This window comes from Mercenaria mercenaria, chromosome 12 (assembly GCF_021730395.1).
Source record: "Mercenaria mercenaria strain notata chromosome 12, MADL_Memer_1, whole genome shotgun sequence".
Taxonomy (NCBI): Eukaryota; Metazoa; Mollusca; class Bivalvia; order Venerida; family Veneridae; genus Mercenaria; species Mercenaria mercenaria.
The window spans coordinates 21,996,018-22,284,375 of NC_069372.1; the positions used below are offsets into that span (position 1 = coordinate 21,996,018).

Genomic DNA, 288,358 nt, shown 5'->3' on the forward strand with positions numbered 1-288,358 from the left:
CTTTTGAATATGTTTCCAGACATTTGGTAAAATACGTCCTGGTGGAAAATTGAGGAAGTACATACTTATATCTTGAAACTTTTAAACCTGTTGAACATAGAGTACCGCCTATTTTAAGAGAGCATTGTATTATTGTCATTATCTACATACAACATACCAACAAATTATCGTTAATGATTGTTTTATTGATAAAGGCTATTGTTCTGCTTCCGCCGAAGTAAATCAATTCCGCACTACTTCCGTTCGTAGATAATATATTATAAAACAAAAACGCTCCTTTGAAGGAGGTAGTCTTTTGTCATTTATTCTTCATTAAAACACCGAGATTTTTGACAAGGTCTTAAAAATTGATACTGTTTATATATGCAGCTTTTGACATTAAAATCATCACAACCATTTTACTAATCTTTTCTAATTGCTACTCATTGGCTCTTACCTGAATATCTCTTATCAAATTAGTTTGGAGGTTGTTTTGGTCATTGAGTGTACATATTTCTTTGATCTAAAATTGAAATAGGTATGCCACGTCACGCGATTGTGCACTCGTCCAAACTTTACTAGATTATTAATCTGACTTTTACAGGGAAGATTCAGCAGGACATCTAGAAATTGCATTTTTTTAAGAACATTGGTGTACTGATGATAACATTTGTATGTTTTATTTACAAGCGGGTATTTTGTCACAATGTCAGATCTTATCACAGCGCGGAATTATTTTATATACTCTTACTCGTCTTACAAAATAGGGAAATGTGTGTCCAAAATGCGTTTAAACCACAAGTTTATTTCAAAAGTCGATGGCCAAAAATAAAATGTCGTAAATGAAAGAATACTTTTGAGATTTTTTTTTAAAAATAAGCAAATATATTTTTTTACAGATTTTCTCACCGAATTGATCCTATCCGTATTGAAACCCTATTGCTAGATCTTTTAAATATTGACAGTACCGATTGTCACAAAGTAATATTTATTGAGCTGAAGTTTATTTTAAGAAATTGTATGTATCGTCTGTAATGAATTGTCGTATCTGCTACCTACGACCTATTTTCTGTATCATTGCTTATCCAACGTCACATAACATGCAATCTTATAAGGTTGCAACTGGCTGATAGCTTTTTTTCTTCAATATATATCAATAAAACTGCCCAAACAAGAGCCGTAAGTAACCGATACAACCTGTAGTTATTAACGAAATGTGTTGTTGTTGTTGTTGTTGTTGTTGTTGTTGTTAACCGGGCTGCACAAGTATGATGTTATGTTCAGAGTATGGCCCTTCCAAGTGTATAGGTCATAATAGGTCGTAAGTAGCAGTTACAACCTTATACTTCCGGAACGTCGAAATGTTACTGACCAGGGTCTCTGTGGCCGAGTGGTTAAGGTCGCCGATTTCAAATCACTTGCTGTGGTTCAATGCAAGTACCCGCGCGTTTGTTTTGAAATAATGCACGGAGGGGCACCTGGTAGTCTTCCTCCACTATTAAAGCTGGAAAGTCGGCATATGACCTTCAACTGTGTCGGTGAGACGTTAACCACCCCACTCCCTACCCCGCACACACACACCATAAAAGTGTTACAGACCGTTCCAAGGCGGTGTTTCTATTTACAATTCGGATTGTGTATGTATCGTTTTAATTGTTATACAACTCGTATTTTAATGATGTTACTTACCCCCTCCCCTTCTTACGCCTCCATCCGCTTTTACATACCAACCCTTGTTCCTACCTACACCTCATTTATTCATAAAACATTCATATAATTCAAATGTATCTTGCTGGTGGGCATCTGAAGAACTCCGTATGCTATATATTTCCACTTCAGTTTCTGTGGGTGGCGGCGTGTGGCTCTTGCTGTGTGCTCCCAGGCCTAGATTCGACACTTGCTTTTTTCATGTTTTCCACACTTTTATCTCAGAGAATGGTGACGATGACTTGAGAAAGGCAATGTATAGTATGAATGCAATTATTTTAAACACCGACTCTTAATTTTGCAGGTATCCCCGTTTTTTCACGAAGGATAAAAAATTAACAAAAATCATATTTGCTTCCATTTGTACGTCTATTCAGGTCGGCTATGTTTAAATGGAGTTTTGATCATTTGATCAGTGTGATTCAAAACACACAACATGCATCTACTTTGTTCATTCTACAGGAAGTATTTCTGGGACCTAAATAGTATCAGCACAGGATTTAGGGTCGGGCCAAAAATTTAGGGTAGGTCGGGATACCGGAAACAAACAATTTTTTACGCCTAAGTTATTAACCAGTCAAAAGCTACATGGAACACAATTTTGAAATTAACATTAGGTAAATGACAACATCATTGACTATAACATTTTGATTAAACACCTCAAAATTGATGATTTATTGGCCAGATATATGAAAATCACATGCAGACCTTAGCAAAAAGAAACCCGATCGTTAATCACACAAATACAACAGTTATTCTCCCCATAGTACGTTTATACAAATATAATACGTTATCACAACCATATTTCCCGAGAACCTGTATGTTGTGGGCTCACAACGGGTGTTTTCCATTTCGCCGGTGCAAGCTCGATTTCTGCAAATTACATTTCGCTTGAATTACAGTTCCCGGTCGCCTGTTGGTGACACTGATAGCGCCAGGGCCAGTTGATATGATAAGAGTGTCGGTTACTTTGCAGTCTGGCGACTCTCCCGGAATCTGCAGCAGTGGGGATCTTTTGGAATATGGTGGTACTAGCCATATCAAATGACTCTGAAAGAAGACTTCTAAGTTCTGACGACATTGATTCTTGGCAGTAGTCTTGACTTCAATATTGGACGAGCAATTCTGATACTAAGTAAACGTGGAACTGTGAGCATAGAAAATATTTCGTTTGATGCATGTTCCTGGATTTTAGTTAATATATTTCTTTCGGCTAAATCTGAAATATATAGTGTATAAAGATAACCTGATATCAGTTTTAAATGAGTGAGTTGGGTTTTACGGCGAATCGACACAAAATGATCATATATCGCCGAGGATATCAGTTTTAAGTGGAATATATTCTATCATATATTGAAAATAAAACAGTTTCATTTCTTTACAAGATAACAATATTCCCCAATGTAAAGAAGAAATATCTATAGATATAAAATATTTTTAAAATCTTACTTTCTAAACGAATGGTCTCTGAAAACTTTAATTAAGTCTATGTCTGTCATCCACATATGTAGATTACGGAAACATTTAAGTTTTGCACCAAAAGTAAATATATAAAGCACAGCTATGCAGAAATCAACACGGAAACAGTTCATGAAAAGTGATTTTCCTGGTATAACTGAGGTATGCAAAAGCGAGTAGATAGGATATTTATCATCTCTTACAATGAAATGCCAATACTGAAGTCGAATATCAGTTCAGCTTTTTCTGTTAATGTTTTTGTGCACATTAGAGATTTGGAAGACAAAAACAAATAATACTATTTCAATCAAAGTGATATAATAAATTATTTGACTAACTGTTTATAATACATGAAAACAATAATAAGGCGTAAAAAATGTTTTCCGATAACATGCTCAAAACAAGTAGGGTAGCTAGGTAGGTATTTTCTTTTTATTATTAGGTAGGACTTTCGGAAATTATTTTTGTGTCAAAAAATGAATAAAAACAAGGGGGTAATGCCTTTAGAGGAGCAGTAATTTGATTTCTAACATCTAAGAGCTGCTGTTAAGACGCTATACTTTTATTCCTAAACAATGGCTCCTAATAACATGATTGCAATTAACTTAAGATACTGTCAATCAATTATTTGACCTGCGGAAGAGTATCTGAATCATTTCCTTCAGTTCCTTAAACAACTAATCAAAAACATAATTTCATTTTGTATTTTAACATTTCCCTTTGATTGATAAAACAATACAAAACTTTACGACAGACGTTGTCATCTAATTGGAATTTACAAATACCCAATCTCTATAACCGATAACAATTGCAGCTGTGGTCTTAGAAATATTTCATTTTTAAGTCATTATATCCTTTGGTAAATAACAATAACAAAATTTATTCCGATTTCGTTGCATATCTATCGAATATCATGACAGCGTCATGATATCATAGGAAAATGATAGAGAATGATATCTGAACACGTGTGTAAATATAACGTAAACGTAAATTTCAAACCATATAGACGGATTTACAACGCTATTGGTTGCCCTGATGTTTTACCGGATGTTTTGATTTTAATGCACATGCGCTCTTTACGTGCGGCAAAATCAACAATAAGTGATCCTATATAAAACCATCATTATATTACGAATGGTTTTGCCACAAGGAAGAAGATTTTGATCACTAAATTTATTGTACAGAAGGCCTTGATTAAAAATAGATATGTTAATAATCATATCTTACCTTAGAAGAAAAAAAAAACAAGCATTCCAAAGTTTAGATCCACTCACAAAACAAGTATAAAACTTGTTCCTTACATTTGAAAATATCATGTTTTCTATCATTTTATCTGTGAAAGAAGTTTCTTTCTTCAAATACCCGTTGTATATATTTTTCTCCGAATTGAATGACATCTATTATAAATTCTTAGGGGACGCAGCTCTTTGTTACTGAAGTTGCTGTTTTAAGTCATTTACGGGAAATTATTATGTAACTGTTATGCAACGGGCATGATAAAACATAGGTCATCTTGGTCAAGGCTATCACATTTAACTTGTTTGTAATTTTGAGGATGCCACCTAACTAGACTGGATCATGCCTTAATTAGTATGCACTCGGATTAATACATCACGTGGCGGAGCTGTTTTGTAAATAAAAAAATAAATATAAAACACGATATCTAAAATTTTAAATAAAATCTGTAAGAATATCCTTTGGTACTTTGACGGAAATTTCCTTTCAAAACAATGTTCATATAGAAATAAAAATCTAAATTCGTACGATCTGGATCAAGTAATGGACTTAAATTACAATTGGAATTTATTTACCTAAGGAATATTTTTCCTGCCATTTCTCCACCCCACCACTTTGATAAAGTTAAATAAAAACATTGAAATTTAAAGCATCAATACAAATAAAAAAAAATTCAAGATGATAATTATCTATTTGAATACGGAATGAATTGATCCCCATTTGGATATAATTGGATACAAAATCAAAGGCGAGATTGTGTCCGTCTTTGTTAAATCTAACATGGCGGACTTTGGAGGTCTTTATAGGTGTATGTGTGTGTGGGTTGGTGGGGGGGGGGAGAGGGAGGAGTACATCATTTGGAATAAATCTGTAACCTTCTCGAAAATCTTTTGTTTTGAATTTTCAAAACCCATACTTCAACTACTCTTAATTAAACTTTTAATTTTTTAAGTTCGACTTTTACTGATATCATTGTGTAAGCTAGCTAACTGCGACATGTTGTAAGTTTTGTCAGATCATTTTAAGAAATGTCCATACAAACATAAGCGTTTTAAATTGATGGATAATATCAATTTCTAATTAAGAAATGATTTATTTTCGGTGTTCATGCTAGTGCTATTCATGAATATGCCGATCCTATTCTGTCGTTCACTTCGCATGATATCATATTTCCTTTCCATCTGTAAACAAGTTTAAATTATAAATTGCATATATTAGCACAATCTATCATCCAATATGTAAATGTGATGAAAGAAACGATTGTGTCATTGACTATATCGGTGAAACGGAGCGTAATTTGAAAACCAGATTCCTGCAACACAGGAGATATAGGTATCAGCGCACATTCGTAAAGACAATGCTAACCATTCCGTCTAGCTTGACTCAAAGAAACTTTTGGATACCTAGCCCCCATTGGATGTCAACGGTGCAATATACACCAGACCCATAAATCGAAGCTATACAGGGAAGGGGTCGTTACAAAACTCCACACTGTGAAAGAGCCTCGAGCGATATTACTTGTAGTATACCAGTCTGTAAGTGTATAAAAGCCTCAGGGCCGGTATTCATAAATGTTAAAAGTCTTAAAATCAAACCTTGACTTTAAATTGATGAATGTTCTTTTTGCTCTGGCTTTGTCAAATACGCATGAATTGCAGGGACACTTTTCAGAAATCTTTATTGTGCAGCTAACAATGGCTCAGTTTAATATCATCAGTATGGCCATGCTATAGACAAAGTTACTGTAACTTGAATATTTGCTGTTTTTAATTCTAAATTGTGGAGGTAAGCTGGGTATATCTTCAAATTTCAGCAAAACAAATTCAGAAATAAATATATAAAAAGCACTATTCCGGGTAGGTTTGAACACCCCTCATAATCTTTAACTGTCGTAGCTGCTTGCAAGTCATTCGTAACGGTTTAAAATGATACATGTCGTTCTCTTTTACCACAATTCACCATCATGGTCAAAAGACAGAAACCGTCTGCTTATATTCAATACTGGGATCTAACTCTATGTAAAGGACCTTTTTGCTCTTTACCAATGAAATATACGAGAAGTGAAAAAATCATTAAATATTGTTTAAATGTGATTGACCACCATTAAGTAAGTGAGGAACTTAATTTTTCATTCGCTCAATAAGTACCTTTACTGAAATATTAGAATTTTATACGCAGTATAAAGAAAAAGACATCAAAAGCATGTTGACATCAAAGTATTCAAAATGTGTTTAATATGACCATTAGGAATAACGACACAGACGTATTTTCTGAAGAGATATCATTATATATAATTTTGAGACACACATAACGGCAATGGATGGACATAAACAACAGCACAACAAAACTCTCAGTACGTAATTTCTATTTTACTTTGAAATGACTGCCTTCAACATAATTTCAAAATCAACATAAATTCATTACCAGAAATTACATGTATATATGTAGATCTATAAGAAATAAAATGCATAGAATACAACTGAACAAATGTATATTGAATGTATGACAAAGAGCTTTACTATAAATTGAGATAAATAACTTCTAAAGGGTGACTAGGTTAACATTAAAACCGGTTGCATTGATATCACAGGTAGACAAAAGTTCCCACAAAATCCTTGAAAATTTATTGACCCAACACACAAGTGCAACCTAAAGTTATTCTTTCCATAGTCTTTTGATAAAGAAACGTTCCATTTTCGCATCCATATTTTCTAAGTACCCGTATGTTGTATTTCACGGGATGACAACGACTACTTTCCATTCCGTTGATGCAAGGGCGGTTTCTGCAATTACATTTCGCCTCGATGATGCGTTCTGGTTTTCTGTTTGGGTCATTGTTCATAACATAATGCCATGGACAGCTTGATGCCGTGTTGATGTGCGAAGAATAACGTGTTCGTCTGCATTCTCTCGGACCGGATATGGCGGTGATCCTGGCGTTTTTGAAATAATTTATGTCATTTGGAACTCGAAAATGCTCGTATCTTGACATATCAAACGATTCATGTGTGTCGTCTGCGAGAAGACTTCTTAGTTCTGATGGCGTGGGTTCTCGGCAATCATCATGAGCAGGATTAGAAATGCCTGTCCCTATGAGCAGTACAGTTATGAATAGAATTTTCCTGAACACTTTAAACATTTCTCTGCCTTTGTATATATCTTTTCTTCGCTGAAATCTGAAATAAATAGATTGGTTGAAATATGATTTTAAGAACTTATCTAAGGTCACTGAATTACAGATTATTATCATAGGCCGTATTGTCCTGGCGTTGTAAGCCTAACATACAAACTCAGTGTAACTTATTTTTGGCACAGCAATATTTTGGAATCGTAAAGTCGTTTTAGCTTTTGAATCGGTCTGAGTAAAATTATTTAAATATTCAGAAAATATATGAACAAAACATATTGTAACCATTTATTAAGACTTGGAGTGGCATTTCATCTTTGAAAGAAAATAAAACAAAAAATCAACTGCACTTTGGAAAAGTTTGTTCTAATTGTTATCTTATACATACAAGATTTCAGAGTGCTTACCTTTTCTTTGTAACGGAATTGTGCCTGAACACATTAAATTCTGGTTTGCTATAAAAAGTTTCTGTTATCGGCATATATATAGGGCTTCACAGGAAACATGGAAATTGTGCATGAAAAGTGACATTTTCCCCCCAAAAACACATCCGCGGCGAATGACACAACGAACTTTACATCTTGCTGTAAAGTAGCCTAGACAAATATGTGTTCTTTTGTTAAAGGGCGTTATACTGTCAGGTCTAAACAATAGCTTTTAATTATACGATTGTGATGAATTTTAAGATACTGTCAATCAAACAGATGACCTGTAGAAAGGTGCTTTTTCTTTCCCTCCTGTTCCGTGAACAACTGATCAGAGATTAGGAGGTCACGTTTCATTTTCTTTTATAAAATAATAAAAACGTTTACAATGTTGCAAATGACAGCTAATTACAATTGCTAACAAGACATTTTCATTATTCGTCATTGGGAAATGATGAGATACTAATGTCAGTTCCTTGGTTTATCAAATCAAATTTATGAGCAAAAGTTTTTTTTAAAACAACAGTTTGTTGGCTTTAAAAACGGTAAATTCCACTTGGCTTTTCCTTCTAGATATTTATCGTTGTTTTTTTTTAAGTCCATACCTTAAAAGTTAATTCTTCTGTAAAATATTTCGTACTGTCAGTAAGTTCAAGCATTTTAGTTCGAAACAACTTAACATGTTTATTGTAAGAGAATATATACCAAAAATACGTCGATGATGTCGAAAATCGTTAGAGAATCCTGACGTAGGCGATTGCGTTCTAATTAAATGATGTCTTAATTGGCTTGGTTAAACATTTGGTTAAATATCGCAAAGAAACTTTCATACAGCTGATCATAAGCAGATTTAAGTCTATATGATTAGCAGTTAATAAATGTTTTAACAGATTGAATTTTATTGTTCACCCTTTCTAAAAGACTTTTAGTGAATTAGTTTAATTTGATTTGATTTAAACATATTTTATTGCTCCTTTCTTAAGCATGTACAATAATATATACGCATATACATTTAATGATGTTAAAAGTAGCAAAAGGGTTGAACCACGAGTTCTAACAATATCAGTAAACGGTTCTCGGATCCCCAACAGTATTTCACAATAGATGTATAGCAGACCAAAAACGAAAAAGAAGATACTAATAATCAGAGCAATTAACAATTTAAAAAAAGAAAAGAATTTAAGAGAAGGAAAAAAAAGTATTTTTGTTGTTTTGTTTTTGAGAGTTCAGTATCCCACGGTCATCTGGAGTGGGTATGAGAAATATAGGTAGTCATATAATTGACAGACAATGGGGTTTGATTACAATATATATAAGTTAATATACACATAATACATACAATTGATCTACTTTCAAAACGCTGAGAGTACTTTATGTTTTTCTGAATTTTTCTGAAGACTTTTCTTCATCAGAAAGTGTTTCTTTTCCAAAAAGGAGAGTATTTAGACTTAATGAATGAAACGTACGTGTTGCGCGAAAAAGTTGTATTCTTTGGTAATAATATAAAGGACACTTAAAATGTTTCCACAGTTACAGGATGAGTTAATCCGCAAATTATTTCTACAAAGATCTGCATTAAGATTACTACAACTATTTCTGATGCGTGCATGATAAACTGCCAAACTTCTTGATCCATTTAGAAAATACTTAGGAACAATATGTGGTTTAAATATGTTTTTAAGACGGGATTTAAAAATATTTAAGTTATCAGCATTTCTTACAGAGTCTTCTATATTATTCCAAAGGTCTATTGAAGATGGAAAAAAGGAATTCGAGAAAGTATGTGTTCGACGTGCAATCGTCACATAATTGTTGTCGTTTCGAAGAGTGTATGGTAGAATTTGCGACACTATTTGGAAAAAGATCTGCAACATAGCTTGGCACAGTGCCACGGTGAACTTTATAAACTGTAACTAATTTCTGATTTTTTTTTCTATCTGACAATGAAACCCAACCTATTTCGTTAAGAAGTCTTTCGATTGAAACGGATCTCGTAAGACCAGTCACTGCACGGGCAGCTTCGTACTGTAATTTTTCAAGCGATGCCTTATCATTTTCTGTGCAGCCGACCGTATTCGAGAATCGGTCGCATATAGGAAATGTAGATTTGATTAAGGGTTGCCCTTTTAAGTTTAAATTTCAGAGCTCTCATGGAGCCAAGAACTTTAGAGGCAAATGACATAATATTACATATATGTTCATGCCATTTGCCGTCCTCACTAAGTGTAATGCCAAGATGTTTCTCATGTTCGACAAAATTCAGCTGCGAGAAAAACATTACTTCAGTTTTATTCGGATTAAAGTTAACCAACCATTGGTGGGACCATCCTTGTAGTATACTTAGATCTCAATTTAAAGTGTTTTCAATAAAGTTTAAGTTGCCGGAGGAGACCGCAAGAACTATCATCCGCAAAAAGACGAGTTATACTTAAGAGGTTTTCTGCAATGTCATTTACGTATACTAAAAAGAATAAGGGGCCAAGGACCGATCCTTGGGGAACTCCAGCTGTGGTATTTTTTGCGTTTGAATATGTTGATTTTACAAAAACTTTTTGACTCCGATTAGAGAGGTAGTTGTTTATCCATTGCAAAAGTTTGCCATTAATCCCATATTGACGTAATTTATAAATTAGGCCATCATGCCAAACCCTGTCAAAAGCTTTTCATTGATGTTATTCTACAAACATGCACGACGTGGCCTCTTCATACGAGGTAAAATCAGAGCAGCATGTTAGTTGAAAAAAACTCCTGTGCCTTTATACTTTCATTGTGTTGAAGTCCATATACTTTATCTGTGAATGCAGCAATCTGAGTGCAATTCTTTTTTTTTCTCGGGTATCAAACTAATTCTGAAAACTCATTTCTAAACACCGTTTGGATATCAAAAAGATTATGGTGACTCGTTTTTGTCATGTCGTGCCATGGTGTTGGTGCCCTCCCCACCTCCCAAACGATAAATGACAGCACGATATATCAGTTTTGTTGAGTTGGCGTTTACATGATATAACGATTTGACACGACATATTTTTTCTATCGCTTTGGTGTATTATTATTATTTCGTGTCCTCGTGTTGGCGAGCGCGACACGCTCCAACACGAGGACACGACAAAATATCTTTTTATCGTTCTATTGCGCTGAAGAGGTTGCCACGCACCAATACGAGGACAAGAGCGGGCGCGCCACGCACCAACACGAGGACACAACAAAGTATCTTTTTATCGTTCTATTGCGCTGAAGAGGGTGCCACGCACCAAAACGAGGACAAGAGCAGGCGCGAGCGGGCGCGCCACGCGCCAACACGTGGACACGACAAAGTATCGTTTTATCGTTCTACTGCGCTGAAGAGGGTGCCACGCACCAATACGAGGACACAACAAAGTTGTATTTTGTCGTTCTGTCGCGACAACGAGAGCAGTAGGCGCCAGTACAAGAACAATCTGTGGTTTAGTTGTTCTTTTGTCCAGGTGGGGTGCAATGCGACAACACAAGGAAACCTGTTGTTTCGTTCTCCGGTTGCCATGCGCAGTTGAATTACATGCATGCAATTTCCAGCAATGGAAGTAAATAGAAGTAAGTACATGTCGCTTAGTACCCGATTGGGTCAAGTTCATTTCTTTTTGTTTTATTTGATGCTGAAGACAAACAAAAATGTTTTTATTGTTATCAGGGTGTAATAAAGGTCTGTCTGTCAACCTGAAAGTGAAACAATGACAAAACAATTAGGTTTTCTTAGCGTGTTCGCATACCATAACTACCAACCAACACGACAGTATAACAATAAGACAGAGTTATACTGCGTTGTGTCTTCTTGTAGTTGCAAAGCCGTCGGTACCAAGACAAGACAAAATATGGCGCCAACACGACAGACAAAAAATGTCGTTTCGTCGCCCTTCTTTCGTCATGTCGTTTTGCTGGCGGGGCGCCAACATAAGAAAAATAATTTATAGTGCTCTTTTGTTATCGTTCTAGTAGAGCGCTCAACATGATAGAACGACATGGTAGAAATGGGCAACCACAATAAGAGACACATATATTTATGAAAAGAATTAAGCCCCAAAAATTAAAATGTTGTTTGAAAATACAATAAAGATGAATACAGAGCCATGGTGTTTCGTCGTGATATACATTTTTTCAAAACAGATTTATTTTCAAAGCTAGGAATGCCTTTCTTATGAGCCTTTTTGCTGTGGTGGTAACAAAAAAAAGAGAGTGTGGTCAGTCTATGTAGCTGTTTTCACTTTAAATATCATACGATAAGTGTTTTACCTATGCGCCTTTTTTCGACATTTTCTATGAAACTGTAAAATATATGAGCCGCGCCATGAGAAAACCAACATAGTAGCTTTGCGACCAGCATGGATCCAGACCAGCCCGCGCATCCGCGCAGTCTGGTCAGGATCCATGCTGTTCGTTTTTAAAGCCTACTGGAATTGGAGAAACTGTTAGCGGACAGCATGGATCCTTACCAGACTGCGCGGATGCGCAGGCTGGTCTTGATCCATGCTGGTCGCAAATCCATTATGTTGGTTTTCTCATGGCGTGGCTCATATACATTATGGATTTTTCTGTGCATTTTTCTGTGCTTTATGAACGTTTAACCTAATGTTTGAAGGTTGACCAGTTTTAAAACTATTCGAAATGGTGCTTCTCGAACGATGTAAAACAAACAGAAAAAAATCAACACACAGCAAAGTGTATTCAAATAACAGTTAGGGTCTTTATTCGTTCATTCTTTATTCTTACTGCACGAAAATACGTTATTTTCCGGTGAATAAGGCAGTAAACTATAAGTCTGCTGTCTGGGTAGACGTCAAGCCTTCGACCAGGTGTGGCATGATGGCCTCCTCTGTACACTTTTGGAAGCTGATGTTGAAGTCGTATCATTTTGTCTTCTTCAGAAATTTGCACAGCAACATTTCTAACTACTTGTGGAGATCGTTTATTCCTGCCAGATCATACCCTGCCCTTCAAGCTACCAAACAAGGCAGTAGAATTTCACATACCCTACATCTCACCAAACATGAATATAAGAAATATCATAAATGGTCTTATTAATGAACTTACAGAGAGTAGTAGTCATTTCTTTGTTTGTACAATATGTTCTCTTACTGTCACTGATGACATGATAGTGGTACCTTTTCAAAGACTGGATAAGACAACATGTTTTCAATACACGACAATTACTCGTAACGCTGTCGGTTTGAGATGGAATACATGTACTGCAAAACCGAATGAGCATTGTTAGAAAACAACAGAAAGATGCCATAAATTACTTTTTCTGGTTTAAACCAATATGAATGAATTATTCAACACTACTTCGGCCAACGGAATATGTTCATTGAGCGTAGCAAAGACTTCACACCTTAGTGGAGACTAAATCCTATTGAAGAAGTGCATGACTAGACACATCTTGGTGTTATCTGCAATGTACTATTGTCTACAAAGAAGTCAATACATGATGAATGTATAAGATAGGGGAATACACATAAACATAATCAACGGCAGACTGTGTCCGAACGAACTTAACCTGCTTACATTGAATGCTATATACACCTTTGTGGTCATCCTGAAAGAGCTATTTTATTAGCTAGTCGTGGTATACACGTTTACAAAACTATATAAATAATAAATAATAAGTAAAACGGAGATTGCTCATCTGTTTTGAATGAAAAGAATACAGTCACTGAAAGTGATATGAAGTCAGCGACCTTAACCACTCGGCCACGGAGGCCCCAACAATGCTACTACAAGCCAGTATACTGACAATATATATGCTGGGTAGTTAGGCCTATCATCTACTTGGTTGACTGTATCAATTTGGTATAATACTGTATGAACATATGCTGAAAATATGAAAAAGTGAATTCACTTTTTACAAATGTAGATTATTTCAATTGTAAAGAACTTTACTAATGCTCACGTGATTTGTAAACAATTTATTATATGTTGTATTTTGTGTACTCATTATACTGAGTTTCCGGTTACTACGGCATCATTTCATAATTTTTATGATACGCTAAAGGTGTTTGTTGAATACTATATCAAGGTGTAATTTTACCCTTCATACATACACAAAGGTAATAAAACATTTATCTATTACCATATTATAGCAAAAATGAGTGTGCTTATTTGATCTTTGAGGTTTTAACTTTAATAAACAAGTTTCTGGACATTTGCACCTTTATGATATGCTACACGTGAACTTGTTTGGTGGTGGTGGTGGGTGTGGGAGTGAGGGGGCGTTGGGTTGGGGTAGGTTAACATCACATTTGTAGGTCATGTGGCGACTTTCCAGTATTTTTTATGGTTTAGGAAGACCCTGAATACCCTTCGTTGCATTATTTCATCGCGGGCGGGCACCTGGGTGGAACTATCAACCTTCCTTAAGCCAGCAGGATGCATGGCTTCCCCATGTAAAGAATTCAACGTTGAAGGGTAAGTGATTCAAAGCCAGCGACCTTAGTCACTCCGCCTCGGAGGTCCACCATTTCTATTGTACTTAGAATTTGGACTATAATACAATGTGTCCATATAATTACCTTATTTCCGTCTTGTATTTCGTTTTCGGCAAGTCTTTTAATATCATCGTAATGTAACTGTGAATGGCAATTATGGAGTAAGAAATCCATATATGGCCCAATTGTCTTTGTCAGTTTATAACGAATATAATCGTATTTCTCTAATATTCCATGAAAATCATGTATAATTACCATCATAGAAACACAACAGAATGCCGATATCCTGTGGTGGGTCTTGAGGACTCTAAAAATGTTTCTTATTGAGGAGCCAGTAAATTTTCATGAAAGTAAAATACGACCACTGTGAAAACATTATTGTTAAGAACGCCGGATGCAGAGTGTTAAAGTGTTAGTAGTTAAGTGACAGTTGTATCCATAACAACAAAACATTGTGAGTATTGCTTTCACAGTCGTATTTCTTCTTTGCTACACCAAATTGTACTTTTATTAAATTAATGCAGGTTTCACGCTCGTATAAATGAAAATAGGTATACACAAGCAGTTTTAAAGATATTTTGGGATAATCCTAGAGTGAAGACCATCGTGGAATTTAATGAATTCGTATTGTTCCTATAGGACCACCATTCGTATTGTTCTACTATACATGAACATATTTGCCGTAGAAGTTGATTATGTTTATTATGTACAGCACTGAAAAGCTTTATATATGTCAAAACAAAACAATCAGTAATTCATTATAACATTTAAAAAACGATGTATCGCATATGATATCAAGGTCATAGACAACGATATTAGTTAACGTACTTGGAGATAACAAGGAAAATCATACCAGGGACCCTTCGTCTTTTTGGTGTTTATGTACTTCTTTTGCGTAATTTTGAAAACCGGAAACGCATATTTGCGCATAATTGCGCGGGAAATTTGTGTTTACAAACTTGTGGTAAATTATGCCACCGGTTTCTATAAAATATGTCGTGTCATTTTCCTCCCAGGTATAGGCAAAATATTCTAATAAGTGTTCAAATTACAAGTTTTTACTTTCGGACTGCCTCAATAAATTTTAATGGAGGTACAGTGGGGAAGCCTTGTAACTATAAATGGAAACAAGTTTTGTATGATTATTGAGTGATAAACAGGTCGGAGACTTCCCCTGGATTGAGAGACAGTCTCAAGATCTAAACACTGTCTCTCGCTTGAAAGACAAAATGTCTTTCGATCGAAAGACTGTATTTAGCTTAAGTGTTGAAAAAACATGAAATCATTATTAAAACAATCATTTCATTAAAACTTTAATATATGTAGAAGACGAGTTCCAGGACTCGAGAAGATTCTACAAGACCAATACCAATTACAGTCGCATTATATATTCATTGAAACAACTTGTTATTTCAAGTAAACTTTACAAGAAACACATTGCCATAGAAGTTTGCTTAAAAGCGTTATAATGCTTAAAATTCCCAAAATAATTTTGATTTTGAAAATTTTATAAAAGAAAGATAATTTTCTATATTTGAAATAAATTTGCGCATTCTAAAAAGAGAGTTTTAATTACTCTTTCAGTGATTATCATTGCTTAAGCTAATTTGAGTCTTTCGATCCGAAGACGTTTTGTCTTTCGAACGAGAGACAGTGTTTAGATCGAGAGAATGTCTCTCAATCCAGGGGATGTCTCAGACCTGATAAATACTTCTGAGCAATAGAATGAAGTTCGTTCTTCACTCTGGCAAACTAAATGCTCAATGCCAGGTTCGCGTCTTTCTTCACTTCGGCAAACTAAATTTTTTTATGCTCAATGCCAGGTTCGCGTCTTTCTTCACTCCGGCAAACTAAATGCTCAATGCCAGGTTCGCGTCTTTCTTCACTCTGGCAAACTAAATGCTCAATGCCAGGTTCGCATTGTAAATGTCCAATGACAGTTCTCAGATCAAAGTTAATAATACTGGTGTTGCCATAAAGCCTGAACTCCGAGCAGGCCAATGGGCCGCTCTTCGAGCTCTATATAGATTTGAGTGTAAGAAACTGCTGAAAATACATTTGACATCAAAATCACAACATAAAATTAATTGGTTTATAAATGCTTAAAAAACAATCGTTTGTGAGTTTCATTAAGTTCTGACTTCTGTTTTTCTAAAAAAAGAAAAGAAAATGCTAAAGATTTACTAAAAATATAACCCTTGTCACACCTTATACGGCTGTGAGCAAAGGGCAGTAATACTGTCATGATGGCCTTCAACCAACTGTGCCATAATTAGCAATAGTACAGTGTTTTCCCAGTTTTAAAGCTGGATTTCCCAATATTAAAATGGAAGTGATTAATAAAAGATACAACATTTTTAACAACTGAGAATTCTCAGTTGGACGTTTTGCAACACATTTCCTCCTAATTGTAAAGGCCTGGCCCAATTGCTAAATTGGGGTGACGGGAAACAAAGCAGTTGCTGTACCATTCAGTACCTTTGAACAGTTTAAGATAAGTTTGTAATACTTTTAAAGATTTAATATATTTACAGGATGACAGGCATCCAGTGTCAAATTTAATTAAAGGTGATGGATTCAGAAAATGGTTGAGCCATCCGCAGGAGAAGACAGGCCAGATAGAGGCAGTGTTTCAGATGGAGCAGCCTTGTGTCATATCCTACATTGATATAGGTAAACACATGTTTTTACATAACTTCATTAAGATAAAAATGAAAGGAGGTAGTGGCTGTTAACTAGTCAAGTCTTAGTTCAGAGCCCTCGGGAGTAACAACTGGTACCCATTTGGAGTCTGGAATGCTACAACTTCTCGGTCGAGGCATATTTTAACAACAGTGAGTATTCTGTAAACGTTATTAAGGATAAAATTTGCACTTTGTCAATTATTAAGCATCTGGGAAGCCAGATCGGGGATTTTTTTCTTCTATGGTTGGGGTCTAACTCTTGTTTAGACCTCTTCCCAACAATTTTTCTTTAACCAAGCAGTATTCCTTTTAAGTTGTTTTTTTTCCCCGTGTCCAAATACCAAACTATTTTTTTTCTAAATAACTTGCGAAAAAGTCCCCTTGCCTTCTTAGAAACAAGTCAGAGAATGTTAGAACATAAGAAAAAAACATTTTTCTCAAATTTAGTATTTTAGATTTGACTGCTTTCTGCTTTTTATCTGTTCAGGTAGCATCTGGTGTGCCACACTGGAAATCAAAGTTGGGTGCTCTGACTGGCCAGCGGGTCGCGACTTTGAAACTCTAGCTTACACAGTGAACCTGATGACCCCAGCAGATTGCATAATAGGCAAGAATCCAAACAAGACTCAGATGTTCTCTCCAGGTGAATTTTTTGAAAGTGCAATTTTTGAAAACAAGTGACATTTCTCAAGTTGTGTATGCAAAAGGTTAGGCTTAAAATGTTTGTTCTGGCTAGCTCGAAGCCTCTTGTTTATTTCTTCCAGTTCTGTTGTGATTTGTTCTACCGCCTTTAGATCAACTGTTACAAAATCTGGTATTATAATTATGATCACTCATGGATTGTTTTCTATAAATCATAATATTACTAATACTTAGAACTTATTAGTTTCTTAGCAAAGTAACTTTCACATGTCATGGGGCCTATCCAGTCTGTTTAGAAAAGAAAAACATTTTTTGAGTTGTTACCCAATACCCATAACAGATATTTTCTGAAAGGCATAAAATCTTGTGATTTAGCTGTTTTACTCCATATTTATGTCTTTTGAGATATGTTCTGTATGGTGGTCGGGTAATCTGACCTACCGGTAGCATAAGTTATTCTACACAGGAGTCAGAAATGGAAGACAGTGTACTCAGATCTGGAGACGTCACAAAGATCATTCACCATGTCCATCAGTATGGAAGTTTAAATTCCTACTGAGCTTACTTTCTGTTTTCAAACAAGCAAAATCTTGAGCCGTTTTCGTATAACAGAAACAGTTATGTATATTCATTGTGGATGTCAGTTATTGTGTCAGAAGTCATGTACCATAAACACTCTTAATATATTACGTCAGGGTGTATATTATGCACCCCCGATCTAGTATCAAAATCTTGGGAAAAAACATACGTAGGAACAAAAATACACAGACCAAATATTAGTCTGAGAATTTTGTTTACAATACCACATACATTATACCAGTAATTTATTTTTATTGTGCAGATCTGTTTTGCCCAGACATTGCCAAAAAGGAATGGGATAGGATAAAAGTTATCTGTCGCCAGCCTTACAAGAAACTTGTGCAGTTTGGCCTGTCATTCCTGAGAGTGAAAACATCATTGTCGACAATAGGTTCACCAAATGTGGAGAAGAAAGAGAACATTCCTGTGTCTACAACAGTTAAAGATATACAGAAACATTTCCTTGGAAAACTAGATAATGGGTAAACTATTTAGAATATGTCTACAGTAATCAGGAGTTGAGTAGTCTTAAATTTTGCCTAGCAGGCTGGTTCACAACAGTTGCAAACCCACTCATAAAATGTTCTTGCTTTACTGCTGGTAGCTTGATGTAAAATAAAACACAAAGCAGATATTGGTTAATAAAACAAACTATGAAATACAAAATTAATATTGAAAAAAATGTGTTACACTTGGAACAAAAGAATCCTATATTTATATAAAAATAGCTGTATCAACAAAAGCTTCTTGTCAGTGTTGAACAGTATATTAGTACAAAAGAAAAAATAAGGTTTAATTACATATTGCACAATTTCACGAAACATTTTTATTTTCAGAATTTAATTGCATGTCTGAATACATTATGTTTATTTCTATAGATTGAACAAATCGAATGGTCAGCTGAAATCAAGGCTGTTGAAGATAGCTGCAAGCTCTGAGAATGGAGTGGAACATGATGAGTCTTTATCCCGCACAGCCAAACTGGTACTGGCCGCATCGGGGAACAAACCCAAGTCCTACACTGCCCAGAGTCCCGTACCAAACTCTGAGAAATCTGGCATGTATTCCAGCAGAGTGGAACAAATATATGGTCCACAGGTTTGTCCTTTATATACCTTTAAAGTTTATCTACTGTGAAATTATTATATCTCCCACCACCTATTGGTGTGGGTGATATATTGAATCACTGCTGTCTGTATGTCCGTGTGTGTGTGTCTGTTACAAATCTTGTCCGCTCTCTAAGTTGAACAGTTCTCGTCCGACCTTCAAACTTTAACAAAATGTGTTTACCAATAAGTCCTCGGCCGAGTTCGATAACGAGCCAAATCGCCCTAGGCACTTCAGAGTTATGGCCCTTGAATTACCAAAAATCACTCTGTACACTGATGCCAGTGATCCATGTATTGGTGCATGGTTGACTCAGATACATAACTACTCATATGATTAGGCAGTTGTGGGAGACATGCGCTTTTCTCAAAAGCAGCTCTAATCATTGAGAACTAATTTATTGATTTCATGGTTTTGCGTGTCCACTATTACCCCCATGTTTACATGTTTAAACGAGTCTATATGGTGTTTGACTGGTAAACATTTTCAAACTTTCTACCCGCTTAAACAAAGTGGTCACTCTTCCACCAACAAATTCTTTCTCTTTCAAAAAACTGAAAGAGATAGGCCTAAGTGTTTTCTTGCCTTGTAATGATATTAGATGCCTCTTCCGGTAAATACTAAGCCGCAGTTCTTTTGGCACTTGTATGGTAAGGGATAAATTCTGTTATATTGGGATGGACTTACACTGACAGTGTAAGAAGGCTATATACAGTCAGTGCTAAATTTTTATTCATTGAAAGTCAGTTGCTTAACATGAAATGATTTCTAATTTGGTATTTTTCATTTAATTGCAGTTTGAGGAAGAAGTGGATGATTTCTTAAAACATTTGGTGATAGATCCAAACGAGTTGGACAGTATAACAATGGCAGGTACAGGGTTTCTTATAATAGACAACTTTCTTTCGAAACAAAGAAACGTTTGAACAAATGGTCATCTGTAAAGAAAATTAATGCAGTGAATATGATAATACTGACTAAAATGAAATAATAGAGGTTCTTAAATAGAAGGGTTATTGTGAAAATCCTGAGGATAAAGTTTTTTAAAATCAAAGCAAATGAGTCCTAAAGACCAGAAAATTTCCCTGGAGAAATTTTTCGAGCATAATTCCTGCTGAGTGACAATAGACTGAGTTTGTAGGAGCTCCAACCTTATACTTATTTAAAATAGTTGAATGTCAGATACTAGGATGAATATGTTCAGTTACACTGCATTACAATATGCTGTGAAATATATTCATTTCAAGGCAAATTAAAAATGAAGAGAAAAATGACTTATTGCGTGTAGTAAAACATTTTTATGCCCCCACTTTGGGGGGGACATATAGATTTGCTCTTGTCCGTCCGTCTGTCCGTCTGTCCTTCCGAAAATGTTGTGTCGCGCGTAGCTCTGAAAGTATTTGACATAGAGTCACAAAACTTTACAGGAATGTTGGTCAGCATGTGTAGTTGTGCACCTGGGGTTTCGCGTCCGGATTCATTCAGTCATGTAGAAGTTATGGCCCCTGACTTTGTAAAAATTGGTCATTTTAATGTTGTGTCGTGCCTAGCTCCAAAAATATATGACCTAGAGTCACAAAACTTTACAGGCATGTTGGTCAGCATGTGTAGTTGTGCACCTGGGGTTTCGCGTCCGGATTAATCCAGACATGTAGGAGTTATGGCCCCTGACTTAGTAAAAAATTGGTCATTTTAATGTTGTGTCGCGCATAGCTCCAAAAGTATTTGACCTAGAATCACCAAAGTTTACAGGAATGTTGGTCAGCATGTGTAGTTGTGCACCTGGGGTTTCGCATCCGGATTCATTCAGTCATGTAGCAGTTATGGCCCCTGACTTTGTAAAAATTGGTCATTTTAATGTTGTGTCGTGCCTAGCTCCAAAAGTATATGACCTAGAGTCACAAAACTTTACAGGCATGTTGGTCAGCATGTGTAGTTGTGCACCTGGGGTTTCGCGTCCAGAGTCATCCAGTCATGTAGGAGTTATGGCCCCTGACTTAGTAAAAAATTGGTCATTTTAATGTTGTGTCGCGCATAGCCCCAAAAGTATTTGACCTAGAATCACCAAAGTTTACAGGAATGTTGGTCAGCATGTGTAGTTGTGCACCTGGGGTTTCGCATCCGGATTCATTCAGTATTGTAGGAGTTCTGGCCCCTGACTAATGTCATGTAGTGGGGGCATCTGACTGTCTGATATTAAATGTGGAGGCATTGATCAAGTTTAATTTTGTATTTCTTATGTCAGTTTAAAGGTACACTATGCTCATCTTTCACAAAAATAATTATAAGATATAAATTATTTCTGGAAAATCCTCATTAAATGTATATACAACTGTTACTTGGCTATATACTGTGAAATCATAAATATTCGTTGGGGACTAATTTTCGTGGTTGAGTTAATCCACAAAATTTAATCCTAACGAACAAGTAAAATTCCCATTCATTTTATGTTCAAAAGTTGATATCCACAAATTCATATCCCCACGAAATTGCCGTTTTTGACTAAAACCACGAAATTTCATGCCCACGAAATTTAATGATTTAACAATATATCAACTAATAGTGTATGTAGAGCTGTAAACACAATTTAAATAAATGTTATCTTACAATAGGCATTTGTTTAAAAGTTTACAGTTTTTAGTGGTAGTACAGATCCATACAGTGTTTACTTATATATTTATTAGTGTGTAGTATTTTATACCTAACACACAGTATTACGTATACTCACAAAACTTGATTATTTTATGTTGGTTGAATTCTTCATGTGAGGAAGCAATCCAGCTAGCTTATGGAAGGTCTGTGGTTCTACCCAGGTGCCCACTTGTGATGAAATAATGCTCAAAAGGGGCACCTGGGGTCTTCGTCCACCATCAAAAGGCTTGAAAGTTGCTATATTACCGATAATTGTGTTGATGTGAGGTTAAAGCAAACAAAAAACAAATATCATGTTGACAAAGAGACTGCGAAGAAACTGTTCATACTTTCAAATGTGAAATTTGAGCCTAATCTGTCTTTGAATATTTTCAGATGTTAGACATAGATTTGAGAGAAAGAAGAGACGTAAACTTACCAAAGATGAGAAGAAGATTTTTATACAGAAGGCAACAAAGTATTTAACATCAGCATTTAAAGATAAAACAAATCAGGGTGTTGAGAAAAAGAACATGAACTCAAACTGCAAGCCCCCGTCTTTACCTAAAACTGATGTAACCAGCAACAAAATTGAAAAAGTACCTGTATCGAAAAATAAGGAAAATTGTGTGCAGAAGCCAGTACCAGGAGATGATAAAAGAGCTAGTGTTAAACGAAAATTGGATGCCGATACAGCCACCCCACCAAGTAAAAAAGTTGTCATAGAGAAAAGCAGTCCAGTCACACTTATGCAGAAATTAAAATCTAGTGAGAACCAGTCTGCAGTAGAAAGGAAGGATCTAATTGGTCAACTGAAGAAGTCCAAACAAACTGGACCAATAGCTAACTGTGTTACATCTCCCAGTACTCCTTTCCACTATAAAGGTCTTAGAGGCAGAGAATCTGATTTGGACTCCCAGTTGCCTGATCCAGTTTCACCTGTGGCAACATTCAGTGTAAATCTAGACATTACTAGTACAGAGAAGAGTCTCTCATCTCTAAACCCCAGTAAATGTTCTAATTCTCCTTCCGTGGACAAATCCTCACCTGTAATGATTGCAAATTTTGGATCAGAAAGTTCAGATGATGACATGCTCTTTACAGAGATAGAAGTTACAAAGGGACGTAGAGGTCGTGGCCGTGGTAGAGGAGGAAATAGAGGTCGGGGCAGAGGAATGGGTAAGATAAAGATAGGAAAATCTTTTCTGGTTATAAATGTAAAGGTTTATGCTACAAATATTTGCTTTTTGTACCCCCCGACAACAAAGTTGTAAGGGGGGGGGTATACTGGTTTCAGGTTGTCTGTCTGTCCGTAGACAATCTTGTGCGCACCTTCTCTCCTCATCCCCTTGACACAGTTTAATGAAACTTCACACAAGTGATCAGTAAAAACAGTAGTTGTGCATGGGGCATGTTAGGTTCTTTCAACAACAAAAATTGCAGAGTTATGGGACTTTGTTTCTTGTTAACATACTATGTACATACAGTCTGCATATGCAATCTTGTGCGCGCCTAATCTTCGGAACCCTTGCACACAATTTAATGAACTTCACACAAGTGATCAGTACCAACCCTAGTTGTGCATGGTGCATGTTAATTCTTTTAGATAAATATTCTGCATAGTTATGGGACTTTGTTTTTTGTTACTTTACTGTATACATACAGTCTATATACATACATTCCACATAATTATGCAATCTTTTGTGCGTCAAATTGCAATGTACTGTGTCAGTGCATGCGGGGGTTACATTCATCACCTTTAGTGATAGCTCTAGTTAAAAGTACTTTTGAAAATCATTTTTTTCGTGTACACTATTGATCTGTGAGAAACTACTTATCTGTGAGATTTAAAAATAGTTTTCATGTTCTAACCAAAAATGGAGGTGGGCAAGGGGGGCGCATACAGTGTTAGTCCTGTGCATCCATGCATATGTTGAAAAAATTGTGTTCGGCCAGTAACTTGGTTGTGCGTTTTCGAATTTTGAAATAATGGCACAAATAAACCACAATAACAAGATGACATGTTGTTTGCCAAATTAAGGTCGCTAACTCGTAGGTCAAGGTCAAAAAGGTTTAAGGTCATTTTTCTGGCCCTATTTTTTTATGCATGCAGTATCATTTTTGGTGTCTTGTTTATAACTTGACTGAATGTTTACATATTCAGTTACCTTGGCACAAACATTCGCCGTAACTATACAATGTTTTTGTGTGCAAGACATAGACTTTTAGCTAAAAGGTCAAGATCACCCTAGGGAGTCAAAGATTTTACATTGATGGCTTTTATATGAATGGATGACTATTCATATTACCAGTGGATATTCAAAGAACATTGTACAAATTTTCCCCATAACCGGAGGATGTAACATTTATTCATATTTAGCTTGTCTGATTTGTGAAAAAAATCATATCAGATATTGTCATCACTTGAACGTCAGCGTTTCTTAAAATTTTCATTTAGGTCCACCTTTTCTCAAAAACTAAAACAATTATAGCTTTGAAACTTTGCACACTTGTTTGTCATCATAATTATGACTACGTAGGCCAAGAAACATAACTCTGGTAAGCATTTTGACAGTGTCCTAACATCACATAGCACATTGCTAGTTTAGCAACCCGTCTTTCTGATGTAGGTACTTTAATGGCAATGCCTCTGAGACAGTTTCTTTAAGAACATCTTTTTTATCGGGAGTTAAAACATTAGATCCTTTAAACTAAACACTATATTATTCATGTCTTCAAAGGAGAATTTCCTGTTACATAGACTACAATCAGTTATAATCGTGTAAACAACTTACTTTCAGGTCGTGGTAAAGCTAATCAGTCGAGCACACCAGTCAGTAGCTGTATCAGTGACCTTGACATTTCCTCTGATGTTTGTAGTCCTAATGCAGGACGTCGAGGTCGAGGGAGAGGGAGAGGTCGTGGAAAGCAGCCAAGTACACCAGTAAGCAGTGACCTTGACCTTATGTCTGATGTTTGTAGTCCAAGCACAGGACGGCGAGGAAGAGGGAGAGGTCGTGGGAAAAAGAGGGGGAGAGGAGCAGTGAGGTATGTATTAGGTTTTGGTACTTATATTTTCTGTAGAATATTAACTGCTTTGTTTAAGGGGCAGGTAACTTGTACCTGCCTGTCTGATAATCTTAGTAGGAAAAGCACGTGACAACCAGTTTAGATGTCTTAAGTTTCGTTGTAGTGCCAGTATGTTCGGTAAGTTCTGTTGCAGTGCCAGGTGAGTGCTCAAGCAATTCTGAGGTCATCCTCCACTGCTTTTGAGAACTTGAAAGTTACTTGTGGAGAACATGTCAGAACTGATACAGGATAGATCTAAGAACACTTTGTTTCTTATTACTATTAAAGCTGTATCGGATAAACAAAAATAATTGATACTAAGGTTTTTTGTCGGTATTTGTTACATTAATGTTTCGAAGTGTCAGTAGGTGCAAGGTCAAGGTCAGATTGACCTCTTAAACAGAAAATGGTTCCTGATCAGTATCTGGATAAGGTTTGGGTCTATAATGGTCAAATTTGATATGGTGACTACATGCGGTCATTGTTTTGGTATTGGTAGGTCAAAGATCATGGTCACTCTGACAGTCAAGTTTCTGTTGAATAAATGGAGAAAACTGGGCCTACAGTCCCTTTTCTTAATGGGTTAGTAGGACAAGGTGAAGGTCATTATGACCATTAGATTGAAAACAAAGTGATGTATGCTAAACCTACAGCCATCAGATTTTATCATATTTGCCTGTGGTCTACTAGTAGAGGGACCTATTATTATTGGTTGATAGGTCAAGAAATCGAAATCAGTCTGATGAAATAGTGGTGACCTTGAAGTGAAAACAGTTTGTAATTAGGTGAAAAGGTTTATTGATGTTAAACTTGATAGAATTATTACCATATTGTTTTGGGGTCATTATGTCAATTCTTGTGGTCAGTAAATGACCCTTTTCATTTTGGTTGTCAGAAGACTTAAAGTTACAGTGATATTGAGACTGAAAAGTTTTTGCTCAGTTAGACAGAGCTTGTGCCTACTTAGGTCAAACTTAATGGGATGATTGTCTTATGATCAATAGATAACCCCTGTCATTTATGGGGTCCTTTAATCAAAGTTTAAGGTCACAGCATACTTGAGACAGAAAATTACACTCCCAGTTACTGTGAAAGACCATCATGGGGGCATTTATGTTTTATGAACAGCCCATGTTATATACATGTACCTTTGATGTAATTTCCGGTTCATGGCATGCCAGTATCCAGTTATTGAGTGTGCTTAGAACTGCTTACTGGCATGGGTTACAGGACTTTGTCCTGGACAGTTTTGTTACTAATTATAGTTAGATATACAGAAATGCAAACGATCTAAATATTTACAGCATCAGGAGAAAAATCTATTGTTTTAATACATGATATGACTATAGAATTAGAAGGAATTATCAAGGAAGTCTTGGTATGGTACATGGATGGGTAAATACCATGATTATACTTGTTTTGTTTAAGCACACCGGTACGACATGAAGATGTCAACATTACTCATGAGGAGATGCCAACACCAAGAGGGTTTACCAAATGTTCTGGATGTGGAGGTAACATTAGAATGACTTGAGAGTTAATAAAATATACCGTTTTAGCTCACCTGAGCACTTCGTTGCTCATTCTGAGCTATTGTGATCGCGCTGTGTCCGTCGTCAACAATTTCTTGAAACAACATCTCCAAATCCACTGAAATTTGACTTGGATGGTCTTGTACCAAACTTTTTTGGTTCCGATTGCTTGCACTTAGGGGATCCTAAACCGCTAGTCCAGTTTTGAAATGATTTCACACAAATGGTCCAAGATTGTTCAAATTATTTCATTTCATAAAAAAACATGGCCACCAGAGTGCGTGGTCACTTTTTCCTATATGTATATAGTGGAAACTTTAAAAATGATCTATGTCAAACTGCTGGCCTGATTTTAAAATAATTTTACACAAATAGTCCTTGTGTGATTCTCTACCAAGATTGTTCAAATTATTCCAATTCATTTAAAAACATGGCTGCCAGAGGGCATGGTCACTTTCCCTATATCTATATAGTGTAAACTTTAAAAATCTTCAGACTGCTGGCCTGATTAAAAACAATTTCACACAAATGGTCCTTGTTTGACCTACCAAGATTGTTCAAATTATTTTGATTTGTCAAAAACATCATCATCAGAGGGCGTGGTCACTTTTCCCTATATGTAAATAGTAGAAACTTAAAAAATCTTTTTGTATGAAGCTGCTAGTCTGATTTTAAAATAATTTCACAAAAATGGTCTTTGTGTAACCCTCTACCAAGATTGTTAAAATTATTCTGATTCATTTAAAAACATGGCTGCCAGATCCCTATATGTATATAGTTGAAACTTCAAAAATCTTCTTGTGTGAAACTGTTGGCTTGATTTTAAAATTATTTCACACAAATGGTCCTTGCTTGACCTTCTGCCAAGACTGATCAAATTATTTTGATTCGTCAAAAGCATGGCCGCCAAAGGGCGTGGTCACTTTTCCCTTTACATGTATATATATTGGAAACTTTAAAAATATGCTTGTCAGAAAAAGCAGGCCCAATTCTAAAACAATTTTACACAAATGTTTCTTGGAAATTTGGTGTGTGATATCAGGGTTTGACTGTCTACCTAATTGATCAAATCATTGCACTAGGTTCAAAAATGGCCATGCCCATGTGTGTGAAACTCTGTACTTGTACCTTTACATTATACAAACACACATGAAGCCTTTTACACAGGTGAGCCCTTTAAGGTTAATGACCCTCTTGTTTGGTACAACTTGTTGTCTGTTACATTTGTATTTATATGCTAAAGTGCCATGGCAGTGCCTACATTATATACAGGAACTTAATTATGCCATACAGTTGTAATTGGAGGATTTGGTATAGAGACTAAATAGTGCGTTACAGTGTAAATATCATGTTATGGTGTTTGTGTGTATGTATATGTATAATGTGTAACCATGCATATACTGTGTATTAGCTATCCCAGTTTCCCCCCCAAAATCTATGACATATGCAGAATGAAGGTACTGTTCAAAAGAAGTAGGTTGATTCAGTTGTAAAATGATGGTCTTTTAATGTCAAAACAATGTGATACTCCAGGGTTAGCAAATAAATGGAAAGGTACTTGAAATTTGTAATAAAATGCTTAAATCCTTGAAAAATGTTATTAAAGCAACTTGCCATGTGGAAAGAATAAATTAAAAAAAAAAAAATAGAAATAGAAAAAAATGGAGATAATTTGAAAGTCACTTTCGTATTGATTCTGGTATACATGACAGCATTTTATTATGACTTTCTACTCTAACATTGTTTTTTGTTATATTTCTGATTAAATACAGCTGCAAGTTTTTTCATTGATTTGCTATGTCTTTTAATGACTAAGAGAAAAAAAATGGTATGGAAAAACAGGCATGCCAACAAAAACAGATAGGTATCCTGGTCATCTTACAGAATTATGATAATTATCAATTTGGGAAAGTGTGCTGAGAAGCCATACAGAAGTCCTCAACACAGATTTTGGTTGTGTTGTTCTTTTTATCCATTTTTAGCTCATCTGATTTTTTGAAAAAAAATGATGAGTTATTGTCATCACTTGAGCGGTTGTCGGCGTCGGCGTCGGCGTCGGCGTCTGCGTCGGCGTTGCCTGGTTAAGTTTTATGTTTAGGTCAGCTTTTCTCCTAAACTATCAAAGCTATTGCTTTGAAACTTGGAATACTTGTTCACCATCATAAGCTGACCTGTATAGCAAGAAACATAACTCCATCTTGCTTTTTGCAAGATTTATGGCCCCTTTTGTACTTAGAAAATATCAGATTTCTTGGTTAAGTTTTATGTTTAGGTCAACTTTTCTCCTAAACTATCAAAGCTATTGCTTTGAAACTTGGAATACTTGTTCACCATCATAAGCTGACCCTGTACATCAAGAAACATAACTCCATCTTGCTTTTTGCAGGATTTATTGCCCCTTTTGGACTTAGAAAATCAGTTTTCTTGGTTAAGTTTTATGTTTAGGTCAGCTTTTATCCTAAACTATCAAAGCTACTGCTTTAAAACTTGCAACACTTGTTCACCATCATAAGTTGACCCTGAACAGCAAGAAACATAACTCCGTCCTGCTTTTTGCAAGATTTATGGCCCCTTTTGGACTTAGAAAATATCAGATTTCTTGGTTAAGTTTTATGTTTAGGTCAACTTTTTCTCTTAAACTATCAAAGCTATTGCTTTGAAACTTGCAACACTTGTTCACCATCATAAGCTGACCCTGTACAGCAAGCAACATAACTCCATCCTGCTTTTTGCAATAATTATTGCCCCTTTTGGACTTAGAAAATCATTTTCTTGGTTGAGTATTATGTTTAAGTCAACTTTTCTCATAAACTATCAAAGCTATTGCTTTAAAACTTGCAACAGTTTTTCACCATCATAAGTGGACACTGTACATCAAGAAACATAACTCTATCCTGCTTTTTGCAAGAATGATGGCCCTTTTTAGACTTAGAAAATCATGGGTAGGACAATATTTCTATTACACAAAAAAAAATCAGATGAGCGTCAGCACCCGCAAGGCGGTGCTCTTGTTAGCTCATCTGATTTTGGGGGGAGGGGGGAGGGAATGATGAGTTATTGTCATCATTTGATCGGCGTCGGCGTTGTCTGGTTAAGTTTTATGTTTAGGCCAGCTTTTCTCCTAAACTATCAAAGGTATTGCTTTAAACTTGCAACACTTGTTCACCCTCAATAGCTGACCCTGTACAGCAAGAAACATAACTCCATCCTGCTTTTTGCAAGAATTATGGCCCCTTTTGGACTTGGAAAATATCAGATTTCTTGGTTAAGTTTTATGTTTAGGTCAACTTTTCTCCTAAACTATCAAAACTATTGCTTTGAAACTTGCAACAGTTGTTCACCATCATAAGCTGACCCTGTACATTAAGAAACATAACTCTGTCCTGCTTTTTGCAAGAATTATTGCCCCTTTTGGATTCATTGGTTAAGTTTTATGTTTAGGTCAGCTTTTCTCCTAAACTATCAAAGCTATTGCTTTGAAACTTGCAGCTGTTGTTCACCATCATAAGCTGACTCTGTACATCAAGAAACATAACTCTATCCTGCTTTTTGCAAGAATTATGGCCCTTTTTGGACTTAGAAAATCATGGGTAGGACAATTTTTCTATTATACAAAAAAATCAGAAGAGTGTCAGCACCCGCTCTTGTTAAATATTTTGATTTATATACATTTTACAATAAAATTAAGAAACAAATTCAGAAGAATTTAATAAAAGTTGTTCGGACTAAGATTTCAAGACATTATTTCCTGAAAAAAGTACTTGAATTTTGTCTTGGATGTTTTTTATGAACTGTGCATTATTTCTTTTTTAATGACATTTCAGATTATTTTGGAGATGCATTATTAAGTGCTCATGAACAACGTTGTGCAGCTTTTAAATCTAAGATTGGGAGAAGTAGTGGAGCGCCGTCTGTTAGCAGTGGAGAGCTATCATCAATAAACACACCTCCAATACAGGCAAAGAGCAGGTATCATTCACAAACTTAAAGATTTTATTATTTGCAGTAGGTACTGCACAGGCATTATAGAGATTTTCTGTAAAGTTAACAAATCTTGTTGTTACAAGACATTCTTGTCTTGTACTGTTCCCTTGATGAAATACGTACAGATCTTTTACTTGCAAATGGAATTCTTCAAGCCAGACAACTAAAATTACAAATCCATATAAGCATTTTTGACAAGAATTTAACTACTGGTATTGTTACAGGACTAACCAAATATCTTGGTGGAGATTTATTTTTGAAATACTGTGAAATCATTCTGGGGGTGGGGGGGGGGGGGGGGATTATTTTCGTGGTTCAGTCCTAACGAACAAATTGTGCCATGATAATGTAAATTGTACGCAATGTCGCCAAAAACACCATAGCCGTCCCATCTGATCCGTAGTTGTGTACATGCGGCAGTACTAACCTGCAGCTTTCGTGTAGTTTATGGAGGCTCCATCAACAATAAACATAGGTATGCGTCGGAACAAAACCGACTTTCATTCAGACATTTACCCGTGGTTTGTTTACAACATGCTCGTCAAAGTAAAAGTAGATACTAAAAAAAAAGAAGTTTGATGTAACATCACGTGCCAATCGCACTATTCTGCGGCTGTTATTAGGTTTTTTTTCAGCCCCGCTCTGCAATGTTTATACACTAGCCTTTATTTTTACTGACGCGTAGTAAACTACTATTACTTTGGGATTAAATATTATAAATTAATTGCTAGATTTGCGCCCGATACATTATTACCCAATTTACATTACACGTTTCACAGCAGGAAATAACACATGCACAAGTTCAACAGTTTGTAATTTTAGATGCAGACGCGCATTCATTTTGCAAAGAAAACATTAGGATGAAAGTCTAGTTTTGACACTTCTTAATTGGCGCCGGCTTTTCTTATTGAATATTTCACAGTTTCATTAAGTTTTGCAAATTAGGGGTCGTATAATTATAGATAACGCGGTCGTTAATTGGCACATGATTACTCGCTAAGCTCCCGCACTGGAAATTCAGTAACCATGGTAGCGCAGTTTGACACGTGTAGGTTTCACATGTAAGAACAAAATTATATACTAGATCTATTCCTTTGGAAGTTATGAACAGATTTTTATGCCCCTGGCATCTACTGATGGTAGAGGCATAGTGATTGTCCTGTCCGTTCGTCCGTCCGTACGAGGTTAACCAAATGGGACCGTTTCGTCTAGCATCAATACCCCTTACTAGAATGACTTGATACTAATGCAGATGTAACCTGTGACCATTCCTCATCTTCAGACATCACCTGACCTCAGTTTGACCTTGACCTCATTTTAGACTTAGGTTGCTTTATATGGGCCATCTCTTGGTTAACCAAATGGGACCGTTTCGTCTAGCATCAATACCCCTTACTAGAATGACTTGATACTAATGCAGATGTAACCTGTGACCATTCCTCATCTTCAGACATCACTTGACCTCAGTTTGACCTGGAACTTGACCTCGTTTTGGACTTAGGTTGCTTTGTATCGACAAAAATGCCACCGGGGGCATCAAGCGTTTATTGAACGCAGCTTCTTGTTGTTTTTTTTTTTTCAAAAATTGAAAATCCACGAATTAACGTCCCTATTAAACGGCCGTTTTGGTCAAAATCACGAAATTTCGTGCCGACGAAATTAAATGATTTCACAGTATTTCAGTTGATTAAGTAATATCTTAGATATCTGAATAATGCCTACCACCTTGAGCTGTTGGTCTGAACTGTTGCACTATTTCTACAAAAACTTTTATACTTTTTATGCGAACTATGTGTAAAGTTTATTCTCCTGTGCTGAAAGTTTATTCTCCATTCTCCTGTGCTGAAAGTTTATTCTCAATTCTCATTCTCCTGTGCTGAAAGTTTATTCTCCATTCTCATTCTGTGCTGAAAGTTTATTCACAGGACATTCTCCTATGCTGAAAGTTTATTCTCCATTCTCATTCTCCTATGCTGAAAGTTTATTCTCTTGTGCTGAAAGTTTATTCTCCATTCTCCTGTGCTGAAAGTTTATTCTCAATTCTCATTCTCCTGTGCTGAAAGTTTATTCTCCATTCTCATTCTGTGCTGAAAGTTTATTCACAGGACATTCTCCTATGCTGAAAGTTTATTCTCCTGTGCTGAAAGTTTATTCTCCATTCTCCTGTGCTGAAAGTTTATTCTCAATTCTCATTCTCCTGTGCTGAAAGTTTATTCTCCATTCTCATTCTGTGCTGAAAGTTTATTCACAGGACATTCTCCTGTGCTGAAAGTTTATTCTCAATTCTCATTCTCCTATGCTGAAAGTTTATTCTCAATTCTCATTCAGTGCTGAAAGTTTATTCTCAATTCTCATTCTTCTGTGCTGAAAGTTTATTCTCAATTCTCATTCTTCTGTGCTGAAAGTTTATTCTCAATTCTCATTCTTCTGTGCTGAAAGTTTATTCTCTTGTGCTGATGGTGAAACTATTAGGAAATCTCAAAATTAATTTAGATTAATCAAGTCAGGAAAAGATGTTTACCAGTGGATTGCATAGTAGTATCTACAAAATGCTGTATAATTGAATACTGCAGCATACTGAAACTGTAATAGAATGTAGTGTGTACTGTTCAATGTTTCAAATATTTCAGTAATGCTATATTATGTATTACAGGCCAAGCACAGCCAGTCTGGAAATTCGACCCACCAGTTTTATCAAGTGTGATGGTTGTAATGGTAAATATAGCTCTCTGTATTTATAGAACACCAGTTATATGTTCAGTTCAGTGATATAGCTATAATCCATATGGGGGCTTCAGTGGCCAAGTGGTTACGGTCTCTGACTTCAAATCACTTGTCCCTCACCAATGTGGGTTCGAGCCACGCTAGGGACATTGAATTCTTTATGGGAAGAAGCTATTGAACTGGCTTACAGAAAGATTGGCGGTTCTACTCTGGTGCCCACCCATGGGGTCTTTCTCCACCATCAGAGGCTGGAAAGTCACCATATAATTGTGTCAATGTGATGTTAAGCCCAACGAAAACAAAACAAAAAAACTATAATTCATATGGAGAAGTTTATCTTCAGTCTGCTACAAGAAGGCCTCAGAAGTAGAAAAACATCTTGAGAAACATGGATGGTTCTGACACTAGAACCTTTCGGAAATATTTGAAGCATCTTTTCATTTTGTTTGTAATTCTCAATCAGATGTAAAATTCATCACATGAAGAATTTTAAGCTTTGAATATTACATGAATTAGCTGTTTTATCAAAACAGGTATTTCACGGGGATATGAATTTGTAGATTCATTTTGATTTAATTTCATAGATGGATGCAGTCGAAAAATCTGACAAAATTTGTTCCCCACAAATGTTAATGATTTTACAGTGTTAAGACCATGAGCTGGTGGTGTTAAATATACATTCCTAAGTTGAACCAATTAAATATAGGTAATCAGATTCATATTTTTTTTTAATTAATTAAAAAAATTAACTGGTTTAAGAGGTACATGAAGATTAACATAAGTACTATCCAAAAAAAATTTTGTATACCAGTATAACTTAATTTGTTGTTAATTAAAATGTATCACTTGGTGTTTGAATATGCAAGACAAAATAGAAGTATTTAGGGTGATAAAACATTCTTACTTTCTAGCCTTTAAATCTGTGTTGACTTTTATCGGTACTATTATGACTTTATTATGTATTTACAGATCACTTTGGAGATACTCTGCTGTCTATCCATCAACAAAAATGTCTTCCATGGAAGAACCTCCACAAAAATAACATGTCGACGAGTTCTTGCAATTCACCATGGTTATCTACTAGAACTTCAAGCAGTTCTACTGGACAGTCAGTCTCAAGTGCAACGAGTCACAATGCTAGTAGCAATTCAGGTCAAAGGTCAGGAACCAACACTAGCACTAGTCATGAAGGTCAGAGGTCAAGTGGTGAGCAGATGAGATCTCCCCCTTGGCTTCTGGCAGCAGAAAGACGTCTACAGCAGCAGAGAAATTCTACAAATAGCGAACAGTCATTTTCAAACTCGCTATCAAATAGCTGTAATAGTTCTATAAATTCACCATCGGGTGAACATAATTATTCCCTGAACGGTAGCAGTTCGTCATCTAGTCTTCCAAGCCCAGTGATAGATTCTCAACAATGGATGTTAGAGAAGTACGAGAGACAGATAAACTTTGACGACTCGCAGGGTAGTCAGAGCCAGTCGCTCCTGCAAGAAACTGTTCCGGACCGGAGAAACATTGGTCGGAATCTTCCAGTACATACGTCCTCGGGGACAGCATCGAGTGTGGCTGTTAGTAATGGATTTGTAGGCATAAGTAGAAGACAGAGTAGTGGTGTAACACAGAGCAGGTTTAGTGCAATAGAACTCTCAGACGACAGTGATGATAGTTACGATGACAGTGGGAGGGGTAATGTTCCTTCTCAAAATACACTAGGAGTTGTACAAGTAGAATGTCCGTTATGTGGTGACTATTATCCATCATACTTAATAGAAATGCATGCATCAAGTTGTTATTTGTAACCTAGGATATAACAGAATATTTTGAAAATGGTATTACTAGTGTTTAATAATAAGATTTTATAACTGAAATAAGTTTAACGTTTGCTTTTGTGTCTTTTTTAACCCTTACTCCATAGATACTCCTTTTAACGCATCTATGCATTACCCATAGATACTCTTTAACGCTCATGCATTACTCATAGATACTCCTTTATCGCTTTCTACTACACTGATAGTTTAAATGCAAAATACCAATAAAATAATTGGCAATGAAGCCACAAAAGCATATTTGTGAAGTTAAACTGTTAATAAAAGATCCGTTCAGAAAATTTGTGGTTATAATTGTAATTTATTGATAATTATCACTTTTAATTCAGTGGCATTTTCTGAAAATCACATTGACTTATATATATAGGACAGCTATTGATGGATGGAAAGTACATAGTGTGACCCAAAAACAAGTATTAATTTGCATTCTATCATTCAACTATGGAAATTAATGTAAAGTGAGACATAACATTGGTGTAATAAAAGGTGTGGTTACCATAACAACCATTAAAATCCATAGATCACTTGTCAACATTATGGAATTTATGCTAATTGACCTGGACCCCTTGGAAGTGTGTTTATTGTGCACAGCTATCAAAACAAGGCAATTAGGGTGTTGTTTGCATCATTATTTATGATGTGGATCAACAAATTTTATAGAAAGTGTCTTTGATCAGTGCTTCTTATCAAAACATTATGTAATTAATTAATTTTATGATCTATGAAGTTCTGTAAGTTTGGTAGGGGTGTAGATTTTAATGATTAATTAAATGGGTTTGTTTATTTTTAAAATCACTTAATATAGACCTTTCTAGTCTTTCATTTACCTTCAATTAATAAAATTGTGCATTTGTAACAGTAAAAATATTTCTTTTCTGTTGTATCACATGCATAAAACAGCTAAATTATAATAATATTCTAAGGTCTTAGGTTTGTAGCTTTCTATTGTGAAAAATATTTATTACAAAATTATGAAAAATATACCATCAGAAAGGAAATTTAATTCTAAAAAAAATTATGTTGGACACTAAATGGTTAAAACAAGTATTCATAGACTAATTTTGATCTGAGTAACACAGGTATAAATTTTGCATTTTTCTCCAATAACCTGTATGGAGATAGTGTACAGATAATGCTACTGAGTGTATTGGGTATCAATAATCAATACTATTGTATCTGTATGGAGTAAAGGGTTAAATATAAATATTTTTTTAATCCCCCACCACGAGGAAAAGCTTGTTAACACTAGAGGCCACATTTGTAACCACATCTTAATGAAACTTGGTCAGAATGTTCTTGATGATCTTTAGGTCAAGTTCAAATCTGGGTCAGGTGGGGTAAAAAACTAGGTTACTAGGTCAAACGAAAGGAAAAGCTAGTTAACACTGTAGAGGCCACATTTATAACCATATCGTAATGAAACTTGGTTGAAATGTTAATCTTGATGATCTTTAGGTAAAGTTCAAATCTGGGTCAGAAACTAGGTCACCAGGTCAAATCAAAAGAAAAACTTAGCACTCTGAGGCCACATTTATGACTGTATCTTCATGAAACTTGGTCAGAATGTTAACCTTGATGATCTTTAGGTCAAGTGAATCTGGGTCATGTGGAATGTGACCTACTGACCTACTTTTTGTGCCCCCGAAGGGAGGCATATTAGTTTTCAACTGTCCGTTCGTTTGTCACGTTAACTTTTTGCATGAAGGCACTTTACTCGCGAACCACTGCACCCAGGACCTTCGAACTTCACATGCTGATAGTACTTATTGAGTACACGACCCCTACTGACTTTGGGGTCAAAGGTCAAGGCGCTGCCGGGGGGGGGAGGGGGGCATTTGTCACCATTGTTTGTTTTTTAAGATACAGCCTTGAAATTTGGAAGACGTGTACAGTTTTGCACACCAATCTTAAAACTGACCAGTGACCTACTTGCCTACTTTCTTGTTTTTCAACATGCAGCCCTGAAATTTGGATGACATGTACAGTTTTGCAGACTGATCTTAAAACTGAACTTCTGTGATCATGAATTTGACCTACTGACCTACTTTCTTGTGTTTTAAGATAGTCTTGAAATTTGGATGACGTGTAGTTTTGCACACTGATCTTAAAACTGACTTGAGTGACGATAAATGTGACCTACTGACCTACTTTCTTGATATTTTAGCATCAGTTTGACATCTGAAACATACAGCCCATATTACTTAGATGAGCAATCCATTTTAAGCTCAATTTGTGACCTTGACCTACAGACCCAGTTCATGTGTTCTGCACATCATCTCATGACCACCTACCTACATCCCAAGTTTGAAGTCTACCTTGCATAGTTATTTAGTTATGCTCCGGACACAAAATAAAATGGACAGTTTTACCTATTAGGTCAATTTGTGACTGATCTACAGAGCCGGTTCAAGTACTGTGCACATCATCCCACTGCCATCTACCTTTACAAGTTTACTGTCAATACCATTAATGCTTATAAAGTTATGCTCCAGAAATGAATTATGACAGGCCGGCGTACAGACAGACACGAGCACGCACCAACACAGAATACCTCCATTTTCTTCAAAGCAGGGGGGAATCCTGTAAGTTATGCTCCGGACACGAAATATGATGGACACTTGATTTACAGAGCCAGTTCAAGTGCTCTGCACCTTCTCTCATCGCCATCTACGTATACGCCAACTTTTATGGTTATGCTCCGGAACAAATTACGACAGAAGACGCATGCGCAATCATGTCTGTTTTTTCAAAACGGGCGTATAACAAGAGCTTGTAGAACACGAAATGCCCCCTTGATGCATTCAGAAATTGCACAAGGAACAGAAATTTGGTCACTACACAAAAGTTCTGGGTCAATGTGACTGACCTATTGGCCTAAAAATCAATAGGGGTCATCTGCTGGTCATGATCAACCTCCCTATCAATTTTCATGATCCTAGGCCAGTGTTCTCAAGTTATCGTCCGGAAACCATTTAACTATTTCGGGTGTGACCTTGACCTTTGACCTACTGATCTCAAAATCAATAGGGGTCATCTGCTGGTTATGACCAACCACACTATCAACTTTCATGATCCTAGGCCCAAGCGTTCTCGAGTTGTCATCTGCAAACCATTTAACTATTCTGGGTCACTGTGAATGTGACCTTTGACCTACTGACCTCAAAATCAATAGGAGTCATCTGCTACTCATGACCAACCTCCCTATCAACTTTCATGATCCTAGGCCCAAGCATTCTGGAGTTAACATCCTGGTCACTGTGACGACCTTTGACCTACTGATCTCAAAATCAATACGGGTCATCTGCTGGTCCTGACCAACCTCCCTATCAACTTTCATGATCCTAGGCCAAAGCATTCTTTAGTTATCATCCACAAATTGATAGGTCTACAAAACAATATACACCACCTTCAAAGTGGGTGTGGAGGGGGAGGGGGGGTGCATAAAAATAGTCCTCCACCAAAATTAATCGTTTTACAGTAGTTTCTATGAATTTTGAATGAAATTGATTCAAATCACTATTTACATACAAGACAATAAACCCAATCTATTGTCAACACTGGAGCAGGTTGGAACTACAGTGCAAGCAAAGCATCAGCCATTCTCGGTTGCAACTGGTGTCAAGACTCGTGTTCAGTATTGTGCAACATTTAAACTGGGATGTTTCCTGCCGCAGAATCGGCCTATACTGAACTGGATTCTGAGGTGCTACAGACGACACCTGCTACGATCTTGACTGGAATTCTTCCCTCCATTACAGGTGGCATCTTTCCTTCACTACCCACATTCAATATTATTATAAATTCTAGTAATAGATCGGGGAAAAGAGTAAATTACTCACATTATTAAAGAACGTGGGAGATGCAACTTCTATTGCAGTTTCTGGCCCCATAAACTCTGCACCGTTCTCCAGGAATATATATTTCTTATAAAGTCGGGCGCTCGCAATCGAGCATGAAGATTTTTCGGCCTTGTCCAGCCATTTATATTCTGACGGAGTTTTTGGCCTTTATGAGTATGATTCAAATTTACATAATTTAAAATAGATTATTCAAGTCTACACAATTTTTTGAGTAAAATTTCAATTATTATTATAAAGACCGTTACCTCCATCAATACATAAAGGCTGACAAAGGCCAAAAATTCTTAATTCCCGATCCCAAGCTCCTGTGTTAAGAACAATACAACAAATTCAATTTCATAAGTTACTTTACTTCTTTTATCACATTTTTTTTCATTTTTAATTAAAAAATACATTTAAAACAGTACATTAAGAATACAACAGTTTTAAAATAATAAACTAATACAATTATTTACAGAGAGTACAAAGCTACATTAAAACAAAATAGTACACATGATCATGAAAACATTTAATTTTACAAAAATACATTAATTCATATCAGATATAGCACTGATACTTCAATTTCATTATCTCTCCTCGTATCATAATAGCAAGTTGGCTAAAAATATATATTCTAAAACAAATTATGTTATTCCCTTAATTCAAAGATACAACAAAATCAATGTGTTCAGACCCTATTAATTGCCTTGCCATGCTAAATTTCTATAACGAACCTGTCCATCTTTGAATTTGGACAGTACCATTAACTGTTAAAAGGGGTGCTTACCAAAAAGATACTAGCTGAATAGTGAACAGTGCAGAACTTGATCAGACTGCATGGATGGGCAGGCTGATCGAGTTCTACACTGGTCACAAAAGCAGAATCAATTGTGTCCAGCATGATGAGGGTTAAGATCATGCAAGTTTAAGTGAGTGGTTTTCTTTCTTTTCACACATAAGTTGTCCCAGAACTACAAGGGATACAGCTACTAACAAATAATGGACTTAAAAAATTTGGGAAAAAACTAAAACCCAGAGGCTTGTACCTTTAATTTTTGTCATGAATAGATTAGTACATGAACCAGACTTATATTATGTCACTGTACTTTAATACATGCAGTGATTTTTTTTACATAATCTCTTTAACACTTACAGTTAAGCCTGCCTTAACAGACACCTGTATTAAGTAGCTACTTGCCTTTAAGCACCCAGCCAGTTAACTAACAAATTAACATTTTGTTCTGATTTCAACTTGTCTTAAACAGCCACCTGCCTTAACTTGTCAGATTTGGATGGCTGTATAAAATGAGGTTTGACTGTAATTTAAAATATAAGACAATAAGCTTTTAAAATTTCTTTTTGCGAGTGTAATGTATTTATGAAAAATACAACTTTTATATTGGTGCGATTTCCCCCTTTAGTTGTTACAATGTGAATTTCCCCTCCCATCTAGCCTTGCACCCGTTTCCCAAAATAGAAAATACAAACAAACTGAAATGTCCAAATAAATTATGACTACCTGTCATCCTACATTTTACTACATTATGCTCGATATATTTTCTTTATTTGGCAAATAAACATAGTTTATATAATATTAAATGCAATACATACAAAATAGCAGTGCTCATTTTTAAGAACGTACTTTGTTACAATACTGTGGTGGTGTCTGTTATATGATATGTCTATAACAGAATGTGTTTATGACTGTTCCTAGTAGCAACAAGATGATGAGCAAAACGATTAGTTCACACTGATGCTTACCAGTGAAGTCGTGGATTTAACTTGAGAAAGATAATAGATAATACATACTTAACAAACCCTGTTTACAAATCAATCTTGCAAACATAAAATGCATCTTAAAACATACTGAGGTATAGGAAATCATTCACAAACAAACATAAATTTAATCAAATGCTTATATATATATCACCTATAGATGTCTGTCTCCTACAATCTTACAGAAAACCATTTTTATCAACAAGATTTATCAACTTTAAATATGTTATGCTATATATACGATTTAATCCACATTAATTACAAAAAATGGCGCCCTTGTCATTTTACGGTTGCTCTTAAGGTAGTGGACCTGTTTAGTTAGTTGGCAATTTCAGTCTGAATACGTATTCTCTGTAGAAATAGTATAAAACGATTACGTAATCGCACGGAAATTGCCAAGCACCATTTCGGGTCCACTACCTTAACACTACACACTTCAAATTTACACTGATTTCATTCAATACAGAAACAATTTTGCCATTCAATCCATCTTTTACAAAACTGTCTAAATATATATAAGACAAAATTAAATATAATCTAAAATTCCATCCATCCATCCATCTAAACCATAATTGAGTTCAACTTGGGGGAAAATGCATGTCATATCATGTTGTTAAAAAAAAAAAATCTACAAAATCCCATAAGATTACTTGGTAATCGAGGATGTCTGGCTTAATACTACGCTAGTAAAAATTGTGTAAAAGCTATAATAAATTAATATTTAGCTGTAAGCATAAATTTCTTTTTGGACCTGTTTTAATTCTGCATTATATGACTATTTTAAGTTTAAAAAGGTATGTTAAAGGGAATTCCGATAGTTTTTTATGCGCATCTTTCTGCGCAGCCGACACTTTCTATAGAAAACTGAACTGAAGTCAACATTTGTTGAAACATGTTACAGACAGTCTTAAATATGAGGAATGTTGAATGAAATAACATTTTTGATAAGTTTTATCAGTAATCAAATGTTGATACTGGTTTATGTTGTATTGACAAGTATTAAGCCTGACACGTATCTTGCTATTTTTGTGGTTGTGTTTTCAAATCGCATTCTGGTACAAAGACAGTGTTGTTCATATAATGTAAGATAATTGACTTAGTACTGATAAGACAATATCACCTTTCAGATTATTTAGTATTCAATTATAGAAAGAATTAAGAATTTTTAAAACTTATTTTTAACTTCTAGCAGACATACATGTAATCAATTTGGCCAGGTTCGCGCCATTTTCCATCCGAACAGGTGTTGTATTCTAGCGGTCTTAACATAAAATTTAGCCTGGTGACCCATACATTTTTAGCCATTTTTATGCTCACAATACAATTATCTATACACAAGAAAAATAGGAAAAAATTCTATGAAAGAATTTTTTCAAAATTTAAAAAAATATTCTTCACTATGGGTATTTTTCACTGAAAAAAGTTCACAAAAGTAAATATGAAACAACATTTTTTTTTCATTTGTACCCATTATTGTAAGGATAGAGTATTACAAATATGACTATGATATCAAATAAGTATATGATAAAATCTGTAAAAAGAAAAAACTTTATTGTGCTGTCTTGATGTATATTTTGGTTGTTATTTATAAAAAAAGCAGAAAATTATGAAAATGTTGAAAAATCGCTAGCAGTTTCAGTAACAGTGGGTGTGTTCAAAACAATTTTTCACAAAAACAAGCCTGGTGACCTATTGTTTTTATTTGTTCATTGTTTTCAGCACAAATTTTCCTATCATATATGTGAATTTAAAAAAATTCTATGAAAGAAAAAAATCTATAGGAATTCTCTTTAATAGTAAGACTTAGTGCAATCCTTGTTTACAAGTGTTAAAATAATCCTTGGAAATGATATATCAGCAGTTTAATGCTAGAATACACAATAAAACATCCTATAAGCTTGGTTAAAATAGACACTTCACATGGACAAGGTTTCTGTTGTTCTTGAATACATGGCCTTTAAGTGCAGGGGGTCTTGCTTTACATACAATGACAAACAAATCTGTATGTATATCACCAACAAAACCTTTCAAAACAATTACAACTTGCACTAGAATATTATAAATTAAGCATCAAATCCTTGTTCTTGGTAACTTTATGCCAATAATATATGGAATGATGAAAATAGTTTTAACAGATTGAACAAGAAATCATAAAAGTGCAATTTCAAAAAAAAAAATCATAAGTAAAATTTGTACAAGTAAAAGAATTTAACTAAATAAATATCTTCCATATCTTGTTAAAAGTGTCAATATTTTACATCTTACAGTGACTAAAAAGACTTGCTTTAATCTTAACCCTGCTAAATTTCTAAAATGGACTGATCTATCATTCAATTTGGGCAGTATCATTTATTCGAAGGGGCGTTCACTGAAAATTTACTGACTGAACAGCGAACAGTGCAGACCATGATCAGCCTGCATGGATGTACAGGCTGATCTTGGTCTGTTCTGGTCGCAAAGGCAGAATCACTTGCTGGCAGCAGGTTAAAGGTTAACCTAATAATTATTTGGGCGAGCCAAAATGACTAAAACTTGATGATGACATGTTTAAAATGATCTGAACCACAATGTAGCCTTTCACACCTAACCCCAGACAGTAAAGAAGGTAGAAGTTTTTGGAAGAAAACACACATGACTCTAGTTAGGAGTGAATGTAATAGAGTAAATTGCACCAGTGAATGGACCAAATATAGGGGAAAGTGTAATGTATGGTGGAAAAGCCAAATTCTTGAAATGTTAGTTCCTACATGACTTGTGTTATCGCTGTCTGAAGTAATAGATGCATCTTGACCTATTCATATGAACAATTACATGAAGGTTTTATCTACACTATAGAGACATTTGTACCTAAAGACTTCTCAGATGGGCAAAGCATGTGCAATATTTGTCTACTTCTCGCAATCAGACCTAGTTCAAGTGCCAATAATCAAGAATGAAAACTACAGTGAAATACCACAGGTTCAAGGTTTGTTAACCCGAGCTCCATAGCTGAGTTGAGCCGTTTATGAGGTCACAAGCACTTTAATTTCTTAATATTTTCTATATTTGGGTCACTTTAAACCCCATATAACACCAGCATTTTGCTTAAAACCTTGTGACTGAGTGATCATCGGTGTTACACCACAGTTTGCAGTGTAAATATTCTTCCCCTACCTTCAGATGCAAAAATATCACCATACGGGTACAAGTGAATTTACAACACATCTTAAATCATTATAGTTCAATTTTAAAGAATTACGTCCTAGGAAGAAGTATGGTCGAGAACTTGAAGTACCATCATGGCACCCACATCAAACTTAAGGCCACTACTGATGAAAGAAAGCAGGAAATAATGTGACTAAGTGTGAGGAAATTGACTTGAAAAAGGGTGAAGAAAATAAGGTGACTTGTAGTGTACTGGTGAAGGAGATAATTGTGTCTTAAGAGTGTAAGGGTAACAGAAGTCATGTGACTTGGGAGTCTAGTGCGATACATAATTAAGTGTGAAATACATAATTAAGTGATTTACATGTTTAATTTAACTTAAACTTAATACAAAATAATAATAGTTCACTAAAAATGAAACAGTTAAAACCATGGTATAACAAAAATTGCGCATAGAATTAGAATCAATACAAAATCTCATAAATTTAGTGCTAGTTACCAAATGAAAATACAGAATTTTTTTGGCACCTTGTGTTTGATGTCTTAATCAAATTGTACCAACAAGTAAGTATACTAGGGTTATAATAACAATAGCTTGATCTGGGATGTGGTATACAGCTTGCCTGGCCTGGATCACATGCAGTGCACAAGTTTCGTGTGTGATTCCCCTTGAAAAACACACAAGAGCTGAATACATCCCAGATAAAGATACTGTTGTAACAAGAGATGTGTGTAAAACACACATGCCCCCTATGATGGCCTGTTGGAGGCAACTGGGTATGAAATTTTGTATGCTGTTAACTTGATATTTAACCAAATGACTTTGAAAACAACAAAGGTCATCTATTGACTGCAGACAGCCATCTTACAAAAATTGACAGTCAACGTAATCTTTGATAATTCAGCAGAAATTGTGACTTTGACCTATCTACTCCTAAAAAAATACAGGTCCTCTACAGACTGCAGGCAATTATCATACACAGTTTTGAAGACTGCAGGCCAAAGGGGTACATCATATAAAGGTTATGGGTGGTTTGGTGTATAGTTACCCCTTTCTGTAAGTTTACCCTACACCACCCAAAACCTTTATGTAATATACCCCTTTTGCTGTAGGTTAAGGGTTTTGAAGTTATTCATCTTAAACCATTTATCAGTTTCAAGGTCACTGTGACCTTGACCTTTGACTTACCAAACTCAAAACCAATAATCAATCTTCCTATGATGTTTACCAACTGTCGCCCAAAGCGATTTTTCAGTTTTAAAGCAGTAACCTTTTACAGTCACAAGATTACTATAACCTTGGGCTTGACCTTTGGCTTGCTGATCCCCAAAACAACAGGGGCTATCTACTGACCAAAGGCATCATCCTATGAAGTTTGACCAATGTGAAACCAAGCATTCTCTTGTTATTGACTGAAAACCAAATGGTCCACTGATTAGACAGACTGGCAATGAGCAAAACAATATATCCCCTCTTCTTTAAAGGTGGGTGGTGCGTTATAACCCTTTATTATATACATACACACACAGAAACAGATTTCAACCAAGTGCAATACAAACTTTAATAATTTTGTATTTTTATTGACTAAAATTTTAGCAGCATCCTAAATATATATTCAATGTTTATATCATTTTAGACAAAAGGATGGCCTGCAGTGTCCTATACACATACAGCAACATCTAAGGAAAAACGCGAATTAATTTCTTTTATCACAAAACAATGCTGAATGAAGTGAGATCTAAGCAAAATCTGTGAAGCTTTCTTACATGCAACTCTTATAAATATGAAATATGAAACAAATGCTCTTTAAATTTATGCGTGGAAATGTATGAACTGGAAATCTCTCGCATTTTGTTCGATTCAATCAAAATCTCTGAAAAAATAACTTTTAATAAATACGGGTACATTCGGAATGCTCATTTGCTTTAACCCTTACCATGCTAAATTTCTATAATGAACTTGTCCATCTTCCGATCTGGACAGTAACATTAACTGTTAAAAGGGGTGCTTACCAAAAAAATACTGACTGAATAGTGAACAGTGCAAATCATGATCAGACTGCACGGATGTGCAGGCTGACCATTATCTACACTGGTTGCAAAGGCAGAATCTATCGTGTCCAGCATGGTAAGCTTTAAACCATAATAATCACCCTATGTGTTGCCTATGAGTTTTGAATATATTTTCATTCAGCAGACTTGAATATGTATAATTTAAGGCAACTGTTTTCCAATATACATGCTTAGTAAAACTGATGCATTGCAAATCATTTAAAATAACAAATGGTTCAAGATAACCCTTTTCAGTCAATCACCCTTATAAGTTTTACCACTGTAGGACCAATCGTTCTCTAGTTATTGACAGAAAACCAAATGGTCTACCAACCAACCAGCAAACTGATCGACCAATGTGAGAAAAGTCATTTACACCCTTTCAGACGAACTAACATGGATTTCATAGACAAAGGTAAAGATTATGAGCACAAATTAACATCTGACAGTCATTGCATATAATTATATCTTTCCATTTAATAACATTCTGACATAATTATTATTGTGCGAAAAGTTATTCCAAAGCTAAAATCATATTCTAACAATATCCTGTGAGTAAAAAATTTATAGTGACAAGTAAAATGCAAGCTCAATTCTCCATATCAAAACTTGCATTTATACAATATTCTTTCACAATCAACTACACACACATATCTTTCATGTTTTAACTATCTAAAACGAAAATAATTGCTTCTTGAATAAAGTTCTCTGTTGTTGAATTTTAAGCAGACAAGTGGCAGTGCTTTGCTGAGAAAATTTATATGACATGAAATGTCTAAAACAGTCGATAAGTCTAACACAGCTATGTTGCTAGGGAAGTGTCACATGATACGTCTGAAACAGTTCAGTTGCTAGGAAAATGCCACATGACAAGTCCGAAACAGTTGTGTGGCTAAGAAAATGTCACAAGATAAGTCTAAAACAGTTCAGTTGCTAGGAAAATGCCACATGGCATGTCCGAAACAGTTGTGTGGCTAAGAAAATGTCACAAGATAAGTCTAAAACAGTTCAGTTGCTAGGAAAATGCCACATGACAAGTCCGAAACAGTTGTGTGGCTAAGAAAATGTCACAAGATAAGTCTAAAACAGTTCAGTTGCTAGGAAAATGCCACATGACAAGTCTGAAACAGTTGTGTGGCTAAGAAAATGTCACAAGATAAGTCTAAAACAGTTCAGTTGCTAGGAAAATATCATATGACAAATCCAAAACAGTTGAGCTGCTAGGAAAGTGTCACATTATAAGTCTAAAACGGATGAGTTGCTAGGAAAGTGTCACATGATAAATCTAAAACAGTACAGTTGCTAGCAGCATGTCGCATAATAAGTCTAAAACAGTTAAGTTGCTTGGAAAATGTCAAATGTCAAGTCTAAAACAGTTAAATTGCTAGGAAAATGTCACATGACAAGTAGCTGACTTGCTAGGAAAATCTCAAATGGTTGAATTGCTAGGAAAATGTCAGATAATACATCAAAAACAGATGCATTGCTAGGAAAATGTCACATGGTAAGCTTGAGAATTATGCAACTTTAAGAAGAAATGCTGGTTGTAGTAAACCTGCCTACTATGTATTTTTTACACATAGAAGTTTTTTTATATACAAAGGTAAAAACTGTCTGGGAACCTGAAGAGTTTAAAGTCAGTCTGAATGCCATATCAGTAAATGAGCCGCGCCATGAGAAAACCAACATAGTGGGTTTGCGACCAGCATGGATCCAAACCAGCCTGCGCATCCGCGCAGTCTGGCCAGGATCCATGCTGTTCGCTTTTAAAGCCTACTGCAATTAGAGAAACTGTTAGCGAACAGCATGGATCCTGACCAGACTGCGCGGAGGCGCAGGCTGATCTGGATCCATGCTGGTCGCAAAGCCACTATGTTGATTTTCCCATGGCACGGCTCAAATATTAACAATATTAAATCTTCTTAATTTATAACATTGAAATAGAATATTCATTTTCTCCAACAAATCTTAAAAAAAAACTACAGTATAACATTACACTTTCTGTATTCATGACACTAGGTTATGGACATTATCAGGTAAATAAACTCACTTCAAAGAATTCCTAAAACTTGTCAATTGGTGTTTATTTTTTTTAATTGTTAGACGGTCATATGTGCCATAAAATACTAAGCTCTCCAAATTAAGGTTATTACTGTCATGATTTGTTCATTATGTTCCAAACTACAGAATTATGAATTTGAAATTACCTGAAACATTCAATATAAATAATTGTTCAATAGAAAAATTTTACTATAAAAACATACGAACTTTCAAAAACTCAAAATCACAGAAAATTTAACGGTTAATCTGACAGTCCAATTCATGACGACCAATACCAATATTATACTTATGTACTGCAACGGAGACCTATAAAGCAGTCAAATTTGCAAAATATAATCCAAGAATTTTAGTTTAAAGAGCCAGGCATAATTCTATTTTCGTAACAGAGAGTACTGTTCGCACAATGTGTACTGAGCCAAAATATTAAAAGTGGAATGGAAATGTTAAAAATTGCCAGGTCATATTATGGGCTTATTAACTAAATTAACAAATAAATCAACAGAATGATAAAATGGGGATAATTCCTAGAATTGTAAGAAAAAATCAAAATTATGACATATTTAAATAACTTAAAAAGATTTAAAATGGCATAAAGAATCCCTGAAAGAAATAAACTACAGCTATACACAGAAATTCTGACAATCAACTGACATGTACATGGGCTGTCAATCACCCATTTAAAGGGATTTTGGCCACATTCTCCCTTAAAAGCTAAGTAAAGTTGAAACTAGCCATCTCAAATTCCAAGGGATCGAGTGGTTTACTTCAAGTAACCGCAATTCAACTTAAAAAGATATTTTGTGCACGTGTTTTCTGGACTGGATTTGAAAATGTCTTCGAGACAGCAGGAATTCTGAGATAAGAGAGTTCGAGATATTGAGTTTCAACTGTATTTTCCCCATAAACCAGTGCTTAAATCCCCACAACCTCCCCTCAAGTCCAAAGTAACAATTTTCTTTTTCTAAATTCACACAAGACCAATACTGACCAAATTTCAAATGTACAACATTACAGGCATGTTCCCCCCTCCCACCCCAAACCACCAACCCTGCCTCAATTTCAAAGAAAAATATCCAGTTTTAAGTAACGATAAGGTGTGAACTGTCCTACAAATTTGCACAGTAAACACTTGAACACTTGGAAAAAATTGCAAAATACAACAGTGAAAGAAATATTGTCAGTATCATGTCCAAAATTGTATGTTATTTCAACAGACAAATATCTGGATACCCAAATTAAGAAACAGGAAGTGTAAAACTGTAGTTAGGTAAATGTCTTTGTTTAAATCTGTTAGGTACAGATATGCAGTATACATTCACTTGAAAAATACCTAACATTACTATCTGGTGTAAAGATGAGTTTCTATTTGGCTCAGTATTAAGGAAGACTTTGCAAAATTAGAAAGTACATGCTGAATACATGTACAACAGAAGACACTATAAGGTACTCTATACTGTAATATTATCTTTTTTATTTTACCAGTTTGGTTCAGCAGTACCCTTTTCAAGTAAACAACTTTATTTCCCCCATGTAAGATCATGGATCCAATTCTCGCAAATGGAGTTGACAGCCCTATGTACAGGAAAATTCTGACAATCCACTGACATATATAGAAAGATTCTTACAATCAGCTGACATGTACAGGAAAATTCTAACAATCAGCTGATATGTAAAGGAAAATTCTGACAATCAGCTGACATGTACAGGAAAATTCTAACAATCACCTGACACAAAGAAAAATTCTGCCAATCAACTGACATGTACAGGAAAATTCTGACAATCAGCTGACATGCAGAGAAAAATTCTGACAATCAGCTGACATGTACAGGAAAAATTCTAACAATCGGCTGACACAGAGAACAATTCTGACAATCAACTGACATGGAATGCTAATCAACTCTACCCCTACAATCTCTCCCACCTACCATGCAAGCAATAAAGCATCTATGCGGGTTGGTTTTTTTTGTTTTGTCTTTTTGTAAGACATGAAAGCCTATGAAACAGAATGTAAAATTCATTTAACTAACTTATTTGGTTGTAATCAAATTCAAATGTCCAAAACTATTTAGTTTTTTATTTGTTTGGTGTGGCATAAACATCATTTTTCTACAGCAGTTTTTCTGTTCTCTGCAACTTTACAACTTTCCCACAGGTGAAGAACTGATTTTAAGATGTACTGTCTTTTGTCAATCCTCGGGACTGACTTACTGAACTCAGACTGGTAGTCTCCCAAAACAGCAAATCTTGCTGATTAACCATTGCACTTGCAGGAAAAACACTGCACTGTTTTACATAAAAATCTTTACTGCGAAGTGAAAGAATCCAATACATGTTTTTTTTCTCTAGCCCAAAAGGCTCCTGTTGTTGCTAAATACAACTCAAATATCTAATTTAAAACAAATTAACTGTGATTACAAAGTACTTTTAAAATTTACTAGAATAGAAAATCTTGCTTTTAAAATCAAAGACCTAAACACTTAGAAAGAGAGAGAAAAAAACCAGTTTTTACATTTATAATCAAGTTTCCAAAAATTACATGTGCAAATGCTTACATATAAAACTATAAGTTTATATATTTACAACATCTATAGAAACACTAAGGTTTTATCTCCAAAGAGAATTTTACACAGAAATTTCATATGCTGAATCATAAACACTTTTCTTTTTCTCTTCCCGACGTTGGCGATCTTTTTGATCTTTATCACGTGTCTGCATGATTTCACTCATTTCAAGAGCTTTCACAAATGACATTGGTCTTTTATAATCAGCATCATTTGGATCACCTCCACCATCATGTGAATACCTATTCTGATTGGTTGAAACATTATTCCCATATCTATTCTGATTGGGTAACGTTCTACTGGTTCCCTGCTGAGGATAATTCTGGGCACCACCTCTCTGATCTAAAAATTCATTAGACCTACGTGTTCTTTCATCAGGATATCTGTTATATCTAGTACGTAAATTAATATTTGTATCAACTGGCTTTCTATCTGAATCCCTGAATCTTTCCTCACTAGAACTTTTAATTGGATAACCATTCACTTTCTGTGACCTTTGACCATGACCTCTAGGTAGGTCATATGACGGTCGTGTTTGCCCAGTTCTGGGCTTTACTATACCTACATTAGAACGATCAGCCCCGGGACTGTTTATATTTGGTCTACCTTTAGGAGGTTTTGTACTATCAGTGGGTGAAAAATCTTCTGCCACTGCTAAAGGTGGTTTAGCTGACCTATTTAGCGATGGGTGTGAAACTTGTTTAGGTCTTGGAGAGTGATCGTAACGTATATCTCGCCGTCCTGTGCCCCGCGGACTACTACTGCTCGCTCTTGTTTGTTGATACGTGGCACCAACTGGCGTTGTCTGCGAAGGGTCAAAAAGATTTGTGTAAGAGGCAGAATGTTTCTCTTTAGATGAAGCAATATCAAAGCTAACACTGTCCTGGGACTGAGTTGATGTGAAGTCACCATCGTCGTAATCGTCGACAAGTGACAGACGCATTCCGTCGCGGTCCTGCCGTGCAAAGAAGGATGGGTATTGATTAGAGGACAAGGCAGAGCGATATGTGAGCACACACACCAAACTAAACCACTAGTGCAGCAAAATTAGAGCAAAATTCAACTAACTCGCTAATAACGTGCATTTCTTAAAAAAAACAACCACAAATATATTCCCAACACCATTTGGTTATATGTGGATTTTGACAAAAGACACACAATATTTTTGGGTGGGGGGTGTGATCATCTTCAAACTGGTGTCATGACTCCCTGTGAAAGAAAACATGTCAATTAGTAATACACCATCACCATAAAACTGTTACCGTCAACATCTGAACATTCATTTAAACTCAAAACTGAAGTTTTTGTCCTAAATCTTTGTAATTTTTAATCTTTTGAAATCATTTTGAACACTTCTAATTGAATTGAATTAGCTCTTAAAATGTCAGTTTGAGCAGAAACATTAAATCTTCTTATACGATCTCTGTATTAATCAAAATCAATACAATTTCATTCAGTTAAACAAAATGTTCAGTAAACGAAAGGCCTTCAGATTGGTAACAATTGTCTACATACTGGGAAATGCTGACAGTTACAGTTCATACAGAAAGCTGTACATGAAGTACAAAGCATGTATTCAGCAAAAATCCACAGTCAGAAGTTAGGACTTACACTTTGTCTTGCTTTTGTTATAGATCTGCTTAGATAATTAACCTTTAGCCTGCTGGTGGCAACTGGTTTTGCCTTTTGACTCCGTGCAGGCTGATCATGGTCAGCACTGTTCGCTATTCAGTCAGTAAATTTTCAGTAAACACCTCTTTGAATAATAAATGGTATTGCCCAAATTGAATAATGGACCAGTCCATTTTAGAAATTTAGCAGGCTAAAGGTTAAATTTACTCTGAAACTTTGCTTTAAAGCTGATCATGCAGTGATTCGACAGAATGTGGTTTTAGAGAGATTTTTCTATTTCAATTTCTCAATGAGTCTACCTGACCTTGAGGTCAAGGTCATCATAGCTGGTGTCATCCTAGCAGAAATAGTGCATGGTGTGAACTTCTAACTCAGAATGATGATGAATACAGGCCTAAGGCTTATAGCATGAAGCAGACGCTTACATAATAACACTCACAAACTGTGATTACTTGAGAATGGCTAAAGACTGCGTTTGATAAAAGCATAATTATTATGGCTACCCATAGCACTTCATTTGGAATGAAAGTGGTAATGAACTTGCAATATTTGGCCCAGGACATAAAGACATTGTGTTGGGAGATAAGACAAGTTGCAAAGTTAACCAATACAATGCTTGAGATACAAATTTACATTTTGAGAAAACAGAAAAATAAATCTCCAAAATGAATCAGGATATGAAAAGAATTACTCAACAACAGGTGAAACTGGACTGAACTTGGTACTGTACCTTAAAACCAAGTTTGGTTGAAATCTCACAAATAGTTTGAGAGAAGAAGTCTACACACTACACACAACATGTCAGGAAGGCAAATAACTCTACCAAAATTCATTTAAATGTAAATTAGTAATATATGCACAAGTAGGCTTGGTACCAATTCATTCAAATCCAATTAACAGAATGAATGTAGTTCGGACAATCAACCTGAAAAGGCCAATACTATGTAAGAGTAGCATTGGTAAAAAATCTTAAATTTGATCTCTTTACATTCGATACATTTACTATGTATGAGTACCAAAATTACATAATGTAAATAATTTAACAGAATGTACTTTTCACTTATTTTTTTTGGTCTCAACTTAAAGCTCTGACTTGTATCTAGTAAGTTGTATGAATATGTGTTATAGCTGTGGGGCTGGAGAGATTAATAAAGTTAATCATTAGACACACTTGATGAAATTCAATTAAAAGACAAACAACTCATGGTTTCAAAGGAGATGTTGTTCAAAGAAAATGTTAGCCAACTGAAAACAGATATATGACTGATGGTGAGTGATCAAAATAGCTCACCTTGTGCATGTTCTGATCTGGTGAGCTAATAAGCCTTATTCAACAGACATCTTTAAAAGCATCAGGGACAGATATTTCTAACTCTTAAATTGCGGGTCCTAAGTCTTGCCCTAAGGAGTAAATCGATGGCTTAGCGCAATACTGGTCCAACTCAATTTTCTAAAATTATTCAGGAGAGACAAAAAACTGATCCTATAAAAAGCTATTTGGAATGGAAAAATATAAATTTACATGTTGGCATAAAATGCCTTAAGAAATTATTGTTTAAATTTAGTTTTTGGCAAAAAGCAGTTAAAATAGTGTATTTGAGAGTTGGACCGATATTGCATTCAGTTTTACAGTGCAATAAAAGACCAACTTGAATTAGACCATTATCACATTGTATTTTTGCTGTTTCAGAGCTAATTAAACTGCAGTTGGACTTCTATTACACTGAAAAGAAAACATTTTTTGTAATTACCGGTATACCCAAAATAATTATGTTTTTGAGAGAGGAGATGAAGATAAAAATTATTTTGTCTTGCCCATCCAAAACATTTTAGGCAAAACTAATCGGTTTTCAACTGGCCATTCCTATTGCAGCTATGTTTCTAGTGGCAAATTTGTGATATACCTTCAGATATTAAAGCCATAAAAAAGTAATTGTATTAATCCAGAAAAAAACAGAGAGCAGGTTAGCAGATCACCTCAGTACAACTGCAATAGGGAAAACGGCACCTCTGACTCAGTACAAATGAAATAGACAAAATAGGCACCTTAGTAGAACTGGAAACATCAGTACAACTAAAACAGGGAAATAGGCACCTAGGTACAACTGATATAGGGTTAAAATGCACCTCAGTACAACTGGAATAGGTTAAAATGCACCTCAGTACAACTGGAATTGGGTAAAATGCACCTCAGTACAACTGGAATAGGGAATTTAGGCATCTCGGTACAACCAAAATAGGGTAAAAATGCACTGCTGGAATAGGGAAATTTGGCACCTCAGTACAGCTGGAATAGGGAAAATAGGTACTTCAGTAAAATTAAAATAGGGGAAATGGGTGTTGCACATTAAACATACAGACAAGGATCCAAGTACTATTACTGTATTTCAGAGAAAGCAACAGAATCTTCCAATTTGTATGAAAACACAACCTAATAACATATCCTACAATTACCGGTAGTGCATTTTCAACCCTTAAATGTGGAATTCAACAACAGTAATTAAACTTAATATATAAAACTAAATTTGCAAATCAAAAAAAAATATTCATAACTACTTATTCATTAGGGAAATGGAGCTATCATCATTTCTGTGGTGAAGCTATGGAAAGATGTTAATTATGTGAGAAAAATATGCAACCAGACTGAAGCTTAAACTTGTGGCCTTGGAATACTGTTCCTATGCTCTATAGACTGAACAACCAGGCTGTTTACAAATTTTCTTCCAGATTTACATTACATTTTTCTCAGCTATATTGAAATTCAGCCTCAATTTCAGTCATTATGTATTTATTAGGGAATCGATCCAACCGATTTTCGCTGCGAAGGGACGAAAATCTGGATCGATCCCTCTGTGGTAACATGCGATAAACTGGATATCGAATTAAAAAAAATGTGTCCTTCCAGCATGTGCACAGAGTGCCTGACTTTGGATTTTTTTGAAAATACGTTTTTTCCTTGTGCCTTATACGTGTCCATGTAATTTGTCCCAACCACAACACTTGGTTTTGTAACCAAGTCAAAGTGGTATGTTTGATACCATATGCTACAGGGTCGGATAAATGTGCAGAAGGACTTTTACTCAGACCCAGGGTTTTTGCTGACCAAATTACTTGGCCTCCTGCACATTTTCTTGCTAAGAATGAGTTGTTAAAACATGCAAAATATGGTAAAAATGAATTGTGAAAACATGCTGTTTTGAAATTTTGTAAAAAAGTACTAATTTCTAAGAAAATTCGGCATAATGCAAGAAATTGTTTAATTAATGTCACTTAAGTGAGCATACTACCTATTTTTGAAAAAAAAAAAAAAAGAGTCTTAGCAGAAATTATTTAGGAAAATTGGTAGATTGTAACTTGTAACTGGTAATTCTGACAAAATGCATATCAAACTTATGGTTCTTGACCTACATAGCCATCTAAAGATGATAAATATGTGTGCCAAGATTAAAGCATTTACAGATTTTGAGACAAGGTGGACCTAAACAAACATTTTAACCAAATTTTCTTACAAAAAGGACCACAATTTTGACAAAATGCTTATCAGGGTTATAGTTTTGGCCTACATGACAAACAAGTAAGCAAAGTTTTAAAACTGTAGCTCTTATGGTTTTTGAGAAAAGGTGGACCTAAACGAAAATTTTAACCAACATCAACACAAATCGTCAAGTGATGACAATCAAAAATCAGATTAGCTAAAAATGACACTTAAATTTAGTCATAGCAATAGTGCTTGATAATGCTATGCCTCATGTTTCATTATGTTTTGCATAAATCTTTGTGTAGCTAAATGTTTATGCATCACAATCTTAATCTGATGTAATAAATCAAATCTATTAGAAGATACTTTGATAGCAAATAATGCAACCAATCAAAATAGTTTTGATTAAATTGAGACAGTCAAATGTCCATGCCAGGAAAAATATTCTTAGCATCATTATTTGTTTCAACAATGGAACAAAAATATTTTAAATCCATTTACTGAAAATATATAGGTTAAAAAGTAAATGATACCCAGGTATTTACTACAAACTCAAGTTTTGCTATAGCACCAAAAAAATGTTGCTTTTAATGTTTAATTAGAATAACAAAAGTATAACAAGGGAAAACAGTGTGAGTTTGAATTTCCAACTTTGGTAGGGTAAAAATATAATTACACAAGTAAACGTATAGGCTCTTTTTCTCGTATCATATTTGTCTTGGCCACTTTCAGGCGTCAGGGAATCGATAACTTGGCAGTGGACTAACTTCAGCTTCTGTACAATTTTATAAGAGAGTTAAAAAGAAATTTTAGGTGGACTTGCCAGACCATTTGCCTGCTCCAAGTATTAAAAATTTGGCTGTAATTCTTGATCAAAATGATCAAGCACTTCTTGCTCTTATTACATTACTTACCTATGCAGTACTTAATTTGAAAGAAATCACAACATTTTTGTTCATTGATAGGTTTAACTAAAGCATATTGGTAAAATCAAACAATTTTATCTGTGCAATATAAGACCAACTCAAATTAAACTTGTCATAAAACAAAATGTTCAATGCAATATAAGTCCAACTCAAGTTAGACTTTTATTGCAGTGATAAAAACCAACATTCTGAGATAGACCTGTATGTTTCTGGAGGGTAAAAGTGGGTAAAAAAGGGTAAATTACCCTAATTTTTTCACAGACTGTGTATTTGACCTTAGTTTATAAAAATATGAAAAAAAGTGATTTTGTGAAAAAATGTCACTTGGACCAGTATTGCGCTAAGCCATCGAAATGTTTTTTTAAAAAGAGGAAAGATTTGTAACAATTACAGATAAATACACTAATTTTGTAATTTCATTCATTCACTTTTTAGAGAAGTCAAGCCTAATCAATCATACGTAGTTAACTCAAATTTATTTTGGTACCATTTGTATGCTAAAAGTGATAAAAAAACAACACCCAAGCAACTGGCAGAGGCGTAGCTGAATTGAAATGAAGAATATGCACCATCACAAGGGGGTCCATGGTGCATGGTCCCCCAGGAATTTTTTTGAAGCCGGAGATGTTTTATGCATTTTTTTTCAGTATTGCCACTCAATCAATGGCTCATTCTACATAACATTTTATTCACAAAAAGATACATGTAGTATTAGTACTGATTTTTTCATTTCTAAAAATAAAACATAACGCATGTGTGTCAGTGCATATGCCTAGCTACGTGCCTGACTACCAATGGAAAGGCATACATATCACAAAGTTACCTTTAACTTTTAAAATAACCATTGACTTGTTTAATGATATTGATTTATTGATTTTTGAAGAAAGAAAAAGTATGTTTCAGCATGTTAAATTATGTAACACAAGTGACAAGGCAAAAAAACTTGCACTGAGGGATTGTTGATGAATTGTATTATATTGCCAAGTAACGACATTAAACAGTTGTAACAGCAGAACTAACCAACTTTTATTTGCATGCAAACTGTATCTAGAACATGCTTACACAAATATGTTCTAAAGTCAGATAGCAGAGTTTATGGTTATTTTGTTTACTTCAAACTATATCTTGTTGTCGCATTTCTTTTGTGTATTGATAAAAAATATTACATTGTACATAGAAAAACACTTTTTTAAGATCTGTTTCTTAACAAAACAACCACAAATTCTGCTATCTGAGGAAGTTTGAAAGCAGACTGACAAAACACACACAGATAAATTTTGAAATTTCAAATTATATCTTAATAATTTCACAAATTTTTAACCTGAAAAATCTTAAAATTTGTCCTACATTCCACTAACTTTCCTTTCTACTGCATTTAACAATAACGTCTTTGTCTATGGCTTTCGTCATTCAACTTGTTTTAACAATAATAATCTTACAATCCAAGTATTCACACAGGCACTGAATATCCATTAAACTTAGTTAACACCATTTCTCTGATTAGTACAGAAATCTAAAGTAATTCAAATGAAACAAAAACTAATGAACGAGTGTGTGCATACTAAAACACTATGTTCCCACTGCCAGAAAACTACTTGGATAAGATCGCACAACACTGAGTAATAATTCAAAAATGTATTTTAAAATCTGCTATATTAAATTAAAACTCTGTAATATTTTCATGGATTCATAATGTCATTCTGCTTAGAACTTCTACTTAAATAAGATGTAAATCTAACAATAAATTCATCAGTAGAAACCATACATAAACAAATAGAATTCCATAACCGTTACCCCGCTAAATATCTATAATGAACTTGTCCATCTTTCAATCTGGACAGTAGCATTAACTGTCAAAAGGGGTGTTTACCAAAAAGATACTGACTGAATGGCAAACAGTGCAGATCATGATCAGACTGCACAGATGTGCAGGCTGATCATGATCTACACTGGTCGCAAAGGCAGAATCAATTGTGTCCAGCATGGTAAGGGTTAAAATTTCTATGTCCTGAAGACTATGCTTACTTCAACCAGACTCATTTTTTATTACTAACTGTATATTATAGCAGTAAAAATTTCAATATTATGTTACACTTCAATAAATTTATACTTCAATAGATAAAAAACAATGTATGTTCTCTACTGAATTAACTAAAATGTTCAACTAGACAAAAACACAAATAATCCCTTTAGTAGGACAATGCTCATGTAACCTGCAACTGTCATTTGTACAGGCCTTTTCTTTCATTATTTTATACACCCGTACAAAAGATTTCGAGGCATTTTCCAGTCAGTAAAATACAATGGACCTTTAAAAACTGTGCTATCTTTTACATAGGAGGTCTTTAAAAATCTGCAAAAAGCTGTGTTTATAAAAAATGAAAATGTGTTGTGAAGTTAACTGAGGATTGTCCAACTAAAGGTTTCACACATAAAGCAAAAGCATCATACATAGGAGATATATGGGAGGGACATTTCGGCAACAAAAACGTCTACAAATACCATCTCTGAAACTAAACAAAACATGCTACAACCATTAGACAGCATTTTCGTAAATAAATCAAGCGTTCTGTAACTATAAATGTTACAATAAACCGAATTTCATATCAGATCTAACAGGCTTTATCAAGTATTCTACTCTCTATACCATTGATCAACTCCATTACTAAAATTTTCCCTCTAGACTGTAGGAATTCCAGATTTATATAAAGGCACTTTCAGTTAAAAAAAAACAAAAAATCAACAGTATTTATCACAATCAACTTTATCATAATAGTAGTGTTGATTAAAGTTGTATGCTATTTAAAAATTTATCTCCACAAGATCAACTTTCTTATATTCACAAGTACCAGTATTTTTATTAATGTTGTAAGCAACTTCAGAATTATAGGATATTTGAGCCGTGCCATGGGAGAACCAACATAGTGGGTTTGCGACCAGCATGGATCCAGACCAGACTGCGCATCCGCGCAGTTTGGTCAGGATCCATGCTGTTCGCTTTCAAAGACTATTATTATTAGAGAAACCATTAGCGAACCATGCTGGTCGCAAACCCACTATGTTGGTTTTCCCATGGCACGGCTCATATTTTTCGCGTTCCTTAATCGAGACTTTATCCTCACCATTGTCTATCTCCACTATTTTATTTAGTATCAAGCATACCAATTTTTATTTACAACGCAAATCTACAAATTTCCGATTTTCCTCCTATGATATACTGCTTTTAAGAAGTATAAATTCAACTTATTTGTATTTTTTTCTGTCTTGTTGGTAGTTTTTTTTTTGTGAGTTTCCCCAACTCCTTTTTATCCCAGCAAAAAAACAACTAAGCGAGCAATAATTTCACTAATTTGTCTGACAGGTTCTGGAAAGAGGAATAATTTGCATCAATTAATACCGCAATTAACAAAAAACAAACAAAGCAACAAAATCAGTAGAAATAAAACTGATGCAGGAGTGTTTTACGTGTTATGTAAATGAACTGGGAAGCACTGACTTGACTAATCCATTTCTTTATAAAAGAGATGACAAACCTAGGAACCTACTCATTTAAATATAGCCAGAATATTCTATATACCGTTGATTATTAATGTTGATTCTACGGAAGCCTGAATGGGCCATCAGACGCTAATACATTTTATGTACTGGCCGCTGCTCAAACGTCTATATTATTAAACAGTTTTAACGTTAATTTCTCAAATCTAAATAATTGAACAGGTACTAATCCAAAGCTTAATTCTTAAAGCTACCACCCGATCTAGTGACAGCGCATGACTAATACTCGACAGGAAATAAACATGTTTTTGACCCTTTTAGAAAATTTTAGAAAATGGTAAAAATTTAAACCTCAGTTTAGCCGTACTTCTCTGTTACCCATCTTGATTTCTGGAATGTCCTTTAACACTATACATATTTAAACCAGGATATTCAAACAAGCAATCATTTATTCTGTAATAAATACCTATATACACCTAAATGTAAATACATTTCATTTTACAAATAAAATTCATTCATCCATTCAAAACCTTGGTATTGTACCTTTTAAAGCATTATGAGGAAATAATTTACTTAACAAATGCAATCACTATACAAATTCGAACATACACTTTCAATCAATACCTTGACAAAGCCCTGACTTACATATTGTTTTTATAAAACAACTATCAAGTAAGGTCTTCACAAACTTCAAGCAAAACTTGAGCAGTATACTATAACACAACATTCAATCAAGAAGGGAGAAAAAATATAAACTACAATGAAACAGGCTTCAGTCTTACATTTTTCATATTTCTTTTTACGCCGTTACTACTGGTGTCAGCATATACTTTCACCTCTTTATCGGCTGCTATATAAGTGACCTTGGCAGAATCTATCTGTATCGTTCTCGTCTTACGTACATAAGACTTTAATCTGAAACACAGAAAATTGTATCAACTTGTATTTTGATTTAGTTTTAGTTGGGTTTAACATCACACTGACACAAATATTGGTCACTTTCCAGCTTTTGATGATGGAGTAAGACCATAGGTGCCTCTCCGTGCATTATTTCATCAAGGGCGGACACCTGGGTAGAACAACAGACCTTCTGCAAGCCAGCTGGATGGCTTCCTCTCATGAAGAATTCAAAGCCCCGAGCAGGGCTCAAACCCGCATCAGTGAAGGGCAAGTGATTTGAAGTCTGCAACATTAACCACTGCGCCCCTCACAACTTGTATTATATACCTACTAATTGTACCTACAAATACAAAACTATGTATTCAATACAAAACGTTCATGGAAAAATAACCTATGGTGGGACTACATACCAGTACTTTAATCACAACATAAGAAATGATGTATTTAAAGGTTTAAATGTATGGTCTAACACAGAATCTTGTAAGCTTTTCCAAATTCTGAATTATTAATCAAATTAATGCAAACTACTTACTTTGGCCATGTGGGTCCAAATAAAACATAAGAACAGTTTTTAGAACAACCTTTAGTAAATGGGTTATGTCCGCCTTTAAATTTTCCAGTGACCTGAAATAACAAGTACCATGTTATAAATAATGGTTTTGCAGCAAGAAAAAAAATAAGAGCAACTCCAGGAGCTGGAGGGGGTTTTCTTGTTTGTGTTTCGAAAATTTTTTTAAAAGGAATACAATGTTGATAAACAGCGCAAAATTAGAACTTAAAACCATTTCCTCTTCAATTCTTTGATCTCTTCATGTAACTGAAGCACTGGCTGTAACAGCATGACCCACAGGACTAGTCTGCCTCTACCAGTAAAATGCTGTTAGGTAATTTACTACCAATCAGTCACCAGTAAAGCTCCATTAGGTAATTAACTACCAATCAGTCACCAGTAAAGCACCATTTTACTACCAATCAGTCACCAGTAAAGCACCATTAGGTAATTTACTACCAATCAGTCACATATAGGTCCAAATGTTACAATAAAACAGTTACAGTCATTTCATTAAGTATTAGTTATCTTGAATATGAGTTCTTTTCAAAATGATATATTCAGTTACAAATTTATGGTCAAATCTCTATCAGCGTTAACTTCCCTGCATGAACTGGCAGCCGGACATTCTCTGTTTGGAGAGAGATCTGCCTTTAAGACAATTTATTTTGTTAGGTTTAACGTCGCACTGACACAATTATAGGTCATATGGCGACTTTCCTCTTTGATGGTGGAGGAAGACCCCAGGTGCCCCTCCGTGCATTATTTCATCACGAGCGAGCACCTGGGTAGAACCACCGACCTTCCGTAAGCCAGCTGGATGGCTTCCTCACATGAAGAATTCACCGCACTGAGTGAGACTCGAACCAACATCGATGAGGGGCAAGACAGTGATGCATGGCAAAACAACATACAAATTCATGACAACCCAACAATATAAATTTTCATCATGCAAGATGGTATCTGTACTTAATATATTGGTAATCTTGAAAGCAAACACAAGGAATTTTACGTCAGTAAATACAAACTTTATGTACCAATATCATACCTGTTCATTTGTAGTACGTCCTCTGGAAACAAGAACTATATGGAACCCTGTTAGACCTCCGACAGGAATAATTAAAAGTCCTATTACACACATTACAACTATACTGAAATAGAAAAGAGAAATTACAAAGATATCAAATGACAGTGTGTTCGACTATTTGAAACTCTTCCCTATAATACTTATACACAAAACTGGCTTTACCAAACTTTTTGAGTTGAAAAAAGGGGCATAATTTTGTAAACACTCAGTCTGTCAAGTGAAACTTGGCTCAGAATTATTACTTCATGATGCCAAAGATATATGAAGAGTATGAAAGCATTCAGCACAATTCTGAAGAAACCTGCTTACAAGCAAAACTGTTACAAAAATTTCCAAGTGAAGAAGGGGCATAATTCCGCCAAACTGTAATCAAGAGTTATGAAACCTGCCACCTGAGATCATCCCATGATGCAGAAGACTTGTGTACAATTTGAAAACATTTGGTAAAATAGTTTCTGTGAAACATTCTTAAAAGGAAAACTTGCACAAAATTTATAATTTTAAAAAGGGGCATAATTCGGACAAAAAATGCTATTAGACTTATGTAACTTGTCCTGTGAGGTCATCTCATGATGTCCAAGACATTGTGTGAACTTTGAAAGCCTTTGTCCAAGTAGCTTTTGAGAAACTTTCTTCCATTCAAATGTTTGTGAAACTGGTGGAAAGGTAATGACAAAAGCTACATGTATATAATTACCAATTGAAAATCAAATCAAAATCAAATAGTCATGCTAAAACTATGTCAATATTTTACTACTGTTGAGATGAAGGATTTGACCTGTGAAACACATGATCCCTTAATTTGAACTTCTGAACACTGCAAGCCTACTCGTGAATAACTCCACCAACGGCAAAGATAACAATAACAAAGTCATTTCAACCTGCCCGCTTAGCTCAGTAGGTAGAGCGTCGATCTACCGATCGCGGGGTCGTGAGTTCGATCCTCGGGCTGGGCATATGTTCTCCGTGACTATTTGATAAACGACATTGTGTCTGAAATCATTAGTCCTCCACCTCTGATTCATGTGGGGAAGTTGGCAGTTACTTGTGGAGAACAGGTTTGTACATGGTACAGAATCCAGGAACACTGGTTAGGTTAACTGCCCGCCGTTACATGACTGAAATACTGTTGAAAAATGGCGTTAAACCCAAAACAAACAAACAAAGCCATTTCACTGGTTCACAAGGTTTGCTGCAGTCAGTTTTTCATCTCTACTTTGGAACATTTTTAGGAATATTTTACAGTTACATCACGTTCTTAAGGGATATTCAATCAAAACCAAGCAAAGTGTAGGAAGACTTTACAACGTCCTAGATGCAATACAAACATTTCACCATAGAATCTATAGCATAAATCTACGATACATTTTTAACTTACCTTTCTTAAGTATGAATTTCAGTAGCTGTTTCTAAGCAACACAGTCAACAAAGTAAGGTTTTCATTAATGTATAATGAAAACAAAAAATTACTGACTGCAACATTTCAATCCAATCTTAAGTGTACCCTTATCGACTATGATGAATTTTTAATGGCCTCCAACAAAACAAACAACTGCATCTCATTGATGTTATTTTAGACTACAAATATAACACTGAGCAGTATTAAGATGATAAAGTTACAGAGGCATGAAGGATTTAATGTTACTTTTTGATTTCCCACAAGGAAAATCATTCTGTGACATTATGCCATTTCTACAGATTGAAATTCCGGGAATGAATTCTACAGAATCCATTCAACACTTGCAGAACGGAAAACAAAATAAATAAAAACCTTTTTTCTTCTAAAAAGAAATTCTGAAATCGACTAATTCTATGTCGGAAATTTATTTCAATGAAAGCTGACTTGAGAACGCTTCTTTTACTTCCAGACATATAGCAAACTAAATTACCTCTTTTATTCTTTATTATAATGTTAATTAAAACAAGAAAGCCATGGTTCACCCTATACCGCTCACCTGATTGTCACAGTTCAAACAGGTATAACTAGAAACATTTCTTCCAAATAAACTGGCCTACAGATTCAGGAGATTTTTCAAAGGTTTCCATGTAACCATTTAATTAATGGAAACTTGGACCTTCACCTGTGGGTCATGTTTGTTTGTCTTTGAAAAATCAACTGGCTTCTAGCAATTTTAGCACAGGGTCACAGAATGTACATTTCTGTAAAATAATTTTAAAATCTGTCCAGGAATTAGATATTGTTTGAAGATTTTTCAATTTTTAGCTGAGGCAGCCATTTTGTTTTGACGAATCAGAATAATTTAAACAATCTTGATAGTCACCCAAGGATCACTTGTGTGAAATTATTTACAATGGGGCCAGCAATTTCTAACAAGAACATTTTCAAAAAGTTTCCACCATATACATACATATAGGAAGAAGGGACCATGCACTGTATTGGTAAAGTTTTCTGACAAATCAAAATAATCAGAACAATCTTAGTGCAGAGCCACAGACAAATAATTTGTGTGATGTTTTTTTTTAAATTTGGGCCAGCAGTTTCTGAAGAGATTATTTTTAAAATTTCAACTATATTTTCTATATATGAAAAGGTGACCATGCCCTCTGGCAGCCAAGCTTTTTGACAAATCATAATAATTCAACGACCAATACAGGCCGAAGGTCACTCAAGGAACATTTCTATAAAATCACTTCAAAATCAGAGGAGTGGTTTAGGATTGCCTCTATTTTTAGCTCTAGAGGCCCCTATGTGTATTAAACCAAGCAGAACCATTTGTTCATGAACAAAGTTGGAAGAAAACCATCCAAGTAGTTTCCAGGTATATCTTCTAAATTTCACCAAATGGTTTCTGAGATGTCATTTGAAAAAACAAAATACTTCCTGAAGACGGACATTGAGCAACCATGAGGATGTTATGCTTCGGTGAGCTAAAAAGCAAGAGATAATTAAACACTTACCAAACAATATTTCCTATAGAAGCCATATTGTCTTTATGATTTAGCACATGTAGAAGACTTAAGGTAAACAAGGAAACCATTAAGATGCTTAGTGACAACAGGAAAAGGAAAAAAAATCTGTAGTTTCTTCGTCCTATACAATTGTTCACCCATGGACAGTGATGATCAAATGTCTGGAAAACAAAAACAATCATTGTTAAAATTTTCATTTAAGCATGAAATAAACCATTCCATATCAAATACTGTTGAATAATGTATGAATATTTCTAAAAGAAACATTCCGAACTGTACATCATAACCTTGAAACAAAATCTGAATAAAATTTTTTTTTGGTGGGTTTAACGTCCCACCGACACAATTATAGGTCATATGGCGACTTTCCAGCTTTTGATGGTGGAGGAAGACCCCAGGTGCCCCTCCGTGCATTATTTCATCACGAGTAGGCACCTGGGTAGAACCACCGACCTTCCGTAAGCCAGCTGGTTGGCTTCCTCAGATGAAGAATTTGACGCCCCGAGTGATTTGAAGTCAGCGACCTTAACCATTCGGCCATGGAGGCCCCTAATAAATGAACTAGACCTACTTGTGTGTTTGGTATCATTTAATGTTATTTTTCTACTTTTCACCACTATTTAGATTATGTAATGATGGTCAGTTAATGTAACCAGTGTTCATGGATTCTGTACCAGTAATAACTTATCCTTGTTAGTTATTATGTTTGTAAAAAACAAATATGCCCCCAAAGAAAACCTTTCAGAGGCAAGCAGATATGTAATTTTGTATGCTTTGAGCTTGACCTTGTGATTATACGACTCAAAAACAACTGGAATCATCTATTGACTTATATGATTTGACTACAGGCAAACACCCAAAGGAAGATTGTATTTCTAACATGACAACCAAAGCAAGGCGTGAACCTGAAAACATGAGTGTCAAATGATTCAGTTAGCAACCATCAGTATCGGGCCATTGCAGCACGCACCTCCCCCCCATTAGACCTCTGATTTCTGTCAGCAGAATGCATGCTTTAAATAATTTCATCACAAGCGGGCACCTGGGTAGAACAACCAAACTTCCGTAAGCCAGCCGGATAGCTTCCTCACATGAAGAATTCAACGTCCCAAGCGAGACTCGAGTGTGTGTGTGTTCGGGTTTAATGTCTTTCTCAAAAAATTTTCAGTCATATGAACGATGGTGTCTACTTGTAGCAGTGAGCACAATGCCCAACTTTATAGTGCTGCCTCACTGGTATATCACGCCGTAGACACATGACATGATACCCCACCCAATCACATTATACTGACACCGGGCTGACCAGTCCTAGTACTATCCTCTTAATGCTGAGTGCCAAGTGAGGAAGCTACTTGTACCATTTTTTACGTCTTTGGTATGACGCGGCCAGGGATCGAACCCACGACCTCCCGCACTCGAAGCGGACACTCTACCACTAGGCTATCGAGCAAGGCTTGAACCAACATTGGTGAGGGGCAAGTGATTCTAAGTCAGCAGCCTAACCCACCAGCCACGGAGGCCCCCACTTAATTGAAATAATTATAAATCAAGGACAAATAGTGCACAAAGTTTGCTTTTAGATATTAAATATTTGCATTTTCTATTACATTTCTTTTTCAGAGCAATGTTTTTGTTGTCTTTATATCCAGAGATCAATAGAAAGCTTAGTTATCCAGATGCAATATAAATCTTTCAAACTAGCAAAACAAAATATCTACTACTTCCTTGCCATCATGCTAATAAAATATTTGGACTGAAATATTTAACGTTTACCCTGCTAAATTTCTAAAATGGACTGGTCTATCATTCAATTTGGGCAGTACCATTTATTATTTGAAGAGGTATTCATTGAAAATGTACTGAGTGAATAGTGAAAAGTGCAGACCATGATCAGCCTGCATGGACGTGCAGGCTGATCTTGGTCTGCACTGGTCGCAAAGGCATAATCACTTGCTGGCAGCAGGCTAAAGGTTAAGATTGACCAAGGAATTAAACATATAGCAACTGGGCAGCAGGGCCTAGTAATGATGAATCAAATGGCAAATAAACATACTCTAGATAGCAAACTAAACAGTTAGATGCTATATTAAAGTGAAATTTGTCTTCCTAAAATCCACCAGGCCAGATAACTGTATTCAGTGAAGCTACATAGCACTCACGTCTATCTAAGTCTTGGTCCATTTATAAATATTGATCATCTGACTTACTTCTGCAAGACATATGAAAATTCCTAATTTTTGTTGGCAAATAAACCAATAATGTATGCTTACATAAAAATATGAAGTCTTTTAAGGTCATCTTTGTTTATTCTATATATATCTTTGATCAGATTACTTATGTTTTCACTTGATCCACTTTGAAAATATTTTCAGTTTTAGTTAAAGAACTCACTGTAAAACATCCTTACAACAGTTTTTCTGGATGATGACTGCACATCACTTGTATCATGTATTCAGTTTACTCCATCATATTTAGAGTTGTCGTTTAGAACATAATTTCATCATTTGATAGTGAACATGCATGCATGAATGTTTTCAGATATCACTGAGTCTGATGATGGTTGACCTATGTAACTAAAACTAAAAGTCCATTTCTCAACAGTGAACTATGTTATATATATATATATATATATATAGTAGAGAGAATTTATACGAACTAAATCACCACCACAATATACCAGACCAATTACGGCAAAGCGCCTAGCAATACAAACGAACTCGTATATGCCACAGCAAGTCAACTAACACAATAAGATTAGTTTCGATGCTGCTTTATATACGAGCCCGAATTGTACTACACATTCGTACTGGTTCAACATTTGCATATATATACTCAAATCTCTGTTTTCATGTCTCGTAAATCAGTAGTGACATTTTAGTCTTTTTAACTGATTGGGACCAGAGAAGCTTTATTTTCTCTCTCTGAAAGTAAACTGGATCTCGTGGATACATTGAATATATACAGAGATAATTTGCATTACGGGATATATAACTATATTCAGAACAGTTGACTTTCCCATACGTGAGTATATATATATATATATGTGCTAAGTACTTGTACAGTATGTTTCTCATGTAGGTGTTCATTTAAATATCAATTATCACTCATATAATTGATGTTTTTGTCACAATAAACAGCATTTTCTTTTGAATTTGGAGTCATTTTATTTCCCACTATTTCCCAGAATTTCCTACTTTTTGCAATTTTAGTATTTTCCAGGACGGCAATTCCCAGTAAATACCAGTGGAAAATCCCACCCCTGGGATATGGCTGTGGAAATGCTTAACACTAAAATACATGTTGGTTTATCTTTATTTCCTTCCCTTTCACATATATTCCTACTACTGTACACAACAGTGACCTAAGAATAGCCTAACAACTCTTTACACAGCTTGACAACTGTATTTATATCAATTATTGTTTCAAACAGAAATACACTGGAAAAATAAAAGAGTCATGCTGTCTTCTGGTTTATTTTGCTGCTTTACCATGATGTTCACACTTAACAACATGTTTAATTAAGAATTATTGATCTGTTTTATATTTCTATATTTAAACCTGTATTCACGTGCTTTTATGCAAGAACAACATGAAATTTGATCTCAAATGAAGCCTTATGATCTTCACACCTTGCAATGCAAGCATCACAGAAGCCTGTAATGATTTTTACACCTGGTATCAACCAGAAACTTCAATAATCATATATCACCTGCTAAACAAGAGTTGTCTGATGGCAGCACGCTAGACTATTTGAAGCCTGTCCTTCTATTACTAGCTTAACCCTTAGCCTGCTAAATTTCTAAAATGAACCGGTCCATCATTCAATTTGGGCAGTACCACTTATTATTCGAAGGGGTGTTCACTGAATATTTAACGAATAGCGAACAATGCAGACCATGATCAGCCTGCACTGAGGCTGATCTTCGTCTGCACTGGTCGCAAAGGCAGAATCAATTGCTGGTAGCAGACTAAAGCTTAAATACAAAAACTTTAGAAAAAATTTCTAAGTTAAACAAAAGGTCTGCAAAGCGGGGCAATATACACAGGTCTGAAGTTCTAGCTCAGTGGAGAAAGTAAAATTCAAAGAATTTTTGGGGGGCGTGCATGTCACAAGCGGAATGTAATGTGCCTTGGGTGGGGTTTTAGGAGGTTTTGTACGTGGTGGTGATGGAATACTAAGTCGCTAAAACTGATTTGGGGTTGATAGGGAATATGACAGACAGACGAACAGGCAGGTGTCATCACAAAATTTGTTGTATTTTTTTTTCGAAATCAGCGCATGAAACAGTGCATGACTTTGCTAAAATGTAAGCCAAAGTTATGAAACTTGCCATGTGAAATCAGCCTATGATGCAAAAGACATTGGAGGAATCTGAAAACATTTGGTCAAGTAATTCCTGAGAAACATGCTTACATGCAAAACTTTCATAAAATTTCTGTTAAATTTTAAAAAGAGCATAATTTTGACAATACAAGGAAATGGTATTCTCCATTATGTGATGCTATGACAAAAAAGTGCGAGTCCTGCAAGGGCAACAGAAAAAGACGTTTGTATGAAAAGCGGGAGGTGGGTTACTAAGAGTAAGAGTCTTCTTTTGAAACTTCAATAAATATTAATCAACATAACAATGATCAGACTCTTGAACAAAAATGCATTTGGGAGCCTGACTAAATTTTATGTTTTCAGGAATACTGGTTTTCATGGGAATAATTTATATAATCAAATGTTCTGGCTACTACAAATCTAATTGTTACCTCTATACATGTGTTACAAACACTACAGTGTGAGCATCTAGGTGGTCTATAAAACTGGCATGTTGTGCACCATTTCATTCTAACTGTAATCCCTTTTATTTCAACATTCTTGTACAGTGGCGCCCGGAAATCATCGTCTTTAATTTCATCTTCATGTGCTGTAAATTGATAAAAAATCAGGTGACTAGTTCTATCCAAGTAAAAGACAGACACTGTTTAAGCCATGTTATACATAATCTAGACATCAGTCAAGTAAACAAGGGTAACCCTTAACACTCTTTCTGTTTACAAAGAGTTTGTTTAATACGTATCAACTCTGGGAGTTACATGTAGGATCCATTTAAACAATCCTTTCTAACTGTAAATCTACATTTAGTCATATATATATAACAGTAATACACATATCTTGGAATGTTTGATGCAAGGTTATCTGAACAGACAGACATTTAGGAATTCTATCTATAAGTATAACTATATATCCTGCACCTACACCAAAGGCCCATCCACACGGTGACACCCTCATACACACACACACACTCTCCTCAACACCCACTCGACAATAAAGCCTCAATTTTATCAGACTGAGTTTAGACTCGTTTATATTCAAAATTAACAGAGACAACATGGAAATGATATCACTTATATATATATATATATATAGGTATTAAAGTATTCATGCAGGTCAGTCTACACTTATTTGAAATCAATACAAGAAAATTCAAAAGATAAAAAAAATTATGTAACCTACCTTTTGGATATATTCCAGGGTCCATGAAAGTGGCAAGTCCGAAGTTTGCGATCACAAAAAGAGTGAGAAGGCCAACATAGATGGGTAGTCCAATGCTGATTGACAGCAGGTAGGGAAACCTGTTGAATTATAAAACAGAATAAACAAGACCAGACTTCACAAAATATGCCTGTCTAATATTCAGTTATGTATCATGAGATATTATGCCCACAAACATCGTCACCAAGTTTGGTGAAGACTGGATGAAAACTGTTTGACTTAGAGGGCAGACAAGGCTAAATTTGCAGATTTCAAGTAATTCAAGGGCCATAATCCAAGAGTGCCTGGAGCAATTTGGGTGGTTATCTAACTTGGCCAAGATATCATGCCCACAAACATTGTCAGCAAGTTTGGTGAAGATCAGATGAAAACTGCTCCACTTAGAGAGCGCACATGCTTTTGGACGCCGACCGCCAACGGGTGTTCACATACAATACGCACTACTCTTTTAGAGATGGACGTATAAAAACTGCGCTGTGTTAAAGTTTTAACAAACTGCGAAACTTATACTGTGAAATAGATATCCATGGGGGACTAATCATTGATTTCGGGATTAGGACAATGTGCAAAATTAAACCTCAAAGAACAAATAAATGTCATATTCATTTAACCTTCAAAGATTGAAATCCACAAAATATCAATTTTAGCCAAAACCAGAAAATTTCATGCCCATGATATTAAATGATTTGACAGAAGTTCCTTTATCTTTACCTAATGACAAAGAAGTCAGGAGTTGGGTAAGAATGAGTTTACTAAACAAGAGCTGTCAGTGAACAGCACGCTCGACTATTCTCAGTGCTTGATAGCATAATATAAGCTATTCATAAGTAAGACTTTAACATTACAATAAGCATATTCTAAGTCGAAAAGGGGCCATAATTCAGTCAAAATGCTTGATAGAGTTGCCTCCTCCTTTTTACAGACTGGGGTCATGATGGTAAACAAGAACAGTGAACTTGCCTATTCCGAACCAGTCTGTAAATTGACTCATTTCCAAGTTTTTAAGCAGCCGTCGCACATACGTCAAGAAAAAATGTAAGCTATGTTTTGGTTTTATATCTAATACATTAAACTAATAATTAATTGCTGGTAAATGTTCAAGTTATTCTTACATAATACATATTTACAACATTGTCCAAATGCTATATTTTTTCTTATGTGGAAATTTGACGAATGTTAATAAAAATGTCAGATTCAAAGAGCGCTTGTGTTCTAGTTTTTTAATGAAATGAAACGGAAGGGAGATTAAAAAGAAGGAAATTTTATGCTCTTTCCACTCATGTATCCCACATTAAAAACAATTTGTCCATTGAAATGCCTAAAGAGGAAATATAGATGGCTTACATTGTGCCTATTACAAATCACACATTTTCAGTTCTGTTCTGCTGCATGTTGTTTAAAGATTGCAGAAAAAATATCGATTCAGTGTGTCCAAAATATTAATTTATGTTATTGTTTTTACCCATGGCCAGATGTTAAAGAAAAAGGCGGAGGTATTATTATACAATGTGGCTATTTAATTCACATAAAGGACAAGACCGCCCACATGTCTGTTTTAAAACAGAATATTTCAATAATGCCAAAGAAGGATGTCATGCCTATCGTTTTAGTCATTTAATTGGCCTTAAATGCGACTATTTCTATTCCTGACATAAAATAATTTCAGTTTTCGATTCAAGATGGTAGTTTTATGTTGTTGTGGATAGTAGTAAGAAAACCATTTCAGGTCATTTGTGGTGATTCGGAAAAGGCGAGTAGGACCCGGTTTACGCACAGAACCAGTCTGATCAATTACAGAAATCTGTTACAAACAATGTTTTGTTTCGAATTTCTTTTCACATTATTTTAATCGTGACTAATTTGTCCAGCATTTAAAATGAAATTTATATCTAAAATATAAACTTGACGAAGTAAAACGATAAAAAATTAAAAACTGGTTCGGAATGGGCAAGTTCGCTGTATGCAAAATTTGAAAGCAATATCTCAATGGACTTTGAAAATATTTGGGGTGGTACGCAAACTTTAACTTTGTGTGATGCTGACACTCACGCCGGGGCGAGTAGGATAGCTCCCCTATTCTTCGAATAGTCGAGCTAAAAAAATAACATCCGAAAGTGACAACAGGAGAAACTAGAGCTATCACTACAAGTGATTCATACCCACACAAAACTGCATTGATAGAGAAAATAGGAACATTTGTGATTTCTTGTTAATATTATCAGTAAAGAACTATGTTAAACTCTAGGTGAGTTATGGTTACCTTAGATACCCGTGTATAATGCACACCAAAGTTCATGTATAATGCGCACCAAAATCCTGGGAAAAAACTCTGTGGTCAATTTCAAGGTAAACTGAACACGAAAGTATTTTACATTGGTGTCCGTAATCAATTTTACCTCAGTAACCAAAGCTAGAGTAAATAACCATGTAGTAATCAAAGGTATATAGTGGGTAACAAATGAACACACTTGTGCAGGGGTGCACATTTTTGGCCATACTAGTATTACCACTGTATATTTCATTTCATCTAGGTACAAAGTTAACGGACTTAACAATGTTTGATAAATCAAATATATGCTACAATGCATCGAAAAAAGACGTCAAAAAAAGCTTCGATAATGTAAATGTAAAATGTCAGAACACTGAACGTTGAATGTCAAATGACAACTTTTTTCATGCCTGGGAGGAGAGCACAAAGACAGTGCTAAAATAGTCCAAATAATTTAACGTCGGAACCGATTCGGAGATATTTTCGTGATGGAAGTGTCTAGTTGTCCGGTAACCGGACGCCTAGCCTGCGTTCTAGTCGTCCGGTAACCAGAACTAGCATTTCCCCTGGCGATTTTCTAGTTGTCCGGTAATCGATTTCTCAGTGAATAAGCAGTGTTCTGGTTTAATTTTACCTGTTATTTATTTAGATATCAATACCTATCTGCAAACAGAAATTTGTTTGTATACACCTGTTACTAACAAAAAATGTTATATATGACATAGAATTAGCACTTTCATTTTCAAATTAAACTTATATTTTGTTATTTCAAAATACTGTAGTATTTTTTGAAAAGTGTAAAAATCCAAATGAAAAAAGGCCAATTTTCAGCCATAAAATGGCTTTCAATTTTTTTGGGGGGTTGATTATGTGATTATTTCTTTTTACTGCAGCATTTGAATAAATAAATGCAGTTACATGTTGTTGTTTTTTTTAAATTTACCGTGCAGCAGGCACTTTGTAAGTTTATGCTGTTCCCGTCAAGATCCATTAAATGGACCATTGATTTCATAACATACATTGAAAAATATAACGCACATTCCTTGAACATAGGAAAAATTTGTGCTAGTAAAGGTCATTTCAAACATCCTGTATTGTTTCTTTGAACACATGATAAGCAAAGAAGTAGCACTTTTCCTATCTTTTATTCTTCCTTCAATCGTCTTTGTAAGTCTTTGTAATTTTATGCTGTTCCCGTCACGATCGATTAAATGGACCATTGATTTCATAACATACATTGAAAAATACAACACACATTCCTTGACCATATGGAAATTTGTGCTAGTAAAGGTCATTTCAAACAACCCTGTATTGTTTCTTAGAACACATGATAATGATAAAAATTTCACAACGTTGCTTATTCATACAACATTTGTATACATTTTAAACATGTTAAGGGAAAAAATCTTTTTCATTTCTCCATCAATTGGTGTTTTTCTTTGTACATTGCATGGCTACGAACGTATGATTCACTAGTAAATTCTTTACATATTTTCGTATGATATGGACCTCCTTTTCGCTGTACATTGTAGCAGATTCTTTAAATGACATGACTTATTTGTAAAATCTACGAAATTATTTGATCATGGTATATCAGTTTTTCTGATACACATTTAAACTCTTTCTGTATGTTCCCATATTTATTGTTATACAAATCATCATACTACCACACCCTACACATCATTACTGATTCATTCACTGTTGCTAACAAACTGTTCAGTGACTATAATGGTAATATCTTGTATTTTTGGACCGATTTTATTCAATGCAATTTTCCATTAATTATTTTTATCAAATCAATGTCCATGTTCCAAATCGATACCGATTCCACATAACAAAGTTTTTCATTGTTGCCGATTCCACATAACAAAGTTTTTCATTGTTGTTCCTATTTTTATCAAGAGTTCACAAATTACTAAAGAAGAACATAAAGAAAAAACATGATAATCATTTTATCTGTTTTATAGGTACATGTAAATAATCAGGAAAACAATTGTGAAAAACAAGATTTTTACCTATAATAAACTTTCTCCTAGTTTAAAATTAAAGCGTTATGCCTATTCCAAAACAGTATGTACACTTTCGTCATTATTGATTTTTGCAAACTTCTGTTTTATCGGCTGAAAAGGCAGTAAATGTCTCGATAAAATTAAAAATACACTTTGGTATGTATTCGAACAAATTTCTGTTTGCAGATAGGTATTGATATCTTAATTAAATAACAGGTAAAATTAAACCTGAACACTGCTTATTCACTGAGAAATCGATTACCGGACGACTAAAAAATCGCCAGGGGAAAATTATGCTAGTCGTCCGTTTACCGGACTACTAGAACGCAGGCTAAGCGTCCGGTCACCGGACGACTAGACACTTCCTCTCGTGATAGGGCAGACTTCCTCTAATGACATTCAAATAAGAATAATGGACTAAACTAAGTTGACTCCTACAAAATCATATACAGATTTACAGGCACATACACACGTCTGAAAAAAAAAATCTCTAAAAATTACCTCCAAGTTCCCCACCCACCTGTGAAAATAAAGTTTTTGCTTACACAAATGCTATAAAAGCTCCACTGGTCCCTAATAAGATCGACCAGGCGCATACTGCTGGAATAATACGTGTTGAGCATTCGCAATTTGACATAATTTTTGGGATAAGGTTGGCTGTTAAACGGGGGAAATGTGATCAATTATCATGTTTCGGCGAATTTGGATTTTTTTTTCATCCATTGACCGTATAACACAAACTTAAATATCAAACTGAGAAAATAGTCCACTCATCACAAGATTCGGTTACAAGGAATAAATCAATAACACAAATAATGCTTGAGTCTATATTTTCTTTTTCATGCAAATGAAATATCTTTACCGAACCACAAAGTAAAAAAGACAAAGAAAACTTTGTTATTATTTTACGCGCAGGAATATTTCATTATATGTAAATACAGACATGCGCATACCCTCTACTAAACTGGTTCCCAGCCTCGCCTCATTCTCATTACAAGTTCATAGAAACCAGTCTTAAAACTGTTTAAAACCTTTTCATGCCGTTGCGGGAAAATTTTGGGACAAGCATAAATTATAGTTGGTAACAAAAAAAGTTTATATCAAAAAGACATTTTAAAAAGCAGTTGCGTTTTGGTCAAAGTTACATGCTTCTATAAAGAAAAAGAGAGTAATACTACGACCAGCTCCTTTTGTGAACAAAACAATAAAAATGCGGTTTACAAAAAGAGGATGTTATTAAATAAATATAATTGATCAGGTCGGATATCCGGGCACTTCAGCGTATCGCGTTGCGTAGCAACAAGCGGAGGTGACAGCAAACGCTAAATTGTAATTGAAAAGCGTTTAATGTTTCCTTTGTGCTGGTTATTTTTCTTTATTTAAAGTAAAATTTTGGGCAATATTAAGAAGTCAGTGAATTTATAATGTAGCATGATGTTCGAGAAATCACTCCCGAGAAAGAAATCTTTCTTTTTTAGGTTTCAGACATGATATTCATCATTAATCCATGTAAGCTACAAGGTCTCATATTTGTGACGGACTGAATGAAAATTATAATTTAAAAAATCGGAGGTCTTTACAAATAAATAAAACAGAAAATCTAGCTCATCTAATTAGGTTTCTCCATTCGTTTCACTTTTCTCGTTCTATTTTGTAGCCTACCATTAAAACAGTTCTGAAAGCCAGATAGCTTATACTGTGGTGTCAAAAGTGATTCAGTAACGCCAAATTTAATTAAATCAACACCTCTTACCTAAATTCTGATTGGTATGAGATTTAATAAAAGGTGTCATAATTTAAAGCATAATAGTACATAATGCGTAAATACTGGATAAGGGATTTTTAGCTCGACTATTCGAAGAATAAGTAGAGCTATCCTACTCACCACGGCGTCGGCGTCGGCGTCGGCGTCACACCCTGGTTAAGTTTTTCGTACCAGTCCACATTTTGACAAAGTCTTTTGAGATAAAGCTTTGAAACTTTCAACACTTGTTTACCATCACCATGTCCAGTTATAGGCAAGAGTACATAACTCTGTCAAGCATTTTGACTGAATTATGGCCCCTTTTGACTTAGAAATCTTGGTTAAGTTTTTCGTACCAGTTCATATTTTGACAAAGTCTTTTGAGATAAAGCTTTGAAACTTTCAACACTTGTTTACCATCACCATGTCCAGTTATAGGCAAGAGTACATAACTCTGTCAAGCATTTTGACTGAATTATGGCCCCTTTTGACTTAGAAATCTTGGTTAAGTTTTTCGTACCAGTTCATATTTTGACAAAGTCTTTTGAGATAAAGCTTTGAAACTTTCAACACTTGTTTACCATCACCATGTCCAGTTGTAGGCAAGAGTACATAACTCCATCAAGCATTTTGACTGAATTATGGCCCCTTTTTGACTTAGAAATCTTGGTTAAGTTTTTCGTACCAGTCCACATTTTGACAAAGTCTTTTGAGATAAAGCTTTGAAACTTTCAACACTTGTTTACCATCACAATATCCAGTTATAGGCAAGAGTACATAACTCTGTCAAGCATTTTGACTGAATTATGGCCCCTTTTGACTTAGAAATCTTGGTTAAGTTTTTCGTACCAGTTCATATTTTGACAAAGTCTTTTGAGATAAAGCTTTGAAACTTTCAACACTTGTTTACCATCACCATGTCCAGTTGTAGGCAAGAGTACATAACTCCATCAAGCATTTTGACTGAATTATGGCCCCTTTTTGACTTAGAAATCTTGGTTAAGTTTTTCGTACCAGTCCACATTTTGACAAAGTCTTTTGAGATAAAGCTTTGAAACTTTCAACACTTGTTTACCATCACAATATCCAGTTGTAGGCAAGAGAACATAACTCCATCAAGCATTTTGACTGAATTATGGCCCCTTTTGACTTAGAAATCTTGGTTAAGTTTTTCGTACCAGTTTATATTTTGTGTAAAGTGTTTGACATATGGCTTTGAAACTTTTATATCTTGTTCAGTATAATAGTCTCTATCAATAGGCAAGAGTACGTAACTCTCTCCTCTTTTTTGGCTGAATTATGGCCCTTTTTGAACTTGGAAACTGGTTCTGTTTTGTATATGTCCATGTTTTGTCAAGACTATTTGACATATGTCTTTTAAACTTTAAACACTTGTTTATCATTATGATTTCCATCTCTAGGCAAGAGTACATAACTCTGACAACTATATTGACTGAATTATGGCCCTTTTTGGACTTTCAAATTTGTTCAGTTTTTCTTACAAGTCAGCGTTTTGTCAAAACTATTTGAACTGTGGCTTTGAAACTTTTAACACTAGTTTATCAACATGATTTCCATCTGTAGGCAAGAGTACATAACTCTGTCAACTATTTTGACTGAATTATGGCCCCTTTTGGACTTGGAGATAAGTTAAATTTTTCATATAAGTCCATGTTTTGCCTAACATATAACTTAACATATTTGCCATCATGGTCACACATTGCCATTTAGTGCAAGACTAATCGAAATCCACAAATACAGGAACATTTTTTGTTTAATCCATTTTTTTGTTTAGTCTGAAAATCTATGGAAATATTTTGACCCCATTCTTCAATCAGTTCTTCGAATAGTCGAGCGCGCTGTCATCCGACAGCTCTTGTTTCTCCCTCGAAGCGTATCAGGATCAAAATAGAAGATCTTTAACTGCATTTATAACACAAAGGTTTTTTATATATAAACAATTGTTTTAAATGTAATATGACAGCTAGAGCTACTGTGTTACACGTGGAGATAAAATGATAATTATAATACAATGTAATAACTGCATGCTAGTTTCTTTTCTACGAAAAGCCAGGACGTATCAATAAACTGATGACTTCCTTAAATACGAAAATACTGAAAAATGCTGATCTCTGTTTTGTATTAAATTGTCAATTATTTAAAACTGTGAATGATAATTTGCACGCTTTGTCTAAAATAATTTTAGCCATACCTCGTAGTTTTCAAAATCCATATTTTTTTGTTAATTGTTAGACTGTCACAATTGACTGCTTCCACATATAATAAAATTAAAGCATTCATTCAAGTCATAAGTTATAGATCACTATGGAAACCAATCAGTATGTGGTATATTAATGATAATCAGTTTTGACCAGTTCTTAATGACTATCACTAATTAATAGATTGATTTCCTGTTTGTTTCATCCCTCTCATGTACCCCTTCGGGGCCTTATGGTAATTTCCTGTTTTATCCGTTTGATGTATGCCTTCAGGGTCTTATGATATTTGGAAGATGTACATTATTGTTATTTGAATGTTAACTGACTAAGGGATTAATAGAGCTCCTACATAGAAAAAATACACATATAGTTCATTTGAAATTTTAAAATCAATTCACCAAACTAATTTTTGGCTGGAAGGACATTTCTTCAAAAAAAAGAATAAATAAATAAATATAAAATAAAAAAATGCCTGCAATAAGATTACATATATAATAAGTTTTTAACTTTATTTAAATGACTTTCATACTTAATTATAGCATTTTACATAAACTAAATGAAATATATCGCACAAAGTATATTTCAGGAAATGGCAACAATATAAAATATTTTATTTCAGAGCATTAAAACATTTAGAAAATCAGCTTATTTTAAAAAGACATAAAAAATCAGAAAATTGATTTACTTATTTATTTTATCTGTTCTTTCTTGAGAAAACAAACAAACAAAAACTCTTTTTCAAGACACTTGAAAGATTCTCTGAAAGATGAAATAAACAACTGCTACGATTTTAAGCAAAGAAGTTGAATAAAAAAAAATGTTATGTTCTCAGATATTTAGTTTAATTTAATATGTAATATAATGCAAACAGAGAAAATGTTGAATAAGCTAGTCATAACTGATCCGTAGCGCCAAAGAGCTGACAATACATAATCTGTCACTTTTTCCAGACCGTTTTAAAATGCCACAAAATCAATTATCACAAAAAATACCTACTTTTTTTTTTGAAAAATATATAGATTGTACCATTGGGTAAGCATATAATAAAAAAGATGACTCTTGATTTGTTTTATTTGAAAATAAAAACATTACAACCCACACCGCTAGTTAATTCGCTACGAATTGCGAGGTCCTGCTTTCACCTCCAAGGTAATTTGCATAATCGACTGCTCCGGATGTGACGTCATGTCGACCTGATCTATAAAAACAAAACATCTAAAAACTCGGAAAATTTTAGAAAGCAGAGAAATTTGGATACTAGTATCAGGAGAAAATCCATGAATAAATATTTGATTGACCGTTATGTTGGGGTTGTAAATCTTCTAACTTTTGGCCTACTGTAAAACCTTTTTTAACAAATAAGGGAAACGCAACTCAAAAATATACTATTTTAAGTGTGGAAGGAAACATAATTACAGATCAACAAGAAGTATGTAATATTTTAATCAGTTCTTTGTAAATGTCGCCCAAGATATTGGAAATAACACAATACCTGTAAATGAAAATCACCTTAGTATAACATCAATAAAATAAAATAATAATGTTTAATCAGAACTTTGCTTTAACCCAGTTGAATCTTCTTTTACAGATAAACAAATAGATAAATTAAGTATAAAAAAGCCACTGGCATTGATGGTATCTCCCAAAGTTACTTAAATTATCAAAGCAAACTGTCTCAAGCCATATTATATATATACCTCTATGGTGAATAAGTCTTTTGAAACATCAATATTCCAGAAAATTTGAAAATAGCGCAAGTAACGCCTTTACATAAGAAAAAAGGCAGTCTGAAAGAGAGCTAAATCCCTCGCCACTGTTATGGATAGTGAAAGGGTAAACCTTTGACGTTGAGCTGTGACCTTGACATTGAACTGACATGACTGACTCATGAATTCTGCACATCATCTTGATGAGGTGATCATTTTACCAAAGTTTCATGAAAGCCCTTCAAGGGGTTTAGGAGAGATAGAGCTCAAACCTTTGTCCTTGAGTTGTGACCTTGACCTTGAGTTGACATAGCTGAATCATGAGTTCTTGATGTGGTAACCATTTGACCCAAGTTTAATGAAAATCCTTCAAGGGGTTTAGGAGAGTGGACACAAAATGGAAGGCTCAAACCTTTGTGATCTTGATCTTGAGCCGACATGGCTAGCTCATGGGTTCTGCACATCGTCTTGATGAGGTGATCATTTGACCCAGGTTTCATGAAAATCCTTCAAGGTGTTAAGGAGATACAGAACGGACACAAAATGGAAGGCTCACACCTTTGATCCCGAGTTGTGACCTTGACCTTGAGCCAACATGGCTGACTTATGAGTTCTGCGCATCGTCTTGATGAGGTGATCATTTGACTCAAGTTTCACGATTATCCTTAAAGGGATTTAGGAGATATAGAGCGGTCACGAAATGGAAGGTTCAAACAGTTGACCTTGAGTTGTGACCTTGACCTTGAGCCAACATGGCTGACTCATGGGTTCTGCACATCATCTTGATGGGGTGATTATTTGACCTAAATTTCATGATTATCCTTCAAGGGGTTTAGGAGATACAGAGAATACACGAAACGGAAGGCTCAAACCTTTGACCTCGAGTTGTGACCTTGACCTTGAGTTGATGTGGCTGACTCATAGTTCTGCATATTGTCTTTAGCTATTTGATTGCTTTTTTCAATTTCAGGTTCATACCACAGGTACTCTTTGGCTTGATATTAATCCCCCATCTTTCTCAGTACGAATTATTTTGTAAGAATGTAATTTTGTAAGTGGTGTAATTTGAAAAAAAGTGAAATTTTATCATTATCAATAATACAAGAGGAATACAGGGAATATAGGGGGAGTGAGAGATGGAATGGTGTTAGTCCCCGTTATTTTGGCATTAAAGATTGATTTATAGGAATGTATTTTTGTAAGTTATAAAATTTGAAAAAGATGAAATAACATTTATCTTTACCTTTACTTTTGCACAAACTGATACTGTAAGTAATTCTTTTTACAATATGTGGTTTCCTGGCAAACTGGACAGATAATGGAACATATACGCCAATTATAATTAAGAGCATTTCAATCGAAAGTTGTTGAATGTAAAGTGATATAAAGGTCAGTAAAGGTAAAGATAAAGGTAAATTTTATTTACCATCGCTTTATGAAACAATGGACATAAGCTCTAAAGGTAAAGGTAAATTTTATTTAACATAAGTTCTGTAGACCTTTTGGAGGCAGTAAACAGTTTTCTGAGCTCCTCAGCCTAGAGTCGCCTACCTAACTTTCAAAACCTCACACAAAAGTCTGTAACCACACACCTAAAATAAAGACATTGCAACATTAACATCACTGTATGTCTATCGTTACAAACCATCTACAATACATCTCTAATATCTAGTTTTCTGTTTACAAGACCTGAATTTTGTGCTCTCCCGGTCGCGGAAACTGATGACGAAGAAAGCTAAATTTGCCAATTTTTAAATCGCTGCAGAAAATTTCCTGAAAATTATAGCCCCAACTGCTACACTGTTCCATACTCCAGTAACACTGTAAAATCTGAAAATAAGCTCAAATATATGTGCCATCCGTACCGTTTCTTCACTGTTCCAGTTTTCCTGAGGTCCCTGCTAAAATGACAACCCCACTTTAAGCTAGCTCAGAGGAAGCATGTATACGCTCCTGCAAGTCATTACGTCATACTATCAAGATCAAGGCTACTCAACTGATTTTTTTTAAATAAGTGAAACTCAATTCTAGCCGCTGAAACTTCAATTCTAGCAATTATTATAATTTAGAAGTTCAAATATGCACTTCATCCCATAAATTGCCTCTTATTTGTAAATTTCACCCCGGCCAATTCGACACTAACGGCTCAAAACTGTTTACTGCCTCCTTTGAGCGACCCTAATTCAAGAACAGTTAAAAACAATTATACCTTACCACCAGCAATTTGCTGGTACCCATTTGCAGCTGGGTCGACTGAGGTAATCGTGATAAAGTGCCTTGCCCAAAGACACACCGCAATGAGAGTAGCCAGGATTCGAACCAGGGGCCTTAACCTTCGTAGGAAAGCGTCTTAGCCCTCTCGACCACTGTGTCCACTGCTCTCTGTAGAGCTTTTGAGCGACCCTATGTTAAGAACAGTTAAAACCAATTATACCTTATCCCAGCAATTTGCTGGTACCAATTTACAGCTGAGTCTACTGAGGCAATCGTGATAAAGTGCCTTGCCCAAAGACACACCGCAATGAGAGTAGCAAGGAATCGAACCCGGGGCCTTCACCTCCGTAGGAAAGCGTCTTAGCACTCTGGGCCAATTATCGAACTTAGCGGACGGATTGGCCGAGAGGGCTATGACGATATATATGTTAAGAATTCCAAAAACGATAAATATTAGTCAAATCACGGAAATCCAGACTATCCCAGATCCGGGTCCCGATCGCGGGTTTTTAGTCATCTTTATCGAACTTCCGGTAGTAACATGACAAACAACAACAACAACAAAAATAAATTTTAAACACAAAAATGGGGCAACATCATTCGCACAGCTCAAGTTCGAGTCCTGAAAATGTTCCAGATATATCTACACGAAGAAGGTCATCCACAAAAATCCCTTCGACAGCGTATGTCCCAGCTCTCGAGAAACTTTTTCAGGTAGTGAACCACAGCACTTGAGTAGTCCTCGACCGAACCTAGAAAAATTTAAAAATCACAGAGATGCCCACATTTTTCAAGAAAAACAAGCTTCATTAAGAAAAAGAAAGAAAAATAAGTTTATTCAGAGGTCCATTATTCATTATAACAACAAGATGGTCTCATAAAATCAGTAACTGTTGGACTTTGTCAAATTTATAAGTGTCTGCGGGTACGGATCTGGCAATGCCTCCAGGGCTTTTTTCTGCTATAATTCTACCTCCTGTAAAAGGAGGTAATCCCAATGCAAAAAAGTATGTTTTTTTCCCAAAGTTGAATTTAAAATTCCCAAATGATTATATCTTTTAGGGTTTTTGCTGTTTTAAGATAGTTTTGCTGATTTGTATGTATATTTAGGGTAGGGATAGAGTGCGAAATGGACTCCATTTCGCAAAATGGACTTTACGTCTACGAAATGGACTTTTATTTTCTTAATTGTGACTTTAATGAAAAAGTTATATGTATTTTCTTCCATAGATATGATTGATAATAGGTAAAGCTAAATATTGATCACCTTTGAAAAATCATTTTTTTAATTTATAACCAAAATATTGCAATTTATTAAGACCGCGTCCTCCGAAATGGACATTTTCGTGCAAAAATTCTACAAAATGGACTTTTATTTTCGTAATTATAGGTTTAATTTTCATGAAATATGCATTTTTATAAAACGGTATGATAGATAGAGGTAATACTAAATGTTGGACACTTATGATAATATATTTTTCTAATTTTTAACCAAAATATTACAATTTATTAAGACCACGTCGTCCGAAATGGACATTTTCGTGCCAAAATTAAACGAAATGGACTTTTATTTTCTTAATTATGGGTTTAATTTTGATGATTTTTGTATTTTCATAAGAAGATATGATAGGTTAAAGGTAATACTAAATATTGGTCACCTTTTATACATTATTTTTGTAACTTATAACCAAATTATTACAAGTTAGTAAGGCCGCGTCCTCCGAAATGGACATTTTCGCGCCAAACTTCTACGAAATGGACTTTTATTCTCTTAACTGCGGGTTTAATTTTGGTGAAATTTGTATTTTCATAAGAAGATATGATAGGTTAAAGTATGGGTCACTTTTGATATTTTTTTTTTCCAATTTATAACTAAAATATTACAATTTATTAAGACCGCCTCGATCCTACGAAATGGACTTTTATTTTCTTAAATGGAACTTCAATGAAAAAGTTATATGTATTTTCGTAAATAGATATTATAGGTAAGATGTAAAATAAATATTTGTCACCTTGGATAAATTATTTTTCCAAGTTATAATCAAAATATTACAATTTATTCAGACCGCGTCCGCTGAAACGGACTTTTTTCGCGCCAAAGTTACACAAAATAGTCTTGTATTTTCTTAATTGCGGGTCTAAATTTGTTGAAGTTTGTATTTTCATAAATAGATATGATATATTAGAAGTAATACTAAATGTTTGTCACTTTTGATAATATTTGTTTCTAATCTATAACCAAAATATTTCAATGTATTATAACAGCGCTCTCCGAAATGGACATTTTCGTGCCAACCTTCTACGAAATGGACTTTTATTTTCTTAAGTGTGGCGTAAATGTCTATGATGTTTGTGTTTTCATGAAAAGATATTACTGGTAGACGGTAATACTAAATATTGGTCACATTTGATAAATTATTTTTTAATTTTTAGCTCGACTATTCGAAGAATAGTCTAGCTATTCTACTCACCCTGGCGTCGGCGTCGGCGTCGGCGTCGGCGTCGGCGTCGGCGTCACACCTTGGTTAAGTTTTTGCATGCAAGTACATACAGCTATCATTTAAAGGCATATAGCTTTGAAACTTATTTATTCTTTTTCTAGGTCAATTACCAACCTCTCTGGGTCAAGTCCCATAACTCTGACATGTATTTTGAGCAAATTATGCCCCCTTTTGGACTTAGAAAATTTTGGTTAAAGTTTTACATGCAAGTTACTATCTCCAAAACTAATGCAGATATTGAATTGAAACTTCACATGTGTCTTCGGGGTTATAAAACTAGTTGATAGCACCAAGTCCCATAACTCTGACCTTCATTTTGGCCAAATTATGCCCCCTTTTGGACTTAGAAAATTCTGGTTAAAGTTTTGCGTGCAAGTACATACAGCTATTACTAAAAGGCATATAGATTTGAAACTTATTTTTTCTTTTTCTAGATCAATTACCTACCTCACTGGGTCAAGTCCCTTAACTCTGACATGTATTTTGAGCAAATTATGCCCCCTTTTGGACTTAGAAAATTCTGGTTAAAGTTTTACATGCAAGTTACTATCTCCAAAACTAATGCAGATATTGAATTGAAACTTCACATGTGTCTTCGGGGTTATAAAACTAGTTGATAGCACCAAGTCTCATAACTCTGATCTTCATTTTGGCCAAATTATGCCCCCTTTTGGACTTAGAAAATTCTGGTTAAAGTTTTGCGTGCAAGTACATACAGCTATTACTAAAAGGCATATAGATTTGAAACTTATTTTTTCTTTTTCTAGATCAATTACCTACCTCACTGGGTCAAGCCCCATAACTCTGACATGTATTTTGGCCAAATTATGCCCCCTTTTGGACTTAGAAAATTCTGGTTAAAGTTTTGCGTGCAAGTACATACAGCTATTACTAAAAGGCATATAGATTTGAAACTTATTTTTTCTTTTTCTAGGTCAATTACCTACCTCACTGGGTCAAGTTCCATAACTCTGACACGTATTTGGGGCAAATTATACCCCCTTTTGGACTTAGAAAGTTCTGGTTAAAGTTTTACATGCAAGTAACTATCTCCAAAACTACTACAGATATTAAATTGAAACTTCACATGTGTCTTCGGGGTTATAAAACTAGTTGATAGCACCAAGTCCCATAACTCTGACATGTATTTTGGGCAAATTATGCCCCCTTTTGGACTTAGAAAATCCTGGTTAAAGTTTTGCGTGCAAGTACATACAGCTATTACCAAAAGGCATATAGCTTTGAAACTTACTTATTCTTTTTCAAGGTCAATTACCAACCTCACTGGATCAAGTTCCATAACTCTTAACATGTATTTTGAGCAAATTATGCCCCCTTTTGGACTTAGAAAATTCTGGTTAAAGTTTAACATGCAAGTTACTATCGCCAAAACTAATGCAGATATTGAATTGAAACTTAACATGTTTCTTCGGGGTTATAAAACTAGTTGATAACATCAAGTCCCATAACTCTGATATGTATTTTGGTCAAATTATGTCCCCTTTCGAACTTAAAACTCTTTTGATATTTAACATTTTGGGTAATAATTTCCTGCTTCTGTGACAATATTTCGAATAGTCGAGCTTGGCTGTCTTACGGACAGCTCTTGTTAAACATAATATTGCAATTTATTGAGACCGCGTCCTCCGAAAATGACATTTTCGCGCCAAACTTCTACGAAATGGATTTTTATTTTTCTAAGTGTGGGTTTAATTTTGATGAAATATGTATTTTCATAAATAGATATGATAGATTAAAGGTAAAACTAAATGTTGGACACTTTTGGTAGTTTTTTTTTTCTAATATATAACCGAACTATTACAATTTATTAAAACCGCGCCCTCTGAAATGGACATATTCGCGCTAAAGTTCTACGAAATGGACAATTATTTTCTTAATTGTGGCGTCAATTTCGATGATATTTGTAATTTCCTAAATATATATGATACATTAGATGTATAACTAAATCTTGGTAGCTTTAGATAAAATATTTCACTAAATAATAACCAGAACGTTACAATTTAGTAAGACCGCATCCTCTGAAATGGACATTTTCGTGCAAAACCCATACGAAATGGACTTTAATTTTCTTAAATGCGGCTATAATTTCGAAAGTAACTGTAGTGTCTAGATACCGTATATCCCCGGCCATACGTCGAGAATTTTTGGTCAGAATATATGTTCTGAATTCAAGGGTCGACTTATGGCTGCATAACTAAACGCAGTCATTATCCTCTTTCAAATTTTGGGACCGAACGCAGTGCGTACGATATTTTCGCCATTTTGGTGAAGGGAAACTACTCTCCGTGCTTATTGTTTAGGCTAAAAACTACAATTGCCGTTACGCTCCGTAGTTACCCTAGTTAAACAAAACTAATTTTGTATAAATTTAATAGTATTTTTATAGTATTTTGAAGAAAGAAATATGAAAAATCGTAAATCTTATTGAAATAATGAAGGATTGTTATTTTTTACCGAGATGGAATTGTGAACAATAAAACTTACACAAGGCGTATCGCTAATTGCTGATAATTAATGGCCATTTGATCTGTAAAGTTAAAAAGATCATAACAAAGGCGATTATTGGTTTGAATTGAGATATTATTATTGTGTGTTAATCGATTGATACATACCAGGGGTATACATAATGCTACCACCTATTGTCACAATCGGCAACAATTAATAACCGTTTACTCAAACTGATCCGATAGCAAACTTCAATCTCGCTATTCAAAGCTAATTCAAGTCAATTAATTGTAACCGTTTATAGCTTTCAAATGTATAACTCCCCTTTGCTTTGAAAATCCGCCGCTTCGAAAGACTGTCATTATCTTGACAAGTTGTAAACAACATTCCAGGTGTTGTTTTGATGTGTGCCGAGATAAATACCACTGAAAACAAATGGCCCTTTATCGATTTATGGTTGGCTAAGGGCAGTTTGATTGACAGCGGAGGGCGGGGCAAAGACAACATAATGCGATACAATGCATTGATCTTTTATCAAAGTTGTTGACAGTTTTATTGCGCACACACTTATCAGTTTTATTATCATATTGGATTGTTGATTTATGCTTAATCAGATTACGTGATCAAGGACTTAAAATGCCTAAGAGAAAACGTGCTGCATATGACACTGCTTTTAAGCTTCGCGTTGTAGAATTTGCAGAAAATTCAAATAATTGTGCTGCACAGCGTGAATTTGATGTAAGTGAAAAGTTAGTGAGGGACTGGCGTAAATCAAAAGATCAGTTACTGTGCCAGCCAAAGACACAAAAACGTCGCGTTATCAGGATTAGTCCTTACGATGAATTGGAAAAAGACATTGTTCAGTGGGTGTCAGAACTGCGTCAAAGTGGAATTGGTGTTAGCCGCAATGCTATTAGATTGAAAGCTAAACAACTGGCAAAAGACTCAAAGTATGGTGTAGATGCTAATGTGTTCAAAGCTTCGAGTGGTTGGTGTACTAGATTCATGAACAGAAATGGACTTGCAATTCGCCAAAGAACACACATCGCGCAAAAACTGCCTGCTGATTTGGATGATAAACTTACCTCATTCCAGTCATTCGTAATAAAAGAGAGACGCGCACATGGGTTCGAACTCGGACAGATCGGCAATATGGACGAAACGCCAATGTTTTTCGATATGCCTTCAAATTCCACAGTGCACTTCAAAGGAGATAAAACAGTGTCAATTAAAACTACCGGACATGAAAAGACTCATTTCACTGTCATTCTTGCATGTATGGCTGATGGGACTAAGTTGAAACCGGCGGTGGTGTTAAAAAGGAAAACTGTTCCTAAGGAAAAGTTTCCCCCAGGAATTCTAGTGTTTGCGCAACAAAACGGATGGGTCGATGAAAAGGTGTTACGCGAGTGGTTAGATAAAGTGTGGTTTTCGCGTCCAGGTGGATTAAGTAAAAAATCATTACTGGTGTGGGATCAGTTCAGAGTGCATTTGTTAGAGTCTGTAAAAAAGGATTTAAGTGAGAAAAAAACGCGCACCGCAGTGATTCCTGCTGGAACAACGTCAGTTTTACAGCCGCTTGATGTGTCACTAAATAAGCCATTCAAAGTAAATATGCGTCACCAATGGAATCAGTGGATGGTAGATGGACCGCATGAGTTCACTAAGCATGGAAACAGAAAGCGGCCGGACTTAGTGACTGTGTGCACGTGGATTTTAAATGCATGGGACGGTATAAGTGATGAAATGGTGATCAGATCATTTCTCAAGTGTGGTATATCCAATTCGTTGGACGGAAGTCAAGATGATGCTTTGTTTGATGAGTTTATTAGTGGTGAAAGTGCTAACTTTCATAATGATGTTCAGATTTCCGAAGGAGATGACAATGAGGGTCTTGATCCCTATGACCCCCAGATTTCACAGGCCGATCTACTTTCATTATTGGCAGATGACAGTGATTCCGATAGTGAGTTCGAAGGATTTTAATGACTGAGCAAAACGTACGTAGAATACCAGTAACTGTTTGAAAACAAATCTTGTGTGATTATATCCGTAATTATTATTGATGAAATTACATGACTGTATTTTTTCGTGCTTATTCAATGTACGCTAATGTACGCTAATTAACAAAATATTTGTCTATTTTATATTATAAAACACATTTTTTGGTGACTTAATAATGGTTGAAATAAAAGAAAATCATGATCGTTTATTAAGACTGAGTTATTTTTCACGCTTATTAATGTACGCTAATTAACAGATGTTTGTCTATTTTATCTGTTATAAACACTTTTATGGTCACTTAATAGTGGTTTGAAAAAAAAATCATGATCGATTATTATGTCATGTAATAAAGAAATAAGTCTTTTATTTTTGTTTTTTATTTTTGTTTGTTTATGTATGCCTTGACTCTCAAACTAACAATACATTTTAACACTATTACGGCACAAATAATTTATCGCGGAAACGTCACAAAGATGGTGCGCGGAAATATAACAGAAAACAAAAAAGATAATTTGCTGGAACCAATGTTTTTTTACATTATTTTGTGCCATAGTAGTCGTTAAGAGGCATTGTTGTTCCTCCCTAACTTTCCAAAAATTGTCCATTAACGATGGTGAGAAGAAGAAAACAACTTTGCCCAACGTTGACAAACTGCAAAATAAAAAATCGCTTGCATAATTTTGCTACCAAATCCAAATGTTTCCAGCATTACACTTGACAATTTCAGCATTTATGATGCCAGGTGATCTAGATCGATCTAACCCTCGACTTATGGTCGGGGCAACTCGAAAATCTTAAGATTTTTATCCAAAGTAGACCCTCGACTTATGGCCGAAGTAGACTTATGGCCGAGAATATACGGTATGATAGATATGAGGTACTAGTAAATGATGGTCATTTTTGATAGTATATTTTTATAACCATTTAAATAATTATTTAAGAAATCGAACCAACACAAGCATGAATAATCTTTTTCAGATTTATTATTCAATTCAACATGTTTTCGAATAAAGATCTTTGGCTACGTATACAAAAATATTATACATACATATATACATATCATATGAAACACATTATAGCAAAAGGTAACATTAAAGAAATGACGTAAAATAATCAACAATGCGTTCAAATTCACATCTTCTCTACCGATACAAATATGTAATACATATATACACATTTGCTAAAACTTCGTTTGATATATGGAATCATATTACCTAGACAAATAACATTGCGATTTCATTTCCAATTCAAAGTAATATTTGCCGGCGCGCATCACGCCAGGGCCGGTCTGTTAAGCAGACCGTCCTATACCGGCTTTATCATATGAACCACGTCATGGCAAAAGGTAACGTTACAGAATTGACGTTAAATGATCAACAATGCATTCAAATACACATCTTCTCTACCGATTCAAAAATATATTACATATATGCTAAAAATATAATACATGTACATATCATATGAACCACATCATGGCAAAAGGTAACATTAAAGAAATGACGTTAAACAATTAACAATGCATTCAAATACACATCTTCACTACCGATACAAAAATATATTACATATATACATATATGCTAAAAATATAATACATGTACATATCATATGAACCACAACATGGCAAAAGGTAATACTAAAGAAATTACGGTATGTTAAATAATTAACAATACATTCAAATACACATCTTCACTACCGATAGACAAAAATGTAATCGATTGATATCATATTACCTAGAAAAGTAACATTGTGATATTATGCCCAATTCAAAGTAATATTTGCCGGCGCGCATCACGCCAGGGCCGGTCTGTTAGGCAGACCGTCCTATACCGGCTTTATCATATGAACCACGTCATGGCAAAAGGTAACGTTACAGAAATGACGTCAAATAATCACCATGTATTCATGCCTTACCGGCTTTAGCACACAAGTTTACGTTTAGCGGGAGTTCTTGACCGTTCTGCGCGTTTTCTCTTCACCTGGTTAGGTTTTTTGCCTGCTGAAGGAGTTTTTAACACTGTTCTACGTCCGTCGGTAGATATTACAATATTTGGATTTGATTTCCCAGTATCCTTCAAGAACTTATGTACCCGTCTGTCTTGTTGCTCTGATGTCATACGGGTCCAGTGATCGATATCAACTGCATGATGCATGTATGTTGAGTGTAATTGGTAGTTTCCTTTGTTACGCATTGCCCTTATACGCTCAATTTGTTCACCCTTTACAATATCATACAATGTTTCAATGAATTTTGGCAACTCTTGCGCTTTCCATTTTATTGCTGACTTCAAAATGTGATTGGCACTTTCAGAATTATTGTTGGTCCAGTTGGTTGGAATTTTTTTGTTTTCAGCGGGTTTGATTACATGATCATTGATTAAACTTAAAACTTTGTCAAAATAAGGTCTAAATTGTTTTCCACAAGAATGCATTTCATATTCTTCAATTTTCGTATGACTGTTTTCAACACGTTTATTGTATGTGTCTATATCTCTGCTTTCCACTAATCCGTTTGTTCCGAATACTTCGTCAATGATTTGCTGTCTCTCTTTTTGTGGAAAGCCTACCTGGTCCTCCATATATTTGTTCATATTTTGTTTCAGATGGCGCGTGCATAAAATGTGTGTACAGCCTGGAAAACATCGTTTAATGGCTGATTTGAAGGCATATTCCTCATCACTACCAATTACTAGCGAAGCTATCTCCGTCTCACTCAAGTTGTCAGCAATTTTGTGCATGAAGGAAGAGTACGTTTTTGTGGACGAATTCGTATGAATGAAAGTAGGACCAAAACATATCGGGTGGTCATTTGTTTTTCTTCTTATCACTGAAATGTCTTTATAGCATGTGGGTGTTACATGGAAATCTCCAAGATTGAACGTCTTATCTATGCTTAGCACACAACCACCATCTCTACAACAGAAACGTTTGATATCTTCTATCTGTTGGTCCGTATACAGTGTTACTACAGGATGATGAATTCCACTAATATGTTTAACACTTTTAACAAATTCATGAGTTTTGGTCATCTCTTCTACACATATTATTTGATCTGCTGAATTGTGCGTGTGATAATTCTCACGAGATTCCCTGTTTAAACCCGCTTTAATGTTTTTCAATTGATTTTCATTCCTTTGTTTTTCATTGTCATCATTTGTCTTTCTATTCATTGTGCGCTCAACATTTTTCACACTGTCCTTACTTAATTTGTTTCTTAACTCATCTTTTATCACCTGTTTAGTTCTTATATACGGAATATTATTTTCAAAGTCTTTTGTGCGACCATGATGTTGCCGCGGCGGGAATGTTCCTATGTATTCCACGATAGCCACAGTTGTTGGTGCTGAAGGCCAAAAGTCTGGGTTGCTCCCTAACCAAGTACATCTTCTTTTAAATTGATTCTTCCCGCTTGGAGAGGCGGAAAGTGTCTGATATAGTCTGTGCACAATCAAAATAGAGTCCTCACTTGGTTGTGGTTCTAGTGGTATGTATTCGCGCTTCTTATTTACCTGTCTTTCAACACAGTATTGACCTTGTCCCTTCACAATTGCAGTAAGTTTGTTATTGATAAGTATGAATAATGATGTTGGTGTAGACGCATTTTTCCATGCACCACAATCGTCCCATATTTCAGATTTTTTACCTATTTTACGGTTTTCAATGTTAATGGTGTTGTCTACAACAAAATACATCCCGTCCTTCCTGCCACATGGAATTTCTTCCAGTATCACATAGGGTCCTTTGAAGACATTGACAGTGTTATGAAGGTCCATAAATTTGTTCCCAAGAGGCCCGCACGAGAATTCTTCAGGTTCATTGTCCGGAACTGTCGTGTTTTCATTCATTTCAGCAGATTTCAGTGATTCGAAGGAGGTGTTTGTTTCAACGCTATCTTCTGACAGTTGGATTTTCTCATTTTCAGGTTCTTCATTTATGGTCGATAAATCATTCAGTACATACTTTTCCAATGGCGGTGACGGTGGGAGTTCCTCATCAATGTCATAATGATTGTAAGTTTCCCTGACCTTTTCACATGTGTGTGGTTCACAAGTATCTACTTTCTCGTAACTGTTTGATAGTTCATTGTGTTTTGAGCACGTTTCGTCATCTGTTTCAGGCATGTGGACATCTTCAGTTACTAACGCTTCAAATCTGTTTGGAGATCGGAACAGAGAATGTGTGCTTGATGCTGAAGAATGATTGGTAGCTGGTGTTATACTTTCTTCTTGTCGAGCAGACTGTCTAGGAACATCAACGAGAGGTACAAAATGATTTGGCGTCCACTCTTTTCTCTGACGTTTGGAGACGTTTTCCCCGAAAGCATTTCTGTCTGGTACCGACGTGTGTGTCCACATAATGGTTATTCGCCCTTTTTCTGGATCTGCGAACGGCGGTCTGAATGAAGTGTTCAGAGACTGAAAGGCAATATGTTTGCTACCATTTACATTTGGATACACTGAATCTATTGGTATGTTGAGTAGAAATGACACGGCAATCATTCGCCAAACTGAGGAATATGAACCAGGTTTAGTACAATCTACACAATCCTTGTCATAATCAGGGGAAATTAACACTAGTCTTGGATACAATTTATGTCGTAGAATTTTGTTTCTGTTATTGATCATCTCGACACAACACCTAAACCTTAACTCGACACTCATGGATTCATCGCCGACAAGACAGGTTGATATTGCATTAAAAAGGCAGTCGCCGTCCCCTGTACTATGTAGTGCTGCCTTTGTATTGGCGTGGTAGTGATTCAAGAAGATGTTAGCTACATGATCCTGTTTGTGGCTGCTGAAGTCAGAATGTAGTGTGTTTTCAACAGGCTGTGATTTCAGGAAGAGTGTTTCTCTGTTCACGGCGATTTTCAGCTTCTTCAGCCCCTGTTTAGCTGCCTGTTAATAAAGAGTAAGCAATTACGTAGTGCCATCTTGTAAACATGCGGAAGAAATTAAAAGTTAAAAACGACAATAACGTTAGTTACGGTAATATACGCCAACAGTGCGCATAACATCACGTGTGAAAATATTTTGTTTAACATATCTGTAATGGGCCTTTTGTTTCTGAAATAAATCTTCATCAGAATAAATGAAATAAAGCAAGGGCGTTGCAATCATTATCTGAAATGGAAGCATGCGCTTACGTAACTTGGAGAGGCAGAAGATGTACATTGTAGTCAATACGAAGTTATCTAACATATGAAGTCATAACATCTAACAAACGGACATTAGTCCCACGTACTGTGAAGTGCCGCCTCCGTATTAAAATGCACTTCTTATAGTCTCGCCTTTATATCGTCAAGACGATATCTACCTTTAGAAGTTATAACATCTAACAAACAGACAGTAGTCCCAGGTACTGTGAAGTGCCGCCTCCGTACTGAAATGCTCCTTCAAAAATGTATATTTTGTGCCAACTTAAACGTTATACTAATGCATTTACCTTTTTCAGCCTTTCAGTTCCCATAAGGAAGTCAAATGAGCCGTCGTCGCAGCTTCGGCAAACAATACAGATATAACCAAGCGGTGTGCCTGTCCAGTCTTTGCTCTCTGCTTTGTCGATATTCTGACAACTGTAGTGCAGCCATGACTGACAAATCTGTAATATTAATTATATATTCAAGAAATAATTCACATTAAAACGGTGCTTTAACCTTATCTATACACGATTGGCGGTTATACGAGGGCGCAGCCCAGAAATAGTAGTACGACTTGCAGAGGATTATTCTGCAAAGTGAATAACCAACTTAAAGATGTTTTTTCATAATTATTTCTAGCGGACAGAATTTTCTATAACTTTGCATACTTATAGATTGATGTATGACAAGTTAATATATAAAAAATAAAAATGATAGGTACCCATGCTTTTTCTTTACAATATTCAAAGTTTATTAAGAACACAAAATGGGTATTTTTCCGGAAGAAACAATACATACATGTCATAATAAAACTACTGCGAACAACTATTTACTTAAATTTTCACTCTGATGTTACTGTTTATGCATTACAATTAATGAAACGATATTTTTGCGCTAGTGCGCTGCACATCCGACAATTATGTACTTTCAGCGGCGAATCCTGAACTTTAAATAATAAAAGTCCATTTCGTAGACGTAAAGTCCATTTCGCGAAATGGAGTCCATTTCGCACTCTATCCCTACCGGTATATTTAGGTAAATTATCATACTGTTGAACAATTACTGAAATGCAATTCATCAATATTTCACACAAAAACACATTTATGTAGATTTTGGTAATTTGCAAATTGTCCCAATTAAGACAATTTCTGAGAGCATTTTCCCAATTCCACCGGTGTCAGTGGCATTCCCAAATTGATGAAAAAAAGGCCTGGCCTCCTTGCAGAAATTTGCTGGACATATCATTTTTATGCTCAGTATCTTGTTGCAAACCAAAGTTTTTAGTCTTTATATATATATTTTTGTACCCACTGAATTTGTTAATTCATGCATACTCTATGAAATACATAGCCTTACTCATTTGGCTTATCGGGATGACTTATTTTATGATCTGATATTTTATAGTTGTCTTATACCGTTCATCTGTAATGTCACGGTACTTAACATTTGACGTAACGACATTAAACAAGAAACAACACAACAGTGTATGTCTTGTCTTTACCACAATATTTCATGTCATATGCATCAATAACTGTGTGAAAATGAATAAGATATCATTCATGAAACATCCATGTGTACTTCGAACAACAAAAGTCAGCCATTGTTATCATGTGACATCACATCACTAATGTCGCGGTATAGGTCAACAATTGTCAATCAAACTATCATAGGTTAAAAAACACTAAATATAATTCAAACATTTAAAAGCTATCTAAGTCAAACTAAGAGGAACACTCAAAAGTCATTAAACGTCAATTTAAACGTTTTATATTATCTGTTCACATTGGCACTATCGAAAATATTCTCCTCTGGGCAGCGGACACACCAGATATTTTGCAAGTAAATCACAAGGTCGCGGGCGTGGTCATAATGTAGCGGAGCCTAAGAACCGTACTATTACTTAATATTTTCTATTTGATAGTTATCTAACATGTTCAGATTCACTGCTCAGTATAATGGGTGTATTTTGAGGAGATGGTCAGGGGGCCCCCATCCCTTCCTCCCCCTTAAAATCCGTCGAGTTACGACGTTTTTATGTTTCAACTGATACTGATATTTCATTCATTTTTGTGTAGCTGGGGGATGTTACGTAAAACTTGATGTCCTCTTACCTATAGGCGGGACTTAATTTGCATAATTTATGAGGACAAATGCCAATCAGCTGGTAGATGAACTTATAAACATTGCAAATATTTGCTTAATTCATGGATTTTTGCAATAGATATGTGAAAAATACGATTTTAATAAATATTGACAAATATTTAGCAATGTAACTGCAGGTAGGAACATTTTTCGCCAGCATGAGTAAAATAGGTCACGAACTTCACCGGTAAACACCACGTAGGTGGCGCAACTCAAATACCGCGAAATTAGTGATGACGCGAGATTAGTGATGTTGAGTATACCTCTAAAATGTCTAAGTCTTACCTGTATCTGCATCTGATATTTTATAGTTGTCATCCCTCTGAGTCTTACCTGTATTCTGCATTTTATTGTTAGGAAAAACAAAGACATGAAAAAATCCAAAAAAGTCATAATATACTGGTCATACTTACTTGTTTTAATAGATTAAACATTAATATTCATAATGGGTTGAATTTAATTCATAATTTTAAATAAGAGACTTCAATCTTCGAAAATATGATGTGACAGGTGCCAGGAGATATCTGAGGTACAGACAGGCGTGTTACTAAAAATTGTAACAGGTTGGTTTTTCTAACCATTTTTATGAGTTCTTTAGCAAACAAAACTAACTATGCAAGAATTTTCTTTGAATAACCAAAAATTAATTTCAATTGGGATTTTAAAAAAATTTTCTTTGAATTTTTTGCTCCAAATTGGGAAAAAGGAGCCTTTTTTGATTTGGGAATGGGGCTTATATTTGGCCCCATGGAGCCCTGAATGTGATATGCAGTTGTATTCTATCTCAAGTTGTTATGTCTCCCACACCACTGTGTGGTGGGAGACATATTGATTTACTCCTGTCTGTCTGTGTGTGTGTCTGTCTGTCTGTCTGTCAGTCTGTCACAAATCTTGTCCGCGCTCTAAGTCAGCATTTCTCATCCGATCTTCACCAAACTTAAACAAAATGTGTTTGCCAATAAGTTCTCGGCCAAGTTCGATAACTAGCCAAATCGGCCCAGGCACCTAGGAATTATAGCCCTTGAATTACCGAAAATACTGATGCCAGTGATACAGCTCTTGGTGCATGGTTGACTCAGATACATAATGGAGAAGAAATGCCAATCTAGATGATTAGGCAGTTCAGAGTTGTGGGAGACATGCGCTTTTCTCAAAAGCAGCTCTAGTTCATTTTTATTCCCCACCATGAAGGTGGAAGTGGGAATAGTAATACAGTCTGTCCCTCTCACACACTTTTTTTGTCCGGTTGTGATTTTAAACCCTCAAGAGAAATTATGTGATAAAACTAAAAGTCTTGATGTAATGATAGATCTATGGCAATGAGGAAGTTAAGAGTGAAAGAACCATAAATGTATCTTGAACAGATATCAGATTATCTCCCTTTTTTGTACTTAATTGTTTTTTGTCATAACAGTATGCTGAACATGCTGAAGGGATTTTTTTTGTCTAAACATTATGCTGAAGGGAACAGTTACCTGACTCTGGCCAATACTGCAGACATTGTTGATAGATAATCTATTATTTAATGACATAGATATATCATTTTTGAAATTGGCAGCCTTTATCATGTTTATAGAGAAAACTGGTACCCTCTTAGTCTTTGAAAAATACTGAAATTTTGCATATGTATAATGATCCATCAGCAACCATCTTAAATGCATTCAAGTTTTAGTGTGATATGAGCCGTGCCATGGGAAAACCAACATAGTGGGTTTGCGACCAGCATGGATCCAGACCAGCCTGCGCATCCACGCAGTCTGGTCAGGATCCATGCTGTTTGCTAAGAGTTTCTCCAATTCCAATAGGCTTTAAAAGCGAACAGCATGGAGCCTGACCAGACTGCGCAGATGCGCAGGCTGGTTTGGATCCATGCCGGTCGCAAACCCACTATGTTGGTTTTCTCATGGCATGGCTCATATTTGCAGAACAAATTTATTTGAACAAAGACAATTTATTGAAAATTTTAGTGACAAAAATTTCTCATATAGTCATTTTGTAATAACGAATGTCATTGTTTATATATTTGCAGAAGCTTGAGTTGACAGCAGAGAGTGATAATGGACATCCAGGGGAATTGACTAGAACTACTTTTGAAGTAAATAGCTTACAATTTCTTCAAGAAAGATATAGCTTTAGTACTTGTTGCAGCCATTTGAACATATTTTGTTTATTTTTTCCACCTGAAAGATTTATATATTTACCTGAGAGATGATATAGTGGCACATTAGTGCTGATATGGCTAAATGAAGAATTACAAAAAGTACCACTTTAGACTAAGCTGTTATATACGTAAATCCATTAATGCATATGGAGTAGGTGTGGTCAGCATGTAGTTATGTGTATTGGTTGGTGTGGCACTATTAAAAACGTGTCTTTGCCCAGTATCCATGAGTCATGTAACATCAAGTTGTAATAATGAAATGAAAGAACTGGCACGCAGAAAAGTGCCATTCTAATATCCCAGTTTAAATGCAAACACATTTCACCGTGTCCAACCGCTAATAAGGAGTTTGGATAATTTTAATTTTTATTATACGAAAGTAAAACAATATATGATAATCACTCTCAATCATCATGCATCAACACAACTTGACAACATGTGCACCAACGGTCTGAAGGGTTCCTCGGTCATATCACCAGATAAATTCCCTTGCGAAGAATTAATGGTCTACATACATGTATAGTAGGATCAGTCTATAAGTATAAGTCTGTCCTTAACGTAGTCTCTTACATATAGGTTAATACACAAGCCATTTTATAAAGCTGTTGGTTGTCATTTTTCAGTTATTGAAACAATTTGAACAAAATAATTAATTCAGTAAAATTCATTGAATATTTAATGTCATTTATAGATTTAAAAAAAAAGAGAATGGGAAAAAGCTTAGAAACAAAGAACAAAAATTCTTTGGCAATACATTTGATGTTAAACTATGTACAAATGACTGTATCTGGAAAAAAATAATAATTTAAAAAAAATGTGAATGGGCAATTGTAAGACTGATTTCAAATGAAATCAATGTTTATGTCGTCTATATCTTGATTTGCAAGCATTCAAAAGACATATTTTACTTTCTCTTTTATTTACAGAATGTCTTCCACGGTCCATTACAACTGTTTGGGAAATTGCTGTACAGACAGATGGTAACCGTTGGACACCATAGTAGTGATAAGATCAAGGAGCGTATCACATGTGAACAGTTTGTGAAAGCTGGGCGAGAAATATTGAAAATGTTTGACGAAACAGACCAACATAAGTACTACTTCAAATTGTTTGCGGAAGGGAAGGATCACTTAACACAAGATGGTAATTGTACAAGTTGATGCAATGTACAATATTAGTTTAAATGAAAACAAAGGTGGTCATGCTTATTTAATGTGGATTTTGGCATCAGAATTCTAGCTTGAACAACTTTTATTGGTTTTAATTGTTTTCAAAAAGAATACAAAAGTTATTCAATTTAAGAACAATTAATGGTGCTATAAATAATGGCAGGTGTCATTTTCTGAACTGAATTATCATGCTTAACCCTTATCCTGCTAAATTTCTGTAATGAACTAGTCCATCTTTCAGTTTGGACAGTACCATTAACTGTTAAAAGGGGTGCATACCAAAAGGATACTGACTGAATGGTGAACACTGCAGGTCATGATCAGACTGCACAGATGTGTAGGCTGATCATGATCTGCACTGGTCGCAAAGGCAGAATCAGTCGTGTCCAGCATGATAAGGGTTAATGTTCAGGGTACTTATTTTTAGCAGTAAATAATTTTATAAATGTACTGTATTTTTTGTTGTATTTGTAGAGACTCTAAAGATGATAAATATAGCATATGCCCTGACACTGTCATCATCCATGATTCCGTATGTGAAGGGTCCAAAAGATGAGAAAGTGTTTGAGTCAGTTGTACAGAGTATGGTGAGTTCCCATTGGCCTTGTTCAGTCTCCTACTATTATAGGTAGTTTAACTATGGTGGCATAAAACTGCCTCTAGTTAACAGATCTGATGTATAAGTTTTAACTATAGTTGAACTAGCAGGTAACATGGTTCCTGAAGTTTGGAAATGGTGGAGGAAAGTTAGAAAATTTTGAGAGGGCTGCAGCATTTTTAGTGTTTTAATTGAATTTATTGTTCTTATTTGCTGTGAAAAGATAGCTTGATCACACTGACACTTTAATAGTGTGTCTGAATGGTGTCTGAATGGTCATGTGACCTGATTGACAGCTAAAAATATTTTAGAAAAGTGTTAGAGAAGTTTCCTTACTGTCATATTTTATATACTACTTCTTTACCTCCAGCAATGAAGAGCTCTTCTATAGTAGCAACTAAAGTGTGTTCAGTCACGCACATGTGCAGATTCACTTCCCGTTTGTTGCTGTACTGTACAATACTAGGTGATCATACTAGACCAAAATTTTTCATACAAAGTACTTCTTTTCTTTCAAAAACATGTTTTGACATGCAGACCAGACAGTGTTATAAGATCAATTATTACTTGTGCTCCTGTGGATTATTGAAATATGACTGAAATATATCTGATATTTTCATAATAAAAATGACAGACATATTTTCACTTGTGTGGAATTACATGTGAATGCAAAAAAAAATATACTGTGAAATCATTAATATTCGTGGGGGACTAATTTTTGTGGATTTCATGGTTGAGTCAATCCACGAAATTTAATCCCAACGAACAAGTAAAATTCCTATTCGTTTAATTTTCAAAAGTTGAAATCCACGAATTCATATCCCCACGAAACTGCCGTTTTGGTCCAAACCACGAAATTTCATGCCAACGAAATTAAATGATTTTACAGTAGGAATTAAAAATTCATTTGTATATATAATCAGGAATAATTATTGGGCCTCCGTGGCCAAGTAGTTATGGTCAACTGCTGACTTTGAATCAGTTGCCCCTGAATTCTTCATGTGAGGAAGCCATCAAGCTGGCTTACGGACGGTCGGTGGTTCTACTCATGTGCCTGCCCATGATGAAATAATGCACAGAGGCACCTAGGGTCTTCTTCCACCATCAAAGCTGGAAAGTCACCATATGATCTATAATTGTCTCAGTGCCACATTTACCCAACAGAAAAAGGAATTATTATAAAACAGAATCACTAAATGAACAAGATTAATTCTTTCGCATTTGAACTTCAAACAATTATTTTATTCAGCAACAAATAACTAAAAGAGCAATATGATAACTCAGAAATATAACTTACATTTTCAGTTTGGTATGAAGACAGAGATAAAATATCATGAGATGGAGAAATGGATGGAGAATCATTGTCCACATATGTTCTGTGGTGTCCACAACTGGGTCTACACTATATTGACTGGCTCAAAGATGCCCACAGAACTGGTATAGTATACTATATTATAGGGATCTTCTTTCATCATTTTTAGCTCGACTATTCGAAGAATAAGTAGAGCTATCCTACTCAGCATGGCGTCGGCGTCACACCCTGGTTAAGTTTTTCGTACCAGTCCACATTTTGACAAAGTCTTTTGAGATAAAGCTTTGAAACTTTCAACACTTGTTTACCATCACCATGTCCAGTTATAGGCAAGAGTACATAACTCTGTCAAGCATTTTGACTGAATTATAGCCCGTTTTGACTTAAAAATCTTGGTTAAGTTTTTCGTACCAGGTCATATTTTGACAGTCTTTTGAGATAAAGCTTTGAAACTTTCAACACTTGTTTACCATCACCATGTCCAGTTGTAGGCAAGAGTTTATAACTCCATCAAGCATTTTGGTTGAATTATTGCCCCTTTTTGACTTAAAAATCTTGGTTAAGATTTTCGTACCAGTCTACATTTTGACAAAGTCTTTTAAGATAATGCTTTGAAACTTTCATCACTTGTTTACCATCACCATGTGCAGTTGTAGGCAAGAGTACATAACTGCATCAAGCATTTTGGCTGAATTATGGCCCCTTCTGACTTAGAAATCTTGGTTAAGTTTTTCGTACCAGTTTATATTTTGTGTAAAGTGTTTGACATATGGCTTTGAAACTTTTATATCTTGGTCAGTATTACAGTCTCTATCAATAGGCAAGAGTACATAACTCTGTCATCTTTTTTTGGCTGAATTATGGCCCTTTTTGAACTTGGAAATTGGTTCTGTTTTCGTATATGTCCATGTTTTGTCAAGACTATTTGGCATATGACTTTTAAACTTTAAACACTTGTTTATCATTATGATTTCCATCTGTAGGCAAGAGTATGTAACTCTGACAACTATTTTGGCTGAATTATGGCCCTTTTTGGACTTGGCAATTAGTTAAATTTTTTATACAAGTCCATATTTTGCCTAACATATAACTTAACATATTTGCCATCATGGTCACACATTGCCATTTAGTGCAAGACTAATCAAAATCCACAAATACAGGAACATAATTTGTTTAATCCATTTTTTTCTTTTGTCTGAAAATCTATGGAAATATTTTGACCCCATTCTTCAATCAGTTCTTTGAATAGTCGAGCGCGCTGTCATCCGACAGCTCTTGTTATTTTTATATGCCTGATTTAAAAAAATGGATGTATTATATGATGGAGTGTAGGGCTGTCATTGATTGGGTCTTAGGCATATCGACGATACTGATATATCGGAAGACAAATATCGACGATACATCGATATATTGATAACAAAGTTAGATTAACAACCAGTTTGTTCATGTGCATGCTATATACCTTCTTGTTATAAGTTAATGTTATTTTTTTTTTTATTGCCTACTTTTCATATTACTGTTGGATTGTGTTGTATTTGTATTTATGAAATAAATAAAAATTAATAAAGACTGCTACAGTACAAGTTTAGACATGACCTTTTAAGACAACTTCTGTTACTTAGGCCACATATTTGCAGACAGAAAAGTTATTTTTATAGGGATAACGCATGTTTTTTCGTGTTATATATATATAACATCTGCAGAATCCCGAGGGATTGGTTGGTGCCCGAGCCCGTTAGGGCAAGGGTACCAACGTATCCCGAGGGATTCTGCAGATAGTTATAACACGAAATGAACATGCGCTAACGCTATTCTAGCATAAAACGCGTAAAAAACTGATAAATGAATACATTGTCACTCAACTTCATTAAATTTCCATGAAATGCGCGGGAATGTCTGAGTTGTTTATTTACGTTGACGTCATTTCGTTTTGAATTATCCGTTTTGGGGCCGAATGGCGTTTACACTTTGCCACGGAATGCACATATATAAAAAGGTGTTATAACTGCACGCGAGCGCGAGAATCTCCTTGTTAACACACGTTTTCTGTCCTGTTAACACACCCCCGAAAAGTGACAATAACAGCAGTTTTATGCTAGAAAGAGTGTTTATCTGGACAGATTTTTTTTCCTGTAAAATATCGATTTTTAAAAATGAGAATCGATAATCGATCGACCAAAAAATATCGTTGATATATCGATATCATTTCTATCAATGACAGCCCTAATGGAGTGTCCGTCAGTCGTAATTCTTGTCCGAAGCATAATTTTATAACCATTAAAAATGTTGACTGTAAACTTGACATATAATGAGATGGCATTGAGACGATGTGCAGAGTGCTTGAACCAGCTCTGTAGGTCAAAGGTCAAGGTCACGAATTGAGCTTAAAGGTCAAATTTGTCCATCATATTTCGTGTCCAGAACATAACTTATTAATCATTCAAGGTATTGACTTCAACTTGGCATATAGGTAGTGGCAATGAGTCAATGTACAGAGCACATGAACCAGGTCTGTAGGTCAAAGGTCAAGGTCACAAATTGAGCTCAAAGGTCAAATTTGTCAGTTATATAAAGTATCAAGAGCATTACTTATTAGCCATTCATTGACAAGATATTGACTTCAAACTTGGCATGTAGGTAGAAATTACTTAAAAATCCTATTTTAATATGCCTAATTAGTGAATGAAATAGTAAATTCTTCATTCCAGCAGTTTCCATAGTTTACCAAGTTTTTTTTGGCACACTCAAATATTTTTTTTTAAACTTTCCAAAGACTTAATAAAAAAAAATGTTGGAAAAACTTGTCCCAAGAATTAGGGATATAGATTTTACATACATAGGATGGTTAGAAAGGATAATGAAAATAGTTCAGAATACCAGAAGTCTTCGATAAGATTTCAAAGCCATTGCAACTGTATCAGAAATTGCTTTTTCTTGAAGGAAGCAGCACCAGTGCCGATGTTAGATAAGTTCACAGAAGGAAAACACTGTATGACTATGGGTATGCTATGGATGTTAACAGCAACATTACCGTACAAGTACACACACACAGAGCAAGAACCTGATGCTGGTCATCGGGTGTCAACCACTAAAAATCCTTTGTTGACTTCATATCAGTTTCTCATGAAACTTGTAAGTACCAGGGATGGTGTAATCGTAATCAGTGATCGTAATTGATTGTGATCAAATACATCTTGCTAAGTAATAGTAATCAGTAAGCAGTCATTTTTGATCACTTGTAATTGTAATGTAATCAATTACAGACATAAAACTTAATGTAATTGATTACATTTTCAATTATTTCGATTACATTGACATTTACAAAATTACTTGTAAGTTCTAAGTACATGCATTTTGGTCTTTGCATTTCACAGTGAAGGTTTGAAGTAAAAATAAGGTATTGAAATAAGCGGAAAAAACTGTCACCTTTATAAATTACAGTCTACTTACCCCCATTTAGTTACTCTTCCTCCTTCAGTCCTTCCTTATAAGTTGTTTAGGTAGGCATTTAATAATCAATCTGTCCATTTGTATGTTAATTTGTCTGTCACTACAGAACTTTTTGTGTCTTGACTGTATTTTTTTTATTTCAACAATTTGAAGGATTTGAATGAAACTTTCCTTAAGCATGGAGAAGCGTGTTGAGTGCAAGAGTCAGGTATTTACCTCAAAGGTCAAGGTTACTGGCAAAGGGCACTCCATTTTACTAGCGAAATATCTTGTTTTATTTAAGGCTGACACAATGAAAATGTAAAAAAAAAATACAATTTTAAGTACTTTCAGTTTTTGTACAAACATGGACTGTTATTTTGATAATTTTTACTGAAATATTTTGGACTTAATTTACATGTGCATTGATTCTCAAAATGATGAAGAGACTGTTTTAGAAATTTAGCACAATATTATGCTTGTTTACAAACATGAAGTACACAGCATGTGTTCAGTAAGAATGTATTTTTAGCTTGACTTTTCGAAGAAAAAGTAGAGCTTTTGCACTCGCCCCGGCGTCGCCAGTGGTTAAGGTTTTTAAAGTCAAATTTCTCTGTTACTATCAAAGCTTTTGACTTGAAACTTAAAACAGTTATTTACTATCAAAGTCTACACCAGGAGAAACAATCCCCATAACTCTGATTGAATTTTGACAGAGTTATGCCTTTTCTTTTGGTTAAAGTTTTATAAAGCTTTTACTTGCAAAGCTCTAATTCAGAGTCAAGCACTGAGAAAAGTCGAGCATGCTGTCTTACGGATAGGTCGTTTAATTTTGAGCTTTATGATATTCATAATATTTTATGAAAAAAACAACTTGCCTTGTCTTTTGAGTGCTCCTTTTAATATTAATTGATGATTGATTCTCAGAAGATGCTATGTGTCATACAAAATTTAACTTTCAATGGGTAAAGCTGTTGGTTAAGTAATTGAAATACAATTTTGTATATTTACTAGGCAAGATTAAGTAGATGTCAAAGTTGGACAACCTTGTATGATAGTGATGACCATGGTTTATCAATGAACAGGTAATTTTATGACTAAATAAATTATAAAGGAATAGGCAGTTATGTTTTGAACTGGTATGATACAGGCTTTCAACAGTTTATTGACTTCATTGTTCTTAGATCCCATTCTAACTTGTTCTCTGCAAGTTACTTAAATTGGAAGTGGAGGACGAATAACTAAAGATTGACTCTGTGAAATCACTACAAAGAGCATTGTCTGGTCTGGTAATAACACTCACAACCCCTTTGTAGTCTTGTGCTGTGCCAACTGAGGAAGATGACATGCATTTCTTTATTTGTTTGAAAGCCCGCCTTAGCTCAATAGGGATAGTGCAGATCTACGGATTGCAGGGTCGCGAGTTCGATCCTCGGGTGAGGTGTATGTTCTCTGTGACAATTTGACAAAAGACATTGTGTCTGAAATCATGCGTTCTCCACCTCTGATTCATGTGGGGAAGTTGGCGGAGAACAGATTTGTACTTGTACAGAATCCAGGAACACTGGTTAGGTTAACTGCCCGCCTTACATTTTAATTTACATGTTAATTATTTACACATACTCAGAATATGATTTCAAACTTGATGTCCAAAATAGAAATTTATTAGCTTGACTATTCGAAGAATAGTCTAGCTATTCTTCTCACCCTGGCGTCGGCGTTGGCGTCACACCTTGGTTAAAGTTTTGCATGCAAGTACATACAGCTATCATTTAAAGGCATATAGCTTTGAAATTTCTTTTTTCTTTTTCTAGGTCAATTACCAACCTCACTGGGTCAAGTTCCATAACTCTGACATGTATTTTTGGGCAAATTATGCCCCCTTTTGGACTTAGAAAATCCTGGTTAAAGTTTTACATGCAAGTTACTATCTCCAAAACTAACGCAGATATTGAATTGAAACTTCACATGTGTCTTCAGGTTTATAAAAGTAGTTGATAGCATCAAGTCCCATAACTCTGACCTGCATTTTGGCCAAATTATGCCCCCGTTGGACTTAGAAAATCCTGGTGAAAGTTTTGCATGCAAGCACATACAGCTATTACTTAAAGGCATATAGATTTGAAACTTATTTTTTATTTTTCTAGATGAATAACCAACCTTACTGGATCAAGTCCCATAACACTGACATGTATTTTTGGGCAAATTATGCCCCCTTTTGGACTTAGAAAATCCTGGTTAAAGTTTTACATGCAAGTTACTATCTCCAAAACTAACGCAGATATTGAATTGAAACTTCACATGTGTCTTCAGGGTTATAAAACTAGCTGATAGCATCAAGTCTCATAACTCTGACCTTCATTTTGGCCAAATTATGCCCCCTTTTGGACTTAGAAAATCCTGGTTAAAGTTTTGCGTGCAAGTACGTACAGCTATTATTTGAAGCTTATTTTTCTAGATCAATTACCAACCTCACTGGGTCAAGTCCCATAACTCTGACATGTATTATGCCCCCTTTTAGACTTAGAAAATTCTGGTTAAAGTTTTACATGCAAGTTACTATCTGCAGAACAAATGCAGATATTAAATTGAAACTTCACCAGTCCTGTGCCTTCGGGGTTATAAAACTAGTTGATTGCATCAAGTCCCATAACTCTGACATACATTTAATTTTGGTCAAATTATGTCCCCTTTTGAACATAAAACTTCTGGTTAGACTTTTGCATGCAAGTTACTATCTCCAAAGCTAATGCAGATACTGGATTGAAACTCTGTAGATATTTTAACATTTAGGGTAACATTTTCCTGCTTCTGGGACAATAATTGGAATAGTTGAACATTGGTTGTCATACGGACAGCTCTTAATTTACTGTTTAACTGACTATGAGTTTCGATGAAAAACTTTTTAAAACACAAATATTATGATAAACAGACACATGTATATTATTTCTGAAGGAACTGTGTGATTATTAGGAAGATCATCATGTCGGTCTTGTCTGTGGTTGGTCATCCTAAAATGTTCACTCTCCCAGTATGTTAGGGATGTAGCTTTTATCACAAAAAAGTTTCAAAAGTTTCTTGTTAAGCCTTGTAGTATCCTCTGTGGCCAATTGGTTAAGGTCGCTGTCTTCAGATCACTTGCTTCTCACCGAGGTGGGTTTGAGCCTCACTTAGGGCATTGAATTCTTCATGTGAGGAAGCCATCCAGCAGGCTAACGGAAGGTTGGTGGTTCTATCCAGGTGCCGCCCGTGAATAAATAATGCACTTGGGTGTCTTCCTCCACCATTAAAGCAGGAAAGTCGCCATATGACCTGTAATGTTGGTGCAATCTTAAACCTAACAAAACAAACAAATGTTAAGCCTTGTGCATAATTGTTGCCTAGTAAACAGGAAATAACAATGTGATTTGAAAATCAAGATGGTTGATGTAGATGAATCTAGGCCCACCATTCTATGATATTAGTAAGAACATAAAGTGTACATCAAAATTCTTTTGTTTTAATCTTTAGCCTGCTGGCGGCAAGTGCTTTTGCCTTTGCGACCAGTGCAGACCAAGATCAGCCTGCACATCCGTTCAGGCTGATCATGCTCTGAACTGTTCACTATTCAGTCAGTAAATTTTCAGTGAACACCACTTTGAGTAAGAAGTGGTTTTGGCCAAATTCACTGATGGACCAGTCCACTTTAGAAATTTAGCAGGGTAAAGGTTAAGTATACATTTGTGGGATGAGCCTTTCAGTTTCTTTCGTATAATTACAGATTTACACATCATATAACCTCCTATAAAGATCCAACAGTGACGTTGATATCATTTGAGGGTAGAAATATATATTGTGTAGCCCAGGATGCGCCTTGGAGGTAAGTAATGTTTATTAGTTGGTACTTAGTGCTACATTTCTGTTTGTAGAGCATGTTTATACTAAGTATTATGGGTAAGAGTGACCAGATGATTTGTCTTCAGAACACAGGGAGCTGTAGCAATACTAATAGTGGTGTTAAAATAGATTTATTGTCATCATTGCAACTTCTACTGTGTGTGGAATTTTTCTGGGGTCTCAGCCATTCAATATGTATGTTTAAGAATCTAGTGGATCTGTTAAAAAAAACTCCTAGGGGGCCTCTGTGGCTTAGTGGTTAAGGCCCCCAACATCAAATAATTTGTGCCTCACCGATGTGGGTTCAAGCATCACTCAAGGCGTAGAATTCTACATGTAAGGAAGCCATTCAACTGGCTTACGGAAGGTTGGTGGTTGTACCCAGTTGCCTGCCTGTGATGAAATAATGTCCGGAGGGGCATTCTTCCTCCACTATGAAAGCTGGAAACTTACTATATGCCCTGTAATTTTGTCAGTGTAATGTTAAACCCGACAAAATCAAAACTAAAATAATCCAGTGGATTTAAGCTTATCCAGTGATCTACAATTTTACAGAGGATGATTTGACCTTATTTTGGATGTTCTATCTGATTCTGATATGATCATTTTCTTATCACAGTCATGCTGTAAAAGCATATATTTTTGCTGGGTCAAAATTTCGCGAATTTGAAATTTTGAGTATGTTTGCGAGGTTAAATATTCGCAGATATGTAAAAATGGTATCATACTTGAATTTGAATTATACTAATGGTGAATACTTAAGCAAGGATTAATTTTCGCGAGATGTAGGGCCTCGCGAAAGTTAAACCCTTGCAAAAATTTCTGCTTGTACAGTAAAGTGAGTAAATTACATGATGCTTGTAGCACATTCCAAGGCAGACATTGTGTTTGTGTTAAACAAATGGTAAATCTGTTTCAGAGAAGGGTCACAAAAACTAGGTGGTGATGATGCACAGCTCATACAGATCACACCTGTATACAGGGTCGTTAAAGGTTTGTAAATTTCAGTCTTATAGTCAGCCTGCTGTCTAGTGGAAGATTTAAAAAAAATGAAAAATATATACAAGATCTATTGAAAAGTGTTGAATTTGATGAATTCTTGCATTTTGCCTTTAGCTTGTTTAATATACCTGTGCCAGATGAAATATATAAATAAGAATGCAGACATGCCTATGTAAAAGAACAGTACATAGAAATTTATCTGATTGTACATAGAAATTTGTCTGATTGTTTTGTGAAACATGTCTTCAAACATCGAAAAACATGTATAGATACACATTACGTTGCAAATATGTTGTATTTACAGCTAAAGGTCCAATGGTTTTATGGAACATGTCAGATAGAAACTTACCTCAGGGGATCTATATTGGTCACACAGGGAAGAGTAATGTGGTAGGAATACCTGCAGACTTCAGTACATTACAGCATTATGGTGTTGACTGTGAACTGCATAGAGTAGAGGTCAGTATGTCACAAAGCCTAGTCAATAAATAACTCATATGCTTTAAAATTTCAGCTGCTTCAGCTAGCTAATTAGGGAAATATTTAAAGTATTTATCTGGTGATTGTAAGTTCTGTCCATCTTATTGGAAACTGTTCCTCATGAGAAACTAGATTTGAAAATTCCTATAAATGTTGAAAAGAGCAAAGAACAACTTGATCTGTATGTACTGTTTCCACACTTAGATGATATAATTGTAAAACAGTTTCACTTTGTCCAAATAAAAGTTGAGTTGAGGTAAACTATTAGTAAATCATCAATAATGTGAAAGATTATTATGTATCCAAAGAGAGTCCCAGTTCATTCAAATTTTAATGTTTATTTGTATATTCACTCAAAGTAATCATTGTTAATTTGTATACTTTTTGTGCAAACCTTTCGAGTTTAAATTTGAAAAATCCAAAAATATGTCTTTTTAAGGAATAAACATTTTTATTTGTTGACTAATACTTGATGTGTTTAAAGTGTGTAAAGTCTGTCGGCCATTGGAATAGGAAATAGTGTTTCTAAACATATCTCAATGACAATAACTGTGACTACACAGCTCAGAAATTCTCAGCCTTCTGTGTTAGTATTGAACAAAAGATATATACATGTATACAGTTGATGAACTCCAGCTTTCAAAATAAGCCAAGACAATTCTGTGTACCATGAAATGGTTTTATTTCATGGGGATGAAATTTAGTCAGTTTGGCCAAAAAAAGTTATTTCATGAGGATTTGAATTTGTGACTTTCAAGTTTGCAAGATACACTGAAAACTGGAACATTTTCTTTGTTCAGTGGGGTTAAATGTCATAGATTGATAAAAGCATGAAATTCACAAAAATTAATCTTCTATTAACATGGCTCGCCCACTTAGCTCAATAGGGAGAAAGCAGGTCTTGAGTTCGGTCTCCGGGCAGGGCGTATGTTCTCTGTGACGATTTGATAAAAGACATTGTGTCTGAAATCATTTGTCCTCCACCTGTGATTCATCTGGGGAAGTTGGCAGCTCCTTGTGTAGAACAGGTTTGTACTGGTACAGAATCCAGGAATGCTGCTTAATTTAACTGCTTGCCGTTACATAGCGGAAATACTGTTGAAAAATGGTGTTAAACCCAAAACAAACAAAATCTATTAACATGATTGATTTCACAGTGTTTCTACTTCTTTCATCAGTTTTGGCTATATTTGGTATTGTAGATGTGGGGATGTGGAGGAGTAGAATCATATCAGGCACAACAAAAACAGAAAGTGTGGGAGAGAAAAGAAGTGGAAAAACACCGTTCTAGAAAGGTTTGTGTCTGAAAATAGGTCAATATGTTACGGTATACATTAAAACGGGTGTCTTCATCAGTGGGTGTACATGATGTTTAGGTTAGTTGTAAAATCAAAATCAAATCTAACTTCATGCACAGTGGGTTTCGACAGCCAAGTAGTTATGGTGGCTGACTTAGGGTAGTTGCTATGGATTTGAAACCCTGCAAGGGCTGATGAATTCTTTCATGTGTGAAAGCTATTTTTCTATGCTCATTTCACCTTGCATTAGATTTAACTGCTGTTTGATGCACATAATCTGTAGGCCTTTTAGTGAATTGCAGCTTTGTTTTCCAAGGTCCAGATATAACCTATACATCTTTCTAAAGGTCTCGACGAGGGTGGTAGTAGGATGTTTTTGACTTTTAAGATATCACTTTTAACGTAAATTTTATTGCCAAAATTAATTCTTACATGATTTTCTGAAAAAGATATTTTAAAACAATTATAAAAAGTTCTTATTTCCACCATCAGAAAATTTTAAGATGATGTATGATATCAATGGTATTCATCTAAATTCAAAGAGAAATGAAGAAAAAACTTTGTTGTGGATGCTAGTTTGGTAGTACTGTACTAGTGAGTGCGTTTGGAAATGCTTAAGGATGAACAAGCATTTTTTTTTGGGGATATCCACCATTTTGAAAAAAGTTTCTTTGAATATTTCTTTCTAGCAAAATTTATGCTGAAAATAAAAGCTAAATCATCAAAATATGACTAATAATGTACCATTTAACCAAATAGATTCTACTTGTTGCAAAAAAAAATCACCCTAATTTTTCTCTGGCATTTGCCTTAATCTGATGTAAGATGCACAATGGGGTAGGGGTCAGTAATTTCAAATATCTATTTAGGTAGATCAGGTTTGGTTCCGATTTTTCTTACAATTCAGTACATAGCCTTTACATGCATTTGACAAATTACTGCTTTACAGCTATATTTTTTTGCATCAAATTTAACATTCTGTAATATCTTGTGATTTTCAGGATTGGTAGAAACTTTAGGACAACAAAAGCGATCTCCGCTGTAGTTAGATTATTGTGTATTTTATATTAAAATTTAGGTTACTTAAATATGCAAAAGGTATTTGTTTAACTTGATTCAAAACCAGTTTGTATACATATTTATTGATATATTTCAGCTTCATTTAGACACAAACTGGGATGAAAATCCTGATAAACAGTTGTTATCATGGGGCGGTATAGAGACGAATCACCAGTATAGCAGAAATGGTGGTATGTAAAGACGTCTCTCACGTCACACAAGAGGACAAGACTAAGTCTGCAATCTTCAAAATCAGTAGTTTACAAAGCTGTGATTTTAGACACTTTTTTTCAAACTACACCAGACGTTTGTTAGAATATTGTGCTAAAAATGGGGAAAAGGTGAAGTGCAAAGAAATCCATATGTGAACTGTCATTAAAACGCGCCTTTTTGAAGAGTGATGTTTCATGGTGGTTCATGGAGACTTTACAGCTACATAATTATGCAAACAGTAAAATTATTTTATAATATATTTTGGTTACAACATTTCACATCCAATAAATCCTAAATTTGCTCAACAATATTTTGGGGTTACAACATTTTACCTCCACTTAAATCCCTAAATTTGTTTAACCTTTTTTCTTGTCTGAAGCATGCAAACAACAGCACTGTTTTCTTCTGATCAATTGTAATACTGTACTCCATAGTCAGTACATAGTGTAGTACTGTACACCATAGTCATTAGGGTATAATCCTGTACCACATAGTCAATACACAGTGTGATATGGTACCTCGTAGTCAGCACACAGTGCATTACTTACACCATAGTCAGTACACATTGTAATACTGTACCCCATAGTCAGTACACAGTGTAATACTGTACTCTTTAATCAGTACACAGTGTGATACTGTACCCTTTGGTCAGTACACAGTGTAATACTGTACTCTTTAGTCAATACACAGCATAATACTGTACTGTAGTCAGTACACAGTGTAATACTGTACTTAAGTCAGTACACAGTGCATTACTGTACCCCATAGTCAGTACACAGTGTAATACTGTACTCTTTAGTCAGTACACAGTTACAGTGCTAACTAGTATCAACTTTGATCCATTGGTTCAGGTACATATAATAGCTCATTAATGATTTGAAATCCTACAATACTTTGGACTGAGTTTGTACAGTCCAGTTTAGATTTGGCAGTTCTTAAACTAAAACTGTAGAGTTTGTACAGTCCTAAATTTTGCTAGTCCACCTGCTTAGCTTAATATGATGAGCGCAGATCTGTCAATCACATTGTGAGATGGACCCAAAAGTGAAGCTTATGTTCTCCTTGTTGATTTGATAGAAGAAATTGGGCCTGAAATCATTTGTCCGTCATCTCTGATTCATATGGATAAGTTGGCAGTCACTTATGAAAAACATGTAAGTACTGGTGCAGAATCCACAAACACTAGTTATGTTAACTCTCAGCCATTATGTAACTGAATGAGTGCACAAAATCCAAACCAAGCTTTATTGTAGCAGTTTGTCTTCATTTTTCTATGCCAGAATTAAACTTTGGGTTAAAGATACATTTTTATATATTATTAAACTTGACTGAATGTCAGTCAGAATTGAAACATTGGTTTCATATACATTTCTGTAAAGGTTTGGTATTTAGTAGATAATTATGAGTAGAGGGTTAACAAATCTGAAATATCAAAGATTTACTTTATTAATCAGGTTTTATACAACAACAAATATGATGGTGCTCAAACAGTTTATGTGATAAGTAGATCAAGGATTCCTGGAGTAAAGGAAACATAACTCCTTTAATCTTTAGCCAGCTTAATTTCCAAAAATGGACTTAGCCATCATTCAATTTGGGCAGTACCATTTATTATGGAAAATTTACTTACTGAATAGCAAACAGTGTAGACCATGAACAGCCTGCACAGATGTGCAGACTGACCTTTGTCTGCACTGGTTGCGAAAGTGGAATCACTTGCCACCAGCAGGCTAATGGTTAAGGTTGTATAGTCTGGCAATTTGATTATTTGTCAGAATTTTTTGTGGCAAAGTTGTTTGTATGTGTTGCCTTTTTCTTGTCATAATGGTGCCATATGTGATATTTTAAAAATGTTAAAGGACTTGGTTTCGAGATATAGTCTGACTATGATCCTCCTGTTATATGAAAGTGTATACAAAAAACTCCGTTAATATGTGAATATTTACATTCGCCCTATTCTTTTCCATTGAAACTGTTGACGTTCATTTCGTATGAACAGCAAAAGGAAAGGCGCAAAAGTTACGTCATCGCTGCTTAGTGATAACCGACCGGCGTTTTGACAACGTCTGCGTATAGTCAGGGAGAACGTTCTTTAGATGACGTCGCAGTTGTTCCATCTGTTGAACAGAATGGCCGGGAAGCTGATTTTAATGTTAAATGCTACAAATTATATGCAATTTATAATATTATATAGTTTACAAATGGAAAGGAAATATAATGTAAATATAAGAAATGAAACTATTTTTTTCGGTGTTCATGCAAATGAACGACAGAATAGTATCGGCAAATTAAACAAACATGAATTGCTAGTGCGATTCATTGATTTGCCGATCCTATTCTATCGTTCATTTCGCATGAACACCGAAAAAAATAATTTCATTTCTTAATTGACCTTCTGTCTCATCCTAAAATTGTTGTACTACAGTGAACATTCTGAACAACATATGGCAGTATTCTATAAAAGACTTTTTTTGTATGATTTTAAAACAACATGTACATTTTGAACTTGCTAATCTGCATGTACAGCATGTATTGATAATAGTTAATGGTATACGGTATATATTATGTATTGTTTTATTTTAAGAATTTACTTTTTGTCTCAAAAGATCTTTTGTTGCTTTTTGAGTTAAGAACAGTAGCTAGAAAAAGTTACAAAGAGCAGTACATGTAATTTTGCTTCATTATAATATTATTCATACTGTCTGCTAGAAACAGAAATTGATCAATAATTACCTCATATTGTCAGCTGGAAAAAGAAATTGATCAATATTTGCTTCCTATTGTCAGCCAGAACATAAAGTGATCAGTATTTGCTTTATATTGTCAACTGGAACATAAATTGATCAATATTTGCTCCCTATTGTCAGCAGGAAACATAAATTGATCAATATTTGCTTCATATTGTCAGCGGGAAACATAAATTGATCAATATTTGCCTCATATTGTCAGCTGGAAACATAAATTGATCAATATTTGCTTCATATTGTCAGCTGGAAACATAAATTGATCAATATTTGCTTCATATTATCAGATGGAATCATATTAAATTGATCAATACTTGCCTCATATTGTCAGCTGGAAACAAATTGATCAATATTTGCTTCATATTATCAGCTGGAAACAAGTTCATCAATAATTATAGACCGTGTTTATGTATGAGTACAGCCATGAATATTTTGTCATGTGAGGAGGCCATCCAACTGTTTTCTAGATGGTTGGATGGTTCTGTCCAGGTGCTGGCCCATGCCAGAAATAGTGCCAGGATCGGCACTAGGGATCTTCCCCCACCACCAAAAACGGGAAAGTCACTATATGACCTAAAATTGTGTCACTGTGATTTTAAAAGCCAACAAAATCAAGCTTATAAATGCTACTGCTAGTAGTAGTGATATTGATTTGAGAAAATTCTACTTGCCTTGGTATACTTCAAAACAGATCGGTGTTCTGGATACTGTAAATGAGGGACTAATTTGCATGGCTTTGGTGAATAAGTCAATCCATGAAATCAAATTTCTACAAATGTGCAAAGTTCCTTTTAATTTTGTACAGAAAATATGAAATCCATTAATTCATATTCACACAGAATAGAATTTTTGGCCAAATTTTACCCCAAACCGTGAAATTTTGTGTGCACATAATTATATGATTCTACAATGTAGCATTATAAAACTATTCACTTGTATAGAAGAGTGTGTAGTATGTCAAGAACTTTAGTCATATGAAACTATGTTTAAATTGTGACATGCATTAATTCATTGTTTGAAAATCAAATTAAGTACCTAGTCTTACTTTTGTTTAGAATTTCTATTTGTTTTACACATTTTGCTAGAATGTTATGAGTAAATGGGTAGAATATTTAGTGCTAGACATGACTTATGTTACCTGTTGATGTTTATAACCCCTGTGAAGGAGAGAGAGAGGGTATATTGCTTTGCTCAGGTTGGTGGATTGAACAGTGATCAAAGGTCAAGGTCACAGTTGATTGCAACTGAAAATAGCTATTATAGTGATCAATAACTGAGCCGTACCATGAGAAAACCAACAAAGTGGGTTTGCAACCAGCATGGATCCAGACCAGCCTGCGCATCTTCGCAGTCTGGTCAGGATCCATGCTGTTTGCTTTCAAAGCCTATTGTAATTAGAGAAACCGTTAGCGAACAGCATGGATCCTGACCAGACTGCGCGGATGCGCAGGCTGGTCTGGATCCATGCTGGTCGCAAACCCACTATGTTGGTTTTCTCATGGCGCGGCTCAACTGTAGAACGCTTGGGCCAGCAACTCCCAATTTTCATAAGCTTTTTGCATGTGATAAGTACACGGCTCTTAATGTGTTTAAGGTATGAGGTCAAGTCAGTGTCATTATAACACTGAGGCTGAAAATACTTTCCAACTTATAAGTGCAAAGTGCTAAGGCATAATGCTGCCAAAGTTTAATGGCAACTGCCTTTGTGCAACAGATGACTCCTTTTGTATTTTGAGTTGTTTAGGTCAAATCATTGAAATGTAAAGGTAATATGTTTAGATTATGGAAGTGTATACTTTTCAAGAAAAATTAAAACATAAATATAATTTAAATGTGGAAAGTCTGTCATTTTCAATCATGTTGATAATAGGCAGGGAATGATAAATAAAAATCTGCTGACATTTTGTATTAACATCTGATTCAAGTGTTTATTTTTGAGTTAGAACTCTTTCTTTCCAGTATGCATTTCAGTGTTTTATTTTGTTGTTGTTTTTGTGGTGTGCAACTGTTTTTGTCTTGGTGCCATTAAGCACAAGTAAGCTACAAATAAATTGTTGTATATATTATTTATGTGCAGATATATTGTCTTCCTGATTCATATCATTGTTTTACATTCTATATAAAATACTGTGATAACAGCAACATTTATATATTGTTTGCTACAGCTAACCAGGGCCTCTACTGGGCCACAGAAAGTTGTAGCCACTTCTTGAGAGAAACTGCCAAATTGAAGCTGAATTGCTGAAATTTGGCCACATTTTAATAAAATTCTTGTCGCCACTTTCAAAAATCTGTAGTCAGTTCTTTGATTTTGTAGCATTTGGCTACGTTTGCGAATGGCAGAGGAGGCCCTGGCTAACAGTCTTCTGCAAACACCTTTGCTACAAGCAGAATAAATCCACAAAGTGTTATGTTTATTTTTCTCTGTTGCATTCCATGACAAATTTTATTTACTGTAAAATCATTCATTTTCGTGGGGTCTAATTTTTGCGGATTTCATGGTTGTGTCAGTTCGTGGAATTAAATCCCAACAGTCACGAACAAATTTGTAAACAGTTGAAACTCAGTATCTTGAACTTGTTTATCTTAAAATTTCAATTATCTCGAAGACATTTTTAATTCCCTGTCCGAAAATATGTGCACAAAATATCCTTAAATCGAATTTCAATTATCTCAGAGTAAAACGCTCAGTCCCTTGGAATCCATATGAGATAGCCATTTTGGGCCCAAACAGTGAAGTTTTTATGCCCACGAAATTAAATGATTTCACAGTACGTTTTATATACTGTTAAAGCACATATTTTCACTGGGTCAAATTTTCGGGAATTTGAAATTTTGAGTTTGTTCGCGAGGTTTAGTACTTGGGAAATGGTAAAAATGTTTCATACTTGAATTTGAATTATACTAATGGTGAATATTTACGCGAGATTTCATTTTCGCGAGATGTAGGGCCTCGCGAATATAGCAAAAATTAAACCCTCACGAAAATTTCTGCTTTTACAGTATATTGTATATGTATATCATGTTGACTTTTTTATAACAAAATCTGTATTTGTCATCACCCATGCTATTTTTACTATTATTATTATAATTGTTTTACTACAAAGATATAGCCTTTTAAGCTATAAAGTCGTAAATTGCATATGTGCAAACATGTGTCCAAATCTTTTTAGTCTTTTCCAGTCATTCTTTGCTTTTTGCTTTTGTGATTATTGTTTTCTTTTACAAATGGTATTTTCCAGTTTCCTAAGTGACAGGAATCACTAATAAAGTTAAGAGTACAGAATTTTGAATTTCTCTAGGACTTGCTGGCTTTATTCAAATATGCCCTTTCCGCTTGCCTGTTTAGACCAAAGACAGACTGTAATAATACTATGGAGCCATTCATCGTGTTTCCTGTGAACAGAGAGGCATCAATTATGACATTTAACTGGTATCCGATCACTGATGCCAAGTATATTCGTCTAAAAGAAAGGAATTTAGTAATGTTAAAATATCAGTTGGAATTTATTTACATGGAGGAAATGTGAAATGAATTGCATGTTAAAAAATTTACTGCTTAGAAATTACTGGAATCAGATCTGAATTTTCCTGTGATGTGGTAATACTGTGAAATCATTAATATTCGTGGGGGACTAATTTTCGTGGTTGAGTCAATCCACGAAATTTAATCCCAGCAAACAAGTAAAATTCCCATTCATTTTATATTCAAAACTTGAAATCCAGGAATTCATAACTCCACAAAATCGACGTTTTGACCAAAACCATGAAATTTCGTGCCCGCGAAATTAAATGATTTTACAGTACCCGATTTTAAATACCAAATCGGTCAAAGTAATCTTTACTTTATTGAAACAGGGTGGTTAGGGATGTGAAATGATAATGTTTCTGTAAATGCTTGGTAAAATCCCATAGCCCTAGTTAAGTTTGTTGTTTTTGTCTAATTACAGTACTTAGGTTTTTCAAGACTGTATTATGCTGCATCAAATGATTTGGTTAAATTGCTTCATCTATAATTATGAAAACATACTGAATACCCTAATTAAGAATATTTTTGCTATCTATATTATAGCAGGTAGACATGTAACCATATCCGAATGATGCTTAAAGTGAATATATATAAAAAAAATTCCTGAAGACTTAAGTGGATTGAAGACATCAAATCTTATAAATACTAGTACTTTTCAGTTTTAAACAATTACATCGCTGTTAACATGAATAAAACGTCAGAGAAAACATCTGAAACGTATTGCATTTAAGTATATCACATGTTAGATAAAAAAAATGATTGTCATAGTGCTAGTAATGTTGACAGTAAAATAAACAATAAAGAATTATCCATAAATTTTGTTTTTCCTTTATAGCTCACCTGTCATGTAGTTACAAGCTGAGCTTTTGTAATCGTCCGTCGGCGGTGTCTGTCCACAATTTTTTTTGAACACAATAGAGACTGCATTTTGAAATCGATTTTAATCAACTTGCACACAACTTGTATTGGCGTAATATCTCGGTTCCTTTCGAAAACTGGCCAGATCCTGTCCTGGGTTCCAGAGTTATGGCCCATTTAAGGGCCAAAATTTGGTGTTTTGGTTTTTGCAGCCATATAGAGACTTCCTTTATAGTTTGATTTGATACAAACTTGCAAAATATCTTCAACAACAATAGATCTTGGATTCCATGATGAATCCGTCAGATCCAATCATGGGTTCCAGAGTTACAGCCCCAGATTGATCTCTGAAAGAGCCAAAACTTGTTAATTTTTACCTTGTGAACATGATAGAAGTGACATTTTACATTTGATTTTAACCACTCTTACATACAACTTAAGCCACAATAAGATCTTGGTTCCTTTCAAAAACCGGCTAAATTCCATGTTGGGTTCTAGAGTTACTGCCCCTGAAAGGGGCAAAATTTTGTATTTTGGCCCTTTCAGCCATACAGAGGTTTCATTTATGCTTTGATTTGATACGAACTTGCACAGAATGTTTATCTTGATGATCTCGAGGCCAAGTTCGTAACTGGGTCATGAGGGGTCAAAACTTGGTTACCAGGTCAAATCAAAGGAAAAGCTTGTTAACACCATAGAGGCCACACTTATGGCCCTATCTTCATGAAACTTGGTCAGAATGTTTATCTTGATGATTCCTATGCCACATTCAAAACTGGGTCATATGGGGTCAAAAACTTGGTCACCGGGTCAAATCAAAGGAAAAGCTTGTTAACATTCTTGAGGCCACATTTATGAAACTTGGTCAGAATGTTTACCTTAATGATTCCTAAGCCAAATTCGAAACTGGGTCATGTAGGGTCAAAAACTAGGTCATCCGCTCAAATCAAAGGAAAAGCTTGTTAACACTGTAGAGGCCACATTTATGACCCGATATTTATGAAACTTGGTCAGAATGTTTATCTTAATGATTCCTATGCCATATTCCAAACTGGGTCATATGGGATCAAAAACTAGGTCACCCGTTCAAATCAAAGGAAAAGCTTATTAACACTCTTGAGGCCACATTTATGACCCTATCTTCATGAAAATTGGTCAGAATGTTTACCTTGATGATTTCTAGGCCAAGTTCGAAACTGTGTCATGTGGGGTGAAAAACTAGGTCACCCGCTCAAATCAAAGGAAAAGCTTGTTAACACTGTAGAGGCCACATTTATGACCCTATCTTCATGAAACTTTGTCAGAATGTTTATCTTGATGATTCCAAGGCCAAGTTTAACAGGTGAGCGATATAGGGTCATCATGACCCTCTTGTACAAACTTCTTAGTTCTTTACACCCTTTCTTTCCATGAAAGTAATACATAATGACCCGCTTCCTGAAACCAGAACAGGACAGTTTACAAAATATCTAAACCGAACTAACATAAGTTATAGCACTTGGCGAGTGTTGGTCATGATAGAAGCTGTGATAAGTTGCCTCCAGATACAAAGTATGTAGGGGCTATATTTGAGCCACACATATTGGGACTATATAAATTTTTAAGAAGATAAATGCAACCGAGCACTCGGTTTGATTTGGTCTGTTATGAGAGGAAATAGAAAGTGCAACACCCCTTTAGCCCCCCCCCCCCAGCATCAGCTTAGGCGGAATTATATTACACAGATAATATGGGCCAGAAAGAAATAACAACACTGCTGGAGTCCAAATACGGGAAGACTTTACGGCCGCCGCACGGCACTTAATTATTGCTGTTATGATAGTTAATAAAATCTATATGAAGATCCTTTGGAAGCATAGATTGCATCCAAGCAAAATAATAGCAGACTCGATTTAACTGAGACTGTTAATGAGAGAAAAAAATGGATAGTGCAACACCCCTCATGCCCCTAGCACCGTCACGTAGGGTGGTACCTCTAGATGCTATACTGGAGTTGCGTATGTTGGTCTGTCAATCCATACCTCTGAAATAATTCAAGGGATTTTCAAATGCCTACATAAAATTGTTTGCTACTAAAATACAAGATGCACGTATGTCCTGAGGTCAAAGATCAAATATTGCTATTATTTGCGCGTACCTTATCTTTTAAACCACTCGAAGGATTTTCAATTGTTAACCTTATCAAGACGACATGCAACCTGCATGACCCAGATCACTAGGGCCAAGGTTAAGGTCACACCTTGAGGCCAAAGGTTAAATAACTTTGTGTCTGCACAATATCTTCTGAACTGTTCCAAAAAAGGATATTAATCACCGTCTATGATAGCTCTAGTTAACATACTGATACTAGAAATGTTACCAAAGATTCAAAGGACAGAAGGATTGGACAGAAGTAGCACTTTAATTCAAATTGTGAGCCATATACAGTGGTATATGCAACATTATGATTTCTCCACCAAATCTGTGAATAATGGCACGGAACACGAAGCGATGAATTATAAATACTTCTGCCTTAAGTACTCACTCAGGTAGCATTTTCTGACAAAAGATGTGTGCAACTTCAAAGTCGTGAAGATCTTCTTTTGTTATGTTAACCGTGCTTGTACTACATAAACAGGATAGTGTTATTCTTGTGGATTAATAGATTACCAAAACCGAATTGAAAAGACCCTGTTAAGGAATTAAACATAGAAAAAAAAGTTCTGTACGAAAGTGCTAGTAGTGTGGCTATCGGATGACTAGGACCAAACGCTGCATTTGCTAAACAATCTGTATCGCTTCTGAAAATACATATGACTTGTTCATTATCTTAGTCCAACACATTTAGAAAACTGAGAAGAGATTAAGTAATTCAAGTAAAATTATTTTCTTGTGAAAACATTTTCCTTAAATCAATCAGTACAATCAAACTTCAACCTTTTATGAACTTAGAAATGAAGAAATTGTGCAAAATAAGACCGGACTTTAATATGAAAACCAAAAAGGTACCAAACAATATACCACTATAATGAGACAACTCAAATTATTTTCCAAAGAACTTTCGTACTCGTACAACAAAGCTGTCTGTTGCAGAATTTGGTTTCTTGCATTGTTTGTCTTGTTTTGTACAATTTTTCACATATTTCAGCAGTTTTACGGCCTCTCGCATTATTCTCTCGTCCTCAGTTGCATCCAGCTCGCCCGTGGAGTAGATTTTTACCTTCCCGTACGGCGTTTTCTTCTTCTTTACCAAAGAAAACTTAGCAAAGTCTTGATTTTGAACACTGTTTTGAACACTGGATATGCCTGATTGCATCTCTTGCCTTGATGCCGATTTTGGCATTCCTGCGACAATTAATTTGTCTTCTGAAGAGTTAGCTACGCATTTGCATGATTTATAATAGCGGAAGCAAGCTCTTGATGCAGATGCACTTACTTCCGGTTGTTGTTCCGTCCTGCGGGTATCTGTGCTTAATTTCATTCCGTTCAGGTTTGTAGTTGCCCAATTTTGGTCAGAGTAACCATTTGATGCGCTGCTGTTCACTCCTGTTGCTCCGCCAAGTTTAGACACCTGTTCCTTATGATCACTTGAACTTGGAGAATTGCTCACCGGAGCATTTTTTTGGCGGTTACTCTCCTTTGGTGGTACGTTTGTAATTTGCTTTATTGATGACCTTGACCTTTGTCTGTTGGGTAAGGCTATTTTCCATAGGGCAAACGAACCACTGTGGCCATAGTCGACCTAACCCTAACCTCTAGTCAGTATATTAGGGTCATAATTTTAGTGGTGCAAAGCCTGGACTATGGCCGACAAAACTATAGAAAGTAGTGTTTCCCGCGTTTCTCCTTGCCTTTCTTCCTCTGTGTCTACTTCTTGGCATCGTGGATACTATGATTGGACCTGGAAAACGTTAAACATAACTCCGCAACATCAGTTTCTTCTTGGAAATTGCACACAATGTATACAGGCCACATTTCAGTCAAGAACGATACTAAAAATTGCATCAGTATTATCAAAGCTATGACTCCTTTCATAACGTTTACATACAGGCTATACGAGTACAGCAGTAAATACATTTGCTATCTGTTCTATATAAAATTAACAATCTTCTGAGAGCTGTAACACGTAGCTAGGCCCATTTCAAAGAAAGAATTACTAGCCTTATGTTCTTAAATGACCTATAAACCACCAAAACACAAAGAAAAGTAGGGGACATGTATCTTCTAAGAGGGATTTTTTGTCTGACAGATCAACTTCCAAAGTGACAGCTAAAATGTGAGTATGAACACATGAGTAATAAGATTTGTTAACATTTCTATAAATGCTAAAACTCTCCTTGAAAATACCACCAAAATGTTAAGTACAGGTCCACAATGAAATAAAAACAGGAACTGGCTTACATAAAACATGAAAATGCCACTTTAACAGGGAAAGAAATGAGCCGTGCCATGAGAAAACCAACATAGGGCTTTGCGACCAGCATGGATCCAGACCAGTCTGCGCATCCGCGCAGTCTGGTCAGGATCCATGCTGTTCGCTAACAGTTTCTCTAATTCCAATAGGCTTTGAAAGTGAACAGCATGGATCCTGACCAGACTGTGTGGATGCGCAGGCTGGTCTGGATCCATGCTGGTCGCAAACCCACTATGTTTTTTTTCTTATGGCATGGCTCAAATGTGGATATTTTCTTTCTGCCATTATCTGAGTAGTACTATTGTACCTATAGGAGTCTTCATTTCCTGCGCATTTATGAAACTAACGAAGAATATTTATGTTCACAAGATAACAATCTTATATGTTATAATGCATAGGACAAGTCTTTTACTGATCATGACATGTGCACCAAACAATGCGGACTTTTTGAGATTGTATGAGTGCAAATAAGCTAGCAGTTGGCTACATAATCAATGGAAGATTAAAATTTAAAGATAATACACAGTAATACGTCTGTTCAGCACTAAGTAAAAACAAGACTTTTAATAGGATAAAAATTCAATCTAGGCTATATAATCGGTAACAAGCATGCCTTAGTTTAAGACTTATCAAAGTATTTGATTCTGAGAGAATACTAGTACTCCGAGAAGCGGCTCAAAAAATGTAACCTTACATTTTCTACCAGACCTATTGCTTCATTCACATTTATTGCAACAAGGTCCCTGCTCAACTCAAACTCGATTTAAGTCAATCGTGTTTATACACCATTTTTAAAAAGAACTTCAACGGTGTTATTTAATACAAAATGTAGGTACTTTTTAAAGTTTCAAAATATCTTTATTAGCTTTGAAGCCATCGTCAAACACATTTTTGATAGGATACTGAAAAAATGTAAATTTCAACATTTTGGACACCAAAAACTTTCAATCTATCTGTTGATTTGTTGTTATAAAATTTCGTAGATATCCATTAGCTCTACTCTTTAAATATAAAAGACAATTAATGCCATAGATATCAAACGGTAATCAGCGGTAATAGGATCTTTTTTAAATTTTCAAAATATTTAAATAAGCTCAACTTTTGAATTTATCGTCAAAAACGATTTTGTTCCATAAATTTTCTAATTGTGAATGGACTGTTATTAAACTTTCAAGACATTCATGTTAACATTTTGAAAAATTTCTAAAAATTGATTCTTAATATTTTCCGAAATTGTGATTTTGCCCGATTTCTACAATTGGGAAAATACATTTTTGGCCGTAAAACTTGCATAATTACAGTAAAGATTTCTATAAAAAATCGATCCTACCGCTACAATCTGAGACCATTAATATGTTATAGTTTCAATCCGGATCTTGTAAAATAAAACCGACCTAACTCACTAAAAACCTTGTAGCAAAGACTGCTATCTAGATGAACTGGAAGGAGCCGGAATTCATGAAACGGATTCAGTGGATCTATATCAAACAGTAGAAAATAATAAAAAAATGACAGTGCTTAACCTTTAACCTGCTGTCAGCAAATGATTCTGATTGGCCACCAGTGCAAACCAAGATTAGCCTGCACGACGTGCAGGCTGATCATGGTCTGCACTGTTCGCTATTCAGTCAGTAAATTTGCATTGAACATTCCTTCAAATAATAAAATGATCTGATACACAAATTGAATGATGGACCAGTTCATATTAGAAATTTAGCAGGTTAAGTTTGACGGCAAACATTGTAATATACAGCATATCTAATGCAAGTTATACTAATAGCGTCAGAATAAAGGACTTACCGTAAACTTGAATATAGTAGACAGACTAAGATGACGTCACGCACAAATGACACACGTTTTGACGTTCTGCATTACAATTACACATGACGTCACTGACGTTACATGATTGTAGAAACTTATTTTGAAAACGGCTGCTGGTGTGTTTTACTTTTATCAATGTTTAGGTAACTACTAGCCTCGTTAGGAAACGCTTAACCCTTACCGTAATATGCTAAGTTTCTATAATGAACTTGTCCATCTTACAATTTGGACAGTACCATTAACTGTTAAAGGGGTGCTAATCAAAAACATTCTGACTGAATAGCGAACAGCGCAGATCATGAACAGACTGCACGGATATGCAGGCTGATCATGATCTACACTGGTCGTAAAGGCAGAATCAGTCGTGTCCAGCATGATAAGGGTTAATAATATAACTGTCAGGGGAAACGGCAAACGAATTAACAGCCATTTATCACAAAACATTTCAATGAAAAGATAAAAGCAGTCTTATCATGCCCGATTTTTTTCAAAGTTAAGTATCAAGGATTTAGTTATTAACCAAAAGAAGCAGAAAGGAAGGATATATTAACAGTGTATTTTAAGAGTGTCTCATTATATTCTACTGTCCCATAAAGATGGCAGAAAAAAAGTTTTTTTTTCTTACAAAAGGACATATGCCGTTAGGCCTTTTTGATTACAGTTGAACTTCAATGGCTCGAACTCGGATCTTTCGAACACCCGGGATCGCTCGAACTCGTCGCCCGGTCCCAAATTTATTCCTTCTTTATTCTATATAGTTCTACCTCGGATCGCTCGAACTTCGATAATTCGAACTCTCGAACTCATTTGGTGGTCCCCTCGGCTTAATTACAGTGATAATTACACCTATTCAGTCGAACAGACCATTTTTCCCGGGATGGCTTGTGTTTACAAAGTTTTTCACATTTCTGCCTGACATTTTCCAAGCTTCCCCTTTAACCGGCGCGTGCGTAATTTTCACACGCTTACGTAATTAGCGTCGGTAAACAAATTAAACAAAGTGACTTTCGTTCACTGCAATGCTTTAATGGGCTTTGATTTATGAATAAAAAATGATTGAGCAATGTACATACTACGTTTGTCTTTATTTTTTCTGCATAAAAACGGGAGATCCGACGTCAACTTTCATACTGCTTTAGCATGGCGGAACAACTTAGTAAAGGACCCGGATACGGGGGGATAGCTAAGTCGGCTACTGGAAAGCAAAATAATTGATAATATTTGTACTGGACTATGATTCAAAAAGGTTAGCTATTCATGTCTTTCTGTTTGATGCTGTCTTCACCAAATTCTTATAATTATATTAGTGTTTTATCCGTGTTTTTTCCGTATCTATGTCATGTTTGAAAATAAATAATAAAGCATATTTCACCGTTCGGTTTTTATTTATCATCGTATCATACACACATTTAGGTACAATGTGACAATATATTACGATGTAAGGTTTGTAACACATCATGCCCTCAAATTCCCAAATTCAAAATGGCCGTCATTTGGATGGCTCGAACAACGGAAAACTCGAACTAATTTTCACGGGACCCTCGAGTTCGAGCCATCGAAGTTCGACTGTATTTTGATACGAAAAATCTTAACCAGAATATACAAGTTTGTATTAGAAATTGATTTTTGCTTAATGCAAAGTGTAAATTTAATCGAAAGGGAGACAATCATTAAGGCACCATAATCAAACAAGTGTTCAAACGGGAGCAAGATGAAATAAGATCAGATTTATTTTGAGTTGGCAAGACATTTACAAATAACATAGGCTTAGATGACATTTTAACCGACTATATAGATAGATCTGCGTGATAGGTATATGATAACAAAATGTAAAATGGCTACAGATAAGATTTATTAATTTACATTCACTTTATAGAAAGAAAATAATGTAAGTTTATCTTTGTATAAAGAACATTGACTCGACGGAAATATTTAGATAAAATTGGGAAAAAGTATCTGGAATGTTGTCATTATCAATAAACCCGGAACACGGAAATACCATATTTTCATTTAATGTCAAATATCTTATAAATATTCAAAGCCGAGTAATAGCTGTCAATAATTGTTCAATGATTAAATACGGTAAATTTGGATAAGAGGTCCAAGTAAATACAAAATAAGAGTGCAATAATGGAATGCAAATTGCTCCATTTAGTTAAAACCAGTGTGCTTTACAGCGCCATATTCGGCAAGTTGCTTTAAATATATCTGAAGATTATAAATACATTAATGAGCCGCGCCATGAGAAAACCAACATAGTGCGTTTGCGACCAGCATGCATAGATCCAGACCAGCCTGCGCATCCGCGCAGTCTGATCAGGATCCATGATGTCCGCTCTATTACAATTAGAGAAACCGTTAGCGAACAACATGGATCCTGACCAGACTGCACGGATGCGCAGGCTGGTCTGGATCCATGCTGGTCGCAAATGCACTATGCTGGTTTTCTCGTGGTGCGGTTTAATTATTTTATTCAGTTCAGGTGACGGGAGAAACAATAAAAAAGTAAAATAAGAAAGTGAAAAGAATCAAGTTTCGAATTAAAGGGACCAACTCACACATTTTAAGCGAAAAACGATTTCTCCCAAAATCCATATACAATGGGAATTTTTTTCCTTAAAATTATTGCAAAATGACAGTATCATAAAAAGTATTGTCAATAATATTTTTTTATAAAAATCACCTTATAGTATCAATCTTATGCAATCAATTAATCTTGATAAATATTTATGTCTGATTCTTACCATATTATAATAAGTTAGTTTCATAAAATGACTAAACCGAGTAAATAACGTCTCTCACTTTCTTGTCACCGTGTATTCTTTTTCCGGAATACTGTATAGTTTCTGACTCATACTTGCCAATTTTTGCTAAATATTAATCGTTTTTGTTTTTTGCATGCTGAGCAAGTATTTAAATTTAAAAGCATAAATTCGGGGTCCGCAACTAACGAAATTAGATAAATATACGAAAGTACACTTTGGCAGGTGGTGGTAAATTTTAAAGGCACTGACCTCCAGATTTTGTCTAAAAATAGTATTTCTTTAAAATTGAAGCTTTGACAAATTATGAACATTTTAAACTGTGTTTTTGTTTCTAAACTATCTTAGTATAGGACATGTTAAATATAGATGCTTATAATTAATGAAGTTTGCCTTGAGTAAAGCGTTACAAACGCTTTTAACAACTAATTCTCACGTGTTTCCATAACCTATAGTCTGTCAGTAATTAAGTTTTAAAGCTTTCTTAAGAAAAACTAGTATTGCATTAGTTTCCTGATACCTGATTTTTTTCTCTCTCTCTTTTTTTTGTTGTTGTCATACCTTCTGGAGGCCTGTGCCTTTAAAACTGGTTTGCATGTTTGAACAATATGAATCAGTGACTTCGATGCTATTGGATCAGTCTATATTTGCCTCAAACTACAATTAATTGTTTGTCGATTTTGACAATAGGTGTCACTCAGTAAACAGAGTGATTATTAACACAGTCCTGTCAAAAGTATGTTTCACGTTTCCTTCATGGAGACCCGGCGGGCACGCTCTGAAAAAATTCAGTAGTCCGACAGAATTTTCTAGTAGCCCCCCGGGCTCCGAACATTGGATTTCTGAAACCCTGCATTATACAAATAGGAATGTTCACCAGTGTCTGATTATTCAAAAGTAATAAAGGCACTAATACCAAACTCTGTGGAACATCTATTATTACTGGCTATGGTAATTTAAGGTTATTGAATTCTAGTATAAAACCAAGCATACCAGACATTTATAATCACTCCTTCGACGGGTGATTATTTATATATCTAAATACCAGAGGATCTGTTTTACTAATCTAACCATACAATTATTTACATAAGCCGGAGAGAAAACAACACTTATAACAAGAGCTGTCTGATGACAGCGCGCTCGACTATTCGAAGAACTGATTGAAGAATGGGGTCAAAATATTTCCACGGATATTCAGACAAAAGAAATAAATAGATTAGACAAACAATATTCCTGTATTTCTTTGATTTCGATAAGTCTTGCACTAAATGGCAATGTATGAGCCAATTTCAAAGTTCAAAAAAAGGCCATAATTCAGTCAAAATAGTTATGTACTCTTGCCTTAGATGGAAATCATAATGATAATGAAGTGTTCAAAGTTTAAAAGCCATATGTCAAATAGTTTTGACAAAACATGGACTTGTATAAACACAGAACCAATTTCAAAGTCCAAAAAGGGCCATAATTCAGCCAAAATAGATGACAGAGTTATGTTCTCTTTCCTACAGATAGAGACTATTATACTGAACAAGTGATAAAAGTTTCAAAGTCATATGTCAAACACTTTACAAAAAATATGAACTGGTACGAAAAACTTAACCAAGATTTCTAAGTCAAAAGGGGCCATAATTCAGCCAAAATCCTTGATGGAGCTCTTGCCTGTAACTGGACATGGTGATGGTTAACAGGTGTTGAAAGTTTCAAAGCTTTATCTCAAAAGACTTTGTCAAAATATGAACTGGTACGAAATATTAACCCAGATTTCTAAGTCAAAAAGGGCCATAATTCAGCCAAAATCCTTGATGGAGTTATGTGCTCTTGCCTATAACTGGACATAGTGATGGTAAACAAGTGTTGAAAGTTTCAAAGCTTTATCTCAAAAGACTTTGTCAAAATATGAACAGGTACGAAAAACTTAACCAAGATTTCTAAGTCGAAAGAAGCTATAAATCAGCCAAAATCCCTGATGGAGTTATGTACTCTTGCCTATAACCGGCCATGGTAAATTTAAACAAGTGTTGAATGTTTCAAAGCTTTATCTCAAAAGTCTTTGTCAAAATATGAACTGGTACGAAAAACTAAACCAAGATTCTAAGTAGAAAGGGGCCATAATTCAGCCAAAATCCCTGATGGAGTTATGTACTTTTGCCTATAACTGGCCATGGTGATGGTAAACAAGTGTTGAAAGTTTCAAAGCTTTATCTTAAAAGACTTTGTCAAAATATGAACTGGTACGAAAAACTTAACCATGATTTCTAAGTCAAAAGGGGCCATAATTCAGCCAAAATCCTTGATGGAGTTATGTGCTCTTGCCTACAACTGGCCATGATGATGGTAAACAAGTGTTGAATGTTTCAAAGCTTTACATCGAAAGACTTTGTCAAAATGTGGACTGGTACGAAAAACTTGACCAAGGTGTGACGCCGACGCCGTGGTGAGTAGGATAGCTCTACTTATTCTTCGAGCTAAAAATGAACTATTTTATACAAGCAAATTTCCGTTAAAACAGTAACAAATTTGCACTGGATTGAGGGTTCATGTGAACAAACGTGCCAGACATCAAAATGCCAAAAAGGCCTAAAAAATTCTTTGTTTCCGGTAGCATGCTCAAAAAATTAGTGTAGGTAGGTCGGAAATGTTTTATTTTTTTTATTTTTTTTTTATTATGTGAGACTTTTCGGAAACTACTTTTGTGTCAAAATGAACATAAATAAGGGGATTATGCCTTTAGAGTATCAGTAAGTTAATTTCTAACACCACTGACCATGTTTAAAGCATAAAAAGTGCAGTTTTGCAACTTTTTGTTGAAAAGTTGAAAAAGAATAATCTCCAAAGCCATAAAAACATTTAGGGTCGGGCCAAAAATTTAGGGTAGGTCGGGATACCGGAAACAAACAATTTTGTTTACGCCTAAACATTCTGGCCATAATGGCACACCTAGTTTCACATTGAGGCTAAACACCTCGAATCATTACTGCACTAGGTGTGCCATTATGGCCGGAAGGTTATTAATCTCTTTGTATAAACCAGGGTCAGTCTAGTATTCGAATTCTCTTAGTGGCGGCTTAATAACATATTTTGAAATAGTTGAGTGGCAATTATATTATCATGCATGATTCTGTAGATTTCAAATGGTATCAAATGAATATTTAAGTCTGTTTTGAAGGGCTGTATTTTCAATGATTCGTTATAAAAAGCAACATACCAATCCAATTGTTAACAAAAATTAAATGCTGAAACTTGACATATCGATTAGTATGAGGTTAATTTACCTTCTTGCCAAAATGGTATACCTACTGTCATGATAGCCCGAGGTAGAAAGTAACAACCAGCCGTTTATTGACCTTTTTATTATATACCTTCACTTCACATTTATCTGGGTTTTTTTTTTCAATTTAAATATTTTCCACAAACTTATAAGCGTCATTTTATTGTTGTTTTTTTTTCATTATTTGACAACTGATCTGAAAATGATTCAACCACCTTATACCCACCATAATGTCGTTGCTACATGACGTCAGCGACAGAACATGTTGACGTTCCGGTTACCCGGACCATGATTATTGGTCCGTGGGCCAAGGCCAAAAAATTTGAAAGTCGTAACCCAGAAATTAGGCAAAGGTTGAGCTATACCATGATGTTATACTATCATTCAGGAAACTTTTAAGGGTGGATGTCGGTCTGAGCGACATGTCAGTAAAATTTAATGACGATTTTAAAAACGTTGGTGTCTAATAAATACGATTTAGCATTGCATAGGGATATCGCCGATTTGGATGGTAAAAGAGACATTTATGCGACATTTCTTATAACAAATCTTATCTTTTAATGTCTGAAATAATCAATAATGTACTTTTGTTGTCAAAGAATGCTACGATATGTATTATATACTGAATAAAATGTAAAAAGTAGGGGTTGATGTACCCCACCACCACATTAGTACATATATTTATGCGGGAAATCTTTAGAACTTTTAATCCTTTATAAAGGAACAGAATCCTAATGTTTACAGTAATGAAAACAAAATGAATGAATAATTAACTAAAATTTCAGACACCTTTACACTTTAATATCAGTTGGCTAAACCTATGGTTTATGTTTTATTTCTGGGCGAATTGCATACTGACAGACCTATTCTTTGCTAGTGCAGTAAAAATGATGAAAGTATTGCAAAAACTAAAACGACCGCAAACGTTTTATGGAAGTTCCCTATGGAGAACATCAAAATGGAAGCAGATCCAGCAATATAAGTCTTTATTCAAGATGACAGCTATTTCAAATTAATCCAAAATTATTATACATATGAGTTAATGCAACAAAAGTTTTTATATTTTGATGACTTTAGTTCTCTTCTAGCTTAGGTCTTCTTAGTAGTCATTTTGTACGTAGTTATTAAATCACCCAAAATTTATGTTTGTTAAACTACCAACAAATTAGGTTATTTAGTTACGCAGACTATACAAATTTAGACGGCCACCACTTTCCAAATTTCCAAATAACTGCTTTAAATTTGATCACACATGCACATATGAAAGAGGCGTAGCTCTTTAAAAGTCAAAACTATAACACGAATCACTTGATATTGATTGAAACATGTTACAGAGGATTTTACCGCTCACAAAATGACCACCTGAAATCAGCTACATGTACAAATATTGATGAGCTACTACTGTTTAGATATTCAGTATTATAAAACAAACCAAATAAGTTTCCAAGGATTGAAGTTTGGTTATCCAGATCAATCTAATAAAGATACTGTCCTGTCATTTTCAAACTGGTCGCCAAAAGTAAGTTTGCAAACATACATATGGATAAGATTTAAGTAATCATTGCTGTAATAGAAGTTAAAATAATTTCAATTGAAAACTACGTTACCAATATGAACTACTTCTATTGTTTTAATCAAGATGGCGCCATTTTCAAAATGCGTACCGTAAAAGACATAACGGTAATATGATTTAAATACTGCTTTTATTTCTTTTAAATCTAAACATGTTACTCTCAATTTTCATTCAAAGGATTTTGAATGTAGTTAAAATGTAATATTAATTTGTATCAGAATGGCTGCCTGATAGATGTTACATATACAGTGTATCCTAGTGGAATTATGAGAAATGGAGAATGGAACATATAATGAAATTGTCACTTTCTTCTGAGGTAGTGAAAAAGATCATTGTACAAACACTTATGTCTTTTTAAACATTTTAAAGGATTTATAATGTTCAATTGAAAACTACGTTACCAATATGAACTACTTCTATTGTTTTAATCAAGATGGCGCCATTTTCAAAATGCGTACCATAAAAGACATAATAGTAATATGATTTAAATACTGCTTTTATTTCTTTTAAAACTAAACATGTTACTCTCAATTTTCATTCAAAGGATTTTGAATGTAGCTAAAATGTAATATTAATTTGTATCAGAATGGCTGCCTGATAGATGTTACATATACAGTGTATCCTAGAAATGAGCATATACAGTTCTAAACCTATCAAAGCAATTTAAGATGCATATATATTGATGTACCTTTAGGTTGTGCTTGAAAGTTTTATCTGTTTTGTTTGAAATAGAAATAGTCAGATATATCATACATCATTCAACAAAATCCTTCAAATGCGTATTCCTCTGAAATAGTGCCAAACTGTTATGAATATATCTGTAGTCATGCATTTGCTTGACATAATGAACTGGTAGTACAGAGCTTCGCAGCTATAAATTGAGCAAGTCCTGGAATCAAAAAGTCGTGTATCGTATCTGTTTTTTTTTTATTTGGTTGTATGAGCAATAATTATTGGTATTGTTGTAATTAATATTTAAAGTAACGTATGTTTCAATCCCTTTTAGGATGTAGCTTAATGATTTTACTACGGAATAAAGCACTTAACTAAAAAGAGTTTTTACAGATATGTCATGAAGATATCAAATTACCACTGGCGTTTTCCAAGCAAATAGTACAGACTCTGTAAGTATGTACATATGCATTTATACGTGTATGATGAACTTATTCTGATACTGATACCGAAAAGTGACTTCCACGCAACCTCTCATATCAAAATTTAGAGTATATTTCTGTCATATGGTGTACATAGGTGTTATAATGTGTCCTCTTGTATAGTTCTAAAACATACGTTACCGAAATTAGATTAAGGTAGTTACTAGACTTAATGGTTGAAACATAGTTACATACCAAGGTAATCTAAATGTAACAGTTGAAATACACCAATTTTTGAACGAACTAGTTTCTTTGTATTTGTTAATAGTTTTGAAAATAGAATATTGAATTTTAGTAAGAACGCAGAACTGACAATAATGATACCACAATCAGGATATGAACAAGGAGTCTTATCTATGTTTCCGTTAAGGGAATGTAATATGAATTCTTAGTTCAGTAATTCCGTCCCACATTTTAAGTGATATTTGAAAATCATCATGGTCAGAAACAGAACTATTTTAAAAAGCATGTTTTACAAAAAGTGTCATTTGTTTCACTACATGTACCCATGTTGTACTGTATATGTATGATGCTCCATAAGTTCCTAATGTGCCGTGTTTATTTACTTCAGGAATTATATCAGCAACTTTGAACACATAATGCATATAAACCGATAATTTCAGTGATGAATACAATCTTACCTTCCGTGAATATCAAAACAACGCATTAAAATATAAAATCCTCTGTCTTGAAACCGCCTAAGTCCATCGAAACCCCAAAACTATAATAGCTTTAATGTTACTTAATGTAGCTTAAATATTACTTAATGTTCTGTGTAATCTTGGTAACGTATGTTTCATAATATATTATTCATTTCATCTTTGTAATGCTGTAAAAACTGACTGAGTTGGTGCTTTGCGATGCCAGTAAGCATGATTTATGTATTAGCCTAGAATAATTATATACGAAATATAAAATTGAATAGGTGACCTTTAAAACCTAGGTAGGAGAGGTGGTCTAGTGGATAAGGTGCCGGCCGCTCAATCCAGTGGTTCTGGTTTCGAGCCTCACTAGGATCACGACCATGACCTCTCATATGGCACCAGTATTGGTTTCTCCAGGAATCGGACTCAAAGAGTGGTTTCAAAAGGCTTGAAGCTTTCATTACAATCGAGCTATAACAAATAAGTATAAACTAAAACCTAGGTAACGTACATTTGATTCTTAGATACCCATACGTTCTGTATTTATTTTGAATGAAAGACAAAAATATTCAGACTGCGTACAAACTGTAACCAAGTCTATTGTTAATTATCAATATGCTATCTTTTGAAGCAGAATCCATAAAATGCTATTAAATCTATGCTATCTTTACAGTGATGCTGAAAGAGGCACCGTTGTTTTACTGTAGTTTGTCGACATCCTATAATTGAGAATAGTTACAGGGTTAAGTCCAACAAAATCATAACGGTCATGTGTGCATAGTTTATTTTAATTAAAAGCATACAAATGCAATTGCTGGAGTATTTTCAATGTTGCTAATTCTTCAAGGTGGAAAATTTGAGTGGCGGCTGTTACGTATGTTACATTTTAAAGTATCTTTATCAAATAAAGGTTAAAATTATACATGTAAGCTTACTTTGACATCTAAAATTGAAGAAAATTATTGGTACCCAAAACCTTTCTGAATGAAACACAAATAGGCTTGATTTATTGAGAAACAGCATGTGATTTATATGTATTACATTTGCATGCACGTTGTCTATAACCTAAAGTGATTGCAATATTTCATATTTTCTCATGAAAATATATAAAATTGTGAATCTTAACACAATTATTTGATGATGTCTTATTAAAAAATATAGTAAAATATGATAATTTTATGAGTTATTTAAAATGGCAAAAATGTAGCTCGGGTGGGTGGGGTATTTTGACCCCTAAATTTTGGTAGAAATCGTCAAAATTTGGAAAACTTTGTTACAGTGAAGCTTTAATTGATTTAGAACAGTTACATAAGCAAAACTCTAAAATCTGACAGTCAGTATTGAAACAATCTGTTAAAAATTCGTGTGTAGCCAATAATATCCGATACTTTCAAAGAGAGAGAATTCCGCATTTTTCATACACAGGATGAGAATAATTTTCGTTTGACATACGGTAGAAAGCGACATCCGGTCTTAAACAATCCTGGAATGAATGTATTAATGGCTGAAGTGTATGAACCTTTGCCTAATTTCTGGGTTACGAAATCGAAAAACTAGAGGACTTTCAGAAACTGGCCCACAGACCATATGGCGCGTGAGGCACAGTGCGCCATTATGGATCCGTCACTGGCGGCCTTAATGACCGTTTTCAACGGCTTTTTGTCTACTTCTACTCAGAGAGACCTTTACACCGATACACGAAATATTTGTATGAAAACAAATCATTTCTGTGGAAAAATGATGAAAAATATAATTTATAATTACATTCACTTACTAACTATAAATAGCAACAAAAACTCCGTTGAAAACTGTCATTATGGTCGACGGATCCATTATGGCGCAGAGTGCCTCAGGGACCATAATCATAGTGGCCCCGGATAACCGACCAAAGCCAATATACCAATAAAAGAAATTGTTCTTTGTTTCATATAAAATTCAGCTACTTCAGACCCATTTTGATACAGTTTTTAGGTTTTTACTCTGTCGTAGACCTTTTTTCTACAAGATAACCATACATTGATTTAAGAAAACGAAAAGAAAATGGGGTGTTGAATAATATGCAGTGAAATACAAGTCAACTGAAGTCAGGTACCCTCATATTGACGCATTTCAGAAAGCGGTCCGCAGAATAAACACCCTACTTTCGTTTTCAAGTAAACAACGCGAACACATGCAAATATAAGCATGAAACGTGTCTTATTTTCTGTAAAATACATTCCACGAGTGAAATAATGCCCATTTGGCTCTGGTTTACGCTAAATGCGCTAAAAATGAAAAATTAGGATCTATTTATTAGGGACCTTTTTCGATTACACCACGGAAGCACATTTTTGACAGAATTACTGCTATATAACCGTGTTGGGTACTGAGGACAACAGATAACGGTAAATTCTGTTAATTCCGTACTGCTTATTGGGTACTTTCTGCCGCTTGCTGGGTAATTTGTAACAAAAGAAATCCCAGCAAAAGTCAGTTCGTAAGAATGTCTGTCGGAAAGGTCCTATGCCGACGTCATGTAGCGACGTCAGTGTAATGCGAATAGATTCGCAGACATTGCTGGCACTATGGATGAAACAAATAAATAAAAGAAAATACGAGGAATAAAAATGAATATAATAAAAAATTCATCGGTTTGTGTGTGCTTTCTAGCTATGATGGCGCATCTAGTTTCACAATTGTGTCCGGGCTAAAGCCCTCAGGCAATTATGGCACTAGGCGTGCTTTATGGCAAAAAGCCGTGTAATTCATTCTCCAGACAACTTATGCATAACTTCAGGTTTGTAATCATGTGAGGAATGTCAATAACATAATAAGTAAAGAAAAAAAAAGAAGCAAAAAACTGGTTTCAGGCACGTTCCAAGTTATTCTAATATTGATTACATCAATTGACTGCGTACTTTTTCATTTTACAAGGAAATGTCAGCGGCGTCATTAGTGACATATGACATTCTGGCTATAATCAGCCGTGGCTATATAATACTGAACACCCCGCCCGGTACACATGCCTTAGTCGGACTGTAAAGAGAACATTCTAACAGTGTTAAAGATGGGTGAAGGTATCTATTATTGGTTGACTCTTGTCATATCGGTAAGTTACTCTTCATACAATATCTGCAATATATTTATTTTATCATTACGTGGCATTGGCACGTACAAAACCTTCTAATGTTTATCTTCTTTTACTTGAATTAGTTGCTTAAGTTTTAAAGCCTGAAACGTTTTAGTGTCCAGAGTAGCTAAATATCCTACTGAAATTATTTTATGTGGGGGTCATAGAGCGTTGCTGCTGTCCCTACGTCCCGATATCTTCGGTGTCCAACTCCTCTCACACTTATTTGCTTCAAACTTGAATAAGTTTGATGCGCAGATGACCATAAAGGAAGGAACTTTTGCTGTGACTATTTTTACAGCAGTTTTTTGCCCTTTAATAGTTTTGCTATATGAACATAGAGTAAAATCTTGTGTGTCCAACTCGTCAAACACTGTTGAAAGGATATGCTTTGAAAACCCTTGATATGAAGATGACTATAAATGATGGATTTTTTTCTGTGGGTATTTTTTCTAGAATCATGACCCTTTCTTAATAGAAAACTTTGCTATATAGAGGATGGCGCAGTAATTGGGGGCATCCGTGTTCTATGGACACAATTCTAGTTTTCAGTGTTGTTATATTTTCTGGTCCTTTGTGATCATGGAGTCCATTCAATATACAGTCTAACCTGTACTAACGGTCACCTCCGATCAGCGGTCACCTCCGTTCAGCGGCCATTTTATGACGCCCCCGGCGGATTTTTCTCTATTTTGTCACTTTATTCAGCGGCCACCTGCCGTCCGCGGCCAGCGGCCACCGAAATTGCCTCCCGACCGCCGTATTTGACCCCTTTCAGCGGCCATTTTCCTTCCAAAACCAATTATTTTTAGGCAGTAATCGCCGAAGATACCCGATTTTGAGAAGCACGTGGTTGCTAAGTTTCGCGGGACTTCACCACAAGAAGACACAATGACATGAGCTTCTCAATTAAAACTGATAACCAAAGGTGTAATCCCCTTTTGTTATGATCAAATGGCCAGTAATTATCGGTAATTAGCGTGTCACCTCATGTCAATTTTGTTGTTCACAGTTTGACCTCGGTTAACGATAATACTCGATAACTAATTAGTAGCATAATATTTGTGATTTTTTTTATACTTCTGTCATCAAAATACTATTAAATTTATACGAAATTAATTGTGTTTGAAAGAAATATAAACCACTCTATCTTTTACGGAACGTAACGGCAATCTTAGATTTAGTGTAGACAATAAGCGCCGAGAGTAGCTTCCCTTACCAAAATGGCGAAAATTGTAAACAAACTTGTTTTGAAGTTGGAAAATTGTCTGTAACAATTTTTGTAGTAAAAAAAACACGCCGGAGTTTTAGATTGCTAAGAAGACCATTCGTATTGCGAAGGCAAATCCACGTCATTGTATCCTGGTAAAATAATAATGGAAAACCCCAAAAAAAACGGGCCGAAAGGCTATAGACTGGTCAGAAGTCTGAAAAATACATATACTGGCTGCACCTCCGGTCAGCGGTCACCTGGCTTTAGCGGCCAAATTGTCTGCTTCCCTTGGCTGGCTGCTTAAGACAGGTTAGACTGTATGTGTAATAGAGTTCCGCTTAAGCCGGTGCTAGGGGGCGTGAGAGGTGTTGCACATTTCATTACCTCTGATGAACAGACTCGATCAAATTGAGTCTGCTATTAATCTGCTTGATTGCGTTCTATACTTCCAAAGGATCTGTTTTTTGTTTTTTTTTACAGATTTTATTATTTAAATAAATTTGACATCATGATGCCAGTATTTTCTGCTTAGTTTGAACTGCATTGTGATATTATCAAATTGCTTAAATTTGCTTTGTTGTTCCACGGAAACTTTCAACTGTTTTATTGAGGTTGCTATTTACATGAAAACAAAATCTTCTTTTAATTAACTTTGAAAAAAACGTATTTCATAGACATGTACGCTTGGAACAAAAAGTTTTAAGATAACACTGCACGTTAGACGTGTTCGGCCTTTGATGTTAACAAAATATTTTGTATCATTTAGGCATGGATGCGATGATAATATTTGTTAAAGTAATTTTAAGACAAAACTATTTCTAGTTTGAACTTTACCTCTGAAATTTGGTTAGTTGTTTCAAATATGACACTTTATGTTAGAATTTATACGTACTGTAAACGTTAATTTTGACCAGATATATATTTTCTTCTTGTAACAGGTTAACATCGTATATGGTAAGTAAACTATTTGAAGTTTTGAAATAAAATAAGATCACACAATAAATCATTTTATTTAAGCTCAAGGTTTGTTTGTAATAATAATAAAAGAAACATTTACAGACAGCAACGATAATGATAACAAACAATGATTAATAATAATTTGAAAGTTGAGTGAACGATAGGTTTATTGTGCGCAAAAATCTAAAATTTCATCCCAATTCTTTAGGCCTAAAAAAAAATGTTTCTGGTAACATGCTAAAAAAAATTAAGGTAGGTAGGTCGGAAATTATTTTTTTTGAACTTTTTTTATTAAGGGAAACTTTTCGGAAAATATTTTTGTGTCAAAAAATGAATACAAATAAGGGGGTTATGCCTTTAGAGCATCAGTAAGTTGATTTCAAACATCACTGGCCATGTTTAAAGCATAAAAAGTGCAGTTTTGCAACTTTTTGTTGAAAAGTTGAAAAAAAAAATCTCCAAGGCCATAAAAACATTTAGGGTCGGGCCAAAACTTTAGGGTAGGTCGGGATACCGGAAACAAACAATTTTGTTTACGCCTTATTGGTTATAAATTCACCAGGATTAGAATTTGGGCAAACGAGCATTAACAGAATAACGGGTTTGGTCACAAAACGGAGTCACATTTGATGTTGTCTCGCTAAAGTTAATAATGTAAAATGAGAAAAGTTGGTGCTACCAGGGAGATTTTTACTTTCGATGCATCTGATTTTTAAATGAACCAGTTTGCCATAAGTGTAAACTTTCGTAATGTTACGAATATGTAAATATTCATGATATTTTGTTTCATGTATTTCATTCCATAACGCACAGCATAGCACAAAAGTTCGTTCTGGGTAGACCCGAATTAATTGAAATCTAACTTTGGTTTTTACGAGCATATTGGTAACTTTGACAATGATGTACAAGTTTGTTTTGTCGACAACTGAAACTTCCGATTCGGTTAACGTTTATTAAAGGGCATTTTAAGTAACACTCTACCAATGTACAATTTCCCAACTGAGATATGTTTCTTTGTTGTAGTGAAGTCATGACTACTTCAGGTGGAAAGGAAGTACATTATATTTTACGTCGAAATGGCCGGGGCAACATTTTTCTTTTAAAGCAGATTACTGATATAGGGCTATATCTGATCCTTTATCCTTTGGCCAAGAACACTTAGCTTGAAACATAGTCTAAACTGTTACTTGTCATGATTCCTATATTACGCCCGAGTCAATCATGTTCTAACAGAGCACATTGTTATGTTAAAGTAATGGGAACTTCACCAGTGCTGTACACGTTATGTGACAAGCCGGCTGATATTGCATTCGTGATTGACAGCTCCAGCAGTATTTGGATATACGACTTTGAGAAACAAATCACGTTTGTTCAGGAACTGGTGAAAATGTTCAACATTGGACCAGACACTATCCAAGTCGCTGCTCTAACATTCTCTCATAACGTTGTAAATGAATTTCATTTCAACGATGTTACCAGCGCACAGGAGGCTAGTGAAAGGGTATGAAATAGTTTGTTATTTTAAATTTATTATCTTACGAAAGTAATTATACTATTTTTTTCTTTTTTTGAGAAACTAGTTTTATACCTACATGTGAACTTTGAATTTATTCGAAAGTTACACTTAAGTGAGCACTCTCTTGTGAAAATGATGCTATATTAATGAGCGTATTGTCCCTCGAATAGTAAATTTCTTTTTAAGTTACTTAATGTGGCATTTTTGGCTGAATTCCTCAAACATTAGATTAAAAGGTTAAAAGCTTTAAAAAATGTTGGCGGATTGAAAGCATTCCAGGCTAGCTTTTTACTTATAACACTGGCAACTAGTAGCATATGTCCATTATCCTACAAAATTTCTAAAATGGACTGGTCCATCATTCAATTTTGGCAGCATCATCTGTTATTAAGAGGCGGTGCTCCTGAATAGCAAACAGTGTAGACCATGATCAGCCTGCACAGATCATGATTTGCACTGGACGCAAAGACAGAAGCAGTTGTTTAGTTGGTTAATATTGAATATGTATTACGTGCAACAATGTTTTACATGTCAGGTTCAAGATAACATTTGGTAAATACCTCAAAATACGCACAAGAACCTTCATATTTTATTTAATCATATAACAGAAGTTACACTGCTTTTTCAAATCAATCTATCAGCTTTGTATAGTTTAAGTTCAACAAAGTCGGCATATATTGAAACAGATCGGAAAGATTGTACATGAAAGCGGAGAAGCTACATTTACTCATAGTGCATTAGATATTATGCGAACAGACATCTTCTCGCCAAGCAATGGAGCACGCGCCGGTGTAGCGAAAATTTGTATATTGCTGACGGACGGACAGCCGACGTACCCTAAGGAAACATTGGAACAAGCCAGACTGGCAAAAGCAGCCGGGATCACGATTCTAGCTATTGGCATTGGAGATCAAGTAAGTGTTATGTTATAAATATATATCGTGTCTTCGTTTAAAGTTTTGTTTTTTCTTGTCTGAACACGTTAGATGTTTAGAAGCTGGTAAACATCCCACTATTAGAGAATGCTTTTCAACGTTCCAGCTGTAAAACGCCTTATGCAAGTACCATTTATTATTTGAGGGAAGTTCACTGAAAAATTACTGACTGGACAGTGAACAGTGCAGACCATGACCAGACTGCACGGATGTGCAGGCTGATCTTGGTTTGCACTGGTCGCAAAGGCAGAATTACTTGCCGCCAGAAGGCTAAAGGTTATTTTCATGGGGGAAGTGGGTGGAATGTGGGCAGGGTTGGATTGTAGGCCCTTTGCAAACTTTACCGCTTAAATTATTTTGTTTAACAGTATAGTAGTTGAGTTTTATAATGCACATACCATTGACGTAAATGTAACTTATAATTGATAAGTGACGAATAATGCTTTTTTTATTTCAGAAAGTAGACCTATTCAGTATATGAGAATAAAGTGTATGTTTCTACAATAATAAACGAAATTCTATGTCAAAAGTATAACAACAAACCCGCGTTTTACAGTTGCACCGTTTACTTTCACAAGAGCGTTGAGTACAGAGAAATTGCAACCCTACTACATTTTGCCAGTAAATATGTCCGTACCTTTCAGGTGGATGAGCAGAACCTGAGGGCCGTGGTTTCACCCCCTGCAGACAAGAACTATTTCCATTCATCTACTTTTGATAACCTCAAAGAGAAGTTGTTCCCAGAGCTGATTGGCCAAACAACCTGTAATGGTAGGTTGCATGTAAATTGTTTGTTGTATGACGTGCAGCCTCTCTATAATATTGCCTTTCCTTTCAAAAGGTTATATGAGCCGCGCCATGAGAAAACCAACATATTGACTTTGCGACCAGCATGGGTCCAGACCAGCCTGCGCATCCGCGCAGTCTGGTCAGGATCCATGCTATTCGCTAACGGTTTTTCTAATTGCAGTAGACTTTAAAAGCGAACAGCATGGATCCTGACCAGACTGCGTGGATGCGCAGGCTGGTCTGGATCCATGCTGGTCGCAAACCCACTATGCTGGTTTTCTCATGGCGCGGCTCATATGTTGAAACGCATTTCTCTAAAGGTGGATGTAGTCGATCGTGAATACAAAAAAAAAATGTGCCCTGGTTTGCTGTGTTTAGCGTATGATAATAGGTTTTTCATGAACCTTGAAAATCGCAGGAAAACGTGATTTTAATTTAGTTAAATATTTGTTTTGATATACTCATTTGATGCAGAAATGATTTTTGTTTCATTTACCATTCATAAGTTCGACATTTATGTTGATTAGCATTGTTCTCATAAATAGTTTGGTGAAAAATCAAAGCTCTGTTCTATTCTGTTCTTTTCATTATTTTTTCTATTATTTTTGACTAATGAATGAGACAATTATGAAATCTCACGTTTGAATAGGACATACAACGGGCTTATTGTGTAAAAAAAGAAAATCTTATAATTCCAGTGACCAAAGTACACTTTGTGCAAAGATTTAGTGAACTTAATTAATTAAGAACCATATTACTAGCAAATCTTCATGGAAACGTTACAGCCTTTCCATGAAATGGTGGATAAACGAATGATATTTTTAACAAACTTTATTTACAGTGATCAAAACGTCGCCGCCACCAGTGGGTACTACTACTGAAAGTAAGTGATTCCGTATTTTGTTAAGCAATCCCCAGAGACCTAAATCAGAGATAAAGCGGATTGTTCAAAAATACAAACTGCAATTCCCCCAAAATTTTGAAATGAAACATGTTTTGCTTTCATCCATAAGAAGCTTCTTCTAGTTCCCAATTCTACAAAGCATCGTAAAAATATGATATTTGTCTGATCGAATCTATAGTCTGTTTTCTTATAGACATTACTGTTACTTTTGTGACACTGGAAGGTGTTGTTTACAATGGATGAATAAGTAATCAATTGGTTAGTTCTCTCTACTTTTATACCATAACAACTCTTACTATAGATACAGGGTATACCTTATCCTTATTCTTAAAAAACAAGTTCAAATAGTAAATCAGATTTAATCAAAATTCAGTTTTGCAAGATACATGGGTTTAAATGCCAAAATATTACGATGAAAAAATGATTTGTTCATATACATTTAAACCAATGAACATATTTAAACATTGAAACAGTTCCAAATTTCAAACAAGAAAACACATTTAGTTAAAATGAAGTACATTATTCATGTATTAATAAACAACATCTTCATTATATTTTCTGTTGTTAATACGGTGAATTTAAATAAGGACTACTATTACTATTTTAGACAAGTTCTGAACACTTCAATGTATATTTTAAATAAATTTCAACATATTCTCAGTTTCCATATAGATATATACATACCAGACATGAGACAAATACAGTTTTAAAAGAACATTACATATTGTCACGCAAATAATGAGTTCTGCGCAAGAAATATAGATCACATCACATATCTGATTAATTTTATACAGCGCATCACAATAATTTAAAAACGTGTTCTTTCAGACCTGCCAATCAATCCTCCATGTTACCAGATATTTCATGTGGTCAAATACTAAATATGTTAATATGTGTGTTACTTTAATGCTTCTATATTTCAGTGCAGGGAGGTCGGCCACCACCCGAAGTAGGTTAGTGCGAATGAGAATTATATAATAATTATATTAAGTAGATCTATTTTCTTTTTGTGTTGTTGTCATAGTTGTGATATAAGCTGTAAAAATTTATGCAAGTGTAGAAAACAGTATTTTATTGAGGAGGTAAATGTAAGTTTAGTCTTCATCCAATAGCATGAAGTATGAAGTTCCTTAAAAACAAGCAACGGCCATTCTATTAACATCGTCACCTTTAAATCACTATTTTAAGATCATTACATTAAGATCATTGTATTAAGATATCACATTGAGGTCATTGTGTTAAGATCATTGTATTAGGATCATTTTGTTAAGGGCATTGTATTAAGGGCATCATATATTAAGATCATTGTTTCAAGATCATTTTCTTAAGATCATTGTATTAAGGTCATTGTATTAAGATCATTACATTAAGACCATTGTGTTAAGATCATCATCTACACGAGGTCATATCATTTATTCAGTTTGCCAAGGGAAGAATGCAGATATTATGTTTGTTGTTGACATGTCCAGCAGTATTTGGGTGAAATATTTCAAAGACCAACTGCAATTCATCGCAGACCTTGTCAGTTTCTTTGACATAAACAGCGGAAAAACGAGGGTGAGTTTCATTAACTGTCTCCGTGTGGGCACTCGGTAATATTTATATTGGTAAGGGACATTAAAACGAACAAAACTAAACAGAACAAATTTCTGTTCATGTAACTAGAAAAAAACACATCATTATATTACGATAATTTTGACGAATATTCATGATGAAAGTTATTTTAATAAACAGAAAACTCCAAACCATTGAAATATGAAAATCTAAGTAAAAATCACTTATGTACCCACCATTAATAAAATTTGCCTGCATGTTGCAATATGTACTCATGTCTTATTGTACGTACTTTAGGTTGGAATGTTGACGTTTAGCAATGATACAGAGCTGCAGTTTCATCTTGGCACATACAACAGCCAGGAAGATATCAGAACAGCCATTCAATCAGTACAATCAAAAGGGGGTATCACAAACACTCATCTTGCACTACACGTAAGTTCATATCGGATAGAATACTCCGTATTAAAGCAACACCATTTGAGCCGCACCGTGAGAAAACCAGCATAGTGGCTTTGCGCGCAGTCTGTTCAGGATCCATGCTGTTCGGTAACGGTTTCTGTAACTGCAATAGGCTTTGAAAGCGGACAGCAGGTCGCAAACCCACTGTGTTGGTTTTCTCATGGCACGGCTCATTAATGGGCATTTCTGGCATTTGTATGCAGCATGCGGTTATAACCCAGCAGAATAAATGAAGGAACACACTCCAAAATTGAACTTATCTAACTTAACTGACTAATTATTCGGTGTGGTAAAGGAAGGACGGACCTTTTAAAGGGCCATTTGCGATAGTTTCCGGATTGTAAAATGTGCCGATGCCTTACTTACCAATCACTAGGGGTTTTTTTATAAATAGAAAATGTGGAATCTCCACAGGCCGCTCAACACGACAAAAACAAAAATGTTGCAGGCTCGGTTCGATTGAGCCTGTTCAGGGACGGTGTACCTAGTGGAAATGCATGCTACCGTCCACGACCTCTAGCCCCGGTCGAGTAGAACGCAATATTTACACATGCTACAAGTACAAAAACAATTTAGAGACATTCGCAGATGTGTTCAAACGGCGGTGCACATGGAACCTTCAATGATACACGCATGTGATTCCATGAAAAGCGGTGTATGGTCTCCAGTTAAAATAATGGGTTTGCCCTAAAGCAGAACAAAACAAACTGGAATTTAGAAAGGGGATCTGAGGTTATGGATAAACTATCTAAAACGAATTTAATAGCAATCTAATAAAGTTCTTTTAACACATATTTAGTGCTGACAAAAACATTCATTTTCACAGGCGGTATATCAATTTAAATTTTGAACTTCTTTAATATAAAAGCGACGTTATACCCCATTTAATTGTCCAAGCAATGTTATAATGAAATAGTGTATGTTTATTTTCTAATTACTTGCCTCTCACCAAATACGTCCGAAACCTCTCTTTGGTATATAATTCTTTCAAGTGCGGAAGCCATGCAAATGGCTTATGGAGTGTCCGTTGATCAACCCAGGTATCTGCTGGTGAATAAACGCTTGAATCAAAAACTGGAGAATCACATGGAGTCTTCCTCAGCCATCAAAAGGCTGGAAAGTCACTCATGAAAAGACTATGAGTTTCCTATCAATCACGTGAGATTAAATCATGTTCTCTGCATTTCTTTAGTTGTTTTTTTCAGTGGCGACTTTCATTTTTTATTTGACTTTTTTTGCTATGAAATTATTAAATATTTTCTCTTTTTTAAGATAGCGCAGTACATCCACGATAAGAAAATGTTTGCTCTCAAAATATTGGATATATCTTTATTTTTGCAGGAAGCGAGATATGAAATGTTTAATTCGAAGCATGGATCCAGAAGCGGCGATGTGGTCCACATCTGTATAGTCATTACGGACGGTGTGTCTCGGCTTCCTAAAATGACTGTAGTAGAATCCAACTTGAATCACCGGGCTGGAATGGAAGTCTTTGCCATCGGTAAGTATGAAATATTATATATATGCATTTAACTCTATATTAATCATAAAGACAATATATGTTTCATTTTGCATACCCATTGTCTTATGTTGATGCTTTTTTATGTACTATTAATTTCCAACCACGTATTTGATTTCGAATTTGCATAAACAATCATATAAAGCTCGCTTTGTCGCTAATTCTAGTTCTTGTACCATTACAAATATTCTTAGGTTATTAACATAAGTTTTCACTACTGTAAAAGCCAATGAAAACTCTGCTAAACACTTATTTTGGTCGGTAAAAGATTCTGGACAAATCCTGGATAAGGTTAAATTAATAATCACGAGGTATCTTCAGTCCGTCCATGCGATTTTCCTACTTTGCATACTACTTTACCACATAATTCAATAAATGACAATCTGTCCTAATTAAAAAAAATATTTACCAGGGAGAATGCTACGATTCTCGCTTTTTTTACTAGCTGCATTGTTAAAAAAATTACCTTGTGGACCTTTAACGATGTCTGAAAAGCCCTTTTCTTTATATTGGAAAATATTTACGTCAGGTTTTGACAAGTAATTGGTATTCCGAATTGAACAACATGCACCCTGTGTCGCACATTTGTTTTTATAGTGTTATGAAAGTGACCTCATGATGAGCCTTTCTCCAGATATGCAGGCAGACATTATTACTGTATCTAATAATAATGCATCACGCCATCTGGATGATATTCTTAATTTGGATAATCCGTTATTTTCTCAATTATTATTTGTGGATATTATTTACCCCTATTAGCTTATGTTAGATAACACTAACAATTCTGATACTACTACTTTTTTTTCGCTTTACATCTCTCTTTTTATGACGATATTTTACTTACCAAAATGCATAAAGAGGAATGCTTTTAATTTTAGTATTGTACGTCCCCGCCCCCATTTAGATGGGATTAACCCCAAGCAACTTATTATGGGATATATTTTATTTCTCCATTAATTCGGTTTGCCAGAGCGTGTATTCATGTTAATGAACGTAATCAATTTATTACAAATAAACCTCTTCAGCGAGACTATCGTTATTATAAATTACAAGAAAACTTTGCTAAATTTTACTATCGTAATATATTCAGATTTGGTTTCAAAATTTAATGTAATCTAGAGACATTTCTGCCGAGAAGGTATATCGAAACCCGTTTTTATGGAGAACTATAATCGTAAGAGTTTTGGTGTGGGCAATTTAAATAGTAAAAGAGGTTTAGTTTTCAACACTCTTTGTTTGTATTTGACGGAAAAGAGAGAGAAGTCTATGATAGGTAGTTCCTAAATCCCTACGGGACTAAGCTATTGTGACATCTGTCTTTTGACCGGTTTTATAGGACCATTTAGGCTGTTCCCTTGTTGCTTTGTCTTCTGCAAAGGAATTGAATACATGCGTTTTTGGTTCTTAAGGATTGCTTTTATATATGAATTTATATGAGCATTTTTGTGTTTTATATAACTTGCCTTCTGTCGCCATCGCGTGTTTTCGATATTCGCATGACGCGGATAACTTCTAATTGCACCGAAAACATAGTTGATTTAAGAGAGAGGTTGCTTTTCACCTTTCCAAGTCGGCGGTGTGCAATTGTGTTCTTCTATTCGTTTGTTTTGTCCTCATGTGTTGGCTTTGTGTGTGTGGTGAGCACGTCTGCGCGCTGTGAAAATTGCGGTTTGGTGAGGCTACGTTTTTGGAACGTGGCTTTCCCTTTTGGATAATTTTCCTTGTTTCTTATATTGAGGAAGTGAAAGATATTTTGATAATATATGTAAAACAAACAAATTTTCTCAATTTTTATAATTCATCTATTTTTTACTCATTTCATAGCTTCCTACCAGTAAAAATATACTTGGAATTTGTCTCCATGTGTATACATAGGATATTTTTCACTCTAATATTTCAATAATTCACATGTGTGCCGAAAAAACATAAAATACATATCGATATACATCCAGGTGTAGGAGATGACATAGATGTAAAAGAACTTAATGATATTGCATCAAGACCAGAATACGTGTTCGAGGTAAATGGATATGGAGCTCTGAAGCAAATAGAGAATATTCTAGCAGTCAAAACATGTGAAGGTAAGTGAATGGTCTGCATGCTGCTTTATATTTAAAAAAAGCAGCGACAAATACGCAATTTATGCATTGCCATTTGACCACCAATTTCAAGCGATAAATTAGTATCTTCTCATTTCTTTTTGTTTCAAATATGACTATAAAAACTTTTAATATAACACGGAGGTTATGAATGAATTATTTGTATCAAGTCTCAGATAATAAAACACAGTATCTAAATAAAGCTTTTGATGCATTCCTAAGTTCGCAGTTGAAACTCTTTTGAACCTAAAAATATATTCCAAACTGAATCACGATTTGAAAGTCATACAGTGAGTAATGTTGATACATGTGCATTGTTCAAGCTTTCACTGCCTCCACAAAAGTGGTTTCTTATTTTAAAATATTTAATAAATATGGCAGGTATATTATTATCTGTTTTATACCAAGACAGATTTAACTGGGCACGTTTTGGAAATAAGAGTAAAAACAGCGTTATACCATAAATATAGTTACTTTCCATTTATTTTGATGTACATTTCATGTTTATAATTACAGTCCCGCCAGCGCCAGCGCCGCCCAAGCCACCAAGTAACTACTACATACTATATTATCTTATAAATATGTGGAATAAATAGCACATCGTTTTCTAATATTATTATATATTTGTAAATGACAGCGACGTTTACGTAAAGCGTGTTATAAAGTTTTGTTTTGAATTTCGTTAACAAGCAATTATTACTTTCATCATATGCCAGCAATAGTACATATCTAATTATTGTCTATTTACCGTACAGTAAATATTAAATATTGCGGTTTACAACATCTGAAGATCTGTAAAAGTCATCATGTTATTTATTTTAACCTTGCACAGATCAGAGGCAAACAGCTTTTACTATATAGTCTATCAGAAAGGTTCTTTTCATAAACAATTACACATCGCCTCAATTTTTCAGAGGAAGAACCAGAGGGTAATTATGTGTTTGCTTGTTTCTTCAGTAATGGCAACGAAGGAAAGGTAACATGTCGGTTGAACAACTTTAATTTAAAGCTGTATGAAGAGCCCTATTGGCATACGGAGGATCATTAGTACAAAGTAGCATGTATAAGAAGGCTATGACCGTGTCCCACTACTTAATATTATCACACTTTCAGTATACAATACCTGCTGTTCAAAATAAACTTCACTTAAAAACCATCCGCTAAGTTATCTGAATTCGAAAAAATACATCCAGTCAAGAAGGACGTCTGGGGCTGTATTCATAAAGCATCTTAAGTATAAGTATAATAAATTGATTATTTACTTAAGTATTACTTAGGTAAGAATTTTATTTCACTTAAGTATATTTCTTATTCATAAAACAAAACAACTTAATAAGTAATTCATGGCTTTTATTGTGGATGAATATATTTAAAAAAACCCATTAATTTCAGACAGATACAATATGCACAATTAAGGTTTAAAGTGCTTTTATCTAAAAAACAACACTGTAATCGTACTCACGACGCCATTTTGTTTTCTGACTTAAGTCATTTCTTACGTATTTTAAGTTTAAGCTGTTTTATGAATAGGACTTAAGTTTTTTACTTAGACTTAAGCTGAAATCACCACAAACTTAAGTAAAATCTTCAACTTAAGTCAAAACTTATACTTAAGATGCTTTATGAATACGGGCCCTGATCAGTAACTAAAAAAATGTATATGTCTAAGGCCATTCAACTCATGACACTTTTGACTCATTTAGCTCTGATAGACATGAGGATTATATTGGGAATTCAATAACCGACTATACATCTGAATTATACGACATTATACCGAGTAAATAAAACAAGAGGGCCAAGATGGCCCTAGGTCGCTCACCTAAGAAACACACCATAACAGTGTAAAACATGTTTGACCTAGTGATTTCATGGAAACAAATATTCTGACCAATTTTCATTAAGATTGGACCATAAAATTGGTCTCTTGCGATAAAACAAGCATTTTCTTAGATATGACCTAGTTTTTGACCCTAGATGACCCATGTTCAAACTCGACCTAGATTTTATCAAGGCAATCATTCTGACCAAAATTCATGAAGATCAATTGAAAAATACAGCCTCTATCACACACACAAGTTTTATCTTTGATTTGACCAAGTGACCTAGTTTTTGACCTCAGATGACCCGTATTCAAATTCGACCTAGATTTCATTAAGGCAATCATCCTGACCAAATTTCATAAAAATCAATTGAAAAAAACAGTCTCTATCGCATACACAAGATTTTTCTTTAATTTGACCTAGTGACCTAGTTTTTGACCTCAGATAACCCATATTCAAACTGGACCTAGATTTCATCAAGGCAATCACTCTGACTAAATTTCATGAAGATCAACTGAAAACTACATCCTCTATTGCATACACAATGTTTTTCTTCGATTTGACCTAGTGACCTAGTTTTTGACCCCAGATGACCCATTTTCGAACTCGGCCTAGATTTCATCAAGGTTATCATTCTGACCAATATTCATGAAGATCAGTTGAAAAATACAGCCTCTATCGCATACACAAGGTTTTTCCTTAATTTGACCTAGTGACCTAGTTTTTGACCCGAGATAATCCATTTTCGAACTCAGCCTAGATTTCATCAAGGTAATCATTCTGACCAAAATTCATGAAGATCAATTGAAAAATACCGCCTATATTGCATACACAAGGTTTTTCTTTGATTTGACCTAGTGACCTAGTTTTTGACCCGAGATGACCCATTTTCGAACTCGGCTTAGATTTCATCTAGGCAATCATTCTCACCAATATTCATGAAGATAAATTGAAAAATACAGCCTCTATTGCATACACAAGGTTTTCTTTGATTTGACCTAGTGACCTAGTTTTTGACCCCAGATGACCCATTTTCGAACTCGGCCTAGATTTCATCAAGGTTATCATTCTGACCAATATTCATGAAGAATAACTGAAAAATACAGCCTCTATCGCATACACAAGGTTTTTCTTTGATTTGACCTAGTGACCTAGTTTTTGACCCGAGATGACCCATTTTCGAACTCGGCCTAGATTTCATCAAGGCAATCATTCTCACCAATATTCATGAAGATCAATTGAAAAATACAGCCTCTATCGCATGCACAAGGTTTTTCTTTGATTTGACCTAGTGACCTAGTTTTTGACCTGAGATGACCCATTTTCGAACGCGGCCTAGATTTCATCAAGGTTATCATTCTGACCAATATTCATGAAGATTAGTTGAAAAATACAGCCTCTATCGCATACACAAGGTTTTTCTTTGATTTGACCTAGTGACCTAGTTTTTGAACCGAGATGACCCATTTTCGAACTCGGCCTAGATTTCATCAAGGCAATCATTCTCACCAATATTCATGAAGATCAATTGAAAAATACAGCCTCTATCGCATACACAAGGTTTTTCTTTAATTTGACCTAGTGACCTAGTTTTTGACCCGAGATGACCCATTTTCGAACTCGGCCTAGATTTCATCAAGGTTATCAGTCTGACCAATATTCATGAAGATTAATTGAAAAATACAGCCTCTATCGCATACACAAGGTTTTTCTTTGATTTGACCTAGTGACCTAGTTTTTGACCCGAGATGACCCATTTTCGAACTCGGCCTAGATTTCATCAAGGTTATCATTCTGACCAATATTCATGAAGATTAGTTGAAAACTACAGCCTCTATCGCATACACAAGCTAAATGTTGACAGACGACAGACGACAGACGACGGACGACGGACGCCGGACATCGAGCGATCAGAAAAACTCACCTGAGCATTGCTCAGGTGAGCTAAAAAATGTATAATCTCTTTTCTCAGTATGTCGGGGGAGGAAAGAGGACGTTGTGTTTGTTGTGGACATGTCTAGCAGTATATGGGTTGTGGATTTCCAAGAACAGCTCAAGTTTCTTTCTGACCTCGTCGGTTTCTTTGATATAAGCGGTGATATGGCCAGGGTGAGATATTCTTTGCAAAGAAAATAGTATTGCGAATGGTACATCATCTGCATGCTGATCCATTGAAAACTCCTAGGAGATGTCCTATCATTTAGCTACTTGTATATCACTCTTGTATGTTCATAGTTATGCAACTTTATAAGCAACAAAAGTAAGTTGGCTTCGCATCAAACTAACCTGTCATGATTAATATAAGTACTAGATATTACCTACAATTATACCTTTGATGCTGAAGTTTCTGCATTATCTCATATACCCTTTTTGAATACGAGTTTCAAATCATATCATCGATCATTAAATGGATTTTTTTTCAACCAATCAAGGTGGGATTTCTGACGTTTAGTACGAACCCGACAGTACAGTTTTACCTAAACACGTACAGTGCCCGGGACGAAGTCAGTAAAGCCATTCTTGCAGTGAAATCTGAAGGAGGTTTGACAAACACTCATCTTGCACTACAGGTAAATAAAGGCATACTTGTATTAAAAGAGGATGAGTAATACAATCTTTACAATACAGTATGTTACTTGTATTTGAAAATAAAAAAAGCGAGAAAAATCAATTATTTCATTAAAAGAAGAAAGATATGTAAACACTTATTGCAGCTGATTTTATCGCATTGGCCATCAATTACTGCAATGTTGCCATTGTCCACAGTGTCTTATTTTTCTAATAACATGTACAGAAAGCCAAAGATGAAATGTTGGCGCAGCAGAACGGAGGCCGAAGTGATGTGGATCAAGTGATTATTGTCATTACTGACGGTGTATCTAGACAACCACAATTAACGGCTACAGAAGCTAAAAACATTCACCAAGCCGGTGTTGAGGTCATTGCTATTGGTGAGTATGAAAAAAATGAGGTCATTGCTATCGGTGAGTATGAAAAGTTAGGGTCATTGCTATCGGTTGCTATCAGTGAGTATGAAAAGTTGAAGTCATATGAAAAGTTGAAGTCATTGCTATCGGTGTGTATGAAAAGTTGATGCAATGCTATCGTAGTGTATGAAAGGTTGATGCATTGCTATCGGTGTGTATGAAAGGTAGAGGTCATTGCTATCGGTGAGTATGAAATATTGATGCAATGCTATCGGTGAGTATGAAATATTGATGCAATGCTATCGGTGTGTATGAAAGGTTAAGGTCATTGCTATTGGTGTGTATGAAAGGCTGAGGTCATTGCTGTCGGTGAGTATGAAAAGTTGAGGTCATTGCTATCGGTGAGTATGAAAAGTTGAGGTCATTGCTATCGGTGAATATGAAAGGTAGAGGTCATTGCTATTGGTGTATATGAAAGGCTGAGGTCATTGCTATCGGTGAGCATGAAAAGTTGAGGTCATTGCTATCGGTGAGTATGAAAGGCAGAGGTCATTGCTATGGGTGTATATGAAAGGCTGAGGTCATTGCTATCGGTTTGTATGAAAAGATGGTCATTGCTATCGGTGTGTATGAAAGGTAGAGGTCATTGCTATCGGTGAGCATGAAAAGTTGAGGTCATTGCTATGGGTGTATATGAAAGGTTGAGGTCATTGCTCTCGGTGTGTATGAAAGGAAGAGGTCATTGCTCTCGGTGTGTATGAAAGGTAGAGGTCATTGCTCTCGGTGAGTATGAAAAGTTGAGGTCATTGCTATCGGTGTATATGAAAGGTTGCGGTCATTGCTGTCGGTGTGTATGAAAAGTTGAGGTCATTGCTATCGGTGAGTATAAAAGGTAGAGGTCATTGCTATCGGTGAGTATAAAAGGTAGAGGTCATTGCTATCGGTGAGTATGAAAAGTTGAGGGAATTGCTCTCGGTGAGTACGAAAAGTTTAGGTCATTGCTATTGGTGTATATAAAAGGTTAAGGTCATTGCTATTGGTGTATATGAAAGGTTGAGGTCATTGCTATCGGTGTGTATGAAAGGTTGAGGTCATTGCTATCGGTGTGTATGAAAGGTTGAGGTCATTGCTATCGGTGTATATGAAAGGTAGAGGTCATTGCTATCGGTGAGTATGAAAAGTTGAAGTCATTGCTATCGGTGATTATGAAAAGTTGAGCGTATTGCTCTCGGTGAGTATGAAAGGTTTAGGTCATTGGTATCGGTTGCTCTCGGTGAGTATGAAAAGTTGAGGTCATTGCTATTGGTGTATATGAAAGGTTGAGGTCATTGCTATCGGTGTGCATGAAAAGTTGAAGTCATGCTATCGGTGAGTATGAAAAGTTGACGTAATTGTTAACGGTGAGTATGAAAAATAAAAACCGACTTCGTATATCATCTGTGAACCGTTACAGGGAAAACACTTCCTTTTAAAGTATTTCGAAATATTGACATTTACAGATTCTTGTAATTCATAACTATACCTGAAAAAATATTCACAATTTTTGACACATACTTCATTTTTTATCTTTGACTGAAAGTCTGAACTAAGCGCTCATCGTTATGTTACTTTTACAAAATTGCTTATTAATATATTGATCTTGATGTCCCTTACCTGATCTTGTATTTCTATACCTTGTTGAAGCTTTCAGGGCTTCAAGACAGTCTTTGCACATGTTGTTTAAAATCTTTTGCCAAACTGACCATCGACTTGACGAGCATTAGAATAAAAACTCCATTTTCTTTAGAAATCCAGTTGTTATCACACTGAAATATATAAAACTTAGTACAGAAAACTTAGTTGTGTTTTACACGACAGCGCCACCACATCCCAAAGCTACGTACAAACCTCCGCTGACTGTGTCTCTTTTATCCTTAATATTTGAGGATAGGTAATGTAGTCAGTCACCATTTAACCACTGAACTCCCATGTTGCAATATTATATACACATGCGCTCTACAATTAGCTGGCATACAGTATTTACCAAATGAAATTTATGAATTGTCGGGACCTAGAATATATGAAAATTTGTGTGTATGCAGGCGTAGGAGATGCAAACAAAGCCGAGCTCGTCGAGATGGCATCCAGACCAGAGTTTGTGTTCGAGGTGAGCAACTCCAACAACCTACAGAAAATCAAAAACATTCTGGCAAGGACAACCTGTGAAGGTAAAAACATTTTGAACCGTGCCATGAGAAAACCAACATGGTGGCTTTGCGACCAGCATGCATGGATCAAGACCAGCCTGTGCATCCGCGCAGTCTGGTCAAGATGCATGCTGTTCGCTAACGATTTCTCTAACTGCAATAGGCTTCGAAAGCGAACAGCATGGATCCTGACAAGTTTAAAGAAACGAACATTTTTCATCCTTTATAATTCTGAGATCTGCTTAATTGCGCTCTGCTTGATTAATTTTTAAATTATCTAGTTTGTTATCGCGACTAAAAAATATAGTGTAAATTAAGTAGGTAAATAACTCGGTGGCGTTCTTTGTTGTGGAATATGATGGGTATTTAATTTTCTGTAAACAGATTGATTGGAAGATTCGGTCAGTCCCTAGAGAAAAATATATTTACTGTGGTAAAGCCTGATCTGTCTCATTTTTCAAACATACACAACTACTCCAGTGTTTATTACCAAAGTGAATAGAACTACTTCGGTAAGGAAATGCTGATTGATATTCACATGTAGTTATTTGCGAAGGCATTCTTAAAAAGTGTTTATTTTTGTATTTCAGTGGCGTAATACAAGCGGCGAAGCTGTTAAGTTGAAGTCCAGTTGATTTTCCATAATAAGATATATTATGGCCAAGCAAATGAAGGATCTTCACACTTGAGCTCGGACATATTTGTATCAAGCTTTAACTGCCGTCTTCTTATTACAAACTGAGACAGTTGTAGGTGTTGTGATCGGAAACAGTATAGTGTATATCTCCTTGGACATACTGAATGTTTATAAATGTGGCTTGATATTTCTTCTTTTGAAATATCGGATAGAAATTTTTATCTTTTTTGTTCTTATCTCATCATGCATATAGAATAAAGCCTATTTATTCATTTGCCTTGCGTGTTATTTCAAGGGCTAAAGGTATGAATTGGTCAAAAAAGAAATGTTTGACGCTTGGACCTGGCAGCTAACTGACTACTGTAGATTAATTGATTATGCGTATAAGTTGACATTTGCGCCTTTCATAATCATTTTCAACAATGATATTTGAAAAGTATAATCGGACAGTATTCAGGATAAAAATTTAAAAAAATCAAAGTTGAAGTTGAAGCAATGACGTATGGCCATTTCATGATTTTAAACACAATGCCGCCATTCTATTTTTATATGCGAAAATAGTGCAGTTCGAAAATGATTTTCCACACGGCGACATCTACAAAATAAAAATATTGGAAATAAATATGTTAAACCCCATGAACTTCCTTTTGGGACCGCGTCTGGAAAATTTTTATTACGTAATGAATAAACGCACTTTAGTGGCTGTAATGTTAAAGTATTTATTTTTTCAGTCAAGACCTTTATTGCAATGCTGTGCTTTGCACGATATTTCCGATATTGGTATTGTCATCCTTGGCTTATTTATTATTCATTATTCCCGATGTTTTAGAATATCTAGAATGATACTAATAAACTTTGATAATGTGGCAGTTGACCTGAATACAATCGACACTGTTTATTGTCCAATACAGGTAAATCCTATAAATGCTTTGCAATAGATCTATGACGGATTATCTTTGAACACCCCTGAACTTATTGGACTCAACTGCCACATTATCAAAGTTTATTAGTAACTTAGTGTGTATGTTCAATAACACACCCACTACATTATACTCATGAAAATAAGTTTAGACTATAGTTGTATATTTATAACTTTGACATTTTTTACATATCATTACTTTTATACGTGAATTGTGTTTGAATAACTTCAAAGCATTATTTGTCACAGCGACGAGCTTAAAAATCAGGCCGAATATTTGTAGGATATCTCAAAGGATGTAGATAGTAAAACTAAATTACGTGTTAGAATCGAAATAATTTATCTCTAATGGAATAAATCTATTATTTGTCGTTCAGATGCGTATCATTGCAGGGATAATACACGCTTTTCAGTGTATTAATGCCTGCAGAAGCATACAGGCGTGTTTATGACCGAGACCGGAGGTCGAGTTCTCAAACTTATCTCAAGGGTTTCTGCAGACTTTAATACACGGAACAAATGTGTATTGTCGCTATTCTGGCATAACAAGAGCTGTCCGTAAGACAGCCAAGCTCGACTATTCGAAATATTGTCCCAGAAACAGGAAAATATTACCCAAAAAGGTTAAATATCAAAAAAAGTTTTAAGTTCAAAAGGTGACATAATCTGACCAAAATGCATATCAGAGTTGTGGGACTTGCTGCTATCAACTAGTTTTGTAACCCCAAAGGCACATGTGAAGTTTCAATACAATATCTGCATTAGTTTTGGAGATAGTAACTTGCATGTAAAACTTTAACCATGATTTTTTAAGTCCAAAATGGGGCATAATTTGCTCAAAATACATGTCAGAGTTATGGGACTTGACCCAGTGAGGTTGGTAATTGATCTAGAAAAAGAAGAAATAAGTTTCAAATCTATATGCCTTTCAGTAATAGCTGTTTGTCTTGCACGCAAAACTTTAACCAGAATTTGTTAAGTTCAAAAGGGGGCATATTTTGCCAAAAATACATGTCAGAGTTATGGGACTTGACCCAGTGAGGTTGGTAATTGATCTAGAAAAAGAAAAAAATAAGTTTCAAATTTATATCCTTTTAGTAATAACTGTATGTACTTGCACACAAAACTTTAACCAGGATTTTCTAAGTCCAAAAGAGGGCATAATTTGGCCAAAATGAAGGTCAGAGTTATTGGACTTGGTGCTATCGACTAGTTTTATAACCCCGAAGACACGTGAAGTTTCAATTCAATATCTGCATTAGTTTTGGATATAGTAACTTGCATGTAAAACTTTAACCAGAATTTTCTAAGTCCAAAAGGGGGCATAATTTGCTCAAAATACATATCAGAGTTATGGGACTCGACCCAGTGAGGTTGGTAATTGATCTAGAAAAAGAAAAAAATAAGTTTCAAATCTATATGCCTTTCAATAATAGCTGTATGTACTTGCACGCAAAACTTTAACCAGAATTTTCTAAGTCCAAAAGGGTGCATAATTTGGCCAAAATGAAGACCAGATTTATGGGACTTACTGCTATCAACTAGTTTTATAACCCCGAAGACACATGTGAAGTTTCAATTCAATATCTGCATTAGTTTTGGAGATAGTAACTTGCATGTAAAACTTTAACCAGAATTTTCGAAGTCCAAACGGGGGCATAATTTGCTCAAAATACATGTCAGAGTTATGGGACTAGACCCAGTGAGGTTGGTAATTGACCTAGAAAAAGAAAAAATAAGTTTCAAAGCTATATGCCTTTGAATGATAGCTGTATGTACTTGCATGCAAAAACTTAACCAAGGTGTGACGCCGACGCCGACGCCGACGCCGACGCCAGGGTGAGTAGAATAGCTAAACTAGTAGACTATTCTTCGAAGAGCTAGACTATTCTCGAGCTAAAACATTACACGACGACTAAATTATTGTTTCCATATGTGATGCGTACGATTCCTGTACAATTCATAATTATCATTCTGTTGTTTTTGGAAACGGAAAACTTTGGTTAAATATCCATAACCAGGGCTCAGAAATCAACATCTCTACCAAATGCACCTACGGAAAGTTTCTGAACGATTTTTATCTCTCGTTATTACAAACCTGACATAACCAATATTTTTTCATAAACAGAGGCAAAATTTCAAGAGTAATAACTTTACATTAGAGTTATTTTGAGTTTGAACACATTTCGAGTACAGATGAGTATGGACGTAGTGACAAGCTTTCAAATTTTTATATAAAGTCTTCGGGAAATTAGATAAAACACATCGACTGATACTTACCAAAAATATTTAATATATTTCCTAAAAACAAACGATCGCACAAGTAACACGCGACTTTCAAACATTCACAGTAATCTGCAAAAACCGAATCGACGCGGACATCTAAAAGGGGAGAAAACAAGGGGAAAGCGAGTACGAACGTTGTTGGGGGCAGTGCATTTGGGGTTTGCAACTGATACAGCAAAACATTCTATGGATTAGATTACAGCTTATCTTACAAGAAGAGGTTATGATGAAAGAAACAAGACGAAGATACCAGAGGTCAATCACGTCCCGTTATCGCATAAACAGCACGTGAATTGCCTTGTTTGCACATGATTGTTCTCTCTTTAATATATGGGCAACTCCAGTGAAAAAGGGTAGTTTATGCAAGAATACATTTCCTGGGCTGCGCCTTTCAATTCCTTCACATCTGAACTCCAACCAATGGTTTTATTCAACTGTTGAGGATGCATTACTTCTTAAATAACGTAAACGGTTTAAGAATTGTTTGTTTGACAGAAAATAATCCGGGTCGTGATAAAATTAGATAAACAATCGCCAAAAACATATCAGTTGGAAGTGACCTTCAGAATACTTGGTACCATATGCATGTATTATTACATAAAACCATGGTGCATCGACCTTACTGTAGAAGTCATTCAAATAGTTTTGTAATTTTTGTAGACCTTGTTTTTCCGAGTTGATTACCTATGCAGTCTCAAATATAAGAGCAGTTTGTGAATTTGCTACATCATTAAAATGCATGGATAACTGATACCATGCAGCTTTAAAGCCGTTTATGCTTCTTACAAACGCATTAGAGAAAATGTTACAGACTAACAAAGAAGGAGTTATTTTATTTAGAGTTTTTATATGTGCACCAATTTTACGATACATTTCATAACATTACGAGTCTTTCTGGATCGTAACATGGTGTTTATTTGGCCTACGAGTTGATTTCTGTAACTGTTTTCCATTTTCGTAAGAAATACAGTGATTGTCATTATGAAAATACATTCTTGATTTGAAATACATTGGTGTATGAGCGGGCGGAAGCGGAAGGCCTCCATGCGTAATGCATGTGATGTGCAGGTGAATACTGCATTGTCAAAACTTATTCCTTATATTTGCAATTACTGTTCTCTTTATTTCACTTTAATTTATTTGAATCAGTATGGTAATTTTTTTAAAGTCTTAGATCTCTCTGATGAAATCGACAATTACCTGCTGCTGTTTGAAGAGCAAACACTATAACGTTGCATCTCAACGCCCATCTTCAATACACAGCTTCTGGTCATTTTTTTTCCATATAACAGCATGACCTACATGTATATGAACAGCTGAAGCTAATGTAGCGTTTTGATCTCCGTAGTCATCCTAAAACTCACGAAAATTGAGCTAGATATAGTTTATCAAGGACAGGCATTTGCACTATAATTACTTGTATTTATTAGCTGCCTACTTAGAGATATGTTAGTACTATACAATATTCGTCTTCGATAAAGGGATACTGACACGTGTAAGTGAGTGAATGCACGTAAAACTTGTTTGCACTACCACTACTGTAATCAACTAGTACAAAAAAGCAAGAGGATAAACTTAAAATAGTTTACTACTAAAGATGGAGTGAACCATTAGACAGACAGAAAGCTGATATGGAGATGGAAACTTGTGGCAAATACTAGTTTGCTCTCTTATTTAGCCTGATTCCAGAGGCATCAAGTTTATACAACGCAGCACTTCATATGAAACATTCCATGTAGTTATTTTTTCATTTTTCTATTTAAATTTTGTTCATAATTATGTTTCTTTTGTTGTTGTGTCTTCTGCAAAAGCAGTGAGTACATGCGTGTTTGCTTCATAAGGTTTTCATTTTCAACTGCGTTTACACGTGCAGTTTTTGTGTTTACATTTCGTTACGTTTCATTCTATTACATGTGTAAGGGTTTCATCGATTGAACATATCTTTATGAAAATTTAGTTACCCTGTCCTGCGTCTTTGAGACATAGTGGAGATTAAGAATTACGGCTCAGATATTGACGGTGATAAGGCGGTGTAGCATGGTGTAGAGACAATACAAAAGTTTTACAAGGCATATATATGAAGATATAGAGCTTTGAAATGCAAACCTAAGTAAGGTTTTTCGTAGAATAACCCTCGTTTGTGGTTCTTATGCGTAGAAATATATCACTAAGGCATTCGGCCTTTGGCCTTCGTGATATAGCGCGGTATTCAGTTTGTAACTTGGGAAATGCTGAAACATATCGAATAACAGTGAAGAACTCTTTTAGCTTCATTAAGAAACCCTGCTACGGCTCTTGTAGACCTTTACTTATATGTAATACTTGTATAAAACATTATCATACATTTCTGTCACGAAATGATGAGAAAAAGTAATTAAGTGATTCATACTCCAAGCAACACACCTGGAAAGAATCTAACATATGCGCATGTCAGACATGCAATCAGGTGAGGAATGTCAGCCTAGAGAATTAGTAAAACATGATATTTAGAAATGTATAAATATAACTCTTCGCACACACGGTCCAGGATAATTAGATTTTAATTACATTATGTATGCATTTAATTATATTTTCAATTTACATATATTAAAGAAAAAAGTGAGCGTTGTCATGTGTTACACTAAATACGCCATATATACTTGTTTCACCCAGGCTGTAAAGGGAACATTTAAGCAAGTTAAAGATGGGTGAAGAAATTTATCCTTGGTTGATTCTTGTCGTAACGGTAAGTTGCTGTTTACAAAATATCGGCAATATATTTTCCTACTTCGTTAGAAGGCATTGACACAGACACAACTTTCTAATATCTGTGTTCTATATACAGGAAATAATTGCTAAATTTTCAAAGCCGGTGACGCTTTAGTGTTCAGAGTAGCTAAATATCGTACATAAATTTGACATTATGATGCAAGTACTCTCTGCTTAGGCTGAATTGCATGTGATTTAATTGGCTTCAGTTTGCTTTGTTGTTACGCAGAAACTTTCAATAGGTTTATATCTGCTGTCAATAAAATCTAGTTTTCTACTTACATGTATTTCACGATGCGAAGGCTCAGAACAAAAAGTTTTAAGACATAAATGCACGTTAAACACGTTCGCTCTTGATGTTTTTCAAATATTTTGGATCATTTAGGCATAGATGTTATAATAAAGTATGTTAAACGTAAGTTTAAGACAATACTAAAAATAGTTAATTTTCAACTTTTCATTTAATTACCTCAGAAGAGTTGGTCAGCTGTTTTAAATATGATGCAAATGCATATAATTCATATGTACTGTAAACGTTAATTTCGATCATTTATGATTTCTTTCAGGTTAACATCGTATGTGGTAAGTAAAATATTAGAAGCTTGGAAAGGAAGAAAGAATCTTACGTTTACGCTTCAGATTTATTTGTTATAATAATAATAATAATAATAATAATAATAATAATAATTCTGATGATGATGATGATGATGATGGTGGTTATAATAATAACAGCAAATGCAACAAGTATGATCATAACAGTAATTCTAATTATGATAAATAACAATGACATTTGAAATTTGGGTGAGCGTTAAATATAAATGGGTTTATTGTACTCAAAAAGCCTTAATCTTATCTTTCATATTTATCTCTATCTCACTCGCGCAGTCTGGTCAGGATCCATGCTGGTCGCTAACAATTTCTCTAATTGCAATTTGGTTTGAAAGCGAACAGCATGGATCCTGACCAGACTGCGCGGATGCGCAGGCTGGTCTGGATCCATGCTTGTCGCAAACGCACTATGTTGGTTTTCTCATAGTGCGGCTCATTTTATGTTGTACCGCCGGATTGTTCAAATCTTACAGTCAGGCTAAACTGTGATATATGCAGAAAGTTGTCGCAAAATATGTAAGGTTTCAGTGAAAAATATTTCCAAAATAGAGACCTCCGAGGCCTAGTGGTTAAGGCCGCTGACTTCAAATCACTTGCCCTTCATCGATGTGGGTCCGAGCCTTATTCGGGGCGTTGAATTTTTCATGTGAGGAAGGCGTCTAGCTGGCTTACGGAAGGTCGGTTGTTCTACCCATGTGCCTGCTCACGATGAAATAATGCACGGAGGGGCACCTGGGGTCTTCCTCCACTATGTAAAGCTGGAAAGTAGCCATTTGATCTGTAATTCAGCCGATGCAACGTTAAACCCAACAAAATAATAAATAGATAGATAGATAGATAAATAAATAAATAAATAAATATTTCCAAAATAAACCAGAGTGCCCCAAGAGTAAAATTTTGGCAAAATTACAGACTTTTCTACGAAAGAAATTACAGACATTTTTTGCGGAAGTGTAAACATTGCAAAATTACAGACTTTTTTGTGAAAGTGTAAATATTGCAAAAAGTATGCAAAAAAAAGTTGCTGTAAGGCGTTTTTCTTGTTTTAGTTATGTCGTATGTTTTGACATACTCATTTGATACAGAACTGTATTTTTCAATATTTTATTATTCACAAGGTAATATTTTATATCAAAAATATATATGGTAGGTAATTTTGAGCAAAATAGAAAATTCTATTATCTTATGTAAATATTGTGATTTTTTTTGTTAACATGAGAATGATACTACCGGATATTCGGGTAAACAATATTGCTTTTCATAGAAATGGTTTTCTAGTATTTTAATACGAAAGTGGTGGATTAATGAATGATATTTTAATAACTTGCAGTGGTCGGTACCTCGCCAATACCACAGAATACTACTACGGAGAACAGTAAGTGATGTATATCTAGCTTTCCGTACGTTATTCAATACTCCCAAAAGACATAAACTACTATTTAAATCAATTTTCAAATGTAATCAATATTTTCTTTCATCAATAAAAACCTCCTTTTTATTCATAATCCTACAATTGTTGTAGAAAATATTTTTTTCAGGGCGAATCTGGCACGTTTTGTCATAAATATTACAATTATATTTTGGAAAACTATTATATATTTTTTTCCAAGTAAAACAGGAATGCTTTGTTTAAAGTGGTTGAGTTATTCCTCTTTCCTTAACAAATCAAAGCTCGAATCATTCCTTTTACTACAAATACGAGTTATCTCAATTGAATAATGCCCGATTTTTATTCTCGATGAAGAAGTGTACCAAATTGGTCAAATATGAAGATTTTCAAGATATATGGGCTTAAGGTAGTTCTGCACGTTTGATAAAAACCGGACGTAACATCTATAACTTTAAAACATAGAATAAAGCGTGCAATCGGCTTGAAATGTGCGGATCTCATGAGCAAATATTTCAAAAACAAGCACATTGCATATTTCATACTACAGACCAATTGATTATTTACAACTTTGAAATAATTGTAGAAAATTTTCTGTCTGCGGAAATGTTATGTAATGTTGTGACGAAACCATGGGCTGGAATACCTTATCTTTGATAGATCTTATATAATCTAAATGGTCAGTGTGAGTGGATATTGGTTCAATAAGAACTGCTTGTTCACTAATAATTCATCCGCATTGTTCATGAATAGGACTTTTTTGTGTAGCACATGAACATCCTTTGGATGTGATTCGGAATAAAATAAAGATGCTACGATTGTCAGAAATACACTTTAACTTTGGTAGCGGGATAAACTCGCAACCAAAAATGGGTTCCGTTCAATGACTTAATAAATATTTACACTTTGAAAGTTCCATCGTTGTGTAGTGTTGGTCTAGTGTACCATTCATAATGTTGAATGTACGGGTTATGGTTCAAATACTGGTCTGTGCCTTTTCTCTCTTTTTTTTGTTCTGAAAAAAAAAGAGAGTCATTACGAATCATAGGGTCAGGATCAAACGTGTGACTAGAGTCTGGGATGACATCTGGCACTTGTTACATCTGTAGTTCTGAAAAACATAAATTGATGCAGTCGAATAATATGACCATTTTTAAGCAGGACATGATGGCACAATGCAACGTTTGAACACTTGGTGTTCGTGGAATTTTCTCTTTGTCATTTATTTCAACATTAAACAAATCAGAGGGCAAATAGCTTATACTACATAATCTATAAGGAAATTTCATAAGACAGACCCTTACACCTCGCTTCAATTTTTTCGATGAACCAACCTAGGCAGTTAATTATATTTATATGTTTGCTTGTTAAGTAATACCAACGAATGTGAGGTGAAATGTCAACTAAATAGTGTAGGTGGATGAAGACCCTATATAACCCACTGTTTTACGGAGGACCGTCAGCAAATAGTAGTGTGCATAAGAAGAATGTGGCTGTTTCCGTTACTTTACATTTTTACAATTTGACAACCATAATTATGCACATTATATCTGGTCATTAGAATATACACGATTTCAGCAGATCTGCACCTTCATTAAACCGAACGACTAAAGAAATACGATATTTGACGATTTTGTTTACATTCAAGAAAAAGAAAATTTAACTAAAATTCTTACGTGTATGATTTAAAATAAGACCCCTGTGAGCACTTAAAACTTATCCCAAACAGTAACCTGAAGACGGAAATGACTTCCAGTCAAGAAAGACTTACTGTATTGTTCGTGTGACCACTAACTGAAAACAACACGTCTAAGGCCATTTAACTTCCATTTCCGACTCATTTGCCACTTGCTGAGATCAGGACAATAAAGGTTAGGTCAATAAATTGACGAATACACCTGAAATAAAACGACATTAATCTCAAAACAAAGAAATTGAGTTGTCGATGTCCCAACACATAGAAATTGAGTTATCTACATTAATCTCAACACATAGAAATTGAGTTAATACTTATCTATATTAATCTCAACACATAGAAATTGTGTTATCTACATTAATCTCAACACATAGAAATTGAGTTGTCGATGTCCCAACACATAGAAATTGAGTTATCTACTTTGATCTCAACACATAGAAATTTGAGTTATCTACATTAATCATCTCAACACAAAGAAATTGAGTTGTCGATGTCCCAACACATAGAAATTGAGTTATCTACTTTGATCTCAACACATAGAAATTTGAGTTATCTACATTAATCTTAAAACAAAGAAATTGAGTTGTCGATGTCCCAACACATAGAAATTGTGTTATCTACATTAATCTCAACACATAGAAATTGTGTTATCTACATTAATCTCAACACACAGAAATTGAATTATCTACATTAATCTCAACACATAGATATTGTGTTATCTACATTTATCTCAACACATAGAAATTGAGTTATCTACATTTATCTCGACACATAGAAATTTGAGTTATCTATATTATTTTCAACACATAGAAATTGAGTTATCTACATTAATCTCAACACATAAGAATTGTTTCTTTAATCCCAGTTTGCCAAAGGAAGCTGGACGTGGTATTTGTTGTGGATATGTCGAGTAGTATATGGATTCCAGATTTCTACCTACAGCTCAAGTTTCTCCATGACCTCGTTGGTTCCTTTGATATAAATGGGGAAAACGTTAGGGTGAGATATGTTTCTAACTTAACACCCTGCATTACAAATAAAGTACACCTACAAATGGTTCAGATCTGTTTTAAACTCCAAAGAGAGGTCCTGGCATTCAATTACTAGTTTACCAATTTTGCATATTCGTTGGTATACAATTATTTTTGCTTTGGTTTTGTTGGATTTAACGTCGCACCGACCCAACGACAGGTAATATGGTCGAGCTTTGATGGAAGAAGAAAATCCCAGGTGCCCCTCCGTCTTTGCATTATCTCATATTCTCTAATTGAGAGTATCAATCATCAAGCATTAAATGAAAGTGTTTTTCTTCAACCAATTAAGGTGGGATTACTGACGTTTAGTTCGGATGCAACAATGCAGTTTTACCTGAACACGTACAGTGCCCGAGACGAAGTCAGGAAAGCCATTCTTGCAGTGAAATCTGAAGGCGGTTCAACAAACACGCATCTTGCACTACAGGTAACTAAAGGCATAATACTATTAAAAGGCGGATAAATGATACAATGCATACGATTTAATTATGTGCAAAACAAAAATAAGTAAAAATAAATAAAAAATAAATAAAAACACGCTATTTGTTTCTTTCTCTATAACTCTCGTATTATTTGATTTTCCGTGGAAAATGAGTTTTAGAGAGATTTTAAAGCTCTTCTGTCATATTTTTTTTTCTGTTTGGCCAACAATTATTGAAACGTTACCATTGTAGAGAGCCAAAGATGAAATGTTGACACTAAAGCATGGATCTCGAAGTGATGCAGACCACGTGATTATTGTAATTACAGACGGCCTATCCATGAATCCAAAAGCAACGGCAACACAAGCTCAAAAGATTCACCAAGCCGGAGTTGAGGTCATTGCTATCGGTGAGTACGACAAATGCGACGGCGTATAACATTTGTATACAGTTGCTTCTTAAATGTTTCTTAATCTTGATGTTTACAGATTCCTATCATAAGTTACATTTCCTGAATAAATATTCGCAAGTTTTGATATATATATTTTATATTTATCTTTAACTGAATGTCTGAACTAAGAATCGTCGCTATTTTTACAAATTGCTAATTAATATATTGAACCTATGTCCCTTACCTAACCTTGTGTTTCTGAACCATGTTTAGTATATTTAAAAAAGTTTTAAGTGCCCGAGACTGTCTTTTTAAATGTCCCTTAAAATTATGTCGAACTGACTGTCGGGTGAATAATAATGAGGTTAAAATATAGACTTGAACAAAAACTATAATTTCTTTTGAACGTCAATTGTAATCACACTTAAATATACAAAAAAGACCAGAAAACATGGTAGTGTTTTATATGGTAGCGTTACTTCTTTTCTGCTCAGGATTAGTGGACACGCAACACATAAGATCTCCACCATTTCTCAAAAGATAATAGGTACGGGTAGATTTCTCGGATCGTCTTTTGATAAACATTTTAACACATTTTACAAATATCTGATTAAAAGCAGGACTTCTAGTATGTTTTATTTTCCGAATTTTATAAACAACATCTCCATAGTATTCAGGGTGTGTGAGACCAAGTTTTTAAAGTGTTTTAAGGTTAATATAATTATATTTCTTTAACAGTCTGGACGATATTGAGTAAGCTCTTGAAAAACGAATAAGTTGTGAAATATAGACACCGTATGATGTTGCTCGAGGGACTGCTCCATTAAGATTGGAGAAGTTGCCAATTTCAAAATTAAAGTCATCTCTTTTATCATATATTTTCGTTTTTAGATTATTATTCACAACTGTTATATTCAAGTCCAAAAATGTCGCTTCTAAATCTGAAGTATTAGCCTTGTTAAGTTGTAACTCTTTTGGGTCTATGTGTTTAACCATTTCATAAAATTATAGGTCACCGCCCATATCTAAATTATCATCAAGATACCTTGAGGTTCCATTAAAAGCTTCAATAATTTCAAATTGTGTCTCAGTGGATAGGCTATGCATGAAATCTCGTTCATAACAGTATAAGAATGAATCAGCACTGAATGGGACGCAGTTTGTTCGTATCGGGATACCAATCATTTATTTGTAAGTTTAATTTCCAAATTTGATAATATGTTATCTAATAGATTCCCAACAGCTTCACAAACCTGACCACATATCCATAGGATGTACCTCTTAAATTTAATGATAGAAACAAAGTGCTCTTGTTTCATTGCATGCCAAATAATTAACGTTTTTCTTGCAAATGTTTTCTAAATTAAAGCTACCAGTTTTTTCTTTTTCCTTTAATAAGATTATGTGGTAATTTAGTATAAAGAGTACAAAAGTCATAAGTACTTATAGTCGAATATTTGAAGTGCTTTTTATTAGCTTTTTGATAACATCTGAGTTCTTGTTGGACCCAAACAGATTAACCCCCGAGTTTTTATATATATCTAGGAGCAATACTTCTGTACGTGGTCTTTTATTGCAGTAAGACAAGAAGTCAAAAGTAAAGAAATACGTTTTGTTGTGCATAAGGTTGAATTTGCAATGAATCGAGCTTTATATGGAGTTTTGTGTAGCTTAAGGATCAAATAAAGAGTAGGTCGATTCAGCGTTCTTTAAATGTCGAAGTGAAATCTTGGGTTAAGGAGGTAGTAAGGAAGGGTTTGATTCATAATAATTTTACTCGGGCTTTATGATTTTAAAAATATTCTTTTTCCATTCAGTAAGAGCGTTCGGGTCTGCATTTTCTTTTCGACACCATTTTAGCATAGTCATCAATAGACCGAGTTATTTCAGAGAGACATTTTTGAACATCAATGGGAGACTTTGGTCATTTATCTCCCTTTCATACCCTTTTACAGTAAGTGGGTCCTTTCATTTGGATTATTCTGCTGTTACCACTATGTTATTTGTAACAATATGATGAAAAAAAAAGCTTCTTTATTGATCATCATGACTGTTGACTTGATAATGTCTTCAGGTACATATTCTACAAACACTCGAGTATCTAAATTTGACATTCCAGACATTTAATTTAAAAAATATGCAAAATATCTCGCACCGTAGAACTGAGATATCTCAAAGACAAAACAGTGATAAAGTCAGAGGATTTCAAATGATGGGACCTACTTCCAGTTCTATTATCTCTGTCATAATCCAATAAGGGAGATAATTTGAAACTCACTAAAGTCTCTCATAGTAAGAATTCTATATATTTGAACTTTGGAGAAAATATTTCTGATTCTTTTATCATCAAAAATCTTTAAATTACACGCTATTATATGACCTGCTGGTTGGTAACAGTATTTAGATTCTTTACAGTTCCAACTGTCTGGAACAGCTTTAAGTCTAAATCCGAGACAATTTGATTGTAATTTGATAAAAAATATTTCTAACTGGTTTATTATATTTGTAACAGATAATATGTGGTTCCGAATTCTTGACTACAGATTTGTCTTTAAAATTTCTAGGTAAATCAGTAAACTCGATTCTTTTATTTATGAAAGATAATTTTAGAAGGTTGCGTTTATGGTCGGATTCAGAATCACTATGAGGTCTAAGAAAATGCTGCGTATAGCTTTGAATCAAAGACGCAGTTCCGTAAAATAGATGTGTACGTATATCAATATTCTTGATCAATTTGCCTCAACGAAGGTTAAATTAACATGATAAGATAGCATATCTTCCAGAGTGTTTTAGTATCAGGTTGCAGCCAGCGGCATAACTAGTCATTCTTTTGCGAAGTTTACGTTTGATATTCCCATTTTGTCAAACATCATGAGAACGAATCTTGCGTCTTCTTGGGGAATACAGAGAAAATATCTCAATTACGGAATGTTCCCTTTTGATAAATGTTATTTAAACCTAATAGAACGGGTTTTCGTAGAAAATTAATCCGTTAAAGTTCAGAGACATGTCTAAGTTGAGCCTTGAAACCAGAAGTGATGCTGACTTCATATTTACAAATTTACTTTAAGACTTCCGATTAATGCATCTCTTGGATTCTTAGTTTTTGATGCATTTAGTCGCATAACTCCCTTATTGCAATATCATATACATATGAGCCGTGCCATGAGAAAACCAATATAGTGGGTTTGCGACCAGCGTGGATCCAGACCAGCCTGCGCATCCGCGCAGTCTGGTCAGGATCCATGCTGTTCGCTAACAGTTTCTCCAATTCCAATAGGCATAAAAAGCGAACAGAATGGATCCCGACCAGACTGCGCGGATGCGCAGGCTGGTTTGGATCCATGCTAGTCGCAAACCCACTATGTTGGTTTTCTCATGGCACGGCTCAATTATGTGCTCTATAATTATTTCTGGCAGGATATAGCATTTACCAAATAATAAAATTATGAATTTTTAAGACTTTTGAATTTGTGTTTGCAGGTGTGGGAAGGGCGAACAAAGAGGAACTCGCCGAGATGGCATCTAGACCAGAGTTTGTGTTCGCTGTGAGCAACTTCAACTACCTGCAGGAAATCAGAAATAGTTTGGCAAAGACAACCTGTAAATGTTAGAGCAAATAATGAAACGAACATATTTCATCCTGTTGTAATGTGGAGCGATACCACTTATAAACACGCTGGTTCTTTTATGAATTAAATAAAGAATCATATTGTGAAGTTTTACTTATTTAAAATCTTAATTAGATATTTTAGAAGACCTATTACGACGGATTTTGGGCATTTTGGCGCCCTAAGTTGCGACGTTCGTGACGTCATCACTGATAACATACTGTTGCCAAGACGACGGAAAAATAAAAAAGGAACCATAGCGCTATAGTTGGACCAAGTTTCATCAAAATCGGAAGGAATATTAAATAGACAATTTTATCTATTTTTCTTCTTATCTCATTGTTTATCTGTTGAGACATATACATGTAGAATAAACCATTTTTCCTTTTCTCTTGTGTGTTATTTCAAATGCTTTAAATCATCTAAAATGATAACTTGAGGTGTATGTTCCATACCCGTCACACAACATTATACTCGTGAAAACCAGTTGATGATGTTTATTTAAAACTTATACAATTATTTTATTGTTCAATTTTATATATCAATAGCTTACACTTTTATTTAAGATATAATACATCCTACACAGTTTGTGTTGGAATAAAGTAATAAAATAATGTTACATCAAAGCGATGAGCTTGAAAAAAAAATTGCAAATAGGCGATTATTTGGCGGATATCTCCAAAAATGTAGATAACAATCCTAGATTACGTGTTATAATCGAAATAATATATCTCAAATTGATTAAAATCATTATTTGTCGTTCAGATGCGTGTTATTATATGTCTCGGGCTGCGCTTTGGAATTCTTTCACACCTGAACTCCAACCAATGATTTTATTAAACTGTTGGGGATACATAACTTCTTAAATAACCCCTAGTGTACGTCTTTTTGTTTGATAGAAAATAAGTCGGGTCGTGTTGGACAATACTTTTTTTATACAATATTTCTTTATTTCGTCAAGGTTAAGTGGACGCATACTTTGAAATTAGAAAAAAGTGGGTGGGGTATGATAAAATTTACCTGCAAAAAAGTACAAAGTTTTGGTACATGAAATGGATACTGTTTCAACTGTTATAAGTACACAAAGGAGTGCTCACTAAAATGAAAATGAGAAAAACTGAAACAAGAAAGTTATTGTTGAATTACATAAGATTCATTGTGTACATTCAAAGTCAACAATTAATATTTTTTGTGCGAAAATAATAGTGCTTTACCTTGTCCAAACATTTATCAATCTCCTACAGATTCTAATTTAAAGAAAAAAAGTGAAATAAGTTCACTGTCTTGCTTTTCATTTTGCATATGTAAGCTAAAACACATTATTTAGTTTGTTTACAAAGTAGTGCATAAGAAAAGATATGGTGGTCAAGGAATGCCACATTCCAAAACTAAAAGAGTATATTCCCCTTAATACATTAAAAATTCATCGTTACAGAAGTCGAGTGGCTTACAATAAGGGCCTAGAAATGTTTCCATTATTAATTTTCAACTTGTTATTCATGAACTACAATGCACTTAAATATCAAAACACACTGAACAAACTTTTGAAAATGTATTGTCTTAAAAATCCCTTAAATAAGGTATGAAATTTGGTTGAGAGGTCCAATCAATGTGTATATGTGCAAAAGTAACATTCTAATCTTGTTCACAAAACTTACTAATACACAGCAGGAATGTCAATGATCTAAACTGGACGAATATACAGTTATTCCCACTTTAATGTCATTTATAATTTGTCCTTGAATTCTCCACCATACTTTACATAACTCTGTTTGCAAGAGTTGCACGAGAATGCTGCCATTCACGTAAAAACGGGGTCAGATAAGTTGTAAATGCAATATCGTCTAAACGTAATTAATGGATTATGCAGTTCAAGAAAAACTTTATCTCATAACGTAATGAACAAGTATAATGTTGTAACAACAACGACACTTAAACTGATCTAAGTAGCAGTCGGTTTATAAGTGACTTTATTGATTCATTTTGTGTTTTGTTATTGTTGTCAAAAAGTATAACGGAAGTGCCTCACAACTGAAGCGGAAACCAGTTTGATGCGCAAAGTAGTCCACTGTAAGTAATATTTTTTGATAAATGTCCATACAAATTAATAATTTTCTGATATTAAAAACGAATCTCTGAATAGGATTCGTTATTTGATAAGAAATTATAATCATCGACATGTTTTTTTTTAAAATCATACACGTGCTGACACCTAAGTTGTCTTCCGTTGTTTATTAGAATTACCTTTCGTCCGGCGCAGTAATACTTTTTGCAGTGAATCGCCGAGAAGTCGTGGGAAAATTAAAAACCATGTAAATAAACTAAAATTAACCACCTTTTCAAGATCAATTTCAAGTGATCGACGTTATGCATTTAACCCACCTGACCTGTGTAGCATCTTAGATATCTGTTCTAAGGTATTCATTGTGTAGAATGTCATGTTATGCCCTTGCAATGCTAATCCCACTCTGATTTTTTTGTTTACATTTTTTATCAATGAGAAATATGGCGTCCATCCCGAGCTGAAATGACGTGGCGTTAAATGTTTACATGTTTAAGCAAACCAGGTGTTAGAAAGAACATTTCATCTCTTCAACATTATTTGTAACACTGGTATTGTAAAAAACCTGTTTTTTCCTTATACAAAAGCTTAATATTTTGTGTTGAATGTACTTTCACAAAGACCTCTGTTTTCCTATTACATTCATAGTACCACATCCTTATCCACAAAGTACTGAATATTACAGGTGTCCATCAGTATTATATCACTTTAGGAATATGTTTTTTATCTTCCCACCATCGATTTCTTGAATATGCACCCTTCCTCATTTCTGTATGAACTGTGAATGTAGCAATGTGCGCCCCCTTAAATAACAGTAACTACAGACAATATCATAAATATAACAGATTGAACACAGGTGGGTAACAAGAATATGGTGACAAAAAGTAAATTACTCTGTACTAATATAACATGAATTATATGATATTTGTAAACAACAAGGAAAATATTTGTAAACAACAATGAAACAAATATTTATTTTTCTACCCTAAGATGTTTGTTTGGGTTTGGGGACAGCGATACTCTTTTATCGATTTTCGCCGTATTCTTAGTTGGGAGAATTAGAATTTTATCAATGAAATCATGGGGAAAGCATGGAAGTGTGAATGTATAATTACTCGGTTGTAACTGTGGAATGTCATTGACGGTGTTTATCAGTATGATTTTGGGTCAGATTTCTGCATATGCCGAAGCTTGTTCTCATTGATAAAATTATGTTTGTTTAGATAAAATTTCATTGTACGTTTGTATTCCTTACTTGCACGGTTGAGTAAGCATGTATTATGCGCGGTTTTATTTATATTGAAATTCCTCCGCGCTCGATTATATATAACTCGCTTGTTGCGACAACGTGGCTCGTACCAGAGTATATTTATTAGCTTAGTAGAAGATCCACTTGTATCTTTATATTTGCCCAAATTTGGCGAATTAAGAGGACGCATACTTTGAAATTAGAAAAAAGTGGGTGGGGTATGATAAAATTTACCTGCAAAAAAGTACAAGGTTTTGGTACATGAAATGGATACTGTTTCAACTGTTATAAGTACACAAAGGATTGCTCACTAAAATGAAAATGAGAAAAACTGAAACAAGAAAGTTATTGTTGAATTACATAAGACTTATTGTGTACATTCAAAGTCAACAATTAATATATTTTTGTGCGAAAATAATAGCGCTTCACCTTGTCCAATCATTTATCAATCTCCTACAGATTCTAATTTAAAGAAAAAAAGTGAAATAAGTTCACTGTCTTGCTTTTCATTTTGTATATGTAAGCTAAAACACATTATTTAGTTTGCTTACAAAGTAGTGCATAAGAAAAGATACGGTGGTCAAGGAATGCTACATTCCGAAACTAAAAGAGTATATTCCCCTTAATACATTAAAAATTCATCGTTACAGAAGTCGAGTGGCTTACAATAAGGGCCTAGAAATGTTGCCATTATTAATTTTCAACTTGGTATTCATGAACTACAATGCACTTAAATATCAAAACACATTCAACAAACTTTTGAAGATGTATTGTCTTAAATGTCCCTAAAATAAGGTATGAAATTTGGTTGAGAGGTCCAGTCAATGTGTATATGTGCAAAAGTAACATTCTAATCTTGTTCAGAAAACTTACTAATACACAGCAGGAATGTCAATGATCAAAACTGGACGAATATACAGTTATCCTCACTTTAATGTCATTATGATTTGTCCTTGAATTCTCCACCATACTTTTCATAACTCTGTTTGCACGAGTTGCACGAGAATGCTGTCATTCACGTAAAAAAACGGGGTCAGATAAGTTGTAAATGCAATATCATCTAAACGTAATTAATGGATTATGCAGTTCAAGATAAACTTTATCTCATAACGTAATGAACAAGTATAATGTTGTAACAACAACTATACTTAAACTGATCTAAGTAGCAGTCGGTTTATAAGTGGCTTTATAGATTCATTTTGTGTTTTGTTATTGTTGTTAAAAAGTATAACGGAAGTGCCTCACAACTGAAGCGGAAACCAGTTTGATGCGCAAAGTAGTCCACTGTAAGTAATATTTTTTGATAAATGTCCACAGAAATTAATAATTTTCTAATATTAAAGACGAATATCTGAATAGGATTCATTATTTGATAAGAAATTATAATCATCGACATGTTTTTTTTTAAAAATCATACATGTGCTGACACCTAAGTTGTCTTCCGTTGTTTATTAGAGTTACCTTTCGTCCGGCGCAGTAATACTTTTTGCAGTGAATCGCCGAGAAGTTGTGGGAAAATTAAAAACCATATAAATAAACTAAAATTAACCACCTTTTCAAGATGAATTTCAAGTGATCGACATTATGCATTTAACCCGCCTGAACTGTGTAGCATCTTAGATATCTGTTCTAAGGTATTCATTGTGTAGAATGTCATGTTATGCCCTTGCAATGCTAATCCTACTCTGATTTTTTGTTTACATTTTTTATCAATGAGAAATATGGCGTCCATCCCGAGCTGAAATGACGTGGCGTTAAACTTTTACATGTTTAAGCAAACCTGGTGTGTTAGAAAGAAAATTTCATCCCTTCAACATTATTTATAACACTGTTATAGTAAAAAACCTGTTTTTTCCTTATACAAAAGCTTAATATTTTGTGTTGAATGTACTTCCACAAAGACCTCTGTTTTCCTATTACATTCATAGTACCACATCCTTATCCACAAAGTACTGAATATTACAGGTGTCCATCAGTATTATATCAGCTTAGGAATATGTTTTTTATCTTCCCACCATCGATTTCTTGAATATGCACCCCCTTCCTCATTTCTGTATGAACTGTGAATGTAGCAATATGCGTCTCATGAAAAATATTGACAATGTTATCAACAATATGTTAACAAAAATCGTGTTTCTTACTGCTTTGCCATGTTCGGGCGTTATTCTGTACATTGGAGCAGATAACATTATTACACATATTTTTGACATAACTCATAAACAATGTAAGTAGAGCATACCCATCAGAGAAGAAACAATCTACTTCTTTTACGGCAAAGTCTACTAAGTGTTTTAACAGATCTGCAGAACCAATAGTGTAATCAATCACAAAGATGTTTTTAAATGTAAAATTTCCAATGTCTTTATCTTGAGCAAATCGGCCGTTGAGAATGTAAAGTTTGTTATTTTTACAAATTTCAATTAATTTTCTACCAGTGTTATTGATATTACTATCTCGAGATGTCCGTAAGATGCTCATATCTAACGGATTAAAATTTCAGTTTGATTAAAAAAATGTCTTCGTCAAATTCAAAAATGTTCGTTAAAAATCGTCTGGTTCTGTGAAATCGTCTAAATTTGCGACGTGGGCATTGGCATCACCAGTCAGCAAAATATTTTCACTTAAATTACACATGTCAATAACTTCATTTTCAAAGATCAACAATTCATTTTGTTTGAAAAATATTGAAGATTCCGGCGGAATATACAAGACACCAATAATAAAATAATTTCTAGGAGTAAAAGTACAATTCTTGATTTTTAACCACATAACGTAGTCAGAATCAGAGTTAATAATTTCTACATGGCCATATAGATAGTTTTTTACAAAGACACCAAGACCACCAGACTTTCGTACATTAGTCTGCTTACGGAGTTGTTTTAAAAAGTGATAACCTTCTAAGTTGATTTCATCATACTGGTCAATTTTACACTCAGTACAACAAAACTATCAATTGTTTTCACCAGTTCAGTAAATTCTGGATAATTCAGTCTACTTTTAATTCCACATACATTAAGAGTACCAATTTTCAAGCTATTATTTTGTAAATCAGAGAAATTAACATTGTTCACTGACCCCTGTCTGTCCTAAGTATTGTTTTGATCTTGACCTTTCCCATCTCTTCACGTTACTGTGATGCGCAGGAGAGAGTTGTGACGTTCTTGGCAGTTGATGTCCGTGCCTTGTTCTAGTAGCCCTACGTGAACTGGTTGTCCGGCCCCGCGGTTCACGACGGCGTGATTGGGATCGTCTACGTCGTTGTAGGCTGCCCTGATTTGTTTGATGAGGTTTGGGCGGTTGGTCCGAAAATGATTTACTGTTAGTCACTATCAGAATTATTTGGATCGCTTGTCACCTGGTCTGGGTCCTTCCCAAAGGATGTCTGTGAGGTGCGACTTGGCTCAAACACAGTACCAGACATTTGACGTTTTACTGTGTCTTGTTTCTCTTGGATAGTGTTAATAATTCTTTGTTTGACGTCAGTATCTCTAGATTGTGATGGTACAGAATGCCAATCAGGAAAGAGATATTTGTGCACATGACCCTTCACAAGAATTGAGGCAGGATATGTCATATGTACACTAAGCGCACCATGCTGTTCACGCAGCTTCTAGAATTCAGCCCACAGGGACTTCCGAAATTTCTTTTGGGTAGTCTCTTGAAATACCTATTTTGGTCCCCTTTAAAAGGGTGGCGTTGTTCAATATAAGATGCACTTGCTCACTGGTACTAAATGTTGCTAGAATTTGGCGATGTTGGGGCTGTTTCGGAAGAAGGTCTCCTGCTCTGGGTATAATTACTCTTCCTAGCCTACAAGCCCTGGGGATCTGGAACAAAGCTGCTGGGATTTTTAAATTTTTCAAAATAATATTGCTATTATGGCAGTATTTTCACCTACAACCTCTGGGCAACCAGAGAATAATAAATTGACTTCCATCTGCCGGGCCTCAATATCAATTTGTTTATATTCGACCAACTTGAGTCTCTGGTCAACGACCTCGTGTGCGGCGCTATTGAAATACACATAAGATTCAATATTGTCAACTCTACATTGCACCAAATTCAGTCTTAACATTCCTTCTAATAAGACGTTTAATTTTTCATCTATTGGCAATTGTTTCAATAAGTCCATATTCAAATCCAAATACTCTGAAGGTGGGCTTGACATTACCCCACCCGTCGAACCAGTTTAGTGGCTTGTACGTTTAGAAGGTTGTACAGGCTTATATCCATCAAAGGGTCATATTTACCTGTATACTGGGCGAATACACTTGCTGTATCACTCTGTGTTCCTGTAGCCATGGTACAATGTCTCAACTTTACTTCAAATAAATTTTCAGTCACTCTGTTTGCCACATTTACAAAAACACTTCCGAACATGTTTGATTACCCACAATTACCCTCAAGAATTAGATATATAACAGTGACCTTCAGAAACCTTGGTACCATATGCATGTAGTATAATATAAATATAACAATACTGTGATACATCGACTTTATTGCAAAAGTCATTCAAGTAATTATGCAATTTGGGAGACCCGGTTTTGCTTTTTTTTGGGGAATTTGCTAAAACATCATAAAAAATCATGGAAGACGCATAAACTGTAGCTTTAAGGTCGTATATGCTTCTGACTAACGTATTGAAGAAAATGATACAGACTGACAAAGGAGTCATTTTATTTTGATTTTTATATGTGCACCAATTTAACGATACACTTCATAACATTATGAGTCTTGCTGGATCTTAATATGGTGTTTAATTGTCCTACTTATTTTCCTATAATCATCTTTGAGTTGCTTTCTGTATATTAAGTAAACGAACAGTTTTCAATTTTTAAGGAAGAATTGTCGTTATGTAAATACCATCTTGATATGAAATACATTGGTATATGAGTGGAATGCATATGATATACAGATGGTACCTACATAACCATAATGCAGTCCTTATACTGTAATTATCATTCTCTTTAATTCCGTTTGATCTATTTGAACCGGTGCGGCAAATCTTTAAAGTAATAAATCTCTTAAAAGATCAATCGAAAACTATCTGCAAACTTTAGAATAGCAATTAGCAAACACAATAACTTTGCATCACAACGCCCATTTAAATGCGCAGCTTCCGGTCATATGCACGTTTTTCGTTTTTCATAGTACGACTTGACCTGTAAAAACTGAATCTAAAAGGGCGTTTTTGGTCTCAGAAATGTTCCGCCGTAGTTATCACAAAATCCACGGGAATTGGTATACATTAGCAGTATATAGTTTATTAAGGACAGGTATTTCGACTATAATTATTTGTTTTTATTAACTGCCTACTAGTTAGTACTATGCAATATTCGTGTTCGATAGAGAGATACTGACACATGTGAATGAGTGAATATGTATTTGTATAATTCAACACATGAGTGACATGAGTGATAGAATGCACGCAAGGCTTGTTCAAAGTACCACTTTTAATATCAATTGATGAAAAAAAGCAAATATTAGAAAACCAATAATTATCTACTCCTAAAGGCGGATTGAACCATCAGACATTAGGAAAGCTGATGTTGAGATTCAAACTTGTCGCAAATACTAGTTTGCTCTTTACTCTAACCGGCTTCCAAAGGCGTCAAATTAATAAAACGTAGCACATCTTATGAGACCCTCCATGTAGTTTCAATGTTAGGTTGTTTTTATTCAAATCGTGTCCTTAATGGCGTTTCTCTTGTTGTTGTGTCTTATGCAAAAGCATTGAGTACATGCATGTTTGGTACATAAGGTTATCGTTTGCATATGTGTGTACACGAGCAATATTTTGTTTTTACATGTCGTGTCATTTGCTATTATTACATGTGTAAGTGATTCATCAACTTGGCATATCTTTATGAAAGTTTATTAACTCGTTCCTGTGCCTTTGCGACATAGTGGATATTATGAGTTAGGACTTAATTGATATTTTTGCCACTGACGGTTATAAGGCGGTGTCGCGTGATGTAGAAAGAGTACCTAATTTTTACAAACATAGATATTAAGATATAAAGCTTTGAAATGCATGCAAATGTCGACGTATTTCTCAAAATAAATATATGTATACATTTCAATCGAAAATGCATACTAAAGCATTTGATATTCATATGTAAAGATGGAAATTTACCTTTTCTTGGACATAAAGAGCAGAAAAAGCGAAGTATACATAGTATACTTGCAGTTGTCTAAATGAGTATATTTCATTTTACATTCAACAGTTATCTGGACTGCTAAACAATGGTCCAATACACTGTAATATACGTAATATATTTAAACTTGAAACAGTCCGGGAAAATATTTAAGGCCTGGACGGGACTCGAACCTACGACCAGAAATGTATGATAATGACCTGTGACTTATAACTTTGGTTTGAAATACGTATTAATAATAACAGTATAAAACATGTCTGTCATAGGAAAAGACGTTTGCGACTTTAAAATATATCATGTAAGGACTCATAACCCATTAGAAACACAAAATATTAAAACATAACAAATTTGTAACTGAATATGTTGTTCCAGAGATTTACTTAAATATATCTTTTAGATATTTTTTATGCTGGAGATATTCATTATATTTTAAAATTAATGTCAAAGAAATAAAAGTTATTATTCTTTTATTAAAGCTTATTCTGAACATAAAGTTTCTTTCATAATAATATAAAAACAAATCTGCGACAAGGGGTGCACAATTTGTTCCCATGGGAATACCGATTACTTGTCTGAAAACTGCATTCCCAAACCTGATGTAAATGTTGTTCAATAAAAAGGAAAGGGCTTTACAAACTTCGTCACAGGTCCACATTGTATAATGTTTAATAATACTGCTAGTTAAAAATGCTTTGTCAAAATTGCAAGCGAGAAATGTAGCATTCTCCCTGGCAAAAATCTTTTGAATTAGGGCAATTAGTTTGTCATTTATTAAATTATGTGGTAAAGTGGATACAAAGTAGAAAAATCGTATGTACTGATTATAGATACCTTGTAATTATTAATTTTAAACTTATCCAGGATTGCGCCAAAATTTTTAATGGACCAAAATAAATGTTTACCCGAGTTATCATAGCAGTTAAACATGATGTTAATAGTTTTGAAATAATTGTAGTGGTACAAGAGCTTGAATTAGCGATGAAGCGAGCTTTATATGGTTGTTTATGCAGTTTAGGAATCCAGTACATGGTTGGAAGTTTAATTCGTTGATCATCTATACGAACTTTTGAATTAGAAACTTCAGTCCAATTTTTTTCCTCCAACACTCCATAATAACAAGAAAGTGTCTCGTAATACCAATTAGTAAATCAAAAATTACCAGATAGTATCTCGTAATAACCAGTTAGTAACTCCATAATTGCCAGAAAGTATCTCGTTATAACCTTTAGTAACATGTAATAATCAGAGAGTAACTGGAGAAACCAGTTAGTAATTTGTTATTACCAGTTACTAATTGGGAGAACTAGTAATATACACATGTTCCAAATAAAGTTAAATGGCAGACTTCTAGTTTCAGAGGGATGGGAATAATATTGTGGTGCCTAATTTCCTTTTGTATATGAAAGTCCATTTTCCAAGGACTAATAGGATATTGGTTTGACAAACCTTACCAAACATTATTTAAACACAGGGAATGACCTACCCATAACGCAACCACCGATGCCACAGAAGAGAAGAAAGCTATAGTTGTTCTGCTAGAAAAGGGAGTCGTAAGGAAAAGTACAACACTTGGGGCATCACCAATCGTATATGTGCAGTCAGATCGTGCGTTGATTACAGGCGTTTAAACAAATTAGTTAGGCCAAATGGATTTCCGATGCCGAAAATTCAAGACTACATCGATTCTGTGTCTGTCTGGTGACAGCTAATTTTCGACCTTTGACCTCACAAGAGGATATTTCCGTATCCTGCTCAAAGAAGAAATCCCGAAAGTGTGGTTGCTTGTAAATATGGGCACTATTAGATGACCACGATGCCTTTTGGACTCAATAATTCAGCAAGTACGTTTAAGCGAACGATTGAGCTTGCATTACAAGGGTTACAATGGGAGATAATGCCTCATATATATAGATGACATAATTGAGTTCGAATCAACATCTGACGAACATCTAAAAGAGTTGAGCAAGACTTTATTAGAAAGAACCAATGCAGCAGAGCTAAATCTGAAACCAGAGAAATGCGAAATACGAACCTTCCTTGTTCATGTACTAACAGGCAAAGGAGACACTGACAATATTTCAAAAGTCAAAACAACAAAGCACAAAATATGTTAAAAGCTTCGTAGCGTTAGGGTAATATTTTCAGAGATTCATCAGAAATTTACTAAATGACTAGGCCAATACCAAAGTTAACAAAGAAAGGAAAGAAATTCATATGGTCTGAGGCTTGTGAAAAATCCTTCCAAAGCATTAAAGCAGCTCTTGTTGGCTGAAAAAGCATAACATATCCGCAAAACAAAGAAGAATAATTTATTTCAGATTGAAAGTTTATCCCAATATGCCTTCTCAGTACAGACCTGGAGTAACACAATTACATTGTGATACGCTTCCATATGCGAAAATCCCAAAGATTGCGGCTGTTTAAATTGGTATGAGTAAATCTTTTGAATGTGTACCTTATGGGAAGTGCAGAAAAATGTCGAATGACATGATGCTAGTATGGCAACACAAAGACATTGTCGAACTTAGATATACAAGCCACTTTTGATAGCGATGATGAGGCGGACATAAATACTGTAAAGTGTAACAGTATATCATAAAGGCTATAGATATGGTTGATGGAGAAGAGCAATCGACATGTACAGCTAATCAGTGCAAAAGCCGAAAATGATGTGAGAATCGCACAGCTCCAAGATGCGGATATCTGTCCAATATTACAAGCGAAAGCCATCAAGTCAAGATATTGTAGGAACAAGCGCAGTGGCAGGACATTATTGGATATATTGGGATTCATTTTTCGTAAACATTGGAATTCTTATGTAAACATTTAAGAAGAAAGATTGAACAGTAGATTTTTAGCAAGTCATTTTTCCAGAAACAGATGAAAAAGGACTTGTTTAATCATATGCACATTTCATTACTTTCTTGACATATGGGGAAAAGAAAACCAAAGAAAAATTGCAGCAGAGATTCTACTAGTTTAACCTGAAATAAGTTGTAAATCTTTATATGAGTATTGTAACATATGTGCTAGAACTAAGAGACCTTTAAAACTACCAAGGGCTCCTATGAAAATCGGCGAACCACGGGGTGTATTGGCCACCAACTATCTTGAACTATTTCCAGTCACACCAAGAGGGAACAGATACATTTTGGTCTTGACTGACCGCTTTACTTCGATGGGGTTAGTAGTGCAAAAAAATCCAAAATGCAACGGCGTCTGTAAGAAATTCTCTGCCATACTTGTACAAATGATCAAAACATACCTGTGGAAGGAACAAGGCAATTCGGACCTCAGTTCAGGTTGTCTTGCGGGTGCATACCGGCTGACGCCAAACGAAACAATGCATGTTTGTCAAAGTCTGTTGACAATGGGGAGAGAAGTAAGGTTGCCCGGTGAACTAGTGTATGGCAATGCTTCTGCCGAATGAAATAAAGTAACATCTTACGGTGAGCAGGTTGATGATCTGAAACATCAAAGGAAACATGCAACATGTAACAGCAAGAAGATATATTGTAGCTGTAGCTGAAGACCATGTCATATACTGTAGGCGTACATTTATTAGCGCGGCAAAAATTTAGCGCAAACGCAATTTTTGGTAAAATATCTAATTAATGCGTGGACGTGAATTAGCGCTCTCGCGAGACCGCTAATTTCTACTTTTAGCGCTGTCCGAGATGAGGCTCTCGGAGATTTACGGAGATTCACGAAGATTTTCGGAAATAAACTTAACCGTCGGCAATTTTTCTTTAATGTGTATCTGCTGTGATAATACGTCATACAAGATAATAAAAATATTGACCTAAACTTAAAATGAATAGATTTAAACCTATCCATGCTGCCTGGCTTGTCGATGCACACAGAAATGTGAAAAAGAATCAGTCATGACAGGGTGGCGCCTTACAGGTCTATTGGACGCAATCGAAAAAATCCGTTAGCTAAAAACTTTAAAACATGTACCAAGTATGACTTTAAGATAGTGTGCCGTGATGGTACTTGTATTTTTTCAATGATACTTCCAACGGTGATGTAGCTTTATGTTTACGTACACTATATAAAGTATAATATAACCTACATAACTGTATTGTCTTCTTGTATTAATTATAATAACCTGCTTGTTTTATTTTCTGTATACTAGTTATAATTGCTGAAATAAAACGGGATTGTCACACATTTTAATCATTGAATCCCCTTTGTCCTAAAGCATTGTGTCTTAACACAAACGTTCACACATTTCCGTAAACAAGCGACTGCAACAACGGACATGCCCGAAGGTGATACGGAAATCGATAACAACTTGATCAAATGAGAAAAAAAACACAAACTACAAGCTTAAATATTTTATTTTGCATGATCATATATTTAAAATAATAATATGAACAATAAAAAGGAATATCATACGAACCTTAAAATATTAGCAAGCAGTGTAACTAATGCAGACTCTCATGAGTATTTATTTGCAAAACTTCGAAGAAAATATCATCAAATGAAAATGTACATGAAAATGCTTGGACAAATTAATGCGCGGACATGAATTAGCGCACGTGCGATAGCGCTAAAAGCGCTGTTATTAGTACACCGCTAAAATAAGTAAGCCTACAGTAATCTGAAGTTAGCGATTTATGTACTTCTTATTTATACAAGAAATCATTTCATGATTTCACAAACACTTTTTCTTTGGTTCTTTATATATAGTAATTGCATAATTTGGATACTCAACTACATTTTTAAAAAGGGCATATGGTGACAGTGCTACTGACTTTTGGATTGGCATTATTTTAAGTAAATCCACCTACATTATATACATACGTTAAAATAAATCGATAATGATAATAATTAATCAAAATATGTATACAATTTATTTAATAGTTTGACAATACGTCTCTTGATCAACTTAAACACTTTCGGGTAATAACGGTTCATTTGGTTAAATAACTTGTAAATGTTTACATTGGAAACGCTATAAACATATCGTATCACTTCTGAGTTGTTGTTGAACTTCTTGTGAATGGTTCTCATGGAATTTATGTATGTATATCGTAAGCTGTTGTTCTCCTAACATGACTTGGAAATACCGTGAATGTCTCCGATTACCACATAATGGGCTCCGCTTGCGTAAAACTGGAGCGTAACAAGAAAAGAAATCATGGGCGTTAGGAGAGAGGAACGAAAAGTTGGATTCTAAAACGCATTACAAATTGCTTAAAAGAAAAACTATAGATTCCAGTTGGGGCTTATAGCGCCCCCTAACGTCGAACTTGGATAAAACTTCTAAAGGATTTATTTTGTCGGGTATATTCCTTTCAATACGCTGTCTCTCTAGGCGTCTTGCAAGGTCGGCCATATTTAAGTACATAACATTGATTTGAGGAAGCCTTAGAGCTGTCTCAAATTAACAGACACAACTCAAGGTTTAAGTACTTACCTGAGTCGATAAAACGTTCATGAAACGCGTCTCAAATAATTACCTAGCTTGAGACAAAAGCTGAGTACATTTCTGAATTTAAGTAATTACAACAGACTTTAGATTTTTGTGAAAGCGGAGCCTGATAAACATTAAAAACAGTTATGAAAACAACACTGAATATGTCCACAGAAATGTGTGCACTTCCGTTGTTATGTTTTCTTTACACATCTGATATCACCTTTAATCAACAGTAAGAAGTTAGCAGCTCAGCAAGTATTAAAATCGTTTAAAGATTTCCTGCACAAAGTATTGTTTCGAACATTCAAAATGTTTAAACAGGTTTTCACTAAGTTCTAATCTAAACTTGTTGGGTAAACGCAATCTTGATGTTATCAGTATCGTTAAGTACACCTAAATTACTGATTACATATTAAGCTTTTTCAAAACAATAACGTTCTATCTTCTTATATGTATAACATTCATATGACATTCAGGTTGTAATGAGCTAATTGAAAAACAATATAACACGGAACGTATGCATGAACTGGTCTGTAAAAGGAACACTCTAACAGTGTTAAAGATGGGTGAAGGTGTCTTTCATTGGTTGACTCTTGTCATATCGGTAAGTTACTCTTCATACAATATCTGCAATATATTTAACATGTTTCTCCTTATTTTTATCATTAAGAGTCTTAAGCATGTACAAACATTCTATACTCGTATACGTGAAGTTGTTGCTAAATTTTCGATGTGACATTTTTCAAACTTGTGACGTTTTTGTGTCTAGAGTAGCAGAAAATCTTTTAAAATATTTTTTTTTTAATTTGACCATTGTGCCAGCATTTTGTCTTAGTTTTGTTTGTATATGATATTCTGCTTTGTTGTTCCGCAGAAACCTTGTTGTTCTACAATAATGTTCCAATGAATTTAATTGTTCTGCAAAAGTTTTGCAAAGCGGACATTTTTTCCTGCACAATCTTGTTGTTCCGCTGTATTGTTTCAAGGAATTTAATTGTTCTGCATAAGCTTTGTTATTCCGCGGACACATTTTCCTACAGAAATTTTGTTCTTCTGTTCCACAAAAAAAAAAAAACTTTCAGCAGGATTGCATAAGGCGCTTTTAATTAAAATATAGTCTTACTTATTTCACAGTGAAAAAAAAACACGTGTCGTATGCATGAACGCTTAGAGCAAACAGTTATATTATCTGACGACATTCCACCTTAATCAATGAATATTTGTCCTTCATGTTGGCAAAAAATAGTTCATTTCATTTAAATGCATGGCCGTTATGTTAGTGCATTTTAACGTAAACTTTACATGTTACAATATATTACTTCCTTTTTTGATAAAGAAAGTTTAAAGTCTTTATCTAAAATAATTTAATTTCATTACCTATAAACATGGTATTTTTGTTTAGAATTTGAATGTATTGTAAACGTTTGTTTCGTCCAGTTTTTCTTCTTCTTGTAACAGGTTAACATCGTATATGGTAAGTAAACTATTTGTATCTTTGAATTAAATAAAATCATACAGTGAATAATTTGGCTTAGGTGCAGACTTGTTTGTAAATTTTATAATAGTAATAATGATAATAGCGATAACAGCTACGATAATGGTCTTAACAGTATGGTTGATGATAACAGAAAATAATGACAATTTGAAATTTGAATGAGTAGTAGATATTAATAGCTATATTGCGCGCAAAATCTGAAATTTCATTTTTCATATTTATGTCTATTTCTTTATTTCTTATACTTCCACCAAGATTAGAGTTTGTGTGAAAACGAGAACAAAGTTATCGCATCTAAATATGGCGTGTCAGGTCAAGCTGACGTCATCTCGACTGATTGTTTCAGTCTTACAATCGGGCCAAAAAGTTGCCCCAAGTACATTATATTTCAGTAAAACTGGTTTTTAAATGAACCAGTGTGCAAGGGTAAAACTTTGGCCAAAGTCACAGATATTTTTACGGAAGTGTAACAGTTCATCAATATTATTGTTTGTGTAGTTTATGACTAAAATTAATGGAAAGTCAGCGTATGTTTTTACGAAAATATTGCTAGGTTTAACAAAGGTGCTCATATACTTACATACACTTTCTTGCCAACAACTGAAACTTTCGACTCGGAATACATTAAAAGACCTAACGTAGAATGACTTTATTATTTTATGTTTATGTTTTACATTTCCATGACGGTATTTTATACGTGCTTTGTATCGAAATCGAGAGATACAAGTATCTAGTTACAAAAAATTGACAGTGGCATATATTAGGCCAAGACAATGTGTTTAATGTCTAAACATTTTATTGAACTAATATAACAGCATGCACAGTATTTGATGTACTTAGGTTCAGACCGCACATCGTTTCCCCAGTGTAAGATAGTTACATATCTATGTTTTAAAAATATGCTGAAAAGAAATTGTAGATGAAGTTGTGAAAACACATTAAATCAGGAAGGGTCTAAATTGTCCACCTGTCATCTTGTATATCTGTTCTATACCTGTATTATATTCATGAAGTTAGCGGGGAAAAAGTAGGTCCCATGGTTGTGCTTGGTCTTAAACGAAGGATATTTTCCAAGTAACAATTCTCCTATTGAGATAAGTTTCTTTGTTGTAGTTAAGCTATGACTACTCCAGGTTGAATGGAAGTACATTATATTGTTAGGCGAAATTGACCGAGGTAGCATTATTCTACAAAACAGTTTTCTGATAAAGCGCTTTATCAGCCTAATTCTCCTTAGGCCAAAACACTTAGACTGAAATATATCCCAAACTGTTACTTGACATGAAGTTTATTCTCACGCCCGAGTCAATAATGATCTAACGGAGCAAATTTTTATGTTTAAATAGTGGGAGCTGCACCAGTGAAGTTATGCGACAAGTCGGCTGATATTGCATTCTTGATTGACAGTTCCAGTAGTATTTGGATATACGACTTTGAAAAACAAATTAAATTTGTTCAGGAACTAGTGAAAAGGTTCAACATTGGACCAGACACTATCCAAGTCGCCGCTCTAACATTCTCTCATAACGTTGTAAACGAATTTCATTTCAACGATGTGGACAGCGCTCAGGAGGCTAGTGACAGGGTATGAAAGTCTACATTATATCAGATTTATTATCATTGCATAGTGATAATGTAAAATCAGTACTTTCTTTTGTGAGAAAATGATTTTATACCATAATGTATATCGGGAAATTATTCTAAAGACACACTAAAGTGAGGACACAAGTGTGAAAAATACTGTGTTTTAAGAGTTTTACACATCGTTCCTGAAGAACAGGTTGTTTTTGAAGATGTTTCTGCATACTGATTAGACTGGAATTCATCGCCAAACGCCGTGAATCTGTTTAGCTTACGGAACGAGTATCATGTGAGCTTTTGACTTTTAAAACAGGCAATTAGAAGAAAACCTTTGAAATCTGCCTGCAAAAAATAAATATGTTATTATATGCAACAATGATTTACAAATCCGAAGACAGTTTTAAATGAAGAGGTTTCTAAAAATATTTCGTAAATACTTCAAAATATGCACACGGATATTTATATTTTATTTGATAATATCACAGAAAGAAATGATAGAATTTTCTGTATATCATCATGGCATATTTTTAAAAACGAACATTTCATTGGCCATTTGTTTTGCTTTAATTCCACTTTTTCAAACATTCTAATTGATTATGCCATTTTATGAAGATTAAAATAATGTCTACATAATATTGAAACAGATCGGAAGGATTGTACACGAAAGAGGAAATTACACATTTACCAATTATGCATTAGATATCATGCGTACAGATCTCTTCTCGCCAATAAATGGAGCGCGCGCCCGTGTAGCGAAAATTTGTATACTGCTGACGGATGGACAGTCGTCGTACCCTAAAGAAACATTGGTACAAGCCAGACTGGCAAAAGAATCCGGAATTACTATTCTAGCAATTGGCATTGGAGATAGAGTGAGTATTAGTTCATACTTAACTCCTCTTCTTTTTTAATTTGTCTTTTCTGATCCAAACACATGTCAGATATTTTTGAGCCAGTAAATATTAAATATAATTGTATTTGTGTATGCCGAACAGGATATCCGCGGTTTCGCTTGGGTCGGAAAAAGCACGTATTAACATGAATGTGTGTACAATACCTCTTGCGCTGTAATTTATGAATAAACACACAGATTACGCTACGACATTAAAATAGTACTTGATAGAAATAATTCAGTTTGTTTCATTTCTTGTGCTCTTTGAAGAATACAGTATTCAAGAAAAGGAATCCACCACTGTTTGTAAATGTAAATGGCAATATCTTTCAACATTTCGTTACCTCATAAACAGTAACCAACGAGCCAGATATTTCAGTACGCACCTTAAACCAGGGAAAGATTCCATTTAATTAGAAAGAGTCTCGCATTTCATTATTTTATTCAACTAGTTTAATAAATTCAAGATAAAATTACACTCATGTAATATCCTCTATTTATGTTGAATGAAATGATGTATCTAGAATATTATATCTTGTATATACATATCAGACTCACTACAGCTATCAAGGACAGTAGACATTTCGAAAAGTCCGCCATTTTGATGACGCCATAAGTCACCATTTTGCGGACCTTGAGAGAGACACATGGGATATTGTAGCCAAAGGCAGCATTCTGTAATTTGATAGGTGTCTATGTGGAACGCTCCCGCCTCTTTATGTATTTACGGCACACTCAATGCACTTTTACTCTTTATTTTGCAGGTGGACGAGCAGGAACTGAGGACCGTGGTCTCACCTCCAGCAAACCAGAACTATTTTCATTCATCTACATTCGATAGGCTCAAAGAGAAGCTGTTTCCAGAGCTGATAGGTCAAATAGCGTGTGATGGTAGGTTCCATGTAATTTGTTCATGATCTGCTCTGTATGTCTCGATCATATTGCATTTCCTTTCAAAGTTATATGTTGAAGGCATTTCTAAAGGGTGGAAACCAGTTTTTGGGTTTGCTACATAAAGGTTTTTGAGAATTCCATCTTTTATGTGATTTGTTATGTCTTATGCTTTGACACACAACTGATACAGAATTGAATTTTTCTAAAATTTATCATTCATCATGTGGTAGTCTTCTCTATAGCAGATCTCGAAGCTTTTCTTTTACCACAAATACAAGTTATCTGATTTTAATGATGACTGTAAGAACAAGTCCTCGAATTATATCAGTTTTAGTTACAAATGCAGACATTTTTCAAAATATATGGCCAAAAAGGCCTAACTATTACAATGGAAAAAATCTTATCAGAATGGATATTTTTATATCGGAGACTTTTAATTTATTTGACGCGGACACTGGATTGCGGACTTATACAAAAGGAGTTTTCTCAATATATTTAAAGAAGCATACTTTTGGTATATGTGTTTCTTTCATATAAGTGACTTATGCTGGCTATGTACATTTCTGTACTAATACGACAGTACAATGCATTCTAATATGCTTGTCTCTGTTAAAACACACTCTTACGCAAGAATGACGTCACGTTTACGTGTGGTGACGTCAAATTTTTTGTTGCTACCAAGAAAGAGCGCTTCTATATGTTATCCAGTGTTTGAGATTAAAGCATATTAGAATCGAAATAATTTATAGAACAAGCGTGCTTTAACACTATTTATACACTCGGGTGGTAATGCGTCGTTCAAATAATTTCACGAGGGCGCAGCGACCGACGTATAACCACCCATCGTGCATAAATAGTGTTAAACCAGCCATCGTGCATAAATAGTGTTAAAGCACTCTTTTGCTATAAATTATTTCTTAATTCACTGAAAAGTACCATGAAGCAGTTCTGGCAATATGTTCAGACGGTGTAATCCCACTTATTAAACATTTAAACGTATTCATAAACTTTATTTGTTTTCTTCTAGAAACCAGTTCTGGACATAGTTCAACAATCGACTCAACACTAATCAATATGCTCTGTATAAACTTAACTCACCTATAGCATGTTTTAGATACGTACTATGTGATCTAATTGAGATACATTCGGCTTTTTGTCTCCGTGGACGTTTGGTAAAGGTCGATAAAATCATTCGCCCCTCACCGCTGTGGGTTCAAAACATGTAGAGGAAGCCATTTTGCTGGTTAATGGAAAGTCTGTGGTGCTAGCCAAAGCTTGAAAAAACTGCTATTTTCTTGTAAATGATGTAATTTGGCCTTCTGAAAAACATATTATAATAAGTCCTAAATGAAAGAAAGGCCACAGAGGGGTAACACAAATGACAGTATTATTAACACAATGTGAAGTGGTAATCAGTAAGATTTATAAACATTTTTGATAACCTGTTGAATATAAATGCCTGTAATGTACACCAATCTCTTTCATTCGGAAAACGTACCCGGAAAAAGTATGCTATGTTTAATGTGACACTGTTTACGATTGCAAGCATGCAATTTAAGGTAAAGGTATGTCGTAGGAAAGGGCAAAGAAACAGCTAAAAGGGAATATCTTTGATTTGGCTCTGAGCAAAAGAAAAAAGCCAGAGGGTCTCATGAGTATAACATCCTCATAATCATGGCCGCTAATTGATAACTGCGATTTTCTTGTAAAATTGGAATTCGGCCTTCTGTAAAACACATTATAATAAGGCTTAAAGACCTGAAAGAAAGACCACAGAGAGGCAGCAGAAATGCCAGTAATTGTAACTAAATGTTAGAATGTATAAACATTAAGATCTATAAACATTTTGATAACCCATTGAATATAAATGCCTATAATGTAAACTAGTCTCTTTTATTCGGAAAATGTACCCTGGCAAAAAAAATACTGTTTACGATTACAAACATGCCATTTAAAGTAAAGGTCGCGTTGGAAAGGGCATAGGAACAGCTAAACGGGGACATCTTTGATTTGGCACTTAGCAAAAGAAAAAAAGTCAGGAGAGTCTGGCAATAAACAGTAGTTTATTAATTCATTCTGACATGAAAAAAATTGCACTTGTGTGCGATTTTTCACAGTACGGAAACCATATAATATTCTGTGAAAGACAGTGAAAGGTCAATAGCATTTATATCAAGAACGTTATGTCAAAGAGAAGACAACTACTCTCACATTGTAAAAGAAGCACTGTAAATAATATTTGGAGTGGATGAATGCCACAAATACTTATATGACCGGAGGTTTACATTAGATACTGATCATATGCCGTTGGTAAATATATAAGGTATCAAAAAGGGGATACCAACGATGGTAGCAGCGCGTATGCGGCCTTGGGCTGTGACACATACAGGTTATTTTTATGACATGGTGCACAGGAAATCTGCTGATTACGCAAACTGTGATTTTTCTATCACGATTGCCCTTGGACACTAGTGGTAAAGAAGATGTTGACTTTATGTCATATATCACAGATATACCGTTAAATACAAAGGATATCGCGGAAGCGACACGAAAACAATCCTGTGCTTAGCAAGGTGTACAAGTATTTCTAGTTCTTACGGACAGTTATTCTAAATTGTAAGAAATAATCCCGAATGAGTCAACAACTAGTGAGAAAACCTGGATTGTTTTATAAATGGTGTCTCCAGTTACTTGTGATCCAAGCTATACTTCTGCAGAATTAAACATGTTCATGAACAATAATGGAATAAGACATACCTTAGTACCAGCATATAATCCGGGTTCGAATGGAGCAGAAGGAGGAGCAGTGCAAGTCTTGAAAAAGAACCTTAAGAAACAATCATATGAGGCAAGAAATAGTGGAAAGAACAATATTTTAAATAACAGGTTGTCAAACTTTCTGTTAGGTACATAAATACATAAAACTCTATTACTCAGAGATCTCCTGCAGTGTTATTGTCCATGGTCTTTTTTTTTCGAAGAAAAAAATGGGGACATAGAAATAGGCTGCGTCCTTCCATCCGTCCGTCACACATCGTGGCACATACTCTGCGATCTCTTAAGGCATTTTGAAATAACGTGGTACTAATGTTTCCAACAATGAGACGACGTGTCAAGCGCAAGACCCAGACCCCTAACTCCAAGGTCAAGGCTAGACAAAGAGGTCAAAGGTTAACAGGGTCTGTTTCGTGTGCGGTCCGTAACCTGCCATTCAACATTCAAAAGCACCCATCATAAAAAAAATATAGAGGTGTATAGATAAAAGGCACGTGATGAAACCAAATATATGGTTAAGTTATTTTTCAGTAAAATGATTTTAAACTGTTCCTTAATATTGAAATGTATGATGTTTAGTAAGTGATACGCATAATTTGTTGCATTAATGACTTGAAAAATACACGCAATACACGACGACGTCATATTGCTTTCATGATGTTTAACGTCATGTCTCAAAATGCCTTCGGCGGCTTACTTAAAATCATTTTAGCTCTTGACATAGTTAAGATAATTACTTCAAATTTTCAGATTTAAAAGGTAAAAGAATGTTCTTTATAAATATTTTGTTATCTCATTTTAATTTTTGTCACTTATATAGATTTTCTCACGGATTGGCCCATATTTATATTGTATGTGAAAAAATAGCAAATAAAATAGTGTTAAATAGCTGATAGTCTATGTACAAACCAATTTACATACTAAAACATTAAAAACACATTTGATTTAAATGAGGTCCATTATTTGTGTATTAATGAACATCATCTTCAATCAATTTTCTGGTACAAAGATGTAGAATAAGGACAAGCTTGATAAACATCATTAACATTTTAGAGTGTATAAATATATTCTGGCTCCGATAAATTATTAAAGTATGAAAATAAACCACGTATTATTTCACACTTGTAATACCTGTTCCAGAAATATGTGGGTTACATTTATGCTTCTTTATTTCAGAGCAGGAAGATCAGCCACCCGTTGAAGGTCAGTGCAAACGAGAAATAAATCATAATTATATTTAATAGATCTATACTATTTTTGTGATGTTGTCAGAATCTTTATATAAGGTAGTGTTGCAGGTTCGAAACATTAATTTTTCTATAACATAGATTTTGACTAAACCCATATATCCTAAAACTTCAGAACATACTAAGAAAATTCAGCAAATAAAAAGATATGGCCGTGTGTTTATCTTTTTGAAAGACTGATTTGAAAAAAAGGACCGTACACAAGTTTTCGTAATGAGCGTCTTTGCAAAATTCCCAATTTTGATATCATTTTCGCTTGAAGAAAATTTTCCTCAATGTAGATTTTAATTTCGAATTTCGAACAGTCGTAATTAAGGTAGCTCTGCACGTTTGGTGAGTTGGAAGTAACGGTGTAACGTCAATTATCCGAAAACAAAACGTAGAATGAAGCCTGGATTCGGCGTACGGAAATGAAAAAAGCTTTTTATGAATTAAAAGTAACCGGTGAGTAAATTTATTATAATATATTTTTAAAGTTAAAATATGATATCAAAACATCTGAAACGTTGAATGATTCTGAAGGATGTCGTCTTCTAATCAGTTTGAAATTCGTGGATATCTTTAATCATGGGCAAATATCTCAAAAACAAGCACACAGACCTATATATTTTATTTTACCATGTTATAGGCCATATGTTCATTAACGACTGTGAAACGTTTCATTCAAAACTACATTGTAAAAAAAATCTATTCGTGAATACGTTATCAAAATTGATTTTCCCATAGTGTCCCATTATGAATTATGAACATTTGTGTGAGGTCATTTTTTTTTTCAAATCAGTCAAGCAAAATATCAAGCACACGGTATTTTTATTTGCCAAATTTTCTAAGTGTAGTTTGAAGTTTAGAATAATCAAAGTTAAATCAAATTCTACATTATAGAAAAGACTTTTGATCCGAACGTGCAGAGCTACCTTAACCTAGTTATATTCTATAGTATGGTGAAATAAAATGTAATTGGCTCTCGTTCTTGTTTTTGAGATATTTACTCATGACTAAAGACATCCGCACATTGCACGCTGATTTAAAGACATTACTTGGAATTATTTAATGTGTTTAACGTTTTGATATCATATTTTATCTTTAGAACTATAACACTTTTACCGTTTATCAAAATTTATTAACGGGTTGCTATTAATTCATAAAACGATTTTCGTTTCCGTATACCAAGTCCAGGCTTTATTACTGAACGTTATCCAGATCAATGACGTTATTCCATTAATTCAAGTTTATCAAACGTGCAGAGCTACCGTTATTTATGGAAACGTCATACAAATAAAAAACGTTTTTTTCCAAGGAAAGGCAAAACTAAGCTTTAGTGTATAAATTATATATCACATATAATCAACAATCTTTGCATATTTTTCAAACATAGTGATACATTGTATATCACTGCTATATTCTAAAGACAGAATTATTTTTTATTTCTCTCTATTTCTTTCCACGTTTCTGCTTTACGGCCTTTATCAAATTGACAAATTTCAAATACTAAAAACTTACTGACAGATAAAGTTTGTTTAGCATAAATTATGAAGTAATATCCCTCTGCATGATAACGAAATTTAATAAAAAAGAAATCAAACTGAAAAGTACACATGATACAAATTTGTAGTTTAAGAAACTAATTTCTACAAGAACGCATGTCACCAAAGTCGTACAGTTACATTAAAAGCAATTTGTCGAAAAGTAAACATCGTTTTTATCATTATATTATGATTACCGTATTAACATTATTACATCGAGGATCATTATCTAGATAAGTCATTATCATTTATTCAGCTTGCCAGGGGAAGAACGCTGATATTATATTTGTCGTTGACATGTCCAGCAGTATTTGGGTGAAACATTTCAAAGAGGAACTGGAATTTCTCGCAGACCTTGTCAGTAATTTTGACATAAACAGCGGAAAAACAAGAGTGAGTTCCACTAACTGTATACGTGTAGGCACTAGGTAATATTTGTATTGACTAGGGACATTAAAACGAACTTAATTGTCATTGATAAATGGAAAACAGTATGCATAATTTTCATTCCGTTGAATTAAAGAAGATGATGTTGAAGATTTTCAAATAAAATATTGAAAAAGCAAATCCCAAACCATACAAATATGAAATTGTAGATAAAATCACACATGACTCCAAACTTAAAATACCATTGTCAACGTTTGGCTGCATGTTGCAATATGTACTCATGTCTAATTGTACATACTTAAGGTAGGAATGGTGACGTTCAGCACTGCTACGGAAGTGCAGTTTTATCTTGACAAATATAGGAGCCGGGAAGATGTCAGAGAAGCCATTCTATCTACGCAATCACACGGGGGTTTAACAAATACTCATCTTGCTCTACAAGTAAGTTCGTATCTGCAGAAAAAGTTAAAGCAACAACATTTAATTACAGAGTTTGTCACACTGAATAAGATTTCTACCAGGACTAGTATTCTCTCGAATGATAGCTCTAGTTTTTGCAGATATGCCCTATTTCACTAGCAAGCATCGAAGTAGACGAGCGCGCTGTGTTCTCTCACAGCTCTTGTCACTTAGCTATTTCATTTAAGGTTGCTGTCAAAATATTGAATATACTAGCATCTTCCTTTTCATAGAGAGCGCGATATGAAATGTTTAGCATGAAGCATGGATCCAGGCGCGGTGTGGCCCACATCTGTATAGTCATTACGGACGGTGTGTCTCGGATTCCTGAAATGACTTTAATTGAGTCCAATTTGAATCACGAGGCTGGAATCGATGTCTTTGCCATCAGTAAGTACAGAATGTTTTGTTCGGTTCAGAGACTCACCGATACAATTTAGGTAATATGGCGACTTTTCTAGCTTTTGATTGCGGAAAAAGAACCAAGGAGTCCCTCTGGCCATTGTTACGGGCATGGACAGGCACTTGTGCAGAAACGCCGACATTTCGTAAGCCGGTTGGATGGCTTCTTCACATGACGAATTCTGCACCCCAAAAAGCCTGCTAGGAGCAAGTGACTCTAAGCCAGCGACCTTAACCACTCGGTCACGGAGACCCCCTTTGCAACGCTATGATAATCATAAATACAACATATATGATTTTTTGCATACAGAATGTTGATAACAAGTACACATGGTAGAATGGCAAACATTAATTTGTATTTGGTCCCCATTGAACGGTTAGTCATGTTTGCATTTTTTTAGGATATCATTTGATTGCTTCAGTGTAAGTTTTATTTGCTTTTGGTTTAGCGCCATTGTTCAACAATATTTCAGTTATTAACGGTTGACAGTTAACCTAACCAGTACTCCTGGATCATGTACAGATACATACCTATTCTCCGCATCCACAAGTAACTGCAAACTTTTGCATTCTAATCAGAGATCGAGGACGAAATTACTTCACACACAATGTCTTTTATCACATCGTCACGGGGAACATTTACCTCGCCCGAGAATCGAACGCAGAACATCGCTATCCATAGATGAGCTAAGCGGGCAGGCCTTGATCTAAAGTCGAGATTTGTTTCACCAAGTAAAAACACATATTTCAAGCGCTCATGGTTGAAGGATAAACATCATACCTGTAAAACAAACATATGTTCCTTATTTTAAGTTTTAATAAAATTTTACCCATGTTATAGTTTCTTACCAGTGAAAACAATACATTGTATTTACTTTTTTTGCAATATATGAACATACCATACACATTTCGCTCTATTATTTCAAACATATAATACATACCCATGTACATCCAGGTGTAGGACACGAAGTAGATGTTAAGGAACTTCACCATATTGCATCAAAACCAGAATATGTGTTCGAGGTGAATGGATATGGCGCTCTGAAGCATATAACAAATATTCTAGCTGTCAAAACATGTCAAGGTTAGTTACTTGTCTGCAATCTGTTGTAGAATATTTTAAAAGCTTGATTCCAAACTAGTTCACGGGTTAAACTCCCATGCTGATCATATTGACTGTAATCAAACTGATTTATGGTCTGAATGTCGAACAGTGAGAAATGCCGACAGGCTGTTTGGGCTATCTCATAGACTACCTCCGTGTAATTTTAAATAAATGTAGCATGCCAAGGAATTGTCCATTTTGACCAAGCTTGTCTATTTTGTGAAGTAATCTGGAGAAGAAGGAAAGAGATCTTGAGTTGATTCTAGAGTTATAACTGTATTTACTTTCCATTTAACTGCTACATGGTTTATATTATCTCCGAAATGTGTGGAATAAATATCAAGCCATTTTCTATTATGTAGCGTGCAACACCCTTCGCAAGCTCTAGCACCGGCTTAAGCGGAACTCTATTATAGTAAAATTGAATTGACTCTATTATCCTAAAGGACCAAAAATACAACAACACTTCGAGTTCGGAGAGACGTGGCACTTTACGACTGCTGTTGTGATAGTTGATACAAATGAAGCATGGAATGTAACTATGCAAAATAATAACAGACTCGGTTTGACTGAGTCTGTTCATTTAGCTTGTGATTTGCTGACTCTTATTAGTAGATAACAGCTGAATTTTTTGTAACTTTTATCTATATATGTTAGAATAAATATTGCTTTTAAAGCATCTGTAAAATTAAACCCTTGTTCCATTTGTTTTGGCCTTAACAAGATCAAAAGGAAATAGTTTACGAAAAAATAATCTGTAAGAAAACTTGGACACATAAATTTTTATATCTAACTTTGTTGTTTTCAGAAGATGAACCACCCGTGGTGGGTAAGTGTATTCATGGTTTTTAGTAGTACCGACGCAGTAAGTTCATATTTCTACTAAACAACTTTACTTAAGGTGGCAGAAGGCTCTCGCGATCTATGAGTATTATTTTGTGCACAGATGTGCATATTGTTGGAAGCACCTACCACCTACCACCCACAGCTAGCTGGTTGGCTCACTTTCATGAAGAAACTCGACATACCTGTAAGGAAAACCCTTGTTCCATTTGTTTTGGCCTTAACAAGATCAAAAGGAAATAGTTTACGAAAAAATAATCTGTAAGAAAACTTGGACACAAATTTTTATATCTAACTTTGTTGTTTTCAGATAATGAACCACCCGTAGTGGGTAAGTGTATTCATGGTTTTTAGTAGTACCGACGCAGTAAGTTCATATTTCTACTAAACAACTTTACTTAAGGTGGCAGAAGGCTTTCGCGATCTATGAGTATTATATTGTGCACAGATGTGCACATTGTTGGAAGCACCTACCACCCACAGATAGCTGGTTGGCTCACTTTCATGAAGAAACTCGACATACCTGTAAGGAATAACTGGAACGTTTTTAGGTACCGATCAAAAGAAAAATGTGGGCGGGCGGGTCCTACTGCTTAACATTTTCCAACTTGGATAACCATTTACACATAATTCCTGCTGATAAGAATGTAAATAATTTCAATAGGTATATAATTAAACTACACGTGTAAATAAGGACTATATTTGACATTTGTCTGTGTTCAAGAAGATTTAACTTAAGTTCCATCAAGAGAGGTGTAAAATAGGACCGTTTTCAGCACTTTTAAGATCATCTCAAAGAAAGAGCACATCAAGTCAAGAAAGACGTATGTTTAGTGTGATTAATTACTGCGTCTAAGGTCAATCAACCTTGACTTCTGACTCCTATGGCACTTCATGAGTTCAGGATACTGGTTACGTCAATATGCTGGCGTATACATTTAAAATAAAAGGAAAACAAAGTAGAAATGATCACAAAAGTTGTAGTTTCTATTCTCAGCTTGCCGAGGGAAACGAGAGGACGTCGTGTTTATAGTGGACATGTCTAGCAGTATATGGGTGGTGGATTTCCAGGAACAGCTGAAATTTCTCTCTGATCTCGTTGGCTTCTTTGATATAAATGGTGATAATGCTAGGGTGAGATATATTTCTTAATTTAACACATTTTATGTTGTGAATGATACATATCTGCATGTATGTCTGTTTTAAACTTCAAGGAAAAGTCATACCAGTCAGCTACTAGAATATCTTCTTTTGTATGTTCATTGTATGTTATAGCAAAGTAAGCGACTACACAGCAAACCATAGCGTCATATAATTGATGTTAGTACTATTTGTTACCTACGCTAAAAATGGTTGTTTCCGGTATCCCGAATTACCCTAAGATTTTGGCTCGACCCTAAAAGACTTTTTACGACCTAAGGGAATATTTTACTGCACTTTTTATGTTTTAAACATGGTCAGTGATGTTATCAATCAACTTACTGATGCTCTAAAGGCATACCCTCTCCCTTATTTGTATTCATTTTGTGACAAAAATATAATTTCCGAAAAGTCCCATTTAATAAATAAAAGAAACAAATACTGACATACCTACCCTATTTTTTATATAGCATGTTACTGAAAACAAACATTTTAGACCCTATTAGAATACATTTTATATTTATTAGGGGATGAAAATCCCTGAGACGGTAACGTCCGTATATAGTTATTCGTCTTTGTTGTCTGCATATACTGAGGCAATTTTTTCGATGTTTTCCGGTTCCGGTTTATGTACAAACCGCAGACTTGTTGTCTGCATAAACGTTCGAGCTCCCCAAATCATTCACAGAAATTCGTAAAACGCGCCAACATGATTCTTTTACTTCTTTTTTTTTTTCAACAATTCAAGGTGGGATTATTGACGTTTAGTACGGATACAAGGGTACATTTCTACCTTAACACATACAATGTTCAGGAAGAAGTCAGTAAAGCTATTCTTGCAATCAAATCTGAAGGCGGTCTGACAAACACACATCTTGCACTACAGGTAAGTAAAGACAGTCTGCTACAAAATGTATTAATTAATTAATTCAATGTATACGATACAACATGTTACCTGTACATTTTGTATGCGAAAAGTAAAATACTAGTAAGCAAGAAAAAAATACTATTATTATTTTCACGATTTTAACATTGTTGGTTCTCTCTTGCCAAAACAAAGATATTAAAACATTTATACAAATCATTTTATCGTGTTGGCTAACAGTAATTGCGAGATTTATCACACTGTTCACTGTTTTGGAGCTAATGTTCTCAACAGTGTCCTATTTATTCTCCTGTAGTACAGAAAAGGTTCAGTGTGAAATGTTGACGTTGTTGCTGATTACTGATAACAACTTGTGTTTGCATACCAAAAGGCAACCATTGCCCAAATATGTCTTGTTTTTTCTTCTGTACTTATTGAAATTTGTGTCGACAAACCTAGGAGCAACTATTGCTCAAATATGTCTTGTTTTCTGCTTTTGTAACACACAGAAAGCCCTGTATGAAATGATGACGCCGATGCATGGATCGCGTAGTGAAGTGGACCATGTGATTATTGTATTTACTGACGGTTTATCCAGGGTACCACGATTAACGGCAAGACAAGCTCACAAGACTCACCAAGCCGGTGTTGAGGTTATTGCTGTTGGTCAGTATGACAGAACCGCCGGCGTATATATATTTTTCACTCTTTCCAATTGAAAGAATTACCCTTTGAAATGTTTTCCGATTTTGAATTTTGCAGATTCTTTCATTAAATTACCTTTCCTGAACAAATATTATCTTAATGTATACTTGATATTTATATTTAATTTAAAGTCTAAACTAAATGTCGTTCTGCCATTTCTACAAACTTATTATTTAAATTTGATCTTTATGCTCCTTCCCTGTCTTGTTAGCCTGTACCATGTTTAACATACAAAATATGCATTTAAGTGAAATGTACCTGCGTGAGACGGTCATATTACAAGATGATTAATTTATTGACAAACTGACCGTCGACTTCACGAGAATGAGAATAAAATACTTAATAGGAACTTCATTTTCTTTTCAAATTCAATGGTTCTTTATCTACCCGCCCGCTTAGCTCAACAGGGAGAGCGCCGATCTACGGATCGCGGGGTCGTGAGTGCGATCGTTGAACAGACCGTATGTTCTCCATGACGATTTGATAACAGACATTGTGGCTGAAATCATTCGTCTTTCCCTCTAATTCATGTGGGGAAGTTGTCAATTACTTACGGAGAACAGATTTGTACTGGTACAGAATCCAGGGACACTGCTTAGGTTATCTACCCGCCGTTACATAACTGAAATACTGTTGAAAAAACGGCGATAAATCCATAACAATAATAAAAAATTATCTACATAAATAAAAATGAAAATGTAGTTGCTTCTTTTACTCCATATAGTCATTCTTTTTTATTCATGAATAATTGAAAAGCAACACACTTCACCCAATGCACTTTTTGTGTTCCACTGGAATTCATATCTTTGATCCAATATTGACGAAATAACGAAAGTAGTTCATTCCTAATTAAAAGTCCAAACTCCCTTGTTACTATATCATACACATATCGCCTTACAATTAACTGAATTCCTTTTCTAGTCCTTATCAATCACATTCAATGTTACTTTTGTATAATGCCACTTAAGCCGGTGCTAAGGGGTGAGAGTGAAGTTGTATATTTCATTACCTCTCGTGGACAGACTCAAAGCGAATTTGCTATTACGTTTTTTTGTTGCGTTCCTGGAGATTCTTTCCCAACTCGTACCATTATAAACTGTTAAGGACCTAGAATATTTGATAATTGGTTTGTATACAGGTGTAGGAGACAGGACAAACAAAGCAGAACTCGAACAGATTGCATCTAGAAAAGAGTTTGTGTTCGAGGTCAGCGGCTACAACACACTACAGGAAATCGGAAATATTCTGGCAAGAAAAACTTGTGAAGGTTAGAACACATTTTATTCTGGATCCTTATTGTTTTAATTAAAGAGAGTATTTTCATATACATGTCTAAGACTTCAGTTTACCGTCCATGAACAGGCTCAATTTAACCGAGCCTGCAACATTTTCACTTTTGTCGTTGTGAGCGACCTGTGGAGTTTCCACTCTTTAATTTTATAACATTAAAATATTTATTATCAAAAAAAAAACTCTGTGTTCATAGTAAATATCTCTGCTGTATTCATTTCTTGCAGATTGTTTACGTTTTTGATTTAATAATCAAAGTAAATAAAACATTAATAAAACTCCAGTTAGGAAATACTAATTAGTTTCATTTAAATCTGTTTGCAAACCAATTCATGAAATCATAGTGTAATGTTTGTACATTTCAGTTACCTAATACGACAAACGGCTTACATGTTAGGTAGATAGCCAGTTGATATTCCATACTTTTGTCAGGGTAATCATATATCATTTTATGGCCTATCTCATGGGAATCTTCACAATTGAACTCAAACACATTTATGCCAAAGCTACAGCTGTCAGTTTCTGATTTCAATGAGAAAACATTTTTGTTATTATCTGAATGGAGTGACTTGTTGAAATATAGTGTAATCTTGGGATGGACATTCATTTTCGACGCCAATACAGGATGTTTATAAATGTGGCATGAGTGTTTTTTTCACTTTAAAATGTAACACAAATAGATTTATCTTCCTTGTTCTTATCTTAAAATGTTTAATTTGAGAAATATGCGTGTGGAATAAATTATGTGTGTTTATTCGATTGCCTGTTATGTTATTTCAAGTGTTAAAGTTACTTATTTGTCAAAATTTTACGCTTGAATAAAGAGAACATTTTGTAGTTCGAAATGAAACAAAATTTTGAAATTTGCACTAAAAATTTACAGAAGTGTTTGCCACTTGTACCTGGCAGCTTACTGACTCTTTCTTTATATTAACTGATTAAGCATTGCTTGATATTTGCGTCTTCTGAGTTTTCTAGATGAACATTTGAAATTTTTTCTTGAAGATATGGTTATTTTGAATTCTTAACGTAATGACGACCTTTTTGGATACAGTGACACCATAGATTTTTATATGGATGTTACTAAGATTGAAAATCGATGCATAACGAATATGATAATTCACAGGTGAAAATATAATTTGTATTTACATTAGAAAATATGTCTTCAGTTAATACATTAGGTTTGATATTGTTTGGAATAAACACATAAAACTGTGATATTAATATTTTCTTCACACTAAGTCCTTAGTATGTTTTGCCATCTCTCTCTTAACAATGAAGACTGTCTATTGACAGTCATGAGCAATCCAAGAAATAGTTGCGAGAGGATGGATGGATGGATGGATGGATGAATAGATGGATGGACTTGACTCGAACTGCATCCAAGGTTACAGCCACAGTCATGTTACATGACTTAAAAATGAAGTACACAAGCATGAGTAATGACCCTTATCGTGTACATCAGTACCAAGGATAACAAAAAGGAGATTAAGACATTTTTTCCCATTGTGGTCCTTGTTATTGATGGTATGATACAGAGAGATATGAAATATGATTTATATTAGATACAGACATTCATAAAACTAATACTAACACTGAACTGGGTAAGAAGAATAGAATGTTTGCATTACAGTTAAAACATATCATAGTTAACTAGTAAAATGTAGAGATAAAATGCTACATGACTAACTAGTAAAAGCACAGAATGTATAAAACAATGGAATGCTCTTGGAGTATTCACATAATACTGTAATACTTCGATAATAAAAATGATGAAAGTTCTAGCTGACTTTGCAAGTAGTTTTGACGGCACCCTTCAAGGTGTGGATTTCTCGTTAATTTCTTATGGAAAGAGGAAACCTATTTGATAGAATACAACTCAGTTTGTTTAATTCTGCTCATTGTTTTCTCGTTAAGGGCAAACCCATTATTTTAACTGGGGACCATACGCCGCTTTTCATGGAATTACACACTAGTGTAGCATTGAAGGTTCATGTGCAACGCCGTATGAACACATCTGCGGATGTCTCTAAAATTGTTTTTTGTACTTTTAGCATGTGTAAATGTTGAATTCTGCTCAACCCGGGGCTAGAGGGCGTGGACGGTAGCATGTATTTCCACTACCGTCCATGAACAGGCTGAATCAAACCGAGCCTGCAACATTTTCGTTTTTGTTGTGTTGAGCAACCTGTGGAGTTTCCACATTTTCTATTTCATTTAGGCAAAATGATGGATGCGTGGAAACTGTAAAAGAATCTCTCTCCCTGAACCTTGTATTGTGGCTGCGGATAATCTTGAACGAGATCAAATGTTCAGACATATAAACAGGCAATGTACCTGTTACTATCTTAGAAACTTGTGTCAGAATTATTTGATAAATTCGATTTGAAACAGGTAAACAGTTAATTTAAAGATATGGACTCTGCATGATCAATATGAGACCTAAGATCATAATCGTAAACAAACCTGAATAATTTTTTCTGGGTTGCTTGCAGACTATCTCTCAACATTTTAGTTAAACTGTAATACCTAAAACATCAGGCGTATCAAAATGACAGTGAATGAAGGTCCTTAGTATGCTGTGTGAGATATTTACGTTTACAAAACAGAAATCTTAACCTTGAGCCGATATTTTAATGATTAAACGAGCCATAGAAGTACATGCTAAACCTTGATCAGACGTAGCACCAAGGTAAACTAATGAATTGGCTATAAGGACAAACTATAATGTGAGCGCTGTCCCAAAAAGGACCAGTGGCCTTTTTAGCACTTAAATTATTCAAGTATTTTAACCTCTTTTTATTTTTAGAAAAAAAAAATTAAGTTAGAAACAATTATGAAGAACCTCTGTGACATAAAATATATTCAGCAACATCGTGAGGCCAGGGGCCTCCATGGCCGAGTGGTTTAGGTCTCTGACTTCAAATCACTTGCCCCTCATCGATGTGGGTTCGAGTCTCACTTGGGACCTTGAATTCTTCATGTGAGTAAGCTATCTAGCTGGCTTACGGAAGGTCTGTGGTTCTATCCAGGTGCCCGCCTGTAATGAAATAATGCACGTAGGGGCACCTGGGTTTTTCCTAAAGTCGCCATATCACCTATAATTGTGTCGGTGCGACGTTAAACCAAACAAAACAAAACAAACATCTTGAAGCCAATGTTATTACAGTAAAATTTTTGACTTGTTATTGAGACTAAGAAATGTCTGATGAAATACACGATCCTGTACTCGGTTTGACTCTAATCTCATTCGAAGATGCAGTATTATTATCAACAACTGACAAAATACAGATCTTATTTTATCCCATGCTTCACATCACAATGTCATGTAGTTTCACAATTAATAACAGAGCTCTAGTCGGTAGATAAATAAAGTTAGTTGTAAGTTGTCTTTATTGTACTGTTATTATTATTATTTATTGTAGTGAGCATGTCTTTGCTGTGTTGTGCTTACAAATAAAAGACCTGGAGAGATTTCTTCTATAATACACTGGCTCATGATCACTAATACAAGTGCCGCTTACACAACAATTTTTATCATAGTCAGAAACTAGGATGAGATCAATTAGTGAACTGGACGGCCTATCAATTATTTTGAAATCTTTAATGATTTGTTTAAAATGAAACATATCAATAGAGTATGTAAGTAAGGTAAGTATTCTATATTAACTTATAATACAAATACATATAAATAAAAAAAATCCCACCAAGCCCCAGGGGCTTATACGTCACTGTTAAATCAACATTTCACTAAGTATATATATATTTGAATTAAATATGATCATTTTAACAGTTTCAATAATGGCCTAGTCATATAGAAATATGCACGTTTCTAGTATTACAAATTAATTGATATAAACTACACTGTTTTATACTGGAAACACCAGTTTTAGTGTAACCAAGTAAAATAGTTTCATATTCGATAAAATGTATACTAATCTAAAAAAAAAAAAGAGAATAAAAATGGATTGCATCGGAGGTCTGTACAACAAACCGAAGATGTACGAAGAAAGTAGCGGATTTACGACCTGAATTCAGGACCCGGAATATATCTTGCAATCAACTCTAGGATGGTCCCTTTTGAGCAAGTACTTATTTACTTCACGGTATAACAGTATATAGCTGTAGTTCAGGGCCCACCCTATTTCATTTGTCGCTTTTTCCCCGGTCAAGTTTCATCCGTGCTTGATTAATTCTATACGCGCACGGGGTTCTCCTGGGCCATATGAAATGTATCATATTATATCTTGATACATGCACTTCCAAGGATAGTTAGCATTTTTCAATTTGACTTTGAATGGAGGAGCAACGATACACTATTTAAAGTTCCAAAAATGGACATTTCTTATACATTATTATATACTTATATGCTATATCTACGTAGAAAGTAGCGGGTTTTGACCCGAATTTGGGACACAAAATATTGCTTGCAATCAACTTTAGCCAGTACTTTATTACTTCACGGTATAGTAGTATATAGCTGTAGTTCAGGACCCTCCCTATTTCATTTGTCGATTTTTCCTCGGTCAAGTTTCATCCGTGCAAGACAAGACTTTTTGTGTATTAATGCCAAGCCTATTGATTATGAAATCTAGCAATTAGTTCTGAAATGTTATTCTATCATGTTACGGTATTTTCCCATGAACTTAGGGAGTGCTGACCTCACTTACCAACCTTGTTTACAACATTAGCTAAGAAAGTACTTCATCTCCTAGATAATGCGATTTGATTTTTTCCAGTCGATTAACGCTTGATGGTAGGCTGTTAATGACTTTCTGGGTCCATTTGGATGGACAGGGGTGCCCTTGACAAACAATCAGGTGTTATCAGTTTACTTCCCATTGTGTAGACAAGACAATTTTGAAATCGTATCGCATCAGTCGCATACGAAATCTTTGAATTCTTGGGCTCAAATCAGTCAAGTTTTTTTGTACTTAGTAGCGGAACCAATGGCTTGTGGTCGCTTTCAAGAGTGAACTGAGTCCCAATTAGATAACTTTAGAATTTCTCACAAACCCAAGTTGATGCTAGACCCTCTTTCTCTATTTGAGCATATCTCTGCTCCGTATCAGACAAAGAGCGAGATGCATATGCTACTGGTTTCCACACATTGCCATGTTTTTGCCTTATGACCCCACCCATGCCAAATGAACTACAATCGGCTGAGACCAGGATTTCTTTGTTTGGGTCGTACTATACTAAAACTTCAGGGGAGCTTAACTCGGTCTTTAACCTTTGGAAAAACGATTCTTGATCTGGCCCCAAAACCCATGAGTTTTATTAGTCTTAAGTAGGCCACGTAATGACGGTGAAATCTGATATCTTAGGGGAGAACTTTGCTAACTGGTTACACATGCCTAAAAAACCTTCGCACGTCTGATACTTTTTTGGGCGTCGGCATCTCAACTATTGCTTGACTTTGTTAGGGTCGGCCGCAATCGTACCTTGTCCTATGACATGGTCTAGGAATGTCAGGCTCTGCTTACAAAACTCGCAGTTTCCTTGTTTAGCTTGATACCGGCTTTTTCTATTACCTCTATCATGCGAAACAGGCGGTTGTTATGTTCCTGTATGGTACGCCCGAATACCTAAACGTCGTCCATTTTACATACCGCGACCGGAATGCCTTCTAATAATTCCGACATTTTCTTTTGATAGAATTCGGGTAAAGCGTGTATCACAAAAGCACAGACATTGTAAAAAAATCTGCCAAATGGTGTGATAAATGTTGTCAAATAAAGCGATTCTTCTGATAACTTAATTTGCCAAAATCCGCTGCGCGCGTCTAATTTGGAGAAATAGCGCCCGCTTGCTAGCTTGCCTAGCAACTCGTCAACTGACGGCAGTTGATACCGTTCACTGACTCATTTAACTTAGTTAAATGTACGCATATTCCAACTTTCCCATTTGGTTTCGGGACCGCAACCATGGGAGAACACCACTCAGTTGGTTCGGACACTTTTGAGTTAACCCCTGTTTTCTCCATATGGTCGAGTTCGTCTTTCACCTTTTCCATTAAGGGAATTGAAATTCTACGCGGTGTAGATAGAGAATAGGGTTTTGCGTTTTCTGTTAATGAAATTTTGAATTCCCAATCGGTCTTACCTAGTCCCTTGAACAGCTTTGAAATTTTCTCGTTAACTTGTTCTTCCGCGGAATTGACAGATGAGACATAATCAAATTTGTTTACCTGTATGATCTCGAGGGCTTCGATAGCAGGTCGGCCAAGCAGGGCATATCTTAATTTTTGAACTACATATATATCCGTGACACACATTTTGTACTTGGACTCTAAAACACACTGAAATTTGCCTAGCACGTTCAATTTAGTGTTTCCAGCACTATATAATTTTCTGTTAGTTTCCTTTAACTACACCCCTTTTATCGTATTGAATAGCGTCTCTGATATGACTGTTACATCTGTCCCTGTGTTGATTTTTATGCCCCCACTTTGGGGGGGGGGGGGGCAAATAGATTTGCCCTTGTCCGTCCGTCCTTCCTTCCGAGAATGTTGTTACGCGCGTAGCTCCAAAAGTTTTTGACGTAGAGTCACCAAAGTTTACAGGAATGTTGGTCAGCATGTGTAGTTGAGCACTTGGGGTTTCGCGTCCGGATTCATTCAGTCGTGTAGGAGTTATGGCCCCTGACTTTGTAAAAAATGGTCATTTTTATGTTGTGTCGCGCCTAGCTCCAAAAGATTTTGACGTAGAGTCACAAAACTTTACAGGAATGTTGGTCAGCATGTGTAGTTGTGCATCTGGGGTTTTGCGTCCGGATTCTTTCAGTTGTGTAGGAGTTATGGCCCCTGACTCAGTAAAAAATTGGTCATTTTAATGTTGTGTCGCGGGTAGCTCCAAAAGTATTTGACCTAGAGTCACCAAAGTTTACAGGAATGTTGGTCAGCATTTGCGGTTGTGCACCTTGGGTTTCGCGTCCGGATTCATTCAGTCATGTAGGAGTTATGGCCTCTGACTTAGTTAAAAATTGGTCATTTTAATGTTGTGTCGCGCGTAGCTCCAAAAGTATTTGACCTAGAGTCACCAAAGTTTACAGGAATGTTGGTCAGCATTTGCGGTTGTGCACCTGGGGTTTCGCGTCCGGATTCATTTAGTATTGTAGGAGTTGTGGCCCCTGACCTGGGAAATATTTTGTGTTCTTTGTCATGTAGTGGGGGCATCTTTGTCCCATGGACACATTTCTAGTTGAAGGTAATGTTACTGTCATTTATTTTCAAGGTCGTTTGGCATGGTTCCGTTTCTATCACCCCCAATAATGAATCGCCTTCGTGCAAGGTACTTTGAGTTCCTATGGTTCCCCAAGATGAATCGCTATCGTCCGAAGTACTATCGTCACAGTCCCGCCTTATTTCTGCTAAATTTGTCCGATACATTTTCATGAAATGTCCTGCATTTTGTCATTTGTGACATTTAGCATCCCTTGCCGGGCACTTTGTTCTTGGATGCTCTGCTTTGTTGCCGCATCTGCGACATTTGGCTAGCTGACGACGAATGTTTACTGACGTCCGCTGACTGTTGTTTGCCAAAGTTTCTTACTCGACTTGATGTCTTATGACTGTGCAACAACATCCACAGTTTCACTACTTGTTCAGCCTCTGACTACAGTCTGCTGGGACCTTACTGCTTCCCGCAGTTTCGCTTCAGCTATTGCCTTTTCTAAGGTCAACACCGGATCTAACTGCAGTCTTTCCGACAGTTTGTGGTCTCTGATGCCGACCACTATTCTATCCCGTTCTATAAGTTGTCATGCAAGTCCCGAAATTCACAGTTTTCTGCCAAGTGATATAAATCCGTCATGAAACTATCCACTGGCTCATTTTCTCGTTGAATTCGCTGATTTAATTTTGCTCTTTCAAATATTACATTTTTCTTTGGAATGAAATATTGCTTAATTTTCCCACTTACTATGTCCCACTTTTTACTGTCATCAGCGGAGAGTCCGAATGATGCAACAATTTCTTCCGCTTCTTGTCCCATTAAATAAACCAACGTATTAATTTGCATTTCCTCAGATTGTTCTGTAAGTCCTGATGCTAACCGAAAACGTTCGAATCTTTTGAACCACTTTTCCCATTGTTCAGCTCTTGAAAAGTCAAACGTTTCTGGATGTGCGAAATTAAATTGAGCCATTTTTTTTCCAAATTCACGAATTAAAAGTTTGCAGTTTAATACAGTTGTTAAGAATTTTATTATTCCATTTTAGCTGCAACCAGGTAGTATTATTGTTCAGGGTTTAAAACATTGGCCACGAGATAGTTTTGATGTGATTTATTTAAGCACTAGTCGCAGTGTTTTTCTCTACTCTCCTGTACTATCTTATCAACTCATGCATGCAAGGTATCATATTACTAGTACATGTCCGAGATAGCTATAATGCTTCACTTATTACGGTCACTATAGCGCTGGACGATTTCTCTGATTATTTTTACGTGTAAAGTGCAAAAACAATCCAAAAACAAAACAGCGCTCTTAGCCTGTGTCAGTTGCCCCGTGATGCCGTAGAACTCACTTGTTACCAAATATTCTGCCACAGTACCTAAACTTACACATTAAGTTGCCAATATAACATCCCGTGGACAGACAGGCCAATTTCTGTCTCTGATAATTTGCAGAAATCGTTATAATAATGGTATATTTACATCTTCAAAATATCCGGAATGAGCTGCAGTTCATTTAAATGTAATGTGTCGGTTAATACAACATATGTGGTAACAGGAAATAAATTTTAAGTGGCTATTAATAGATTAACATTAATTAACTTCAAATTCTCAATTTTATTACAATATTGTTAACACAGTAACTCTTCGTTCAAATCTTAAGTGTGGAATTTTCCATTTTCATGAAGTTTTCTCTTTTCGAAGAGGTATTTGCGAATGTTCTTTAAAAAACAAAAGTTAATCACGTGTAAACTATTGTGCTAGTCGCTGATATTAAGTTTGTGTTCAATCTAGCTTTATTTAATAAAGATACGCAAAAAATGCATTTTATTTCACGTCAGTGTGGAAGTGCTCGTTTTTGTAAATGTTTTGCGTTTTTTGGGAAAACATTCTCTGCTTTGGGGTTAGCGCCTTTGGCGGGCAGTTACCTGGATTCTGTTCCAGTACAAACCTGTTCTCCGCAGGGAACTTCCCCACATGAATGAGAGGCGGAGGATGAATTGTTCATCAACGGAGAACATACGCCTCGCCCGGGGATCTAACTCACGACATAGCGCTCCGTTGATCTGCGCTCTCCCTTTTGAACTAAGTGCAAGGACACAGAATGAAACTAAACTATATGTTTTGTATCAAACCAACCACTAAGGGGCCACGGTGCTCTGCATCCCATGTCGCAGTAATATATAAAAAAGTTTTAAGTAAAAATAATACTTTACGACTAACATTATCGATTTATATTTCCTTATTTTGTTTGTTGGTGTTTTTCTTTGTTTTTCTTTTTTTTTTTCTTAACATTATCTTTCTTATGAGATAATATTTACCCTAATTGTAGAAAAAACCCAGAAAGATTACAAAAAAAATGATATAATGACATCAAACATATTAAGTAACATTAGAACAAGATATAAGCTGCATAGTTTTTTCTTAAAAATCACCCATCCGAATTACATAGTACGTTAATACCTTAATATGCCTGAGCATTCGTATGCGGTTGCGCTTTTTGCATGCGTGGTATACATCTTAAATTAACTCTAAAATAAGTTAGTTTTCCCGCTTTCAGTGACAACATAATGAAAATGGGATATTTGATTTGTTTGGTTTATGCTAGGCTGTCCAGGTTAGTAGCCTTATTTGTTTGCAGCTCCTGAACTGACGTCGTACGATCAAATAAATAATTTTGGAGACGCTTGTCAAGTTCACTTAGTCCATAATAGACAAACAATGAAGAATTTTCGATGTTTTAGCAGTTTTAGCAGGAAAAGCTAACATGTGATAAAATAATATTACATTTGTGTCTTTCCACACTGAAATTATTAAACCCGTTGAATAAATTGACCAAAACGCTCGTTTAATAAATTCGATATGAAAAGACACTTGTGTAATATCCTCTGTTTATTAGAGATTTGTCTATATTTCATCAGTAACTATCTACACATTTGCAATTTTAGAAAAGAATAGTCAAATATTAAATGTCATCTTTGTTTGTCAGTAAAGGCCTTTATTTAGAAGGGAAACTTGAACAGAACAGAGCAGATTCTTTATTCAGACTTATACATGGTACATCGTCTACAATTCACATTCAAAAAATTCACTTCGACATTTATGTAAATACTTCTCTTCACCATACATTGTCCGCTTTCCTTTTTTACATTAATAACGATTTTTTTCCTTTCATATTTTAAGACTATATTCCTAGCCCCGTTACAGATTTAAGCGCGATATGATCATACAGTTATATTTTGTCCGTAAAGGAGAAGAATTCTGTAAAACTTGTCTTTCATTCTTATCCTTTCATGTTTTGCTTTCGTCACAGTATTACATATGTACCAATATAGGTACTCTATTTTCGAAATAAATATGTTTAAACTAAACTACAATTCACATTGTTCACATATATACTGTCAACGTGAAAATAAACATGAAATATAGGACATGTTACAAAAAATAGTTACAAACGTTAGGTATGGCTGGTCGCCCCCTTCCTGGCCATATTTCCTAAACTGTGTATTTTAGTTCATACCATACAAGGAAAATTATACGACGATGTCATATAATCTGAAGTTAGCGATTATTTACTTCTAAATGATACAAGAAATCCTTTCACGATTTTCCAAACACTTTATATTTGGTTCTTTATTTGCATAATTTTGATTCTCAACTACTTTTTTTAAAAAGGCATATGGTCACAGTGCTACTGACTTATGGATTTGGCATTATTTTTCAGTAAATCCACCTGCATTTTATACATACGTTAAAATAAATCGGTAATGACACTAATTAAACAGGATTTGTATTCAACTTTCAAATTGATACAATTTTGACAATACGTCTCTTGATCCATTTTAACACGTTTGGTTAGTAACGGTACACTTGGGTAAATATCTTGTAAATGTTTGCATTGGAAACGCTATACACCAATCGTGTTGTAGAACTCTTGCATAATCGTATGTAGGATATTTTAAGTAGGTATCTCGTAAATCATATATTGCTGCTGTTGTTTTCCTAACAGGACTTGGAAACACCTAGTTCTGGATACCATAAATAAATAAGGTATTTTATATACTGACGGTGACCTTTTAGTTATGGAATTGTCCTCTTTCAAAACCAGCGCATAAAATGTAAGTTCACTGTTCGAATATTGCAAAAAAGTAGCGTCTACGTATAATTATAATTGTAATATTATTCAAATGTTTTGTCGAAACAATTTAGATATAAAACCTACATACAGTCGAATACCGTTACCTCGATATTCAAGGGACTGTGAAAATTGCATCGACGTATCCGAAGTTCGACGTAACGATATCGACTATCTGGGACTTCTTTGTGTCGGACGTCTATATTGTCACTATATCCAATGCTTTTTTTCAGAGGGTTTGAAAGGGGAAAGAAATAATATAAAACGTAAATACGATTTTAATTTTATTGACAAATAAACATCTTAATTAAATAGTACATACTTACATTTAACTTTTAAATTTTTCAGAATATACGTGTAAACATTTGCTTTTTTATTTCTTCCATAAACAAGTCTGAATGCAGCTGTAATATTCCTAGTTGAGTAGTCATTTTGACCGTGTTTCGATAACGAAAATTTGCCTGTTAAATACGCATATTGTTACTCAATCCCAAATGGCAGATACAGAAAAATATTTAATCAAAATTAGTTGTTATATTGGAAAATAAGTTGTCCGCTTGCACGCTGTTTTATAAGACTAATTATTGGGAATTAAATGCAAACTTCCTAACATTTGAATTGTACTAAATATTAAATAACAAACACACAAACTAACTTGATTATGATTAATACATCGCCGGACAACAATAGGTTGTTTTTCACACCTTACAAATAACATGGATATTTTTTGATACGCTGTGATATCGACGAAACCGGGTGTAAAAACATTGCAGGTAAGTTGACGGGACTGAAAAATCTCATCGAGCTAAACAAAATATCGAGCTAATCATATCGAGGTAATGATAAATAATGACATTAAAATATATAGGGGAAAATCGGGACTGACTAAAACACATCGTGCTAACCGGAGTATCGAGCTAACCGATATCGAGGTAACGATATTCAACTGTATAACGATTTTATGCCAAAAATTCAATTACTTCCTTATTCTGCAACGCATTTTGGTCAATTTACTGTGATGCCCACGAGAATATCCGGTGACAGGTGCGCGCACGCGCCGTCGTTTGAAATAGAATAGGCTAAGTTAGAAATAGACTGTGTCAACATTAGCAAATACGCAGTTTAAAATGTGTTTGTGGAAAAAGTTGATTTTATTTCTTAATTAACATTTAATTCGACACGGAAAAACTTGGGAAACCAAAAATGAGTTACTTGGTTTACGGAATACTTCGGTTATCCTCGATTCCGAAAATGACCAATCGACGAGAAAAATACAGTAAAATTGCAGTGGTTTAAAACATCGACAGAATTTATGGTATTTCTTGCACAAACATGTTGTTTTTCAGTGTACGCTGATAGAATGTGGTCCTATTGATGGGATACCAATAATTAAATTGTTAAAAACATGCGTTTTGTAATTAAACGAACGCGACTACTTTGGAGTCGTACACCTGTTGAATTTCAATGAACAACCGGCCTTGACGATGAACTGGAATGTAATGCTCATGATCATCGTCAGAAACCTTTGACTAGAAAACACCGTGAATGTCTCTGATAACTACTACTCCGCTTGCGTAAAACTGGAGCGTAACAGTTCTAAAAAATGAGAAATCATAGGCGGTAAGGGAGAGGAACGAAAGTTGGACTCTAAAACGCATTGTAAATAATGCTTAAAAGAAAATTATAGCGCCCCCTAACGTCGAACCTGGATAAAACCTCTAAAGGATTTATGGGTTCTTATCTAAACTTGATGGGTAAACGCAAACTTGATTTTATCAGTATCGTTATGTACATCTAAATTACTGATCACATATTTTGCTTTTTCAAATCAATAACGCTGTATGACATTCATATGACATTCAGGTTGTAATGAGCTAATTGAAGAACAATATAACACGGAACGTATGCATGAACTGGTCTGTAAAAGGAACATTCTAACAGTGTTAAAGATGGGTGAAGGTGTCTATCATTGGTTGACTCTTGTCATATCGGTAAGTTACTCTTCATACAATATCTGCTATATATTTACCTGTTTCTCCTTATTTTTATCATTAAGAGTAATGTTCTATACTCGTATACGTGAAATAGTTGCTAAATTTGCGATGTGACGTTTTTCAAACTTGTGACGTTTTTGTATCCAGAGTAGCAGAAAATCTTTTGAAATGTGTTTTTTAATTTGACCATTATGCCAGTATTTTGTCTTAGTTTTGTTTGTATATGATATTCTTAATTAGCTTCAACTTGCTTTGTTGTTCCGCAGAAACCTTGTTGTTCCGCAGTATTGTTCCAAAGAATTTAATTGTTCTGCAAAAGCTTTGTTATTCCGCGGACACTTTTTCCTTCAGAAACTTTGTTGATCTGCACAATCTTTGTTGTTCCGCAGAAACTTTGTTGTTCCGTTCCGCAAAAAATTTCAGCAGGATTTGCATCAGGCGCTTTCAATTAAAATAGAGTCTTACTTATTTCACAGTGAAAAGAAAAACACATGTCGTATGCATGAACTAGAGCAAACAGTTATATGATCTGATGACAATGCACCTTAATCAATGAAACCTGAAACATGTTTGTCTTTCATGTTGGCAAAAAATAGTTCGTTTCATTTAAATGCATGGCCATGATGATAGAGCATTTTAACGTAAACTTATGGCAATATATCACTTCCGTTTTAATAAAGAAAGTTTAAGGTTTTTATCTAAGATAATTTCATTAGCTTTAAACATGATATTTTGTTTAGAATTTATATGTACTGCAAACGTCTGTTTTGTTCAGGTTTTTTTTCTTGCAACAGGTTAACATCGTATTTGGTAAGTAAACTATTTGTAACTTTGAATTAAGTAAAATCATACGATGAATAATTTGGCTTAGGCTTCAGACTTGTTTATAATCATTATAATAATAAAGATAATAACAGTAATAATAATAATAACGATAACAACAGCTACGGTAATTGTCATAACAGTATGTTTGATGATAACAGAAAATAATGACAATTAGAAATTTGAGTGAGTGGTAGATATTAATAGTTATATTGCGCGCAGTATCTGAAATTTCATATTTCATATTTCATATTTATGTCTATTTCATTATTTCTTATACTTTCACCAAGATTGGATTTTGTGTATAAATGAGAACAAAGTGACTGCATGTAAAGAAAGCGTATTAGGTCAAGTTTTATGTCGTCTCGACTGATTGTTTCACTCTTACAGTCAGGCCAAAATATAAGATACTGAAAGTTGCCCCAAGATACAATATATTTCAGTGAAACTGATTTCTAATTTCTAAATGAACCAGTATCCAAGGGTAAAACTGTGGCCAAAGTCACAGATATTTCTACGGAAGTGTAACAATTCATCAATATGTATTTTGTTCGTGTAGTTTATGACTAGAATTAATGGAAAGTCAACGTATGTTTTTACGAAAGTATTGCTAAGTTTGACAAAGGTGTCCATATACTTACATACACTTCCTTGCCCAAAACTGAAACTTTCGACTCGGAATACATTAAAAAGCCTAACGTAGAATAACTTTATTCTTTTATGTTTATGTTTCACGTTTCCCTGACGGCATTTTATACGTGATTTGTATCACAATCGAGAGATATAAGTATCTAGTTACACATAATTGACAGTGGCGTATACTAGACCAAGACAATGTGTTTGATGTCTGAACATTTTATTGAATTAATGTAACAGTATGCACAGTACTTGATGTACTTAGATTTAGGCCACACTTTGTGTGAGGTAGTTACTTATCTATGTTTTTAAAACTATACTGAAACGAGATATACTGAATAAGTTTGTAGACAACTTAATTCAGGGTCTAAATTGTCCAACTGTCAGCTTGCAGTATAACTGCAATTTTATACAATATATACAATTTTCCTATTGAGATGGGTTTTTATTGTAGTTAAGTTATGACCACTCCAGACGGAAAGAAGTACATTATATTGTAAGCCGAAATTGACCGAGATAGCATTATTATACAAATGAGTTTTCTGGTAAAGCGCTTTATCAGACCATTTGTCCTCAGACCAAAACACTTAGACTGAAATATAGCCCAAACTGTTACTTGACATGAAGTTTATTCTTATGCCCGAGTCAATAATGTTCTAACGGAGCATATTTTTATGTTAAAATAGTGGGACCTGCACCAGTGCAGATATGCGACAAGCCGGCTGATATTGCATTCTTGATTGACAGTTCCAGCAGTATTTGGATATACGACTTTGAGAAACAAATTAAATTTGTACAGGAACTAGTGAAAAGGTTCAACATTGGACCAGACACTATCCAAGTCGCCGCTCTAACATTCTCTCATAACGTTGTAAACGAATTTCATTTCAACGATGTTGACAGCGCACAGGAGGCTAGTGACAGGGTATGAAAGTCTACATTATCTCAGATTTATTATCATTGCATAGTGATAATTTGATATCAATATTCCCTTTTGTGAGAAAATAAATTTATACCATAATGTTAATCGGGAATTTATTCTAAAGACACACTAAAGTGACGATGCAAGTGTGAAAAAAAAAACGTGTTTTAAGAGTTTTAAACATCGTTCTTTAAGAACATGTTGTCTTTTAATGTAAATGGATTCGTAATGACGATCGGCTATATCCGTGCAGCTACGACTTCGGAATTCTTCGTTACTTTTCGTGACGAATCGCATATGGAGAATACATAAATGAACGTAAATTGATGATTGTCAATACGGCTCCGCTACCTTGACGTGTTCCTGCATATTGGTAAAGCTAGAATTCATCGCCAAACGCCGCGAATATGTTTAGCTTACCGAACGAGTATCATGTGAGCTTTTGACTTTTAAAACAGGAATTTAGAAGAAAACTTTTGAAATCTTCCTGCAAAAAATAAATGTTTTATTATATGCAACAATGCTTTACAAATCCGAAGACAGATTTAAATGAAGGGGTTCCTAAACATATATATATACCTCAAAATAAGCACACGGATATTTATATTTTATTTGATAATATCACAGAAAGAATGATAGAATTTTCTGTAAATCATCACTGCATATTTTTAAAAGCGAACATTTCATTGACAATTTGTTTTGCTGTAAGTCCACCTTTTCAAATCATTCTAATTGATTATTACTAATTGATGCCATTTTATGAAGGTTAAACAATTTCTACATAATATTGAAACAGATCGGAAGGATTGTACACGAAAGCGGAAATTACACATTTACCCATTATGCATTAGATATCATGCGTACAGACATATTCTCGCCAAGCAATGGAGCACGCGCCGGTGTAGCGAAAATTTGTATACTGCTGACCGATGGACAATCGTCGTACCCTATGGAAACACTGGAAAAAGCCGGACTGGCAAAAGCAGCCGGAATTACAATTCTAGCAATTGGCATTGGAGATACAGTGAGTGTTAGTTCACATTTAACTCGTGTCTTTTATAATTTGTCATTTCTGATCCAAACACATGTCAGCTATTTTTGAGCCGGAAAATATTAATTTAATTGTATTTTTGTATGAAGAACAGGATATCTGTTAACATGAAGGTGTATATAATAACTCTTGCGCTGTAATTTATGAATAAACACATAGATTACGCTACGATATTAAAATAGTACTTTAAAGAAATCATTCATTTTGTTTTATTTCTAGTGCTCTTTGGGGAATACGGTATGCAAGAAAAAGAATCTACCACTGGTTGTAAATGTAAATGGCAATATCTTTCAACATTTCGTTACCTCATAAACAGTAACCCACGAGCCAGATATTTCAGTACGGACCTTCAACCAGTGAAGGATTCCATGTAATTAGAAAGAAAAATATCGATACATTTACTTGATGTTCCAGCTTTAAAACGCCCTACGCAATTCAGTGCAAGTTGTCTGACACGCTTTATAAACTTTGAAAGAAGGATGCGTAAAAAGTTTGGTCCAGTAAAACAAATGGCTTGATATAATTTTAATGAAATGTAAGGCCCGTATTAGACCTTTCTAACGTAAACGTAATTACGAAACGGAATACTGAATCCGTAAAATTTTAGGCTAATTTGTGGTCTATGGGAGACAATTTCATCCAGTAGTAATGCAATAGTATCTCCCTTAGACCATTATTTGCAAATAACATTTACGGATTCAGTAATCCGTTTTCGATTTACGTTTACGTTAGAAATGTCTACTTGCCACTGAGAGGCTATATTTAATTATGGTATGTGGAGGATTTTTTCCCACACTGGAAATATCTTTTTAATTTATAAACAGAGATAACTAAATCCTGCAGTTTCCACCTTTTAATATATTTCATTCGAAGTATCACATAATCCAATTTCCAAAGTATTTTAATGTATCACATAATATCTCCAATTATCTAAAAAGTCTCTAGTGTATCTTAAGCTTATCCAAAAAGTACCTTCTTTCAATTATGATTAAACAGTTTATATACCCTAAGTATAACAAAGAACATTAGTTTACATAATGTATGGAGCAAATATAAAGAATCAAATGTTATATAATTGATTAATATTCATGAAATGCACATGATCAGGAGTATTCAATATTTAAAGAACAAAGAATATATTGGCGGGACTCTAACATTACATAAGTTTGGAGAAATGCAGATGAATTAAGCATGATACACAATATATATGGAGCAAGTCCTTAGAATCATATATGGTACACATAATCTGGAGTAACTCTTACTTAGAGTATAATAGTAATTAGTCCTTCAATATATAAATTTCAATAATGGTCGTGGTCTTCACGATTTGGTATGGGTTTTATTACTGGATCAGATAAGTTGAATGTATTTTATTCCCTGAAAAATTGCCATTTTTTTTAAATAAAACTTTGCAGAAAATGTACAAGTATTCACAAAATTTCATGGGAGTTGGGTCGGCTTATGTTGGGTTAAGAGGGAAGGCTTTTCAACACAAAAGTGTTGCAATAGATCAAGAAATAAGTTGTATTGCTTTACAGTTTGATGGTACTAGAAGGGTTTTGCGCATACATTTGACGTAAAATGTAAGTTTTGATCGGTGAATGAAGTAGTTTAACTATTTTCAAAACTACTGCTTACTCAGAATAGATTGTATTTCCTCCAATTTTCTAGGTCAGGAACATAATTTACAGGTTTTTGCTACACTGGTTTACTTTCCCAGTAGAAAATAAGTTCTTTACACCCATTGTTTTGTGAATTCTTTTGTAAATTCATTTCAAATCCTACCACGTATTGCCAAAAACACGTGCTAGTGTATACCTAAAATTGTTCCTCAAGGCGACATCCGCCAAACAAAATCAAAGCACTGGGAGTATTGGTGGGCCCGTGCATAGACGTCTTCTGACTAGATGTGACTAGACTTTGGTTAGTGACGGGAACAGTTGCCTTTTATGAATTGTATATTGTGTGGGATATCAGATGTTTGGACACAGTGAAAGTCGGTCATTTATTACCTGAACAGAAGAAAGTTAAAACAAATGAACTGACCTTAAATAAAATTGTAGATTAACAGTAAGCTTGACTACTCGTCAATTTTCAAGTCCAATAAAGGCTACAGCATTCATTACAGTCAGGCAGCATTATAACAATTAATATTTTATTATGAAAATAATAACAAATTGTTAGCAAAACTATAACCAATTTTCTCTATCAAAGAGTGCTATAAATTGGATTGATGTCAACAAAGTATCATCTTACTTGAAACATTAGTGAAGTTCCATTCCAGTATATGTAAGTGCTACTGAGAAACAGCTTTATAGTTAGTTGCAAACAAAGATTTTCTGAACTTTATCTCTAAAATAGTTCTTATGTTGAGAAGATTCGTTATGTTTTGATATATCAAAGTTATAAAACGTGATGCTTTCTTAGTTAATAGCATATTCTAAAAATACAATACGTCACAATCGTTTTATTCAGATTTAATCAAATATTTCAAAGGTATATTAACTTAAGGTAGATGAGTAGACAAATTTGTGACATTACAAAAGTTGCAATAAAATAAAAATTTACCATCTTTCCTTTGAATTGTCAAGCAATATAATAACATTGAACAATATTAAGATAAGGTGTTTTTAATTCAACGATATGTCACATATTTTCGCGATTTCACGTACCGCTATTGTAAGATAATGGCCAATTAAATAGAATGTGTTCAATATTTTGACTTGTATCTGCTTTCTTAAATGCATTGAACAATTTGGTACAAACGTATCATAGCTCTATTTCCTAACAAAAACTCTTGTATTTTCCTTTACAAAAAAGATAATTATCAGTATTTTCAGGAGAGATACTTGTTTTACGAAATAGTTTTTCGCTTATCATTTAATTTTCATTTATGTTGAATAAAATAATGCATCAAAAATATTATATTTTGCATATACATATCAAACTCACAACAGATATCAAGTACAGTAGACATTTCGAAAAGTTGCGGACCTGGAGAGAGATACATGGGATATTGTAACCAAAGGCTGCCTTCTGTAATTTGATAGGTGGCTATGTGGAACGCGTTCGCCTCTTTATGTATTTTCGGCATACTCAATGCACTTTACTCTTTATATTGCAGGTGGACGAGCAGGAACTGAGGACCGTGGTCTCACCTCCAGCAGACCAGAACTATTTTCATTCATCTACATTCGATAGGCTCAAAGAGAAGCGGTTTCCAGAGCTGATTGGTCAAATAGCGTGTGATGGTAGGTTGCATGTTATTTGTTTGTTCATGATATGCTCTGTCTCTATCATATGCATTATCTTTCAAAGGTATATGTTGAAGGCATGATGCAAAGGTGGAAACCAGTGTCTGGGCCCCGGCTTTTTCTGTGTAAACGTTTTTTGAAAATTTCATCTTTTATGTTATTTATGTTATTTGTCATATCTTATGTTTTGACATACAGCTGATACAGAATATGAAGTATTCTTAAATATGTCATTCAGAGAGTAGACTTTTGTAAAACAATCTAAATATACGGCTGGTCATTTTGAAAAAAAAAGCTTCATACTTCTAGTGTTTCAAGTATATTTTCGAAACTTGAGAATATTATTAGTAGCAAACATTCCATGTAAAGGGTTTCCATGTATTTTATGACGGAAAAACTTAATCAGTGAATGACATTTTAATAAACTATACTTACTGTGGCAGACTGCTAAAGGTGAGTGATATATCTTTGGCACTCCGTAAGTCATGAAACTTTCCGAGAATCAAAACGACAATTAGACTCCATTTTCAAATGAAATCTATATTTTGCTTTTATTCATAAAAGCTTCCTTTAGTTTACAGTCCTACAAAGTGTTGTAAAATGTCAATTTGTCCTGGATGAACCAGGTAATTTACATTTATTTTGGAGAAAACATGTCTGTTTTCCTTAGTCAAACAGGATTATTTGGGTAGTCCTCTCTACTTTTATACAATAGCAGATCTCAAATACAAGTTACCTGATTTTAATGATGCCCAGTTTTTATTCTATAACAACAAGTTTTCGAAGTATATCAATTTCAGATATTTTCAAGATATATGAACTTAAGTGCTTAAACTTTAGGATGGAATTGAAAATATCTTATCAGAATGGATTTTGTTATACAGACACTGGACTGTGGACTTATACAATAGGGGTTTTCTCAAAATAATTAAAGGTTTGCAAGAAGACAGCATAATTTCGGTATTTGTGCTTTCAATGTAAAATCAAAGTGTATTGTGAAATCATGTGTGATAGTATATTTCTGTACTACAACAATGCATGCCTTTAAAAGTACCATGAATAAAGTACAGACAATATGTTTAGCGGGTATAATGGCACTTACCAAACACTTTAAGGTATTAACTTTACTTGTTTTCTGCTCGAAACCAGTGCTGGACGTAATTTTGTAATTCGTCTCCTTATTACCTTTTAGCATGTTTTAGATCCTGTATAGTTGATTTTGCAATATTTTCGGCGTCCCCTGTCTTCCGCAATGCCTCTGTGGCCGAGTGGTTCAGGTCGCATAAATCATTTGCACCTCACCGCTTCGGATTCAAAACATGGCTTTGTGTGTAGTACTTACATGCGTGGAAGCCATTCAGCTAGCTTATAGAAGGTCGGTGGTGCTAGCCAAGTGTCCGTCCAAGTTTGAAAGAAAATTGGGTCGCAATATGACATAAAATTGTGTCAGTCATAGGTAAGACAAACAATGTACCTGTATATGGCAATGTGTGACCATGATGGTAAGCAAGTGTTCAAATGTTCAAAGCCATATATCAAACAGTTTAGACAAAATATGGAATAGTATTGGAAACTTAACTAATTTCTATGTCAAAAAGGGTCATAATTGAGCTAAAGTATGTAGTCTTGCCTACAGTTGTAGACTATGAAGGTAAACAAATGGTCAAAGTTTCAAAGCCATATGACAAACAGGTTTGACAAAATATGGGCCATAAAGGGCCATAATTCAGCCAAAATAGTTGGAAATCATGATGATAAGCAAGTGTTCAAAGTTTCAAAAGCACACTTCAGATAGTTTTGACAAAACGTTGACTTGTACGAAACTGAACCAATTTCAAAGTCCGACCAAAAAGGGCCATATTTCAACTAAAGTAGTTATGTACTCTTGCCTACAGATGGAAATCATGATTATAAACAGGTTTTCAAAGTATAGTTTTGACAAATAGTGGAACTGTATGAAAACTGTACCAACATCCAAGTCCAAAAAATGCCATAATTTAGCTAAAATAGTTGACAGAATTATGTACTCTTGCCTACAGATAGAGATCTTATGAAAAACAAGTGATAAAATTTTCAAAGCCATATGTCAAACAGTTTACACAAAATATGTACTAGTAAGAAAAACTTAACGAAGATTTGTAAGTAAAAAGGAGCCATAATTCAGCCAAAATCCTTGATGAAGTTATGTACTTTTGCCTAAAACTGGACATGGTGATGGTACACAAATGTTGAAAGTCTCATAGCGTTATCTCAAAAGGTTTTGTCAAAATATGGACAGGTACGAAAATTTTAACCAAGGTGTGACGCTGACGCTGAAGCCGTTGTGAGTAGGAAAGCTCTACTTGTTCTTTGAATAGTCGAGCTAACAACACAGTGGGACACCGCCGCCCAAGACAAACACACACGCACGCACATACACACGCATGCAAGCAAACAAGCAGGAAAATACATTACAGTGGGGCACCGCCCAGGGACGGCGGTCGGCTCAAAATATGGTGGACACCTAACCCCACTCAAGGTAAATGGAGAGGGGGCGTAAATGTAAGAGGACGATGGGGAGAGAGGAAAGAAACACCAACAACAAACAAGAAAATATACGTAACGTAAAATACGAAACAACAAAAAACATAAAAACAAGTTGAAAATACTGGCACCGCCTTGGAACGGTCAATAACAAAGCAAGTCGAGCAGTGGTCATGGACTAGTGAAAGCGGCAAAGCGAGCGTCTCATAAGTATAACACTCTCATAATCATGGCCGCAAATTTATAACTGTATTATTAACACAAGGTTAGAATGTGTAATCATTATGATCTATAAACATTTTTGATAACACATTGTATATAAATGCCTGTAAAGTACACCAATCTCTTTTATTTGGAAAACGTACCCGGACCAATAAATGCTATGGCTATGTTTAATTTGACAATGTTTACGAGTGCAAATATGCAATTTAAAGTAAAAGGTCTCGATGGAAAGGGCATAGAAACAGCTAAACGGGGATATCTTTGATTTGGCTCTTAGCAAAAGAAAAAAGCCAGGAGAGTCTCATGAGTATAACATTCTCATAATCATGGCCGCTAATTGATAACTGCGATTTTCTTGTAAATGATGGAATTCGGCCTTGTTTCAAGCAAATTATAATAAGCCTTAAACAAAGGAAAGACCACAGAGATGTAGCAGAAGTGCCAGTAATTGTAACTAAATGTTAGAAATTCAATGTATAATCATTAAGATCTATAAACATTTCAATAACCCATTGAATATATATAAACTTACTCGGACCAAATACGCTACGTTTAATTTGACACTGTTTACGATAGCAAACACGCGATTTAAAGTAGAATGTCTCGTTTGAAAGGGCATAGGAACAGCTAAACGGGGACATCTTTGATATGGCTCTTACCAAAAGAAAATGTCAGGAGAGTCTCATGAATATAACACTCTTAAATCATGGCCGCACATTCATGACTGCGATTTTCTTGTAAATGATGGAATTCGGCCTTCTGTAAAACAAATTATAATAAGCCCTAAATAGTGAACGCGACAAAGCATTCAGTGAAAGCAAATAGCTGGTAATAAACAGTCGTTTATTAATTCATTATGACATGAAAAATGTCACTCACGTGCGATTTTTCACAGTAAGGAAGTCATATTACATTCTGTGAAAGACAGTGAAAGGTCGATAGCATTTGTATCAGAGAGAACAAAACTACTCTCAGATTGAGAAAGAAGCACTGTCAATAATATTTGGAGTGAATGAATGCCACGAATACTTATATGGCCGGAAGTTTATACTAGATACTGATCATATGCCGTGGGCAACCATATTAGGTCTCCAAAAGGGGATACCGACGATGGCAGCAGCGTGTATGCGGCCTTCGGCTGTGACTCTTACAGGTTATTTTTATGACATAGTGTACAGGAAATCTGCTGATCACATGATCTGTGATTTTCTATCACGATTGCCCTCGGACGAGTATACGCTTAATGGATGGTCAAAATACGTGAATGATCCTAATTTCAATCCATACTTTATCAGACGAAATGAACTTTCATATTATAATGCAGTAATTTTATGGGGATTGCGAGTGATCATACCCGAACCATTTAGAGAGCGTTTGTTTATTTAACTACATGAGGAGCACAGGAAATGTGTAAAATGAGACCTCTAGTGCATAGTTACTAGTACTTGTGGTGGAATAACATTGACTCCGATATAGAAAGAACGGTTCAAGGATGTGTGGCATGCGTGTCAATTCAAAATTCACTAGCAACAGTACTTTTACATTCATTGAAATGGGCAAAAAGGTCATGGCAACATATTTACACTGACTATGCTAAATTTAAACAACAAGTATTTCTATTATTGTAAATGGTTAGAAATGATTCCGAATGAGTCAACAACTAGTTAGAAAACCATTTAAAACACGTGGATTGTTTTATAAATGGTGTCTCCAGTAACTTGTGAGTGATAACGATCCAATGTATACATCTGCATAATTTAACATGATCATGAAAAATAATGGAATAAGGCATACGTTAGTACCAGCATATCATCCGAGTTCAAATGGAGCAGCGGAAAAGAACCTTAAGAAACAATCATTTGAGACACGAAACAGTGGAAAGAACAATACTTAAAATAACAGGTTGTCAAACTTTCTGTTATGGTACATAAATACAACACACTCTATTACTAAGGGAATTCCTGCAGTATTATTGTCCGACGAATTTTTTTAAAGAAAAAACTGGGGACATAGAAATAGGATGCGTTCTTCTGTCCGTCCGTCACACTTCGTGACACACACTCTGCGATCCATTAAGGGATTTTGAAATAACATGGCACAAATGTTCCTAATAATGAGACGACGTCCAGACCCCTAACTAAGGTCACATTTAGAGGTCAAAGGTTAACAGGGTCTGTTTTGTGTACGGTCCGTAACTCTGCTATTCATCATTCATGGAAATTTCAAATCCCCCTAACTAAAGTCACATTTAGAGGTCAAAGGTTAACAGGGTCTGTTTCGTGTACGGTCTGTAACTCTGCTATTCATCATTCATGGACATTTCAAATCACCCAACCATCATGTAAATATAGAAGTGTATAGATAAAAGACACGTGATGAAACCAAATACATACGGTTAAAGTAATTTTTCAGTAAAATGATTTGAAACTGTTCCTTACTTTACAAATGTATGATGTTTAGTAACTGATACGCATAATTTGTTGCATTAATGACTTGAAAAATATACGCCATGCACGACGGCGTCATACTGCTTTCATGACATTCTTAACGCCACGTCTCAAAATGCCTTAGGTGATGTAATTAAAAATAAAATATTGTAGCTTTTGACATAGTCAAGATAATTACTTCAAATTTTCGGATTTTAAAGGTAAAAGAATGTTTTCCATGAATATTTCGTTATCTCAATTTAATTTTGTCACTTATACAGATTTTCTCATGGATTGGTCCATATTTGTATTGTATGCGAAAAATAGCAAATAAAAATAGTATTAAACTAATTGATTAAATGAGTTTCCACACATACCAGATAAATTCTCCTCTGACCGTAATGGTGTAACAATTTTGGTTATAGTGTGATTTAAGTGAGGATTTAACAGCCTTTTTACTAGAACCTTATAAAACAGGCACATAGAGTAGTAATAACTTGTATGAACTTTATGTACAATTACCTGAAAGAAATGGTTCTGCAAAACAATTAGTTTCGATATTAAAAAAGAACACATAAAGTTGTTTTCTATGTACACACCACCAGCGTAGACAAATTTCAAAATTATTTGAAATGTTTTGACCTCTGAATACATTAGTCCGGGAAAAAGATCGCTTGACATTTACATTTTTATTGCACACGTGTCTATGCTAAATTTGATATACAGTTGAAACTCAAAATCTCGAACTTGCTTATCCACAATTCTGGCTATTTCGGAGTGAATGTAAGTCCCGTCTCTAAAACACGTGTAAAAATATCATTTTCGGTCGAGTTTTGGTAGAAACGTACGTTCGTTTTCTTTAAATTGGAAATACATAGTTTTAAATGTATATTGTCATTGTACACACTTGCTTCCAAGATTGATTCTTGTTTATGAATCTCAGAATAAAAAGATACGTAAGATGAGCAACAAATACAGTACAAAGAGAGATTGTGTATGCCGAAAGATGCAGGATGTACTTAAATAAAGAAATTCACAAAATATTATACATATCTATATATGGCAAACAATGAGACTCGTTGTTCCTATACTAGTAAAACGGATGTAAATAAAATATATAACTTGATATCGGCGATTTCTTCTCAATACACTGTTTGAGAAAACCCATGTTGTAAGTCCACAGTCCGTTGTCCTCAGTCCGCGTCAATGTAACCTGAGCCTGATAGTCTATGTACAAAGCAATTTACATACTTAAAACATGAAACAGTTCCCTATTTGAACAAACACACATTTGATTTAAATGAAGTACGTTATTTATGTATTTTTGAACATCATCTTCAATAAATTTTCTGTTACAAAGATTGAGCAAAGACTTCGATGCAAGTCGTTGATAAAAAAAATATTAGCATTTTAAGAGTATAGATTCTAGCTCTGATATGGTGTTAATATGAAAATTAACCACGTGTTCTTTCATACATGTAAAGCTGTAATACCCTTACGTGTTTCAAAAACTCTAAAATGACCGAATTCTAAATAAAAGCTTCTTTATTTCAGAGCCAGAAGATCAGCCACCCGCTGAAGGTCAGTGCAAACGAGAAATAAATCATAATTATATTTAATAGACCTATGCTCTTTTTGTGCTGTTGTTAGAATCTTTATATAAGGTAGTGTTGCAGGTTTGGAGCATTAATTTTTCTACAATATAGAATTTGACTAAACCCTAATATCCTAAATCTTCAGAATGTGCTTAGAAAATTCATCAAATAAAAAGATATTGCAGTGTGTTACTTTTTTGCAAGACTGATTTGAAAGTTTTGGACCATGCACAAGTTTTCGTATTAAATGAGCGTGTTTGGAAAAATCCAGATTTTGATAACATTTCCGCTAATAGAAATTTCTCTTTAACGTAGCTTTTAAATAAACTTCGAACAATCGTAATTAAGGTAGTTCTGTATGTTTGATGAACTGGAAGTAATGCCGTAACGTCATTTATCCGAAAAAGAAACAACGTAGAATAAACCTGGATTCGGCGTATGGAAATGAAAAGTTTTTTTATGAAGCAATAGCAGCCGGTGAGTAAATTTATTATAATGGCAACTCTGCTATCTTTTTAAAGTTAAAATATGATAACAAAATATCTAAACCTTGAATGATTTTGAAAGTTATCGTCTTCTAATCAGCACCCAGACCTGTATTATTTTTCAATGCTATAGGCCATATGTTCATTTACGACTGTGAAACGCTTCATTCAACACTGCATAGTAGAAATATCTCTAATCGTGAGTACGTTATCAAAATTGATTTTCCCATAGAGTCCCATTATGAATTATAAAAATTTCTCTGAGGTCAAACTTTTTCAAATCAGCCAAGTAAAAAATCAAGCACACGACATTTTTATTTGCCAAATTTTCTAAGCATAGTATGAAGTTAAGAATAATCAAAGCTAAATCAAGTTCTATAGTATTGTGAAATAAAATGTAATTGGCCCTGGTTCTTATTTTTGAGATATTTGCTCATGACTAAAATCATCCACGCATTTCACGCTGATTTTAAGACATTACTTTGAATCATTTATGCATTTTACGTTTTGGTATAATGTTTTATCTTTATAACTATAATACCGTTACCGTTTAAAAACAAAATACTCACAGGTTGCATAAAGGATTTTCGTTTCCGTATACCGAGTCCAGGCTTTATTACAGAACGTGATCTATATAAATGACGTTATTCCATTAATTCAAGTTTATCAAACATGCAGAACTACCGTTATTTATGGAAACGTTATACGAATAAAAAACGTTTTTTCCAAGGAAAGACAAAACTAAGATTTAATGTACATCTCATATAATCAACAATCGGCATGAGGTGCCTCTTGTTGAACAAAAAGTTAGCCTTTAACAAATATCTACCTGGTTTTAGCTTTACTTGGGATTTTTTTCTCTCTTCTGGTACCATGTTTTCTAACTGAGTGCAAGCAAGTGTGCTGCCACTACTTTTTTTATAATTTGGTACAGGACGACCAGTGTTTAGTGACTGAACCCCGAGTTCAGACAATACAACTGAGCTACGGAGGCGTTGACTATGTTTTCATAGAATCAAACGTTGCTGATAGGATTAAAAGAAACAAGAAAAGTGTCAACTCAAAGTAGATTAACGTTTAGACAAAGATGTAACACTGTTTGCAAGTCATCAAAGTCGGCAAATCTTAACTTTAATCAATTTCTGTTTAGTTCCAGCAAAAGTTGTCATATGCCCTTAAATAAAATCTAGCTTCGCGTGTATAATGCATATTTTTCATACATAGTGAAATATCACTGCTGTATTCCAAAGACAGAATTATCATTTATTTCTCTCCGTTTCTTTCCACGTTTCAGCTATACGGCCTTCATCAAACTGACAAATTTGAAATACTTAAAACTGATAGGTACAATTTTGTTTAAAATAAATTATGAAGTAATACCCTGAAATCCCGAAATTTAGCGTAAGGATTTGGTGGCTTATTATCGAGACCGGCTTATTTTTTAGTCCAGCAAACTTTTGAGTACATATATTCAGTAACGGTTTAAAATCTCACCAAGAAAACTGTGTAATCAAACTGAAAATTACACATGATACCAATTTCTAGTTTAAGAAACTAACTTCTAAAAGATCGCATGTTACCAAAGTCGAGTTACACTAAAAGCAGATTGTCGAAAAGTAAACATCATTTTAATAATTACATTACGTTCACTGTATTAACGTTATTACATCGAGAATCATTATCTAGATGAGTCTTTATCATTTATTCAGTTTGCCAAGGAAAGAACGCTGATATTTTGTTTGTCGTTGACATGTCAAGCAGTATTCGGGTGAAACATTTCAAAGAGGTACTGGAACTTCTTGCAGACCTTGTCAGATATTTTGACACAAACAGCGGAAAAACAAGAGTGAGTTCGATTAACTGTATACGTGTAGGCACTAGATAATATTTGTACTGACTAGGAAAATTAAATCGGAATAAATTGTCATTGATAAATGAAGAACAGGAAGCATGATTTTATTCCGTTGAGTTAAAGAAGAGGATGTTGAAGATTTTAAAAAATAATAAAACAGGAAATTTCAAAACCATACAAATATGAAATTCTAGATAAAATCACAAGTGACTCCAAACTTAAAATACCACTTTCAACGTTAGAATGCATGTTACAATGTGTACTCATGTCTTATTGTACATACTCAAGGTAGGGATGGTAACATTCAGCACTGCTACGGAAGTGCAGTTTTATCTTGACAAATATAGGAGCAAGGAAGATATCAGAGAAGCCATTCTATCTACGCAATCACACGGAGGTTTAACAAATACTCATCTTGCCCTACAGGTAAGTTCGTATCTGTAGAAAAAAGTTAAATCAACAACATTTAATTACAGAGTTTGCTTCATTGAATAAGATTTCTGCCAGGACTAGTATTCTCTCGAATAATAGCTCTAATTTTTGCTGGTATTTCACTAGCATGCATCGAAGAAGACGCGCGCGCTGGGTCATCTTACAGCTCTTATCACTTAACTTTTTAATGTCCTCTGTTTCAATACGGTTGCTGTCAAAATATTGAATATAATAGCATTTTCCTTTTTTATAGAGGGCGCGATATGAAATGTTTAGCATGAAGCACGGATCCAGGCGCGGTGTGGACCACATCTGTATAGTCATTACGGACGGTGCGTCTCAGCATACTGAAATGACTATAATTGAGTCTAATTCGATTCACAAAGCTGGAATCGTTGTCTTTGCCATCAGTAAGTACAGAATGTTTTGTTCGGTTCAGAGATTCACCGATACAATTTAGGTAACATGGCGACTTTCTCAGCTTTCGATAGCAGAGGAAGACCCAAGGTGTTCCTCTGGGCTTTGTTACGGGCATAGGCAGGCACCTGTGCAGAACCACCGACCTTTCGTAAGCCGGGTGGATGGCTTCTTTACATGACGAATTCTACACCCCAAAAAGTTTCAAAGCCTGGTAGGAGCACGTGACTCTAAGCCAGCAACTTTAACCACTCGGTCATGGAGACAACCTTGCAACGCTATGATAATCATAAAGACAACATATATGATTTTTTGTATACAGAGTGTACACATGGTAGAATGTCAAACATTGATTTGTATTTGGTCCCCTTTGAACGGTTTGTCATGTTTGCATTTTCTTGCTTCAGTGTAAGTTTTGTTTCTTTTGGGTTTAGCGCCGTTTTTCAATAGTATTTCATTATAAATGGTTAACAGTTAACCTTACCAGTATTCCTGGATTCTGTACAGATACCTACGATATCTCCACAAGTAACTGCAAACTTTTCTACATGAATCAGAGATTGGGGACGAAATTATTTCAGACACAATGTCTTTTATCACATTGTCACGAAGAACATTTACGTCGCCCGAGGATCGAACGTAGAACATCGTAGATTAGCTTAGCGGGCAGGCCTAAATCTAAAATAAAAGATATAGAAAATTTACAGTAGGATATTGTGTTCATGGGTGAAGGATATTTTCATCATACATTTGAAACAAACGTATGTTGTTTTTTTATGTTTTAATACAATTTTACCCATGTTATAGTTTCTTACCAGTGAACAAAATATATTTAATACTTTTGCATCGTATGAACATACCATACACATTTCATTCTTATATTTCAAACATATAATACATATCCATGTACATCCAGGTGTAGGACACGATGTAGATGTTGAAGAACTTCACCATATTGCATCAAAACCAGAATATGTGTTCGAGGTGAATGGATACGGCGCTCTGAATATAACAAATATTTTAGCTAACAAAACATGTAAAGGTAAGTTGTTACTAAATTGATTGTTTTATAAATGGTAACTTGTGAGTGATAACGATCCAATGTATATATCTGCAGAATTTAACATGTTCATGAAAAATAATGGAATAAGGCATACGTTAGTACCAGTATATCTGAGTTCAAATGGAACAGCGGAAGGAGCAGTGCAAGTTTTTAAAAAGGACCTTAAGAAACAATCATTTAAGGCACGAAAAAGGGGAAAGAACACTATTTTAAATAACAGGTTGTCAAACTTTCTGGTACATAAATACAACACCCTCTATTACTAAGGGATCTCCTGCAGTATTATTATCCGACGATTTTGTTAAGAAAAAAAATGGGGACATAGAAATAGGATGCGTCCTTCTGTCCGTCCGTCCGTCACACTTCGTGACACATACTCTGCGATCTATTGAGGGTTTTTGAAATAACATGGTACAAATGTTCCCCATAATGAGATGACGTGTCAAGTGCAAGACCCAGACCCCTAACTCCAAGGTCAAGGTCACATTTAGAGATCAAATGTCATAGGGTCTTTTTCGTGTACGGTCTGTAACTCTGCTATTCATCATTCATGGAAATTCCAAATCACCCAACCATCATGAAAATATAGAGGTGTGTATATCAAAGGCACGAGATGAAACCAAATATATACGGTTAAAGTATTTGTTTCAGTAAAATGATTTGAAACTGTTCCTTACTTTACAAATGTATGATGTTTAGTAAGTGATACGCATAATTTCTTGCATAAATGACTTGAAAAATACACGCCATACACGACGACGTCATACTGCTTTAATGACATTCTTAATGTCACGTCTCAAAATGCCTTCGGTGATGTAATTAAAAATAAAATATTGTAGCTTTTGACATATAGTGAAGATAATTACTTCAAATTTTCGGATTTTAAACGTAAAAGAATATTCTCCATGAATATTTTATTCTCTCCATTTAATTGTCACTTATACAGATGTCATCATTTATTGGCTCATATTTGTATTGTATGCGAAAAATAGCAAATAAAAAGTATTAAACTGATTGATTAAACGAGTTTCCGCAGATACAAGATAAATTCTCACCGGACCGTAATGGTGTAACAATTTTGGTTATAGTGTGATTCAACAGTGGACTTTAGAGCCTTTCTACTAGAACCTTATAACACAAACAGACTGTTGTAATAAGTTGGGTGAACTTTCTGTACAACTACGTGAAAGAAATGGTTCTGTAAAATAATTAGTTAAGATATTAAGAAATAACACATGAACTTGATTTCTATGTACACACCACTAGCGTAGACACATTTCAAAATTATTTGAATGGTTTGGCACCTCCGAGTACGTTAGTCCGGGAAAACGATCGCTTAACAATTACATTTTTATTACACACGTGTTTATCTATGCTAAATTTGATATACAGTTGAAACTCAATATCTCGAACTTGCTTATCCACAATTCCGGCTACTTCGGAGATAATATAAGTCCCGTCTCTAAAACATGTGTAAAAATATCTTTTTCAGTCGAGTTTTGGGAAAAACGTTTTGAATTGGAAATACATAGTTTTAAATGTATATTGTCTTTGTACACACTTTTTTCCAAGATTGATGCATGTTTATGCATCTCAGAATAAAAAGTTACGTAAGATGAGCAACAAATACTCCAGCCAGCATTCTATATCGGCCCGATATCAAACCGACGTCATTGTCTATAACGGCCCGATATCGGCTTCAAGATCGGCTGCAGATAGGAATGATGTCGGCCCGACGTCGGCAGACGATATCGGGCCAATATCACAATGACATCGGCCAGACATTGGCAAACGATATTTGGCCGACTTCAAAATAATATCATGATAAACAACATATCGTTGTCGCGAAACAGTGTGACACGCAGTGCTTCATCAAATTTTTCTTCAAATATACACTTTATAAATTCTCAGAGTAATTTACTTGAGATCAGATGTGTCTCGCATCATGTGTATGTGGTTATTTGATTTTATTGATATAATATTTTTCACAACTATATACTACATGTTTTATACAGTTACGTACGAGGGGCGTTCAATATGTAATGTTACTCCATATGTAGTTCCGTAACCGCTGGTTATTTTTAGATGCGGTTTTCGGCACATTATAGAGCAATTTATTGGGAACACAATGCTATATAAATCATAAAAATCGGCAGGTTCAAAGTAAAAATATAATCATTTTAGTGAGGTGTACTCAGGTACACTGGACCATAATTATAATTTAGGTTTGTCCTGGGCATCCAGAGTCTTAGAAAAATAGAATAACTTGTAAAATCGCATAATTCTATCATTTTTCTACGAGGTACAGCAATTTGTGATGCGTCTGCGTTTGTTTTAAACTATTTATTACATTTTTAATTTTACAACACAACTAAAAAATCTAAACTCGAGGTTGATACCATCTTGAATGGGTGTTGAGAGCGATTAATCAAAGTTGTAAGAACTAGTTTCGCAATCGAGAATTAAGATACTAGTATCAACTTAAAATACAAGATTTTTTTAATCGATGATTATCGCGCCTGACAAAATTGCAGAGGCTTATTGTACTCACCTTATCATTTTTCGAGTAAAATATACACACTCAAATTAAAACTGTTATAAATTTTTTTATTTTAGTTTTCGTATGTTTTTGTGAAGATCATGATTTGTTTTATCTGTTTAAACTGAAAATTGAACTATAGTTCTAGTTGTTGAATAGTAGAATCAAGGAATTGCATGTTACAATCTCAATATTTTGGACATAAAATTGTCCCGAATACACCTCACTCAAATGATTATATTTTTACTTTGAATCTACCAATTTTTATAATTTATATAACATTGTGTTGCCAATAAATTGCTCTATAATTGCTGAAAACCGCATCTTAAAATAACAAGCGGTACTGGAACTACATACAGAGTAACATTACATATTGAACGCCCCTCGTAAGTTTTCTGTATATTCTTAACACTATTAAAATTGTTCAATTAGAATTTTAAACATATTTATATTTTCATTTTTTTTTTTGTAAATATAAATATTTCTACGGCGGCATTCTACATAAAATAAAAACGCATCTTAATTATAACCTCCCTTTATTACATATAAATACCGTCTACAAATTTTGTTTGGAACCTAGTTTGATTAATTCTGGCATACATCATATTTGCTTAATAAATTAGCATACATAAACAATTAGATTACTTTTTCACGTTTATCAGTAATATTTTGAAAAATATAGCTATATTAGAGAATCCAATATCGGCCCGATGTCAATCCGACTTACGAACTAGTTACACTGATTGATGTCGATCTATCGATTTCAATATTTTGCGGTAGTTCAACGGTCCGATCTCGGCGATATATGATCATTTTGTGTCGATTCGCCGTAAAACCTAACTCACTCACTCACAACGGCCCGACGTCGGCCCTACATCGGCACATTTTGCCGACATTCCGACATTATACTTATATCGGGCCGATATAGTCATGCTGGCTGGGAGAGTACAAATAGAGATTGTGTATGCCGAAAGATGCAGTATGAAATTCACAAAATATTGTTCTTTTACTAGTAAAACTGGTGTAAATGAAATATATAACTTTATATCGACGATTTCTTCTCAATATACAGTTTGAGAAAACCCATGTTGTAAGTCCACAGTCCTTTGTCCTCAGTCCGCGTCAATGTAACCTGAGTCTAATAGTCTAGTACAAAGCAATTTACATACTTAAAACATAAAACAGTTCCCTATTTGAACAAACACACATTTGATTTAAATGAAGTACGTTATTTATGTATTTTTGAACATTATCTTCAATAAATATTCTGTTACAAAGATTGAGAATAAGGACAAAGACTTCGTGATAAAAAAATATTAGCATTTTAAGAGTATAGATTCTAGCTCTGATATGGTGTTAATATGAAAATAAACCACGTGTTCTTACATATCTGTAAGGCTGTTATACCCTTACGAGTTTCAAAAACACTAAAATGACCGAATTCTAAATAAATGCTTCTTTATTTCAGAGCCAGAAGATCAGCCACCTGCTGAAGGTCAGTGCAAACGAGAAATAAATCATAATTATATTGAATAGACCTAAGATCTTTTTGTGCTATTGCTAGAACCTTTATATAAGTTAATTTATTATAATGGCAACTCCACTATCTTTTTAAAGTTAAAATATGATATCAAAACATCTAAAACTTGAATGATTTTGAAAAATGTCGTCTTCTAATGAGCTTGAAATTAGTGAATCTCTTTAATCATGGGCAAATATCTCAAAAACAAGCACACATACCTGTATTTATTTTGCCATGTTATAGGTCATATGTTGTGAAACAATTCAATAAACATTATAAGAAAAAACGTGAATACATTATCAAAATTGATTTTCCCATAGAGTCACATTATGAATTATGAAAATTTATGTGAGGTCAAACTTTTTCAAATCAGTCATGTAAAAAATCAAGCACACGACATTTTTATTAGCCAAATTTTCTAAGTGTAGTATGAAATTTAGAATAATCAAAGATTAATCAAATACTAAATTATAAAAAAGACTTTTGATCCGAACGTGCAGAACTACCTTAAACCTAGCTATGTTCTATAGTATGGTGAAATAAAATGTAATTGGCCCCCGTTCTTGTTTTTGAGATATTTGCTCATGACTAAAAACATCCGCACATTTCACTCTGATTTTAAGACATTACTTGCCAATGGAACTATTTAATGTGTTTTACGTTTTGATATCATATTTTATCTTTAGAACTATAATACTGTTACCGTTTACAAAAAGAAATCTCACGGGTTGCTATTAATTTATATAACGATTTTCGTTTCCGTATACCGAGTCCAGGCTTTATTACTGAACGTTATCCAGATCAATGACGTTATTCCATTAATTCAAGTTTATCAAACGTGCAGAACTACCGTTATTTATGGAAACGTTATAAAAATAAAAAACGTTCTTTTTTTTTCAAGGAAAGGCAAAACTAAGCTTTAGTGTACATCGCATATAAGCAACAATCGGCATGAAGTACAGAGGTACCTCTTGTTCAACAAAAAGTTAACCTTTAACAAATATCTACCTGGTTTTAGCTTTACTTTGGATTTTTTTCTTCTGGTACCATGCTTTCTTACTGAGTGCAAGCAAGGGTGCTACCAGTACCTTATTTCATTCTTTGGTACAGGGCGACCAGTGTCCAGTGACTGAACCCCGAGTTCAGATAATACAACTGAGCTACGGAGGCGGTGACTATGTTTTCAAAGAATCAAACGTTGCTGATATGATTAAGAAAAGTGTGAACTAACGTCTAGACACTGTTCGCAAGTCTACAAAGTCGACAAAGCTTAACTGTAATCAATTTCTGTTAAGTTCCAGGAAAAGTTGTCGTATGCCCTAAAATAAAATCTAGGTTCGCGTGTATTATGCATATTTTTCGTACATAGTGATATATCACTGTTATATTCCAAAGACAGAATTATCATTTATTTCTCTCCATTTCTTTCCACGTTTCGGCTATACGGCCTTCATCAAATTGACAAATTTCAAATACTTAAAACTAACTGACAGATAAAGTTTTTAGCATAAATTATGAAGTAATATCCCTCTGCATAAATTTAATAAAATAGAATAGAAAAGTGTGTAATCAAACTGAAAATTACACATGATACCAATTTCTAGTTTAAGAAACTAATTCCTACATGAACGCATGCCACCAAAGTCGTACAGTTACATTAAAAGCAATTAAAAGCTCCAAAAAAAAAGATGTGACCGGGTTCCACTGAATAACATTTTCCAACTTTGATAACCATTTGCACACAATTAAAATGTATATAATTTTAATAAGTGTATACATTAAACAAATCGTGTAATTGAAGAATATATTTGACATTTGCCTGTATTCAAGAAAATCTAACTAAAGTTCCGACAAGAGTGGTGTAAAATTAGAACTTTTTCAGCACTTAAAAGATCATCTTAAAGGAAGTGCACTAACAAATCTCACCTGTTTGTATGTGCAGTGTGATTAATTACTGAAAACAACGCGTCTAAGGTCAATCAACCATCACTTCTGACTCTTATGGCACTTGCTGAGTTCAGGGTAATGCTGGTTACATCGATATACCGGCGTATACATTTCAATTTGTTTGTTTTGTTTGTTTGTTTTGGGTTTAACGCCGTTTTTCAACAGTATTTCTGTTATGTAACTGTTCCTGGATTCTGTACCAGAACAAACCTGTTCTCCACAAGTAACTGCCAACTTCCCCACATGAATTATCAGAGGTGGATGACGAATGATTTGGGAGACAATGTCTTTTATCAAATCGTCACGGAGAACATACGCCCCGCCCGGGGATCGAACTCGCAACCCCGCGATCCGTAGACCAACGCTCTCCCTACTGAGATAAACGGGCAATTAAACGAAACCAAAAGTAGAAATGGTCACAAAAGTTGTAGTCTCTATTCTCAGATTGCCGAGGGAAACGGGAGGACGTCGTATTTATAGTGGACATGTCTAACAGTATATGGGTGGTGTATTTCCAGGAACAGCTGAAATTTCTCTCTGATCTTGTTGGTTTCTTTGATATAAATGATGATAACGCTAGGGTGAGATATATTTCTTAATTTAACACATTTTATGTTGTGAATGGTTCATATCTGCATGTATGTCTGTTTTAAACTTCAAGGAAAAGGCATACCAATCCGTTACTAGTCTATCTTCTTTTGTATGTTCATAGTTATAGCAAATAGAAGCGACTATACAGCAAACCGTAGCGTCATAATTGATGTGAAGACTATTTGTTTCCTATAGTAATACATTTAATATCGTATAGTGGGTTATTTCTGCGGTCAAAATATTCTGCGTTCTGGCCCCAAAAAATTGTGAAACAAATTTCTGCGTGTTTAATTTCTGTGTTTCACATAAAATGAAGAAAAATTTCTGCGTTTTTGATGCCAAGGAGGAGGTAACTTCTCCGCATGATAAGGCGTCGTGAGAATGATAGAGTATGAAAACATTAAACTAAATTAATGCGGTAACTGCTGTAATGTAACTTTGCTTTTAATGAATACATTGTATGATATAATAAACATGCGAGTTAAAAAAATACACACCGTTTGGATCTGAGTATCAAATTGCGTCATCGAGCATTTTTGATTTTCTAAACATTTTCAACAATTCAAGGTGGGATTATTGACGTTTAGTACGGATACAAGGGTACATTTCTACCTTAACACATACAATGTCCAGGATGAAATCAGCAAAGCCATTCTTGCAATCAAATCTGAAGGAGGTCTGACAAACACACATCTTGCACTACAGGTAAATGAAAACAAACTGGTACTAAAATGCGTATTAATTTAATTTCTACTATACAACATGTAACCAGTACATTTTGTATGCGAAAAGTAAAATAAGCAAGAAAAAAATTAGTATTCGTTTTTCTATGATTCCAGCATTATTTGTTCTTTCTTGTAAAAACCCAAAATATCGAAACACTTCATACAATTCATTTTATTGTTGGCTAACAATAATTGCGAGGTTTAGCACACTGTTTTGGAACTTGCATTCTTCACAGTGTCCTATTTTTCTCCTGTTGTATACAGAAAGCTTAAGATTAGATGTTGACTTTGTTGCTCAAATATGCCTTGTTTTCTGCTTTTGTAACTCATAGAAAGCCCTATATGAAATGATGACGCCGATGCATGGATCCCGAAGTGATGTGGATCATGTGATTATTGTATTTACTGACGGTTTATCCAGGGTACCACGATTAACAGCAAGACAAGCTCACAAGATTCACCAAGCCGGTGTTGAGGTTATTGCTGTTGGTGAGTATGACAGAACCGCCGGCGTATATATTTTTTCAATCTTCCCATCTGAATGTTTTCAGATTTTGATTTTTGCAAATTCTTATAATAAATTACCTTTCCAAAACAGTTATTATCTTTATGTATACTTGATATTTTCCTTTAATTTAAAGTATAAACGTCGTTCTGCTATTTTTACAAACTTCTAATTAAACATTGATCTTTATGTCCCTTCCCTGTCTTGTTACCCTGTACCATGTTTAACATACAAAACATGCATTTAAATGATATTTGACTGCATGAAACGGTCATTTTAAAAGACAATTAATTTATTTACAAAATGACCGTCGACTTAACGAGAATGAGAATAAAATAAGACTTGAATAGGAACTCCATTTTCTTTTTAAAGTCACGTGTTCCGCTAAGTTCAATAGGGAGAGCGCTGATCTACGAATCATGGGGTCGTGAGTCCGATCCTCGGGCGGACCATATGTTCTCCGTGACGATTTGATAAAAAACATTGTGGCTGAAATCATTCGTTATTCCCTTACTACTTCCCCTCCCCCTGTACTTGTTAGATTTTTGTAGCAACCCGTTTGTAATATTTTTCCATTACGGCTTCTTTTTTGGTGTGTGTCTACTTTGCAAATGCGTGTCTCCAAGGCTGTGTGTTTTGATGCTCCGTGCTTCCGAGAAATCTATCCTTACCATTTATCTGTGGTAGAATTCGACTTAAGCTGGTGTAAAGGAGCGAGAGGGTAGATGCACACTACATTACCTCAAGTGGACAGACTCGATGCGAGATTGCTATTACGTTAATTGATGCGTTCCATGCTTCCTGGAGATCTTTTCATAGATTATATCGAGGGTTCAACGCAATAAGGGCGTATCTACATATGATTATTATATGTAGATACGCCCTTATTGCGTTGAACCCTCGATATATCCAACCTTTTCAAGTCATAGAATCATGAACTGTTAAGGACCTAGAATATTTGATAATTGGTTTGTATACAGGTGTAGGAGACAGGAAAAACAAAGCAGAACTCGAAAAGATTGCATCTAGAAAAGAGTTTGTGTTCGAGGTGAGCGGCTACAACACACTACAGGAAATCAAACATATTCTGGCAAGAAAAACTTGTGAAGGTTAGAACACATTTTATTCTGGATCCTTATTGTTTCAATTAAGGTAATGGACCCGTAATAGCGTACCTCCTTTTTGAAAAGTATTCAATTCCTACCATAAACCTACTCTGACTGCAATTTTCAGGGTGGGGACCGGGGGCGTAGGTTCAAGCCCCACTGGGACCAAATTTTTTTTTCCATATTTTCATTTTTTTCTAATAAGTTTTTACTTCTTTCATGGATGTTTTGTATAAAATTGGAAAATTTTCATTTTATAAGCGGTTTCTTGCTGTTCAAAGCGAATTTACATCTGAATCAGGAAGGGTAGAGTTATACATCTTTAAAAATACTGAGTTACATGCGATAAAAGTTCTCTATTTTGCCTTCATTCTTTAGATTACATATTGTAAAAGAAATGCAGGTAGGTTTTACTTCCGTCCCAAGGTTATTTTTGAATGAAGTGAGCAAAATTCAAAACAGACCCACAGGATTCGACCTTAAATTTTCTATGTTGGAGATAGAATTCTGTCTCATTAAATCTGTTTACTTGAGGCGCCCTATAAAAATATATTTACAGTTTTATTGAGTCGGCTAAAGGCTGAAAGCCTTTTGACGAGTCCTTGCTATCCAACGATTCTCTAAATGGACCAAAAAACACAGTGAAGGGATGTAGTTCCATTAGATTTCTCAAACTTCAAACAGTTCACTGCATGAATGAAGTTAAGTTGTGTCAATTCCCTTTGCTATGACCAATATACGATGTAATCTGTCATATTTATGACTTGTAATTGTGCAATTCTCGAATGTAACTCATTAAGCATAAATGTGCATTTTAAGAATTGCGCAGGCTTACAAAGCTTGGGTAACATCCAGCGAAAGACACAAAATAGTTCCAGCAGGGCTCCAGATAAGATGCGTATTAGCGTAAATTACGTATAAAAATAATGCAAATACGCATGTCTAATAATTTCTAAGCGTATAAAAACGTATATAAAATTACAGAAACGCACACAATGCTTTTTTAAAAACAAAATCTGAATCGTCTGGATGCGTTAGGTAACATAGCCGATCAGCCTTAATTCTCCCACATTGAACGTAAACACGCATCGTATGACTTCTATAAACTTTTGAACTGTGCCGTCAGTAAACGGATAAATTATCGGAAGAAGAAGCTCTTACTGGTTTGTTTAGTTACTACTGATATTAAAAATGATTTTAATTCTTATTTTTCGAGAAATAAACAAATCGGCGAAACATTAAATTGTATTTTCTGGTAGTTTTTGAAATCGAAAGTAGATCGTCTATGTTTGGCGAAACGAAACAACTTTTTTATGAAAAGATTTAAATAAGAGGTAATTTAACCGTAAACTTCAATGTCAGATACTGCCAATTGCTGCTAAATGTCTTCGTATCATCACAATTTGTAAAATATATTGTTCAAACTGGAGAAAAGTGTAATCGTATCCGGATATAATATTTTGGGTAAATATCGAGCTGTGTTATGAAATTTTAAGAAAAAAACTAAAAACAAACTGAAACTGGTAGACTATACTGTCAGTACATCAATAATTAGCCGACTCAGGCCATTCAGGCCTTTGATTGTGTTTTATAATTGTTTAACAATAGTTTGATGTTTCTTTTATCAAAATTAATGAGTAATGAATTCTCTGTAAACGTTTTAGAAAGTGGTCATCACATTAAAATTTGTTACTACTTGAGCTTGAGGAAATACCATAAATTATACAAAATTTACAAAAAATGGCACGGTAAAAATTGTTTAAAATTTGCAACACAGTGAGGAACATGGTCACCTTTAAGAATATACCAAGCAAATGCTATTTTTTAAACATTGCTATTAGGGGTCCAATACCTTAAAGACAGCATTTTCATATATATGTCTAAGACCAAGAACATGTTCAATTAAACCGAGCCTAGAACATTTTCATTTTTGTCGTGTTGAGGTACCTGTGGAGTTTCAACTTTTTTATTTTATAATTTTAAGATATTTGTTTTTACGATATACATAATCCATTTGAATTGCGATGATAATTATAAACTGTGTGTTCATAGTAAATAACTCTGCTGTATTCATTTCATGCGGATTGTTTACATGTTTGACTTAATCAACAAAATAAATAAAGCATCTCCAATTAGGAAATACTGATTACTTTCATCTAAATCTATTTGCAAACCAATTCATGAAATTAAAGTTTAATTTTTGTACATTTCAGTTACAAGCGGCTAACATGTTAAGTAGATAGCAAGTTGATATCCCATACTGTTGTCATGGTAATAATATATTGTAATGGAATTCTCCCTTACAAAATGAACGTCATGAACTTATGTGACAAATAAACATTTGGCATACAAGTAACTGTTGAACTTGTGTAATTTAACTCAATATTTAAAGTGTTTATATACGTCATACCCAATAAACTTTCCTACAAAAGGACTATTTCCTACAAAGATTCATCATAAAAATTAGAATGGCATCATTGTTGACATTTCTCCTTGTGAGAGAGTACTCTGGTACAGTAGGATACGCGATTATTAGTCCAGGAGCTAGGCAGATGGTTCTTTTAAGGAATATACAAGTTCAGAAGGGATTTTTACCACATCATGACTATCTTCAGACGTACTGGGACATTTCTGACAATGCTGCCTAGTGCAATTTACGATATTTAAAAATGGTGGACACGGAAGTTTGGACTACTTCTACATTTAAGGGTCCGGCTTTTCGTGAATGTATCTTTGTTATGAATGAAACTTTTAGGGATTCATATTTATGCTTAAATAACTTAAAGCCGGATGTAAACCGGGTAATTCATAGCAATTTAAACATTTTATTGTGCATGTGCTATGTATTGTTAGCTTAACTAATTTCGTCTGCAGGTTTCATTACGCTCGTCATATAATGCTCTGGCTTTTTAATAATAATGTCTTATTTCATAAAGCATATGATGTATAATTATGTGGCTTTTCTTTTAAGACGTGCTTGTAGTACTCGAGCCTAAAATGTAATGTATTTTATTGATTTCATTGTTAATTATTGCTTTGGTCGTACCACGGTACCTAGTCTTAAGACGGGATTTTCATTGGTCAAAGCCGTTGCTATTGGCACTCCGAAGGTTATAAATACAGGTGTCCGCATTGAGTCGGTATCTTCTTCTCAACCGTAAAACCTTAAGTAGTACATGTAAAGCTCACAGATGAGACATTTCTATTCAGAAATACATTTTTTGTCAAAGATACAAAAGAAAGCTCTTCAGCAAAGTAAAAGAAACAATGTTATGCGGTCTTAACTTTATTTTAAAGAGCAGAAAGTCAATTTCATTGAATAGGCACTTTTAGCTTTACAGAATAAACGAATAAACAATACAAAAAGAACAACAACATTATGAAGTAAATACAAGACCATGTACAAACCGAACCTTGCAGTATGCCTAGTCTGAATTACCACGTTATTACGGAACTAAAGAGATGCATTGGACTACGTAATTCTACTTATATTTATATATATTATAATGCTTTGTACTGATGTATAGGCCTAGGTCCTCCATTAATGATCTATGACAATGTATTTATATCTATGATGTAATATTCATTTCTACGATGCCATATTGTCAACTTCTCGAACGTATGATAATTACGACGTCGCAACATTAAATAGCTATTTTAACCGTTCAACCTAGTTACTGTGATAATTTGAAGGTATTGATGTAAACCAGAAAGGCATCTGGTGATAATCGCAACATACACTTGTATTTGCATGCTTTATCAACGGTAGATGTTGATGTGCAAATATCAGTTATTACTAAGTAGATCGGTATCCGGATTAATAAGTATGTGCAACTACCCAGAGGGGGTAGGTCCTTACAATATCATTTTATGGCCTAGCTCATGAGGAATCATCACAATTAAACTCGAACACATTTATACAAAAGGTATAGCTGCCGGTTTCTGATTTCAATGAGAAAACATTTTGTTTGTTATCTTATTCATTGATTGCGTATTATTATATCATGCATTGAACTTATATATTCTTGATTTTGTGTATTCAATTGTGTTCTGTTCTAATTAAAGACATTACTCTTCAGAATTACGACTAACGTATTAATTATCAGCCGGTTTCATGTATTGCCTCATGTTTAATTTATTGATTGCCTCACGTAAATTTTTGTTTTTGGTTTTTATTTTTATTCTCTTAAATAGGAAATCAAGACATGTTTATTTACTAATAGTCATCCTGCGTGTTTTCCGTGAAAATCATTTAAGTCATCCGATGGTCAGTTTTCCTTAAATACCGCAAATTTTGAGATAGAACGTCAGTGTCATTCTTGCGCCTGTCCGGTCGTAGATTCGTGTGCTGATACTCCATACATAATAAGTTAGATTAGGACCGAGGCAATCAAATAGTTAAGCATAATTCATCCAGTTTTTTGGTCGATGATAAGAATCATACATAAAATAATTTCGCAATGCCCTTTTCAAGTAACTTTAGATTGTAGTCACATAAAAAACTGACAGGTTATAATATCTCGCCCAGGTTAACTACCCTCTGGCCACGTAATGATTATTGTTTTGTCCAGTTACTACTTGTTTTGACAAGCTGACTAAATAGGAATGGTCATCCTGCGTGCTCCTCCGAGAAAAACATTTTAGTCATCCGATGGAAAGGTTTCCTTAAATACCGCTAATTTTGAGATAGAACTTAAGTATCATTCTTGCGCCTGTCCGATCGTAGATGCGTATGCTGATATTCCATACGAAATAAGTTAGCTTAGAACCGAGGCAATAAACGATGAAGTATTTATGTTAAAGATTACAGATTAATTTAAATAACAAAAATGATATTAGAGAATTATGAAGAAAATCATTGGTTTTTATATATTATCGTAGCATAGAGTTGAATATCAAATAGTAGTTATTACAGAGAACAGTTGTTGTTGTTGCTGATATTTAGTAACGTGAACCCCTAGACCATGTTACACCACAAATGACTGCTACAGTAGATTAACTAATTAAGCATTGTTGCTATTTGTGTCTTCGATAACCCTCGACGTTGACATTTGAAAACATATGTAATCGAACAGAGCTTTCTAGATGAAATCTGGAAATTTTTGTTGAAGATATGTTTACTTTGAATTCTTATTTTGGACGTAATGACGGCCATTTCGGTCACAGTGACATATTAGATTTTTATATGGATGTTACTAAGATTGTAAATCGATGCATAACAAATATGATAATTAACAGATGAAAATATAACTTGTATTTTCATTAGAAAATATGTCTTCATTTTACATTTGATTGTGTTTAGAATAAACAAATAAAAACTGTAATACAATACTTACAAATAAGAGAGCTGGAGTGTTTTTTTCTACAATACACTGGCTCATGATCTCTGATACAAGTGCCTCTCGCGCCACAAATTTTATCACAGTCAGAAACTAGGATGGAATCAATTTATGACTAGTCCATTATTGATAATTGTTCAAACATTATCATGTTTAATTCAATTTGGTTTATACTCAGTTAAATGTAGATTTAACAGTGACTTAAACCCAAGGGGCTGGGTGTTTTTGTTTATATGTATTTGAATGTACTTACTTTACTTACTCTACTGATATGTTACATTTTAAACAAATCATTAAAGATTTCACCAGAATTGATAGGTCATCCAGTACACAAAGAAATGTGCACGTTTCTAGAATTACAAAATTATTGATATAAACTTCACTGTTTTTATACTGGAAATACTAGTGTTCATATCACCAAGTAAAATAGTACCATATTCAATAAAGTGTATAATAGATACGCAAACAGATTCTAAAAGAGAATAAAAAATTGATTGCATCAGAGGTTTATACAACACACCGAACAAGAAGAGTTTAGACTTCGGTAAAAGAATTTCTAGCCAGTTAGCTTCAAGATCTTCATGGCGCAGGTCATCTCGAGCATAAAATGCAATACCACACCTTACGTAATACATTTATATACGCCTGCTCTTTGCCTATTTCTATCCTTCCGATGTACAGCATAATCATCAACAGCTACTTCCCAGTCAGCGACAGATTCGTCCAACCAGGCTTCTGTGAGCCCTATTGTTTTTGCCAATAAGCGAATTTCATCAAGTTATGGTAGGAGACTCGAGACAATCAAATGTATGAAATGAACACCAAGCTTGTCAAAAACTTTATAGTCACTACCACCAGAGTTTACCTCCGGTACAAGCCCAGGACATGGGTGAACGTCTTCACATATTAGTAAAAGGCATACTGGCAAAAAGTTTATGCGTGCATAATTATAAGAATAAATATTCTATAAATTGATACAAAATGTTCATAGAAATGTTCAAACATATGAATGGTATCATAATTATAGCTTGGCACATGCACTTTCCCAGGATACTTAGCCTGTTTAACTTTGACATTGAACGGGTGGGCAACGGTACATTAAAAAGAGTTCCAAAAACGGACAAATCTTATACATGATTATATACTTACATGCTATATGTACATAGAAAGTAGCGGATTTTTACCTGAATTCGGGACTCGGAATATTGCTAAGCCTTGCAATCAACACCCAGAACATATGCGTGACTGTTTTAATAGAAAATCAGTTAATCTCAATATGAGCAAAAAGAGTCCTTTAAGAAATTGTTCATTAAGTATCAGTCTGTCTTTGAGAAAACCTGTACCGAGCTACGTAATACAGATCGTTTTCAACACCATATAAACTCTCAAGGTTCAAAACCCGTAAAATAGCCGATGAGAAACATTTCTCTTTCACAACAGAAAACTGAGAGAGCAGAGGTACAAGACCTCTTGGATCACAACATTGAACCCTCTATATCTCCCTGGAGTAGTCGGACAGTTCTTGTTAGCAAATAAAATCTGTAAAAAGATCCTTTGGAAGCAAAGAATGCAACCAAGAAGAATAATAGCAGACTCGGTTTAATTGAGTCTGTTCATTAAGACGTCTGGTGACTGGAGACTGTGTGTAGACTTTCGATCAGTCAACGCCATCTGTAAATGTGATGCATATCCCTTGCTGGACATTAGGCAGTATCTAGATATTTTGGCTAACAACTCATGGTTTTCCACGTTGGATCTTAACACGGGATTCCACCAGATGAGCATTGCGCCTGAAGAACTGTATAATTAAATTTCTACAATGATTCTATAAATACTTCAAAAATAATTTAAGGGATTGATACAAGATATGATAAATAAAAACTGTGGATGATTTAGAAGTGAATCACAGAGCTCTGTGTGTATATGAATTTCATAGTAGGAAATGGACTAATCACCCATGTTTCGCTATGCTGGCTGCACAATTCAAAAGGTTTCTGCGTACTTTTTAGCAATTCTGAATTGCTTTGCATTAAACGACAGACTTATAAAAATACTACCATTGAAAGTAATGGCTGATTTTGATTTTAGCGTGGTTTCAGTATCTTTCTTCAAATGTTCTGTGAAACTTTGCCAAAAAAAACCAACAACAAAACACATCATAATAGTAATTATCAGTACTACTTAAGAAGACAATTACAATTAAAGCATTTGCTAGATTTTAGCATTTAACATGAACTAAATTTATTCAACAAGTAGCCAATGAACACTGAAAATAACTATGTTTAATATTAAAGCATCACAGATAAAGAACTTACTTCTATAATTACAGACTATGGCTCATCAGTGCTGGACCTGTAGCATGTATAACGACTCACGAAAGAGTCTCAAGAATTATTGCGCATCAGAGCACAGACATCTTGCCGTAATATGTATGTACTGCTACCCTAAAGAACACACGTTTTGTAGAATGAATGACTTGAAAAATCATGTTCAAACTAAACATGACAGTTTGGATCAGACTCACCAAATGGCATTTACATAGAGGATATTACATGAGTGTCTTTTCATATTGAATTTATTAAACAAGTTGAATAAAATAACAAAATGCGAGGCTCTGTCGAGCATTTTATCAATTTTATTCAACGAGTTTAATAAATTCAATGTGGAAAGTCACCAGTGTAATATTCTTTTTATCACAAGTTAGCCTTTCCTGTCGAAACATCAAAATTTCTACTTTCTTTTACTATATAAACAAGTCAATTTGACCAACGTCTCCTATACTATAAACGACGTCGACGTCAAAGCTTTATTACACCGGTGTAATATTTTTTATTTTATGGCTTTATTACACTCCCTCGACGTCAAACATGTGATAATCAGAAAGTAATGGCTTTTATTTGGCAATGGACCAATAGTTACAACAATTTCACTGCTGTTACTGCTATAACGTCATAGCAGTAATACTGCTGTTACTGCTCTACTGCTAACTTCACGCCGGTCAGTTTATATCTATTAAGAACCAGCTATTACAGCTATAACGTCCCAGCAGTAACATCAGATATAACAAGGGACACAACTACTCCTGTCTTAAATAGTGTATAACTAACCAGTGGGAGATTTTAGTAAAATGTGACCTTAAGTGGTGTTTCTTCTTTTTTTATTGTCTGAAATATCTAAGTATATCGGCTACGATCCAGGGCCAATACTAAAGACAGCATAAAATACAAAAAAGATAACCAAAAATGGCGTATTTTCTTCTTATATAGTTCGATATATAAATGCTGACTGAACATATCGTTTGATAAAGTTGCATAAGACAAGATATTATCAAAATAATTTCTGCATAACATGGGATGATAAATTACAAAATTTCATATATTAAACTATTTGTTTCTGATTTAGATCTGAACAAGATTACAAGAAACAACACGCTGTGCACATTGCTTTTGGCGAACAGTTGTGCATGAATATAGCGCCGGTGTAGGGTGAAATAGGTGGACATTGAAAAATGTGGACCCCAGGTCATGTACATTGTACGCATGCGCTAATCTATATATAGTTTATGGGCGGAACGCGCTAAATATAATCTCAGGGTACATCTCAAAACCTAAAATCACTGGTTCGCCGATTGATAAAAATGGCCAGTAACAAATAGATATCTTCTAGATTCAAGACATTTAAGTTTCCGTGTATAAATTGGGCTAATATACTATATATAGAGGATATTACATGAGTGTCTTTTCATATTAAATTTATTAAACGAGTTGAATAAAATAATAAAATACTCTGCTGAGCATTTTATCAATTTTATTCAACGAGTTTAATAAATTCAATATGGAAAGTCACAAATGTAATATTCTTTTTATCACATGTTAGCTTTTCTTGTCGAAACATAAAAAAACGACTTTCTTTTACCATATCAACAAGACAATTTGACCGATGTCGCCTAAACTATAAATGACGTCGACGTCAAAGCTTTATTACACTAGTGTATTATCATTTTTATTTAATGGCTTTATTGCACTCCCGCGACGTCAAAAATGTGAAAAAGCTGACTTATCTTAATACGATGGACATGGCTATCATCATAAGGTCTAAAAACCGTTTCTGTGTTTTCCAGGTTATATTTTACCTATATATACATGTAATATGCAGCATGAAATCTCTAGCGAATAGCGATAGTTGTGGTTTCGAGTCCAGTCAGAGATTTTTTTTTTCATTTTGTCTTTTACTTTGTAATTGTTTCATGGTTTTATAATAACCCAAGTATGTAAAAAGTAGATTTACAGCATATTCGGTTTAAAGCAATAGTAATTTTCCCAATTTGTCGTTTTCTTTATAATTGTTTCATGATCTTATGATAACCAAAGTAGGCAAAGAGTTGATTTACATATTCGGTTTAAAGCAAGAGTAATTTTGCCCAACGGGTATTTATATTTGAATGGCATTTCTCTTTATTGTTTGAAACATTTTAATGATATGGGCTTTAGATGAACAAAGTAATGTGAGAATGGCATGCCACTAGAATATAAATGTAGAAATAATATACGTGTACATACATAAGATACACAGCTTAGGAATTAGTAGACATACTAACAGTCCACTAGGAAATAGGTGGACGTGTGAGGTAGAGGTGAGGGATTGGTAGATATACTAATTATTATTATTATTACAATTATACAAGATTTATATAGCGCCCTTTTCATGATCAATTTCACGTTCAAACGCGCTATACATAGTTCAAATGCAGCCACACAGGGCGCATAATTCATCCTCTACTAGTACAGACACAGAGCGATCTGACCAGAGGGACAGAGTGAGACAAAGCCCCCACGATAGAGAGACCAGAAATCTGATACAGGCTTGTCTTAGAAATGACAGCCTGGTTCTTTAATAGCACTGATACACACAAGGATTGCCTGGGTTCCTGACCAGTACACCTCTAGTTGGGTGGGAAACATTGAAAAGCGTTTCTGAAAATTCCCGAGTAGCTGCTGGGGATCGAACCGCCGACAGGATTGGAAGGCCAGTGTGCAAACCACTGAGCTATCCGCCCACCCCTGCGAAATATGTGGACACAACACATATGAGACATAGCTCACGAAATGGTAGACACAGTAAGAATCTCCTGGGAAATAAGCGGACAGGACTTTGAAACACAGCTGAGTAACTTGTAGTCATAATAAGAATCTTCTGTAAGATAAGTGGACGCGACATTTCGGAGACACAGCTGGGGAATTAGTAGACATACTAACAATCCACTGGGAAATAAGTGGACGTCCGAGGCAAAGATGAATAACTGGTAGATATACTAATACTCTACTAATAAGTGGACACAACATATATAAGACACAACTGAGTAACTGGTAGACGTTATAAGAATCTATTGTGATATAAGTGGACACGAAACATAAGAGACACATCTGAGGAATTGGTGGACATAATAAGAAATACTGGTAAATAAGTGGAAACGATATATAGGAGACACATCTGAGGAACTTGTAGATATAATAAAAAAATACTGGTGTATAAGTGGACACGATATATAGGAGACACATCTGAGAAATTGGTAGACATAAATAGAAGATACTAGTAAATGAGTGGACATGAAATAGAGGAGACACATCTGAGGAATTGGTAGACATAATAAGAAAATACTGGTAAATAAGTGGACACAAAATATAGGAGACACACCTGAGGAATTGGTAGACATAATAAGAAGATACTGGTAAATAAGTGGACACGATATATAGGAGACACATATCTGAGGAATTGGTAGACATAATAAGAAGATACTGGAAAATAAGTGGACACGATATATAGGAGACACATATCTGAGGAATTGGTAGACATAATAAGAAGATACTGGAAAATAAGTGGACACGATATATAGGAGACACATCTGAGGAATTGGTAGGCATAATAAGAAGATACTGGGAAATAATTGGACACAATATATTGGAGACATATCTGAGAAACTGGTAAACATAACAAGAAGATACTGGGAAACAAATGGACACGATATATAGGATACACATCTGAGGAATTGGTAGACATAATAAGAAGATACTGGGAAATAAGTGGACACGTTATATAGGGTACACATCTGAGGAACTGGTAGACATAATAAGAAGATATTGGTAAATAAGTGGACACGATATATAGGAGACACATCTGAGGAATTGGTAGACATAATACGAACATACTGGCAAATAAGTGGACAAGAAATATAGGAGACATATCTGAGGAACTGGTAGATATAATAAGAAAATACTGGGAAATTAGTGGACACGATATATAAGCGACACATCTGAGGAATTGATAGACATAATATGAAGATACTGGGAAATAAGCTGACACGATATATACGAGTTACAGCTGAGGAATATTTACACATGAGAAGACTCTCCAAGGACTCTCCAAGGAAACAAATGGACACGATATATATGAGACACTGTTGAAAATTGTTATACTTAATAAGAATCTATTGGGAATTATGTTGAAGCGATATATATTAGACACAGCTGGTAGGCATAATAAGAATACAACACATTTGTTTGATTAAGTGTATTGACTGTCAAGTGTACGTTACATCACATTGAAACAATTCTCTCCGGTATATATTTTTATATGTGTATGTCAAGTTTACCTTATGCAAAATTAAAACATTTCTCTTCTCCAGTACGTACTTTCATGTTTGATGAAGTAGGTGGTCTGTGAAGTTTGCCCTATATGACATTAAAACATTTCTCTCCAGTATGTCTTTTTCATGTTTGATTAAGTGTACGGACTGTCAAGTTTTCCGTACATCAATGAAAACATTTCTCTCCAGTATGTATTTTCATGTTTGATTAATGCATGGACTGTCAAGCTTACATTACCTTAGGAAATAAGTGGACATATGAGACACAGCTGAGGAATTGGTAGACATAATAAGAAACCTCTGATAAAAAGTGGACAGAATATATATGAGATACAGTTGAGGAATTGGTTGACATAATGAGAATTACGTGGGAAAATATTGATATGATATATATGAGTCACAGCTGCGGGATTTGTAGACATAATAGGCATCTCCTGGGAAATAAGTGGACACGAAATGTATGAGACACAGCAAAGGAATTCGTAGACATAATAATAATCCACTGGGAAATAAATGGACACATGAGACTAAGCTTAGGTATCGGTAGTCATAATAAGAAACCTTTGGGAAATAGTGAACATGATATATATGATACACAGCCGAGAACTTGGTAGACAAAATAAGAAAATTGTGGGAAATAAGTGGACATATGAGACAGAGCTGACTGAGGAAATGGAAGACAAAATAAGAAACGTGTGGGAAATAAGTGAACATTTGAGAGGAATTGGTAGACAAAAAAGGAATCCCCCGAGAAATAAATGGACATATGAGACTGAGCTTAGGAACAGGCAAACAAAATTAGAAAATGCTGGGGAAAAGCGGACATATGAGACAGAGCTGAGGAATTAGTAGACAAACTAAGAATACCCTGGAAAACAAGTGGACATATGAGACAGAGCTGAGGAATATTACACAAAATAAGATACTTGTGGGAAATAAATGGACATTAGAGACAGAGCTGAGGAATTGGTAGACAAAGTAAGAAACGTGTGGGAGATAAACGGACACATGAGACAGAACTGAGGAAATGGTAGACAAAATAAGAATCCCATGGGAAATAAGTGGACATATAAGACAGAATTTGATAGACAATGTAGCCCTTTGAATTATTTCAGATGATATTGGTAAATCTGTCACTTTTCTAAGTTCCCATTTTAATCCAAAACGGGAAAAACCTTTAGTTATGACCTAGTTATTGTAATGTGTATTCACCTAACTTTGGTATTACCTATCTATAGTATTGCCTATCTATGGTATTGCCTAAAAACTATGATATTGCCTAACTGTAGTAGAATGTTTACTACAGCTCAGCTATTATCTCGTGTTTATGGTGCGAATGGAGTGAGTGAGATATTTTCTTAGTTCATCTTTTTCATGTGCATGAACCCTTTTAACCTTTTACTAACCCGCCAAAAAGTAACTTCCCGCCGAAAATACATTGTCCCAGCGCAGTTACGTCTTGGTCTCAGTAGTGAGGGGAAGGTCGCGAGACCCCTCTTAATATATTTGGTTGGTTGGATTTAACGTCGCACCGACACATGATAGGTCATATGGCGACTTTCCAGCTTTTAATGATGGAGGAAGACCCCAGGTGCCCCTCCGTGCATTATTTCATCACGAGCGGGCACCTGGGTAGAACCACCGACCTTCCGTAAGCCAGCTGGATGGCTTCCTCACATGAAGAATTCAACGCCCCGAGTGAGGCTCGAACCCACATAGATGAGGGGCAAGTGATTTGAAGTCAACGACCTTAACCACTCGGCCACGGAGGCCCCTTTAATATATTTGGTATATTGATACTATAAGATGATTATTAACTTCTACATAGGTACCACAACCCCATTATTTATTTAAATAATGGCACTACAGACGATCATGGTAAGCTTGTTTTTCTTAAGTAATTAACTTTGCTGTAGGACCGTACTTCTGTGATATTTTTATATTCGCGTGTGTAATTTGTATTTATGGAATATGTATAGAATATCTTGTACTATGTCTTATGTATGTTTTTGTGTATTATACAGGCTTTTCATGCTTTGTGATGTACGTCGAAATAAATGTTTAAACCGTGCCAATCTTCGTGATTACCTAACCCTGGTCGACCCGGTTACAACAAAATAAAGTTCAATGGACGAAACATGATAGTTTTAAAGTAAAAAGTATATATCTGGAGTTAGTTCTTCGCTTTATCTATTATAGTAGACAAAAAAAGACTTGTGGGAAATAAGTGGACATATGAAACCGAGATGAGTATTTAGCAGACAACATAATAATCCTTTGGGAAATAAGTGGACATATAAGACAGAGCTGATGAATTGGTAGACAAAATAAGACACCTGTGGTAAAAAGTGGACAGGATATATATGAGTGACAGTTTGAGGAATTAGTTTACATAATAAGAATCACCTGGGAAATAAGTTGACGCGATATATATGAGACACAGCTCCGGAATTAGTAGGCATAATTAGAATCTCCTGGGAGATCAGTGAGCACGATATATATGAAACACAGCTGAGGAATTCGTAGACATAATAATAATCAACATTGAAATAAATGGACGTATGAGACACAGCTGAGGACTTGGTAGACATAGTAAGAAACGTCTTGGAAAAATGTGGCCACGATATATATGATATCCAGCCGAGAACTTGTGGTAAAATGTGGGCAGGATATATATGAGATACAGCTGAGGAATGGTAGACAATATAAGAAACTTCTGGAAAGTAAGTGGTCACGAAATATATGAGACACAGCTGATGAATTGGTAGACATAATAAGAATCCTCTGGGAAATAAATGGACACGATATTATATGAGACACAGCTGAGGAAATCGTAGACATAATAAAAAAAAGTAGACACGATATATATGATACCCAACGAAGTACTTGGTTGACATAATTAGAACGTTATAGGAAATAAGTGGACTAATGAGACAGAGCTGAGGAATTTGTGGACAAAATAAGAATCCCTTGCGACATAAGTTAACATATGAGACGGAGCTAAGAAATTGTTAGGGAAAATAAGAAATTACTGGGAAATAGATGGACATGATATATATATATATATATATATAAGACACAGCCGAGGACATGGTAGACGTAAGAAACTTCTGGGAAGTTAGTGGACATATGAGACAGAGCTGAGAAATTGGTAGACAAAATAAGAAACTTCTTGGAAATCAGTGGACACGATATATATGAGACACAGCCGAGGACATGGTAAAAATAAGAATCTTCTGGGAAATAAGTAGACATAATATATATGAGACACAGCCGAAAGCCCGGTAAGCATAATCAGAAACTGTTGGGGGGAAAGCGGACACGATAGATATGAGACAATGCAGAGGAATTGGTAGACATAAGATACTTCTTGGAAATAAGCGAACATATGAGATAGAGCTGAGATATTGGTAGACAAAATAAGAAACTCTTCTGATAAGTGGACGCGATATACATGAGGCACAGCCAAAGACTTGGTAGACATAAGAAACTTCTGGAAAAAAGTGTACACGATAGATATGAGACACAGCAGAGTAATAGGTAGACATCAGATATATCCCCTAGGAAATAAGTGGACATAAGAGACAGAGGTGAGGAATTAGTAGACATCAAATATAATCCCTGGGGAATAAATGGATATATGAGACAGAGGTTAGGAATTGGTAGACAAGAAAAGAAGGAACTTGTGGAAAATAAATGGACATATGAGACAGAGCTGAAATATTGGTAACAAAAATAAGAAATCTCTGGGAAATAACTGGACATACGAGACAGAGCTGAGGCATTGGTAGAAAAAATAAGAACCCCCTTTGAAATAAGAGGACATTTGAGACACAGCGGAAGAATGGGAAGAAAAATAAGAATCTTCTGGGAAATAAGTGGAATAGAAATGCGGAATTGGTAGAGAAAATAAGAAGCTTGTGGGAAATAAGTGGACATATGAGACAGAGCTGAAACATTGGTAGACAAAATAAAAGACCTGTGAGAAATCAGTGGACATATTAGACAGAACTGAGGAACGGGAAGAAAAAAGATATGAATTCTTCTGGGAAATAAGTGGACATATGAGACAGAGCTGAGAAATTTGTAGACAAAATAAGAATCCCCTGGGAAATATTTGCACGCGATATATATGCGATACAGCTGAAGAAATTCTGAGAAATAAGTGGACACGGTATATATATATGACACAGCTGAGATATTGGTAGACATAATTGGAATCTCCTGGGAAAACAGTAGACACGATATTTATAAAACAGAGGTGATGAATCGGTTAACAAAATAAGAAATTCAATCCAAAGGGAAATAGGTGGACACGGCATATATGACACACAGCACAGGAATTTGTAGCCTTGGAGTAGACATATGAGACAGAGCTGAGAAATTTGTAGACCATACCAGGAACTTATGAGAAATAACTGGACGCGATATCTTTGAGATTCAGCAGAGGAATTGGTAGAAATAATAGGAATCCACTGGGAAATACGTGGACACGATATCCTCGGAAATAAATGGACATGATATACATAATACACCGCTGATGAAATGGTTGACATAATAGGAATCCACCGGGAAATACATGGACACGATATTATATGAGACACAACTGACGAAATGGTAGCCATAATAAGAATCTCCTTGGAAATAAGCGAACATGATACACAGCTGATTAATTATTTGACAATATGAATCCACTGGGAAATAAGTGAACACGATTTACATGAGAAACAGCCGGGGAATTAATAGACATAATAAGAAACGTCTGGGAAATAAGTGGACACGACATATATGATACACAGCCCAGGAACTGGTAGATATGAAAATAATTCCCATAGAAATAATTATAGGTTATTAGCTTTGTATCGGGAAATATGCACGAGTTCTTCAGTGGAAATATTGCGCGACTTTAGGAGCATCTACACGCATAAATATTATGTAAATATCATAAATATGTTCAATAGCCTGAGCAGGATTGACAATACTGAACTAAATAGAAAAAATAGTGCAACAAAAAAAACAAAGAAAAATATCAAACTGGGAATGCCACGCACCAAAAGCGCAGCCTCCTCAAAACGAACCCCCAGCACGCAAACGCGTGCACCACACACACACACACACACACACACACACACTCAAAGCTTACACATCAGGACAAAACGAACAACACACACACACACACACTCAAAGCCAACACATAAGGACAAGACGAACAACAAGCATACACACAGGCGCGCACACAAAGTCAACACACAAGGACAAAACGAACAAACAAAGGAACACAGTGGGGCACCGCCTTGGAACGGTCAGTGGCTAAAACACCACTGGGGAGCTTAAACCGGTTTATGGTGCGCACCCAACCTCACTCTTACCCCCACCATGTTCCAAAGACATGGGACAGTGTAAATAAAAGTAATCCCCTCCAGGTGAATAACACACACTGAATTACGCCACGCACCTGATATGAAATTCAGGCGTCAGTGTATAAAAAATATTGACGTTTCCAGTACAAGTGTAACTTAACGGGGAATAGAAACATGAATGTAATAAGTGGACATATGAGACACATGTGAGGAATCGATAGAGAAAACAAGAAACTTCTAGGAGAAAGTGGGATGATATATATGCGATACAGATGATAAATTGACATTATTCTAATCCACTGGGAAATAAGTGGACAAGAAATATATGACACACAGCTGAGGTATCGGTAGATATAATAGGAATCACCTTGGAAAGTAGTGGACAGCTCTAGCACTGGTACACATAATAAGAAACCTCTGAAAAATAAGTGAGCAGGATATAGATGAGACACAGCTGTGGAACTGGTAGACATGGAAAGAAACTTCTATGATAAACTGGACAAGATAGATATGAGACATAATAAGGATCTCCTTGAAATAAGTGGACACGATATATATGGAACGCTAGTGTTACGTACTCGTTGCTACAATTGACTTGAAAACGGTGTTAATTTCCTTATGGGGCTCACTACTACAGTTTTTGCTGTATTTTCTTCAGACTTAAAGATGTGATTATTGACATGTAGAGGCGCAGTATTTGACATAAACATTTTTGATCGGATACTACAAGATTGCCGACTGGCGGCCGTATTAGACTTTTTAATGTCCTTGTGCAGCGAACTATTTCTACAGTTTTCATTGCATTCCCTTCAAACATCACACAAGTGACCGACATAATTATGCGCAGCGCGTGACTTAAAAAATGTTCTTATGTCCCCTTGGACATAGACAGAATGTGTTTTCTGGTATGAAATGTCTTTATCTGATTCAAGATGGCCGTCTGCATCAATGCGCCATTTCGGGGGTATTTGTAATCTTCCATGACTGGCCTAGTGTCTACTAATTCCCCACCTGTACCTCATATATCGTGTCCACTTATTTCCCAGAATATTCTTATTATGTCAACCATTTCATCAGCTTTGTATTAGGTATAACATGTCCACTTATTTCCGAGGATATCGTGTCCACGTATTTCCCAGTGGATTCTTATTATGTCTACCATTTCCTCAGCTGAATCTCAGATATATCGCGTCCAATTATTTCCCATAAGTTCCTGTTTCTCAGCTATGTCTCATATATCTATTTATGTCGCAAGGCTACCAGTTCCTGTTCCTCAGCTTAGTTACATATATATTGTGTCCACTTATTACCTAGTAAATTCTTATTATAACTTCCAATTTCTCAGTTGTGTCTCATATATATTGTGTTCACTTATTCATCCGGAGTTTCGTACTGTATCTACAATTTCAATTATTTACCAGTAGAATCTTATTATACCTAACAGTTTCTCAGCTGTGTCCACTTATGTCTTAATGGATTCCTATTATTTATAGCATTTCCTCAGCTGTGTCAAAAAAATGTCGTGCCCACTTATTTTTAAGGGTTTCTTATTATGTCTACACATACGACATATAATCATATCACATTAAATAGTAATGTAAATGGCGGTGTAAAAATAAGTGATTTTACAAATACACATAATCTCAGATGTATACCTATGCAATTGACATATCTTTAAACAATTGTCTTGATCATAAACAGTTCTGTCAGTTAACTACATACTAAACTCGTTATAATTAAGTGAGAACCTACATAAACATGTAACTATCTAGATAAAATGTCAGTTAATGTTTAGTGTGTTTAGAGTAATAGATAGTTTTACGAATTTCAAAAGCCCTCTATACAATAGTGGACAGTTTTTTCAGGGTCGAAATGTTTTCAGTTCATAACACTACTGGATGCACATACCATTAAACATGGTTTAAAACCCTGTAAAATATCCATTAAAATAGGAAAAACCGTTAATTAAGCCCATTAATTCTTGCATCAATCTATTTAACAGGTTTCACAATATTAATGGGTTACATGTTAAAATACCATTAAAACACCCATTCTTAACCATGAATCATGCCATTAAAAATTTAGTTTGGTAGCTAAAATAGTTAATGGCTTTGAAAAAATAGTGAAATTCTGTATTTTTTTATTTAACAGGATTATTCATGGCCCTTAAATTTGATTTAATACCTATTAAATGTTCAGGTTGTGCATGATTTCATTTAAGAGTAAACTTAATGGCCCTTAAAAGCAATGTATAGTCCATTAAATCCTAAATTTTGTAAAATGTGATTCGTATATATTTTCTTTTTGGTTTTTGGCTTGCTCTCGTATTGAATGCTTACAATTCCAGTCTCATATTGTTCTAAAATGGACTTTAATCACAATAAATACATACTACGCACACATCGTCTATAATATATCATGATGTTATATTTAGTTGCATTGAAGTTATTTCCCCTTGATGCAATTACGCCATTTTTTTCAAATGTTTGGCAAATTGTGTTCCTACACAAATCGGATTTATTTCAATGAAAGTCGGATGGAAACGTATTAATTTATTTGATAACATCAATCTACAATATTTTGGTAAGGGTAAATACGTATTGATGCATGCCACTTTTTCTGTTCTTTGTTTTTCTTGTCCAAATAATCAGCATTTGTATAAGAAAACGGGTGGGGTAAGGAATTTACATTATAAAATGTGTTCAGACTAGTTTAGATTTTCAAATTCTTGAGTAGAAACTAAGGTTTATAGAGAAGTGAAGAGTACACATAATTGTGAAGATTTACAGTCTAATTTAAATTCATTTGGGACATGGGCAGATAAATCGCTTCTTTGTTTCAATGAAACAAAGATTGTGGTATGCTTAATTGGAGATGGGAGAAGCTACTTGTTACGCAATCCCTCAAACATTTTCTCTTAGCTGTACAGTGCATGCATGTGAGCACAAAATACTGAAGTAGAGCTAAATTGTGATTGCCCATTGTGCGCTGACATTGTCATCAACAGTTGCTTTTTTAATACACCTGATGCCTAATGTCTGTACCAATAAAAACTTGGTCAGAATGTTTGTCAATATTATAATGTTGAATAGTTAAAACTACCCACATGGTCACTTAATCTATTAAACCGGTACCTGTAAACCCTTCTCAGTACAACTCAATACAATACAATATCCATTTATTTTCTCATTTCATATGAACATATGACAGAATAAGGATACAATATAACAAATGTTTGTACGAGGCTGTTACAACTTACATGTGTTTACATTACAAAATAATAAGAGAAAAAAGAAGAAACAAATATTCTTCTAGCATTTTACAAAACAGTACATATGTATAGATACAATTACATGTGTAGTAATACGTAGTTTAAATCAATACGGCAAATATTAATATGAAGTTGATTATCTTAAGATGTCTAATTCTGAAGGCAAATTTTCATGGCCCTTAATTTGATATAAAATTAAAAATTGTAAACCCATTAAAATTGAATCTGACATATTTAATGCGACCATTAATCAATTTTTTAATAATTAACGGCCATTAACAGAGTATTAAAAAATTAATGGCCCCATTAGTTCTTACTAATTAATGGGGAATTAAGGGGGAATTTTTTAATGGCGCATTAATTTCATGCCAATTAAAAAATTTCATAGAGTTTTTAGGAGCCTGTTAACTTATTTTAATGGTTTATTTTAAGCAGCTTTTCATGGCCGTCAAAGTCATTTTTAATGTATGGCATTAAAACTATGGTCATGAAAATCCCATTAAATAGTAAGAAGTAATGGGTGAATTTTAATGGTGACCTTTTAAAACTGTTAAAAACCTTTGAAAAAGTTAAGGCCAATTTCATGACCCGTTTAATGGCATGTGCATCCAGTAGTGTAATATATAGTTCCCAATAGGCTCTTATCAAGTAAAGTATTTCTCAACAGTGTCTCATATATATCGTGTCTACTTCCACCCCCCCCCCCTCTCCCCCTCCACTGGAGAGTCTTATTATGTCCACCATTTCCATAGCTATGTCTTGTCCACTTATATTACATAGGAACTTATTTTGTATACCAATTCATCAGCTGTGTCTTATATTTATTGTGTCCACTTATTTCCCAGGAAATTCTTATTATGTTCACCACTTCGTCAGCTTTGTCTCATATGTATTGTGTCCTCTTATTTCCAATGTGATTCTTATATTGTCTACCGTTTCCCCAGCTGTGTCTCATATGTCGTGTCCACTTATTTCCTAGAAGGTTCTTACTATGTCTTATATTTCGTCAGCTGTGTCTCATATGTATCCTGTTCACTTATTTCCCAGGACATTCGTACTATGTCTCTCATTTTGTCAGCTGTATTTCGTATGTATCGTGTCCACTAATTTCCTTGGAGATTCATATTATGCCTACTGTTTCCTCACCTGTGTCTGGTATATATCTCGTCCACTTGATTCCCAATAGCCTTATATTGAGTATAGTATTTCTCAACAGTGTCACATATATATTGTGTCCACTTATTTCCCGGCTGGAGGGTTTTATTATATGCGCCATTTCCACAGCTGTGTCCCATATATATCGTTTCTACCTATTTCCTAGTAACTTATTATGTATACTAATTCCTCAGCTGTGTCTTCTATTTATTGTGTCCACTTATTTCCCAGGAAATTCTTATGTGCTCCACTTGGTTAGCTGTGTCGCATGTATATCGTGTCCACATATTTCCTTTGTGGTTGTTATTATTTCCACCATTTCTCGGCTGTGTCTCATATGTATTGTGTTTACTTATTTTCTATTTGATTCTTATTATATCTATCAATTCCTCGGTTGTGTCTTATATAGACAGTGTCCACTTATTTCCCAGAAGATTCTAATAACAGGTATATCTAGAAATTATTCAACCGTGTCTCATAATATCGTGTCCACTTATTTCCCAGTACATTCAAATTATATCTACCTTTTCCTAAGCTATGTACCATATATACTGTGTCCACGTATTTACCCGGGGATTCTTACTGTATCTACGATATCGTCAGCTGCGTCTCATATATATCATGTCCAGGGGGTGGGGGTGCTTTGTGGCTAAGTGGTTAAGGTCGCTGACTTCAAGTCACTTGCCCCTCATCGATGCTGGTTCCAGCCTCACTTGGGGCGTTGAATTCTTCGCTAGGAAGCCATCCAGCTGGCGTACGAAAGGTCGGTGGTTATACCCAGGTGCCCGCTCGTGATGGAATATGCATGGAGGTGTACCTGGGATCTTCCTCCACTATCAAGGCTAAAAGTCGCCATATGATTTATAATTGTGTTGGTGTGACGTTAAACCTAACAAAATAAATAAATATATGTCCACTTATTTCTTAGTGGTTTCTTATTGTGTTTGCCATTTTCTCATTTGTGTCTCATATAACGTGACCACTTACTTTCAAGATGATTCTTATTATGTCTCCCTCAGCTGTGTCTCATATATATCGTGTTCAAATATTTACCAGAAGATTCTAACTCTGTCTTGTCCATTTCTTTCCCATAAGATACTTATTATGTCGTACAATTCTTCAACTGTGTCTCTTGTGTCCACTTATTTCCCAGGTGATTCTTATCATGTCTATCAGTTCGTCAGCTGTGTCTTATATATATCGTTTCCAGTTTTCCCAGAAGTTTCTTATTATGCCTACCATTTTCTCAGATGTGCCTGCTATATATCGCGGCAACTTATTATTTCCAAATAGGTTGTTTTACAGTATAGCATTTCTCTGCAGTGTGTTCACTTATTTCCCAGGTGATACTTATTATGTCTACCATATATATATATATATATATATATATATATATATACCATAGCTGTGTCTCATATATATGTTATATGTGGGTCGGTGGTCTAGTTTAACGCGTTTTCACTCCGGGAGAACTACGTTCCAACGTAAGTCATGTCTCAACGATATCATGTGACATATCTCAACGACTTCTGGTTACGGTATCGCTCAATATGACACGGCTTATATTATTTTCATATACAAAAATGTATATCAATTACTTTTATTATATTTACTTATTTCTTGACTTTAACATTTATTCACATTCTAAAAGTAATCGCATAAATTTATTAAAACATTTAAATTTTAAAAACAGTTGTCTGTTATTTAGAAAATAGAAGCATTTTACTGTTTTCCAGAATAAAACAAATATACTACACTTTTTCAACAGCAATACTTACTGACAGTCAATGATCGATTAAAGGCAATGCCAATTTTAATCTTAGAAATATATTACTGCAACGGCTTTATCATAACGAACAATATTTATTAAATATCATGTTCCTCACTCTAACCGATGATGTTACTAACTCTATACGCGACAAAGGCAAGCGTTACTGACACTCATTGAAGTACTGCTGCTTAACACATTACTTATATTTGAGTAAAATATACCAGCAAGTCTGTGACTGAAAATCAGATTTTGTTCAAGGTATGTACTAGTATTCTTTTAAGCCGTTTCTTTTATTATCATTTGACGGTTTCCCCAAGATATCTTACTAGTGATATATACGAGGTGGCGCGGAGTTGCCTTATACTATTGCATGCGCACACCTTAATTATTATTAAGTGTGTAGAAAGATTCTTTTGAAGCACAGGACCCAACTAAGAAACCTGAAGTGAGCATGTAATCGTAGGTTATTAGATTTGTATCTAGGTATATGCACGCGTTCTGCAGCGGAAATATAGAAATATTGCGCGACTTTATGAAGAATGAATAGATCTACTTATTTATCGATGCAAATCTAAAAATCTTTTTATAATTACTACATGTGTATAATTCATTATATCAATGATAAAAAAATTGTTCTTTAGCCCAAGTGGAACTGAAAATGTCCTAGTTAAAGAACTTAAAAACGTGACGACATCCATGAAACTGACGTCACAATTGACGACACGCACTCGAAATGAAACTGAAACGTCAATATTTATAAGTTATTGACTTTGTTTTTGGATATAATGCACTTGTTCTGCAGCTGTGATATTGCGCGACTTAAGGAGCGCAATATTATCCGCGAAAGAACGAGTGCATATATCCACATACAGAGTTGATAATGTTTTTATTACATACCTACTATCAAGTTATTACTTTATGTCTGAATTTTCTTTCTGCTACGAAAAACAGGAAAAATACAAGAATTTCTCCGAAAATCTAATAAACAAATCAAGCTGACGCGCATTCATATTTTCCACAAGTTGAAACGTCAAATAGATGTCACAACGTGCGCGTGGACGTCATGTACGTCACGCGATTATTTCCATTTAAACGTTTAAGAAATCATTCCTCTCTGATATGAAAGCGTTTTCCAAATTATGTACAGTTTCATAAATGGAAGAGTGGTGCATTTGAGTAATAATGGCCCTGTCAAGATGATAATAGCCCAAGGGCTATTATTTTCTTTTAGGGCCATTTTCACTCAAAGACACCGTTATCACATCTATTTACCTGTTTATATTACACGTGTATCTATAATCTTGTAAGAAAAGCTTAAAGTGCATTTTTCATTTGTTCAAGCATTTACTGGAGTTTTTCAGTTTCTATACTATGTGGATAAGAGACTATATGTTGTATAAAATCAAATGCCTTGATAGTTGTACTTTCTTACATAAAGCATAATTTAGGGTTGAAAAAATCATTTCGTGAAGAATTACTTCGAAGTTAATATACGACGGGGTTGTGCTTTCTTGCCATAATGGCACGTCTAGTGTTATAATAGTCCGAGGGTTTTATTCCGAGGACCATTATGAAACTTGGCGTGCAACTGCGGCTAGAAGGCATAACCAGTCGTTTATTGACTTTTTTATCATATACGTTCACTTCATATTTATCTTGGTATTTTCATTTTATATATTTTCCAAACACTTAAACGAATTATTTGTATTGCTTTTTATCAACAATGCCATCAATATTTGACAGTCGATCTGATTCAGCGCTCTTTCAATCGCCATAATAATGTTGTTTCATGACGTTAACATCAGAACGCGCTGACGTTCTGGTTACCCGGGGCCGTTATGGTTATGGCGCTAGAGGCGCACTGCGCCATTATGGATACATAAACAGAATCCGTAATGACCGTTTTAAACGGCTTTTTTATTACTATTTATAGTAACGTATATAATAAGGAAAAATATTGCACGATCGCAGTCAATTGAAACTCAATTGAAATAATTGTAGATATGTAATTAGGAAAATATTTCTTGCACAACGGACTGGCGTTTCTTTCGACTTTACTCATGCCTCCAAAATCCATCTGGCACCCTATGCGATGGCTTTCGTTCTGGTTATGATTATAAGGATCTTACATGCCTGCCTGTGAGGTTTTCCCTACCCGAGGGACAGTGTGGAATGGAAAACCGAGCGTCAGCGAGGTTTTTTATCCATGCTGTCCCGATGGTAGGGAAAACAGCTGTCTTACACAGGCAGACATGTTAGATCATTTTTCTTGCCTATCATGTTCAAAATAGATCGTGGAGACAAATAGGTTTGGGTATTTCCCGACATTATTTATAAAGTTTATGACGTCACAATGGTACCAGTACTATGTGACGTCACCTTAGTGCACGCTATTTTAGACAAGGATTTTCCCTAGGGAAAGACAGGAATATCTATCCCCGGCGCGTGCTCGGATAAATGTATACTTTCCCCGCTAGGTAGGCAAGAAAACTTGCGCTGCTTTGATATTATATGGTATTGTATATGTGAACTTAGACAATATCAGGTACCTTGAGACCTTCTCTTCGTCCTATTTACATGTAGTATTTTTGTCGGTCTGAAATACGTTATTTTACGGAAAGGACATACCGTTACGCTTTAAACGATAAAACTAAAGTGGAACTTCGTTACTGTGCTTCACTTGAATGTAATGACGTCACTTCGGCTTACGGACGTTCATTTCCCGCGCTGTAGGTGCATACTCTGCCATAAGAATGAGTACTGCAAATGAAGTATTTCTAATTGTTTCTAAATTTCTGTTGTTATTTTAACAAATACGATCTGTCAGAATGAAACGCTTATTTTTATACGATATGCAAGAAAAAATTCAGTTATGTGTTAACGAACTCGACAGAAATATCCATCCTGAGGGCACTTGCGCCTTGTATTGTTACGAGTTATGACGTCTCGGGTTCCTAATACATTTGCACGACGTAATAATAATTATTATATGCCGACAAAATGAGCAATACGCCTGCACATGATGCCGAAAACATTTGTTACGAAATAGCTAATTTATATGGAAAGTTCTTGAAGTAATGCTTTACGATCCTGATTATCTATACAGTATTGATTACCGGCGTACACATGTACGTACTATCTAAAAAGTGTTCTAACATTAATGAAGCGTTCCGAGATAATTAAAGATTTTAAGGTTCGTGGTGACGGAAAGCGCGAGGTGCCCCTCCGAACATAATTTCATATACGGACGGGCATCTTGGTCGAGCAAACGACCTTTTGCAAGTACTATATAGTCTTTTTCGGAAATTATAATTCGGTCACAGTATAGGTAATTTCAAATATTACCGTGATTGCGGGATAATTGTAGTAACATTTCCCCATCCCTTTCTTTTTTCTTTTTTTTTTGTTGGTCCACTCACTCTTGCTTTATATATATACATATATATTTTGTAATTTAATCATCTTTCTGATTGATTTACAAAACAACAACCATGATAAAATTATACATGCTATTTGACTTCGTACATGCTTATATCACCATGTCATGTTGAATTGAATTGAAAATTATTTTTGCTTTGTATACTCAAATAACTGTTATGTACAAGTTCCGAGGTAATAAAGGTATGTTCTGTTCTATGTTCTGTTCTGCAAGCGTACTGGATGGATTTTTTACATGAAAATCCCACATCCAAAGCTAAAGTTCAAGCACATAGATGAAAAGGCAAGTGAATCGAAGTCTGCGAACATAGATTGGACGGAAGAAATAAGTAATGATTTAATGAGATTACTGAAAAGCGAGAAAGGGGCGCAGTAAAATACAAATCTGTCTGAGATTATAATAATTGCTTTTATTGTATACCTATATTAATTCTGTAAAAATTCGGCTTGTATTTCACAATTAAATATGAACAGACAGACAAAAAATCCGCATTGTACCTTTAAAATTCCGTATTGTACCTTCCGTATTGTATGCTGCCGGATATTTTCATAAATATGCGTGACCTGACACATTTCTATAAATAGCGCATATAAAAACTTCACTTAGTTCCATTTAATATCGATAAACTTTAAGATTTCGTTCAAGAACGAAACAAGAATCAAAATGGTAAAGGTATATAATAAAAGGGCCATTATAACAGTAGCTAGATCTGGGACTTTGTATTCGGCTCTCGTGGATTTTGCAAGGTCGGATCACACTCGGCGCTTGCGCGCCTCGTGAGATCCGATCTGGCAAAATCCACTCGAGGCGAATACTGCATCCCAGATCAAGCTACTGTTATAATAACCCTATTATCTTTGGATGACTTTCAATTTAAAAGGAAAAAGGCGTTTCAGTAAAACGACAAAGTAAAAGAGATTCGAGTCACTGTACGACTTTTGTGAATTATGTTTGAAAAAGCAAAGAAAAGGGTGATGCAATATCATGCATAAGTTTGGATTATCTTAGTAAATGCACAAGTTTCGGGAACTTAAAAAAGAAATTGGGAGATGAAAACAACGCAAAATACTAGCAATGAAATTTTCAGGAAATGCGCGTATTTAAAAAGGACGAGAAAGAAAGACATGCAGTAAAGTTTAAAATAATATAATTGTTATGTTCTTCCAATTATTAAAACCTTACAGGTTCTCTATCCGCTTTTAACGTAAAATGTAAACATTACAATGCGTAACATTTATACACTTTTTCAAAACTGACTGTAAGAGTAATGGTTCACCTGAGCACCACTTTTGTGTAGGAGCCATCGACAATGCTTACAAGATTCCATGGAATTTGATATTTCAAAGAATTTTACTCCACCCTGTGTAATACTATAATGTGTATTATTATAAAGACAAATACATTTGTCATACTGATTAAATTGTTGTATCATGCCCAGACGTCATCCAGTCATTTATGAAAATGTCCAAGCAGTGATTTTTTTGCGCCGATTTGACTCCGAAATTCGGCGTCTTCCCAACTGACAAAAATGGTCAAAATTCCCAAAAAAATGCTTAAAAATTCCCCAAAACGAGATGATTTTTCCCAATTAGATTGATTTCTTGTGAAAGTTTAACTAAAACGATGCAAATAATCATAAAAATTCCGACTCTAATTATGGTTTATTCGCAGAATTTTGTTGCCAACTCGAAGCGCGTTGTTTACATAAAACGGGTCACGGCATAGTACGGCATTTAGTATGACTTTCATCACGGTCGCTAAACGCTTTTTCATGCGTCAAAATGAGTCGGAAAAAAAATTGTTAGAAACTTACCTAAATTATCGAAAAATGTCGCATAATTCCAAATATTATGGTAAGAAAATAAAACTTAAACATGCCATCGGTACTCCGGACATTTGAACATCTTTTGGTAAAGTTAAAGAGAAATTAAATTCAAATCAAACGTCAGAAAAGCAAACTGATCTGTCCAAGAAATCTGAGTCCCCACAAAATGACCCTTAGAAATCAACAGAAGCTCATGGTGACCCTAAGCTATCTGAGCCATCAGATCCTGTGACATCAGAAAATAACCTGTCTGTCCTGTCTGTTCAACCTCAGTGCATATTTGAATGAAATAAATTTACCTTAAAATCAAAACTTTTCAAAAATGATTTCTTTATTAAGGTTTGTTAATTTTCCCCAATTTTGAAGTTTATCGCGCTAAAAATTCCCAATTGAAAAGGCATGGGCTGTTGCCAAAAAAAGTAAAAAAATCACTGCCAAGAAATGTTCTCGACGTAAAGATAAGATCTACATAAGAATTTTCTACAAGTTCAAATGGTAATTATGATGCTGAGACTTTGCAACACTGTATGTGAGACGTTGTCACATAATGTCTGTTATCGTTGCGGCCTTGCAATATTTATGTAGCTTACATAAGTGTATTTGTAACTAGTTCGTTGTATCTTGCAAAATGCTGCAAATAGCTAATATATCTTCTACACATCAAACTTACCTTTTCAGTTATGAAAACGTTGAATACACGCTTAATTACACATAATATATGAATCAACAAGGTCATTCGAAGCGACACCGTAGCTTCATCGTTGAGGTATGTCACATGATATCGATGAGACTTGACTTACGTTGGAACGTAGTTCTCTTGGAGTGGTTTTACTGTAGAGGTCCGGGGCATTTCTGAGATGCTCTTGAGTGTCTCCAATCTAACTAAGACACTTGTACTGGTTCTTCCCTGGGAAGACGGCTTCGCGTGTAGCGGTGCTATACACCGGGCACGTCAAAGAACTTGGCTGTCTATTCGCAAATAGCTAGGCTAAGTTAGCAGGACAGGCCTGTATCTAAAATTATCAATCGGCGAACTAGTTAATTTAGGTTTTGAGATGTACCCTGAGGTTATATTAAGCGCGCTCCTCCCATTAGCTATATATAGGTTTGCGCATGACCTTCTGTCTACTTTTTTCAGGGGTCCACTTATTTCATCCCACACCGGCTCAAGGTCAAGGGTCAAAGGTTTGAGCCTTCCATTTTGTGTCCACTCTGTATCGCCTAAACCCCTTGAAGGATTTTCATCAAACTTGGGTCAAATGGTCACCTCATCATGAACTCATGAGTCAGCCGTGTCAACTCAAGGTCAAGGTCACAATTCAAGGTCAAAGGTTTTAGCTATGTGGCTCCTAAACCCCTTGAAGGATTTTCATGAAACTTGGGTCAAATAATCACCTTATCAAGACGATTTGCAGAATTTACGAGTCAGCCATGTCGGTTCAAGGTCAAGGTCACAGCTCAAGGTCAAAGGTTTACCCTTTCACTATCCACAACAGTGGCGGGGGTTTAAGCTGTCTTTCAGACTGCCTTGTTTTTATTTCCATGATAGTTGTTATACATGATTTGCATGAAAAATATGAGATATAAAAGCTTTTAGTTTTAAATTGACAAGGACATATGTTAGGTCAAGACAATGTGTTTAATGTACTTTTTTTAATTAATGAAGCAATGTGTACATAAATCAGTGTATGTAAGTAAATTTCAATCACATTTTGTTTCTACAGTGTGAGATAGCTATTCATCTATATTTTTAAAACTATCCTAAAAAGAAATTGACTAAATAAATTTGCAGATCAAGTTGTGAAAACACATCTATTCAGGAAGAGCCGAAATTGTCCACCCGAAAACTTGCAGTATAGCTGTATATTACCTGTATTATAAGAATTAATTTCATGTAGTTTTTGTGAGTTACAGAAATGCTGAATTCCCTATGTTTTGTTTGTAAACAGCACGTTATCGTTGGATCTATTTATAAATTATAGCCTCGTTTCGGAGCATTTTTCCGAAAAAAGATGTGCGAAGGGTGTCGTAAGCAGTCCGAAACCATATTTTTGGTTTGAAATAGGCAAAAGGTTTTTGTTTATTTGTTGGTTATTCTTTAACATATTCACAACTATTTGGTCAGATCCGATGCAGTGGGTCATATTTTCAGTAAATATGAAGTCTCAGCTACAAACTCTGATTTTCATTTAATACTCGTTCGGGTTTTAGTAGCGGACCTTTAAGTTTTTCGTATCAGTACACATTTTACAAAACCTTTTAAATTTACAAAACTTGTGTACCATCACCATGTCCAGTTTAAGGCAAGAGTATCAAAGATTTATCTCAAGTATGGCCACTTTTAACTTACGTATCTTGGTTGAGCTTTTCTTACCACTTCATATTTTCTGTACACAGTTTTGACATTGGGTTTTAAAACTTTTATCACTTGTTTATTATAACAGTCTCTATTTTAGACAAGAGAACATAACTCTGTCAAGTATTTTGGATGAATTAAGGCCCTTTTAGCTCGACTTTTCGAAGAAAAAGTAGAGCTATATAACTCGCCCCAGCGTCGGCGTTGGTTCAGGTTTTTGATAAAGTCAAATATCTCTGTTACTATCATAGCTATTGACCTGAAACTTAAAATACTTATTTACTATCAAAATACACCAGAAGAAACAATCCCCATTACTCTGATCTGAATTTTGACAGAGTTATGCTCCTTTTTAATTTATAGTGTTTTGGTTAAAGTTATTTATAAAGTCAAATATCTCTGTTACATTCAAAACATTTGACTTGAAACTTTATTAATCACTATCAAAGTCTACACTAGGAGAAACAATACTCATAATTCTGATTTGAACGTTGACAGAGTAATGTCCCTTTTTAACTTTTTTTTTTTTTGTTAAAGATTTATAAATTTTTTACTGGCAAAGCTCTAATTCTGATTCAAGCACTGAGAAAAATCAAGCGCGCTGTCTTACGGACAGATCTTGTTGAACTTGGAAATTGGGTCAGTTTTTGTACAAGTCCACATTTTGACAAAACCTTTTGATATATAACTTTGAAACTTTCAACACTTGAGTACCATCACCTTGTCCAGTTTTAGACGAGAGTACGTAACTCCATCAAAGATTTTATTATTAAAATTCTTGGTTAAGTTTTTTTGTACCAGTTCATATTTTGTATAAACTGTTTGACATTTAGCTTTGGAAAATTGAACACTTGCCATGGTCATAGTTTCCGTCTGTCGTCAAGCTTCTTTTGTCATTTTTGGACTTGGAAGTCAGTTGAGTTTTTCGTACTAGTCCAAATTTTATCTAAACTGTATGACATATGGTTTTGAAACCTTGACCACTTGTTTACCATCATAATCTCCATGTGTATGCAAGACTACATAACTAGGACACGCATTTTGGTTTAGTTATGGGCCCTTTTTTACATAGAAATGACAATATTTTGAACCCATACTTACATCAATTCTTTGAATAGTCGGGAGCGCTGTCAGTTCTCATTCTATATTATTCTTTCTTTTGACGAGTATAGACGACTACCTTTGCACAGATCTATTGTGCGTTTATTTCATTGACGATGGTTCGTGTGGACTTGTGAAATCCTGCATTTGTAATTACAAAAATGTAAAATTGTTTTCATCATGTCTTTACTGTTTGATAAAAAAAAAATCCGTAAAAATGTATTTGCTTTTTCGTGGATTGCGGCTTTCACGATTTCGCATAATGCCGCTAGGGGGCGTGAGGGGTGTCGCCTTATGAACAGACTCAATCAAACCGAGTTTGTTATTATGTTGCTTGGTTGTGTTCTGTGCTTCCAAAGAATCTGTTCGCAGATTTTTTTATTTATTATAAAAGATTCAGATGTTATTCAAAGTTATACATCATTTTATCAAAACTTTGGTTGGTAGAAGGATCTTTTTTATTTTAGAGGTGTTTTAAAATATTCATTTTATGGCAAAAAAATGTATTTTTCCAAGTATAAAATTTCTGGCTCGTGACATTTTTTAAACTATTATGTTTTTGAAACTTTACAGTTGTCTTACACGGAAATGTAACTTTTATGCTGACTTAAAATGGTATCCTGAATGTTTTATAACAATCTCCTAAAACGTATGACGTTGTTTGGCTTTATTGAAAGTCAGACAGATTGTAGAAGACAAATATCATCGTGCAGTTTTGTGTTTGTTGTTTCCAACAGCTGGCATACTGATGTAGCCAAGGTAATAATCTTCAAAATCTTAATTTGACATTGAAAAACAATCTATGATGAATTGTGTGTCATATACGTTCTGAACTGTTAGCGTTTAGCTCTACTCGAATCATACTGAATCGGCATCCATTTTTGTTAACGTTATGACGCACTTTCACTTTATTTGTTCAATAGATTTACTTCATCCTTAAAGTCCAAGAGATAGGGCACCTTTATTTACTTTTTTGAGCCCAAGCAAACTTTTTATTTCATTGGATAGCTAAAAATTTGAATTTTCAGAAAATCCAATTCTTAGTTGTCAAAGCGGGTGGAATCACCAAATTCAACATTTTTTTCGTTTAAGTTTTGTATGTAAGCTGGTATCTCATTGCCCATTAATGGGAATGGATTGAATTGTCCATAGTCATAATCTGATTTGGATTGTACAGGTTCCTTAACCCTGTGTTGCAATTTTACAAAAATATGCCCTTTTTGGACTTTAATATTCATTCACTTGACAGAGCCGTTGCATAGCCGAGTGTTGCTGTCCTCAGACAGCTCTTGTTAAAAATTATACCCCTTTTTTGACTTAGCAATTTTTGGTTAGGTTCTTGCATGTAAGCTAGTATATCAGTACCCACTAGGTCACAATCTTATTTAATGTAATGATCTGACATGCAATGCACAGGTTCCATAACTCTTCTTTGCATGTCCCTTTTCGACATTCATTCAATTTATTTCTTCAGTGACACCACTATTAAATAGTCGAGCATTGCTGTTATCCGACAGCTCATGTTACTGAATAAATGTGGTCTAAACTTGAATTAGTTGTTCCACACCTTACTTTACATGACGAGGTGCATTGATCTAGCACTAATAAGTACTGAACTATGCCCCTTTTTTGCTGACTATTTAACTATAAGACACGCATGCACGCAAACACGCATCCCTTTGTACCTCACCACTTTCCGGATATTTCTTATATTTATTTAAAACATGATTATATATTTTTAATACGATTAATTGGAATCCCTCAAACACCCAACTCAAACACATACCGTAACATGAAAAGAAATATTTTAAACTAGTCTGATTCTTGAAAAATATCTACGAAGTATTGTCGTCACTTGATCGTCGGCGTTGGTGTCGGCGTCAGCATTGGTTTAAAGGTTTGTTAAGGTCCACCTTTTCAAAAGCTATAAGGGCTACTGCTATGAAAATTTGCACACTTGTTTGTCATTATCATTTGACTATGTAGGACAAGAACCATAACTCTGATTTGCATTTTGTCAGAATTATGGCCCATTTCATACTTAGAAAACTTGATTTTCTTGGTTAAAATTTTTGTTTAGGCCACTTTTTCCCAAAAGCTATAAGATAAACTGCTTTAACATTTTGCACACTTGTTTATCAGCATTAGATGAGTAAGTAGACCCAGGAACATTGCTCTAACCTGCATTTTGTCGGAATTTTGGCCCTGTTTGTACTTTGAAAATTTTAATTTCTTGCCATGATTATTTTTTTTTGTTTAGGTCGACCTTATTTGAATGCTGTGAGAACAATAGCTTTGAAACTTCACATTCTTGTTAATCATCATTAGATACAAAGACTGATATACATTTTATATGAATTATAGCCCTAAATGTACATAGAAAATTTGAATTTCCTTTTGTTTAGATCCATTTTTCTTAAATTCTATTAGAGCTATGGCTTTGACTCTCTGTATACTTGTTTATTGTCATGAGATTAGTAGGAAGGTCAAGAACTTCAATATATCTATCCGAAGTTGCATTTTTTCAGAATCATCGGGTTTTTAATTTGATAATATTTCATTTTTTTAATTCACTTTTCTTGAATACTTATACATAGACAGTCTTGTGCGCACCATCTCTCCTGATCCCCTTGACACAATTTAATGAAACTTCACACAGATGATCAGCAACAACAGTAGTTGTGCATGGGGCATGTTAGGTTCTTTCAACAACAAAACTTGCAGAGTTATGGGACTTTGTTTCTTGTTAACATACTATGTACATACGGTCTGCATATGCAATCTTGTGCGCGCCTAATCTTCTGAACCCTTGCACACAATTTAATGAAACTTCACACAGGTGATCAGTACCACCCCTAGTTGTGCATGGTGCATGTTACGTGCTTTTAGATAAATATTCTGCATAGTTATGGGACTTTGTTTTTTGTTACTATGCTGTATACATATAGTCTATATACATACAGTACACATAATTATGCAACCTTGTGTGTGTCAAATTGCAAAGTAATGTGTCAGTGCATGCGGGGTTGGGGTGGTGGTACATTCATCACCTTTAATGATAGCTCTTGTTTATAAATGTTTCATTCCTGAGAGGGTGATATGAAAAAATGTTCAACGCGAGATATATGAAAAATATCAACCGAGGCGCCAGTGTTTGACCTTTCCGTCCGTCCGTCCGTGCGTCTGTCACACTTTCCTCTGTATTGAACTCTTCATATAGTTTCCATTCACGCAAATGAAACATGGTATACATTATCAACATGAAGTGGACATGAGCATATCATATTTTTATGTTCGTTAATAGAGTTATGTCCCATTTTGCTCTTAGCCATGTTACATCTAAATATGTACCTTGTGTACACAACTGCATAGCCAGTTTCCATTTAATTAATTCAAATGAAACTTTAGTTTACAAAAGAAAACATTCAGTGGGCATGCACAAATGATAAAAGCACAAACGGACGAGCAGGGGCGCTCTTTTTAATTAAGTTTAATCCACTTTGAATCACATTGAAATTGAATTGAAATATCTATGCACTTTAGATGTCGTTTTACATATTATATTGTTATTCCTTGTTTCCAGCAAGCGTATTGTATATTATTGCAGATTTTTAAAATTTAATTCCATCTACATATTGTAACAAGGGTGACAAAGGCTTCAGCTGTTATTACGTATGTATGTACAGGACTATTGAAACACACCACCTGTTGTCAGAGTGTTTTGCTCATATTTTAGCTCGACTATTCGAAGAATAAGTAGAGCTTTTCTGCTCACCACGGCGTTGGCGTCGGCGTCGCACCTTCAGTAATTTTTGTACCAGTTTACGTTTTGAAAAAGTCTTTTGAGATAAAGCTTTAAAACTTTCAACAAGTGTGTACACTCACCATGTCCAGTATTAGGCAAGAGTACATAACTGTACCAAGGATTTTGGCATAACTCTGTCAACTATTTTGGCAGAATTATGGCCCTTTTTGGACTTGGAAATTTGTACAATTTTTGAAAAGGTTCATGTTTTGTCAAAACTATTAAACACGTGGCTTTGAAACTTTGAACCATTGCTAATCAACATGATTTCCATCTGTAGGCAAGAGTACCTAACTCTGTCAATTATTTTGGCTGAATTATGGCCCTTTTTGGACTCGGAAATTGGTTCAGCTTTCGTACAAGTACGTTTTTTGTCAACACTATTTGACATGCGGCTTTGAAACTATGCACACTTGCTTATCATCATCCACTAGAAGGCAAGAGTACATAGCTATGTCTTATATTTTGTCTGAATTTTGGCCCTTTTTGCACTTGGAAATCAATTAAGTTTTTCAAACCGGTCCATAGTTTGCCTAACTTGTTTGCCATATGGCTTTGAAACTTCGACCACATTTTTACCATCATAGTCTACATATGTAGGCAAGACTACATAACTAGGACAAGGACTTTAGCTCAGTTATGGCCCTTTTTGACATAGAAATTAGTTAAGTTTTGCATACAATTCCATATTTTGTCTAAACTGTTTGATATATGGCTTTAAAACTTTGAGCACTTACTTACCATTATGGTCGCACATTGCCATATAGTGCAAGACTTATCCAAATCCTATACTTCTATCAATTCTTCGAATAGTCGAGCGAGCTGTCCACAGACAGCCTTTGATATAATTTCTGTTTTTAATGTGCTTCCTGTTGTCAAATATATTTCCATTCCCAGCTTTACCTGTTGTTTTACTGAAAATTGGAGGGGGGGGGGGGGGGGGGGGGGGAACGGAATATGTAGTTTGATTTGACTTGATCTTTGTCTTGAAATATTTTGTTACATAGAACATTTGTCTCCATTTTCAGGATGATTAAACACACAAGTGAGAACTATCTGCAGAAGGAAGAATTAAGTATTGTAAATCCACGACTGCCTGGAACCAGCACAGATATGGCACTGCAACAGCACTGGCATAAGCACACAAACATGGCAACGCTGGCACAAGCATGATGAATAACTCACAAATATATAATTGAGAATGTTTAATAATATAGATGTATTTTGCTCAATTCTAGGATAAATAACTGGAGTAAAAATGAGGATTTTTTTCAGAACACCGATACATACTTTTGTTTAGACAAAGCAAATATTTCTAGATCGGTTATTTTTGCAAGATAAATAATAGCTGAATCTCATTACTCGGTTTAAATAAATTCAAATATGACATACAAGTAATGTCCATTTCCTATAGCTCAACATAAGACAAAGAGGACATTAGTTCCAGTGCAAGATCGAAATACAAGATCGTTCTGTATGCAGATAAAATCGCCTGAAAATAATTCGATATACATATAAATTAAATTCCACGCATTCTTATACTTTTTTTCCAAAATGTTACATACTTTTCCAACGTAACGTCGCCACGCAACTTCGCATGTTATGAGCAACGTCACGCTTAATGTCATGGCGTCAAAATGAATATGTTGAAAAAAGTTAGATATTTCTGTAACATTTTAATAAATTAGATGTATTTTCTAATGCTAAGGGTCTCCCATAATTAAAGCGGTGTATTTATTGAAGCATATTTTCAGTTTATGTAATTCTTTTTGGATTTAACGTCGCACCGACATATTATAGGTCATATGGCGACTTTCCAGCTTTAATGGTGAAGGAAGACCCCAGGTGCCCTTCCGTGCATTATTTCATCACGAGCGGGCACCTGGGTAGAACCACCGACCTTCCGTAAGCCAGCTGGATTGCTTCCTCACATGAAGAATTCAAGGCCCCGAGTGAGGCTCGAACGCACATCGATGAGGGGCAGGTGATTTGAAGTCAGCGACATTAACCACTCGGCCACGGAGGCCCCTTTATGTAATTCATATTTTTGAGTATTAGGGTGTAGTTTCATTTTCACGCCACATTTTGATTTCTCGTTGTTGAAACAATAAGATTATCAGGATATAATGTATTGTTATATTTTGATAATCCTCTGAAAGTATTAAATATAATTCCATACTCTACTAACTAAAACTGTACAGATAAAAATCAAATTTCATTTGATTAAACTTACATTCTACTGTCCTTTGTCGGAGATGTCTAAATCCAGCCTTTTAAAGTCATTTTAGCCCCATTTCTTGTACACTGCATTTTACACTGATTGGCATTTATAACTCTTAACTGACACCTAACTCGAGCACTGACATTAACGCTTGAGACTGAAATGACTTTTTAAAGCAAGTTTGTCTTTTATAAGTGCAAAGTTTGAAATTTAAGACTGGTATATGATGAGGGGTAAAAAGATGCGTTGATTAATGTTAAGAAAAATATGTGCTTTTAGTCCTAAATTTTAATGGGTTACTGGAATAAACAAATGTAATTGTAAATATGACCTGACATGATGCGTTATGTATCTGTAAACTTATAAACATAGGTATTGTGACGTCATTAAACTGCGCGATTGAATGAGATAAATTCATTTAACTTTACAAGAGATCAAACATTAGCTGTGAATGACCTTTTTAAACGCCCGTCTCTGAAAGTGCGGGGCGTATTATGCGAACACCCATGGCGGGCGGTCGGCGTCCAAAATTATGTCCGCTCTCTAAGTCAAACAGTTTTCATCTGATCTTCTCCAAACTTGGTAACAATGTTTATAGGCATAATATCTCGGCCAAATTTGATAACCAGCAAAATCGCCCTAGGCACTCTTGAGTTATGAGACTTGAATTACTCGAAATCTGCAATGTTAGCCTTGTCCGCCCTCTAAGTCATCAGTTTTCATCTGATCTTCACCAAACTTTGTGACAATGTTTATGGGCATAATATCTTGGCCAAGTTCGACAACCAGCAAAATTCCCCATGCACTCTTGTTATGGCCCTTGAATTACTTGAAAATCTGCAAATTTAGCCTTGTCCGCCCTCTTAGTTAAACAGTTTTCATCCGATCTTAATCAAACTTGCTGACAATGTTTATGGGCATTTTAATTATCTTGCCAAGCCGATCAATGCAACAATGAGCAAAGAAAGTACGTTAGGTAGTTAGGTGAAAACCCGCCCGCTTAGCTCAGTAGGTAGAGCGTCGGTCTACGGATCGCGGGGTCGTGAGTTCGATCCTCGGGCGGGCCGTATGTTCTCCGTGACTATTTGATAAACGACATTGTGCCTGCAATCATTAGTCCTCCACCTCTGATAATTCATGTGGGGAAGTTGGCAGTTACTTACGGAGAACAGGTTTGTACTGGTACAGAATCCAGGAACACTGGCTAGGTTAACTGCCCGCCGTTACATGACTGAAATACTGTTGAAAAACGGCGTTAAACCCAACACAAACAAACAAACAAACAAACAAAGTTAGGTGAAAAGAACGTCATATAATTATTCTGGCAATTTTATTGCAATTCGCATTTTAACATACCTTTATGCATAACTTTTACAAACACGTTTTTTTGAGTTTGCATTTAATGTTCCTTAATAATAGCAGCCATATTGTAAAACATATTCTTTGTAAAATAAGCTAGTATAAATAAAAACATGTCTTTAAAACGTTCTTGATGATTAATTTTTAAAATTATATATACATAGATGATTTTCTTCTTATATACTAATAGACCAATGAAATAATACCAATATTCAGCATTGTTTCAAACTTCTTTAAAGTTTGACGGCCATTTTGGAAGCCATTTATGATCTGCTAAATGATTAAAATTGTTATTTTATTTAAATAGTTCTTACATAATGCAACACTAATATCAACAAATTTGATAACCATACTTGATTTGTTAATACAATACGCCAAAAAGGCAATTGTGGCGGCCATTTTAGCCTCCATTTTGAATTCCAGTCGTCCTAAATGCCATCTTAGATTAACTAAATTAATAAATAAATGAATATATAGATATGTTTGAAACATTTAAAGTACAATCAATCTGCAAACAGCAATTTGTAACTTATTTCTTGCACCACTGATATATTTTATCTGATTTTGGCGGCCATGTTGGACGCCATCTTAAATTTCTCAAAACGTTTAATGATGCCAGCTGGGCATCATTCAGATTCTTCAATAACAACATATACCTTAACAGAATGTCATTTAACATTTACGATACAATTCAATGCCAGGTCACTTTTAGGATTGACAGGACTAGAGATTTTTCATATATCCAGAACATTAACATTTTATTTGCATCCTAAAAGGACCAAGGTTATATAAGACTATTTTTGTTATTTATTGCTGCTTGAACATTGAATAAAAGGCATTACAGTTTTGTTGATTATTTTTATTTGAAGATAAAAAATCATATAATCTATATATTTCCACCCAAGTTACCTCCCTTCCCCTCCTTGGTGCCATTTTCACTATGCAGTGAAGGTCAGCCTAACCGACACGATTTTTTTCCTTTCAAAGTTACCTCCTCTCCCCTTGACGCCATTTGCAGAAGGAAGGGGAGGTCAGCCAAATCAACTTGTTTCTTTCTCCATCCAAAACCCTTGACGTCATTTGAAAATGCAGGGCAGGTCACCTTTACCAACTCGATTTCTTTTTCCATCCAAAACTCACCTCTTCTCCTAGACGCCATTTCCAAAATGGGAGGTCACCCTAACCGACCTTATTCCTGTCCAAAGTTACCCCCACTTTCCATCTTGACGCCGTTTGGTTACCACCTCTTGCCATCTTAACGCCATTTGCACAGTGCACGGAGGTCACAGTCCTTTTTATTCCCTCAAAGGTTACAGACCCTTTTTACAACCAATCGACGCCATTTGCAATTTCCAGGGGAGGCCACTTTAACCGACCTTTTCTCCTTCCAAGGTTACCTCCCCTTGCCGCCTCGACGCCACTTGCAATTTCCAGGGGAGGCCACTCCAACCGACCGAACTTTTCTCCTTCCAAGGTTACATCCCCTTTCCGCCTCGACGCCATTTGCAATTTTCAGGGAAATGGCAATTTTACCGACCTTGTTCTTTTTGTCCTTCCAAGGTTACATCCCCTTGCCGCCTCGACGCCATTTGCAATTTTCAGGGGAGGTCACTCTAACCGACCTTGTTCTTTTTTTGTCCTTCCAAGGTTAC

At 34.9% G+C, this 288,358-nt stretch overlaps 8 protein-coding genes and 1 long non-coding RNA gene across 17 annotated transcripts; 6 read left to right on the top strand and 3 right to left on the bottom strand.

Annotated features, from left to right (window-relative positions):
• Window positions 1-15,277: 15,277 nt before the first annotated feature.
• On the top strand, window positions 15,278-35,207 carry LOC123534729 (uncharacterized). The gene is made up of 12 exons (XM_045317121.2): window positions 15,278-15,403; window positions 16,922-17,060; window positions 17,559-17,714; window positions 18,555-18,774; window positions 19,171-19,390; window positions 20,197-20,272; window positions 22,427-23,209; window positions 24,832-25,078; window positions 26,528-26,613; window positions 30,456-30,600; window positions 33,269-33,330; window positions 34,309-35,207. The coding sequence occupies exons 1-12, from the start codon at window positions 15,359-15,361 to the stop codon at window positions 35,139-35,141; spliced, it is 3,012 nt and encodes a 1,003-aa protein (XP_045173056.2). The 5' UTR covers window positions 15,278-15,358; the 3' UTR covers window positions 35,142-35,207.
• Window positions 35,208-39,357: 4,150 nt separating this feature from the next.
• On the bottom strand, window positions 39,358-76,163 carry LOC123534537 (palmitoyltransferase ZDHHC8-like). 2 transcript variants are annotated; one of them, XM_045316826.2, is made up of 8 exons: window positions 75,966-76,163; window positions 71,104-71,222; window positions 70,356-70,513; window positions 65,589-65,761; window positions 62,631-62,733; window positions 61,565-61,656; window positions 60,915-61,047; window positions 39,358-51,406 (listed from the first exon to the last, which is right to left on the bottom strand). In XM_045316826.2, the coding sequence occupies exons 1-8, from the start codon at window positions 76,055-76,057 to the stop codon at window positions 50,663-50,665; spliced, it is 1,614 nt and encodes a 537-aa protein (XP_045172761.1). In that variant the 5' UTR covers window positions 76,058-76,163; the 3' UTR covers window positions 39,358-50,662. The 2 variants fall into 2 exon arrangements, with proteins under 2 accessions (XP_045172761.1, XP_045172760.2); XM_045316825.2 differs by having other exon boundaries at window positions 39,358-51,556.
• A 6,477-nt stretch (window positions 76,164-82,640) lies between these two features.
• LOC128547107 (uncharacterized) lies at window positions 82,641-83,253 on the bottom strand. The gene is made up of 2 exons (XR_008366320.1): window positions 82,955-83,253; window positions 82,641-82,681 (listed from the first exon to the last, which is right to left on the bottom strand). It is a non-coding gene; the product is annotated as an uncharacterized LOC128547107 (long non-coding RNA).
• Window positions 83,254-83,825: 572 nt separating this feature from the next.
• On the top strand, window positions 83,826-115,096 carry LOC123533745 (uncharacterized). The gene is made up of 12 exons (XM_045315576.2): window positions 83,826-84,017; window positions 99,583-99,648; window positions 100,641-100,857; window positions 101,358-101,470; window positions 102,787-102,918; window positions 105,734-105,925; window positions 107,237-107,307; window positions 109,983-110,081; window positions 111,018-111,091; window positions 111,405-111,559; window positions 112,783-112,875; window positions 114,035-115,096. The coding sequence occupies exons 1-12, from the start codon at window positions 83,889-83,891 to the stop codon at window positions 114,134-114,136; spliced, it is 1,443 nt and encodes a 480-aa protein (XP_045171511.2). The 5' UTR covers window positions 83,826-83,888; the 3' UTR covers window positions 114,137-115,096.
• Window positions 91,247-98,661, bottom strand: LOC128547267 (uncharacterized). 2 transcript variants are annotated; one of them, XM_053519410.1, is made up of 3 exons: window positions 97,839-98,661; window positions 95,717-95,872; window positions 91,247-95,169 (listed from the first exon to the last, which is right to left on the bottom strand). In XM_053519410.1, the coding sequence occupies exons 1-3, from the start codon at window positions 97,944-97,946 to the stop codon at window positions 92,191-92,193; spliced, it is 3,243 nt and encodes a 1,080-aa protein (XP_053375385.1). In that variant the 5' UTR covers window positions 97,947-98,661; the 3' UTR covers window positions 91,247-92,190. The 2 variants fall into 2 exon arrangements, with proteins under 2 accessions (XP_053375385.1, XP_053375386.1); XM_053519411.1 differs by lacking the exon at window positions 97,839-98,661 and adding an exon at window positions 96,913-97,095.
• A 24,753-nt stretch (window positions 115,097-139,849) lies between the features above and the next one.
• On the top strand, window positions 139,850-159,795 carry LOC123533647 (cartilage matrix protein-like). The gene is made up of 18 exons (XM_045315381.2): window positions 139,850-139,984; window positions 142,157-142,172; window positions 143,429-143,676; window positions 144,378-144,605; window positions 145,271-145,397; window positions 146,257-146,298; window positions 147,243-147,272; window positions 147,740-147,876; window positions 148,171-148,308; window positions 149,677-149,836; window positions 151,807-151,935; window positions 152,470-152,502; window positions 152,868-152,882; window positions 155,746-155,882; window positions 156,206-156,343; window positions 156,568-156,724; window positions 158,782-158,907; window positions 159,477-159,795. The coding sequence occupies exons 1-18, from the start codon at window positions 139,943-139,945 to the stop codon at window positions 159,482-159,484; spliced, it is 1,911 nt and encodes a 636-aa protein (XP_045171316.1). The 5' UTR covers window positions 139,850-139,942; the 3' UTR covers window positions 159,485-159,795.
• A 5,574-nt stretch (window positions 159,796-165,369) lies between these two features.
• On the top strand, window positions 165,370-175,015 carry LOC123533648 (collagen alpha-1(XIV) chain-like). The gene is made up of 7 exons (XM_045315382.2): window positions 165,370-165,453; window positions 166,043-166,058; window positions 167,416-167,460; window positions 170,034-170,167; window positions 170,492-170,629; window positions 170,877-171,033; window positions 174,499-175,015. The coding sequence occupies exons 1-7, from the start codon at window positions 165,412-165,414 to the stop codon at window positions 174,627-174,629; spliced, it is 663 nt and encodes a 220-aa protein (XP_045171317.1). The 5' UTR covers window positions 165,370-165,411; the 3' UTR covers window positions 174,630-175,015.
• Window positions 175,016-189,024: 14,009 nt separating this feature from the next.
• Window positions 189,025-208,341, top strand: LOC123533085 (cartilage matrix protein-like). Of its 4 annotated transcripts, none has more exons than XM_053519412.1 (18): window positions 189,025-189,123; window positions 189,997-190,124; window positions 190,979-190,994; window positions 192,362-192,600; window positions 193,241-193,468; window positions 194,253-194,379; window positions 198,334-198,360; window positions 200,184-200,320; window positions 200,618-200,755; window positions 201,007-201,163; window positions 202,131-202,259; window positions 203,089-203,109; window positions 203,434-203,454; window positions 204,121-204,257; window positions 205,012-205,149; window positions 205,638-205,794; window positions 206,972-207,100; window positions 207,489-208,341. In XM_053519412.1, the coding sequence occupies exons 2-18, from the start codon at window positions 190,038-190,040 to the stop codon at window positions 207,494-207,496; spliced, it is 1,896 nt and encodes a 631-aa protein (XP_053375387.1). In that variant the 5' UTR covers window positions 189,025-189,123; window positions 189,997-190,037; the 3' UTR covers window positions 207,497-208,341. The 4 variants fall into 4 exon arrangements, with proteins under 4 accessions (XP_053375387.1, XP_053375388.1, XP_053375389.1 ...); XM_053519413.1 differs by having other exon boundaries at window positions 189,055-189,387; XM_053519414.1 differs by lacking the exon at window positions 203,434-203,454 and having other exon boundaries at window positions 189,055-190,124.
• An 8,417-nt stretch (window positions 208,342-216,758) lies between these two features.
• On the top strand, window positions 216,759-251,980 carry LOC123533084 (cartilage matrix protein-like). 4 transcript variants are annotated; one of them, XM_045314712.2, is made up of 17 exons: window positions 216,759-216,914; window positions 220,296-220,423; window positions 221,221-221,236; window positions 222,571-222,809; window positions 223,603-223,836; window positions 226,982-227,108; window positions 233,837-233,863; window positions 236,072-236,208; window positions 236,503-236,640; window positions 236,900-237,056; window positions 237,980-238,105; window positions 242,134-242,160; window positions 244,579-244,715; window positions 245,293-245,430; window positions 245,783-245,939; window positions 246,936-247,064; window positions 249,275-251,980. In XM_045314712.2, the coding sequence occupies exons 1-17, from the start codon at window positions 216,899-216,901 to the stop codon at window positions 249,286-249,288; spliced, it is 1,947 nt and encodes a 648-aa protein (XP_045170647.2). In that variant the 5' UTR covers window positions 216,759-216,898; the 3' UTR covers window positions 249,289-251,980. The 4 variants fall into 4 exon arrangements, with proteins under 4 accessions (XP_045170647.2, XP_045170649.2, XP_045170648.2 ...); XM_045314713.2 differs by having other exon boundaries at window positions 216,760-216,914; window positions 223,603-223,830; XM_045314715.2 differs by lacking the exon at window positions 216,759-216,914 and adding an exon at window positions 219,521-219,747.
• Window positions 251,981-288,358: the final 36,378 nt, after the last annotated feature.

Bases quoted from the DNA above. Each gene is read 5' to 3' on its own strand.
- LOC123534729 (XM_045317121.2), top strand. From the start codon at position 15,359: ATGCCACCGGTTTCTATAAAATATGTCGTGTCATTTTCCTCCCAG. The intron at 20,273-22,426 runs GTACAGGGTTTC...GAATATTTTCAG, and splicing joins GGACAGTATAACAATGGCAG to ATGTTAGACATAGATTTGAG. The intron at 26,614-30,455 runs GTAACATTAGAA...ATGACATTTCAG, and splicing joins CAAATGTTCTGGATGTGGAG to ATTATTTTGGAGATGCATTA.
- LOC123534537 (XM_045316825.2), bottom strand. From the start codon at position 76,057: ATGTCAAATTGCGAATGCTCAACACGTATTATTCCAGCAGTATGCGCC. The intron at 71,223-75,965 runs GTAAGCAAAAAC...ATAATTCAACAG, and splicing joins GGAGCTTTTATAGCATTTGT to GTTTCCCTACCTGCTGTCAA. The intron at 61,048-61,564 runs GTAAGTAGTTTG...TCTGTGTTTCAG, and splicing joins TTTGGACCCACATGGCCAAA to ATTAAAGTCTTATGTACGTA.
- LOC123533745 (XM_045315576.2), top strand. From the start codon at position 83,889: ATGGGGCAACATCATTCGCACAGCTCAAGTTCGAGTCCTGAAAATGTT. The intron at 99,649-100,640 runs GTAAATAGCTTA...TTTTATTTACAG, and splicing joins TGACTAGAACTACTTTTGAA to AATGTCTTCCACGGTCCATT. The intron at 102,919-105,733 runs GTATAGTATACT...TTTTTCTTGAAG, and splicing joins CAAAGATGCCCACAGAACTG to GAAGCAGCACCAGTGCCGAT.
- LOC128547267 (XM_053519410.1), bottom strand. From the start codon at position 97,946: ATGACTTTTTTGGATTTTTTCATGTCTTTGTTTTTCCTAACAATAAAA. The intron at 95,873-97,838 runs GTAAGACTTAGA...TTAATATTACAG, and splicing joins AATATCAGATGCAGATACAG to ATTTGTCAGTCATGGCTGCA. The intron at 95,170-95,716 runs GTAAATGCATTA...CTTTATTAACAG, and splicing joins GAACTGAAAGGCTGAAAAAG to GCAGCTAAACAGGGGCTGAA.
- LOC123533647 (XM_045315381.2), top strand. From the start codon at position 139,943: ATGGGTGAAGGTATCTATTATTGGTTGACTCTTGTCATATCG. The intron at 147,877-148,170 runs GTGAGTTTCATT...TACGTACTTTAG, and splicing joins TAAACAGCGGAAAAACGAGG to GTTGGAATGTTGACGTTTAG. The intron at 156,725-158,781 runs GTGAGTATGAAA...GTGTGTATGCAG, and splicing joins TGTTGAGGTCATTGCTATTG to GCGTAGGAGATGCAAACAAA.
- LOC123533648 (XM_045315382.2), top strand. From the start codon at position 165,412: ATGGGTGAAGAAATTTATCCTTGGTTGATTCTTGTCGTAACG. The intron at 167,461-170,033 runs GTAAGTGATGTA...CTTTAATCCCAG, and splicing joins GAATACTACTACGGAGAACA to TTTGCCAAAGGAAGCTGGAC. The intron at 170,630-170,876 runs GTAACTAAAGGC...TTACCATTGTAG, and splicing joins ACACGCATCTTGCACTACAG to AGAGCCAAAGATGAAATGTT.
- LOC123533085 (XM_053519412.1), top strand. From the start codon at position 190,038: ATGCATGAACTGGTCTGTAAAAGGAACACTCTAACAGTGTTAAAGATG. The intron at 194,380-198,333 runs GTAGGTTCCATG...TCTTTATTTCAG, and splicing joins AGGTCAAATAGCGTGTGATG to AGCAGGAAGATCAGCCACCC. The intron at 200,756-201,006 runs GTAAGTTCGTAT...TCCTTTTCATAG, and splicing joins ATACTCATCTTGCTCTACAA to AGAGCGCGATATGAAATGTT.
- LOC123533084 (XM_045314712.2), top strand. The intron at 223,837-226,981 runs GTTAGTTCACAT...TTTATATTGCAG, and splicing joins GCATTGGAGATACAGTGAGT to GTGGACGAGCAGGAACTGAG. The intron at 227,109-233,836 runs GTAGGTTGCATG...TCTTTATTTCAG, and splicing joins TGGTCAAATAGCGTGTGATG to AGCCAGAAGATCAGCCACCC.